The 243,793-nt window shown below is 42.8% G+C and overlaps 6 protein-coding genes, 1 long non-coding RNA gene, 1 other non-coding gene and 2 pseudogenes across 20 annotated transcripts; 4 read left to right on the forward strand and 6 right to left on the reverse strand.

Moving 5' to 3' along the window:
• Positions 1 to 72: 72 nt before the first annotated feature.
• On the reverse strand, positions 73 to 1,113 carry LOC107498921 (annotated as a pseudogene).
• A 2,228-nt stretch (positions 1,114 to 3,341) lies between these two features.
• LOC118602938 lies at positions 3,342 to 3,923 on the reverse strand (annotated as a pseudogene).
• A 20,660-nt stretch (positions 3,924 to 24,583) lies between these two features.
• On the forward strand, positions 24,584 to 36,288 carry ROBO3 (roundabout guidance receptor 3). The gene is made up of 26 exons (XM_016122613.2): positions 24,584 to 24,884; positions 25,153 to 25,310; positions 25,735 to 25,855; positions 25,953 to 26,091; positions 26,373 to 26,500; positions 26,774 to 26,898; positions 28,080 to 28,251; positions 28,563 to 28,768; positions 28,976 to 29,057; positions 29,332 to 29,497; positions 29,674 to 29,840; positions 30,386 to 30,507; positions 30,699 to 30,924; positions 31,142 to 31,263; positions 31,474 to 31,645; positions 31,748 to 31,933; positions 32,622 to 32,645; positions 32,721 to 32,763; positions 32,985 to 33,124; positions 33,443 to 33,637; positions 33,762 to 33,900; positions 34,048 to 34,260; positions 34,591 to 34,742; positions 34,876 to 34,986; positions 35,195 to 35,356; positions 35,827 to 36,288. The coding sequence occupies exons 1-26, from the start codon at positions 24,584 to 24,586 to the stop codon at positions 36,114 to 36,116; spliced, it is 4,062 nt and encodes a 1,353-aa protein (XP_015978099.2). The 3' UTR covers positions 36,117 to 36,288.
• Positions 36,289 to 37,690: 1,402 nt separating this feature from the next.
• On the reverse strand, positions 37,691 to 50,712 carry ROBO4 (roundabout guidance receptor 4). 2 transcript variants are annotated; one of them, XM_016122655.2, is made up of 18 exons: positions 50,588 to 50,712; positions 49,951 to 50,280; positions 49,505 to 49,662; positions 49,191 to 49,311; positions 48,803 to 48,930; positions 48,462 to 48,690; positions 48,115 to 48,227; positions 47,546 to 47,714; positions 47,194 to 47,379; positions 47,025 to 47,067; positions 44,960 to 45,096; positions 44,580 to 44,843; positions 41,172 to 41,279; positions 40,865 to 41,000; positions 40,485 to 40,712; positions 39,993 to 40,351; positions 38,815 to 39,021; positions 37,691 to 38,698 (listed from the first exon to the last, which is right to left on the reverse strand). In XM_016122655.2, exons 1-18 carry the CDS (start codon positions 50,655 to 50,657, stop codon positions 38,688 to 38,690), a joined length of 2,997 nt encoding a protein of 998 aa, XP_015978141.2. In that variant the 5' UTR covers positions 50,658 to 50,712; the 3' UTR covers positions 37,691 to 38,687. The 2 variants fall into 2 exon arrangements, with proteins under 2 accessions (XP_015978141.2, XP_015978140.2); XM_016122654.2 differs by having other exon boundaries at positions 47,025 to 47,379; positions 50,588 to 50,710.
• Positions 50,713 to 59,786: 9,074 nt separating this feature from the next.
• HEPACAM (hepatic and glial cell adhesion molecule) lies at positions 59,787 to 76,727 on the reverse strand. Of its 2 annotated transcripts, none has more exons than XM_036221470.1 (7): positions 76,203 to 76,727; positions 67,194 to 67,535; positions 66,233 to 66,514; positions 65,849 to 65,948; positions 65,122 to 65,351; positions 64,909 to 64,976; positions 59,787 to 64,383 (listed from the first exon to the last, which is right to left on the reverse strand). In XM_036221470.1, the coding sequence occupies exons 1-7, from the start codon at positions 76,285 to 76,287 to the stop codon at positions 64,093 to 64,095; spliced, it is 1,398 nt and encodes a 465-aa protein (XP_036077363.1). In that variant the 5' UTR covers positions 76,288 to 76,727; the 3' UTR covers positions 59,787 to 64,092. The 2 variants fall into 2 exon arrangements, with proteins under 2 accessions (XP_036077363.1, XP_036077362.1); XM_036221469.1 differs by having other exon boundaries at positions 64,909 to 64,979; positions 76,203 to 76,678.
• Positions 76,728 to 82,358: 5,631 nt separating this feature from the next.
• On the forward strand, positions 82,359 to 155,373 carry CCDC15 (coiled-coil domain containing 15). 10 transcript variants are annotated; one of them, XM_016122632.2, is made up of 15 exons: positions 82,359 to 82,941; positions 91,287 to 91,469; positions 93,422 to 93,571; positions 100,241 to 100,432; positions 106,960 to 107,073; positions 116,430 to 116,552; positions 116,856 to 117,455; positions 118,370 to 118,492; positions 119,012 to 119,134; positions 120,981 to 121,097; positions 126,702 to 126,794; positions 127,964 to 128,067; positions 152,431 to 152,607; positions 153,158 to 153,342; positions 154,524 to 155,373. In XM_016122632.2, the coding sequence occupies exons 2-15, from the start codon at positions 91,302 to 91,304 to the stop codon at positions 154,646 to 154,648; spliced, it is 2,394 nt and encodes a 797-aa protein (XP_015978118.2). In that variant the 5' UTR covers positions 82,359 to 82,941; positions 91,287 to 91,301; the 3' UTR covers positions 154,649 to 155,373. The 10 variants fall into 10 exon arrangements, with proteins under 10 accessions (XP_015978118.2, XP_015978119.2, XP_015978117.2 ...); XM_016122633.2 differs by lacking the exon at positions 82,359 to 82,941 and adding an exon at positions 90,693 to 91,000; XM_016122631.2 differs by lacking the exon at positions 82,359 to 82,941 and adding an exon at positions 90,693 to 90,915.
• Positions 152,822 to 152,940, reverse strand: LOC118603489. The gene has a single exon (XR_004951218.1). It is a non-coding gene; the product is annotated as a 5S ribosomal RNA (ribosomal RNA).
• Positions 155,374 to 176,342: 20,969 nt separating the features above from the next.
• SLC37A2 (solute carrier family 37 member 2) lies at positions 176,343 to 205,466 on the forward strand. Its single transcript, XM_016122645.2, has 18 exons — positions 176,343 to 176,493; positions 187,920 to 188,001; positions 188,505 to 188,598; positions 188,750 to 188,828; positions 190,107 to 190,242; positions 190,649 to 190,725; positions 191,479 to 191,645; positions 192,110 to 192,147; positions 192,436 to 192,588; positions 192,910 to 193,000; positions 194,462 to 194,524; positions 194,822 to 194,907; positions 195,341 to 195,389; positions 195,548 to 195,621; positions 195,861 to 195,939; positions 196,079 to 196,176; positions 196,473 to 196,537; positions 196,719 to 205,466. Exons 1-18 carry the CDS (start codon positions 176,435 to 176,437, stop codon positions 196,747 to 196,749), a joined length of 1,521 nt encoding a protein of 506 aa, XP_015978131.1. The 5' UTR covers positions 176,343 to 176,434; the 3' UTR covers positions 196,750 to 205,466.
• A 110-nt stretch (positions 205,467 to 205,576) lies between these two features.
• TMEM218 (transmembrane protein 218) lies at positions 205,577 to 219,058 on the reverse strand. Of its 2 annotated transcripts, none has more exons than XM_016122648.2 (4): positions 218,925 to 219,058; positions 210,555 to 210,664; positions 209,623 to 209,725; positions 205,577 to 206,395 (listed from the first exon to the last, which is right to left on the reverse strand). In XM_016122648.2, exons 2-4 carry the CDS (start codon positions 210,662 to 210,664, stop codon positions 206,261 to 206,263), a joined length of 348 nt encoding a protein of 115 aa, XP_015978134.1. In that variant the 5' UTR covers positions 218,925 to 219,058; the 3' UTR covers positions 205,577 to 206,260. The 2 variants fall into 2 exon arrangements, with proteins under 2 accessions (XP_015978134.1, XP_036076991.1); XM_036221098.1 differs by lacking the exon at positions 218,925 to 219,058 and adding an exon at positions 218,254 to 218,427.
• A 3,355-nt stretch (positions 219,059 to 222,413) lies between these two features.
• Positions 222,414 to 241,370, forward strand: LOC107498929. The gene is made up of 3 exons (XR_001594154.2): positions 222,414 to 222,641; positions 224,614 to 224,869; positions 241,163 to 241,370. It is a non-coding gene; the product is annotated as an uncharacterized LOC107498929 (long non-coding RNA).
• Positions 241,371 to 243,793: the final 2,423 nt, after the last annotated feature.

The raw sequence follows: 243,793 nt of genomic DNA on the forward strand, positions 1-243,793 counted from the left end.
ACAAACGTTCCTTTAGCACTTTCTTCAACACTGACCAACATGCAGATTTAGTCCATGTTTGCTCCGGTCTATCTACTGAATTAACCCAAGCTGATTCTTCAGAGACTCTAGTATCTCCAGCAGAGGAGGGTGAGGGAGCCTGAAGTGGACCTTCGAGGAGTTGTAGAATGCCAATCATGATGACATGAGCAAAGAGTCCCTTCCATACACCTTTATATCCAAGTCTGGAGGACCTGAGAAGCACTGCCACCTTTCTCTTTATTCAACACAGATACCACAGAATCAGCAGGGTGAAAGACAATTGCACAGGAAACTCCAGCTATGTCACCTGCCACTAATGTTACAACCAGCTGCACTACATTTGAGCATTCACTTGGTGGGGTTTAGGAACCACAAATTTGCATGATGCTTCAACAGTATGTTCAAAGCAGGAGAACTTCATCATGGTGTATTATTGTATCTATCTCAACCAGAGAGAAGCAACCCCCTTGTAGAATGTTTTTATGCTTTCTTCCTTATGCATCTTGGGAGCTGCATCCCTCAGAGTGTTGGCATAACCTGGTTGGGTTTGAATTTGAACCTTAGCAACTTCCATAGGAGCCAGGGCAATGTCAGCAAAAACTTCAGTGCTGGTAGAGGCAGCCAAATATGTGATGTGCTCCGGAGATGGGTGTTCTCCTCTCCAAGCGTGTTGCTATACGAGACTTTAAAGGCTCATAAAAGCCAAACTTGAGGAGCCCTGCATAGAGTAGCTGATGAAGGTCGGAGCCATCCTTTAGCCAAACCACAAACACCATCCTCTTGAAGTGTAACTGAGAATCCAGACAATCCAATTGTCTTTCGCCCTTGTACTTTTGGGGGCCTACCTGCTTATGGCATTTCACTAAATCCAAAGGAATGACAGCAGTGTGTGTCAGACCACAACTTAAGACCCCACCAAAGCCAAATGGTGCATAGAACTTCATAGAGCATATTCACAACTGTACTCTTCCACAGTGGTTGCTGCCAGGTTGCAGGAGCGCCAAAGCGGTCCGTGAGGCCATCATACACCAGCTGCAGGTGAGATGTGTTGAAGGAGTTCACCCGTACCAGGTGCGCCCTGCACAAGAACATCTCTCTAAGATGGCAAATGCACTGATGCTCCTTGGAAAGGTTGCAGCTCACAGAGGCCAAATGTTCTCTGAGCCCTTAGATCTGTGTCTTGCATTTTTTCTTTAAATGCGGGATTGTGCTTATTTCATAGCACACTTCAGAGATGAAATGAGATATGTGTCAAGGTCCTAAAATCGCACATATCACTCAGTAGGTCTTCAATAAGTGGTATCTATTTTATGTTTGCCTTAGTTACTAAACACAGCAAAGTTTTCTAGTTCTAAGTAAGTGGGAAGCCTGGCAGGATAATAGAAAGGAAAATGAATTTAATGCTGGTTAGGATCACAGATTGTGAGGACAGGTAGGACTCTTAGAGACCATCCAAAGTACTCTTTCTGTGTAACAGTGAAAAGAACCATACGTGTGGCAGTAAAAGGAAAACCAAGAAAAGCTGTCCCTCGAATTTTACTTTTGTCAAAATATTTTCAAGAAAGCTTTCATTTTTTACAAAGTCATTTAAGGGAAAATTAGAGTCCGTTAATCAGAAATAAATTTTGTAGGCCACTGAACATGAAACACGCATTGTCTTTCAAAAACTATGGAAAAGGTATTTGTCATTTATTGGTGTCACGTAGCAAAGGCCCTTCAGTTGCTGGGCAGTCTCGGAACTAGCAAACATTGTAGAGACATACTGAGTACCCCCTTATGCTGGCTTTAACTGTCTATTTTGCTGGATGGCAGGAGGGAAGGATGGAGAAGTAGAGTATGACATCAGGAATCAGGCCCTTTTCTATTTCCTATACCTCTCCCTACACTGCAGTCACTCCCAAGAATAGGAAAGAACTCTCCCTGGGGATAATCACGATGTATAAAGAGGAAAATTTGTTTTTAAGGCAACAGGAATAAATTTTATTGTCCTTCCCATAGAAGAGCAAGAATTATACAAAGTGGCCACCAAATCTGGAAATCTAGCAAATCCTTAATAAATGGTTTATTGATATTATATTACGATAAATGACAAAATAGTATTATCTATATCTCTAGGTTTAATGGCCACCCTACAGAAAGAATCTTTGGAATAGAAAAAAATTAAGATTTTGTTTTCTCATGATTGTAAAGCTGCCATACTTAGTCTAGATGCAGCTATTGCAGCCAATTTTTTCAACCTCACAGATTTCATTCCCTTTACCAATTATTTATAATATGCTTGGGTCATACACAGGAGAAAAATTCTAACAGCACCAACATTTAGCAGCATTTTTAAAATATATATTTTTTCATCTTGAATAAAAACTAAACTGTTATTTTAGTCCAGTAATTCTACATGGGCTTATTAGATCTACACATAAGATATTATTTTTTTAACATTTATGTAGGTAATATATCTTACATTTTTGAGGATTTCCAAAAGTCTGAGGATTTTATTGTTCCACAATAAAAGAGAAGAGCAATGTCTACCCATGAGAGTCAGAATAGCACTTTAAGTAGACCCTCCACATAGCTCTCAGTTCCTGGTACATGAGGCGATTTGACATCATCCTCTAGCTCTTGGCTTTTAGAAAGGAATTTCAGAGGGATAAAATAAATTACTTAATAGCCTAGGAAGGGAGAAAACAGATGTAAAAAAAAAACAGTCTAATAAAAATAGCAGACACTGTTCATTCCAGGATGTCTGAAAAGGAGATATTCTATAGAGCATGGATGCAGAAGGTATCACTTCTAACAGAAATAAATGAATTGTGGACATAGTCACTCAAAGTCAGAGAAATGACCCCTGAGACCTATTGGTTTCAATCCCATTGCCACCAGGGGACACATACCAGAGAATGTGAGACAAAGCCTAGGCTACAGCCGTTGGCATTTTCAGGCTTACCGGTGCTATTTCAACAGCCTTTAGGAGATGGAGAGAACCAGAGACTATTATGTGTAAAAAGGCTACTATGGCAACGACATGACTGTCAAAAATTAGCTAGAGCTTGGGTCATACACTGTTTGAAATCCAGCCTGTACTTGCTTTCTCATGAAGGGCCCGAGACGTGTGCAGAGACATCTTAAACACGTGTAGGTAATTTTTGAAAGGCATAAAAGAACCTCTTCATTAACTCTTTCTATTCATTTCCTATCAGTTCATCATGTAAACTAAAAAAGATGCTGCAAGCCAACTCCGCTTCTAATTGGAACACAGCACCAATACTAAACATACAATTGAAAGAATGATCACATCTTCCTGGCTCTTCCACTGGGCAGGCTCAGTATGCTTGTTTGGACTGAACAGGTGTGATTTTGTTCAATAAAAGTGAGTTAATATAGGGCCAGATTTGTTAGTCTCCATTCTGGAAAATTGGTAGAGCATTCCTTGGCTCTTTTATAGCTCAATGTCTGTCTTTGCCGCATCCTTGTCTTAGCCTGGCAGCAACTACTTCAGGTTTATCATCCTCCTGCTGAACTAACGGTACACCAGTGATGCTATCAATCCTGGGCATAAGAGGTGGATTAAAGTCCAGGTTATACATCCTCCCACTAGGAGGGTAGATCCAATGTGGGCTGAGACCATTCTTTCCAGGGCTTCAACCTGAACTATTGTCTTAGGTAAACCATCTAGCAGCCAGTGCTGATCATGTGTACTCTCCAGCTCAGACATTATTAGGTGTGTGCTCACATGATCTGGAACCAAAAGTCCTTTCACTATGTACTGCTTTGCCACATCATCAACTTCCATGTTGGCCTTGATGTTTTCCCACCAGAGGTGGATACTGGAGACCAAAGTTCTGGGTGATCCTCCAGCACACAGTGTCCTCGCCAGAGCTGAGCGGTCCAAAGATGACCCAGGGCAGGAGTTGAGAAGCGATTGCCTTCCTAGGAATGGGACAGCCAAACCTGCAACCCCGACAGCCTCCTCAGAGAAGTCCCCCTGGGGACCTTTGTTTCTTCTGCCCCTCCCCCTGATACCTTCCACTTGCTCAGGGCCTGGCCCAAGTAACCTATTTCTTACATCTACAACAAGGCACATCTCTTTTTCAGAATGAAACACTAGAATGTTTCAGTGATCTCTTTGTCATTGAGGAGGAAGGTCAAGGGATCGCTCGAGCACACTGAGCGCATCTGTGGACGTTACAACGGTATTTTTTCAAGCAACTGTTCTCCCTGCCTCCCTTTGATTAGAAAAAAATAGTTTAGGCCAAGTTTCAAGTGTAGGGTTGTCTCACTGAGGAGGCAAGGACTGCCACCTGGTGGTAAGAAATAAAGTGTCACTTGCTTTTCTCATCTAATCTTTATTCTTTTTTTTTTTTTTTTTTTTTTTTTTTAACTTGCATTTTTGCGAACCCATCCTCGGAGTCTGACCTGGCTTGTCACCAGCCAAAGGCTCCTAACTGGTAATAATCATATTGACACCTTGAAGAGAATTTTTCAGCAAATATTTGGAACTCTACCATCTTAAATCACCTTTGAAATATTTTAGAACAGCTGGGAGAAGCAAAGGTGAGGAAGAGGGACTGATAGGTAAGGGTTCTCCTAAAGAAGCAAGCAAGCATTCATTCATTCATTCCTACACAACCATTCTTGAGTCACTATTGAGTATCAAAACCTATGCGAATCAAGTTGCAAACAGAAATGTGCAAGACAACCCTCTGCTCCTTTCTTGACAAAGAGACGTAGATTCTCAGATTAGGTTGGGAAGATAAATCAGGTAAGTTTTGTTTCCATTAGAAAGGCCTAGGAGAGCCCAGATTCCTTAGAGTCCATTAGGGGGAGTGCTAAGTCTCTAGAAAGGAAACACACGGGGGACTAATTCTGGAATATGCCCACAATTCGCTGGGGATTTAGCCTATTATGCCTCACAGAGAGTGAAGATGCCTCAGTACCCCGGGGAGCTTGGACTTCCAATAACCTTCTCCAGCACTGCACAAGCTTCAGTTCCTTCCTCTTTCATCAACCCTTACTTTTCCTTTCTATCTAAACTCTCAGAGCATGGATGGTCCCAGCATCAGTGCTGTCATACCTGGCAAAATTTTAGAAACGCAAATTCTCAGGCCTTTCTATCAAATAAATCAGAAACTCAAGAAATGTTTTAACAAGCCGTCCAGGTGATTTTGATGCATGCTAAAGTTTGAGAACCTCTAGTCTAGAAAACCATGTGGGTATGGATGGGGGAGACTGGTGGGAATGGCAGGTAAGGAAAATAGCAATGGATCCTATAAGCCAATCTAATTAGCCCCACAGAGTGTTTGAGGAAGCTGAGGAACAGCTGCAAAGGGAGACGACAGTCATTGCAGAGGCTTTTGCCAATTCACCTTGGCACTGTTATTTGGGCACTAACACCCTAAATTCACCCTTGGGGTGTGTGTGTGTGTGTGAGAGAGAGAGAGAGAGAGAGAGAGACAGAGAGACAGAGAGACAGAGAGAGAGAGAGACAGGGACAGAGAGACAGAGACAGAGAGAGACAGAGAGAGAGAGAAAGCCCAGAGAGAGAAGCCCTAAAGGGCAGGTAAGATAAACCCGGGCTATGCCCACCCCCCAAGCTCAGCTCCAGTCCTCTCCTCTTTCTTCCGGATCCATGGCAGTCCCGTTGCCCCTCCCTGGCAGCGGGGCGCAGTGGAACGCCCCCTCCAGGGGTGGGCGTGCCTGGAATGAACACTAACTCCGTCAAACCCCCGGGAGGCACTCTGCACCCTGCTCCCTCCTTTGTTGATGAAGCAAATACTACTTATTAAAGGGAAATGCTAATTAAGTGCACAGTGTTGCAGTACATATAATGAATGCCACAAGGTGGGCTTTATGCCTTAGTATTTCCGCCATCCTTTCCCACCCTCCCCGCAATCTGTCTATGCCTCTAGCACAAAATGGGCACTTAACAAATAATGTGGAATGAACGATCCAAGCATGCTTCTGCCATCTTTCATATTTTTTATCTAGCTGCTGCCCGAAAGGGCCAGCGCAGAGCCAGGGGCGCAGACTTTGTCAGTCTCTTCTCAAGAAACCACTCTTTTTAGGGAGAAAAGTACCAAGCTTACTCAGGCAACTGCCCGCCCTCCATTCCTCCATCCCACACGTGGCCACACAAAGAGCAGAAGAGGGCTGGTGATGAGGCTGTATTTTCAAAGTCCGGGTCACCTCGGCCTGGAGTCCATCTAACTCAGCTGCAGACAAGAAGATGGGCCTGTGCGGGGAGCGGGGCCCTCCCCCAAATCCCCGGGCTGGATGACTGTCAGGCCGCATCTGCTCCAAATTTATAGCTCCTCCTCCGGCCGCCGCCGGCCTCTCCACGGCCTCTTTACCAAGTGCAGCCCCAGCTGAGACCCCTCCCGCGGGGAGGGAGAGGACACACCGCGCCGGCCCCGGGCTGGGGGCGGGAGCAGGTGTGAAGCGGGGGTCGCAGCCGCGCGCGCGGTCACCCTCCAGCGCACCGCGGAGACCCGGCTTCACCCCCATGTGCAGACAATGGCGCGGGGGCCAGGCCGGGGGCAGCTCATTACCCGGACCTGCCGGGAGCCGATGATGGAGGAGACGCGAGCGGGGAGGGCCGGCTGCTCGAGCGCCGCGCACAGACCCCAGGGCTAAGCGCCCGAGGGTGGAGGGTGCGCGGCCGCACCCAGGACACTGGTCTTGTCTGCGGCCAAGAACCCACACCCTACTGAAGCCCTAAGGCCGGCTCCGACCTGGGTTACCACGGCCGGAGGAGGGGAGGAGCAGGGAACAGTAAGAGGCCGGAGGGGCTGCGGAGGGGCTGGCGGCGCCCGGGAGCGCGCTCCCTACCGCCGGGCGGACGGCCTATTGTCCCCCCGCATCCCACGCCTCCGCGCCTGCCGCAGACACGTGCCGGGGAAAATGGCTCACTGCAGAGGGAGACGGGGGGGGGGAACAGGGGTGTGTGTGAAGGGACAGGGGCGCACTAGGAAGAGACTGCACAGAAATACCACAATGCCCGCCTTCCACTCACTCTGTCTCCACGTGCCTGTGGATATTGGGACTTACACTCCCCATTCCTACCCTGAAAGCTCTATCTCCTCCAAATGACAAGCCTTTCCTCTAATCCGAACTTTTCGGACGATTCCCACGTTTGGTTGTTTGTTTGTTTGTTTGTTTGTTTTCTCCTGGGCAGTGAGTGCCTTTGCGTGTGCTTTGGAATGCTGAGGCAGAAGGTGGGATGTCTGGACAGACAGACATACCTCTGACCTTGAGGTAAAGTAATCGGAGCGAGGAAGGGCTCAGGTAGGGAACCTAGACGCTAGGATGTGACGGGCTTCTCACCCCCAGCTCCCTGCACCCAAATCCTGTGGTGTCCTCTTGTCCCAGGGAGCACACGCTGGCGTTCAAGGCTTTGGTTAATGCTGCTCTTGGCTTCACTGTCACGTCCCCTGGGAGAAGGGCGCCTCTGCGAAAGTACCTGAAAAGGGATCAGAAAAAAGTTTGAGAAAACGAGGCATAGTAAGGTTCCCACCACTCACTGATGGATTGGATTCATGGGTGATTTAGAGTTGAATGCAAATTGAAGTGTCATCAGATCCAGAGGCCACCATCTGGCAGCCCATGGACCAAATTGAGGTGCCAGCCACATTTTGGCCTATAAAGTACTTTTTAAATATTCCGTTATGGATAATAACATATTGTGGGTAATAACCACATACAAAGTCAGAGAGAATAACAGAACGAAGCCCTTGTGTACCCACCGCCCGTCTTCAGCACTTATCCATTCCAAAGCAATCTTCATCTGCTTCCCCACACTCCCCCTCATGGTTTTGAAACAAATCTCAGAAATCATGTCTCTTCTGTAAATATTTCAATGTAATCCTAAAAGGCAAAGACTCATTAAGTAACAATAGTAATACCATTCTCACACCTAAGATTTGTAATCAACGTTCCAACTTTCCCAACGGTCTCAATGATTTTCTTCATTGTTACCGTTGTTCAAATTAGGGTCCCAATGAGTCTCTAGAGTGGAATGTCTCTTTTAAGCTGATGTTTCCCTCTTAATCTCTCTCTCTCTTTTTTTTTTTTTTTCATTACAATTTATTTGTTGAAGAAACCGGGTCATTTATTCTGTAGAATTTCCCACAGTCTGGATTTTGTCGAATGTGTCCCATTGGTGTCATTTCACACGTTCTTCTGCCCCTATATTTCCTATAAATTGGTCGTTACTTACAGAGGCTTCATCAATTAATGCTTGATTTTCCTTTTTTCAAGACTACATCCTAGGCAGTATTGTTTAATTGCCTCGGGAGTAATGTCAGCTTGTCTATTTTGCTGTTTTTGTTGTTGTTTAGCATCCAACAATGATCATTGCCCAGATCCATTAGTTCATTTAGAAATTGCCAAATTGTGACATTCTATTTCTGTGTTCCCATCTTCATGTATTAGCTGGAATACTTCTCTCAAGGAAACCTGTCATCAGCTGTTCATCCTGAGATGCACTTTGAATAGGAAAGGTAGGGAAAATGCTTGATTATTTTCCTTTACTCATTATTTCTCAAAAGAATAAGTTGATTCCTTAGCATCCTCTAAAGGTGAGCAATGATTTTTTTAAAAAAACATGAACTCATGGATTTAAATATATTTGATGTTTCACATCAAGTTGTGTTTTGATTGCATGGATATTTTAAAATTAGGAGATAGTGTATTAAAAATACTGTGCTCTGGCTTCTCCTGCAAATGATTTGGCAATCCTGAGCCCCTCCCAGCTGGCTCGAGCAGGTTGTGGTTGAAGGGTACTGCCTTCTTTAGTGGGCATTTATTCTTGCCCTGGACCCTTCAATCTGTATTTCATCTTACAGATGGGAGAACTGATTAAGTAACATAATGTACCTGGGACTAGAAGACAATTCTTCTGGCTGCCTTCCCAAAGGAGAGAACCAGCTGGACTCTGCCTTACCTTTAGTTTGGGCTGAGTCAGAGACCTTGGAATACCTCAAGATAACCTTCTTCCCGATTCCCAAAACACTCATTGCAGAGGAAACTTGGGAATATTCCAAACTCCTCTCTCTCTCTCTCTTGCCTCCCACACCCAGTCAGTCACCTAGCCTGCTAATTAGCCTCTCTGCCTCCATTCCTGTCCCCCTCCAATTCATCCTCCTCACTTGCAAAGAGGCTTTCCAAAACATAAATCTAATCATGTCACTCTCTGGCTTTAAAATCTGTCCATAATTCCTTATTGCATTTAAGTTAGATCTAAGTCAACCTTTTTGCCTGATATACGAGCCCCCCCCCCACCGTGACCTGGGTCTTTATTACATCTGTCTCCTTACCTCATGCTGTCCCCTTATCAAGACATTGTCCTCCAGCCAGACTGCATTACCCATGGGGCTCTGCGCACACAGTGCTGTGTATATTTTGTTCTCTGTATTTGTTATTTGCTTCTTCAAGCACCCACTCCTTCACCAGCTAACTCCCACTTATAGTTTAAGTCTCACTTTAAACTTTGCTCTTCTTTGGAAAACCTCTTTTGGCATACTCTGGCTGCATTTGATGTCCTGCTCTGCACTGCTGTAGCATCCTGTGCTTTCTTTAAGAACAGCACCTTGCATAGTGGGTTATTGTTTTTGTGTTTGCTTTTTCAAGTCAAATTTGTTTTTTCACTTATCTTCCTCCTGGATGAGGTGGGAGCTTCCTGAGGCCTGACAGGCACTGTGTCTCTGTCTCCAACTTCTAGAACCACAGCACACAGTAGTTGGTCAGTGAGGATTTGGTTAGTAAATGAAATTAGACCAAAGAGCTGAAGGTGTGTGGACTTTTTTGGACAGGAGGAAATTTCCCCTTCCCTTTTAGGGAGGGGACTTGATGCAAATGACAACACCATTGTAAACTCACTTGACAGATGCCAAGTAGATGCTAGGGCTGTTTGGGGCTGATGTAGCTGCCTGGGAACTGAGTCCAGTGTCTGCTGCCTTGGCTGGGTCATGACACAGGCTCTGTTTCCACTGCACCATCCAAGGACCTGGGTGTGAGCGAGTGCATGTGAGTGTGGATGTGAGTGTGTGTGGATGTGTATGGATGTATCTCTGTGTGTATATATGTGTATGTGAGTATATGTGTGTAGGTGTGTGCATGTGCGTGCGTGCATGTGTGTGGCACCCTTTTCCTCCTGCTGGGAGGATAATTAAAGCGCCAAGCTGCAGAGCTGGCGGGCAGTGTTCCCTGGGGCATGTTTCATGGGTCTGATTAATGAGGCTGGGGAGTTAATGAAGAGAAAGCTAAACGGAGGGAGCTGAGCAGCAGAGCTTCTTGCAGCCCCTGGGGTGGTGGTGGGGGCCTCCAAAGGCATCTCCACCCTCTCTTTTTTCAGGGAGCCTGAGTGCAGCCACATGGTGCCCTGGCCCCACATGGCCCTGGCCCAGCAGAGAAAGGGCCGCTGCCTCACACTGGTTGCTGTGGGAACGCTCCTCTTCTCTCTCTGTGAACATCTAACCCAGTTAAACAGAGAAAGAACATGACCTGGCTATCTAAGACACAACAAAGGACTTCAGGAGACTGTCCTCTTTTGCCTGGAGGAGAAGTTGGGCAGGGGTCCTAGACCGCCTGCAGATTTCATTCACCACTTGAATTAAGAACCAGCTCTGTTGTTACCAAGTAATCTTAGACAAGTTAATTAGTCCTTTGAGCCTCAGCTTCTGCACCTGTCAAATGGGATCATACTCCTTACTCCACTTCACATGGCTGACTTTGAGAACTTAGTGTGGACTAGACACAAACATTTGGCACGTATAATCTCATTTATTGTTCCTAACGAGTCTAGGAGCTGGGCTCCATTATTATCATCTTTATTCCATGAGTAAGGGCATTGAGGCAGGGAATACGACATAACCTACCTGAGGTCACCCAGCTCCATGCCTGTGGTGACCCAGCTACTAAGCAGTGGAGCTGGGAAGTGACCCCAGAACCTGTGTCCATAATAAGCATTAAGCCATGGTACTAGTTTGCATGGAGGTTGTAAGAGTCTAATCACATAATATGAGAAAAGGACTTTGTAAAATGCTAAGTCAATGTGAGAAGCCACTATTATTATTATTATTGATATTTTTCATTCCCAGCTTTGAACCCAGACTAGAAACAAGGCAATGAGAGATGGAGCCTCAAAACAGAGTGAGAGGGGGAGAGAGAGAGAGGGAGAGAGAGAGAGAGAAAACAGGCAGTATGATGGCCTTGTGTCCTCATCTTAGTGGTGGAACAGAGTAGAAAATGACTTCTTCCTGAGCTCCCATACCCATCTCTCAATGCACACACCTCTGTGGTCAGACTACAGACAGACTAAATGATCTCCATGTTCCCATAGGAGTAGTAGCCTCAGTTTTAAAAGATAGAGCATGGTGCCAAGGGATGGAGCTGAGTTTGAACCCAGAACCATGATGCAATAGGAGTCTGCCATTGACCAGCCATGTGGACCTGGATGAGTTGCTTGATGACTCAGAGCCTTGTCTGGCATCTGGGAATAACCGCCATCCTTATTTCACAGGACTGTTGTAAAAGCACAACAATGAAGATTGTCCTTTGCATGTGAAAAGCTGTTGTAACTTTATGGTATGCTTTGTATCTAGAGATGGTTGGAAGGACAGTCCTGGTCACTTCCCCGGGGTGTACCAGGGCTTTCCAGCAATGAGCAAGAGGGCAAGGTGCCTGAGCTCCCCAGTGAACACACCTCTCAATACTCTATCTTTGGAATCTGTAACTCCTTATTGATCTCCAGTCAAAAGCGATTTGAGACCAGAAGTCAATCGGCCCAACAAAGTGTTGATGAGTTTGGAAAAAGTCAACATCCTCTGGCTGAATTTCTCCTGCTGAATCAGGGACACTGAGGCTGCACAGGACAACTCACAACAAATCAGTCTGCCCTCTCTTGTCAGACACTGCCGCCTTCCCCACCAGCTGGACTCAAGGCCCTCACTAGTGCCCCATACCACCCCCGGCTGTGGGAGTCAGCCAGCACTGGCAAAACTGGGAGCATCAATAATTTTCTTCAAAGGAGCCTGTGTCTTGAGAAACCAATATTTAACATCCCCATTTACATTGAAAGCGTGATTCTGATTATGAGATGGTAATGAGGGGATTAGTCAGAGGAGAGAGAGCCCCCTGCCTGGTGCCCCCTCCCATTCTCCCCTCCATTGCCCCTCACAGTGTGGGCTTATTCCTGGAAGAGGAGGTGTGGGGGTGGGGGTGGGCATTACCACTGGGAGAGCATCAGAGATGCCAGAGCAGGGTAGGGGTCCTCCAAGACTCCTCTGGAGAGCCCCTTATTCATGTGTGGAATCATTTTGCCCCATAAGGGGCAATGGGTGAGATGCAAGACCCCCTGACTCTGAGGGTCCTCGCACTGCTTTCCTCCTGGCTGGGTGGAGGCCTCTGCCTCTGAGTCTATCCAGATAGGTCAGTTTCATATGACTGCTTTGCCTCTGAGGTAGAGGACTGAAATAAAAAAAGTCTGTTGAAATAACTTTTTCTTGGCTCCTGGCTCCCCTGGCTTAACCTCGAATCCAGTCCCATTCCCTAAATCTCCTGGATGCCTCTCTGGAATGGCACCCTGGTTCTCCTTGTGCCAGACCTGGCCTCTTAACCAAGTGGCAGATTATCTCTGGCTCTTCCTGTGGGAGGATATGGGGGATGGAGAGAACCCAAGGGGGTCGCCCATCCTGAGGCCCGTTTGTTGGTGGACAATTGCGCTCAGACGGGATAATTCAGTGTGTGATTGTGGTCACGCCCCCCCTTTTGTGCCCCTTTCAGAGCCAATCTCCCAGGCCCAGATGGGTTAATCCATAATGCAGAGGAGCAAGTAATTGGCTGTCAGCCCGGCCCCCTACACCCCCTCCCCTATTAGTGCCACTGTCCTAATGAAGCCCAGCTTGGAGAGCCCCCTTCTCAATGAGGCGCCAGCCCCAACCCAGCCAGGCACACATGTGTCTCCGCTGCTCTGCCTGAAGCCTAGCTCCCTTTAGGGACCCCCAGCCCAGCCTCCCTGGGGTGACCCAGCTGCCAGAGCTTCAGCGGCTCGGGGGTGGGGAGGGAGGCTGTGATGGATGGGAGGGGGTTAGTTAATAGAGCCCAAAACACATGGGTCCTGTCCCCACACCGACCCTCCCCCTCACATGCACAAACACACTTTTGCAGCTTCCTCTGACAGCAGCCCTGGGCTTTTGAAATAGCCCCATGGAACATTCCCCACTCCCACCTCCAATTTAAGCTGCACTGAAATAGAACCTAAACGGGGCCTGCGAAGCTGTTTCTTTGGACAATGGACCAAGTCATTGCTGCCCACCTCATCCTCAATCTTTGCCAATCTAAGTCCCCTTGTGGGTTTCTGGCAGAGATAACTCAAGGCAGTGTCAAAATATGAGCTTGGCCCTCAGGCTCCAACTAATGTCTCAACTAATGTCAGAACCTTATCAAGAGATAGTCTTTTCCTCAATTCTGGGACTCCATCTGTTTTTTGATCCTACTTCTCTCCTTACCCACTTCCCAACGAATTCTTTGCTAAGCCCTAAAGATGAGACAAGTACCCACAGACAAGAGCTGTTCTCCCTGTTGGAGCTGCCTTGTTTTATACTAGGCTTTGCCATCAGGTTCTGAGCTCCCTGTCTCAGGAAGGATTCAAGCCAAGCCTGGATGAGATCTGTTTAAAATATCATAGAAGAAAGGTTTGAGGAGGATATTTGCAAACAGACCTGACATTCTTTGATTACCTGTACTTCCTTCCTATTCCCACTTCTCTGTTTCCTCCTTCTCTTAATACAAAGGGCTTCGCTGAACTTCCTTCCAAACCAAAGGAGGGAAAAAGAGACTGGCAGTTGCTCGGGGTTGAGCTGCTCCAGGATGCCCATTGGGGCAGGAATTCTGTGTCCCTCCACCCATAATCTGCTTGTCCTCCTTCCTCTACTTACTCCTTTAAAAGCAATGCTTTTATATTTTTCCATTATTAATTAACAAAACATTTTTAAATGGGAGAGAGATGGGAGAATTGCATATATACCCTCATACCAAATTCAACCATTGATTATATTGGTTTTTTATCCCATTTTTTATATGCATATAGGAAACCACTCAGCACAACTAAAGTATTTATTAAATGTCTCCTATAAGCCAGGCACTGTGCGTGTAACTTTTTTTTTACCTGGTTCATAACTCCAGATCCATTTCTAGCTTTCCTTCTCTTCTTCTAATGCCAGGGTTATTGCCCTGGAAGAGGTAAATCTTCTCATCATGGAATATCTGGAAATTCTCACAGTTAGAGATAAGCATCTCAGGGCCTATTGGGGAATCCATTGGGGGCACCAAATCCAGGGGACAGTCCCTTTATGATTGAGATTATGGAGAGGAAAGTGTAGCCCAATGCTGAGCAGTGCAGGGCTCAGGGGGTGAAGGCAAGTGACCCTGAGAAAAGTCTAGCCCGTTTCTTATTAGATGGGGAAACAACACTGAGTGGTGAGATATCATTTAGAAGTTGCTTCTAGGAAATACTGAATATTTATGAGCTATGCAATCAGGATCTTGGAGGTAAAGCTTTAAACATAAACAAGTAGTAGGATGAGGGTAGGAAAAATGGAAAGAATGCCAGACATAAAATGGGAAAAGGAGAGGGACATACGAAAGGAGGGAAGGAAAGGAAGAGCAGGTTCCCACGACTTCTCCGCATGATCCTAAAATCCACTTGCAACCCACTAATCGTATAGGTGTAAGTGAGGTCACGATGAGGCTGGACTTTTCCAGATCAGACTGCACTTCTCTGTGGAACCCAGAGACATCTTGGAGTCATTTTCACTCTAAGGAATTGAGCTCCAGGATATGCCGTTGAAACGGAGCCTCTCAGGATGTAGAAACTCAATGTGAGAGGAAGGACTCCAGGGCAGAAGGATCTCTGTAGATACTGGAGATAGGTCCAGTATTCAAAGGTTGCTTTTGTGTGTGGCTATGAACACACACAAAAGCAACCTAAGAAACACAGAGAATAAGATTCAGTGATGCAAGGTGGAAAATTTTTCACATATATAATGCAAAAGCATTTCCCCCTGAATGCAAATCATTAGCGGCAAGGGAATAGTCTCTTTAATTGAAAAATAGGACATCTTCTGTTGGATGCAGGGGATTTGGAGATCTTAATTGGACTCTTCCTTTGTGAATTTGGTGCTCACCTATAGAGGAAGGGGGTGATGGATGTGTGTCAGGTGTTGAGACAGAAAATGAGACAGAGAGTAATAAAAAACAGTCCATTTCTGACTCCCCTGAAACTACAAAAGTGTCAAGAATTACAGAAATGAGTGATAGGTACCAAGGACTAAGGGATTTAGGAACTAAAAATAGAATGATAGAAAAAGATCTGGAGGTCTTAGTAGATTATACTCAACAATGTGATTATAGAAGTCATTCTGTTAATAGAATTATATATAAGAGTAGAATGCTGGGGAGTCTTCTTTCTGCTGTCCTCAGATGCAGGTCTTTCACAGAGATGTGGTATACCAAGCATACAGGTGTAGGGTCAGCCTGAGTTTAAGTCATTGATCCTCCCTTTTCTAGCCAAGTAACTTTGTGTGTGTTATGGTGGGGGGTCGGAGGAAGGGAGACAAGGAACTAACATCTGTCGCCTGCCCCCACTGGGCTATTCCTGCGAGGGGCCCAGCACGGTTGCTGACTTCAGAGTGAAGATGCAAGGGGACCGCAGTGATCCAGCCACGCTGTGCCTGTCTTCCCATCTGTAAAATGAGGGTAATAACAATAGCTATTCATGGAGTTATTAGGAGAATTAAATAGGTAAAGCACTTAGAAAACTACTGATAATAGTAAGTTCACAGTAAATGTTATCTACTAGAATTCGTATCTTCATTAATGTTAAATGAGTACCAACTATATGCTACACATTATGTTAGGCACCAGGGTACAAAGATAAATAAGATATAATTCCTGCTCTCTAAAGAGAACTTGCAGCTTATGGGGGGAAATAGACTTGTAAGCAAATAATGAAAACACCCTATGTTACATTATACATGAGGGGAATGAACCAAAGTGGTCTGGAAGGACCCTACAGTCTGGGGGAGTCAGAGAAGACTTCACTACTCAGGTGATTGAAGCTGGATTGCCAGGTGGAGAATGGAGGGGAGAGGGCATTTCAGGAGGAGGGAATGGCAAGGGCGAAGACATAGAAGTAGAAAGAGCACCACACATTAATGAAAAAAGGTAGCTTGGTTGTGGGATATAGAGGGCCAGAGGGGATGGGCCGAAGAGGTCAAGTAATGAGGAAAATCTTGGAAAGGCAGACAGCATCCAGCCTATGGTGATTCTTGGGCGCTATGTGTGTGGGGTCTATCCTGTAGGGGTTGAGGAGCCATTACATTTTTAGGTAGGCTAATGTCATGATCAGATTTGAATATTAGAGACAAGCACTTAGTAGGTGCTTACTAAATGGGGTTGAACAAATACATGACGACTCCCCCAAGCAGCAGTGCAGAGGGTGGACTCTCAGTGAGAGGTTGAATACAGTGAGTTTGAAATAGAGTGAAAGGTGAGAACCTTGACTAAGGCAGTGGCAATGGAGATGGGCGGGAGGTACAGAGCTGATGGAACACCTGTCAGAAACTGACTGGAGTGGCATGCTCAGAGAGAGATACAGGTGTAGAGAAGCAGTGAAGGCTAGTGGTCTCTGAGCAGGCAGTTGTGAGGACTAACTAGTTAATCAGTTGTATTCAATAAAGCAATATTTATGGATTTCTTGCTCTGTACCGAGTTTTATATAAAGAACCAAGAATGCTCTTGTTTCCCCAGCTGCTCTCCCATTTGCACTAAGATATGGATGCTTCTGCCCAGTTGCCTCTAGATTTCCAGACTTGGTGGAGGATGTTGTAAAGGGTCTCCCCACTGGCTCTTCTACTGGAACCATGTGGGGAACGGGGTACTCCTGGGCAGGGGGCCCTGGCTTATTATCTCAGCAGCTACAGGGGTTGAGCCAACAAACTCTGGCTCCTGCTGGGGGCAGGCTCCTGCTGCCTGCTTTCCAGCCGGTGCCTACTCTTTGCTTTCTGATCCCCCGTCCTTTTTGGCTCTCTGGCCCCTGCTGGCTGGGTCACTGCCCCCTGGCATCATCACTCTGAAGCCAGCAACCCTGCTGGGCCAGTCCCAGGCATAGCCTAGTGGGGGTGGGGGACAGATGTTAGTTCCTTGTCTCTCTCCCACTACCTCCACCAGCACACACACATATGCTCAGTGTGTGTCAGTGCCCGGGGAAGGGGTCCAAGCAGAGAGAGTGATGGGAGGCTGCAGGCTCTAGGGAGATGTAAATGACTGCAGTGTGTGTGTGTGTGTGTGTGTGTGTGTGTGTGTGTGTGTGTGTTTGTGCATGTGTGCGTGTGTGTGTGTGTATTGGGGAGAGGCAGTAGCAGTAATCAGTATGAGATTGGGGTGGGGGGTTGTCCTCAGACTGACCTCTCAGGCAATTACATGCCAGCAGCTTCACCCACTACCAGCTGGCATGCAGGCTTTGGACCACCAAGAAGCCTCCCATATAGTCCCAAGCTTAGCCACTGAAAATTCCCAGCCACATTCTCTAGCCAGTGTGCTGGCACTAGGCCAAGAAAGTTGGCCCCGTGGGGTATTACTGTCTCCACACACACACCACCACCACCACCACCACTACCACACCAGTGCTGGGGGAGAGGTGGAGACTTCCTTCAGAGGCTCATGATTCCTAGAATACCACTCATGTAGGATTCTTGTGTTACACATACTCATTTCCCTTTCCCATTTTCCAGGCTTCTCTGCAAACCAAACCACCCAAAATGCCACCCTGGGAAAGAAATACTTCTTTTCTATGTTTACCTCAATAACTCCTAGCCCTAGGTTCTATTCTATGGCTCCACATGAGTTGCTCCCTAAACACACACACACACACACACACACACACACACACACACACACATCCCTTCCATAACCCTGTTAGAAAAAACTTACCCTCTATTTCCACAGACTCCCTGCCTCCTGCTACTCTCTCTCTTCTTTCTGTCAATCCCCCTTCAAAACTTCCTTTTTTCTTTTCTATTGTTTCTAAAGTGCAGACTGTTAATGATAAAAACACTTGAAAAGAATCCATTTCCTTGAAAAGAATCCCATCTGTTAGGGCTCTGAACTCAACTCTGATTCTTTCTTCAGCCTAAGGTGGAAACTTATAAATCAGTGGAATGGAGTCCCAGATGAGGGCCATCCAGTTACAGTACATGCACTGAGTGTTCTAGACACAGTATAAGTATCTATAGTCTGTGGGGTAAGACTGGAGACAGATGCAGTGAGTTACCTACCCTCTCTAAGCAAAAGGCAGAGCAGAGTTGTGTGGGTAATTTGGGGTGGGGGGGCAGGTAGTAAGGAGACAGAGGCAAACTCCTCCCAGAACTGCCTATGGGCACAGCCCAGAGAGAAGCTGGACTTGTAAAGGTTCAGGGACAGGAGGCAGAAAAGGGCCACAGAAGAGCTGGGTGTGTGTGTGTGACCCACCCCCACCCCCCACTCTGCTACCACCCTCTACTTGTCCCAGGCTCTAGAAATACTAGGCTGGGGACAAGGGAACTTAGGCCATTGGTAGGAGGTATTTATTCTACCATGGAGCACTCTATCCTTTTTTGGTATTAGGTCTGAGTTGATTTAAAGGAAGAGCATTCTAGAGATACAAAGAAGTACAAGGAAGGAAAAAGCAGAGGGAAACAAGAAGAAACTTAGGGAGAGAAAAAAGAGTATGGAGAAGAGATGAGGTATTAGAAGACAAGAGGTTCAGGTCAGGAGAGTCCTGGAAAGGAGCATGGCCCCACCATTTGTGCAGCCTCCAACCCCAGATGATGGAGATCAGGAAACAGACTTACTCACAGACTTGCCCAGGGGCTGAGTTGCAGCCTCCGCTCAGGGAACCCTGAGCAAATAAGCCCTGATCCTCACATAAAGGGCCAATTAACTGTGCCATCTCAGAGAACAAATCCGCTAACAGGGTGACAAGCCCCTAGACGCTGGCAGCCCCTGTGTTTGCTGAAAGGCTGACCTGGAGCAAATCAGGGGATTAAGATGGGGCAGGAGCCAAATGGCAGGGGGTGGTTTCCTGTCTGCAGCAGCCCTCCCCACCCTACAGGTCCAAGGAATTCTGTCCTGGTTCAGCCTCTGATGTGATGGAACCCAGGTGACCGGGTCAGCAGGAAGCAGAACAGAGGGCCTAGGAACTGGGAATCTGATGCTTCTGAGCACAGCAAGGAGTTCAATTTCTTCTTAACAGATGAGGAAGCTGAGGTCTAGAGTGGTGATGTCTTCTTATTGGCAAAGAATTAGAACCCACTCCTATGTTGGTCATTCCAAATCTATTCCTTATGCTCTCTCTTAAATGAATGCAACCTGGAGCAAGGGACAGATGTCAAATCTCATCTCTCAGTATCCTGGTGCTTTAGAAAGAAGAGGGGTATCGCTAGCCCCTCTCCCACCTACCCCAACACTCAGCCTCAAGGTCCACTGTGGTTGACGTCCTCTGTGGGGCGCCAGACTCCTAGTCCGGTACCAGCAGAGGAGGTGCTGAAAGAACAGCTCCCAGGGCGCTGCCTACCTCTGCGATGCTGTCAGGCACCCAACTTCCGAGCACTTTGCATTTCAGGCTCTATCAAACCACCAGCAGAGCTGAGGGAAGGGAGTAGGAAGACACCTAAACACTGGTTAGTTTGAGGCCCCAAGGGCTGGCCTTTGGGTTGAGGGAGAAATTTTGGGACAAGCCTCATAGTCTTTGACAAAGTATGGGTTCACTTGAGCGATGACTACCTGAGATACTCCAACCCTTGATTTTGCTTACTCTGGATCTAGGACTGTGTAACATCCACTTCTCCGGATCTCGACCTGTTCACCTGCCCCCTCCCTGATCAGAAGCAGCCAGTCTACAAAGGTGGTCTCATCACACAGAGCCTGAGCCACAAACCACCACTCGCCTATCAGCGGGGCTTTACTCCAGATAGGAGGGCCCGCATCTCTCTTTCTGACACCCCAATGTTATCTACAGCCCGGGGAGGGGGAGAGAGAGAGACGGAGAGAGAGAGAGAGACAGAGAGAGAGAGACAGAGAGAGACAGAGAGACAGAGAGACAGAAAGAGAGAGAGACAGAGAGAGACAGAGAGAGACAGACAGACAGAGACAGAGACAGAGGCAGACAGACAAACAGACAGACAGACATGAACACACCTGGGGTGGGTGAGCGCACGAATGGGAGATCTTCAGGTAAAAAGAACTCCAGAAAAGTCAGAAGCAGGATGGGACTGAGGGAGGGGTCATGTCCCCCCTCCATGATGTTATCAGGTTTGCACAGATTTGCGCGAGTTCTGCGTCAATCCTCTCTCTCCTCTCTCACTCGCCTTTACAGAAACAGTATTGCTTTTTGTCTTTGTCCTGCACTCCCCCGGGGTGTTCCCCTTCAGTCTCCTCAAAAAGGTGAAACAATTCAATAAAACACGTCAGAGCAGAGTAATGCAAAAGTATGCAAATCGATTTGAGATGCCTGGGTTTCCCTGGGCTTTCTCCTTGCAGTTTTATCCTGGATCTGAGTCTCCCGCAGAAACTACTAGTTTAGGATCAAGACGCGCTAGAAACTACTAGATTAGGGTCAAGACGCGCCACCTCATATCCTGGCCTCTCTGCCGCAAACCTGGTGACTGGGGACAACGCGGCGGTCGCACTGTGTAATTGTTCTTCACCCACCCCCAATTCCCGCACATCCGCGGATAAATCTCGGGACTTGGGGAGAAATGGAAACCAGGGGTTTGAGAGCTAGAGGAGTGATCTTGCGCACTGCCTCAGTTTCCCTGAGAGTTGGGAAAAAGGAGGAGGGATTCCTGTTCTAAAAGTCAGGCAAGGCGGATGGAGTCGGACGGAGCCTCCTCCCTCATCTCGAGTGCTTTAAGAAACGAGGGAAACTCTCCTGTGGCGTCCAGAACGCGACGCGGGGCGGGGACTCCAACTCGCGCTGTGACTCTGGTCTCTGGCCCCGCTAGTGGCGGGCCAGGCGGGAGTGGGAGGGTGGAGGGAGGCGGATTAATCCCTTAATTACGCCGTGGTCGGAGTGGCACCTGCTTTCCGCCGCCTAGCTCCCGAGGGACCGCGGCACTGGGGGAGGAGAGAAGGACGAGGGAAGGAGGAGGGCACGCGGAGGCACGCGCCGGACCCGCACCCAGGCGCCCGCCGGCGGGACAGCGGCACGGTGGCTGGGGCAGCGCGCAGAGGCTGCGGAGGGGCTTGCGGCTCCCGGCCCGCGGGTCTCAGACCCAGGGGCTGGGCCCCGAGCCCCCCGCCCGGGTCGCAGTTGGGTCGCAACATGCTGCGCTACCTGCTCAAAACGCTGCTGCAGATGAACTTGTTCGCGGGCTCCCTGGCCGGGGACGCGTCCAACTCCAGCGACCTGCTCTTCGGCTTCAACTCCTCGGTGGCGGCGCTCAACCAAAGCCTGCTGCCCCCCGGCGAGCCTCCTCTCAACGGTAAGCCCTCGCCCCGTGGGGACGTCAGATCCTGGTTGGGGGGCAAGGTATTAGGGCGGCGTGGAGCGGGGGACCAAGCGCTTCTGCCGCAGGTAGGGACCGAACGGCGCCTCCCAGCGCCTCCCTGGGCTGTGGGGACAAAGGGATAATTTGGGGCTTTGAGCACCTGAGTGGGGGTGCCAGAGGAGGTCGAGAGCTTGGGAGGAGGTGGCCGCTGAGTCCATTACTCCTCACTAACCGAGGCGAGGAGAACTGGCTGGGGAGTGGGCAAGTCTGAGCTTGGGGAGGCAGCGACCCGCGGTGGGGAGGGTAGCGGAGACGCGCGGTTGCTGGCGGGCCCGGGCCGAGCGGGCCACTCAGTGACCCACCCAGGTAGCAGATTCTCCTCTGGGACCCTAAGTTTCCCAAGAACTCACTTAGGAAGAGGGCGAGGAAGTTAAAATGTTGGCTGTGTTTGCTACAGAGCGCGATAGAGGCGGCAACCATTTCAGGGAAACTTAGGTGTTACCCCGCAGAGGTGGACTCGCAGCCGGCCCACCCGGCAGAGCAGCGGCAGGCGGGCAGCGCCCGCGGCTAGGTCGTCACCGCTAATTAAGGTGATTAATAAATGGCTGAGATCGCGGGCTCCTCCCGCGCCGCGGGAGCCAGGGAGAGCCCGGAGCTCGCCCCCTGCCGGCCGCTTCGGGAACTCCCGTATTCCCGGGCGCCTTGGCCGTGGTTCCCTCTGGTTCTTCCCCAGCCGGAATCCCTTGGCCTTCACCCACTCGAATCTAGGATGCTGGAGACCCGAAGGCAGCGAGAAAGTGAACCTGGGAAATGTATATGTGTGTATGGGGGTACTCCAGGTGCTGGGGTGGAGCCCCGAGCCCCATTAGCATGGCCCTTAGCTATTCATTAGCTGCTGTCGAAGCCTCTCCTGAGACCTGGAATGACAGGAAAGAAATTCCTGGGAAAGGGAGCCTGCAGCTGTGTCTACAGGAATTAGAGGGAAAGTGTCGCCCAGCAGGGTGTGGTCTGTACAGAAGGAGAGGGGAGGAAAATGGGGAGTGAGCTGGGATTCTCCAATCTCCTGACCTCTTAGATTCCCAGGAGGTTAAGCACAGAGACCTTCTCACAGACATCTCAGACACGCCCTTGCTCACCTAGAGCTGTTACAGTGTTTTCACCATACATTGTTTTATTTAAGCTCGAACATTCAATGAGGTTTGTAAGGAAGGAGTTGATGGTCACATTTGCTGCAGAGAAAACAAATTCAGGATGGTCGCAAAAGCAGTGCAAAGCTTGGCAATAACAGACCTATTTCCATAGCACCCAATGGTTATGTGTAGGGGGGAAGAGGGAATGTTGGGACTTGGTAGAATCTGATTCTTGTAGAGACTGTAGGAGCTAAGATAAGGTAAGGTGGGCTAGGAGGAAGAACCCTTAAATCATCGGAGAATAGCCATATTTATTGAGCCTCTCCCCAAGTGCTTTGCATACATTATGGTCTTATGACAACCCTTTTACTGTTCCCACATTACAGATAATTAAGCTGAGACTTAAAGAAGCTCAGTAATTTGCCCAAGTTGGTACAGTAGTAAGTGTTAAAATCTAAGTTTCCGGCCCTAGCTGGTTTCTGCCAAACCCCGAGCTCTTAACCACTCCAATGCTGCTCTCATATGGTCTGCCTAAACTAGACTTGGGATGGGACGGAGAAGAGTCCGGCGAGAATCAGAAATTTCCATCTGGAAGGGGAGAAATTGGAAAAAGTACTCTTTTCTCTAAGTGGATGGGAAACCGATTTTTCTGTTCCTAACCCGTTAAATACACCCTCTTTAAGAGAGCACCACGATGGACAAGCCATCCAGCTTTGTCTCCGCCAGAACTTCTAAGAGTAGGGGCGGGAAGTGAAAGCCAACCTGCTATACCAAGCAGAGGTCCCAGCGGATTCTGGGACAGGGTGGGAGGCGGGGGGGGGGGGGGGGGGATGGGAAAGTGGGGAACAGGAACGGAAACCCGGTAGCCTCTGGTTAGTAAAGGACATAGATTCCAGGAGGCAGCAGCGGCGCCTACTGGCCGCCAAGGGTCACAAAGCCACTATCGATGAAGCTGGGGTATCCGAACATAACGGGCTCCAGGCTTCTGGATCCCAAACCACTGCAGAAGAGGAAGCAAGCAGAAGTCTGTAGGGCGAGTGAGAGGCAGGGGCAGAACCCATGGCGAACTGATCCGAGAGAATCAGGAAAGGAGGGGAATTCCTTTCTCCATGGCTCTTAGCCTTTTCTTTTCTTTCTTCTTTCTTTCTTTCTTTCTTTCTTTCTTTCTTTCTTTCTTTCTTTCTTTCTTTCTTTCTTTCTTCCTTCCTTCCTTCCTTCCTTCCTTCCTTCCTTCTTTCTTTCTTTCTTTCTTTCTTTCTTTCTTTCTTTCTTTCTTTCTTTTTGTGACTACATCAACCTGAAGAACAGTTTGCCCTCGCAGAAAAGAGCGTTACTCACATTTCCACCACCGTTTGCGTTTGTTCAACTCCTGTGATTTCACAGGATCCGGAAACGTGATTGTCTAGGGTGTCAGTAGAAGGGCTCTATGCCCATTCCTGGATTCTCAGGCACCTGCCATCGCTCATGCTATCCCTGTTCTGAGGGACCGGAGGCCTGGCCACATTCTCCTTGTCCATGCCCGGGATCGTACTGAAGCAGGAAACACAGTGTGGGCCCTGGTGACCCACTATGGTTGCTCAAGGAGCAAGGACATCTGTGAACCAGTGTGGGTGGGGGCTGAAACGACTAGAGGTGCGGGTGGCCCTTTACTCCTCGCTTACACCTGGTAAGAGAGGAGGCAGGTGCCCTGATTCCTTGGCTTATCTGACCATCTGTATGTAGGCACCTCCTTTGGAGCCCAAGAAAGAGATACCTGACCCTATATATAGAGAGAGGATGGTCACGGATGGCAGACGGAGTCCTTTTTTTTTTTTTTTCTCCGGAGCCTCCACCTCTCCCCAGTTTCCCAGTCTAAATGCTCTGCGCCCCGACCCCCACTCCCCAGGGTCAAGAGTCGGGCTGGAGGACGCGATGCCGCGCATCGTGGAGCAGCCGCCAGATTTGCTGGTGTCCCGAGGCGAATCGGCCACGCTGCCCTGCCGCGCCGAGGGCCGGCCCCGGCCCAACATCGAGTGGTATAAGAATGGGGCGCGAGTGGCCACCGCGCGCGAGGACCCGCGCGCACACCGGCTGCTGCTGCCCAGCGGCGCCCTCTTCTTTCCGCGCATCGTGCACGGGCGCCGTGCGCGGCCAGATGAAGGAATCTACACTTGTGTGGCGCGCAACTACCTGGGGACCGTGGCCAGCAGGAACGCCTCGCTGGAAGTGGCAGGTGAGAGCCCAGTCGTCAGCTAGTTGCTTCTAGAGCCTGAGGGACGAGGGAGGGGCTGGGCCCAGATCCAACTCCAATCACAGCCCGTTCAGCATCTTCCTTTGGGACTGAGCCTTTGGTCTCTAATGCTCACACCTGGGCCCGGTATTTTCGCACCTTGGTGGGAGGAGTTTCGGCCTGCGGCGATCCACTTTTCTCCTACATTTTCCTTACGTCCTCAGGTAGTTATGTCACCCCACATCCCCCTGGTCACATCCTCTCTCTCCAGTGCTCCGAGATGATTTCCGGCAATCTCCTGGGAACGTGGTGGTGGCAGTGGGGGAGCCAGCCGTAATGGAATGTGTACCCCCTAGAGGCCACCCCGAGCCTTTGGTGTCTTGGAAAAAGGGCAGTGCCCGAGTCAAGGAGGAGGAGGGAAGGATCACGGTAAGGGCTGAGACACTGCTGGGGACCCAAAGCGGGGGCTTGGCAGGGTAGGGCCCTGATGCCACGAGGGATGTGCCTCAAAGGCGGAAGGCCTGAATGCAAGGGTCATGGGGGGCAGGAAATAATGTCTTGGGGCGATAAGGTAGATTTGGGATTAGCCGACTAGAAGCTGAGGATCAGCTGTTGAGTGAGGGATAAATGAAGATGGATAGGATGGACCTGATATAAGATGGGGGAGAGCATGATGCCCCAGAGACCAATGGGAGAAAAGACAGACCTGAGCTCCACCTTGAGCAAATCAAAGATTCCTTATCAAAGTAGATTTACTTCACTGGTCTTCTTTATGGCCTTGTTGTGAGGGTCAAATAAATAAATATGCTTTGATGGCAATAAAAGGACCAAAGTTACCGTTATTAATCTGCAGATCCGTGGAGGGAAGCTGATGATGTCACATACACACAAGAGTGATGCAGGGACCTATATGTGTGTGGCCTCCAACATGGCAGGAGAACGGGAGAGTGGGGCAGCCGAACTTGTAGTACTGGGTAGGCACAAGGAGTTTTGCTGTTTCGGGAGTGTGGAGCCTGGGGAGTACACAGCTGTGCAGAGCTCCCCGACTGTGCGCTCACTCCCACTCCACAGAGCGTCCCTCATTCCTGCGGAGACCAGTGAATCAGGTGGTCCTGGCTGATGCCCCTGTGGACTTCCCATGTGAGGTGCAGGGGGATCCCCCACCTCATCTACATTGGCGGAAGGAGGATGGGGAACTGCCCACAGGCAGGTGAGAAGCCCCTTCCTTCTGTGAGGAGATCCACCCAGCTCAAGTGGGTAACCTGCCCTAGAAAACTGGAAAGCAGATAACCCTCTTACTCGAAGGCATAAAGAAGTCTGTTCCCCAGAGCCCATGGCCCTGCCCTATCCAGTTCCCACCTCCATTCATAGAGTTTCTGTCCTTGTTGAGGCCTGCCTTGTTTATGTACCCTGTCCTGGTGTCTGTCCTGCGGGAGACAGAAAGGGTCTGTAGCTATGGCCAACCCAGCCTGGGGGTGGGGAGTGGAGCAGGTATGAGATCCGGAGCGACCACAGCCTTTGGATTGGGCGTGTGAGTGCTGAAGATGAAGGGACGTACACCTGTGTGGCGGAGAACAGTGTGGGCAGAGTGGAAGCATCTGGCTCCCTCAGTGTTCACGGTGAGACCCCACCTGGGACTGCCTGCAGCAGGGGTGAGATGAGGGGAGATGGAGGGTGGGTCGAAGAGGAGAGTGAGGGAGAAAGAGTGGGAAATATGGAGTCACCTGAAACTTGTAGCAGAGAAAGGAGAAAGCTAAACAGGCTTGAGCAAGGGACGAATGGATATTTGTTACTGCTTAAGCCAAGCTTGGGTGTTTCTCTTCTGTCTCCTCAAACTTCCTTCTTAGTTCCCCTGACTCCCTGTTCCTTTATTTCCCCTTTCCCCTTCCCAGTCCCACCCCAGCTGGTGACTCAGCCCCAGGACCAGATGGCTGCTCCTGGAGAGAATGTGACTTTCCAATGTGAGACCAAAGGAAACCCCCCACCTGCCATCTTCTGGCAGAAGGAAGGAAGTCAAGTAGGTGCCAGCTCCCAGGGCCTTCCGGCCAGCTTGTCCTCTGGGTCTTAGCCTCCCTCCTCCGAGGTCTGCAAACTGCTCTCCAGTTGTGCTTTACCTTTGGTCTTCCTAGAAACCCTTGCAGGTTATTTGGGAGGATTAAATAAGATAATGAATATAAAAGGCCTGGAACATATTGAACACTTTAAAAATAAATGACATGTTAAGGAGGTAGGGAAAAGTCCTGTATAGTAATTCCTTGGAGAATCTTTCTCTTTGGGCAAGACTGTCCTGAGGATGTAGAAAATCTAAGTAGATCCCTCCTTCCTCAGTCCCCTGGGGCCTGGACTTTATTTAACATACTGTCTAGAAAACAAATAGCACTGTACCAAGGCTGGTAGAACAAGACTTGCTCTTCTATTTACAGGAGGCTTCCACCAGGGGCCGCTCACAGACACTCCTCTTCAACCTTAGCAAACAAATCCCGGAATATAGAACTGGAGTGAATATAAACTGGTCACAACATAAGTACTCCCTCTAAGGGAAGGGTAGCAATTTTGTTACTAGGAAACAGAAACAGTACAATAAAATAAGTCTGATTAACCTCACCCCACTGAGAAACCAGGCCACCCATTACCTCATTCCAAATCCACAGCCACAATTTTCTCAGCATCTTTTCTAGCACTGGAGACAGCAGCATTTTAATTAGATCTAAAATGACTAAAATTGCTGATGGTAGTAAAGGGTGGAAGTAGGTATCAGTTAGGGGCTCAGCATGGTGCCATCTACCCTGAGACCTAAATCTGCTTTGCTACCTTCCATATATGCATCTAATGTAAAATGTTAAGAGCCGGAAAGAAGAGGAAAGTATTTAACATCTACCACACAATGTATTTAAAATGCTTCCTATGATTACTTCATTTAATCTTCATAGCTATCCTCTAAAAATCAAATCTGGGTAAAATTGGGGCTCAGGAAGTTTAAATAGCTTGCACAGAGCTAGGAAGTACGCTCACAAATCATCTAATAACTTGCTCATTTTTGTAAATAGGTTTAACTAATTTGCCCAAGGTTACATAACTGGCTGAGATGGTGTATGAACTAGAACCTTAGGAATGCTCTGGATTCTGGCATTGATGGGAATGGGGAGCTCTCTCTGCCAGCTGCCTGCTCATTCTCTTAGTTCCCTGCTCTGTCTCCAGGTTCTACTTTTCCCCAGTCAATCTGTTCAGCCCATGGGTCGCTTCTCAGTCTCTCCCAAAGGCCAGCTCAACATCACTGAAGTGCAGAGTGGGGATGCTGGCTACTACGTATGTCAGGCTGTTAGTGTGGCTGGCAGCATCCTGGCCAAGGCCCTGTTGGAGGTAAAGGGAGGTATGTACCCATGGAGACAGGCCTTGACCCATAGCCTGGAAGCAAATAATGGCTTAAAGAGATCTGTTTTTGATTCTATACAATATGCAAGGGGAGGGGTGTGTTCCTGAGACATGTCATTGAAGTTTGGAAGTCAGCCACACAAGCCACTAATAGATGGCTGGTTCAAGGCAGAGATGACAGTTGTTTTTGGAAGCCCCTAAAATCTTTGGGGGGAGGAGGATACGTGAAGTAGCAGAAAATGAGGACAAGGGACTGGTTGCCTGAACCTAAGATCCTACCCTGAGATGCCCAAGTTCTTCCTCTCTCAGCTTCCATGGATGGGTTGCCTCCCATCATCCTCCAGGGACCAGGCAATCAGACAGTGGCACTTGGCTCCTCTGTATGGCTGCCATGCAGAGTGACTGGGAACCCTCAACCTAGTGTCCAATGGAAAAAGGATGGGCAGTGGCTGCAGGGGGATGACCTCCAGCTCAACCTCATGGCCAATGGTACTCTGTACATCAGCAACATTCAGGTGAGTCTCACCTTGGGGCCCAAGTAACTGAGAATGGCCATGTGTTCAACTCTAGTAAGTACCCACTGGGACTTGAACTCCATTCTACGCTTCTGCTCTCTTGGAGGGGTAGCTACAGTGTACAACATTCTTCTGAATACCCACTTCCATCCCCTCACCCTACCTTCCTCCACTCCCAGTTTGCCAGTCCTCTACCCTCTCCTACAGGAGATGGACATGGGCTTCTACAGCTGTGTGGCCAAGAGTTCCACAGGGGAGGCCACATGGACTGGCTGGCTTAGGAGGCAGGGTGAGTTTTTCCTTTGTTCCCTGCTTTGCCAGCACCTTTCTCCTAACCTTCTTTAAAGGCGGTCAATACCTTGCCAATCCCCCAGGACTGACTTTATCTTCCCAATGCCATGGCCGTGGTGGTGCCCTTGGGAGGAGGATGTAAGTGAGTAAGGGTTAGTGCACTGTATCTCCCTCTGCACCATCTACTGTCACAGCTCCACAGCTCCTCTGGTGAGGAGGCAGGTTACATCCTTTCCCCATGCTTCTACTTAAAGATTATCTCCTCACTGCAGAAGATTGGGGAGAATTACCAGACCCCCCTATGGAACCCAGTACCCCTTTGGGGCCTCCCTCTCAGCCAGTGGTCACTGAGATCACCAAGAATAGCATTACCCTGACCTGGAAGGCCAACCCGCAGGCTGGGGCCACAGTCACCTCTTATGTGATAGAGGCCTTCAGGTAAGTTTTAAATGCAAACCCAGAAAGTTAAAAGGAGGGGACCCTATGTCTTAGTGTCTTTGCTATTGTGGGGAGAGGTTTGCTAGTTCCCTCTCCCAGGATGAGGTGCCAGTAGGGGGCCATAGAGAATGGGTGAGATGGCTCAGGCAACTCTTGTTACCTCATTCCCACTGCAGCCAAGCCGCTGGCAACACATGGAGGACAGTGGCTGATGGTGTACAGCTGGAGACACATACCGTCGGTGGTCTGCAGCCCAATACCATCTACCTATTCCTGGTGCGAGCTGTCGGAGCCTGGGGCCTCAGTGAGCCAAGCCCTGTCTCTGAGCCTGTTCGTACCCAGGGTGAGTAAGGTCAGGGTCCCTGGCTCATAAGTATGACATGTAACATTGCAGAGCGCCTCTCCGCAAAACCCATGGCATCTCTTTCCTGCTGTACCAGGTCTATATTGGTGGCTGGCCTGGAACAGGTCATGCTTCCCTCTCATCGAGGGAATGAGAGAAGCGGGGAGGGAAAGAAAGCAAGAGTGAAGGAGAGAGAGAGGGGCACTAATTTGGTTACCTTGGTGGCTCTTCACTTCCGAGTCCCTTACCCACAGCATAGGTAGATTATCAGGACTAGAAGGGCCCTTGGAGGCATCATCTTCACATTATAGATGAGGCAAGAGATCTTTAAAGGGTGTGTATGCAGTTATGCAGAAAGAACACCTGCGTTAGCTGGACACTCGGGCCCATTTCAGGAAGTTATCCCTCTGACCAGCCCCTCCTGACCCAGAGGTGTGCTCTGGAGCACTTGATCGTACAGTCTGTGCAGCAGGGCAGAGGCGGGACACAGCACACTGACTCCCTTTCCCTGCTGGCTCCTGCTGAGTGGGCTCTTTGGTCAACAGACAGCAACCCATCCAGGCCTGTGGAGGACCCATGGAGAGGCCAGCGGGGACTAGCTGAAGTGGTTGTGCGTATGCAGGAGCCTGTAGTCCTTGGGCCCCGGACCCTGCAGTTGTCCTGGACTGTGAGTGTGGGCATAGGGATGAGGTGAAGAGCAGAGATGATAATGGGGGACATAGGGGCCTCCAAGAATGGGTACCAGGGAGTGGGAGGTGAGTGGCTGGGGAAGATGGGTGAGTGGAGGATGGACTGGGCCTGGAGGACTTGTGTGGCCCTAGCCTCTAGCCCTGGTATGCTTCCTTCTGTCTCCTACAGGTAGATGGCCCAGTAGAGCTTGTGCAAGGTTTCCGGGTGTCTTGGAGGGTAGCAGGTCCTGATGGGGGAAGCTGGACAGTACTGGACCTACAGTCCCCAAGCCAGCAAAGTACTGTGCTAAGAGGACTCCCCCCAGCGACCCGAATTCAGATCAAGGTGCAAGCCCAAGGCCAAGAGGGGCTAGGGGCTGAGAGCCCCTTGGTGACCACGAGTATTCCTGAGGAGGGTAAGAGGGCAGGACACAGAGCTGCTGGGTGGACAAGACAGAAGTGGGAGCAGGGGAGGATGAAAGTTTGTAGGGGGGAGAGCAAGGTGAGCGGGTTGGAAGGGGGCTGCTCTCAGTTCCCTGAGATATTAGAGCTGGGGGAGGGGGGAGGTTGGGGCACGAAAGGCGGCTTGCAGTGACTGTCTGTGTCCTTCTCACCATGCCCCACCCTTGTTAGCCCCCAGTGGCCCCCCTCAGGGAGTGGCAGTGGCCTTGGGGGGTGAAGGCAACAGCAGTATCACTGTGTCCTGGGAACCTCCGCTCCCCTCCCAGCAAAACGGGGTCATCAAAGAATACCAGGTACAGGGTGTGAGGGAGAGGAGGACCTAGGGCTAAGATTAGGGAGGCTTTGTGGTTGGGGTTGAGGTCTGGGGAGAGGGGAGGGGTTTCAGAGTGTCTTCTCCAGGCTGAACGCAGCCCGGCTAAGCCCCCTCTGCCATTCAGAGCGTCGAGTTCCACGTGAGGCCAGAATCCCATTTATGACTCTAAACATGGTCTCGGCCTCGCCAGATCTGGTGCCTGGGCAATGAGAGCCGCTTCCACCTCAATCGGTCTGCGGCAGGTTGGGCGCGCTCCGCGGTGCTCCAGGGACTGCTGCCGGGTCTCCCTTACTGGACCCAGGTCGCGGCGGCCACCAGCGCTGGCGTGGGCGTTGCTAGTGCCCCGGTGTCGGTGCAGCTGCGTGAGTGCGGATGCGGGAGGGAGGGGCTGGCAATTAAGGGGGTCCCTGAACGGCTCCTGGGTTTCCAGGCCTCTACTCCGCTCACCTCTCTGAACCCCACAGCGTCCCCGCCGGAACTGGAGCCCGCGCTCGAGGTGGGCCCGGGGCTGGCGGAACGGCTGGTCAGGGTGCTGCGCGAGCCGGCCTTCCTGGCTGGCGGCGGCGCGGCGTGCGGCGCGCTGCTCCTCGGGCTCGGCGGCGCCTTCTGTCGGCGCCGCAGGCAGCGCAAGGAACTGAGCCACTACGCGGGTGAGAGCCGGCCGCGGGCCAGCGAGCCAGGGGCGCGCTGGGGCGCGGGAAGACTGAACCCAGGGCCCGGGAGCACACGGAGCCTGGGGCCGCCCTCCGGGGAGGGAGGTGGGCGGGGCGGAGAGAGGGAGTGGGAGGGGTCGGGGTCGGGGGTGGGATCGCTCTGGAGCTCGGCTCCTTGGAGAGGGGCGGGGCACGCACCCCGATCTTGGAGCCAACCCGAGGGCGAAGGGCGGGGCCGGGAGGGAACGGGACCGGAGTCTGGGAGAGGGGTAAGACTTGCCCCTAAGACGCCTCTGGAAGAGGGTAGGCTCTGCAGTCAATGTTAGTAAAGCGGAACAAATTTGCGGCGGAGAAAAAAAAAACACCTCGCTTGTGGGGGTGGCCAGAAGTGCAGCCAATAAATTGTGAGGCGGAGTTTGCTACCCTCCGGTAACGGGCGAATCTGCAGTTTTGAGGGCACCTGGATCAGTGGTTCCCAGTCTTGACCATCACACAGGGAACCACTTGGGGAGCTTGAGAAAAATACTGATGCCTGAGTCTCACCCCTAGAAATTCTGATGAAATTGGTCCAGGATGCAGCCTGAGTGGTGGAATTGGGACAGGGCCAAAGAGTAAACAAGAGTTTGGATATTTCTGACCCTTCTCCCATTTCCTTTTTCTTTCTCCCACGGGTTCTTTTCCGAAGCTTCCTTTGCCTACACACCTGCAGGTAAGCCATCTCTGCCCTGTGGGGTTCAGTCCCCCAGTACTGGCTCCTCTCTCAGTCTCTGCTTATCTCCCCCAGTGTCCTTCCCACACTCAGAGGGCCTCTCTGGAGACAGTTCCAGGTAATTCTCTCAACTCATCTTCCAGGGATCATCCCCCCTCCCCCCACTGAGAGACCACACTCTTCCTTTCCAGGCCTCAACCCCCGCTCATGCCAACTAGCTCTCAGCTCCTGCCCTAGACACCACCATTGCTGTCCTACAGCCTCTGATTACCCCTGCCTCCTTTACCTTCCCTGGCCTGTTCTGGCTCTCCAACGGAATATTCACACACTCTCCCTCAGGCCACCCATAGGCCTTGGCCCTGCTCCCTACCCATGGCTCGCAGACTCCTGGCCCCATCCATCTCGAAGCCCCTCAGCCCAGGAACCCAGGGGAAGCTGCTGCCCCAGCAATCCTGACCCAGATGACAGATATTACAATGGTGAGGAGTTCTGATTCCCTCAGGGGCACACCTGGCCCTAGTATCCTTCTCTCCTTTCAACCCACTGGGGCACACTGAAGGGAGTGGAGGAGCCCCAGCCTTCCTGAGATTGGTCAGTCCTTCGGAGGGTAGGAAGTGAGGAAGGCTCCCTCATACCTCACCTGTACCCCAGTACCCTGGATTGGGCAGTAAGCTTTGGGGTGGGGGAAGAAGTGATCTGTCTGCAGAGATCTCCTTTGGCCCTCCATTCTGCTGTCCTCTGTTTTTCTGTGTCTGCCCCTGCCTCCTCTCCTGGGCTGCCCTCTTTCTACTCCTCAGAGGCAGGAATCTCCCTTTACCTGGCTCAGACGGCCCGGGGCACTGCCGCCTCGGCTGAGGGTCCTGTCTACAGCACCATTGACCCCATTGGGGAGGAGCTGCAGACTTTCCATGGGGGCTTCCCCCCAAATACCTCAGGGGATCCAGGTACCTGGAGCCACTACGCCCCTCCAGAATGGAGCCAAGGGGACAGTGGTATGACTCCAGTTCCTCATACTCTACTCTTCCCCTTGGGGGCCTAGCCCATCACTTCCTTCTGACATGTCTCATTTCTGCCTCTTCCCTGCCTGTATCTTGGTGTGCCCCATGCTGCCCTCAGGAGCCAGGGGAGGTAAAGTGAAGCTTCTGGGGAAACCTGTGCAGATGCCCTCACTCAACTGGCCGGAAGCCCTGCCGCCACCTCCCCCTTCCTGTGAACTGAGCTGTCTGGAGGGGCCTGAGGAAGAGCTGGAGGGCGGGTAAATATGCACCCTGCTGCAGATGCCCTTCCAAATGGGACCAGCCCAGGGGGTGGACGGAGAGCTGGGTGAAGAAGAGAAGGGGCAACAGGTAGCCAAGGGGAAGGTACGGAAGTTACTCAGTCATCTCCTGCCTCTTTCCCCCAGCTCAGAGTCAGGAGAGTGGTGCCCACCAGTGCCTGAGAGGAGCCACCTGGCAGAGCTCAGCTCCAGTGGAGGGTGCTTGGTCCCTGCATCCCGAGGGGAGACTCCCTCTCCCACACCTTCCTATGGACAGCAGTCCACAGCCACTCTCACCCCCTCACCTCCTGACCCTCCTCAGCCCCCCACCGACATTCTCCATCTCCACCAGATGCCCAGGTAGGGAGGTGTATAGTACCTTGCACATTACAGACTCTCAGTACATATCATGGTTGGATGGATGGATCTGGGGTACAGAGGTGTCATGGCTGTATGGGGTGGGAGGGGAGTGTGGAGGCTGACAGGTCCCTCACTGTCTTCAGGCTGTTTCTTCATTGGAATGACTTTACAACCTCCTGGGATGTTTCAAAGATGTGGCTTATCTCATGCTTCACTAGCTTGGGAGCCTGGTGGGGGTGGGCTGTGTCTTGTTCTTCTGAGTACTAGGTCGTCTACACAGCGCCTGGCACATTGTAGACGCTTAATGTCTGAGTCCTCGTGTCATTGCAGGAGGGTGCCTGTTGGGCCAAGCTCCCCTCTCAGTGCGTCCCAGCCCACTCTGAGCAGCCATGAAGGGAGGCCTGCTGGCCTGGGTGTCGGCCCCACGGCCTCCCATCACCTCAGCCCCGGTCCTGTCCCTAGCACAGCCAGCAATGCTCCAGGTGAGTCCGTAGAACTCTCAATTTATCTCCACCTCCCCATACCCCACTCCCAAGCTTGTTTCTTCTTCCCCCTCAAGCCCCTTTCCAGAACTTCTCTTTTACTTGCTCCTCTCCCCGTTTCTTAATGCTAAAGGGAGAACCCGGCAGGTGCCTGGGGAGATGACGCCTCCACTTCAAGGACACCGTGCCCGAATCCGAAAGAAACCCAAGGCTGTTTCCTACAGGCGGGAGCACAGTCCTGGGGGTGAGGAGGCCATGGGCCTGGGGGATGGTGGCAGTCAGTAGTAGGGATGGGCAGGAAACCAAGGGTGAACTCTTTGGGCTGGAATGTGGAGCAGGCAAACCCAAACCTTGGGCTGTTCTTTCGCAGCCTCCTGGTGCCAGGGATTGGGAGTGGGAGAGGGACTGGTGTCAGGGAGGCAGGAGACTCGCTGAAACAGGTCTCTTCTCAGACTTGCCTCCACCACCCTTGCCACCACCAGAGGAAGAGGCAAGCTGGGCCTTAGGGCTGAGAGCAGCAGGCAGCATGTCCTCCTTGGAACGGCAACACAGTGGGGAGAAAAGGATGGTGCAGATGGGGCCCCTGGGAGCCCAGTGGGGCCCCCACCTGGATGGTAAGGAGGGCCAGGCAAGCTGCAGGGCTACTACTATATAAGAAGGTGACTTTAGGACTGGAGGCTAATCATACACTACAGGCAGTGCCATCCATCCATGGGCTAATTTTAACCCAGCTCACCCCTTACATCAAAGATACTTGTCTCTCTAGCTCTCTCTGAGCAAAATCCCCTGAGGGTCCCAAGTTGTATCCTTCCCCAGGACTGAAACCCTGATGAAGGATGGGAGCTGGGTGTTCTTTTTCCAAGGCTTTCTCTACCTGGGAGTCCCCCGCGGGTTTCTGTGCACGTTATGTCGAGGCCATTTCCTGAGCATTCTGCTTCTTCTCAGCCCCCAGAATGGCCTAAACACTGTGGCTGCCCTTGACTTTTCTTCTAGAGCTGGAAATGTGGTCGAGGTGGCCTGGCAGCCTCGCAGTGTTGTTCTGCCCCCCGCCTGGACCCAGCTACCCTTCTCTCTTTTGCTGCAGAAGAGGCCTGGATCCCTTACAGCCGACCGAGCTTCCTGTCCCAGTGCCAGGGCACCAGCACCTGTTCCACTGCTGGCAGCAACTCTTCCAGAGGCTCCAGTAGCTCTCGGGGCTCCCGGGGCCCTGGACGGAGCCGGAGCCAGAGCCGGAGCCAAAGGCCAGGACAAAAACACAGAGAGGTGGGGGCTGTGGACCACAAAACGGAGAGTAGAGGGCTCGGGAGGGTGAGCCAAGGGGCATCTGGACAGGGGAAGATGGAGAATGGCTTTGGGGGAATTGTGGCCCTGTGAGTGAGGGGGTAGGAGGACACCTGGAGAACAAGTGACAAGGGGTGAACACAAGATAGAGGACAGGAGGACCGGACCAGGTGAGAGGCTGATGAGAAGGGAGGCACATCCTCTCCCGTGGCCTGTTTGCCCTGGGCCAGGCCTTGCAAACCAGTCTCTCTCTCTTTCTTTCTCTCTTCCCCCCCCACCCCCACCCCTCTCTCTCTCAGGAACCAAAATGACTCCCGATGAGACTATCAGGAGTTCTTTGGGGAAGGGCTTGTCCCTGGGCCAGGAGCCTGGAGGGGAGCCTTTCCCTGGTGAATGAGAGGGTGCAGAGAGGAGTCAGGAGGGGTCTCTTCCCTCCTGGCAATGATCATGGGGCTCCCTGAGGAACTGGCTTAGAAGCCAGAGAGCCAGCTTTTCCCTTTCCATCTCTTTTTACCTAAGACCCATTTATAAAAAAAACAATAAAGAATCTGATCACAGCCCTGGGCCATTTGTCTGGTCTTGTGCTGGTCATGGGGGAGCAAGGGGCTGCGAGGAGGTACATATCAGCGCACTTCCTTTCAAACTTCTCTGTCAAAAGCTCCAGGTGAGGACAGGGACTAAAAGACAGCAACATGTTCTGCCTTCTAAAGGAGCCCAAGCCACTGGGCCCCAGGTACAACCAGAGGAACTTTCCAAATCACCAACCACGAGAAACTTCAGGGCCCTTGGTGAGCCATGCCAGGCCCTCCCTTGCTGCCTACTCAGGGTGTACCTTCTCTCCTGCAAAGGAAAAGCCTCTCGCAATAAAAAAAATTTAAAACCCAAAGAAAGGAGAAGGTCACTGGTCAAGAAGGAAAAACAGGCTTTTTAGGCCCCCGATCCCCTCACGGAGGGTGTGTGCAAACAGGCACCTCCTGGCCAGATTAGGCTGAGATGTGACTGATTGTAATGGGCACAGAATTTTAAAACATTTTGGCCGAGTCCTCATCGCTCCCTTAGCCATGACCCCTGCACACACTGGTTCTCTGAGGTCTACTTCTCGCTTCCGCAACCCCAACCCCCTCAGTCACTTCCCTGGGCTCTCAGGGGATGGTCGCTGCCTTCCAAGCCCAGGCTCTGACCTCCCCTGCCACTTGGACTGAAGTATGTACAATGCTTCGGTCTAGCAAACAGCGTTGGAATGTTTTCAAAAGGAATTTTACCAGGAAGCTAAAAGAATAACAAAATCCAGAAAAGAAAAAGCAATCAGAGAGGAAGGATGTATATCCGCAGCACTGATTCTTCCTCCTGGGCCACGCCCCTCCAGCCCATACTGGCCAGATTAGGGTAGTGCAGGCAGTGCAGGGCTCCCAAGCCCCACCTTGCTCAGCCTCTCAGCAGAGTGGCCTCCAGGAAAGCTACCAGGGTTTGGGGGATTATCATGCCCTCTCAGGACCCTTTCCAATCATCCCTAACTGAAGATGTTTTCCTGTGGTCCTGCTCATGTTCAATTTGTGGATTCTGCCCTTGACCTTTCCCACCAAGTGAGAAAGACGCCATTCACCCGCTGTCAGTAGCTTTCTGTAGCGTAGGCCCTGGATGTCCTGCCTCACCGTTTCTCTGTTCTGTTGTTTTGGCTGAAGGGTGTTCACTAGCCAACCATGACAGGTGGTTCTACCTTTTGTGGAATTAGCTACTTTGTCTATTTTAAGAAACCATCTGGGACTGGTCTTTGGGGAAGGGACTGGGACCGCTTAAAGCAGGGGTTGTCTTCTCAGGAAAAGTTGTTAAGACCAGCAGACCCTGAAAATCCCCCGGCCCTCCCTTTCCTAGCTTCTGCTTAAAATTTGATGGAGGCACCTAATTCTCCCTTCAGTTACAGAATAGAGATGAGTAACAGCACCGAGAATCAAAGACTGCTTGCTCCCTCTCTAGCTCAGGTAATTCTTCCCATGTCTCCAGGTGCCCTCTCCGAGATGGTGCTCCAGGGGAAGCTCTTATAGCACTCAAGTCATTGCCATTTTATGGTATCAATTTCTTAAGCTCACAGTGACGAAAGTGGGAGGAGGGTGTTTTTTTGTCTCACAGTCTGCACCTCCCTCCGTTCAGCTCCCTCCCTGGGTCCACCTGCAATCTTTGCCTTGGTGCTGAGGTGTCCCTGGGATCACGGCTCTGTAGGTCCTTTGCATGGTGTGGTGGGAGCTGGGCGGCTTCTACGGAACAGTCCCGTGAGGCTGAGGGGAAGCTCTCTCCTCCATGGCTCTCCCCCACAAGCTTCTGCTGTCCCCCATACAGATCCCTGGCTCCCCCACTACCCATGATCTGCGTGGGTGGGAGATCAGGAGACTGGGCTGCTCCCTGAGCCAAACAGCCTGGTTGTGGGGTTGGACAGGGCAGAGGAAAAGCAAGGATGTTAGGCGGAGATGGCTCTTCGTTCCCGAGGCTCCAGGTCTGCTTTGCTCTGATTTGGTGTTTCATTTCCTGGAAGGGAGGGCTCTCCTGGAGGCCAGATGAGGTGGGCCCAACTGCAGAGACTCATAGGCCCAGATCCTCAGTCCAGGGCCTGGGCAAGTGGCTGACAGGAGAGCGGGTTCTGAGTCTCTTCTTGTGGGGCAGGGACATGCCTCAGGAGGAGTCTATAGGAGAATTGGAGGAAAGTGGAGTTATCCCTGCTCCTGTCAGTCCTGCCAGACCCCAGGCTTCCTCGCGGCTCCTCCCCAAAGCCACACCAGCCAGGCAGGCAAACACTTACTGCCAGCCTTGGACACAGGACAGCTGCGCTGACTTCTTTGGGAAGAGATCTGAGAGTCCGGAGGCCAGGGAGGCAGCCCCCTTCCCAGCCGCTGGGTGTGGTTGCTCTCCACATCCTCTAGCCAGTCTGATCTCCATTCCCACAGGGGCAGGGAGAAGGTAGGGGTCAGGAAGACGTCATCCCGGGGGGAGGGAGGCGATGAAGCATCTGTGGGGGAAGGTAGAGATATCTGCAGTGGGTTGGCCTTCACCCCTGGGAACTAGTTTAGGGTAGAAAGCCTGAGGCCAACTTAAGGCATACACCCAACCCTTAACATAACCTAGCCCTGACTCAGCCCATTGATCTTGGTAGTCCCAGCCCCAGTGACAGGAAGACAGTCCACTGGTTTCTTTAGAGAGAATAGCTCAAAACTGGCCTTCTGCCCATAGTCTTCCTTCACCCTTCCATTCCCTGGCGTCCTCTTTTTTCTCTATTATGGGCACTCCTGCTCTGAATAATCCTTGCTCTCCCATTTTCCACAAAGCTGGTTCTGTTTCTTGAGGGCAAAGGGCAGAGTTAAGTTCATAAGATGGGTCTATGATAGAACGGATGTGGAAGGGAATACCAAAGGGGCACAGGGAGCCTTACGCCCTCTGCTGGCATGGCGGTAGCTCTGCGGGACATGTGCAGGGTGAGCCTAGCACAGCCACAGACTGTGCGAGAGGAAGGGCTTGAAAGCACAGCAGAGGTAAGAGAGAAAACAGAACTTCCCACGGTGAGGAGGAATCTGGGCTGGAGTACATAGAAGAGGCTGGGAGCCACCTTTCCTGGAGACAAGTCTGGGTGAGAGGGGCAGCCTGGAGGCGGGGGAATGGACTACGCAATGGACTGCCGCTAGGCTGCAGGCTTGAACAAGTTCTTGTTCTCATGGGTGACCTTGGGCAAATTAATAAACGTGTTTGCCTTATAGTTTCCTCACTTGGAAAGAAATATAAAGAATATTTCTCCTAGAGGTGCTGTTATTGAATGTATGAAAAGCGCTTTTCATAGATCCCGGGATGTAGAAATCATTTAATAAAACTAGCTGTTTTAAGGACCACAAGGAAGACCATGATTAGGAAGCTTTGCCTCTTGGTTGGAAAGAAAGGGGTCTTACAGGAGCTGTGTCGACTGCAAGGGGTAGGGATGCTCTAACGTACCTGTGAAGATGCAGTCTGACTCCTTGGGCTCCAGACCAAAGCCAAGGCTGTCCACAGCCACTGCCAGGGCCCTTGCAAAGTGGGCATCCGCGAGGAAGGAGCCATCAGAAGAGCTGACGAGGCTGGTTCTGGCACTGGGGGCATTGTCCTCGGAGGCTGAGCCCCAGCCATTGGCCAGGGAGCCCTCACTGGGAGTAGGGGTGAGGCAGGGCCGAGGGGGGCACAACAAGCCCCTCACCTCAGACCCCACCCCTCCTCCAGCCCTGTCTATGTCTGCTAGCTCTGAGGCTGTCGGGACGCTGATGTACCCATAGGTGACGGGGGGCGAAGGAGCCCTTGGCATAGGAGAGACACTGTTCCTAGGAAGAGGCAGAATGGGAGACAATACGATGATGGAAGTGGGGTCGGGCAGAAACATTCCCGTTGAGGAAGGGTGGACTAGGGTAGGGATAAACATACTCTAGTTCTTCAGTTTTCCCTCAGGCTACTCACCTGGGGGTCTCTTCACCCTCACTGAACTCCAGGCAAAGGGCCACCTCCTCAGGAGTCAGCACACTGTCCTGATCGTCCCCCAGAGATGACAGTGAAGAGCTGGACAGGCCACTGGAGGCTGGGCTGGGACCAGAGAGGGAAGAGGCCTTGGGACTGGAGGGGATGAGGATGGGGCTGGGGGCTGCTGGCAGTGGGTGGGAGGGGGGAGCTTGGAGCTCCACCGAGCGCCTGGTTGGGGTAAGAGAGAGATGGCAGGATGGTTAGTGCAATTCTTCGCGTCCCTGTCCACCCCTCCCCCAGCCCTGTTTAAGCTCCACTAACACCCCTCAACCTCCACCCCCAATCTCTCAACCCTACTTCTTGACCTCATGCCCTCTTACAGGGTCTGTTGATTCTGAGTGGGGACTCCATGAGAAGAGGGGGGTGCTGTGGGGAGAGGGCGAGTCAGCTCACTGGAGGAGTTGAGAAGCTGTGGTCCCAGGGCCCGCCAGGCAACCAGAGCTCGGGGCGCAGCTCCTGGGGAACAATAGCCTGGGTCTGAGAATGGCAGAACCCCCATCGACCTGCACCCCCGCCCACCCTATCACTCAGCTTTCTGTTCCCACACCCCGCCCACCCATCCTTCTCAAGGACAGGAGCCAGTTGGTAGGCTCCTGCTCCCTGCCTCGCGCCCTTACTTCCTCTCACCTGGGCTTTGAGAAAGGTTCTTGGAGCCTTTTTTCCCCAGCTCCCAGGCCCAGTGCTCCATAGGGTGGCTGGCCCGGAGCAATGGGGAGCTGTTGGCTTGGTGCAGTTCTGTAAAGAGTCAGTGGTTGAGAGACAAGCCTGGGTGGGCCTTTCAGACCCAACCACAGCCTCCATCTTCAGCCTTGTCACTCAGTTACGGTTTAGGGCCCTCTCTCTGTCCTCTTCACCTCTCACCTTCATCCAGGCAGCTGTGATAAGGTGGGAGGAGCACTAGGCTTGGAAATGAAAGATGGGCACTCATAGCCCAGCTGAACCACATAGCAGCTGTGTGAGCTCAGGTAAATCCATTCACCTTTCTGTGCCTCAGTTTCAGATGTTTTTGCCAATTAAATAAAGAACAGATTGGAAAGTTCCTGGTACCTTATACTTTCTTTTTCCTTTGCTGTATACATTCCAATCTTCCTGATCTCCTGGTTCCTGGTCTTGGGGAAATCTATTATTTTCTATTTCTATTACCCATCCCGACTCCTCTCATGAGTTTCACCTCTGTGAAGACGATACTCCTTCTCTTGGAGAGAATTTATTAATTTTCATTTCTCACATTGCAACTATCTGACATGGTTCTAGTTAGTCCTGCCCTGAGGAACCCGAACGTCTCTCACCTGGGGGTGGATTGGACTGTCAAATTGAGCTGGATGGGTAGGATAAAACAAGGCCAGGTGTGACAGGAAGAGGAATTTTAGAGTAGGAAGATGTGTTGGTTTCACCCAGGGAGGCAATGCCCTGCCCAATGATAGTCAATATTTGTTGAATAAACAAGTAAATGACGGATGCTATCAGAGATGTAGGTGTCAACATGAGTGAGAAGAATCACGTGCAAGATGGCAGCTACCATCTGGCCTACAGGGCCACTTAAGAGACAAGGCTGAGTGAACTCTGACAATAGAGAAGCTGAAGTAACTAAAGGAACAGAGCTAACTGTGTGCAATGACCCGTGAGTATGCTTTCCAGTCAGGCCCAAACCCAAATGGATCTAAGTTTAAACCAGAGAGAAACTTGGCAATAGAAATAGGAGCCAGGAGAACATGAAGCAAGGAAAGAAAGAGCCTTCAGATTAGTATCACATGTTCAAAAGCCCATACCAAAGACCAGGCAAGACCCTTGAGGCAGAGCCATCTAGTCAGTCTCATCTCAACCTTGGGGGCCTCCATGGGTAGCTCAGAGCAAGGACGAGACCAAGATCCCATGTGGGCCCTGGGAATTCATGTACAGTGGCCAGAGCTTCTGAGCCGCTGGGATCAAAACCCACATAATGGCTAGACTTCCTCCACCAGAGTTTGGTTTTGTACTTTGGCTGATTGGTTTATGTTCATTTCCTTTAGTTGCTGATGACCTAGGGAATCCTTCAGGTGCTCCAACTCTGCTGCCATCAGCTTTGTCTTATCTAGTGCCTGGATTCTTAACTAAGCTCAGAAATAGGGACACACATTGGTTGGTTGGTTTGCTTGGAAAGGGAAGGGAAAAGGCCAGTCCTGGAAAAGGCCATATTTGTCCCAGCCCATTTCATTTCCTCTAAAGGATTCTGGTAGCAAAAAGCCTTTGCCCACCTTGCTTGGAATTACTTGGATTTCAGTTTATTCAATGTTATTTGAATAAACTATACAATAAAGATGTTATCAAGGCTAAACTGAATCTCATTTGGCCATACCTGAATTGCAATAAATACTTATTTAAATTAATGAATTAGTGAGGATATCCAGTGTGTGTATCTTGCAAAGTAAGTGGAACGAAGAACCTGATATAATGGATGAAACACAGGAGAATATTAGTCATGAAGGAAAAACCCCGCTAAGGTCATATGATAAGAAAAAGGAATAAGCAGGTTAAGGGGGAAGGGGCACCGAGAGAGCCTGCCAGTTTTAGAAGATGAAGACTCATCAGTCTTGGACTATGTGACAGCACTGGAGCCGATGCCGTAGCTCTGGACCAGACCACGGCATCACCTTAAAGTAGTCGCTGAGGTCTCAGGAGTCAGAGGTGGGCCAAGTGTCTCTCAACCCAGGGAGGTCCCCATGATTGATCCATCCTGGGGCAGTGGTGGGGTGGGGCTGCAGTGAGGAGAAACAGGGGTGAAGCGAGGACCTAACCCCCTGAGAGAGGCTAGGAAGCCCCATCTCCGAACTTTCTTAAGAATCCACTGCAGAAAACTACTTTCCCTTTTCTAACAGTATTAACATTCTAAAAGGGGCTGTGTGCTATATCCAAGGCCATGTAGTTCTCCATAGGAAAGCTTGTTTTTAGATGAGACTTGTGCAATCTCTTTTTGGCTGGTATTTTATTACCATTGAGGATTTCTCATGCAATAGTTCTGAGGCAAAGCCGGAAAGAATAACAGCTTCGCTAATATGTAGAGTCATAAAATTTTGGATATTGGACAAGCTCAGAATTACTCTGAATCTATCCTTGTCTTAATACAAGTGAAATTATAAACTTAAAAAAAGTGGCTGTCGAACATTTGTAAATCTTACTAATTGGTACAGAAGGCTCATGAAGAAAACACACAGAGTGCAGGCCAGTGTTCAGAGAGATGAAAAGAAAGAGTCAGCGAGAGGACAGGGTTTCCCAAGGATGCTCCCAGAGAGATTCGTAGTAGCCTTGGGGAGCAGACCACTCTGGCTTCAGATTTGAGTTCTGCAGCTTATTGATGTGGAATTTTGAACAAGTTACCCAATCCCAATCCTCTTTCCCTGTCTGTAAAGTTAGAGAAATAATACTTAGTTAGCATGTTGTGAGGATTAAATGAAATAGCAAATATAAGTAAAGCACCTAACGTATATAGGTGATCAGCTCTCTGGAAAGTCAAACAGTTTGCTGGAAGTCAGGAGAGAAATCTGGGCAGAGAGTAAATACTCCTTCTTCTCTGGGAAGTGAGCTGGGTAGACAGACCCGTATGTGGAGCACAAAGACCAGAGTTCGTGGGAGCTGGAGGCTTCACAGCAGTACTGGTCACATTCTGCCAGGTTCTAGAATGAGTTGCATGCCAGTCAGGCACTTTCATTAAACTTTGAGTGCTTAGAAGGCAAGGACTGTGTCAGGTATTTCTTCTGTTGCCACATCTGTCATACAGTGACGCTTATTAAATGTTTGTTAAGTTGACTGCAGAAACAGGGCTCCCTACTGGTGTGGTCAAACCAAAAAAAAAGAGCACAGTGGAAAGAAAAGCAGAGACCAGCATGCTCCTAGCTGAGTGTTTTGGTGATGGGTGTCCACAACGGCAGGAGAATCAAAGCTGTGGATAGGGTGCCACCCACACCTGGCTTCAAGGCTCCAGGCCATGTTTCCACAACATTCCCACTCCTGGTTCCTCCTCCACCTATTCCAGGCTGAGTCTATCCTCCCTGTCCTTACCTTGCTTCTTTTTGGCCTTCCAAGCCTCTGTGGGGGCCATGGACAAGCGCGGAGAAGAGAGCCCCCTGCGGCTGCAGAGGCTGTCTGAACTGGGCCAGGGGCTGGAGAGCCGGGCCAGCTGGGGTGGGAGACGCTTGACAGTTGGGGCATGGGGGCTCGGCCGGGCTGGAGGGCTGGAAGGCAGTTCAGTGATGAGGGAGCCATAGAAAGTGCTGGTGTCGGGAAGCAGGGGCACTCCGGGGCTGCGGGGATCCCAGGAGATCACTGGGATAAAAATGACAGGAGTCATTACGGTGAATTCATCCTACTCCATGTTCCCTCCCACAGTTCTGGGATCCCTGCTCCACTGCTGGGCCCTGGCCCCCACTGGGCATGCTCACAGGAACGAGGACAGCCTAGTGGATCCCGGGGGTCTATTCCTAGCCGGCTGCTGAGGCTACTGCTGCTGCTCAGGTCGCGAGAGCCAGAGGTGGACTGCCAAGTGTCTGCCAGCCAGGGAGAGTCACTGTGATCCATCCTGGGGCAAAGGAGGGGATGGGGCAGTAGGAACAGGTCGAAGTGAGAACCTAATTGGCTAAGACCTCCAGCCCAGAGCACAGATGAAGGGGGTGAGAAGATGGTGGTATTGGCTTTATTCTGCCTACTTTTTTTTAGCCTTTCAGACGCCTTAAAATCTCTGATCCAGTGCCCCAAACTCAGTGCCCTTTCTTATCCTGGGATCAGGGCAAGTCCAGGTTGCCCAGAGCTTGAACATATTAAAGAGAGACAGCTGTGTGCTAAGACAGAAAGAACACAGATCTAGAGCCAGACAAACTCAATTCGAAAATCCCCATCTGTCGCAGCTCAGCTGTGCAGCCCTGGGAGTAAGTCTGTCAGCCTCTCTAACTACATCGGCCATAGTTTTCTCATCTGTAAAGTGGCAACAACAGACCTTCTATGTAAGGGTGATGCCGTGAGCTGAAATAAGGGCGTGAGATCACACGGCTGGCAGAGCAGGAGCTTGCTACATGGATGTCGGCCTCTCTACCTCTAATCTGGTTCCCTTTGAATGGGGGAACATGCTGGCTGCCGGAGTGATCTTTCAATAACAGGGAATGGACCAAAGCATCTCTGCCTAAAACCTTCGATGACGCCCCATTTACCAAGAGAGAGCCCAGCTATCTAGCATGGCTAACAGGGCCCTTCTTGGTCTGGCTTCCACTCTGTAACTGATCCTTTGCTCTGACTCGCCTCATACCCTATACTCTGGCCAGACCTAATGGCTTGTCTTTCCTTGCGAATACAGCAGGCTATTTCTTGCTGCTCTTTTTGCCCTTCTCTTTACTGTCAGGGTAAATGTGAAATCTACCTCCCATATTCACCCACCCCACATCCCTCCATGTATCTTGTACATATTTCTGGACTTTCAACTCTGCACTGCATTCATACGCTAGCATGGCTGTCTCTGTCTAGACTGAGTTCCTGGTAGAAGAAGACTGTTCTAAAGTAATGAATTAATCTCTTTCAAGTACAGAGATGAAGTCCCAGGGAGGGAGTGGGGTGGGGATGGGACAGAGAAAGTTCAGGGCAGAGCAGACAAAGCCCAGGAAGTAACTAAAGAGCAAGGCCGGTGAGCACAGAACAATGCAGGAACATGGCATCAGCTTGGAACCTTGCTCTAGGCTGAGAAAGTGACAGCAAAATGGTCTGGCTGATTGTGTCTGGCACATAGTAGGTGCTCAAAAAACTTCTGTTGAAAGATGTAGACCTGGAATGTGAAGCCCACAGAGGAAATCTAATGAAATAAAGAGCAGAAGGTGGGCAGAGATGAAATGGTTAGTGTAAAGCTTAGCCAACAGCAGAAAAAAAGGATGTTTTCTTTCTTAATATCTTGTCTGATAACACAGACTTCCTCTGGCAGCCAAACACATTTGGAGCAGAAGTACCTGCAACCAACCAGCTTACCCTGTTTCTGAAAAGAACGAGTAAGGATCAATGGTGTGAGGACAGAGCGCCCTCTGCTGGATCTGAGAGTGGATTATTGTGAAGGAAAGATGGCTCAATAGATTTACGAATACAGAGGTACTGCTTGGTGGTGAACACTGACTGTACAGCAAAAATTAGACTAGTCCTCCCATGCTAGTTATTCTTTACCCAGCAGAATGAGTCAGCAGGAAAGTGTCAGTATTAGTGAGAGGTCGGTGACAAGAGCACTGGATCAGGAGTTCAGAAGGCCAGCTGCGTTGCCTTGGGCTAAGTCACTTAAGTTTACGGTTCTTGGTTTATTCACCTGTCAAGTAGTGTGATGGTAATATTATTGAAAAAGAAATTAATTCTCACTTGGAGTTGAGAGAGTCAGGTACTAGGATCTCAAACTGCCTGGAGTAGGGGAGACTCCATCGCTCCACTGTCCCTTGGCCCCTCCGCCCCTCCCTCACCTCAGGCTCCTCCCCTTTCATCTCTCACCTGTGTTTTAGGATGGCATCCTCACTGGTATATCTGTACAGACCTGAGAGAGGGCAGAAAGAAGGACAAATCTGGAGTTGCCAACACCCGGCTAGAGATCGAACCTCCCTCAGCGTTCTCACCGGACCCAGGGAGGCCTGCCTATCTGGGGTCCAGTTTACCCTCTCACCTGGGCCCAGGTGCACCGCACCTCGGCGCCGGTGGTGGACACACACTGCAGTGCCGAGCAGCAGCAGCCAGAGCACAATACACCCGCTGGCAATGACCTCTGGCCGCCTCAAGGTAGCTCTCAGCTGCTCCAGAGTCCATGGACCATGGTCATTTGGTTCTCGGGCAGCTCGCTCCATGGCCTGCTCTGTATGGGATTTGGAGCTCAGGGGGATGGGGCAGGTGAGGCAATGAGGCTTGGACAGAGAAGGAGGAGAAGCTGGAAGCGTAAGGTAGGAACAGGGAGGAGGGAGAGATAAAAGTGGGAACTGGGGCTGAGGGTTATGGGTGGGACTGATGGGTACTGGTCTCACCTAAAACGAGGCAAACGGGGCTACTGGGCTCCCCAGCCCCAGCACCAGTGACTGCAGCTACTTGCACACAGTAGGAACCTGGCATTTGGGTGGCAATCTCCAGCTGGGTCTGCTCGGCAGCCACTGTCCAGTTGGTTGGGAGGAGCGAGGAGTTTCCCAGACTCCATACCTGAGGACGAGCAGGGTGAGCAGCGGCCTCAGGCACCGTCCCAGCAGCTGAGTCCTTCACTTGCAGATCTGGGCCTGTGGAACTCCTGCCCTGCCATTTACCGGGGAACGCTCCACCCCACCTGCACCCACACTTCTTACTTCTGTGTCCTACATCTGTGACCTTGGCCTCACTCTTCACCTTTGTAAATCAGGACAAGAACCCAGGGTGGACTGTGAGATGAAATGAGAGGGTGCAGGAAACGACTTGGCGGGGTCTGGCAGACACCTGCTCAGCGACAGTGTGTCCATGAGTTCTCTGCACAGGCATGTTTCCCAGTGTTCAGAGAGGGGCCAGCAGGATGCCAGGGCAGGGGGAGGTCCTGACACCACTAGGAGCTGTCTCAACTTGTGGGGGGTACCTGGTAGCCACGGATGACGCCATTGTGGTTTTCAGCTGGTGGTGGAACCCAGTTCACAAGGACACTGCCATTGCCAAGTTTTAGGGTCACCTCCTGGGGAGGGGCACTGGGCACTGGGGGGAGGGAGAGAGGTTGTGAGGAATGCTGAGGCATAGAAAAGAGCTGAGATGGGGACACAGGGTCAGAGGCGACCCTGATGAGAATAGGAGATCTGCTTGCCTGATCGGGGTGGGAGTCTATGAGTAAGATCCTCCATCCCCCCAGAGTGGAGTGGGACAGTCTAGGACCCCCCAGATAAGAAGGGACCAGGGGTTCTATTGTTGGGTCTGGAGGTACCTGTCCCTGACCTTGTTCGGGCAGCCTCAGGAGCAGCACGTTGCTGTCAGGGCCTCGAGCCCGGCCAGAGGATGGTCTCACTTTGAACTCGTAGTCTTGGCCCCAGCGGAGGCCGCCAAGCTCTGCGCTCTGCCAGCCAGCCAGCAGGGCCTCTGCCCATGGAGCTCCCTGGCCTCCCGAGGCTGTCTGGGCCCTGAACAGCGCTGTGTAGGACTGAGCAGGCGCAGCAGGGCCACTCACCTGGGAGAGAGTCCAGAGAAAGGTTGAGGAGTCAGGGAGCTCATGCTCAGCCCTTTCATAAGCCCTGGACTGGCTCCCGCCCCAGCTCCCGCCCCTGTGTGCTGGGCCTCACCTTCCAGCTGAGCCATACAGCAGGCCCAGGCTTGGTGCCCTTTGTGGGGTTTGGGTTCATCAAGGTCACGTTTTCCAGCCGAATGTGCATAGCCAGAATCTCCAGAGGCTCCTTATAGTCCCGGGGCTCTGTAGGAGCAGAGGCACAGGATGGGGCCTGCAGGCCGGGGTGAAGGGACTGAGGAGGGGCACGTCCCTTAGCTACCCGGAAACCCAAACTCTCAGATTTCTCAGATCTAAAGCACTCCTAATTCTACTCTGGGATGGGGGAACCTCCCTTTAAGTGAGGTCCCCACCACTCTGACCCCGACCCAGCCCACACCAGACCGCAGCGCCCTATCTGGAGCCCCCACGTTGGCCCTGATTCTAGCTGACTGGTCTTCCCTTACCCTGGACTGACACCCTGGCTGCCCGGCTCTCCCGTCGTCCCGCGTCGTTGGTGGCCACGCACATATAGGTCCCCGCGTCACTCTTCTCCGCTCTTATCATCAGCAAGGAACCCCTGGATACCTGTCAGGGCCAGGTGCACTGTGAAGTCTCCCATGTGGGGAGGGGCTCTGACTGGGGAGGGCAGCTTAAGGCCTCAGAGCCTCCCTTTCTCAAATTCTGCAGGGACTCAGGACTGGAGGGTGGGTCAGCCCCTCAGGGTGTGCCCCGTCGTGCCCAGGACAGGATGATGTATGGGGAAGAGGGCTATACTCACCGTGTGCCGCCCGGGCTGGAGGGCCAGGGGTTTCCCATCCTTCCACCATGTGACTGTGGGCTCTGGGTGGCCCCAGGGCGGCCTACACTCCAGGGTCACCTGCTCACCCACCGTGGCCACTGTGTCCCGTGGATGGATCTGGAAATCCTCCCAAAGGACTGAAGGAGGATGGAGGGTCCTCAGGGAGCAGTGTCCGGTCCTCCTCATCCCAGAGGGGCCCGCTTAGTGTCTCTTATCACACCTGCCCCATTTTACTCTACCCGCCTTTTCACTGACTTGTGTCCACTCTTCAGAGCCCCACCTCCAGGTCTCCCATCTAAGTTCAGCCCTGACCCAGCTCTCCCCTCCCATCCCCCAGCCCTCGCAGATATCCCCTCAAACCTCCCTTACCTCAGGCATCTCACCCCAGGTGTGCCCCGCCTCACGCCTCCCCTCCCAGGCCTCACCAGCCACAGACAGCCGAGCACCTCGGCTGACGGCCGTGCCCAGCCGGTTGCTGGCCTCACAGGTATAGATGCCTAGGTCTGTGGATCGGGCCTGGTCCTTGTGGGCACGTCCCTGGGCTGGGGGCCGCAGCAGCAGCAGGGTTCCATCAGGTAGGAGGTGGTGTACGTCTGGGGGCACCATACTCAGAGGCTGCCCATTCAGCAGCCAGCGGATGGTGGGAGGTGGCTGGCCTGAAGCCCGGCAGCTCATCTTGGCGGGGCCGGGGCCCTGGAACAGCTGGTCCTGGGGGTGGACTAGGATCTGAGGTGGGGAGTCCTGAGCCTTGCCTCCTGGGAGGGAAAGGGAAACAGAGCCTGGTCTGACTACCAAAAGGCCTCTCAAACCCCTGCATATCCCATCTGCCTTGTCTCATCTAAAGATCAACTCCAAATAACAAGCTAGCCGGGAGGGGAGAGGGCCTGCAGAGCTCTCAATATCTCTGTCTCTCTGTCTTCCACACATATCATCACCATTACCATCATCACCTCTGGTGCCCCTACGGCAAAAGGGAGGTAAAGGAGCAAGGGGGCATCTCCTTCCCTGGCCAGGCCTGGGATCAAGGGAGCATGGGCCAGGAGAGAGGAGGGCCACACTTACCTGAGCTGAGCAGAAGCAGGAGAGGCAGGGGCCACCAGGCTCCAAGGAGGCCGGCTCCTCCGGAGCCCATGGCTACTCTCAGGCCTCTTTCCTGGTCCCAAGCACTTTGTCCTGCTGCTCTGAGCTCACAGCAAGGGAAGGAGGGGCGGGGCGGGCTGGTGGTGGTTGTTTGTGGTTGAGAATGCCCCAGAGGGAAGCAGCTTTGAGGAAACCGATGCTTCCTGCCTGGCCCTCAGAACCTTGAAGAACTGGGAGGAGCCCAGAGGAGAGATATTCTCTGACCTGGACCCTCTAGCTATAACCCCTAACTCCAACATCAGCCTTAAGGTTTACCTCATGATCTAGCCTGGGATTTCTTAAACGTAATCTTCACACCAACCACAACTCTGACCACAGCCTTAATCATTTCACCCTAAGCCTCTATTTAAATCTTGAATACCCATCTCTATCCCTTTGCTTCCAAGTGACCCTCTGCTAGGGTGGAATGGAAACCCAGAGGTGGAAACTCAGGACACAGTATGAAGGATCTAAGGATATAGGAAAGTGGACTATGGGCGGAGGAAGCTAAGTGAAGGGGAGCGGGAGAGTATAGTCACTCTTTAATCCATTCCCCAAGGATAGATGGGGCTGGGAGTTGGGTAGGAAGATAGGAACGATTCAGAGGTTCTGGCACAAGCTGGAGATGCCTGTCCTGTTTTCCTATTTAGCCCAGAGACAGATGAATAAGCTTCTGGGAGACCCTGGATAAGTTCCTTAACCCCTGTAAGTCACTTTCTTATCTATAAGTGGGAATAATAATAATAGCGCCTTTCTTTGAGGGTTAGAATAAGAATGAAATGATATTAACTCCCTTAGTACAGTAATCTAATGCATTATAAGTTATCAGCAAATGTAGTCAATGTTGTTATCTTTATGCATATTCTATTGCTGAAACTATGCAAGCATTCTCAGCAGGGATGGCTCCCAGGCACTGGAATGATCTTTAAGAGTCTTTCTCACCCTGAAAGCTATACCTGTAGCGGTCAGGCCTGGAGCTTCTGAGTCTGCAGCATCAGTGCGCTCACCCTGCCGCTCCCTACCCCCTCCCTGGAGAGGGGCCGCTCTCCTCTCTCAGAGCCCAGCTCCTGTTTACGGGTCTCTTCCTTCCAAATCTGGAATCTCAGCCATTTCCTGGAGCTGTTCCCAGAAGGCCAAGGCCGGACTCAGAAGGCTCAGCGGAAGAGTGTCCAGCCTTTGTTCCCAACTTTCCTGGCCAGCTCTCGTGTGAGGCCCCTGACCCAGCTGGCTCCCTCTCTTCCTCCCCCTTCCCAGCTGGCCTCAGTGCCAGCCACAGCTCTAACAGCCTATCGAGAGGAGTGAAGCTCTCTTACACAGCTTCTTCTTTTCCCTCTCAAATGCAGACCAAGACCAATTAAGACAACCAGAGCCAGAGAAGCCCATGGTCTCTACAGCCTGGGCGTTTCCAAGGGATGGAGAATAGGATGAAACTAACGGAGTGACGGAGCTAGAAGGATAGGAATTGGGATCAGAAAATAGTTTGGTATTTCAGAAGTGGAGGAGCTAAGGGCAATGACAAATTCCATGGCAAGTGTGCCCGGCAGGGTAAAGTAGAATTTATGGGGTCAAAGATTTGTGGGGTCAGTGGGATGAAGGAGGTATTCATATGGACACTGAATCAGCCAAGGACGAAACAAGGATTTCCTGCATACATGGCCAACCTGAGATTTCCCAGGTACAGAGCCCTTAAGCCTGTCTAGCTCCCTGACTGCCTGCTCCCCAAGTGTCGCTGTCAGTAGTCCTTTGTTAATCTCTTCTGTTTATATGTTAGACTTGGGTAGAGTAAGCAAGTTCTCTGCTAATGATTGAATGCCAACTTGATTTTACTCAAATCTGTATAATTCAGAAAGTGGTATAAATTTCCCTCAGAGGAAAAAGATGGCAAGTCCCAAAGGCATTCAGATTGATGACTAGCCCTGTCCTCAGCTGAGTGAGAATGGACAGGTGACACAGTGAGGAGGGGTACCAGTGCTGTACTGCAGGAATGGAGTCCCAGAGGCTATGGCAGCCCGAGGAATGAATGGCTCCTGCCTCACAGTCATGAGCCTCATCCCTGGAGACTGCTGTCATTCCATTCCATTCCGCCCCACTCTATTCCACTCCAGCCTCTCTCCATTCCCAGGCTCTGGAGAGCCAAGTGTTAAGAACCAATGAGCATAGGAGGGACCAGTTACTCTGAGCTATTCCTGTAGGACATTTGGGATCCTTCACCTTACTTGGTTCAAGCATCAGGGGCACTCAGGGATCCACAGAGTGATGGCCAAGGGAACTTCCCAACAGTGAGGTAAGTCTGGATGGCTCCCAGACACCACAGTGCTCATTTCCAGCAGTTTGACCCATCAGCATCCTGATTGTCTCATTTCCACACAGTAAGGAAGAGCTGACCGCATGAGTCACAGGGATGATGTTAGTCAATAGGAGCCACCTCCAATTTCAAGGAAGGTCTGCTCTGGGCCCTGGTGACGTGCAGATCCAGTGACATTTAGAAAGTGTCTCACTTTACCCGCTGGTTTTAGAGTTTTGTGTTTTGTGAGTAACTCCGTTGCTTGTGAGAGAAGAGAGAGAGAGGACAGGGAATGCGTGCCTTTCTAGAAGACCCTCCAGAGGAAATTTTTCTACCTCTGGCTTCTGGGTTCTCTGGCTTCTTATTCTGGGTTCTCTGAAGATGCAGCTAGGGACTTCTGCTGGCCAAGCTGGTGGGGTAAAACGTATGAATTCTGGTGGGACTGAAGTCAGTTACACTAGGTCGAGAACTTGGTTCTACTTCTTACTGGTAGAGAGACCTCGAGTAAGTCACATAACCTCTCTGAGCCCCACTTTCCTTTTCTGTAAAATGTCTGTTTGAGGTTTGCCAGTAGTGAATATGGAAGTGCTTTGAAAACACTAGATATGTGTTAATTAATCCCTTGAGTGTTCTGGGAATGGCACACCTCCTCCCTGACCAACAGCGCCAGCCACCTCTAGGGATTCTTTTTGGCTTTGAGATTCTGCCCTTTTTGCCTTTTGCTTATTATTTTTTTCTTTTTTGCTTGAGTTTGCTTAGTACCAACCTCTAATTTCTCATCTTTGTTCTAAAATTCTAAGCTGGAGGAAAATTGAGCCAAGAGAAGAGACAGTGATGACCAATCCTCAGCTGAATGGAGTGATTTCCCTGATGCCACCTCACTGGCACAGCTTCTATTCCCTGCCTCCTGGTCCCATCAGCATCACGGGCAATGTCAGGGTCCATGGGGAAATCACATCTAACACTCTCAACCCTGCAGTTTTTGACTTTCTCAACACCAATGATTATGGTGCACACCTAGACCAAATATTGTCCAACTGGAGACTTCAAAGGCTTTTGGGATCAGTATTTAACCATCTGCTCACATGTCCAAGGAGAAAAGGAGATCAGTTACTGTACTTTGTGTTCAGCCTCTCAGTGCTCTCAGCTAAAGACCACCAGGACTGTGCCTATTGTTGAAAACATTGGGTTTATTATGTTTTGCAGCTGGCGAGAGTGCATACTACAGAGAACTGTGGAGTGTCTCAGTAACAGCTTGTTAGAAAGAACCTATTACAAGATATGGGCTTTGACTGGGTGATATTGAAGAGGGTCCTAGGAAGTGGAGCTTTGCTCTGAATTGGATGCTGTCAGAAATCAGGGACAATTTCATGATTCTTCCCAGAGGAGTGGTGATGATTTTTTGGTCACACATCCAATGTTCCTATATGTACAGCTGGTTTCGTTGGTCTATTTGTCTATTCCTGAATGAACACCACACAGTCTTAATTACTAGAGCTGTATGATAAGTTTGGTATTGTTTATTTTTCTTTTTTGTAATGCAATGCTGGACTTAAGCTGTAATTTCGAAAGCATCCTTTTTTTTTTTTTTTGCTTAAAAAATCTTTATTGTATAAGTTTTCAAAATACAAAAGCAGAGAGAAGAATATAATGAACTCCTGTGGACCTTTCATCATTCTAGCTTCAATAATTAAAAATAATTTTGTCTTTTTTTTATATCTATCCTTCTTACCTCCCCCATCCCCCGAATATTTTAAAGCAAACCTGAAATCATATCATTTCACCAATAAATACTTCAGTTATATATCTCTATTAACTAAAGATCAAAAAGGAAAGCATTCATTTTTATGAGGCATCTGCTTCAATGAAGTCGCTCTCGAATAAGCACACTGCCAGCCACACGACTAGGTGAAGAGCCCGGCTGCCTCCCCTTATTGAGATTCTTTTGTTTTAGAGATCTTAACTAATTTCAACAACCGGCCATTTGGGCCACTTACTGTTTTTCTCTGCCCTGCTTTAAATTCCCGCTCTTATTTTTTTTCCTCTCTGTTGATCTCCCCCATCCCTTCCCCACCCCCACCCCACCAACTTCCACCCCTGACCTATGGACGTTGCCGGTTCCCCTTAAGAACTGGATTTCTGAAGGCGGGCGTCTGTCTCCTCCCACACACTCAAGGTGTGCACCTGGGACCTGCACACCTGGAGCATGGTCCCTGGTTCTACCTGGGGCGCAAACCCAGGACTTTCTGCATGTAAAGCAGATGTTATGACCACTACACTATGGAGACACCCCACTCCCTGCTGTTATGTTTTAAATTCACCAAAAGTGGGCCTGAGAAACCCTAGACCCATGACCTTGCTGTGTAGCCCCAGGTGTGCTGTGTAATATCCAGGTCCTGTGAGTGATAAACGTTTATCTTTTTCGATGTTTCCTGATGATTACTGCTGAGGGGCATCTTGCAATCATAGTAAGAACCACGAGGACCAGTTCAGGCGCAGTATTGGTTATTGATTGGCTTAGAGTGGCACAAAACAGGTATTGTCTCTACTCTCCTTGTGTCTTTTAGCTTGTCAAGTTCCTTGAAAAACTTGTAGAATCAGTTGAATACATAGAAAGAACTAACATTGCATAACATTAAGCCTTCCTATTTGTAAATGTGCACACCTCCTTCTTCATTCAGGCCTTCTTTAACATCTTTCAATAAAGTTTTATAATTTGCTTTACATAGATCTTAATGCACATTTTGTTAAACGTATTCTTAGCTAACTTGTTAAACCTTGCATTGAGATTATTTGCAAAGATAGTTGCAATAATCCCTACCACCCTGTATGCTTGCCCATTTGTAATACTTGTCGCTGCTCCCATAAAGAAGTGGAATCTTTTCCCCCTCCCCTGGAAACTGGGCTGGTTTTGTGAATTGCTTCGATCAACAGAATATGATGGAAGTGACGCTGTGGAACTTGCAAGTCTAAACCTCAAGAAGTGATGCAGCCGCTACTCTTGACCTCTTGAAACACGACTCTGCAACTACCATGTGAAGAAGCTTCATTTAGCCACATAGAGCAGAGATGAGATATTTTAGCTGAGAATTTCTAAACCTACTAGCCAACAGCCAGTGTCAATCACCAGACATGTGAATGAGGCCATTTTAGGCATTCAGTTCTAGTTCAAGATGCCAGGTGATATAATCACATAAATAACCTCACCAGAAAATGATTTACCCAGAGTCCAAATCACTGACATAAAGAATTGTGATTAAATAAAATGGTTATTCTTTTAAGTTACTACATTTGGGGGTGGTTTGTTACAGAGCAATAAAAAACCGAAACACTCTAATGTTATATCTAATAGTTTGTAGATTCTTCAGAGTTTTCTATGTTGAAATTTCATATAATCTAAATATAATGGCATTTTTGGTTTTTTATTTCCCATCTTTATACCTTTTTGTTTATTTTTCTTGCTTTACCAGTACAGTGTTGAATACAAGGCATGGCTGTGAATGTATCTGTTTACTTCTTCATCTATAAAGAAATACTTCTAATATTTTACCATTAAGAATGAAATGTGCTGTCTTTTTTGTAGATACTGCTTATCAGGTTTTTAAAAGTTTCCTTTTATTTTCATTTTTAAGAGCTTTTGATCATGATTAAATATTAAATTTTATAATTTTGCAGGGTATCTATTGAGATAGTTTTTCTCTTTTAATCTGTTTAGGTAGTGAATGACATTTATGAATAATATTTATTTACTTTCTAATTGAAAGTTATTCTTATAACTCTGGCATAAAGTTTGGTCACAATATATATCCCTTTACATATTCTTGGATTCATTTGCTTATATTTAGTTTAGAATATTTTGCATATGTTGGTGGGATTGACCCATAACTTTTCCCCACATATTTTCCTTGTCTCATTTTGACACAAAGTTTCACTGGCCTCAAAGGGTGAATTCCAGAGTACTTATTCTATATTTTCTGAATGAGTTTGTACAAGATGGAAATTATCAGTTTCTTGAACCTTTAGTAGAACTTACCTATAAAAGCAACTGAGCTGACATTTTCCTTGTAGGAAGATTTTCATTTCTTTTTCTGATTCTTTAATGGTTCCAAGACTAGTCAGGTTTTCCAATTTGTTTTTGGTGAGTTTTGGTAAGATAAACTTCTCTAGGGATTTTTCCATTTTGCCTGTTTTCAGATTAATTTTGTTCATATCATCCTTGTATTATCTTTTCCATCTATACTTTACTGGTAATTATTTTCTCCTTTTTTATTCACAATATCATTTGTCTTTTCTTTTTTTCCTTGATCAATCTCACTAGAGATTTACTTTTTCAATAATCTTCAGAGAACTGAAGGTTCAATTGATCTTCTGTACTATATTTTTCTTTCAAAATTTCATTAATTTCTGCTGTCTCTCTGTTATTTCATATAGTCTACTTTCTTTGGTTCTGTTTGATTGTTTCTCTTCTAATGCTCTAGGTTTGGTGCTTTCTTTAATTTGCAGGCTTTCTGCTTTTTAAATATAAGCATTTAAGGCCACAAACTTTCCTCTTAGTGACATTTTTGCTGCATCTTACAACTTTTGGTATATAGTATTTGATTATGGTTTAGAGCAAAAAAAAAAAAAACTTTGTTAAGAGAAGTTTTAGATTTACAGCAAAATTGTGAGGAAGGCACAGAGATTTCCCATCTAACCCCTTGCAACCTCACATGCATAACCTCTCCCATTATCAATGTCCCCCTCCAGATGGTATATTTGTTACAATGAACCTACATCGACACATTATAATCATCCCCAAATCTATAGTTTACCGTAGGGTTCATTCTTGGTATTGTACATTCTATGGGTTTGGACAAATGTATAATGACATGTGTCTATCATTACAGTATCATACAGAGTACTTTCAATGTCCTAAAAATCTTTGCGCTCTGCTTATTCATCTCTTCTTTCCCACTAGCCCCCGTCAACATCTCATCCTTTTTATTGTTTCCATAGCTCATCTTTTCCAGAATGTCAGACAGCTGGAATCATACAGTATGTAGACTTTCAGATTTATTTATTTCACTTAGTAATATGCATTTAGGGTTCCTCCTGTGCCTTTTCATGGCTTAATAGTTCATTTCTTTTCAGTGCTGAATAATATTCTATTGTCTGAATGTATCCATTCAGCTACTGAAAGACATCTTGTTTGCTTCTAAGTTTGGCAGTTATAAATAAAGCTGCTAAAAACACCTGCATGCCGGTTTTTATGTGGACATAAGTTTCCAGTTTTTTTGGGTAAATACTAAAAAGTGTGATTGCTGGATTGTATGGTAAGAGTATATGTACTTTTGTACGAAACTGCTAAACTGTCTTCCAAAGTGGCTATAGCATTTTGCATTCCCACCAGCAATAAATGAGAGTTTCTGTTATACCACATTCTCACCAGCATTTGGTGTTGTCTGCGTTCCAGAGTTTGGCCATTCTAGTAGGTGTGTAGTTGCATCTTGTTGTTGTTTTAATTTGCATTTTCCTGATAACATATGACTTGGAGCATTTCTTCATATTCTTATTTCGCATCTGTATATCTTCTTTGGTGAGAAGTCTGCTCGTGACTTTTGCCTATTTTTTAATTGGGTTCTTTGTTTTCTTATTGTTAAGTTTTAAGAGTTTTTTTTGTTTGTATATTTTGGATAATACGGCTTTATAGAATATGTCCTTTGCAAGTACTTTTTTTCCCAGTCTGTGGCTTGTCTTTTCATTCTCTTGACATTGTCTTTCAGAGAGCAAAAATTTTTTATTTTAACGAAGTCCAGCTTATAATTATTTCTTTCATGGGTTGCGCCTTTGGTGTTGAATCTTAAAAGTCTTTATTATAACCTAGGTCAGCTAGGTTTTCTTCTATTATCTTCTAGGAGTTTTATAGTTTTTGTGTAGACTTATGTTTTAAAGTTTTGTTCATAATTTCTTTATTCACACATGACTTATTAAGAATTGTGTCCTTGAATATACAAATCAATGGAATTTTATATAACTTTTTTTACTGTTGACTTCTAATTTAATTTGTGGTCAGGGAATAGTCAGTATGATATCAATTCTTCAAAATTTACTGAGCCTTACTTTCTAGCATAAGGTCAATTTTTGGAAAACACTTCATAGGTTTTTTAGAAGAATAAATCTTTAATTGGTGTAGACTTTTATATACATTTTCAAAAAAACCAAGCTTGTATGTTAAACTATTACAATCTTATACTTTTTTACTATCTTTTAAAGCCTGTTTGACCAATTAGTATTCCAGAGAGGTATGTTGAGATCTTTCACTGCAAATGTAGATTTTAAAATTTCTTCTTATAACACTATTGATTTTACTTCTTATATTTAGAGGTTAGGTACATACAATGCAGTTTTAAATTTTTTTAGTGAACTAAATCTTTTAATATTATGCAGTTACTTCTGTAGCAGACCCTGTTGAGGCTCCATTTGTAACTCCTCAGAATTTACCTCTACATTGAGGGCTTCTTTCTGTTAGTATCTGCAATTCTGTTTGGAATACACATTTGGACCAAATGCAGAGCAAGCTAAGTCCTGAGAGTTAAGACTCCAGAAGTAGCCTTAAACCAATGATGGATGGGGATTTGGTGGATAAATACCACCCTGCTTCCTTGTCTCCCAGTTGGGATTATCCTAAAATCTGTTTGACAGTCTTCTAAGGTTTCCCACATTGTTAATGGGTTTTATAACAACAACAACAACAACAACAAAACAAACAAACAAACAACAAAAAGTCTTTATTGGCTTTAATCTCTTTCCTGTTCCACTTCCTTACTATCCTACTAATGTTTCCTAAAATAAATTATTTGCACCCAAACTCAAGGCATCTTATTTATTCCTAATAATAAGGGAGGTTGTCTATTTAACTGGGATGCTTTTTGAGGGCAGAGAGTGTGCAGTAATAATGATGCTAGATAGCAGGAGCAAGCTAGGACTGTCTTAGGCGAGTAGGACGTACAGTCATCCTATTAATTAGGCTTTCTGTCTCAAAGTTCATTTGTTTTATGTCAATAGTTACCCCACCTTCCTTTTGCTCATGATTTGCCTGGTATTTCTTTTTCTACTACTTTACTCAGCTTTTCCAAATCTTTATTTTGGGCGTATTTTATTTAAATAACATACAGTGCTAGATTTTTAAAAATACAACAGATTGTACTTTAACTGATGAATGTAGGCCCTTTATAATTTATTTGTAATCTATTATTTAGCCTTGTTTCTGCCCTCTTATTTTTGGCTTTCTATTGTCCCACTTTTCTTTTTCTCTTTTCTTGGCTTTTAAAAAAATTGATCGAGTTAGTGTGTGTTTGTTTCTTTATTCTATTTTCCTTGTCATTGGTTTGGAACTTATACCAATTCTGTCATTCTATTCTTTTAGTGGTTATCCCAATAATGTTCCCCTGAATACTTAAAATCTGAAGTTACTATTTATTCACTTTCCTTTCACAAAAAAATTCAAGGACTTTGGAGTAGTTTCATTCTGATTCACCCTTACTCAATTTATATGCTATAATTTCCCTGTATTGTATTTGTCAGGATTTGGAAATCACAGATTAGATATTATTGTTATCGTTTTATAAGGCGCCATTTGGATTTGCCATTCTCTTTGTATTCATCTTTTTGCTCACCATTCTTTCTTGCATCGCAAATCTTTCCTTTGGAATAATTTACCCTCTTCCTAAAATATTTCTGTTAGAAGTTCTTTTAGTGTTAATGATAAACTGTACTTTTTGTTTTTGTAGTTTTTATGTGGAAGATTACTTTGCTAGGTGTAGCATTTTAGGTATTAAAAGATACTATTTTACTTTCTAATGATTTTCATTATGTTATCTAAATGTATATGACCCATCTTTTTCTTTCTGACTACTTTTAAGATCTGTCTTTGATATATTCTAGTTTTACTGCATTTATTTAGGTGCGAAAGTCTTTTTATATACCTTGCGTGTTAACCTTCCTGTATTTGTATATTTATGTTTGTCATGAGCTTGACAAAAATTACAGTCATTACTCTTAAAATATTACCTCTCCTCCATCTTTCTATTCTTTCCTTTGAGCTTTTATGTGTTAGAGCTTTTCATTCTACACATCATATCCCTTAATCACTCTTTTTCATATTTTTCATCTCCTTGTCTATGTCTTATTTCAAAAAATTTCTTCAGATACATCTTCCAATTAAATAACTCTCTTCAGCTGTATTTAATATGCTGCTTACCTCTTTTATTTACATTATTTCAATAAATTATATTTTTACTTATAAAAATTTTATTTTGTTCCTTTTCAAATTAGATCACCTTTGCTAGTCTCTTGCTGCTTGTTCATTTTTGTAATTTTGTCTTTTATTTCTTCAAGTATTTCATAATTATTTCATATTTCATATCTGATAATTTCAATATCTGAAGGTCTCAGGGGTCTAAATCTATTGCTTCTTAGTTTGCTGACTCTCATTCATGGTGATTTGTTTCCTGCTGTATTTAATGACCTTTCATTGTCAACTCATCTTTGGTTGATCTTAATCTCCGAAACATTTAGGAGATGATATTCTCCAGAGAGGATTTGAATTTTTATTTTAGAAGTCTGGGATACTACCAACTGGAGGCCCCTTCTAAGATACCAGCTTAATCCAAGAGTCTCAGGTTCAACTCTCCTCCCTTGTCACAAGTCCAACTCTAGCCTTCTGTTACAGGGCTATATACACATTTGCCCCTGGGAAATGCACATTTTGTGAGTGCAAAGTATTCTGGACTTACTTTACAGTTCCTAAGCTTTTATACATGCTGATCCTTCTGCCTGGAATATGTGTCCTTTCATGTTTATTTTTTATTTTTTCACCTGATTAACTAATTTTTCTTAGACTAAGTTCAGACCTGTTCTTCTCCAAGATAACTTTGCTGACAACTCCTAATCTGGGTTAGATGACTCTCCTGTGTGTTCCCAGTGCACCTTGCATCTAATTACATCACTGCATCTTTCATGCCGTATTGTAATAATCTGCTTACTCATCTGTCTTCTTCCATGACATTTCTTCTGGGCAGGAGTCATGGCATAGTTACGCTGTTTCCCCAGCGTCTGTCTAGTACAGGGCCTGGTAAATGTAGATTAACAAAGATTTTTGAATAAATGAAAGAACACCTGAGTGAATGAATGAATGGGTGAATGATGATAATTTTGGAATGGACAATTTGGGGTTTGCAAAGAGGGTGAAGGATGGTGAAGGGAGATGAGAAGAAAAGAGAAAAGGGAATAACTGGTGTTTTAAAACTGTTTTGTTCTCCTTGCTTAAGTGGAAGAAAGTTGTCATTTCATCAAGTTTATTGAGCATCCAGTATGTGCTAGGCACTCTGCTAGATGCCAGTAATACAAAGATAAAGATCAAAACAAAACAAAATAGAAACAAAACCCACTTCCTCAGTAACCCTCTCCCCTCCACCTGCCATTTAAGGCAGATTGGCTTGAGCCAGGAAGCCGGCCCTCAGGGATTCAGCACCAGGGAATGCAGTGGGGCTTGCTCTCCTCTCACCTAACCTTCACCTCTGCCCCTCAAGGCTGACCAGCATGTACCCCTTCTCCAAGTTCTGCAACTCCCATATGCCTGAGCAACTTAGGCACTTGCTTTATCTCATTCTGGATGAGGCACCTGAGAAGGTTAGGGGAGCAGTTCTGGCAAACTAAGGGGGGCTGCGAAGGCACACCTGCTCAAATGAGCCTGGAGAAGTGCACAGGGATAGGGAGCTGGGAGGGGGTACTGTCAGGTAAGGGTGGAGGGACCAACTAGAGATGTTGTTGCCCTGAGGGCGGGGACCAAACTTGCCCTAGTGTGAAGGTGGAGACAATGGCCTTGCGAATTGCTCTGTGGGGTGGTGGAGAGTCAGAGCTGCAGTTTAGGGGTTGGGGAGGGGCCAGGAATTCAAGGACCCCTAGAGGCATTAGGGAAAAGAGGTCAGTACACACAGAGGGCCTACTCTGCCAGCTTTTTAATTACCTTCTCTCCTCACACAGATTATTGTCTTTCCTGTGAATTGTTTCAGAGGCCGGGAGGAGTAGGGGGGAGGGCGTGGGCATGGCCTGACTACACAGTGGCCCAATCTTTCTGTATTTTGATGTTTGTACGGTTAGGGAGTCGCCCTTCTCCTGTCTCCTGGGATCTGAGCTTCTGGGAGCAGGGCAGGTTCCGGAGGCGGAGGCCAAGGGTTGGATCACGTCTCCTTGACATGCTTGGGAGCAGTAAGCCTCCTCCTCCCCCATCATTTCTCTGGAAAGTCAAACCTTATTCTCCCACAGCTGGAGAAAGCCCAACAGCTTTTCCTGGGGATAATGATTGTTTCAAAGGCTCGTTTTGTAAGGAAGCTAAGGAGAAGGCTTAGATATGAGGGGTTAAAAAATCACCTCTTCACTTGATCTAGCTTTTTGGACCAGGGGAGTGAGTGAGAATATAGAATAGAGACGGAAAGAACGCTTGGCACGCCGCTGAGGGAGGCTTTGGGAGGAGGCCAAGCACGGGGGCTCGAATCCTTTGTACTTGCTAGGGCCCGGGTCAGGGGGCAAAGGAATGTGCTTGAGGTCCTCTCTCACCAGTCCAGAGTTACCGAGGTGCCAGATGCCCAGAGAAGGGTGCTTCCAAGGCACTGCCTTCCCTCGTTCAGAACAGCGCCCCGAACACCCAGTAACCAGGATCCAGCTTCCCATAGTTTATAACAGTTGTGCGTTTTAGGCAAATGGCCTCTGTAGTCTGGGCTTGCGAAAAGTGTCCCAGGAACCAGGCGTTTGTTCGGAGGGAAGGGAAGCGGGTGGGAAGCGTAAGAGCTCCTTAGGAATAGCTGGGGACAGTCATGGGGTTAGATTATTGATGTTAGTTCCCATAAGACCTTTGGGGGGCTAGGCCGGAAATTTAATAATCTATATGGTCCTAAGGGTGCACAGCCCACATCCAACGAGAGCACGGCCCGTGAACCCAGAGCAAACGCGACTCGGTTTCACTGCCAGGTCTCTCTCCCGCGGCCCGCAGCATCCCCCGGCTGCGCACGCTCACACTCTTCCGCAGGCGAGACCCGTGCGCCCCCGCGTGGATCTCCCCTCGCCTAGCTTCCCGGCGACTCCGGCCTCCCCACCGCCCCCGGGGGAGGGCAGGTCGCGGGGCGGCTCAGGCGCTAATCCCCACCGGGCCGGCCTCGTCCTGCTCGCGGATCAGGCGCGCGCCCGCAGTCCGCAGTGTGCGCGAGCGGCCGGGCGAGCCCGGGGTCCGGGGCGGCGACGTGTGCGTCCGGCCCGGGGCGGGGGAGCGCGCGGGCGAGCGCGGGTAGCGGCGGGCGGAGCGCACCGGCAGCCCTGGTGAGCGGCCGGGAATTGCCGGCGACACCGAGTAGCCAGGCGGGCCGGGCTCCGTCGCGCTCCGGGGTTCCGGGGCGGGGTCCTCCTCCGGCTCCGGGGAGTCCTGCAAGGACACGCGCCAGGGTCAGCGAACAGCGACTCGTTCTGGGGGCGCACCTGGTGTCCAAGAGCGCTGAGGAGACCGAGGTGATGGAAATAGTTCCCTCCACACTCCCACCTCCTGGAAGGTGGCAGGAATAGTTTGGGTTTTCTTGCAATACACGACATTTAGCGTGGTGCTTAGTAAATGTTGAAATGCATTAACTTCAGTGCTTTGTCCCGTTAATCTCTTTCCTATCTTGATGAAAAGCACCCCATGAACAGAGTTAGTTGTGGAGCAGTGGGGAAATCACCAGAGTTGGTGTCCAAAGACTTGGGTGGGATCCTAGACCTGCAGCTTATTTCCTTGTTTGTTACTGGGCAAGTCATTTCACCGAAGTCAGCCTTATTTTTATAATCTCTAGAGCGGGCATGACGCAACTATTTCTCAGGTTATTCTGAATACTGTAAAGAGATATCAATATAGTATGGCTACGTGGCACCGGGAGGTGGTAGGGGGCTCATTGGTGTTTGTGAGGCACCCACTTACCTTGTCTTTCAGGATATAGAGTGCCATGGGATTCTTCCGCTCCTGCTCTCCACTTCGGGGGAGGGTGTCTGCTGCACAGGGCAAAGAATGGGGTGGCTAACCCAGGTATGGAACCCTTCCCACAAGCCAGCATCTAGATTCTGCTTCCCAAGTGGCCTGTCAAAGGCCATGCCACAACCTCCACCAAAGGATTGGCAACGCCTGGGTTCCTACCTTGGCCGCACCTCTCCCTGTTCTGTAGTCTTCGGGCAGTTGGTGGAGGAAGGGTCCCTGCAGAGCTGGCTTCCTTGTTGCCCAGTTCTGCCTTTTCCCAGCAGCCCACTGATCTGAGTGCCGATGGGACGGGTGAGTGGGCAGCTGGGAGCTCACCTTCTGGTTTCAGGCTGTCATCATTCTGATCCATATATTCCAGGGAGCTTTGCTTTTCCGGCTTTCTTTTCTTCCTGCAAATCAACCCAGCATCCCATGAACAGAGCTACTGAGTGTGAGCAGGGAGAGGTCTGGGGACGGGACACAGTGGGGATTTGATGGCTTGTAAGAGAAGGATGGGCTGGAATGAATCACACCTAAATTTGCATCATAAGTCTGTCACTATCATTGTGGCTGTGTGCAAGTCATTTAACCAATCTGAGTTTCAGTGTCCTTATCTGTAAACTGCAGGTACTCATACTTAAAAGGCATCACACTAACCACAACCACAGTTCCTAGCCCATGAAAGGTGCCCTGCAAACAAAACCATTATTAACAGTGCTGGGTTGCCAGGGACTGTGAGTGGAGAAGGTGTTTCTGTACACAATACACACAGTGGTGAGATGGATCTCCTGGGAAGAGGTTCAGGGCCCTGAGGGGAAAGGCATTTAAACCTAAGAAAAGAAGAGAGCTTGGGGTTGGGATGGATTGAAGAATTAGGGAGCTCAGGATGTGGAACTTAGGGAGTTACCCAGACTTTTTGGAGGGTTTCCAGCATGCACAGACTGTCACCAAGGTCACAAGGAGGAAGATTCCTCCTGTGGACAAGATGATGTAGAGGGAGCTTCTTCCTAGGGAGAGAGAGAGAGAGAGAGATAGGAGAAATTTCAGAGAAGGCACCAGGTGTGGTGAGGAGAGCTTCCTGCAGTGGATGGAAGAGAAAAGGAGCCCCAGGTAGTATGGCTGGCCCGTGGCAGAGTTTGCCCAGAGCCCACTTCCCACCTGTTGCTGTCCTCCACAGAGAGTTGGCTCATATCTACCTCTCTCTCCCTCTGTCTGGAATGTCTGTAGCCTCTCATGAGCACCTGCCTGTCAAGATTTTGCGTTCTAAGGGAGGGCAAGCAGGGAGACTCACTGTACACGGTGATCTTGATGGGCAGGCTGCGGCCCTGGCTGATGGGGTTCTCCACTACACAGCTGTACAGGTCATCGTCCTCCATGAGCACCCTGGTGATGGTGAGCACCTTTTGGTCGGGGGACAGGAGCATTCGCGAGTCATTGAGGAGGGGCTTGCCATCCTTCAGCCAGGTGTAGCTGGGCTTGGTGCCATTTTCATGTGAGCAGTTCAGGGTGAAGGCCTCGCTGAGCTCCAGCACAGTGGTTGAAGCCACTAACACCTGCGGCCTCGAAATGGGCACTAAGCCCAGGGGGTGGGGAGCCTGTGAGCCACGGGACAAAAAAGCTTCTCCCTTCCCCTTCTTAACTCCCTACCTTCGAACACAGCACAACTCCATTTGTGATCATCAGTCCAGTTCGTCACCATTGTCCATCCATCCATTCATTTATTCACTCGTTCACTCACTCACTCATTTATTTACCAGCTATTTATTGAGCACCTATTAAACATAGGGCGTACAATGCTGAACAAGACAGCCATAGCCCCCGCCTTCATGGGTCTTCCTGTCCTTTCTTCTCAAATACCTTTTTAAGATTTCTTAAACTGAGCCAGCCTGAAACAAAAAAGCCTAAATACGACTGCCTAGGTTCAAATATAGGCTCTATCACTTACTAGCAGCATGACTTGGTAAATTATTCAACCTCTTTGTGCCTCAGTTTTCTCTTTTGCAAAATGAGGATCATGATAATAATATCCCTATGTTATTATAAGCATTAAATGAGTCGATATCTGTAAAGCACTTAAAATAGGTTCTGGCCCATAGTAAGCCCTCTATACGTGTTAACTGTAGCCTGTCTGCCAACTTCTAATATCCAATAGGCTCACTCTCAGCTCCCAAGTGGCTTTTGTACTTGTTCTCCCAAGGTCTAGCCCTAGTCCCAATCCTAATCCTGTCTCCTTCCCTGCCATAGCACTTTACCATCTACAGTGAGGTTAATGGTCTTCTCCCCGGTGAAGGTGTCATCGGTGATGGAGATCTCAACCTCATAGGTGCCCTCATCAGCCAGCTGCAGGTCACTGAGAAGCAGGGAGCCATTTTCGAAGAGGCGGATGCGGTCTCTATAGTCAGGCCGCAGAGTGCCAATGACCTCTGTGCCAATGGACTGTACCACGGTCACCGGCTTGTCCCGCTTTAGCTGCCACTTTACCACGGGCTTGTCGCTGCTGGTGCTGCTGTACTGCACAGAAAGCAGGGCTGACTTCCCCACCGTGCCACGGATCAGGCGCACTGGGCTGGTGATGTTCACTCCTTGCAGGGGCTCTGAGAACAGGTTCACAGGGCGAGGGTAGCGTCAGGCCTTTGGCTCCTTACCCACTCCCATCTTCAGGTCCTCTGATCTCTTCATGCCTCTGCCTTTTGGGCCCTTCACACTTAGTTCTTTTTTCTTACCCTCTGGTGCCATCTCTTTTCCCACTGTACCTCTGGGCCCTTCTGCTTCTCTGTCATCCCTCATACCCATCCCACTGCCTGCAGTCCTTTTATCTGTCTCTCTGCTTTTGGCAGTTTTCCTCATTGCCTTTCTCTTGAGGAAGATTCCAGCTCACCCATACCCTCCCTGTATGCTCCGTTCATAATATTTCTTGAGTACTTCCTGTGTGCCAGGCACTGTTCTATGACCTTGGGATATATTAATGAGCAAAGCAGACAGACATCCCTACCCCTGTAGTTTGTAAGTCATCAGATTTTATGGAGAATTTGTCAGACGTTCTTCTTGGTTGGGAACCAGGAGAGTGGAGTTGGGTGGGATGGTGGAGAAAGCATGGAGACATAGATTCACAGAGAAAGGAGTATATCATAAGAGTGCTAATAAAGGGGAAGTTTAGGGGCCTAAAGACAACTGGGCCACTCTCCAGTCAGACCAAGAACTTCTCCCATCCTTGTTTCAGCTGCATGTAGAATCTTACCAGGGCTGCCCTGTGCAGAACAGCCCTGCAACTGAGTAGATGGTTTCGGAAATTCACCCAAACTCCTGCCCAGTTTGCATCCCCTACAGAAGAGGCATTTGGAATGGGTAGAACGAAGAGTTTGGGATCAGAAGGCCTTGTAAGATTGGGCTCCGCCACTTACTGGCTGTGTGGATTTGGGGAAGTTACTTTTCTAGGCCTCACTTTTCTCATTTAGAAAACAATAATAATGAGAGCAACTGCCGTATCAAGTTCACAGTGGAAAATCACAATATGTGTGTTAGTTATTGTGCAGCAAAGAGAATACAAGATTGAGTATCAAAGATTTGGGCCCCATTGTTGACTTAGGACCTATGAGAAGTCACTTATCTGTTCGAGGCTCAGCTTTCCCACAGGTAAAGTGAGTGGTAGTTCAGATGATCTCATCAGTTTGTTCCAGCCCTGTAATTCTGGAATTTCACCATCCTGTCCAATGGTTGCTCCATCCAGAGACACATCACACATTTCAGAGATCTCTTAGGAGCTTTGGGGCCTGAATGGATGCTGTTTGTTTGTTTCACCTGGCCTTGTAGAGCAGTACAACCACACAAAAGAGGGTCTTCTGGAGGATAGTAGTTGGGAACAGGGCTGAATTTAGCTGAATAGACACATACATGTCAGGTTCTTGATCTCTCTGTGCTCCCAGCTGCTTCTTATTTCTTTCTCTCCCCTATTTCTCACTCTGCTACTGCTGCAGTTTAGATGTGGGGAAGCTGAGCTGTATCTTTCCATTCCTTATTCCTCTTCTGGTGCTTGGAAGACCCAGACCAAACCAGGAGGCAATTAAACTAAAAGGTTTGTTGTGGAGATCAAAGCAAATTTAACTTAATAAACATATTTGATCCATTTTTAGGATAAGTGCTTCATTAAGTAGTGGGCTCATTATTTTTAGAAGTGGTCATGGAAAGACCAATTGATTATTCTTTTACCTCTTTGTGCTCAGTTTCCTCCTCTGTGTAATGAGATGGTGGGACCAGATGGTCTCTGAGGGCCTCCCCAACTCTGATATTCATTATTTGCCAGGTATGCTAGAATCATAAAACCTTAAGTAAGGCTACTCTAATGATTAAAGCTGTCGTATGTGTGAACATTATATGCTCATTATTGAGAAGAGTCTTAATTTGAGGGAAGTAAAATAGACAAAATCTATTTTCAAATATTTTTTATTAAAGGTATTTTGTTCCCATAAAACCTTATATAAAAATGAAGAGATATGAAATCTAGTTCCAGCTCACCTGACTTGGTAGAAGAGGTGGAGAATACCAGAGTCCTGTCCTCTGCAATAACTTGGGATGCTGCTATGAATCCCTATGGCCCTGGGTATCACACTGAAATCCATTTGACCATGTGATCTTCTAGCTCTAGTTTCTGTGATTATTTAGAGGGATTTCCTGCCTAGCAATTGCTAGATCCTAGACTTGGCTTGATTTAGAAAAAGCAAGCTTTTAAATTTTCCTGAATAGGCAAATAAACTTTGGTCTGTATGACTTGAGGTGGCTGGGGAAAAAATTACTGTGCTTTGTAAGGCCATGACGATGATGATCAAATGGTTGGGGAACATCTACTCCCCTCCCTCAGGACTTAGTTGAAGCAGTGGGATATGCATATGATGGTTCTATGTGCAGAGTCATCCTGGAGCTTAGGAACCCCAAGCACCAGACTTTGAGGCTCTTATTTCCTCCTTCCAGGAAGATGCACAGTGACAGTCCCAGCCCCAAAGAAAAGTAGAAAAGATTCCATCTCTCCCCTTTATCTTCCCTTGGCTTTTCCTTGAGCTTCTCTCTCCTATCAGATACAAGGTCCTAGTGGTCCTTTTCTGATGCCTTCCTCCCCTCAACTCTGCTCTTTCTGCCAATTTAAACTTAATTCTTCCAGGTAAAAACACCAGAGAAAGCTATAGAATATGGATTGCCATAGGCCTCACCCTCCCCTAGATGGGCAACTTCCTCCTGGGGGGAAGGGGAATCCTTTCCACTTCTTTTTGGTGCTGGGACTATCACTGTGCATGACACGCAGGGATGTATGTATATGTGTTCAGAAGTGAATGGAGCAGTCTTTCTCAGAAGCTGACAAAGAGAACATTTTTGCTGAGCAAACACTGTTTCCCGAAACTCTTGCCAAAATTGGAGTCTGTATTAAATTCAGGGTTCCACTATTTTAAAGGGACACAGAGAACTGGGACAGTTGCCAAAGCAGGACACAGAAATGAGGCAAGGGCTAACAATTGTGACCCACAGTGGAAATAAAAGGGACTAGGACTATTGAACCTTGAGAAGCGATTAACTTAATTATTGTCCTCAAGTCTCTGAGGCATCATTATGTAGAAAGTCTCTGTTCCCACCGGAAGATGAATGAAAGGAAATTGGCATCGCAGCAAGATGTGCCTATCAACTTAAACAGTGCCACACTGGTTCAGGTAGGTGGCCCTTGTCAAGCAAGATTTTTGACCTGCTGTGACACCAAGCAATGTCAAGTTTTAAAGTATAAGAATGTGTCTGCCAATAGCCTTGGGTTTCTTTAATAGTCTCTTCCTTTATAGAAACTATCATCTACTATTTTTTGTGTGCCTCTTTATGCTTGGCAAAAGATCACCAGTATTTGCCTTAAATTTACCTTTTAAAAGTGTCAGTGAGCTGGTGCCAAACATGTATTCTAGGAATCGATCTATATACACCTAATCCATGCTCTCTACCACCATAGACCTCAGTTATATTCCTTTTTTTTATGTGAAGGTTTTTTTGTTTTGTTTAGATCTGTCTTCATAAGGAAGTCCCTCCATCCCTTTGGCTATCAGATATCCTTTTTTTCTGGGCTTTCTGCAACTCTATTATTTCTTTTTTGAGGAGTGATGGCCAAAACTGTATACAGTATTTCAAGGGAAGGACACAGCATGGTTTTCTTAAAACAAACAAACAAACAAACAAACAAACAAACTTGCTTTCTGCTTTCATTTTTTAATATCCTTCCTGATGAATGATGCTCTGAGAAAACATGCTCTCTCCTACAGCAGTGTTGTATAGGAGCCTCACTGAGTGTAAATGTGTTGGCGTTATTGTGTTATATCCTTACGTTGTTGTCCTTTTGGGTCCTACAAGAACCTACAAGAGTTTGAAAATATTTTAAGTGTCAGTCACTCAGGAAAGTAGGAGAAAAGCAGAGAACAGAAATTGTGAAGGAGGCCCTTGGGAACCAGAATGAAAGGAGTCTTGGTAGTTTTTATCTATACCCTAAAGAGTGTAGATGCACCCAGCTGAAGAGTATTAAGATAGCACACAGAGATTACCATGTTTTAGATTGGAGCAATCACTGTTGTTAAGCTGCCAATTCTCTCAAACTGACTTAAAACTATAATATGTTACCAATCAAAATAATAGGAGGTTTTTACTTTGCAATATTGGCACAAGGATAGAGATCAATGAAACAGCATAAGAGAGCCCACAATCAGACATATATAATCGTTCGACTTATGACAAAGGTGGCACTACTGTGTAATGGGAAAAGGATTTTTTCTCCAATGAATAGTGTTGGGCCAAGTATGAAAAAAAAGGAATCTTGACCCTTACTTCTCACCTTACACAAATATCAGTTCTAGATGGATTGTAGATCTACATGTGACAAGTAAAACAATAACATTTTAAAAAGAAAACATAGGAGAATATCTCCACAAGTTGAGGGCAGACACAGATTTATAAAGCCACAAAAGTGTGGTACCCATAAAAGAAGAAAGTGATACACTGGACATAATAAAAGTAAGAGCAGTTCACCAAAAGACTTTTAAGAGAGTGAAAAGGCAAGCCATAGAGTGGGAGATATTTGTAATACAGATATATCTGATAAAAGACTCATACCCCAAATATATTTTTTAAACTCCCACAAATAAATATTTAAAAAAAAATCCAGAAAACTCAATGGGCAAAAGACTTGAAACAGGTACTTCACACACACACAAAAAGGATATCCAAAAGGCTAATGAATATGTGAAAAAGATACTTCATTAATAACCATGGAATGCAGTTTTAAACCATAATTTCATACCACCTCATACTCACTAGGAGTGCTAAAATGAAAAAGAGGAGACAATTGTTGGTGAAGACATTGGCATCTGGAATTCTTATTTACTGTTTGGCCTCATCGACTAAAGCGTAACACACACATATAACTCTGCAATTCCGCTCTAAGGTATATTCCCCTAAAGAAATGTGTGTATCTGTTCACCAAAAGACACACATACTAGAATGTTTTAACAACTCTATTCATAAAGCCCCAAACTGAAAACAACCAAGGTGTCTATCAAAATTGAATAGATAAAGAAATTGTGATATAGTCATACAATAGAGTACTATACAGCACTGAGACCAAACGAATTACAATTTCAACAATATGGCTGAATATTACAAATTTGGTGTCCAGACATAAAAGAATGTGTACATATGATTTCTGTATTGGCAGTTAGGATGCCACTATAACCCTGAGAGGAGGGCAATTGTAACTGAAATAGTATGGGGGTACTTCTGAGGTACTGAAGTATTCTACTTCTTGATCGAGGGGGCTAAAAGTTTATCAAACTGTAGCCTTATGCTAAATGCATTTTCCTGTATGTAATTTTTAATTGGAAAAAAAAAAAAGACAGCACCTACAAGGGGGAGGTGATCTTAGATCTAAAAGGATGAAACCCAGGCAAGAGACTTTTTCCTATTGAGTCTCGAGAGGATGGAATTGTTCTAGGATCCCAGAGAGTAACATCTTGCAAATCAGATTATTTAGATTTATGGCATGCTGGGTTTGTATCTGTAAAATAGTGCCCTAGCCTCTAGAAAAGTCTTGTTTGAATTTTCCATGAATTGGACTGTGCCGAATTGAGGAAAAACTTGTTAGTCCATATTAGGGACAGAGCATTAAAGATTGAGTGTTACTTGCTTAGGCTGGCTTGATGGTTGTTGCCGTAAGTAAAGAAATTAAGGTAATTCTTTGGGAGCCAGTGAGACATGGTCCAGCCCCACTTTAAGTAAAGGGATTAAGGTAATTCTTTGGGAGCCAGTGAGACATGGTCCAGCCCCACTTTAAGTGCCAATCTTAAAAACTGTATTCCCCAGCCTCCCTTGCAGTTAGCTGTGGCTATGGGACTGAGTTCTAACCAATGAGCCAGTGGAAGTGATAGGTGCCATTCACAGGACTCTATCAAACTTTAAAAAATTCTCTACCTGAAAGAAACAAAGACGAACCTCAGGGTGACCATTGGAAACACATGTCAAAGTTGATAAGAGCTCCATTAGCTTGGTTTTTGAAAATCTTCACGGAGCAGAGTCCTTCCTCATCTCAAGCCTACCCTGAAACTGCATTGTACTACTTACTACATGGTTAAGGCCAAGAACTTAAACTTTGGGATTTATTTGTTGCAGAAGTTGGCATTTTCCTAACTAATATATTGAAGAAACTCCTTATAGAATCTCAGCACTTTATTGCTCTTGAGTCCACAGCAGAATAATGACCTGACTCAGGACTTACCTCTCACCTGTTGTAGGCCATAACTAATATCTTATGAACGTAGTTTACATTTAGAATTTTTTGCTCTATTTATTGTTACAGTCTCCCACACTTCAGATTCTTTATCATGTTTTATTTTTGCCTAGTCACATTGACTAGCAATGTCTTTCTATAATTTTTTCCTTACCATTTGATGACCTGAAGGAGGTTAGGGATATTTATGATTTATATGTTTCATATGTACTTCCTGTTCCCAATTCAATGTCTCCATACCTGCAGCTGTCATTATTTCCTCAACTCGCTGTAATTTCCACTGACTGCCCTCGCCAAGGCTAACAGTAACCTTTTAATTGCCATATGTAACCAACTCTTTTAGGTCTTTATTATACTAAACCTCTTTGATACAGTTTATATTGATTCTCCAGAAAACTCTCAACTCCTTCGACTTTCTGGACACCACAGTCTTCTAATTCTACCTCTGTCTCTGTGACTGTTTTTTCTTGGTCACCTCGGTGGGATTTTTTTCCTTCTGCCTTCCTCTACAAATCTTGGGGTTATTCAGTGTTCCATTTTCTCCTCTTAGGTGTTATTATCCATTCACATTGTTTTAAATCTCACTTATGGGCTGACTTTCCTGTCCTCCTTACCTTAGGCCATCCAACATTTTTCCACAGATGTCTTATAGGCATTTCAATGTCTACATGGACAATATTTATTACCACATCCTCAACCCTATCCCATTTTTGTTTGTTTGTTTGTTTGTTTGTTTAAGGTTTCACACAGAAACCCTACCTGCCTCTCTGGATCTTCCCACTTCTTATCAATCACTAGTTTCTAATTTCCCCTCCAAAATATTATCTCAACCGGTCTCATTCTTTCTATATTTATTCTAATTCCAGCCTATGTTATTTCTCTCCTGAACTATTGCAATAGCCTTGGTATGGGTTGAATCGTGTCCCCTAAAATGCATATCTTAAAGTCCTAGCTCCCAGTACTTCAGAATGTGACCTTATTTAGCGATGGGGTTATTGCAAAGGTAAGCTAAGATGGGGTCATACTGGAGAAGGATGGGCCCCTAATTCAATATGACTGGTGTCCTTATTAAAAGGGGGAATTTAGACACAAACACAGGCACAGGGAGAATGTCATGTAAAGATTGAAGTTATGCTGCCACAGCCAAGGAACTGCTAGAAGCTAACAGAGAGGCCTGGAACAGATTCTTCCCTAGCACCATCAGAGGGAGTATTATGGTCTTGCTGACACCTTGATCTCAAAATTTTAGCCTACAGAACTGTGAGACAATAAATTTCTGTTGTTTAAACCACCTGCTCTGTGGTTCTTTTGTTACAGCAGCCCTGGGAAATGAATACAGTTTTCCTTTTCTATCTTGTTCGCCTCCAGTTTCCCCTCCAAAGCCCCACTGGAGAGTGAGCTTTCCGAAACACACATCTGGCCCTGCCTGTCCCCAGATTAAAACCATTCAATGCCCTCCTGCTCCATTGCTTACAGACTATATTCCAGTTTCCTTAGTGTGGTTTACAAGGCTCTTGCCTAACTCAGATCACACTTTCTTCTCTAGTAGCCGTGAATGGCTGGGCTGCTCCTAAACACGGGATACCATTTCAAGCTGTTGACATTTGCCCATTTTCCCAACTATAATGCCCACTGCCACACCTGCCTATTTTCTCATCCTTTAAAATGTAGTGCAGACATTTCCAGGAGATGTTCCCTGATATTTTCCCATCCCTGCACCATTAGCACTGGCTTCCTGATGGGGTAGGTGACCTCTCTCTGATCCTGGGCATCCTTTGCATATCTGACTTGTAATTGTTTCTGCATTTTATTAAAATGATCTCTGCATCTGTTTGCCCAACTATCGTGAATTCATGGGCTCTCTGGAACAGTGTGTGTGTGTGCATGTGTGCACACGCATGCACACACACACAGATAAAACAAGATGAATTCTCCAAGGAGTTGGCGGGGTGGTACAGGAGGCAGCTGTCTATGGTGTAGGGTGAGTTATGGGTAGGTTGGTATTACTATCCTAAACCAGGAGTCTCATTATCTCCAAAGCTTCTTATATCTCTCGATATTTTACACACAAAGAACCCAGGGTGGGGGAGCTGGGAAGGCACAAAACCAAGAATCCCCCACTCCTCCAAGCCCCACCATAATCCTTGGAAAGAATGCTGCTCTGGCCCACGCCGACAAGACATCCCATAAGAAATGGCTCATTGCCCTCCATCTAATGTCCTGAATGCCGTGGGAGCTCCAAAGTCATGCAGCCTTTGAGGGAGGGGGCAGGGGCTGGGGAGTAGGCAACAGAATGAAGAAATACATTCAACACTAGTGCCTGAATTCACTGAGATGCTTCCCAGGGCAGCTGAGCTCTCTCCCCTCCTCCCGCCCCAAAGGCATTCTGGCCTCCACTCTCCCCTCCCTCTCCTTTGAAAGCCCCAGTCCCTTCTCCAGACCCTTTCTTACCCTTCTGGTCTCCTACCTGTCTGGATCAGAAGAAGGTAGACAAAAGGAGCAAGGCGCAGGGCACTGAAAGCTCTGGACAGGGCTCCCTTTTCTCTCTTCATTTTGGGTGGCGTTCTCCAGCTCTGGTGCAGACAATTAGCATGATTTCTCCACTCTGGGCACGTCTCTTTGTACCACTAGGAGTTTCTCTGCCCGAGCACAGCTCTGCCAACTTCCCTCTGAATACACAGAGCTCTGTGTGTTGTTGGGCTTGTTCTTTCCTCTCTTTCAGACCTGGCATTTTCTAGTTTCAAAGCCTTACATCCCCAGTTCAGAGGGGGTATCTGCTTAAGAGATAATCTTCAGTGAGGATGCCAACCTTATGGGTCCCTGTGGTTCCAGTTCTTCCCTGGCTACACTGTGCCCACTACCAGGGGGAGATGAGGGTGAGCTCAGTGGGGACTGGGCTGGGACACACACTAAATTGGACCTTGTGTCCCAACTCATCCTGTCTCCGCCTCACACTCCTTGTTCCTGAGAAAGATGGCGTGTGCCAGGGACAGACCTGCATGCAATAAGCTCTGAAGAGGGAGGGAGAGAACTTTCAAAAGGCCCGGGAATGGGAGACTCCAGAGAACTGCTGAAGAAATGGAAAACCCCTGTTTTGTCCCAAGGAAAGAAGATTGAAAATGGCCTGAATTCTATCATTTTCATACCTGTCTGGTCCTACTTGTGGTTCTTTTTCCTATCACAGAATTCCACAGATGCTAAGGACCTTTTACCAGAAGCCACTCCGTTCGTTCCCCTGCCTCCAGCCTATTTCCTAGAACATGTCCGAGCAAGGATGGAGGCGGCACCCTATTAGCCAGCATCCTGGGCTCTGTCACTAGCTTCACAGTCTGGTCACTTCAGGCTGTGATGAGGAGAGTCACCCTAGCTCTGCCCTACCCCATCATTACTTCTCACAAGGGCTGTCAGTGGAATGTGTGCTTACTAACTGTGATCTCAGGATGGCTCACACCTCTCATTAACCCTCAATTTCATATCAGTGAAATGGGGAAACAGTTGCCTCCTTATAGGAATTATTGGGAGGATTGATGAAGATTTGGTACAGTAGAGTTTCTGAAAAATTCTGTTACAAAGATGACGTTTTAAACAACAGCAATGACAACGCCAACAACAACTTACCTCGTCTTTTTCATTTTTGTAGGGATCTTTATATCGTGGTGAGACCAAAGTTTTTAACTCCCTTCTGGGTCGTCTCTATCTCTGGTCTTAGTTTTATAAATGTAGTAGTTATCTATCCAAATATTCTTTTTACATCCTGAAGAAAGCCTGAGAAGGCCAGGTTTCTAGAACTAAAGGTCCACTGCATAGTCTAATGAGCCGAAGGATGGGGAGAAGAATTGGGAGACATTGGTTTTGAACTTCACAGAGGAACTCCAAAAAATATTCTGAATAACATAAATGAGATTTTTTATCCCTTTCACATCTTTGTGTCTATGACTTTTTCCTAGACAGCTCAAGGCATTTGTCTGCCTCTGGAAGAGTTTATGTCGTTTCTGCAAGTAACAATGGAAAAGAGAAACTCAGCATTCAGCTTCCGGCATCTAAAATAGTATTTAAGAGTCAGTAGCAAGATGAAAGCTTTGAAAACCAAGTCCGAGGGGACAAAAGGATATTGTAATTTCTTTTATCTACCCCTTTGATGTATCTCGGATCAGCCTGTGGACTGAATCAGAGAGTTCTTCCACAGGACTATAGACAAGTGGCTTCTTTTGTCTGTGATGACTAGGCCTTGAGGCCTATTGTCTGAGGCTACAAGGAGGATATGATGTTTGGGAAATAGTATCCTTTTTTTAGCTTGAAAATTATGGAAAGAAATATGTGATAGTGGGAGACCTAAGGAAGATGTAAATTCTCAATATCCCCCTTCCCCGGTCTTAGAAATAAACCTTAGGACCTTTATACCCATGCAGAACATGCAAGTGCCTGAAAGTGCCCACAAGCTCCCTTGAGAGACTCAGAGATGTTGAGAGGGTAAGAACTGACAGAAGGCTGACAGAAGGATGACAGAGAGCGAAGTACAGGCAACGAACGGCAGGAGCCACCAGCTGCCCTGGTGGGAGTCAGGTATGCATCTCATCAGACCAGGAAACAATCCAGACTTCATGCAGAGGCCAGCGGGAATCCTGAGAAGACCACGTAGGTCTGTGGACACTGTCTCCCTTTGTTGTCACAAGGTCACTGAAGGCATACCACCTACATTCACCTCAACTCTTCTTAGAGAGGAGCTGGGTTGGGGGAGGAAACTGAGTTGGGGGAGGAAACTGGATTGAGCAATTACCAGAGTTGTCCAAACGAGACTCGTTGGTCAGACTGAACTTCTCATTTCATTTTCCTCTGATGCCTTGGGGGTGAGAGGCTCACGGGAGGATCACAGCCACTGCAAAGTCACAAAGGCACTACAGTTCTTTTGCCCATCTGAGTGTAGAAGGGGCAATTTTGCAATTTTGCTTCGGGTCTTTTTAATATGAGTAGACCTGTAGAAGCTTATATCATCTGCTTATGTGCCTTTGTCTCCAAATGAGCAGAGAACTCTTTGATTGAAAGTCTGTGTCTTTCTGGTAGACCTTACTCTGTAGCTCTACTGCCTAATATAGGGTGGGATACATAGTAGGTAATCAACAGATAGTTGCTGAACATTGAATGGATGAGAACTCGAGGGGGCTTCTCAAGAATAAATAACATGGATAGATGTCCTTTACAGGTATAAATGAATAAAATAACAGACTGCTGTGAGAGGGAGCTGGGGCAAAGGAGTGGGAGCAGGGAGGGTGCCAAATAATGACTGCTGATGTCAGACCAGTTTGTGAACACACATAAAGCACCCCTTTGTGAATTTCCAGAAATAACGGAGATTCAGTTTAAGGGGGCCACTGATCCAATAGGCAATAGGCAATTGGATTACAGAGAAATAAGGTAATAGTTAAGCCAGCTTGTTCTCGTCAGTAACACATAATATTTCTCTCGACTGTCATAGCTTACCTTGTTTTATCTTTTCATGTGTTCTTTGTTTTTTAACCCCTGTGGGTATGTCTGTCCCATATAATTGTTGATAATGGGGGCTAGTGGCTTTTATTTTTAAGGACATCCTGATTATAAACATTACATTTCTTTAACTTCAATAGTATATTTATACTCGTCAGCCTGCATGCCCCACTCTGGATCAGAAAATGTGGTGACTGCAGCCTGTGAAATTCTCTGGGGCAGAAACGGTAACTCTTTCTTCTTATGGGTCTCCTTGCAGGGTCCAATTTTGAGCTCTGTATAATGTGACTGCTCAAAGAATGGGGTAGACAGACTGCTTGGCTGATGGCAGTAATGCCTGTGCTTAGCCAAGTGCCCCTTCCTCCTCTGAGTACTTCAACAGATGCATTTCTGAGGTCATTGTCCTCTTCTGAACAGCACAGGCCGCGCCTCTTGCCCTTTTGTTACAAACAGTTGCTTCAGGTCACTCCTCATTTGGCACCCCCTCTGGGACGTTGGGATCCCCACTCCTCACACCTGCATCCATGGTGGCCCTGGCCTGCTGAACTCAGACCTCTGTGCTGAGCACCCAGACATTCCCCTGCAGCTCAGAATGGAACCCTCACCCCACCACACACACACACACACACACACACACACACACACACACACACACACCCGCCAGCTTTAACTCAGATTCAAAAGTGTTCCATCCCTAGAAAGAAGGCAGCTAGTGATTTTGACTGCGTTACTACCCTATGCAGACCTCTATGGGAATCGGGGTAAGGGAAAGCTGGCTAAGGAGTATAAAAAGGAGCTCTGTCTTCAAAGAACTGAAGGTCTAGTAGAAGTGGCAGAGCAATCTCAAAACAACAGACTCACCTCGCAAGAAACATTTGAGATTACCTTGTCCTATTTCTTTATTTTTCAGATGATGAAATTGAGGGACAGAGAGGTTAAGCAATTTGCCCAGAGTTAAAGTGTTATTTAATGATGGGCCCAGAACTCCTAAAGTTACTTAATAGAGAGGCAAGAAGAGGTAAAACACACACGCGTACGTGTGTACACACACACACACACGCACGATATGTAAATAAGCACCAGTTTTTAAAACTCTACCATTAGATTTCAGAACATCCTCACCCACTTGTCCTGTCCTTTGTTTCCAGGCTCCAGGAAGAATGTTCTGGCACTGACAAAACACTACTAGAAAGGTTTTGGCTTTACTGCTACCATAACATCAGTGGTAAATTTTATATTTAGCATTTTTCCTTCCTTCTCTTCATTCACTTCCTATTATTAAGTCATATCTGTCCCCTTCATTAAACTGTAAATAATCTTTGGTAGCAGAATGTAAAGAAGAATCTTCCAACAAATTAGCACCCAAATTCTCTTACAGAGGGAATTGTCTTCAGCAAGAAAAATATCTAGATACACCACATGTAGCGGAAGGCAAGGCCTTAAGCATAAAGAGCCAAGGAATAAAAAGATAAACTGCTGTGCATTAGAAATAAGCAGGAATTTGGGAATGGGGAAAGAGCAGAGAGGAGAGAAATGAAGAAGGGGAGAGGTGATGAGAGAGCAACAGGGTTGGGGGAGCTGAAGAAAACTGAAGAACAGCTTGTACTGTTACATTGTAAAAACCCTCTTTCCTCTGTCTTCTGCAAAACTTGCAGAAAAGTTTTCTGCACACAAAGGCAGAATGGCTATGTGTTTCTAGCTGAGAGAATAAATATAGCAAAAGCGTTGGGATAGCCACTCCTTTGATTAGGTTATGTTACCTAATATAAGATCCAGACTTATCAGACCAGGGAGAGATTGTCCAGTTGATGAAATAAACTGTCATGCTGTGAAAAGGCCACATGGCAAAGAGTTGCTGGTGGCTTCTCGTTGCCGAGAGCAACTCTTAGCCAACTACTGGCAAGATAATAGGGACCACAGTTCTATAATCACAAGAAACAAAATTCTTGTAACAACCACATGAGCTTGGAAGAAGACCCTGAACCCCAGAAAGGAACTGCCACCTGCCAACACCTTAACCGAAGTCTGGTGAAACCCTGAGCAGAAGAGCCACTAAGCTGTGCCTGCACTCCTGACCCACAGAAACTGTAAGATAATGTATGTATGTTCTTTCAAGCTGCCAAATTTGTGACAATTTATTATGCAGCATAGAAAACTAATACAGATGAGAGAGAGAGAGAGAGAGAGAGAGAGAGAGAGAGAGAGAGAGAGAGAGAAAGAGAAAGAGAGTGTGTGTGTTTGAGATTCTATACTTTGAAAATAGCTGTAAAGAGTCATTAGGAGTTAGAGATGGTCCTGAGAACCAAGACCCTCAGAAATGTGGAGAAATATTGGTATCTTAGTTTGGGTTCCCCAGAAGGCAGACCCTGAAATAAGAAGTTAAATAGCTTATTCTAAAAAGGTGATCCTAGTAAAATCAGGTAGTATCTTGGGGAATGAGACATGGAAGGGAAATAAGCCAATCAAGTCTGCATATCAAGCAAATTATTAGCACAGGAAGCTAGAGCTTAATCCATTTGGGGAACTCTGGGAGATAATGAAGACTATGCCTCAGAGTTATCCCACCCAAGGGGTTAGCTGTCAGATGTAGGCTGAACACTGCTTCCGAGGAGTGAGGGGAGACTGCTGGCCTGACGCCCACAGAGGTGTCTTATCCTGACCTTCCTTCCTCTAATATCTCTCAGTGTGTGTGTGTATATGTGTGTGCACGTGTGTCCACATGTGTATGTACATGTGCGTGGTCCATATGCACATGTGTGTGCATTTGATGTATGTGTATGTGTTGCATGCATATGTGCACACATCTGTGTAAGCTACTCCTCACTTTACTCTGTCAGGCACTTTATTTGTTCATTTAATTCTCCCAATACTTCTTTTACGTAGAGTTTATAACCCCATTTTACAAACAAGAAAACCTAAAATTTCAAGAAGTTAGCCACTTGTTAAGGTCATATAGCTACCAAGTGGCAGAATTGACATTGGAAACCTGGGTTGACCACCAACAGAGCTTAGGCTTCTGGCCACCTCCCCCACTCCTCAGTGGGAAGCCTCCCTCCCTAACTCCTCAGTGGGAGGTCCCCCTCTGGTGTACAGTCTCAGGCCTGGCTAACCTTTTGCACACCCTGCGCCTACTCTCTGACTAAGCTGCACAATGGAAGGCGGCTTCTCCGCTTCCTCCTTGTACCTCCTATACTATTGCCGAAGTTATTTTCGATTCTTTGTTTCATTAACCATATGCGAAAGATGCCAAAATTGTCTCTGTCAGCAGTTCAATTTGTCAGGATGAAGAGAGAGGAAGGACTCAGGAGGCCAAGGCCCAGCCAGAGTTTGTAGAGCCGCAGCATTTCCTGGGAAACGAGGAATGTGTGAGGCTTTGTGCTCTGCGAGGAGGCAGAGCTTTGCTGCCCCAGCAGCCGCTGAACAAAAGGAAGATTAGCTAACTCTCTTTGGAAGAAACAAGCTTTATGTGGGCCTGGACAGTGAGGAATGGCCCGCCCCAAGGACATTTTTTTCTTTCCTTTTCCTTTTAAAGTTCTCCTAGGTAGCCCTACTCTGGCTCGCTGTAAGAAACATTAAATAGAAAGTGGAGATGGAGTCAATGGCTCTTCCTGCCTTCCCAGGGCCTTCATCCCGAATACTGGTTTTGCTGCCTGCAGCGAATTTCTGTAAATGTGAGGAGTCACTCAGAGGAAGAGAGTTCTGCAGAGATATGGTGTCTCAAAAAGGTATGGGTTTTTTTTTTTTTTTTTTTTTTTTTGGCAGAAATATGTGAGTGATCAAGGGTGGCATGGGGTCCTAGGTACATTTCCTTAAGGCAGAGAGGAGGTACTCCCATTTTCATACTGGACAGCTGAAAAACATAAAAGCATTTTATGCTGAGTAAATATTTAATTTCTGAATAGAATTCCCGCCCCCTCGGAAACTGAGAAGAACTCAGGCTTGTGTCCATGGCTGCTGAGCGTGCCCTATTCAGTAGCTCTCCAGAGGAACAAAGAGGAGAAATTAATTGGCCTTAAAGCTTTGGAAAGATCCAGCTTGCTGACCTATTTAAGATGCAGCGAGGACATTCTAGAGAACCTCTCTGGAGTTCTGTTCCTGTAAAACTTCAGTGCTCAAATAAAAACAGGTTGAAAAATCATGGGGAAGACATAAATTACCCCCAACTCATGAAAGGCTTCATTGTTTCCCTCCTGGATCCTCAGCTGGTGTCCTCCCACCAACCACATCCCAGGAAGGATTTCCTCCCATCCTCCCTCTTGCACCCGCCTCCAAAGGGGAGGCACAACAGAGGCACAGAACGAGAAATCAGCTAGCCAGCGTCTAATAATTGCCTTCTGTGTGAAGAGCACTCCATGTTCCAGACATCAGGAAGGGGAGTGGGATGTGGGAAAGGGGGAAAGTGGCACATTTGAAAGTAACGGAAGACACGATCCCCGTCTAGGTGCTTAAATGTAGCTGGGAAAACTGCATCTAAATCTATAAGTAAGCATGATTGGTAATGCATCGCCCCTTACAAATTGTCTTTTAAACTATTATTGTATTTAATCTTCTAACAACTCTATGTGGTAGGAATTTTTTTCCAAGGAGAAACGTGGAGCTCAGAGAGGTTGTTGTCCAAAATCCCACATTTGGTTAACTTTGTATAGTTCAGACGCAGTCTGTGCTGCTTGGTCATGTCCATACTATACTCCTAAAAGAAGTCACCTTCGATCAGGCCCAGAAGTAAAAGACAGAACAAAAAAGGAAGGCTCCAAGACAGGATGTGAAGTAAAGGATAAGGTGGGCAAAAAGACCATAAAAGAACAAAACTTAATCGGCAAGAGAAAAATTGGGCCCCAGTTGTGACTCTAGGGACACCAAGAAGATGAACTGTCACACTCAGGATTCAACATAGGGAGAAATAAAGTTTCTTAAAAAGAAGGGCTCAGCTAAGCTGCTAGGGAAGGTGGCCTTGAAGCCAGGGCAGAATTTTCACTTGTCATGATACTTAACGGGGTCCAGCCTTGTCTCGTTTATAGCTTCTTGCCAAAATTCTACACATTATAGCCCTCCAGGATTCTATACGTGGTTTGCTGCCCCAAAAGCTAAGGAATGTGATTTGTCAACTTTTTTGGGGTTGCAAGTGACAAAAATTTAACCTGAACAGTTTGAAGAGAAAAGGAGGAATCTCTTGCATTAAGTAGCACAATATTGGAGGGAGCTGGGGTAATTGGAAATTAGATGGTTAAAAGCCATCATGGTTATTACTCATCTCTCTCCCTTAGCTCCTGGTGTCAGCTTCATTTTTTCAAGCCTTCTTAACACTTTTTGATGAGGGCATTGGTTGCCAGACATAGAGTATCAGTGCTGTTCAATATAACTTCCTGCGATGATAGAAATGTTCTATATCTGTACTGTCAGGTGCAGTAGCTGTTAGCCACATGTGGCTATTGACACTTTAAGTGTGACGGGTAGGACTGAATAAATGAATTATAAATTTTAATTAATTTAAATTTAAATAGCAACATGTGGCTTAGTGGTTAAAATATTGGACAATGTGGCTCATCATCTGGAGAGGAGAAGACTTTTATTGGGGCTAATTTAAAAATATCTTGGTGAAGGACTGTGGTTGGCCTAGCATAGGTCATGTGCACAGCTCTGGACCAATCTGATTACTATAGCCAGGAGAACAGAATACTGTCCCAGGCTGGATCATGAGCCTGGCCCCGCAGTCACAGGTGGGGTGATCTATTACCAGAAGGAATGGGAGAAAGGATGTTGGGTAGACAAATCAAAATCTTCTTTAAAAAAAATTAATTATTTTCTTTTATGGTGACATTGGTTAATGAAACCCATCTGTACACTTTAACAGTAAGGCATATATATGTATTTTTATACTGTGTGTTCACCTCCCATAGTTAGTTTTCTTTCTGTCACCACATATTTGACCCTCTCAAAATCTTCTAAAGGTGGAAGACATTACTTTTATCTTGATTCCCCCCCCCAAATTAGCAAGCATTTATTGAAAAACTATTTTATGTCATACATTTTACATGTATACCTTAAATCCTTCTCTTTCTCCTTCTCTCTCTCTCTCTCTCTCTCTCTCTCTCTCTCTCTCTCTCTCCCCCCCTCCCTCTTGCTTTCTCTCTCTCTCATACAAACCTTATATTCCCCCTGTATAAGAGATAAAGAAACAAAGATTCAGATTATAAGACTGCAGACAGTAAATTGCGCAGCCAGAATATAAATTCGAGTTTGTTTCTAAAGTATCTGTTCTCTGTAGTATAATATGCAGTCCTTAGAGATTTGGGATATAGAAAATGTGATGATTAATAGTGGTAATTTTAACAATCACAGTAGAACACACAAAAATGGCTAGTTTTCTCCAAATAGTTACACTGATACCCTGCTTTTAGTCTATAAAAACATTTTTAAATTCCTCTTTTGAAACTGCTTTTAAAGCCTCTGACACATTTTAAAAGTATCTTTAATGACTGTAATTTTTATACGTTAGGAGCATATTTTCTAAAACAGTTAAAAGTATTATGAATAATATAGTTAACAATTTGTAGATAGATAAATCATTTTTGCCCAAATTAGCTTTATGTAAAGGCAAAGTCTCTTACTTGAGTTGAGCTTCTTTGGCTTCAAAGAACAAATATCCCAGTGAAGCTACCATCAGAGGAGAGGCACATTGCATGGATCTGGAATTGGCGAGCTCAAACATTGAGGCAACTCTTGGAACCAATTTTTGTAGGTAGCTCTGAATCTTTCTGCTTATTCGCTTCATTTTCCAATCTTTACTGATTGATTCCCTCTATTTTGATCATTTCAGGGCTCTCAATGTTACAAACAATATAAAATCTAATGCAAATTGGCTCACATATTTCAAAAGTCTAGAGGTGAGGATAACCTTGAGAGTTAGCTTAATACAGAGAGGCTCAAAAGTGTTAACTGAGAATAGAAAGAAAGACTTTAAATTGTCATTAGACCATATCCTTTAAATGGGGCAGGTCTCTTTGATGGAAAGAAAAAGAATTTTGACACTAGGAGTTATATGGCCTGAGAGTTGTCAGTGCCTTAGTCTCTGAGACCTAGCAACACTTAGGGGGTGTTATAGCTGGGTTCTCCAGGAAGCAGACCCTGAGACAGAGTCTCATGTTCGGGATGTTTATCAGGCAGTGTGCTTGAGATTGACACCTATGGAAGAGAGGAGGAGGAAGGTGGAGTGGGTAAAGAAAAAAGTTGAGTTGTGATGCAGGCCAGCCTCAACCAACCCTACGGCGAACTCTGAAGCTGAAATGAAGGCCCATCAGAGTTGTTCCAAGTAAGGTAGAAATGGCTGGGCCTTTACATCCCCATGTCTATCAATCACTGGATGTGGCTGCTCCTCAAATGGAGAGCGAGGCAGCTCTCTGAAGGTGAGGTGGTTCCTAAAGGAGTAGACAGCTGAAGAGACCACAACACTTCCAACAGCTGAGCCAACAAGTTCTTTCTTGAAGGGGGATCTGAGAAGTGAATCTCTGTGTCCATCCTAGATGAGTATTTGGTAATGTGGAGAGACACTGAGACTCCTATGTTAACTGTTTAATCACCCACTGAGAGAAAGGAAAAAAGACTTCTGCATTCACGATAAAAACAGAATCTTTTGCAAAGATTGGTACAGCAGATGTTGCTGAGACTACTGGGCTTCATTGGAGCAATTGCTATTGGCGCCATTTACAATGAATATGCTACAAAGACTTGGTCTGCATAGGTGAGCAGAAGAACCCTCAGCAATTACAAGTTTATTTTGAGAGGTGAATAAAGAAGAAAAAGAACAAAGGACAGTGCGATGGTCTGCTTTCAGGGAATAGCCCAGAACATTGGTTAGCCCTGAGAAATCCAACTCAAACTTGGGGAAAAGAATGAAAGTGGGCATGACTCAGCAGCTTGAGGTTGAGTTCCCAATATCCAGACCCCATGAGAGTGGGAACAGGCAGATTTTGACCTCTCTGGAAGTTTTTCTTAGGATAGGCCCTTAGGGATAAACAGATTATCAACTTTTCTAATTTGTTACAGGTGTGGGTCAGTCAGCCACAAATAGACCGTCAGCCACAAATAGCAGATTGCCCTGTGGTACTCATCAAACAATAGGTTCTGTGTGGAGTAGACTGCTGCCAGAGGCCCAGGCTTGGTGCTTTGTGCAGAGGTGGCCAGGGATCCCACAGCCACGTATGTCAGAAGTTACCCTGCTCTGATGACAAGGGACCTGGAGCAGGGCCTCAAGACTCTAGTGCCAGCAATACTCATTCCTTTATATTTCTGAAGAGAGAGACATTTCTAAGCAAACAGTTCCCTTGCTGAGAAACCAACTCAGGCCATATAGAAGATAAGCCTTGGTTGGAGGTAGAATGGGTTTCCTTCTTGCTACTTGGTTACTCAGCGCTATTTATAAACCATTCTCCCTCCTTTTTCTGAGCTTTGCCCCTCACTTTGAATCTAATATTGTTAGACCATATCACTCACTACTTTCCAAGTTATATTCACTTATCAACTTCCAGGTCTTTCCCTGAAATTCCTTGAAGATTATTGCTCCTCACTCCCGCCAACACTATTCTTGTCATATATTTTGGTGGTTTCAATAACCTTAGACATAATCCATCCAATGCTCTGGCCCCTCATTTCTGTGACTTCTTCAGTGATCTTGTTCTTTAACCCACCTAAGCACTCTCTCCTTTGGTTGAACCATAGACTTTGACAGTACCTATATCTGCAGCCCCTCCATACTCTCTCAGTTTCAAGAATTCCACTCCCAATCACCACCTCTTATCTTTTCAGTGCATTCTTTCTGGTATCCTGCTCTAACAAACCTTAGACCTCCCACTGTAACCTACAATCTCTTGATCCTAAAAACTTTAACTTTACAATGTTCCGTACCTCCCATTTATCTTCTCTTCCCATGTTACCTATCTTAAATTTTTTAGTCAGTTATTCAATTACTCTTTTGCATTAATTTTTGATTTCTTTGCCCCTTTCTTGCTTGATAGTAATATTTTGGCAAAATCTCAACCCCTATTGAAATTAAATACTTCACCTACTTTATGCCTGTAACTATGCAATTGAAGAAAAACACTGAACCATGCTGACTGGTACCATTTTAAATTTATAATCATAAACCTCGCATGGGTCCTTAAGGCCATCTGGCAATTGCATGTGTCCCTAGTTCATACTTCTACTCTTCTGGACAACTATTTTATACTTTATCTTCCTTTCTCAAACCTCCAACATCTTTTCATCTACTTTGTTAATTGATGGTCTTGCTTCTTATTTGTATTAGTTTTCTCGTGCTGTGTAACAAATTACTCCAAAATTTAGCATCTTAAACGACAAACATTATCTCACACAGGGATCAGGTTTCTGGCTGGGTAGTTTGGCTTAGGTTCTCTTATGAGGTTGCAGTCAAGTTGTTTTGGCCAAAACTACAGTCTCTGAAGACTTGATTGGGGCTGAAGGATCCACTTTCAAGATCATTCCATAGGGTCGTTGGCAGGAGGTTTCAGTTTTTTGCTATGTGAGCCTTTTTATAGGACCGCTCGTGACATAAATGACTTCCCCCAGAGTGAATGATCTGAGACAAAGAGCGAGAGCAAGAGCGAGCGAGAGGGAGGACACAGCATTTTTTATAACCTAACCTTCGAAGTGATATACCATCACTTCTGCCATAATCTGTTGGTCATGCAGAACAACCGTGGTACAGCGTGAGAGGAGACTACACAAGGGTGTGAATCCCAGGAAGCGAGGATCATTAGAGGCCATTTTGTAGGTTGGCTACAATACTATTTTACATTAAAAAAAAAATAGAGCAATCAGGAAAGAACTTCCACAAGTTCCCACCACCATATTATCCAATTACCAATTATATTCTATTTTTAAAGCTATTGTTATGAAGAACTGCCCCTCTTGCAATCTAAGGCCAAAACCTCCACCTATTCACTAGATCTCATTTCTTTTTGCCCAGTTAAGAACATAGATGCAAAACTTCTCCCATCTCTCTCCTGCATTGTCAGTTTTCACTAGTCTACTGGGTAATTCCCATCAACAAAAAAGCGTGCTGCAATCTTAAAGAAAAGAACCCTCTTATGATCCTACCTCTCCTGTCAGGTACCCATTTCTCTGTGTCCATTTACAACAAAAGTCATCGAAAGAGTTAACAAAAATTGTTGTCTCCAATTCCTCCTCCCCTCTCTTAGGTCTATAACTACTCCAAACACACTGCTCTTTTAAAAGTGATTAATGAAGAAATATAATCAAGTATTATGCAATAGTATTTAGCACAACATTTTTATAACAAAATTGTTTGCATCGTAAGAAGAAAATTAAGGATATAAGTAAATGAATTATGGCAAATTATTGGACAGATAAATATCATGATAATTTACTAAAAATTCCTACATGTAATATCTTGCCTTTTTAAAAACAATTTGTGTGAATAAAAATAATGATTTAATTACATTTTTGCAATGGTCGTATATGCTTATTGTAGAAAGCTTATAAAATACAGTATTGTAAAACAAAGTAGTAAATCACCCATAGTCCACCACAGAGTGATATCCAATACGGGGTTCCTAGTTCTATCATGCTCTGTTTTAAAAAAATGACATAGTTCTTTACCTTTATAATGTACTTCCTATTACTATGTTGCCATACAAATAAGTTCCATAGTCAGAGTGCCTGGGTTTAAATCCCAGCTAATCCCATATGTGCTGGAAAGTAACTCAGTGAAGCCTTTTCTGGTTCTCCCACCTAAAACTTCATGTCTGCTTCACTCAACATACTCTTCTTTATCCTTTTTCTGCTTTTATTTTACAGTGCTCATCAGCATCGCACATATTTATTTATTCATGTGTTTATTTGGTTACCCCTAGTTATATTGTAAATTCCATGAGCAAGGGATATTTGTTTTGTCCAGTTTATACTTCCAGTGCCTAGAGCATATAAAAAGCTCTCAATGACATGTTAAATGAACGAATGATCGGATATTTCGTAGGGATAATGAAATGCCCGGATCATAAAAAGAGTTTAGAGCAGGGAGGGAGATCACTCACGAAGCTGTGATGTTCTATTACAGAAATACATATGAAATTGCATTGTAAATGTAACGAGGTGTACAAAGGATCGGTGTGACTTATTCCATGAGGAAGTCCTGCCAGGCCCGTATTCTTCCTACTTTTCCCTGTGCTTCCTCAATTAAGGCACAGCCCTTTATCTAGAGGGTTTGGGACGGTCTTTGTGCTGGGACTACAGCGCGCGTCAGCTGACCCCTCAGCCAGCCACGCCTAGGCTGGAACAATACCCAGCGGTCCCGCGCACCCAACCTTTCCCGCCGGGTTCCCCGCGCTCTCACGAGCGCCGCCCCCTCAGCGAGACAGGAAGCGAGAGCGACGGACTCCGGGGCCCAAACCCCGCCCCTCACGCCTGCCGAGCCCCGGAAGGGGCGGAGACGGAGGGGCGGGGCGGGGCGGCCCCTCCGAAAGTGGCGGTTTGCTGTAGGCAGTTAAGGTATTATCCGGAGTAGTTTGAGTCTGACGAACTGCGATTGGATACTCGACTGGTGCTCCCTCAGCAGGAGTGGGACCCCGAGGCCTCAAACGGGCTGCTATCTGTCCCAGGACACCTTCGTTCATCGCTTCCCCCATAGTCGGATACCGATTACTTGGACTCCGACTCAGACCCAGGTTCCCACCCCTGCTCTTCCAGCCCCCTTTTTCTCTGGCCGCTGCGGCTGGTCCTCCCTGTCTCACCTCGCTGTGCCACCACAGGGTACAGTCCTCGTTCCCTCATTCTGAACCTTGTGTCTCTTCCCATTCATTCTCATTCCTTCTAGAAGGCAGTATTTAAGCATTTTCTTCCCCTTGGTTTCTTCTCGCTTCCCTTCTTTCCTCTTTCTCTCCTTTTCCTCCTGAATCCTGGTTCTTTCACTGCCTGTCAGGCTACTGCCTCCTTCAAGGCTTCTGTCCTCTTCAGGAAACTGCGGCTCCCGTGTTTGGTGGTTAAACCTTTAAAGCGGTCGTTCGAAGATTTTAAGCTTTTCCTTTCTCCTTACCAGGAGTCATCAGGAAGTATGGCCCCCCACAAGAAGTCTCGAAATACCTCAGAGTTGCCTCTGGCTTTAAACCCCTTGAAGAGCAAGGACGTGTTAGCAGTGTTGGCCGAGAGGAACCAGGCTATAGTACCAGTTGGGGCATGGGTGGAACCTGCCTCGCCACGTAGTTCGGAAATACCAGCATATGTGAGTGTCAGTTTGAACCAAAATGGTGGAGTTCCTATTCCATCTTTCTTTTTATTAGCCTTCTCTGATGCTTAGATAAAGATGAACAATCTGGAGATGCCGTTTCTCTTCTGTCATAAATATATTCTTGCATTAACATTATAGAACAACCATGTATGGATTGGCCCAAATTAACATATATGTATATAGTTCACTTTACTTCACAAACTCTTGATTGCTTGCCATGCACAAGACATAAGCACTGTTTATGTCTCCCAGACATCCTACTATGTAGTCAAGATGACAGTTGCCACGTTTCATGTTAACTAATTTATTGCTTAAATTTTTTAATAAGTTTGGTAATGGAGATTCAGGCAAAGTACAGTAAGGGAATAAAGGAGAAAGAAAATTCTGACTGGATTCTGAGAAAGCTGAACTATAAATTCCATGAGGACAGAGACCTTTATGTTCTGTTTGTTTCTGTCCTGATTTACAGTAGGCCTTCAGGAAATATTTGTTGAATGAATGAATGAACGAATGAGGAAATATAGTCTGTGTTGGACCTTAAAGAATGGATACGCTGTAAGTACAGATGGTAGGGAGGACTATATCAGATGAAGGGAAATGTGCAGTTTACATGGTAACGCTCATATATACTAATTAACACATGAGGACGTTTTTGAAAGAAGATTTTTATAGTCTTTTGCAAACTGTTCCACTTAGCTATTTGTTCGAATTTTATTGTGGCACTTAGCACCATATATTCATACTAAGTTATTTACATATCTCCTTTTCCTGATGGAGTGTGAGCTCCTAGAGCACAGGGGGAATAAATCTTACTTATCATCACATCTGCACCTTTATCTTAGTGCCTAATAAATATGGGTATTTGGTAAATATTTAAGGAAGGCACAAAATGTGTGAAGGTCCAATGAATGTATAGACAGGGTGCTGAACATGAGGTGAAAGGTATTGAGATATGTTTACTTCATGGTCCTTGATCTCAGAGAAGAAATGAGATATGTTTAAAGTACATGTTAAATAGCATTGCAGTGTTGTATCTTCATTTATTTTATTTACGTTTATATGTATGTATGTATGTATGTATGCACATATTCATTTATTTATTCCTCTTCTGCCTATTTCCAGAAAGGATTTTAAGAGTTTAGGTAGTATATGATTATGTGCTAAGACTACAGTATTTAAAGAAGAATGATATAACTTTGTGAATACTGATCAGGAATGCAAATAGGATAAAATGTTCCCAATTGTTTAGAATGTTTTGGAATTGAGCGTTATGTAAATACCGAGTACCTTTATATTCATGGCTCTGTGTTATATACTCTAGAGGAAACAAAGGAGAATTAAATACATTTCCTGCCCTCAAAGAGTTCATAATCTAATGGAAGAATCAAGAAATACTGTACTCAATTGATGTTAATCAGAGAGCTCAGAGGAAGAAAGGAGGTAGATATTAGGCAGTCTTGAAGACTGAGTAGGCCTTTAGTAGATGAAGATGACAGGAAAGCATGTTTGGTTAAAATGGAGTGTAATTCAGAATATGAAGGCATTTTAAAGTAGGACACATTTGGTGAGTGGTGAATGATCTGGTGTATCTGGACTGTTTTACCCATTTTAGAAAATATGTAACAAGATAGATATGAATTGTTTCATTAAAAATTAATGAAGATACCATTGTTTTCAGTTCAATGAAAAATTTTTGATTTGAGAACTCACAAATTTCAGTTTTTAGTTTGTGATTTGCTTTAAGTTCTTGGTACTCACTAGAGAGTAGCTATGTCTAGATTATCAACTCTGAACTCCTGTGATTTCCTTACTCTACTGGGAATTTTGGATTACAGAACTGAATTAGTTTTTCAGAATTGTTTCCTGACTGCTTTGTGTTTATAACAGAGCCCTAATGGGAAAAACTGTTGACATTTAAGTTCATTTTCTATCTTTCATCTTTAAAGACTTCAGCATATATGATTGAAGAAGAAGTAAAGGAACAGCTAAGAAAAAAACAAGAAGCTTTGAAGCATTTTCAGAAACAAGTCAAACACCGAGTAAACCAACAGATTAGGCTGAGAAAACAGAAACAGCTTCAGAAGTCTTATGAAGCAGTAAGTTCAAAGGGAGCCTGAGTAAAGAGTGAATGGAAAGTGTGTGTTATGAGATAAACTATTAGGCAGTAACAGAATCACTTTATTTTGATTTCATGCTTTGTGTAATCTGATTTGCTGGCGAGGACAGTAGAGTTGTATGTTGAGAGACTCTTCTATTCCTGTGTTGTTCTGATTTATTTTTCACTTTTACTAGTTAAAAACAATGTTGAGATTTTTGGATTCAGATTTGAGTTTGAATTCTGGCTTATGCTGTTTTTAAAAATTAAATGTATTGAGGTAATGTAGGTTAATATATAAATTTCAGGTGTACATTATAATTCAGTATCTGTATACTCTATTGCATGTTCACCATCCAAAATCTCGTTTTCTTCTGTCATCATTATTTGACCCTCTATCCATTTTGTCTTTTCCTTCTGGTAATCACCATTTTGTTGTCTGTTATCTAAGAGTTTGTTTTGTTTGTTTTGTTAGATCATTTGTTACTTTTTAGTTTGATATTCCACATATGAGTGAAATCATATGGTTTTTGTCCTTTTCCTTCTGACCTATTTCACTTAGTATAATACCCTTGAGATCTATCCATGTTGCCAAAAATGGCATATTTCTTTTTTTTTTTTTATGGCTGAATAATATTCCCTTGTATATATCTACCATGTCTTCTTTATCCATTTATCCATTGATGTACACTTACGTCGTTTCCGTATCTTGGCTATTGTAAATAATGCTCCAATAAACCTGGGGATATATACATCTTCATGAATTAGTGTTTTCATATTTTTCAGGTAAATACCAAGAAGAGGAATTGCTGGGTCATATGGTAGTTCTATTCTTAATTTTTAAAGGAAACTCCATACTGTTTTGCAAAGTGGCTGCACAATTTACATTACCACCAACAGTGTACAAGGATTCTCTTTTTTCCACATCCTCTCTAACACTTGTTATTTCTTATTTTTTTAATAATAGCCAGTTTAACAGATGTGAGGTGATGTCTCATTGTGGTTTTGATTAGCATTTCTCTAATAACTAGTGATGTTGAACATTTTTTCATGTGTCTGTTGGCCATCTGAATGTCTTCCTTGGAAAAATGTCTATTCAGATCTTCTGCCCAGCTTTTAGTCAGATTTTTTGTTTTTCTCTTGTTAAGTTGTCTAAGTTCTTTACCTACTTTGGATATTAACCCCATTTTGGAAGTATCATTTGCAAATATCTTCTCCCAGTTGGTTGCCTTTTTGTTTTGTTAATGATTTCTCTTGCTATGCAGAAGTTTTTTGGTTTGATGTGGTCCTATTTGTTTGTTTTTGTTTTTGGAGTCAAATTCACAAAAACACCTCTGAGACTAGTGTCCAGAAGCTTAGTGCCTATGTTTTCTTCTATGTATTCTTTCAGGTCTTACAGTCAAGTCTATAATTGATTTTTGAGTTAATTTTTGTGTATGGTATAAGATAGTGGTCTGGTTTCTTTTTTTCTTCTTCTTTTTTTTTTTTTTTTTTTGCATACAGCTGTCCAGTTTTCCCAACATAATTTATTGAAGAGACTTTCCTTTCTCCATTGTATTCCCTTGGCTCCTTTGTTGTAAATTAGTTGTGTATATGTGTGTGAGTTTATTTCTGGGTTTTCAATTCTGTTCTATTGGTCCATGTGCCTGTTTTTTTTTCCAGTACCATACTGTTTTGATTACTATAGCTTTGTAGTATAGTTTGCAGTTGGGGAGTGTGATACCTCCAGCTTTGTGATTTTTCCCCTCAGGATTGCTTTAGCTATTCAGGGTATTTTGTGGTTCCACACAAATTTTAGGATTTTTTGTTCTGTTTCTGTGAAAAGTGCCATTGAGATTTTGATAAGGATTGCATTGAATGTATCGGTCGCTTTAAGTAATATGGACATTTTAACTGTTAATTCTTCCAATCCATAAACGTGGAATATCTTTCCATCTCTTTGTGTCTTCTTCAATTTCTTTCAACAGTGTCTAATAGTTTTCAGTGTACAGGTCTTTAACCTCCTTTGTTAAATTTATTCCTTGATATTTTATTCTTTTTGTTGTGATTATAAATGACACTGTTTTCTTCATTTCTCTTTCTGATATTTCGTTGTTAGTATATAGAAATGCAACAGATTTTTGTATACTGATTTTTTTTATCTTGCAACTTCACTATATTAATTTATTATTTCTAATAATAAATATAATAATAATAATAATAGTTTGTTGGAGTCTTTAGGGTTTTCTATCTATAAAATCATGTCATTGCAAATAGTGACAGTTTTACTTCTTCCATTTCAATTTGGATGTTTTTTATTTCTTTTTCTTGTGTAATTGCTCTGGCTAGGAATTCTAGTAGTATGTTGGATAATAAGCGAGAGTGGGCATTTTATCTTGGTCCCAAACTTAGAAGAAAAGCTTTTAGCTTTTTACCCTTGAGTCTGACTTTAGCTATGGGTTTGTTATATATAGCCTTTATTATGTTTAGGTACTTTACTCCTATACCCATTTTTTTGAGAGTTTTTATCATAAATGTATGTTGTAAAGCTATAATATTCATTTTTCTCTGTATCTTTTGATTTATTCAGATGCTTTTTCTGCATCTCCTAAGATAATCATATGATTTTTATCCTTTATTTTGTTAATGTAGTGTAGCACATTGATCGATTTGCAGATGTTGCATCCCTGGAATGAATCCCATTTGATCATGGTATATGATCCTTTAAATATATTATATTCAATTTGCTAGTATTTTGGTGAGGAATTTTTCCCTCTGTGTTCATCAGAGATATTGGCCTGTAATTTTCCTTTTCTTGTGTTGTCCTTGCCTGGTTTTGGTCTCAGGGTAATGTTGGCCTGGTAAAATGAGTTAGGAAGCATTCCCTTTCATATTTTCGAACAGTTTGAGAAGGATAGATACTAAACCTTTGAATGTTTGGCTTCACCAGTGGAGCCATCTGGTCCTGGACCTTTGTTTTTTGGGAGGTTTTTGATTACTGTTTTAATTTACTTACTAGTGATCAGTCTATTCATGTTTTCTAGTTCTTCATAATTCAGTCTAGGAAGGTTGTATGCTTCTAAGAATTTGTCCATTTCTTCTAGGTTGTCCAATTTGGTGATGTTTAGCCTTTCTTAATATTCTTGTGTAGTCTTTTGTGTTAATGTGGTATCCTTTGTAACTTCTCTTTTCCGATTTTATTTATTTGAGTCTTTCTTTTTTCCTTGGTGAGTATAGCTAGAGTTTTGTCAATTTTGTTTATCTTTTCAAAGAACCAGCTCTTTGTTTCATTAATTTTTCTGTTGTCTTTTTATTCTGCATTTCATTTATTTGTGCTCTCATTTTATTATTTTCTTTTTTCTACTGACTTTGGGCTTTCTTCTTCTTTTTCTAGTTCCTTAAGGTGTAATGTTAGATTGTTTGAAATTTTTTTTGTTTCGTAAGGCCTGCAATGCTGTAAACTTCTCTTAGTGTTGCTTTTGCTGCATTCCAAAAATTTCAGTGTGTCATATTTTCACTTTTCTCTGTGTCTTTTGCTTTTTTCTTTTATTTCTTCTTTAACCCAATAGTTCTTCATTAGCATGTTGCTTAATCTTCACATAATTGTGGTTTTTCCAGCATTCTTCTTGTAGTCGATTTCTAGTTTCATAACATTATGGTCGTAAAAGATGCTTGATATAATTTCAGTCTTCCTAAATTTGTTGAGACAGGTTTTATTTCTGAACATATGGTCTGTCTTTGAGAATGTTGCGTATGTACAGAATGTATATTTTGTTATTTCGTATGGAAAGTTCTATAAATAAATATCTATTTAGTCCCTCTGGTCTACTGTGTCACTGAAAACTGATATTTCCTTATTGGCTTTCTATTTGGATGATCTATCCATTCCTGTCAATGGGGCATTCAAGTCCTGTACTATAATTCTACTTTTGTCAGTTTCTCCCTATTGGTCTGTTAGTAATTGCATTATATATTTTGGTGCTACTAGGTTGGGTGCATATATAAGAATAAATGTTATGTCTTCTTGATGGGTTTTGCCCTTTATCATTATAAAATGTCCATCTTTGTCTCTCGTGACCTTTATTTGTCTTGAAATCTATTTCGTCTGATATAAATACAACTACACTTGCTTTTCTCTAGATACCTTATAATTGGAGTATCATTTTCCATCTCTTCACTTTGAGCCTGTGTTTGTCTTTGGAGCTGAAATGGGTCTCTTGATGGCAATTTATAGTCCGTTTTTGTTTTTTAATCCATTCAGCTACTCTGCCTTTTGATTGGTGAGTTCAGTCCATTTATATTTATGGTGATTATTGATATATGAGGACTTTTGCAGCCATTTTATCTTTTGTTTTCTGGTTGCTCTGTATTTCCAGTATTTCTTTCCCTTTGCTTCTGTCTGCTATTTTAATTTGGGGTTTTCTATGATGTTTTTCTCCATTTCCTCTTTTTCTATGTTTCATGTTTCAACTGTTTTTTAAATTTTTTTATTATTTTTATTTTTATTTTTTTGTGGCTACTGTAAGGTTTGTGTAAAATATTTTATAGATAAAATAGTTCTTTTTCTTCTGATTGCATCTTATCTTAATTTGCCTATACATGTTCATTTCTTCTCCAATTTTATGTTTTTGTTGTCACAAATTATTCCTTTTTATGTTGTGTGTTTGTTACCAAATTGCAGTAGCTATAGTTATTTTTAATGTTGTCCCTTCCCTCTTTTAACTTTTATGCTATAATTGTTTAATATCCTTTTCTGAAATAGAGTTGGAATTTCCCGCTTCTGTCTGTCTCTCTGGGAAAGCCTTTATTTCTCCTTTATATCTAAAGGATAACTTTGCTGGATATATTATTCAAGGCCGGTGGTTTACCTCATTCAATATTTTTGATATATCATGCTACTCTCTCTTGGTCTATAAAGTTTCTACTGAGGAATCTGATGAAAATCTGTAGGGGGTTCCTTGTAGGATACTGTCTTTTTTAACTTCTGACTGTTTTAATATAATGTGTCTTGGAGAAGGTGATTTTGCATTGAGATAATTAGGTGTTCTGTTAGCTTCTTGTACTTGAATGTCCAGTTCCTTCCCTAGGTTTGGGAAGTTCGTAACAATGATTTCTTTGAATAGGCTCTCTGTTCCCTTCTCTCGTTCATCTCCTTCTGGGACACCCTAATGTTGCTCTTTCTAATGTTGATAGTTCTCATATAGTTCTTTCATTTTTTTTTTTCTTTTAACTTTTGGTTCTCTCTTTTTCCACCTGAATCATTTCTAGATTTCTATCTTTGAGCTTGCTAATTCTCTCTTCCATCTAACCTATTCTATTTCCAGTGCTTTCTAATGTGCTCTTTATCACATTTATTGTGTTCTTCAGCTCCAGAACTTCCGTTTAGTTCATTTTTACTTTCAGTCTCTTTGATAAAGTACTCCTTTTGTATATTAATCCAATCCCTGAGCTCCCTGAACTGCCTTGCCTTTCTGAGTTTTCTTATATTTCATTGAGTTTTTAAAAACTGCAATCTTGAGTTCTCTGTCATTTAAATCACAGTCTTCGTGTCTTTGAGTTTGGTTTATTGAGACTTCATTTTCTCTCTGAGCCACTTTGTTACCTTGGTTATTCCTGTTACTTGATAGGTTCTTCCTCTGCCTTCGCATTTAAGATAGTGAACTTTTTTTGTTTACTGTTTTGATTTTAGCAATTCAGCAGGTTGATAATTGGAGATCTTTCTTTTGCTTTCCAGTAGATGGTGCTGTAGCACAAGTTTTTGTTTCCTCTTACCTGCTTACTTGCTTTTCAGGGGTCATGGTGTCACTGTTGGTGTGGAAATTGACTCCTAGGTGACAGGATAGTGGGTGTACTACTATATAACCTACTGTAGCCAGGTTGCCTGGGTCTTGTGGCACCACCACCATGGTGGAGGGATGGGACAGGTAGGAGGGAGCTGCGTTCATGAGCCCATAGTGCTGCCCCCTTGTTTCTAATGGTTGCCAGCACCACTGTGATGTTAGACACATGTCCGTGGCTGCTATTGGGTCTCCCCGCAGTCGCAGTTGGGGGAGGGGGCTGGGGAAGGAGCCGGATTCTTGGCCACCATGCCGCTTCTGCCCCCCTTAACCTTTGTTGGGCTACAGTGTGGGCGGCTGCACTCCAACTTCTCCAGCCCTATTGCATTAGCTGAGGCTGGTGCAGCTGTAGAACTGTCTTTGTGGACACCATCTCTATCCTTCCCTCTATTCTGCCTCCCCTACCTGTTCTGATAAATGCACCTTCAGATGTACTGATGCGTGGATCTCTCAGGTGTGTTTGTGTGTTAAGCAGAGGAAACTTCATTGGTTTATAGATGTTTGACTTGTTGTAGATTTAAGGGGAAGTAAAAGGAAGTCATCTTACTCTGCTATGATGCTAACCTGGCTTATGTTATTTTGTTAGCTAAATGATCTCGGGCTAATTACTTATCTTCTCTGGATAGTAGCTTCTTCACCTATAAAATGGAGATATGATACTTGTCTCATAAGATTTGTGAGAATTAGATGAGATAATGTAATTTATTAGCGTATGGTAGCTGCCTGGTAAATGTTGGTTCTTTTTCTCTACCAACCCCCAACCCTGATCTTAAATCTTTTGGGGGGATTATAGGAATTATTTCACTGGAGTGAAACCTCAATAGACTCATCTCGCTGTTTCTTTCTTTGTGTAGGCAGAGAAAGAAGGTTCTATAGCTATGCACTCTTCAGACCCGGTACACTTAACTCCTAGAAGAACAAGTGTTTTTCCAAACAATTTGAATGCTGCTATTGAGAGTGCTAGGTTACCGCCTTCCCAGATGCTTGGGGGTGGAATAGAAGAGAGAGAGAATCAGAATCGATTACTCCAACAACAAGCCCAGGCTGTAAGTACATATTCATTTTATTTTATGTCTGTGATTTTTTTAGTTGTATGACATACCTAGGATATGAAGTGGAGATTAGGAGGAATCATGTTCAGCTTGTTTTTTATCACCTTTTTTTTACCTTTGTAAAGTGGGGAATGGTGGGATAATGTTTCTATATGTGTGTGTGTGTATTTAAATTTATATTTATTTTTGGTAAGACACTTTAGAATCATCTAATGTAAAGTACCAAAGTGTCAGAGTTCAAAACTTATTAGAAAGCGCTTTGGGTCAAAGAACAGATCTTCCCAGTTACACTGGAATTGTGTTGTGGGTAAGTTACTCTCAACTTTATAGTATGTGGACAGAAGTGATTCCTAACCTCTGTTACAAAAAGTTTCGAGATATATATGGGGCATTTCATTTGTTGATTTTTTGCTTTTTTCTGTCCTTTTATCTGATTCGCACAATAAATAGATTTATAGGTTAAATAATAATATAGAGAACTCAATTTACATATTCAGATTTTTTTTAAATGTAACTTTTATTTAATGATTCATTTTATATACCCGATATTTAAAAATTAACTACGGTGGGTTGATTCATCCACTCAAATCACTTGTTGCCATCCAATCAACTACCCCTTAGTGTGCCTGAGCTTTTGTCCAATTGATATCATATTTTTCAGCTCTACTTTGGGATTATTTTTCCTTTTATTACTTAAAAATGTATTCCCAGGGATAGTGAGAGGAGAGAAAAATGTGGTAAATGATGATTATAAGAAAAATAAAAGTTGTGTAACTGCTAATGTGCTTCGTTGAAAGTATGAAGGAAATCTGTGTTATTAGCATAAATAGGGAAAGGTTTACAAAAGCATATTTTATAATGAAAATTTAAAGTTATTTTTCTTTGTCCCAGACTATTACTTTTTCTTGTCATTCCTTTGTAGTCATTATTTTTGTAATCATTTTTGTATTTTTAAGATTTTGAACAATTTGTTGAGCAAATATTTATTGAACCAGGCACTGAATAACAACAAGGGATAGGACATGGACTAAGCCACATGCAGTCCTTACCTTCATGATGCTTGTAGCTATAAACTCCACTGTATTGAGGATTTTACTTTATCTGTATAATATATAAATAGAACACACTGGGATGCGTTCACAGATATTTGAATGTACTGTGTTTGTTAAATGTTGTAGGGATACTAGTGAAATGTGGAATAGGACCCTTTGCAGATTTATATGTACAAGGAGAAATACAAAGCAAATAGACCTCCAATCTATAAGAGATTACTATAGAGTAAATTTACTGTATTTGGTGATCAGGTTGTGCTATGGGAGTTCAAAATTTTTTAACTTCCATGGAAATAGTTGGGGAAGAACTCCTAAAAGAGGTAGAATTGAGCTGTATATTTTGAATTGGTAACCTGAATTGAATTGGTAAAGTCAAGAGAATTTTGAGATAGGAGGAACATTGAAAAGTCTAGAACATGTGACGGAACCTTTCTAATTAATAGTTTATAGAGGAAAATAACACAAAATGAGATTAGATAGGAGCAAATCAGGTTATGAAAACTCTTACATGTTACAAAATTTAAAAAAGTTTTTATACCCTGTTTTTTTCTTAAAAGAAGATGAGCTATTGAAGAGCGTTCAGTATCTTAAACTACTTTAAGCCTATAAACTTATGCCCATACAATACCAGGACAATAGATACATTTTAATCTTACCATTTGTGTTGCAGTTTTTATTCACTAGATGTCACTAAGAACTAGACATTGAGACTGTTCAAGGGCTAACTCCCTTGGTTTATCTAGAACTGGTTGAGTAAATGGTAAATGTAGTTCACTTTATAAATGTCAGTGGATTTTTCAGTTTTCTTTTGTCTTGGAACTATAGAAATGTAGAATCTTGGAGTTGGAAGGGTTTTAAAAGTTCATCTGACCTATTGAAATATTTAAAGATGAAATGACTTGACATCTGGGCTATACTTCAAAATAATATAAAGATGAGGTAAAGTAGGATATTATAGATAAAGCAAGACTGGCTAGGAGTTGATATGTTCAAGCTGGTTACTATTTATGTGGGCGTTCATTATTGTAGTCTATCTAGTCTGTATATCTTTGAAGTTTCTAGTATGTTTGAATTTATTTGCATTTTAAATATTAGAAAAGAAAAGGCATCTATCTAGTTTAACCTTCTCTCTCTAAGGAATTCTTTTTATGTCTCAAATATATATATATATATATATATATGGCCATCTAGTTTCTGCTAGAACACTGCCACTGTTGAGCAACTCATTGCTTTGTAGACTATTTCATTTTTAGAAGGCTTGAAATTATTACAAGTATTTTTTCAATATATTGAGTGAAAGTCTTCCTCCCTATAATTTTTACCCATTGGGCCTAGTTCTGTACTCTTAAGTAATAGAAAACAAAATACCATGGTGATCTCTAAGAACACTTCAAGTACTTGATTAGAGCTATCATTTTTCTCCTTTTGGATTTCTATATTCCTAATGCCTGCTTATTCTAATATCAGATAAGATTGGGCACCTAAAGTTAGGAACTAGCCCAGCCCCTTGCTTTTATCTCTAGGGACTGAGTTCCTGTTGTGTTTCTTGATAACTTCATTTTGGTGGAGAATTAAAGAACACAACTGATCATTGTTTCATTCTTACCACGTAATAGCTTTTTATTTATCTCTAGACTATTAAGTTTACCACTATTTCTGGTATGGTATATTCCAGCTTTTTATGTTTCTTATTGAACCTCTTATCTTTAAAAAATTTTTTTTCTCTCTCTTTTTTTATATTTTATTAAATTTATTGAGGTGACATTGGTTAATAAAATTATGTAGGTTTCAAGTGTACAATTCAGTAAAATGTCATTTGTATATTGCATTGTGTATTTACCATAAGTGAATTGGAATAACCTGCTAAGTTTTCAGTAATCTATCGTTGAAAAAACCAGTGTTTCAGTCCGGCTTTTGGCTATAAGAATTCAGGCTAACCCAAGCAAGGAGAATGTTTACTTTAAGAATATGCACGGGGTAATAAAGTCACAAATGTATGCAAATCCTAACTTCCTTAAGGATTCAGCAGCCAGAGAGTTTTTCTGAATCTGAGGTAGCTCCAATGATCCCAACAACTTGGATCTTTGATTTTCACACTAGCATTTGATCATTAACTTGATTGATTCACTTGTTCTGCTAGGTTGACCAACCTTCTCTATTTACCTGAGATTGAAGGGTTTCCCAGGACATGAGACTTTCAGTGCTGAACCTGGGAGTGTTCTTGGTAAACTGGGAAGTTGGTTACCCTGTCTTGACATGTATGCTTATCTCTTATTTACTGATTTTTCTACTACTACCTAGTTTTTCTCATCATTATAGCTCTGAAGCGTTGACCTACTTGAAGCTTCTTTAGCCTTTTTTCTCCAGCTTCGGACCTTTTAGGTTTAGTTCTTGTCTCTGACTTTTCCTCTGACTACTTCCTAGTTCATTGTGTTAGATGAGGAGTCTTCATTGGCCCAGTCTGCCTTTTTGCATTAGGTCTAGGTTACTGGTGACCGTATAGCTTGGTATGCCTACTTAATGATAAAAGAAAGCTAAAGTAATTGATGTATTTGCATTGTGTTCATGGGCTATAACTAGGGGGTCATGTGAGTTGAAGTTTTAATTGTGTACTATTTCAGTGGTCATTGAAAAGCTAAACACAGTTAAAAATCAGTATGTTATTATTTGTCAATAAACTATGTTATATTTGAATAGAATTTAACTTTGGGTAGATTTTTATGGCATTAATGCACATTTAAAATTGGTATAAGATCTGCCTGGCAATAGAGTAGGTGATAGTCTATAAATGTTAGGTCTCATTTATACTCCTTTTCCATGATCTGCATAGTATTACTACGTTGTTTCATTTATAAAATTACATACGTTTCTTCTTTCTAATCCCTAATTGTCTAAAACAGTTGCATGAAAAAATTAAAAAGAACTGAAGAAAATATGAACCATGAATGGGGCTATCTGCATATTTGTCAAATTTTATCCTTTATATTTGCAGTTTTAAATTTTGTTTTAATATGTGACCATTGTTTGCTTTCAGTTTTAAGATATGTCTCAAAATTTGTTTATATAGTAAATTTTTATTTTATCGGTCAGAAGCCCTTTGCTTATCGGTAGTTAAACATTTACTAGGTTTTCTATAAAATGACTGACTCATTTCCATCAGGGAGTTTTAAAGTCTTTGTTAATAACAATAGCTACGAAAGAATGAAAACTGTGCCTAAGCTTTCAGTGTACATAAGACTTTGGTCAAATTTTATGTTTACGTAGTCACACACATACATACAACACATGTGCACACACATGTATGTTTAAGCTTACATGTGTAAATATGTGTACATATGCTCACATGCAAATGCATACATACATATATGCACTCACAAATATATGTAGTGATCACCACTACCTTGCAATGAGAGAAATGTGCTTATATACCTATTCCTTTTATATAATTTGATTTATAACATCCTCCTATTTTCTGTGTTTTTGTTTAATGCTCATGTTTTTACTTGTTCCTTATACTTAGTGGTTCCAAATGACACAAATGTATTCTCTCACAGTTCTGAAGGCTGGAAGTCCAAAATCAGTTTCACTGGGCCAAAATCAAGATGTCGGTAGGGCTGTGCTCCTTCCACAGATTCTAGTGGAAAATTTATTCCTTTACTCTTCTAGCTTTTGATGTCTGCTGGTATTCCTTTGCTTGTGACCATATCATACCAACCTCTTCCTCTGTCTTCACATCACCTTAATGCCTTCTGTATGTCAAATCTTCTTCTACCTCTTATTAGGATATTTGTGATGGCATTTAGCCCATCTGGATAATTCAGGATTATCTCATCTCCAGATCCTTAACTATAATCATATCTTGCAGAAGCCCTTTTTCCTTATAAAGTAACATTTAAAGGTTTCAGGGACTGGGACCAAATATCTTTGGGTAACTGTTACTCAGCCTACTGCAGTCCTCACAGCAGGTCATTGAAAGGGCCTTTTGGTTGAGGTTTGATGATGGGTTATGGTAATGACAGAGAAACAGAATGGATATAATGTATATTCCAACTGCTGGCCCATTTGAAATGTCCTGTTCACAGGACTAATCAGTCTGTGACTCTAACAGAGGTTTGGACTTGATGAGAAATGAAGATTATGTATCCTAACTTAAATTTGTTACATTGAGCAGGACGATAATATATGTATCATACTTGGCAATGAGTAAAGCAAGCATATTCATGGCCTTGTATCTTTTCATAACTTCAACTGTACATATATCTCTTTTTGCATTGTGAGTAACTATCTTGACCCCTGTAGCCACTCTGTGCTAACTAAATTTATAAATCTCTCTCTTAGTGGTATAAAGAGTACTGTTTCAAGGTGATTTTTCTGGCTAGAGGTATACACCTTCTAGAAGCGAGGACAAAACAGAGGTGACGTGCTGTAAGGGAACAGCACTGACAATGAGAGAGTGTTTTTATCCCTAGCTCACTAGTAGTAAAAATCATAAAGTATTTATTATTTATATCAGTAAATCATAGTTGTGATTTCCCTTTAAGGATCAATGGATAACATTAAACTTTCACTGGATGGGTTAGAGCTGGTATTGGCTTTGTTATACTTTTGCTGAGTAGTATAGGGGTATGCTTTTCTTCCATATGTAGTGCTCAGCCTAAAAAAAATGATACCCTGTTCATTTCTGTGTTTTTCTTAAAGGAACATTCTGTACAGATTTGTGAGATACGAAATAGGCTGTGCTTCTCCGGGAAAAAAAATCAAAATTAGGTGCTTACTAAAATTACTAGGTAGAGATAAGGAATGAACACAAAGTCAACATATTAATACTCATCGTCAGCTGTTATTAACAGAGTACTTAAAACAAATAAGGTCTGTTGAGATGTTTGAGTTTGTGTTCTAAGTTAACTTAGGAAGCCTTCCAGGAAGAAAGGAGATTTGAGAAGACTTTAACTACAGTCTTCACATGTGGGAGTGAAGAAAGGTTTCATGTAAACGGGAGAAAAGGATTTGAGGACTAGGAATAGAGTCTTCTATATTTATTTCATCACTTCATTAGAGTGATGAAAAGTAACTAGACATGCAAGTACTAGTTGAAGAAATAATTTCTTATTGAGAAGGTGGATGAAAGGTAAGGAATGTGTCTGCTGAATAATTTCCAAGTGTATTCAAACTTTTAGGTTTTGATATTTTTTTGTATATATACTTAATATAAAGCATACATTGTTAAAAAAATAATTTGAGTCATAGCACTTAAACATGTTATGAAATACAGTCTCTTAGAATAATAAACATAATGTTGGAAAAACACTTATCAGCAGATCACAATCTCCTTTGCAAGTAATCTTGTCTTAGCTCTGGCATTTTTTAATAATAAGGACCTGTTTTCCTGTTGGAACACTTCAGTGAATTTAGTATTAAGACTTTAGCTTGTTTTTGTTTCCTTTCCCCCTCTTCCCCTTTCCCTGACAGCTTAGTCAAACCATGAAACAGGCACGTCACCGGCTGGCATCGTTTAAAACTGTGAGTAAAAAAAATACATCAGTGTTTCCAGATGGTACAAGGAAAAGCTTTCCCACCCACGAGGTAAATTAATTTCTAATAAATTTTTTAAAAAAAATAAAGATAAAAAGTACAGATAAAGATTTATTTATTTATATATCAACATTATTTAGAATTGTAAAATAATTGGAAATAACTGTAAATATCCAACAGTAGAGAATGGTTAAAAATTATGATGTATCCATAAATGGCCATTCTAAAAAATATCATGCTTTTAAAAAATATCTGAAGACAAGGAAAAGTATCTGTGATATAAAATTCATTCAAAAAAGTAGGATATAAAATTATATGCAACATAATTTTAATTAAAAAATTTTATTCAATAAATATTTATGGAAGGTCTACAATTGCCAAGCATTGTTCTAGCACCAGGACTTTAAGTGGTGAAAAAAGATAGACTAAGATCCCTCAAGGAGCTTCTGTCCTAGTGGGGAAGCATATAATAAAAAGCACATAGATATAGAATATAATTTCAAATGATAATTGCTATGACAAAAATAAAATAAAGAGATGGGGAGAGAATGCTATAGACAGAAGCCTGGAAAGAATACTGATTATTTCTGGGTAGTGTTATTATAGGTGATTTTTATTTTCTTCTCTTGGTTTTCTTTACTTTAAAAATTTCCCATAATGTATATATATTTCACTTTCTAATTAGGAAAAAAATCAATACCAGTATTTTTTAAGAAGACATTCTTTTGATTTAAAATATAAGGTAAGATTGAAAAATTGGAACCCAAATGTGGAGCTAGACCTAAAAGGTTGCTTAAGGCTATACTTATAAAATAACACTGTTTTGGTGCCTACTTATTTCAGTGTTCACAAATTTGGATGGTAAACTCACGTGCTTTCCTGTATTTATTTAATTATGGGATTAATTTCAAGTTTTGATAGGCAGCATCCAGAAAAATAGACCATTCAGTCTTTTTTACTTTATTATTTTTTTTTTTGCCATCATCAACTCTGTCTTATTTAGCTCTTTCTCAGTTTTGCTTTCTAATTGGTATTCTTTTACATTTTTCTAGATTATACATATGTATCTTATTTATGTATTTTTTCCTTAGGTATCTTAACACAGCAATCAAACACATTTGTCTCTTATATGCTTGCAGTTGGTAGAATACTAAACTATAATGTCTCCCTCTTTAGTGATAATTAAGAAATTTATAATTAAATATCAAAATACAAGCATGGATGTATATTCATATATGGCCTTTCATTTTAGATGCATTCAGTATGGTTACCTTTTTCTAGCATTGCCTTGTTGTAACTCAAGGTAGAGCTTCTTTTGTACCTAAATTCTCCTTAGTGGTTTGATATCTTAGCAATTTTCATATCTACCCTGGATTTGGCCATAATATAGTTTGAGCTGTTAGACTGACTGTTAAAATGAGATTAGACATATTTTAATAAACAAGAAATAAAAGGGTTATCAGATCCTAGAGATTGATATTTTATATTGTGTAGAATGTGCTCAGACCTTTCAATTGTTTTTTTAGAAAGATTACTGTTCACAGGTCTGATTGAAATAATTATCTAGTAGAAAGGAGGAGGATTAAGTCAGAGATAACATCCTTGTGTAAACCGGTTTTGTACGTCAAAGGTGCCATTTAAATGTAATAAATGATGATGATGGTGACAATGAATTCAGGCTGGCTGCTTGCTTCCAAAGAATGCATATGTGTTTTCCAGGTATAACATCAGAAATAAATCTCCATATAATTGAAAAGGATATAAGAAATTAGCGACATTTTTCTTATCACTTATATCAAGTATGCAGTCTTTTCCTCAAATATAAACAGTTTCTACCTCCTCAGTTATATGAAGTGGCCAGTCAGAAAGGAGAAAAATCTGTAACCCAGCTGAACTCTGGTTTTATTTTCTTGTTAGACTTATTTTTACTGACTTTAGAACCTGTTTGATATTGTTTGTCCAGACATGGAGATACAAATAGAAGATAGACTTGCTTGCCTGCTGTCATGTCACTAAGACAAAAATCATAAGCCTTCTGAAACTGTTACTGGCTAGGATAGGGGCAAATTGTCATTTATAAAGTTAATATGCCTCCTACCAGCCTATCTCTCTCCCTATGTTTGAGGTGTGAGTGACTCATTCACGCATTTGAAGAACTATTTGTTTTCCATTTTTCTATGTTAGGCTGCCATTGCCTGCTAAGATCACTCTAGATCTTTCACAAAAACTCAACTTATTATCATGAGGATATTGCTTTCTAGACTCCATTTATATTTACATTGTTTTTTTTTTTTTTTTTTTTTTTTTTGCCCCAGAAAACACTTTGTAGGAAACTATCATCCATCAGGATAAATATAGGAGCAATAGTAGAGTTACCCTTTAAGGTCCATCAGGGTCTTTTAAATACTGTATATTACCAGAACTTGATGGAAAATTAGATAGGGAAATGTAAAGAGTAGGGGGAAAAAATAATGGCTTGTTAGAACTATCCACATCTAATAAAGGATGGGTTTTAGGGTTAAGATTATAATGTCCAGTATTGTTTTTTTAAACATTTTTATTGAGATATAATTCACATACCACACAGGGTTATGCAACTGTCACCACAATCTAATTTAGAATATTTTCTTCTCCCCTAAAAGAACCCCCTGTTTCCATTAGCGGTCACTCCCAATTCCTTCTCTGTTCCTACCCACAGTCCTAAGCAAGCACTAATCTACTTTTTGTCTCTATGGTTTGATTATTCTAGGTATTTCATGTAAATGGAATTGTAATGTTTTTCTTTGTGGCTGGCTTCTTTGACCTTGAATAATGTTTTCAAAGTTCATTCATGTTGTAGCATGTACCAGTACTTTTTATTGTTGAGTAATATTCCATTGTATGGCTGTATCCATTCATCAGTTGATGGACATTTGGGTTGTTTCTACTTACTGGCTTTTGTAATTGTGCTATGAACAATTGTGTACCTGTTCTTCTGCAGATGTTCATTTCCTTAGTGGTGGAATTTCAGGAAATATAACAACTTAGTTTTTAATATTTTGAGGAACTGGCAAGCTGTTTTCCATCAGCAATATATGAGGGTTTTAATTTCTTCACGTCCTCTCCAATACTTGTTATTGTCCATCTTTCTGATTATAGCCATCCCAGTGGGTATGAAGTGGTATCTCACTGTACTTTCGATTTATATTTTCCTAATGACTTTGAGTATCTTTTCATTTGCTTATTGCCCATTTCTATATCTCTCGTGGAGGAAAAGACTATTCAGATGTAGCACCCATTTTTTATTTGTCTTTTTATTATCAAGTTGTAAGAGTTCCTTGTATATTCTGGATACAAATTCCTTATCAAATACATAATTTGCACATATTTTCTCCCATTCTGTGTCATTTCACTTTCTTAATACTGTCATTTGTAGCAAAAAATTTTTAATTTGGGTGTAGTCCAATTTATCTATTTTTTCTTTTGTTGTGCTTTTGGTGTCGTATTTAATAAACTGCTGCTTAATCTGAGGTTGTAAAGATTTTCTCCTGTATTTTCTTTTAATAATTTTATAGTTCTGGCTGTTATATTTAGGTCTATGATCCATTGTGAGTTAATTTTTATATTAACTTTTTTGTGAGGAAGCATTCTGACTTAATTCTTTTGCATGTGGATATCCACTTGTCCCAGTACCATTTGTTGAAAAACTATTCTTTCTCTATTTAATTGTCTTGACACTCTCGTTGAAAATTACTTGACTGTTTTTATAAGGATTTATCGTTGTCTTTACAATATTGTCTTCTGAGATCCATAAACATGAGATTCTTTCCATTTATTTAGATTTTCTTTAATTTCTTTCTACAATGTTTTATAGTTTTCAGTGTACAGTCTTTTTTATGGCTGTACTTTAAAAAAATTATTTTATATTAGTTTCAGGCATATAGCACAGTGGTTAGATATTAGTACAATTTACGAAGTGATCTTCACGGTTAGTTTAGTACCCACCTGGCACGATACATAGTTATTATAATATTATTGACTATTTTCCCTATGCTGTACTCCACATCCCCATGACTGGTTTTTACTAAAAAATTTATGAATTTGTACTTCTTAATCCCTTCACCTTTTTCACCCAGCCTCCCAATTTCCTTCTTGTCTGGCCATCACCAGTTTGTTCTCTGTATTTATGAGTCTGTTTTCATTTTGTTTGTTTATTTATTTTGTTCCTTAAATTCCATATATAAGTGAAATCATATGGTATTTGTCTTTCTGTCTGACTTATTTAACTTAGCATAATATCCTTTAGGTCCATTCAAGTTGTTGTAAATGACATGAAATCAGTTTTTTTGGTTGAATATGTACAATATTCCATTGTATATATGTACCATAACTTCTTTATCCAGTTATCTGTTGGTAGGCACTTAGGTTGCTTCCATATCTTGACTATTGTAAATATCACTGCAGTGAACACAGGAGTACATAAATTATTTTGAATTAGTATTTTGGTTTCTTGAGATAAATACTGGGAAGTGCAATTTCTGGGTCATATGGTAGTCTTAGTTTTAATTTTTTGAGGAACCTCCAAACCATTTTCCATTGTGGCTATACCAGTTTGCAATCCCACCAACAGCATACGAGGGTTCCCTTTTCTCCACATCCTCACGAACACTTGTTGTTTTTTGATTTATTAATTATAACCATTCTGACAGGTATGAGGTGATATCTCATTGTGATTTTGATTTGCATTTCTCTGATAATTAGTGAGCTTGAACATTGTTTCATATTAGTGAGATTGGCCATCTGTATGTCATCTTCGGAGAAATACCTATTCAGATCTTCTATCCATTCTTTAATTGGATTGTTTATTTTTTTGGTATTGAGTTGTATGAGTTCTTTATAAATTTTAGATTTTAACCCCTTAACTGATGTATCATAGGCAAATAACTTCTTGCATTCAGTAGGTTTTTTTGTTTTGTTGATGTTTTTCTTTGCTATGCAAAAATGTTTTATTTTTATGTAGTCCCATTTGTTTATTTTTTCTTGTCTGAGGATATATATAAGAAAGAAAATTACTAAGAGCAATGTCAGAGAGTTTACTACCTATATTTTCTTCTAGGAGTTTTATGGTTTGGGGTCTTACATTTAAGTCTTTAATCAATTTTGAGTTTATTCTTGTATGTGGTATAAGAAGGTGGTCCAATTTCATTTTTTTGCATGTATCTGTCCAGTTTATCCAACATCATTTATGGAAGAAACTGTCTTTATCCCATTGTATATTCTTGTCTCCTTTGTCATAAATGAATGTATAAGCATGGTTTATTTTGGGCTTCTCTATTCTGTTCCATTGATCTATGTGTCTGTTTTTTATGCCAGTACCATGCTGTTTTGATTACTATAAGCTTGTAGTATAGTTTGGTATCAGGTAGTGTGATACTTCCAGCTTGGTTCTTTTTTCTCACTATTGTCATGGCTATTTGGGATCTTTTATGGTTCTATATAAATTTTAGGATTATTTGTTCTAGTCTTCTGAAAAATGCTATGGTTATTTTGATAGGGATTGCATTGAATCTTTAAATTCTTTTGGATAGTATAGTCATTTTAACAATGTTAATTCTTTTTAACCATGAGCATGGTATATGCTTTTATTTATTTATATTTTCTTCAGTTTCTTTTTTCAAAGACTTATAATTTTCTAAGTACAGGTCTTTTATCTCCTTCGTTAAATTTATTCCTGGGTATTTAATTGTTTCTGATGCAATTGTAAATGGGATAGTTTTCTTAATTTCTCTTTTTGAAATTTTGATAGTTCATCATTGGTGTATAAAAATGCAACTGACTTCTGAATATTAATTTTTTAACCTACTACTTTACTGAATTCATTGATCAATTTTCATACATTTTTGGTGGAATCCTTAGGGTTATCTATATATAGTATCGTGTCATCTGCAAATAATGACAGTTTTACTTATGCCTTTCCAATTTCAATGCCTTTTATTTCTTGTCTGATTGCTGTAGCTAGGACTTCCAATACTATGTTGAATAAAAGTAGTGAAAGTGGGCATCCTTGTCTTGTTTCTGATCTTAAGGAAAACGCTTTTAGCTTTTCCCAACTGAGTATGATGTTGGGTGTAGGTTTGTCATATGTGACCTTTATTATGTTGAGGTACGTTCACTCTACTCCCACTTTGCTGAGAGTTTTTATCATAAATGGACTCGAGATTTTGATATGATCATATGATTTTTTTCTTTCAGTTTGTTAATGTGGTGTATCACATTAGTTGATTTGCAGATACTGAACCAACCTTGCATCTGGGAATAAATCCAACTTGATATGATCTTTTTAATATACTACTGAATTTGGTTTGCTAATATTTTGTTGAAGATTTTTGCATCTATCTTTACCAGGGATATCAACCTGTAATTTTCTTTCTTTTTTTTTTTATAATTTCTTTGATTTTGGAATCAAGCTAATGATGGTCTCATAAAATGAGTTTGGGGGCCTTCCCTCCTTTTGAATTTCTTCGTAATAGTTTGAGAAGAATGGGTGTTAGTTCTTCTTTGAATATTTGGTAAAATTCATCTGTGAAACCATCTGGCTGAGGACTCTTGCTTTTTGGGAGTTTTTTGATTACTAATTTGATATCATTAGTGGTAATCGGTCTGTTCCAATTTTCAGTTTCTTGACTCAGTCTTGGGAGATTGTCTTGTTAGTGATGAAATCTTTTAGCTCATAAGTTTCAGAATAGTCTTGGTTATAGGTTCTTGCTTTTTCATCACTTTGAATATTTTGTGCCAATCCCTTAGGTTTCTGTTGAGAAATCAGCTGCCATTCTTATGCAAGTACCATAGTAAATAACTAGCTGTCTTTCTCTTGCTGCTTTTAGAATTCTCTCTTTGTCTTTAACCTTTGGCATTTTAATTATGTTATGTCTTTGTGTGGGCCTGTTTGGGTTCTTTTTGTTTGGGACTCTTTGCACTTCCTGGGGTTGTATGTTTATTTTCTTTACCAGATTAGGGACGTTTCTGTCATTATTTCTTCAAATAGGTTCTCAATCCCTTATGCTCTCTCTTCTCCTTTCGGTACCCCTAAAATGCGAAAGTTGATATGTTTGATGTTGTCTCAGAGGTCTCTCAAACGTTACTCATTTATAAAATTTTTTTTCCTTGTTGCTGTTCCAATTGGGTGTTTTCTACTACCTTGTCTTCCAAATTGCTGATTCAGTCCTCTGCTTCATCTAATCTATTGATTCCTTCTAGTGTATTCTTCATTTTAGTTATTGTATTCCTCATTAATGACTTTTTTCTATTTATGGTTTCTGTGTCCCTTTGTATGCTATCTCTCTGTTCAAGTTCTCACTGAGATCATCTATTCTCCCCTAAGTTCAATGAGTATCCTTATAACCAGTGTTTTGAACTCTATCTGTGAGGTTGTTTGCCTTCATTTCGTTTAGTTCTTTTTCTGGAGTTTTCTTCTGTTGTTTTATTTGTGACATTTTGTTGTTGTTGTCGTTTTCCCATTTTAGTTGCCTTTCTGTGTTCATTTCCATGTATTAAGTAGATAAATTATGTCTCCCAGTCTTGGTCAGGAGGCCTGATGTAGCAGGTGCTCTCTGTGGCCCAGTGATGCAATCTCCCTGATTGTCTGCACTGGGAGCTCCGGGACTGTCCCTTGTGTGAGCTGTATGTGTTCCATTGTTGTAGTTAAGCTGTGATTGTGGTTAGCATGTCAGTGAATGGGTTTGACTTTTAGGTTGACTGGTTATGAGAATTGGCCCTGTCCACAGGATATGAGCTGCTCTGTGGGAGCTGATCCCATGGAGTGAGATTTACCCTAGCAGCCTCGTGTACCTGTTGAGACCAGCTTTTGGGTGTGCCACTTGTGGGGCTAATCAAGTGGTGCTCCGTTGTGGTCTGATGCCAGCCTCTGGATATGTTGGTCCTGTGGCCCCTTGGGAGGGGCTCCTGTGCAGGCCAAAGTCAGCTGCTGCTTGACTGCCCAAGGCTATCTTGTAGGAGCTATAAAGTGGTCTATGGCTAGTTGCTACCTGTGCTAGACCTGGAGGAAAGTGTGAGAGACCATACTGAACCAAGGCCTGCTGCCACCAGTACTTGTCCTGAGGCAGCTTAGCTAAAGGTCCAGGGAACCCCAAGGTCTGAGGCTGCCTGCCAGCTGCCTGTAAGGCTCAGCAATTAATAGAGCCTTTGAGTGACATGAGAATTCGATGGGGCTGGGACCCAGGAATTCATGGGGTAAAGTGAGCAGATTTCACTTGGCCAGTGCATATTCAGGTTTGGTGCCAGTGTTAAACCTCTGGCCTCTTGCAGAAGTCTCTGATCACATCGAGGCCAGCCCCCTGCCTGCCTCAGGTCCATAAACCTCTGAGACCTGCCCAAGAAAAACTCAGTTTGGGCAGGTGCTGGCTGCCCACCACCGAAAGTTTAATCCAAGGTGCACAAGCTTAGTGAGCTGGGGGCTGTTAATTGCTGTTGAATGTGCCTTCTGTGGAGTGAGGGTGGAATTGGTTGCTGGGCAACAAGCACAATGCAGGCAATTTGCAAGCTGTGGGGCAGGGCCCCAGGGAGTCACAGGGTAGAGTGAGCTGATCTCACTGGGTCAATGCAAATTCAGAATTGGCCATGTTGGGGAGAGGGTTCAATGTAGGCAAGGTGACACCCTCCTGTCAATTACACAGGAAGAGACTCTGACAAAGGGACAATGGCGGTTGTCCCTTCATTCCTCGCCGTGAAGCCACACAACTCAGTCTTTACCCATATGTCTCTTGTACTTTCTAAGCTGCTGACCCTCCACTGGAGCCAAGGGTGTCTGTGAGCAAATGAGTCTGTGCACTGGCTCTTTAAAGGGACATCTGAGTTTCTGAGTTCCTTCCATGTCACCCAGGTGGTCAGAATTCCCACTGATTTTTATAGTCCCATTTTGTGGGGACTCCTTTTTTTGGCCCTGGAACCCTGGGTTGGGGAGCCCCAATTTGGGCCTGCGTCTCCTTGTTCCTTCAGGGGGACCTCTGCAGCTGAGATATCCCTCCTGAATCTCACCAGCTAGGCATGGGTGTGGGGCTATCCCATTTTGTACCTCAACTCCTCCTACTAGTCTCAATGTGGCCTGTTTTTATATCTTTGGTTATAGATGATATGTTCAGCAAGACTTCAGGTGGTTCTCCAAGTTGATTATAATTTAGTTGTGATTTTAATGCAGTCATGGAGTTGAGGAGGTGAGCCCTGCATTAACCTACCCTGCCATCTTGAAACACTCTTCAGTGTATAGTCTTGCACTTCTTTTGTAATTTCCTGTTTTTATACTATTTGACTATATTGAGCTACTAAAATTAAATTAGTAGTATGCATTAGCCTAGGATTTTATTGCAGTTACATTGTTTCTTTTTTTTCATTTTTGTTTGTGCTTTCTTTAGGAACACGACTCTGAGGGATCTTCATCTATTATGATAGACAAGAAAGAGAGAGAAAGTTTGTTTTCATGGGACCAGCAGGATCTCCTTTCTGAAGACAAGGACAAACCTTTCAGCAGAGAGCGGGTAAAGCAGAGTAAAAGGAGATAGTATAATAGAAATTAAACTAATTGTCATTTGGAGTAGGGGTGCCAGTACTGACTACAATGGAAATTAAACTAATTATGATTTGAATTACAGATGCCAGTACTGTTGTACTAGTTTGGGATTATAGATTTAGGTTAAGTTGAACAAAGAGTATAATTTCACATTTTATTCTAATAATTTTCTTGACTACCATATCTTTTTAAGATTATTTTAGGAATATCATGGAAAACCTAGAGTGTTGCTACTACCTATTCTATATTTGATGTTTATATTCACTTTTAGAAAGTCCAATTCAAAAATCCATTATTTGCTGTGATGGAAGGGGAAGAGCTAAAGAAGTTACATCTTCATGGCTTCCAGGATATTCTGCCAGAAACTCAGGATTATCTTTCAAAAGCCCGAGGTGATCTACTGGAAACCCAGGGTAATTTGACAAGAGTCCAGAATATCGAGATGGAAGTCCAGAGTGTTGAGTCAGACACTCAGGCTATTGAACTGGAAGGCCGGGCTGTTGAGCCCGAAGCCCAGGCCATTGAGCCTGATGTACCGATTGTTAAGACAGAAACTCAGAGTATTATGCTGGAAGTCCAGAGTACTGAACTAGAAGATGGGAGTATTATATTGGAAGCCCGGGATTTTCTATCACCAAATCAGGCTTTTCCACCCAAAGATCAGAATATCCTACTCAAATGTCAGGACCAGCATTTTCTACGCAAAGACCAGCATGTTCTTGCCGAAGACCAGAATATTCTACGCAAATGTCAAAACCAGCATTTTCTACCCAAAGACCAGTGTGTCCTCCCCAGATATCAGCATGTTTTTCCAAAAGATCAGAACACTCTGCCCAAATGTCAGGACCAGGATTTTCTATCCAGACATCAGGTAAAATAGAGTGGAAAGGAGATGTAACAAAAAGTAAGGTACTTAAAGTTTGGAGTAGGATTTGCAAGGGCTGTGTTGCAGGTGACTTGGGGATTCATAGTTGGAAAAAAGTAGTTTCCTGATTGATTTCTAAAAACTCCAGGCTTCTCATTGTGTTAAAGTATTTTCAACAGCATATTACCCCTGTCTGGACAATTAACTTTTTAATCTTCATTAGGAAAACTACTTCTGGCAGCTATCATTTGCTTTGACAGCTGAAAGATGGAAAAAGAGTGGCTCACAAGTGTCCAGCAGTATCTCTTACCCAGGTTCCAAGGCCAGCCCTCCACCAGAGATCAATTGGAACAAAAGCAAGAAAAAAGGGATCAACAGGAAGTAAATTACTTAGGGTTGTGACTGGGCTTATGTGGACTGGAATCTAGTGTTTTATTTTATTCCATGAGATGTCCAGTTATACTCTGTTAACTCCAGAATTCTCACTATAGCCTAAAGTATTATTAGTTAACCAGTCTTTCTTAACTAAACAATTGAGATTCTGTTTGTTCTTTTTTAGAAAACAGATTTGAAGCAGCTAGCATCAAATTTGATAGGTAGGAAAGGGAGAGAGGTATTTTCTCTGAATGTCCATAGGATCTTCTCCACAGTCTTCAGGATCAGGCCTCCATCTGGGGCAAGGTCAAACAGAAAAAAGAGAGACCAGCAGGAACTGAATTGTTTAGGATTTAGTTTGGAGCTTGCAAAAATTGTTCTCAGCTAGACTTCAGAACTGACAAAAAGTTTTCTGTTTCATTCCATAATATTTCACTATCTTGAGTTTTCAACATTACCGGAAGGTTCTCAGTAAAACTTAGACTATTATTGCTATCATATTACTCCTACTAGACAATTTATAGTTTGTGTATTTTTTTTTTTAGAAAGTATGCTTCAAGGAGCCATATTCTGATATAATAAATGAGAAAGGGAGAGGTGACTTTTCCCTGGCAGGTTATCGGTATCTGCCTCCTAAACTCCAGGACCAAGCCTGCGTCAGAAATCAGGTAGAGCATGATAAGAGATAAAACAATAAATAAAGTGACTGGATTTTAGATATTCTCAACAGCTGATAATGTGAACTATAGAGTCAGATGTAAAATTCCCTGGTCTAGTGAACTGTGTCAATCAGTTCTATCATTCAGAAGGCTGATAAATCATCTTTATAGTCTTACTGTAAAATTGATTAGACTATTTTAATTTACTAAGATGACATTGCAACTTATGCTGTAGCCCATAGTATTACCACAAGCATATTACCCCTACATGAATAATGTAGGAGGAAGTAGCAGATCCTAAATTGCTTAAAATTTGAGGAGTTTGTCAGACTATTCTATACATAATTTGGGATGAAAAATGAAAATCTACAGAGTTGGGCTTAAAGTGTAATGTCCTCATTCAGATCAAAATGTATCAGAATATCTTCACTTGGTACCTTTTGCCTAGTGTTCTCACTGAAGCCTGCAGTATTATGATTAGTACTTTGCCCTGGTTAGACATTTTCTGTTCTGCCATTGTTCCTTTAGAACATGTTTTCCAAGCAGCTATCATTTTTTATGAGAGAAGAGAGAGTGAGAGATGAATTGCCTCAGGAGTATCCTCAATATGTTAACCCTCAAATGCAGGAGCAAGCCTCCCCTGGAGATCAGGTAGAGCAGAGCACAGTGGGAGGGCTGTCACTTTCCAAAGAGTAACAGAGATGAAATTACTTAAGGTTTGGGTTGAAGCTTGTCAAGCTAGCTTGTATATAGAATACATAGAATTAAGGCTTCTAGAGTTAGGCTAAGAATATAATCTCTTCTGTTATTTCAAAATCTGTCTATTCTGAAGAGTCCAGATGAGAAGGCATATCTCTGTCATTTGGATTAAACAGGAGACAGATTTTATATACTATTGATTGGTTAATGTTTTTTTTTTTTTTTTAACTCAAATCCTTTAGCATATTTATTTGGTCATTATACATTCTTAAAAATACCAAAGGGATTCTCCTTTTGGTCAGCTGAAGCAGTACACTAAAACCAGTCATCCAGTTTGCAAACCAGTTATGATGGATAAAACAACTGTTTGCCTCTTCAAAAATTCCTGAACTTTACCATCTCTAGCATTTGTGCAATTATTGGCAACACCAAGTAGGAGTACTTGTGGAAGTGACACAGGCTTGTCTCCTAGCCTTACCTTGGGAAAATGCTAGCAACATTGTAAAAATATTGCCTTGTCGCCTTATCTTCTTTCAAAAGTGTTGCTGAATAAAAAAACAAACAAACAAAACAAAAAAAAACCTAAAAATCTAGAATACTGAGATTTGCTTTAAAACACTCCAGGAAAAAAGTGGGACAAGAAATAGATGATAAAAACAAACTGCTAATTGTTGAAGCTGGGTGATGGCTATCTTGGGATTCATTATACTGTTTTTTCTTCTACTTTGATGCGTGTTTGGAAATTTTATATTATACACATACACACACACACAGCCCTGTAGTATCTTCCCCTTGTATCATTCTGGGGTTGTCACTGATCTGCATTATTGTCACTAACCCATCATTTCTGCTTAGGCAATTAATTTTGTATTTTGTCGTTCTTTTAAAACAGGTGTATCAAGCAACCCTCATCTTTTGAGAGATGGGAGTTTGAAAGATGAATTACTTTTAGAGTGCCATCGGCATGTCTCACTCAGTATTCTAGACCCAACCTCTCCCAGAAAATAAGTAGACCATATTATAGTGAGGAGTAAGTAGCAGTGAGTAAATTGCCTAGGTTTTGGCTCAAGATTTACAAGGCAATGTAGTAACTGCTTCAGGGATTTAGTGTTAAGGTCAATAATAATGGCAAAGATACAATATCCTCTTGTTCTGTGACCTATTGAAACTACTTCAGGCCTCTTTACTGAAGCTTTTACTGTTGTCCTGGCATGATGCACCTGCTTGGACAATTGACGTTCCAATGTTTATGTTGTCTTTTAGCACAGGAACTATGGGCAGACCTCTCATAATATGCCAGATGAGAGATAGAGAAAGGAGTTATTTCTGGAGTGCCATGAATATGTCTTGCATGAAATCTAGGATCCAGGCCCTGCCAGAGAGCAGGTAGAGCAGAATATAGTAAAGAGTAAGCAGCGGAAAGTAAATTAGTAAGAGTTTGATCTGGGCTTGGCAGAGCTATGCTACCATCAACAGTGTTGTCGATGATGATAGTGTTATCTCTTATTAATACTATCAATAATATTAATATTATTATGAATAACAGATTTCATTCTTAAGCACTTTCCATAGCCAAAATTGTTCTAGAACTTTGTGTCCTTCCTCTCATTTAATTCTCAAAATAACCCTAAGATCCATAATAAGTGGCAAGAAGTATAATGTCTACTTTTATGCCATAATGTATCAGACTATTCTGACCTTTTTAGTTTACCTCAGGGCTATCACTGCAGCCTATGGTATTTTCACTGTCGTTATGTTACTACTCATACAATTTGGTGGATGCTTTTTTATTTTTTAGAGTTTATACTTTAGGCAGCAGCCATCTGTTGGGACAGCTGAAAGATGGCGAGATTTGCTTCTTGGCCGCCAGCATCTTCCTCCCACACACTGGAGAGAGGCTTCCAGCAGAAGACAGGTAGAGCAGACTGTAGAGTGTGAACGATAGAATTTAAACAGGGTTATAGGCACTTACTGAGGTGGGAGTGGTAAGGCTGAGCAAAAAGCAGATTCTTGTTGTATTTCGTAGTGTGTAAAACCTATCCTGACCTAAGATTACTCTAGGGCTCTCACTGAAACCTAGGATATCGTCAGGAGCACTTGTGGTCTATTGGAGAAAATTTTTATATGTATTTTTTTTAAATAAAAAAAATATATTTCTGGTAACCATTGTCTTTCATGGTGTGAGAGGAAAAGAAAAAGAAGTGGTTTCTGAAGGGGAGGGGTCATGAGGATCTTCCACCCAGTGACCGGGACCACCTCTCCATCAGGAAGCAGGTAGAGCATAAGGCAGAATGGCCAAGAAATAAAAGTCCAACAAAACTTCTTAGGGTTATGTTAAATTGCCTGAGTTTTGGTATATTGACTTAAAATCAGTAGTTTTTCAAGAAAATACTAAAACACCCTGGCCTGTTAAGATTTTTTGAATGGCTTAACTGAAGTCTAGTTTATTCCCATTAGAATTTTACCACCGTCTGGAAATTTCTATCTTGTGGTTTTGTTCTTTTAAAAACAACCTTCATAATATATGAAAGAGATAAAGAGAAATTTCTTCTTGGCTCTTTTAAAAGATCTGAAAGAAAAGGAGGCATAAAGGCAGAACACAGGATTGGAGTTGAAGTTTTTAGGAGTAAACTGCCACTCTTGTTATTTTTCATTTGGCTCTATAAGGCTGTCCGAAGGGTATGCTGTCATGTTTTATTCTACCTTGTCATTTATATATCTTGAACTATGCCATGGTCTTATTTACCTCAGGTCTTTTCATATGTTTTTTCTCTACTTGGATGTTCTTCCCTTTTTTCTTCACAAAGATGGTCCTTTCTCATCTTTCAGGTTTCAGCTAAAATGGCAGTTCCTTAGAAAAGACTACCTTGAGTACCTTATTAAAAATACCTCTCCCCTCCTTCGGTTTCTCTTTATCCCCGAATTGCTTCTTCCTCAGTACAGAAAACACTTTGTAATTATTTACTTATTTACATGTGTTCCACTGGTCTATAACTTCATGAAGGAAGGCATCACACCTGTTTTGTTTATAAGTGTATGGGTGACCTTTAGCACTGGTACCTGGTAGTATCTAAATATATTTTGAATGCATTAGTCCATCAACCAGACATTTATTGAGTAGAGTACCTGTTAGGTGTCCGCAGTTATTTAGGTACTAAATATCAAAGATACAGCTGTGAAAAAGACACAGCACTCAAATTTCTAAAGAAGAGAGAATGACACATAAGCAGATGATTGTCACACAATATAGCTACTAGTAGAGGATGCATAGAGCATTAACTGAGCGTGGAAGAGGGGTACCTAACCCTGACTGTTTGATAGAAGTGCAGCTTTGTGGTCATGGCCTCTTCTTGTCCTTCTGCCATACTGGCTCTGAAAATCCTCAGCCCTGGATTAGTCCTTTCTCCTTTCAGGCTCCCGAATAATCAAGCTTTATGAGAGAAAACATTTCATTAGTGTAGATTTGGCATTTACAGTCCCATCTGGGTCCCCCATGTTGCTTAGCATTTTCCTTGCCTGTCCCTTGTCAGCTCCCTTTCCCCTGGCCCACACTAAACCTTAGTTCTAAACCTTAAACACCCCTTAAGTTCTTGCCATTCTCCCATACTCTCTGGCTTTTAGGAAAAAAATAGAAGCCTTTGTGCAATAACTGCCTCAGCCATTTACTTTTTTTTTTTTTTTTTTGCCATTTTTTTCTATTTTTACTATTTCAGAGGAAGAGAGTCTCTCTTTGGACCCATAGTCTGGATTCTCTTACCACCTTTTTCTGGGGCCAATTTTGAATTATATCACAAGACTCTGGTTTCTATTAAAATCCTCTAAAGAATGTTCCATCTTTTTTGTTTCATGTTCTAGCAGGCAATCAACTTGGTTAAGTTCAGACTATCAGTTTCTCACCTTCTGTGAACAGGGACTCCAGCATTAGTTCAGTTCTCAAAGCCTCATACTCCTCTAGGTTCACCCTGAGCATTGCAGCTCAGGGGTGACTCTGGGACGTTTGTGAGTTCATACACAGAATTAAGGGTTCCACCTTTTTAGCTCACTCCTCTCCAGGACACTGACAGCTTACACTCTCCAGATCCCATGGGCCACATTTCCTGGAGTTTTTAGTTACAGTCAGCGTGTGAGAGAGGCCAATAGTGGACTTACTGCTTTGCTGGTGCCGGAAGTCTTGTTTTTCTTATTTCTTTGAAAGCAGAAAATAATTTCATTTTTACTGTAGCAAAAGTAAACAAAGAAACACCACGTAAATTCCAGAAAGAACCACCATTAGCCTTTTGCTATGTATCATTTTCAGTTTTATCTATCACAAACATAAAAAAAAATAGCCTTATTTTATTGAGATATGCAGTCAATTCTTGTTATTTATGGTACTCATGTTCTATAAAGTTGCCTCAATCACTAAATTCGGGAATACTGAATCATTGCTCCTAAGGGAGATGCAAGGTTAGGTTTCTGTGAGCTTCTGATCACATTTTGGTCAACTAATCAATACATAACCTTGTTTTATGTGTATTTCTGTTTAAAGACCCCTTATTTAATATATATTGTTGATTCATTAACATTGAACTCAGTCAATAGCACTATAGCTTGTGCTTGAATGAAGCTTGTATAATACAAGTATTTTCTCCATAAGACACATCACAGCCTTCTTTGCTGTACTATGATAGTAATATGGCACTGTGCTTGGGGGTCATTTTAAACAGCAAAATCACTAACAAAAAGCAAAAACTGCAAAAAACTTGGTACTAAATATACCTTCATACTTGTTTACAGTATGAGGGCTGAAACAAATTCTTGTTCAACCTCAGCTGGTAATGTGCACAGATGGCAACTCAAAATTTTCACAACTCTGTGCTTGTCTGCAGATGACCACAGAAGCACCGTGAGTATTGATTTTGGGATTACAAATAAATTTTAGCAAATAGGTGAATTCACAAATGAAGAATATGTGAATAATGAGAATTGACTATAATTCACATACCATACATTTAACCCATTTAAAGTGTACAACTCAGTGTTTTTAGTATAGTCAAAGGGTTGTGCAAATGTAGCCACAAACAATTTTGGAACATTTTCATCACCCCAAAAAAGTCTTGTACTCATTAACAGTCCTTTTTCTCCTTATCCCTACTCTCAGCCCCAGGCAACCACTAGTCTACTCTCTGTCTCTATAGATTTGCCTTTTCTGGGCATTTCATATAAATGGGATCATGCAATATGTGGCCTTTATGACTGGATTATTTCACTGACCATCACATTTTCAAAGCTCATCAACTCTGTAGTGTGTAGTGGTACTTCATTCCTATTCATTGGATAATATTCCATTTTATGCATTTAGCACATTTTATTTATCTATTTATCAGTTGGCTGACATTTGGATTGTTTCCACTTCTTGACTATTATGAATAATGCTGCTATGAACATTTGCATCCAAGTGTTTTTGTTGATATATGTTTTCATTTCTCTTGTGTATATACATAAGATTGGAATTGCTGGGACATGTCATTCTTTGCTTAATCTAATCCGGGAACTGCCACGCTAGTGTCCAAAGAGGCTGCACTGTTGTTCATTGCCACCAGCAGCACGTGAGGTTTCCGCTTTCTCTACATCCTCACCAACACTTGTTATTACTTGTCTTTTTAATTATAGCTACCTTACTGGGTGTGAAGTAGTATCTCATTGTGGTTTTGATTTACATTTTCCTGATGGTTAATGATGAGTACCTTTCATGTGCTTATTTGCCATTCATATATCATCTTTGGAAAACTGTCTGTTAGATCCTCTGTCTAGTTTATAATTGGGTTGTCTTTCAATTATTGAGTTATGTGAGTTTTTAATATAGTCTACATACAGGTTCTGTATTAGTTATATGATTTGCAAATGTTTTTTCCCATTCTATGGGTTGCCTTTTCACTTTCTTAATGGTTTCTATTGCAGCACAAAAGTTTTTAATTTTGACGAAGACCAGTTTATCTACTTTTTCTTCTGTGGCGTATGCTTTGGTATCATAGCTAAGAAACCATTGCCTAACCAATCTAAAACAGTAAAACATAAGATTTACTGTTATGTGTTCCTATAAGAATTTTATGTCTCTTCTATTTAGGTCTCTGATCCATTTTGATTTAATTTTTGTATATGTTGTTAGGGGTCTGACTTTATTCTTTTTCATGTGGATATCCAGTTATCCTAACACCATTTGCTGAAAAGACTATTTTTATCCTTTGAGTTTTCTTGGCACTCTTGTCAAAAATCATTTGATTGTACAATCAAGCGTTTAATCTGAACTATCAATTCTGTTTTTTGATCTATATGTCTATCCTTATACTGGTACCACACTGTCTTGATTACTCTAGCATTGTAGTAAGTTTTGAAATTGGGAAGAGTGAATCATCCAACTTTGTTCTTCTCTTTCAAGATCATCTTACCTATTCTGGGTCCCTTGCATTTTCATATGAGTTTAAGAATCATCTCGTCAACCTCTACAAAGAAGTCAACCGAAATTTTGATGGATAGTGCATTAGATCTGTTGATCAGTTTGGGGATTACTGCCATCTTATCGATATAGGTCTTCTAATCCATGAACATGAGATGTCTTTCCATTTATTTAGATCTTTAATTTCTTTCAACAATGTTTTGTAAGTTTCCAAGTTTAAATTTTACACTTAATTTGTTAAAAATTAATTCCTAAGTATTTTTTGATGGTGTTATAAATGGATTTTCCCCTGAATTTTATTTTCAGATTGTTTATTGCAAGTATAAAGAAATACAATTGATTTTTGTATACTGATCTTGTATCCTAAAACTTACCTGAAAGATAAATAACTTTTAAGCTAAAAAAGATAAAAGTAATTTTAAGCTTTTATTTCCAAAAGTTAGAGATCATAATTTGATCCATATGATATCCGAGTAAGTATACCAAGTTATATCATAAGGTTTTTTTCCTGGTAATATGGGAAGAATTAGCTTCAGTTTCCTCTCTGCCATGTCAGTTGATTATTAAAATATTTTCAGACTCTCATTCTCTGTATTCACACCAATCAAAAGAGTGGTATAAATGGAAAATGCTTATAGATTTGAGATATTAAGGGAACTGACTTTATATCTTGATTTCACTCTCTTAGGATAGAATGGTTTCAAATGACCTTTTAGAAGAACTTTCCTTCTGAACATTTTGATATGTTATTAGTTCATCCATATTTTGACCTGAATCTTTTTCTTTGGTTTATTTTTCATTTGGTTAATTCCTTCTGAAACTGCTTCCTTTCATTCTTTTTTAAAAATTTTATTAATATCTATATCTATATCACATGTCTATTACATCTATATGTAAATGTAATAGACATATATAGATGTAATACATATAGATATATACATGTAGATATTTTTTGTTTGTGTTTTTAACCCAGTTAAGCTCAAGTTTGCAAGAGAAATGAATCCATAGATGAAAGTATCAAAAGCGTACACACAGCTAGCTTTTAGCAATTTTGTCATTTTATGTGACTGGACTTTCTAACAGGTTTATGGTGAATGTCAATCAGGATTGAACACTGAATTCCAGCCTCCACTGGCACTTCAGACTGGAGTAGATCAAGAAGAAGACAAGAAGGAGGTATGTAATAATAATTCTTTTGGACATTATACCATCATAGTATGTGCGAGATTAGAAGCAGTTTACTGTGTCCTAGCACAATAAAAGCTAATACTACGATTTATATAGATAAAACTAAATAAATTACATTAGTCATTATAATACATTGAACTTTTCTTCTAAGCACCTAGGACTTTGGATACTTTGACATAAGTCAGAGATAGGATCCTAATAAAGTTCCACAGTTAGTGATATGTACCACAATAACTTATTTAAAGGAAGTTTTAATTTATGACTTTCTTTTTTCCTTTTCAATCTAAAGTTAGTTTAAACCAATGGTTTTTAACACTGGCTATTCACCAAAATCAGATGCGGAGTCTTCTTTCAAAATACAAATGCCTAGGCCCAAATCAGATATACTGAATTGGTATCTGAAAAGGTAGGTTTGGGGCATCTGTGTTTTTAAAAACATCCCACTGTTGATTGTGCTGTAGCTTCAACATTAGGAATTGCTATTAGGCTTTTAATAGTTTTTGCTAAAAGGACATGACTACTCAAAGGGCAAAAACATGTCTATGTGTATAGTAGTGCCCTCTGAGTAGCTTATGTTCTTAAAAGAGAACACAGAAGTCTGAACATATACAATAATAGTAGCACTTGCTTTTATCTTACTTGTTCCCTTTAAAAGTATGATGCTGTGATCTTCCTCAGTCTTTCTGTCCTCCCAACCATGTTAGGCTAGGCTTAGAGTATGCTTTAGTGGTGTGGTTTTAATTTTGAAAAGTTAAAGTGACTATTGTTCTGTTATAAAATACCCCTCACATTTTTTCTGTGACCTTGCTTCTATGGGACTTACACTTGAGAATACAGAGTGAATATAGTATATATTTTATCATATCAAATACAATCTTTTCTTTAAGCGCTGTTGACAAGGGACTATATACTAAGGGCAAACTAAATTAGTACTTCTCTGATTTGTCCATAACATCTAATAGTTATGTGTTTGAAAATATAAAGCTCTTCCTGTATGTGATATTATTCTGAGTCACCATAAATAGAAGGAAATTAAGGACTTAGTTCCATGTGACCTCTGTATCATATAGTTTTCTTGTCTAAGGCACAGGATATTTTCCTTCCTTGGAAAGTCCTCTGAGAGCAGAATCTTAACTATTTTAACTTCTTTCCTTTAGCGTCAAAGGCAGTACCTGAGATATAGACGACTTTTCATGGATATAGAAAGAGAACAAGTAAAAGAGCAACAAAGGCAAAAAGAACACAGGAAGAAAATTGAAAAGTGAGTTCTTTGATCCTCCCTCGTTGCAATCCTTAAATTACCAGTTGAGATGATTTTGGAAGCTAAGTGTTAGGCATAATCAGGCAGCGATTTTGCCTTCTAATCCATGGTGGAAACAACTCTTTTTGATTTGGGTAAAAGTATTAAAAGATGTTTTTTTAAGTAGACTTCATTTTCTTTTTGGAACAGTTATAGGTTCACAGCAAAATTAAGCATAAAGTACAGAGAGTTCTCATTTATCCTCTGCCTCTACACATGGACTGGTTCTCCTACTGTTAACATCCTGTACCACAGTGAAATATTTGTTACAACTGATAAACCTACCTGAACACATCATAATTTGTATTTTACATTTAGGTTCACTCTTGATGTGATAGATTCTTACAGGTTTTGACAAATGTGTAATGACATGTATCCATCATTACAGTATCATATAGAATAGTTTCAAAATGGATCAAATCCCTAAAAATCCTGTGCTACACCTATTCATCTCTCTCCCTAATCCCTGACAACCACTGACCTTTTTGCTATCTCTATCGTTTGCTGTTTCCAGAATATCATAGAGTTGTTTCCAGAATATCACAGAGTTGGAATCATACAATATGTAGCCTTCTGAGTTGGCTTCTTTCACTTAATAATATGCATATAAGGTTCCTCCAGTGCCATTTCATGGCTTGATAGCTCATTTCTTTTTAGTCCTGAATGATATTCTGTTGTCTGAATGTGCCATAGTTTTATTTATCTATTCACCTACTAAAGGACATCTTGGTTGCTTCCAACTTTTGGCATTTTTGAACAAAGTTGCTATAAATATTCATATGCAGCTTTTATGTGGGCATAAGTTTTTAACTCCTTTGAGTGGATACCAAGGAGCGCATTTGCTGGATTGTATAGTAAGAGTTAGTTTATTTTTGTTAGAAACTGCCAAACTTTCTTCTGAAGCTGCCGTATCATTTTGCATTCCATCAGCAATGAATGAGAGTTCATTCTTGTTCCACATCCTGATCAGCATTTGGTGTTGTCAGTGTTTTGGATTTTGGTCATCCTAATATGTGTGTAGTAGTATTTCATTGTTTTAACTTGCAATTCCCTAATGACATGCGATGTAGAACATCTTTTCATATACAGTTGACTCTTGAACAATGTGGAGGTGAGGGGCACCAACCTCCCACAGTCAAACACCTGCATATAACTTTTGACTCTCCAAAATCTTATCCACCCCATGGGTACCAAAATCTGTGGATGCTCAAGTTCCTTGTATCAAATGGCATAGGACAATATATACAGGCCCTCAGAATCTAGGGATTCCCAACTGCAAATGGAAAATAATGTTTTCCATTTGCAGTGGTTGAATCTACACATGCAAAACCTGGGGCTACAAGGGGCCAACTGTACATTTATCAAAAAGTATTCATGTGTAAGTGATCTGGTCAATTCAAATCCATATTTTTCAAGGGTAAACTTTACTTATTTGCCATCTATATATCTTCTTTGGTGAGGTATTTGTTCAGGTCTTTAGCCCATCTTTTAATTGGATTATTTGTTTACTTATTGTTGAGTAATTAGAATTCTTTGTATATATGGAGTAATATCAGATGTGTCTTTTGCAAATTTCTTCTCTTAGTTTGTGGCTTAAATTCTCATTCTCTTGACATTATCTGTCAGAGAGCAGATTTTTTAATTTTAATGAAATCCAGCTTATAATTCTTTCATGGATAATGCCTTTGGTGTTGTCTCTAAAAAGTCATTACCATACCCACAGTCACTTAGAATTTGTCCTATGTTATCTTCTAGGATTTTTGTAGTTTTGTGTTTTACATTTAGCTCTATGATTCATTTTGAGTTAATTTTTGTGAAGAATATAATGTCTGTGTCTGGATTTATTTTTTTGCACGTGGACGTTCAGTTGTTCCTGTACCATTTGTTGAAAAGACTGTCTTTGCTCCATTGTATTGCCTTTGCTCCTTTGTCAAAGATCAGTTAACTGTATTTATGTGGGTCTATTTCTGGGCTCTCTGTTTTGTCCCTTGACCTATTTGTCATTCTTTTGCCCATACCACACTGTCTTAAAAGGGAAATGATACCTATAAGAGACTCATTTTAGCTTTAAGGACACACATAGGCTGACAGTAAAGGGATGGAAAAAGACGTTTCATGTAAATTATCACCAAAAGAGAGCTAGGGTGTCTATCCTTTTATTAGACAAATAGACTTTAACTTAAAAAGGGTCATAATAGACAAATAAGGTCATTATATTATGATACAGGTGTCAGTTCATCAAGACAGTGTAACAATTGTAAAAATTTATGTATCCAGCATTGGAGCCTGTAAATATGCAAAGCAAATACTAACAAAACTGAAAAGAGAAATAGACAGCAATACAATAATAGTAGGGGACTTTAATACCCATTCTCAATAATGGATATATCATCCAGATAGAAAATTAATAAGGAAACCATGGACTAGAACAACACTGTAGATCAAATCCATCTAACAGACATATATAGAACATTCTTTCAAACACCAGCAGAAAATGTAATCTTCTCAAGAGTACACAGAACATACTCCAGGATAGATCACATGTTAGGCCATAAGACAAGCCTTAACAAATCAAAGAAGATTGAAATTATATCAAGTATCATTTCTAACCACAATGGTATGAAACTAGAAATCAATAACAAGAAATTGGAAAATTCACAAATACATGGAAACTTAAGCAGTACACTCCACAACAACCAATGGATCCAAGAAGAAAGCAAAAGAGAAATTAAAAAATAGTGAGACAAACAAAATGAAAACACAACATACCAAAATTTATGAGATGCAGTTCTAAGAAGAAAGTTTATAGCTATACATGCTTTAATTAAGAAAAAAGAAAGATCTCAGACTAACCTTTCCCTCAAGGATAGTAAAAAAAAAGCAAACCAAGTCCAAAGTTAGAAGGAAAGAAATGATAAAGAGTAGAAATAAAAGAAGTAGAGAATAGGAAAAATAGAAAAGATCAATGAAACTAAGAACTGGTTTTTTGAAAAGAAACAAATTTGAAAATTCTTAGCTACATTAACCAAGAAAAAGAAGAGGATTCAAATAAAATTATAAATGAAAGAGGAGACATTGCAACTGATACCATAGAAACACAAAGGATCATAAGAGATTACTATTAACAGTTATATGCGAACAAATTGGACAGTCTAAAAGGAATAGTTGAATTCTAGAAATATGCAGCCTATCAAGACTGAATTATGAAGGAACAGAAAATCTGAACAGACCAATTTCAGGTATGGAGATCGAACTCATACTCAGAAACCTCCCCACAAACACAAGTTTAGGCCAGATGTCTTCACTGGTGAATTCTACCATTGAAAGAAGAATTAACACCAGACCTCCTCAAACTCTTTAAGAAAATAGAAGAGGAGGGAACACTTCCAAAATCATGATGAGGCCAGCATTAACCTGGTACCAAAACCAGACAAGGACAAGTAAGTATTCCCGATGAATATAGATGCAAAAAGTCTCAGTAAAATATTAGCAAACTGAATTCGACAATACTTGAAAAAGATCATACACCATGATCAAGTGGGATTTATTCCAGGTTCGCAAGGATGGTTCAACATCCACAAATCAACCAGTATGATATACCACATTACCAAAATGAAATTATGTGATCATAACAATAGATACTGAAGAAACATTTGACAAAACTCAACACTTTTTTCATGATAAAAACTCATCAAACTGGCTATAGAGAGAATGTGCCTCAACATGATGAAGGCCATATATGACAGTGCCACAGCTAACATCATACTGAATGGTGCAAACCTGAAAGCTTTCCCTTTAAGATAAGGAACATGACAAGGTTGCCCACTCTTGCCCCTTTTATTTAATACAGTGCTGGAAGTCCTAGCCTGAGCAGTTAGGCAAGAACAGGAAGTGAAATGCATCCAAATAGGAAAGGAAGAATCAAAACAGTCACTGTTTGCATATGACATGAAATATAGAGAGGAAATTGTAAAGATACTACCAAAAACCTGTTAGAACTAATTAATGAATTCAGTAAAGTTGCAAGATACAAAATTAATTTACAAAAATCAATTGCATTTCTATTCACTAATAATGAACTATTAGGAAGAGAAATTAAGAAAACAATCCTATTACAGTAGCATCTAAAGGAATAAAATACTTAGGAATAAATTTAAGGAAGCAAAAGAACAATACACTGAGAACTATGAAACATCAATGAAAGAAATTGAAGAAGACACAAATAAGTGGAAAGATATTCCATGTTCATAGATTGCAAGAATTAATATTTTTTAGCTGCCCATACTACCCAAAGATCTACATATTTAGTGCAGTCCCTATTAAAATTCCAAAGGCAGAGATAGGAAAAACAATACTAAAATATGTGTGAAACCACAGACGACCCTAAAAGTCAAAGCAGTCTTGAGAAAGGAGAACAAAACTGGAAATATCATACTTGCCAATTTCAAGCTATATTACAATGCTATAGTGATCAAAACAGTATTATATTGACATTAAAACACACAACACACACACACCACACCACACACACATCAATGTAACAGAATAAAGAGCCTGGAAATAAGTCACTTAATTTGCAACAGGGGAGCCAGTGGGGAAAGGATAGTCTCTTTAATAAATGGTGGTAGGAAAACTTGGTATCCACATGCAAAAGAATGAAACTGGACCCCTTTCTTACACCATAAAAAATCACCTCAATATGAATTAAAGAGTTGAATGTAAGGCCTGAAGAAAACATAAGGGTAAGTTCCTTGACGTTGGTCTTGTCAATGATTTTTCAGATATGACTCCATAAGCACAAGCAGCAAAAGCAAAAATAATCAAGTGGGATTGCATCAAACTTAAAAGCTTCTTCACAGCAAAGTATTTCATTTCAACAAAATGAACATTCAACTTGTAGGATGAGAGAAAATATTTGCAAACAGTATATCTGATAAGGGGTTCATAGCTAAGGAATTCACACATTTCAATAGAAAAAAAAGACCAAACAACCCAGTTAAAAAATGAGCAAAGGACCTGAATAGACATTTTCCTAAGAAGACATACAGGTGACCAACAGGTATAGAAAAAGGTGCTCAACATCACCATCTGGGAAATGCAAATCAAAATTATCATGAGCTATCTCCTCACACCTGTTTGAATGGCTATTATCAAGAAGACAAGGAATAAGTGCTGGCAAGAATGTGGAGAAAAGGGACCCTTTGTGTTCTGTTGGTGGGAATGTAAATTGGTATAACCGCCATGGAAAGCACTATAGTTATTCCTCAAAAAATTAAAAAGAGGACTACCATATGATCCAGTAATTCCACTTTTGAGTATATATCCAAAGGAAATGAAATCTCAAAGAGCTATCTGCACCTCCATGTTCACTGCAGCATTATTTGCAATAGCCAAGACATGGAAACAACCTAAATTTTTGCCAGCAGGTGAATGGATGAAGAAAACGTGGTATACCTATACGTCAGCATGAAAAAAAGAAAATTCTGCCATTTGTGAAAATATGAATGAACTTTGAGGGCATGATGTTAAGTGAAATAAGTCAGAGAAAGACAAATACTTTACGATCTCACATATACAATCTAAAAAAGTCAAACTCAGGGAAACAGAATAGATTGGTGGTAGCCAGTTCTGGTGGTGGGCGAATGAGAATGTTGGTCAGAGGTGCAAAGTTTCATATGTAAGTGAATAAGTTCTGGGGATCTTGTATTGTACAGCATGATGACTGTAGTTATACTCTATGACATACTTGAAATTTGCTAAGAGAGTAGATTTAAATGTTCTCACATACACACATATAAAAGGTAACCATGTGAGGTGTTAGGTGTGTTAACTAACTTTATAGTGCTAATCATTTCACAGTATATATGTATTATCAAATCATCCCATTGTATACCTTAAAGTTATACAGTGTTATATGTCAGCTATATCTTATCAAAGTTGAAGGAAAAAATGTTGAGTTCCTAGGCAAGGACATCCCCTCTTATTCAGGTCTGAGAGTGATTCTGCATTTATTCAGCAAATATTAATTTGGCATCTTTCATATCCTGGTGCTGTTCTGGGCACAGGCAATACAAAGATTTTAAAAATATGTTTTTCGTTTGTTTGTTTCTTGAAGAACTCATAATCCAAGTTTGATGGGAGAACAGTTGTATACAAATAAGTAATATAATTAGTATAATAGAAGAAGTAGGTACAGAGTCCCTAAGATCACAGAAGAGGAATTACTGATTCAGTCTGGAAAGTTAGAGAAATTTTTACATTTTAGTTGGGCCTAGATGGTTAAATGTGTGTTTACTGGGGAAGTGGACAAAGATGGAGAAGTAGAAAAATCAACATAAGGTGAGTGAGGGTGGAAGAAAATAATAATGTTCATGCAAAGTTTATAATATACAAGAGCTTTCATATGTTTTCTTGTTTAGCCCTTTAACCCTTTAAAATAAACATTTTTTGAGAGCCTACAATAGGCCAGGTACTGTACTATATGCCAAGAATGAAAACTTGAGTATGTGACAGGGTAGTGGTTCATAGCACAAATTTAGAATAAAAAAAACTTAGATTTGAATTTGCTACTTATTAGTATTAATTCTATAACCTTGAGCAGATTTCTTCACCACTGAGACTCGATATTCTTTTTTCCATTCCCCAGTTTTATTGAGCTATTACTAACATACAGCACTGTATATGTTTAAGGTCTACAGCCTTACATGATTTGACTTAATGTATGCTGTGAAATGAATAATGCAATAACTTTAGTTAACATTCATCTTCTTATATATAGGAAAAAAAAAGATTTCCCTTGTGATGAGATTTCCTTGTGATTAGAGTCTGTATTCTCTAAACAGCTTTTAACACATCAGTATTGATTATAGTTGTCATGTTGTACATTTCTAGTCCTGTGTAAAAAAATTTTTTGTTCAAGTTCAGTTGGCAAACAATATAAAATGAGGATTATAATGCTTATCTTCTAGGTTGTTGATAGAACTAAGTGAATAAGTGTATCTAAAGTAACATTTTATTTAAAGTAACATTGTATCATAAAATCCCAGTAAGCAATACCTATTACCACAATGATGGTGATGGCGATTATGGTGATAATACTTCTGCTGCTGATGGTGAATAGGATAAGCACCAAGAGAGACCAGACAAATGGAGAAACAGTGACAAGAATAATAATTATAATGCTACAAAAAAAGTGAGGCAGTGACAGTCTAGAGAAGTAAGGAAAGGCTTTATAGATGAGTTTATACTCAAGCTAGGTCTTGAAGGATAAATTGAAATTTGCTAGATGATCAAAAAACTTAGTATGTAAGTATAAGAAATGTCTGGGAAACTGTAACCTTGGGTTGGCTAAACTGGTGGAAGCAAAGTGGCAGAGGGGCTCTGACAAAGCTATTGAAAGATTTTAAGGCAGAAGATTTTAGGAAGATCACTCCAGCAGCAGAATATGAAATGGTCTGGAGAGGATAGAAAAAACTAAGGCAAAGAGTCCAGTTAAGAAGTTATTATAGGAGCTAAGGTATAAGATGATGAGGGCATTGGAATGGAGAGTCATATATTTAATAAAATTTGAGAAGTAGAATCAGTGCAACCTAAGGATCAATCAGTTGAGTTTGGTGTTGAGAAAGGAGTCAAAGGTAATTTCTGACTTTCTTCTTGGATAACTGAATGAATGGTAATATCGTTAACATAGATAGGGAGTGCACCAAAGAACAGATTTGACCAGAAGCTAGTGAGTTCAGCTTTGCGCATTGAATTTGAGAAGCCTGTGAAATATTAAGGGAGAGCTGACTTATACACATTTGGAAATAAGGAACTAGAGTTTTGGGAGAAGTGGGAACTAAAGATTTCTTTAGGAATTTTCAATATATGTTTCAACATGAACTGGGACCAAGCACAGAACTAATTCTGGGGAACAGAGAAACAAGCAAAACTTCTTTTACTCTTCAGGAACTGAGTTAACAAAACTGGAGATTTGAGGGACTCTCAAACACTTTACCAGTTTTCTCCTCAGGTCTAAACTTATGCTAAGAAGAAGGCTGAAGGGCTAGGCTAAGTTGAAAACATCTGGAAAGTAGAGAGAGATTTTCTTTAGTTTTATCATGCTGAGGAGATACAGAGTTCAAGCCACACCACAATGAGGTAGAAGAATAAGGACCCAATATACCAAGCTTTCAGTTGAAAGCCATGAAGACCTATACACTAAGAAAATGGTCTAACCAACTGTAGAAGCCTTACCCAAACTGCAAAGCAGCCTTGATTCTACTGAGTGCTTTATTGGATTAAAGTGATGAACCCTGCACTGTATGCCTAGCAGAGAAGGGGTGAATGCTTTCTGGTCATAGATAACATTATTTGGAACCTCTGAAATTTTTAAAAATAATATTTGGCATTCAATTAAAATTTTCTAGGCATGTCCAAAGATAGGACCAGAGGACCAAAAGCTAAGAGAAAGAAGGGACAACAGAAGCAGACCCACAGGTGGCACAGATAATAGCATTAGCATATAGGTACTTTAAAACAATTGATTATATGCTCAAATAAATAGAGGAAAAGATGAGGAAAATAAGTGAAAATATGGAGATTTTTACCAGAGAGCTAGAATCTAAAAATGGAAGCAAACAGAAAGTCTGGAAAAGAAATATATCTTTAAATAGGAACTCAGTAGATGCACAAATGAGATAACTATTTATATTCACTGGAATAGCTTTAAAAAAAAATCAAAACTCACTTCAACAGTACCAGATATTGGCAAGGATGTAGATTAGCTGTAACTCATGAATTGGTAGTGAAAGTGGAAAAGAGCACAACTACTTTAGAAAACTGTTTAGTATTTTATATAATTAAACACACATCTAACTCTGTGACCTCGCCACTTTACTGGGAGATATTTCCTCAAGAAAAAAATGAAAACATATTTGTAAAAACACAGAACAGTGACAGAACATATTATTTTCAAGTGCCCATGGCACATTTATCAAAATCGGTCATATCCTGGGTTACTTTTTACAGTATTGTCTCTGGTTATAGTGATATTAAGCTAGAGAGCAACAAACAGTATATTTTTAAAGAATTCTGGGTCAAAGATAAAATTACAATGGAAATTAGGAAGTACTTTGAAGAAAATAATGAAGATAAAACATGAAAACTTGTCAGATACTTAGAGGGAATGTTTAAGCTTTAATTGCAATTTATGATAAAAAGTGAAAAAATCTAAAAATTAATTTTAAATTTGTATCTTAAGCTGGAAAAAAAATAGCAAGTCAAACTAGAAGAAATAAAGAGAGCAGAAACAATGAAACGTCAACAAATGTGCAGTGGAGAAAATCAACAAAGCCAAAATTGATTCTTTGACAATTTAATTTTGCAAGGAATATATCACTTTTACTAATCAATTAAAAGAAAAGAGAGAAAACACTATTTACCAATATTAGGAATAAAAATGAGCCATTACTACAGAGCCTAATGCCATTAAATGACAATATGAACTTTACAGTAAAAACTTGATCATTTCGATGAAATAGGTAAATGCCTTTAAAAAAATGAAAATGGATGCAAGAAGAAATAGAAACCTGAGTAATCTCCTATCACTTAAAGGACTTAAGTCAGTTAATTGAAAATGTTATCAAAAAAAGAAAAATTCAGGCTCAGGTCCAGGGTCAGATGTCTTCACTAACAGATTCTTTCCAAATATTTCAGGGAAAAATATCTCCAAGTTTTACATAAGCTATTCTAGAAAATAGGAAATATTTCCCAAATAATTGTAGAGGCCAGCATAACCTTAATACCAGCCTGGCCAAGGGCATTACAAGAGAGCAACATTACAGACTAATTTCTCTCATGAACATAAATGTAAAAATCCCATGTAATATGTTAGCCCAGTGACCTTTGAGGGGCACTACTGAAGGCCCTTGTCCTTGGAGCTTCTGCATGAGTCTCTGCCTCCTGTCCCAGGGCAACTTCTTAAATACCTTTGAACTTCTCCCAAGCTATGGACCCCATGGAAAGAAAGCTTTTTCAACAACAATGATGATGAAAAAAAAGTGACTAAAACATTCCAAGATGTTTAAGAATGTCTTTGGATGGTAGAAGTAGATCATTTTTTCCTATTCTTTCTGAATTTCTTAATTTTTCAATTTTTATATCATTAGTATTTTTGACTTTGGGAGCCTAAGCAATATCTACATTGTAAGGGGCTCCTTGCTGCTGAATACTCTGTTTATTTTTCAATAGAGAAATGTTCGTATGTCAATTCACTAATGAGAATGGTTTTCCCATGAGGTGTCTAATAGTTCCTTTGATATGTTTTATTCTCACATGCTTTTTATCCCCCTTGATATTATTGTCCTTAAAGCAACTTACTAAAACTGCTGCAATAAAAAAGTGTGTGTGTATGTGTGTGTGTGTGTGTGTGTGTGTGTGTGTGTGTGTGTGTGTTTCAGGTAGAGGAGGCTTCCTCATGAAGTTGTCTAGGGTAACCTTTTGGCAGAATTCTATTTAAATATTTAAAAGACCTCTATTTTTAATGTTCTTTAGCATCTAGTAGTATAATCTCCCTGGATAACAATTTTAGAATCTAAGGACTTTGGCTCTCAGGAATTTCATTCTTATATGTAAGCCAGATTTCTCTTACTATAACCTAGTCATTTAGCATAATTAAGATCTGATCTGCATTAGAAAAATGTTCATTTCTATAGTGCCCATGTGTAAGCATTTTACAGACTTATCTGTCAGATGACAGAATGGAAATTTAGTTCAGTTCATTTAACTGAAGCCAAGACATCCCTACTCTGGGTATTTTATGTCTAACCTAAATCTTCTTATGACATGTCTACCACATGGTATAATCGGTAGGGAATTCTTCTTTAACTATACTGCTGACCTTTTTTGAAAGCTTTTCTACTTGAGGCTTTTGGTTTATTGCCATTTCTCACTGATAATCTTTTTCTTCTTGGATTTCTATACAGCCCCAGAAAAAATATGAAAGTCTCTGTCTTACAGATGGTATCATAAAATTAAATCTTGTAGATAGTTTGCAAATAATTAAAAAATATTTTTTGCTTTTTTCCTGTCGAAGAAACTAAATCATTTGTGCCTTCTTTGCATGGAGGTTATATGATTTAACTTAAAGTCAAAACCACTTTAGCAGCATTCTAAAATGAACTATATCTGCTTTTTAAACAGGAATTGATGAAAGTTGCTTTACCTCATTTAGTTGTAATAAGAATCAAATGATACATTTTTATTCATTTAGTAGCTATTTATTGAGCATCTATATACTGGTAGACATGATGCTAGACTTAGGGGGTGCAAAAAACATGATCCCACTCTTCAGGGATATTGCTAGATAGATTTCACTTACTAATGGGCAAGCAGATAAGTGAATAGGTAATTATAATACCATATATTAAGTATTACAAGACAATATAGCATGTGGCTAAGCATATGGAGAGATATGTGTTCAAGACCCTGCTCTGCTACCTACCAGCTTTGCAGCTTTGGGAGTGTTACCTCTGTGAGCCTCAGTTTCTCCTCTATGAACGGAGATCGTAATGGTACATACCTCATAAAGTTGCTGTGAGGATTAAATGAGGTAACATGTAAATGTGCTTCATTCATAACCTGCTACATAGTATGTCCTCAATAAATGTTATTTGCCAAATACTTAAGGGAAAAAGTTACACAAGAGAATGGAAAATAGGGAATACTTGCGAAATAATTGTAGAGGCCAATATAACTAGAGGCCAGTGTAATACCAACCTAACAAGGACATTATAAGAAAGCCATGTTACAGACCAATCTCTCATGAAAACTTCAAGTAAAATATTAGTAAAATAAAACATTTCTTGCAACATCAGAAGAAAAAAGGTGTAAGACTATATGAGAGCACAGAGACTGTGTTTTGAACCCAAATTTGGGGGTATGATGTAGCAGAAGGGCAGGGAAGACTTCCTGGGCTGTGTTTTGAAGGATTAGAAGCAGTAGTATGAGAGAAAATGGGAATTGGATTGGGGAAAAGAATGTACGGGAATTCTAGGCAAAGGAACTAGCATTGTAAAAGCAGTGACACTTCTGATATGGATGGGATTGGGCATAATGTAATAACAAGAGGTGAGTCTTAAGAAATAAGGAAAGATGAGATCATAAAAAGCTTTGTGTCATGAGAAAGAATTTGGATTTTATCCTGAAAACAGGAGCCATTTAGAGGTGTTATGAGGAATAGATAACATGACTAAAACTAGATGTTAGGAGATTATTAAAGTAATATACTTAGAAGATGAGAGGTAAAATTGATTTTTTAATAAAGGTTATTATATATTAAACCCTTACTGTGTGTCAAACACTGCACATAATTATCATCTCATTTATTGATAGACAGTCCTGCAGGCTAGTGGTAGCTACCTTTCATTGAGTGTTTACAATGTGCCAGGCATAGTATTGAGTGTTTTAGAGGCATTAGGTCATTTCCTCACTTCAATAACCTTATGAGGTAATTTTTATTCTTTTCATTTAATAGACGAGAAAATGAACCCTAGAGAGGTTAAGTAATTTGCCTATGTTTAAGATCACACTTAGCAATAGCAGAACCGAGATTCAATCCCAGGTTTATTTGACTCCATCACCTAACCTCTTTGGTGTCTGTAACACGGCCTTTCAGATAAGTCAGGGCGGGGGAGGAGGAGGTGGTGTTAAGAGCGTAAGAGAGAGAATTGATAAGATTTTGTCAGAGAATTCAAGTATCAGTTCCAAGTTTATGGTTTAGGCCACCAGGTACATGGGGTACAATGAAACAGATTTGCCAGGAAGGAGGAGGTCGGTAGAGGTAGAGAGGATACGTTTAGATTGAAGCATACTGGGTTTTATGTGCTTAAAGGAAATCCAAGTAGAGAGTCTAGTGGGAAATATGAAGTATTTTTTTTTTTTTTTTTTTTTTTAGCAATGATTTCAGAAGTCACTAAGGAAGAATACTATCAGAATTGGAAAATGGGGAGGAGAGAAAGGTTGAACAGAAAAACAGGATCAGCAGGCAAAGATTTAGACCATTAGATTAGACCTTAATCCTGTTGTGCCAAAGAGGAAGATTTCTTCCTCCTCCTTGAGGAGTTACTTTTCTAACAGGGCACCTCTCTTAACCCTGAAATAAACCTGTTTCTTAATCTTAGAAGCAGAATTCCTATTATTTGGAAGTATTGGTGTTGGCCAATATCTGTGACTGCTCTAGAAGAGAGAATCCATAGAGCCAAAAAGATAGCCTTCATTTTTGGTTCCAGGTCTCTGTTTTAGTTTAACTGCATAAATGATTAGTGGTGTAGCTTAATCGTATGGCAGATGACTGAGTAACAGGGAGAATTTTTGAGTCGTTGAAATTATAAGAATATATTTTTAATGCAATTTGCCTGTGATATCACTTTATTTTCAGGAGTCTCTTCAGAATGTAAATATTGATGTATACTTGTTTCGTTGTGTAAACACCCTGGGGTAGCAATATTTTATATTCTTACTCCTTTAAAAAAATTTTTTTTTCAAATCATAGTTGACATTCAATATTACATTAGTTTCAGGTGTACAGCAGAGTAGTTAGACATTTATATAGCTTACGAAATGATCCCCCCATAAGTCTACTACCCACCTGGCACCATGCATAGTTATTACATTATTACTGACTATATACCCTATGCTATACTTTACATCCCTGTGACTACTTCGTAACTGTCAATCTGCACTTCTTAATCCCTTTACCTTTTCCCTCAGCCTCCCAAGCAACCACCCTCCCCTGCCTCCCCCGCCCCCACTCACCAATCTGGCAATTAGCAGTGTGTTCTCTATATGACTTTGTTTCTGTTTTGTTAGTTGGCTTATTCTGTTCTTTAGACTCCACATATAAGTAAAATCATATGATGTTTGTCTGACTTATTTCACTTATCATAATACTCTCTAGATCCATTCATATTGTTTCAAATTGTAAGATTTCATTCTTGTTTTATGGCCAAGTAATATTTTGTTGTCTATATGTACCACATCTTTATCTGATTATCTATTAATGGACACTTCTATTGCTTCCATATCTTGGCTACTGTTTATGAAATGCCCTTCTTTGGCTCTTGTATAGCTTTTGTTTTAAAGGCTATTTTGTCTGATATAAGTACTGCTACCCCAGCTTCTTCTTCATTTTCATTTGCATAAAGCATCTTTTCCCATCCTTTTTCTTTCCATCTCAGTGTTTCCTTCCTTCCTTCCTTCCTTCCTTCCTTCCTTCCTTCCTTCCTTCCTTCCTTCCTTCCTTCCTTCCTTCTTTCATTCCTTCATTCCTTCATTCCTTCATTCCTTCTTGCCTGCCTGCCTGTCTGCCTGCCTGCCTGCCAAGAAAGCAGAGCTTTATTTAGAGAAATAGTGCCAAGCCCGGAGACACAGGTGAGCTAGTACTCAAAGACCTGGCTCCTCTGCATGTCTTTCTATCTGAAGTGAGCCTCTTGTAGGCAGCATATGTATGGGTCTTTTTTTCTTATCCATTAAGCCACGCTATGTTTTTGATTAGAGCACCTAATCCATTTACATTTAAAGTAATTACTGATAGGTATGTAGTTATTGCCATTTTATTATTCATATTTTTTTTCTTCTCTTTTTAAAAAAGTCCTTCTAATATTTCTTGTAAGACTGATTCGGTGGTGATGAACTGCTTTGGTTTTTCCTTGTCTGAGAAGCTCTTTATCTGTCCTTCAATTCTAAATGATAGCTTTGCTGGGGAACATAATCTTGGCTATAGGTTCTTGGTTTTCATCATTTGAATATTTCATGCCAATCTCTCTGGCCTGCAAATTTTCTGCTGGGAAATCAGATGACAGTCTTATGGGAGTTCCCTTGTATGTAATTCTTACTCCTTTTTACAGAAGTCTGACACTGATTTCAGATATGTTTTGGCACACCAGAGAACCACTATAGTTGTATTCATGTTAGTGCTCTGGGGAAAAAAAAATTATATATTGACATGTTGATTTATGACCTAGTTTAGTTTCTATTGTGTATAAGTAAAAGGTTTATTTATGCAAGAGACCTTAAAGATCAGAGAAGAATAAAAACTTGTTTATATCAACTTTTTAAATTAGCTTTGTTATTTTTTATTTTATCGTCCTTTCTGAAACTACTGTATGGCAGGAGCTCTTAACTTGAGATTCGGACCAAACCCGTGGATTTTTTTTCCCAGAAAAATACCTTTGAGACATGCAAGTGGAGATGTCAAATTGGTAGGTGGTTTGAATCTCAGGTGAATGGTCTGTGATGGAACTGTAGCTTTATGAGTTACAAGTGGTAGTGGATGGTCACTAAAGCAGAGGACGTATGTAAAGTCACCTGGGAAGAAGGTATAGAGTAAGAAGTGGAGAATGCCTAGGTATATTGTATTTCTGTTCATGTACTGTGACTTTGAAGGGTCACAAACTATTTTAATATCTAAGATTTTTTGCTTCCTTGAATTAATTTTTGTCCCCTTGGGCACAATATTGTCCCTGCTGAGAATGTATATGCTAGATGGATTAAATGACCTGTAAGTCATCATTGACCTAGAGAGAGCTGTTTCAATGGAGTGATTAATGGGACTTAAAGCCATAGTGGAGTGGTTGAGGAGTACAGGAAATAGAGACAGAAAGTGTAGACAACGTTTAAGATTTTTGACTGTGAGGAGTATCTAGGGGAAGAGGGGGAGGGGCTGATTCCATCATTTCTAGTAACTCCTGTTATTAAGACCTAAGGTATCAGCATTTGAAAAACGATGCTGATCTGTTTCCTTAAGCTCTTAGTTTACTGGTATGGGGAATAATTGGTGTAGAGAATTATACCAGTGACTAAGCTTCTCCATTATCATTCACTTGGGTCCATTTAAATTTCACCATTGAAAGCCTCAATTTGATTAATTATGTACAGAAAAATATTTTTTTCATTTGCCTTTTTCACAAGGTAAGAAGTTATTGAACTAAGCAAATACGAATGTCCTCAAAATACTTTTCTTTACTGGCTCTCTTTGAAATAGAATATCTGTGTATGTAGATCCCTAGCCAAGAGCACCTGTGGTCCTAGACGTGTCTTCTAACTTTAGTACTTTTTAAGCGTGCAAGGAGACATATATTTTAAAGTCAATTGTGAATGAACATGTGCCTGTTTTGGCCTCTCCCTACATCACTTTTCTCACATTCCTGGGACACTGCCTCATATGCTTTTAAATTTTGATCTTCACAGATATAAAAACATACCTTTCTGCCCAAGTTGCAATAATGACATTTCTCACTTCTACCCTATTACAACTTTATATTGCATTTGAGTTTGAATCCTACCATAAAAGCTATGTTTACATTCTATAATCTTTGAGGAATACTCAATTTAGATTTAAGCAGTTGTAGCTCGGGAAAGAATAGCAAGTGGGGAGAACAGTTGTAAGAAAATCCTTGTTTAAAGTGGGCTTGTCACTCTGCTAGATGTGGCCAGTGATTAGCTGTCAGAATCTGAATGGACTTAGTTCCTCATACAGCACAACTACCATGTCTCTTGTACCATTTCAGTGCTTGATGTTTCAGCCTTTGTAGGACGGCTTCCTGGTTTCCAGTATATACCTATGTTAATCTAACTAAAAGAAAGGCCTTAATCCGCCTGGAGTAAATAGCCTGCCATGAACAGATAGAAGCCCAGAATTTTCAGCAGTCCATGATTTATTGCAGAGGTGTGGCATGAATTGACATCATACTGCTGTTTAGAAAACAACTGCTCATTTGTTTCAAAGTAATTTTTAGCAACTAAAATTGTCAGTGTATGTTTATTAGCTCTAGTCTTGAGTCAGTCATATTTCTTAACAAAAGCTCTTAGGTTTCTGATGATTTTCTCAATTAGCTATGTATTTCCTCCACTTGTGGTTTTTTAAATTAAGCATAATTGAAGTTCAATAAGCTGCACTTATTTCAAGTTTAAATGTATATTTCAAATTTGACACATATATGTCAAAACATCAGTTTTTATATATTTTGTATATACTTTATATATACATATACATGTATATACACACTCACACACATACATATACATACATATATGAAACCACCACCTTAGTCAAAATAGTAAGTGTATGTATCATTCTTAAAAGTTTTTCATGCTCTTGGTAGTCCCCCTTTTCTGCCCCAACCTGTCCCCGTCCTCCCCAATCAACCTCTGGTTTGTTTTAGGTGATTATAGATTAGTTTGGGTTTTCTGGAATCATACAGTGTATACTCCTGTGCCCAACAACTTTTACTCAGAATAACTATTTTGAGGTTCATCCCTGTTGTGTGTATTAAGAGTTCATTCTCTTTTGAAACTGAATGGTATTCCATTGTATAGATATACCACAATTTGTTTAACCATTCATAGGTTGATGGACATTTGGGTTAGTTCCAGTTTTTTGTCTATTACAGTGAACATGTATGTACAGTCTGTGGAAGTATGTTACCTTTTCTCTTGGGTAAATACCTGGGAGTGGAAAGGCTGGATCATATGATAGAAATGTAGTTCATTTTTAAGAGAAACTGTTGCACTATTTTTCAAAGTGGTTGTACCATTTATATTATTGCCAGTCGTGTAAGAGAATTCAAGGTCCCTACATACTTAACCACCACTTGGTATGGCCAGTCTTTTTTATTTTAGCAATTTGAATAGATGTGTAGAAGTATCTCACTGTGATTTCAGTTTGCTTTTCTTGAAGCATCTTTTCAAGTGTTTGTCATCTGTATGTTGTTTTTGGTAAAGTGTCTGTTTAAACCCAAATTTTTAATATGAGTTGTCTTATTTTGAGTTCTTTAATGTAATTTGGATACAAATCCTTTATCAGATATATGCTTTGTAAAAATTTTCTCCCAGTTCGTGGCTTTCTTTTCATCTTAATATTGTCTTTTAAAGAGCAGAGGTTTTACATTTTGATGAATTACTTTTTTTTTTTCGATTTGTTTTTTTTTTTTAATAGATTAAACTTCTGGTTTCATATTTAAGAAATCATTACCTAACCCTAAAACACAAAAAATTTTTTTGTTTTCTTCTAGGAAGATTATCATTTTAGGTTTCACATTTTGGTCTGTGATCCAATTTAAGTTAATTTTCATATATAGTGTGAAGTTTATTTCTTTTGTGTGTGGACATTCATTTGTTGAAAAGGCTATTCTTTCTCCACCACATTACCTTTGTGCATTTGTTAAAAATCAGCTGTTGAACAAACAATAAAAGATGATTGGTAAGCTCAATTTCATCAAAATTAAAAACCATGAAGTGAAAAAATTATAGAATAGAAAATATTTGTAAATCATATATCTGATAAGAGACTTGTATTTAGAATATATAAAGAACTCACACAATTCAATAATAAAAAGACAACCCAATTAAGTGGACAAAGGATTTAAATAAACATTTCACCCAGGGAAATATACAAATGGCTAATAAGCACATGGAAAGATTCTCAAAATCATTAATTATTGGGGAAGTCGAAACCACAATAAGATAAAACTTTAAACACACTACAATGGCTGTAATAAAAAAAGACAAGTAATAATAAGTGTTGATGAAGACATGGAGAAATTAGAATTGCCATAAGTTGTTGATGGGGAAAGTAAAATGATAGTCACTTTGAAAAACAGTTTTGCAGTTTCTCAAAAGTTTAAACATAGAGTTTCCATGTTTATCAGCAATTTCACTGCTGGGTATGTAGTCAAAAGAACTGAAAATATCCATCCACCCAAAAACTTACACAGATTTTTTATAGCATTATTATTCATAATAGCCAGGAAATGGAAGCATCCCAAATATCCAAAAACTGATGAATAGATAAGTAAAATATAGTATATCTATACAGTGGAATATTGGCAATAAAGAGGAATAAAGTGCTAATACATGCTACAACATGAATGACTTTGAAAACATTATGCCAAATGAAAGAAGTTAGTCACAAGAGGCCACATATTATATGATCCCATTTATATGAAATGTCTAGAATAGGCAAATCTCTAGAGACAGCAATTAGTGGTTGCCTAGGGCTGTCAGGAGAGTGACCGCTCATGAGTACAATGTTTCTTTGGAGGTGATGAAAATGTTCTCAAATTACATTGTGGTGATGGTGGACTTTATGGTATGCAAATTATATCTCAGTAAAGGTGTTTAAAAAAATCAGTTATTCATATATGAATGAGTTTATTTCTGGACTTTGTTTTCTGTTCCATTGATCTACTTGTCTATCTTTATGCTAATACCATGCTGTTTTGATTAGTTTTGTAGTAATGCTTTAAATCAGATAGTGTTAGCTCTCCATTTCCACCCACCAACCCCTGCCCCGCAGAGTTGTCTTGGCTATTCTAGGCCCTTTGAATTTTAAAATCAGTTTGTCAGTTTCTATAAAAAAGCCTTCTTGGATTTTGATGGTGATTGTGTTGAATCTGTAGATAATTTGGGACAATTGACATCTTAACAATGTTGAGTCTTACCAACCTCGAAGAAGCCATCTCCTTTATTTAGCTCTTCTTTGATTGTTTTTCTTAGTTGTAGTTTTTAGTGTATAGGTCTTTCACATCTTTTGTCAGATCTATCCCTAATTATTTCATATTTTTGAAGCTGTTATAAATGGAATTTTTTTAAATTTCAATTTCTGATTTTTTTTGTTGCTAATATATGGAAATGCATAGTTGAGTTTTGGATATGGATCTTGTACCCTGAGACCTTATTAAACTCAATTCCATTGGATTTTTTAACATAGTGATCATCTTTAAACAAAGACAGTTTCAGTTCTTCCTTTTAATCTGGATGTCTTTTATTTCTTTTTGTTGCCTGATTACACAGGCTAGAACCTCCAGTAAAATGTTGAATAGAAGTAAAGAAAGTGGATAATCTCTGATCTGAGAGAGAAAGCGTTTAGTCTTTCACCATTAAGTATGATATTAGCTGTAGCTTTTTCATAGATGCCATTTATCAGACTGAGGAAGCTTCCTTTTCTTCCCAGTTTGTTAGGAATTTTTATCAGGAATGAATGCTGGATTTTGTCAGTTTTTTCTCTCTAGTAAGATGGTCATACACACAGTTGACCCTTGAATACATGGATTTAAATTTGCATATAAGTGACCCACACAGTTCAAATCCATGTTGTTCACAAGTGTCAACTGTAGTTTTCTTTTTTTAGTTTGTTAATATGGTAAATTTGGTTCCCACACTCAATTCCAACCTTGGAGGAGGGATTCCCTACACCAACAAACAATTCTCAAACGCCAGTAGGGTGTCCAAGAATTCAACTAAATTCTGACACTATCCATAGATAGTATCAGGTTCTATAGGTTAAAGGTTTGATCCTATGAGACAATACTCCCTCAAATCCCCCTTCAGAAGTCAGTCAGAAGCCTAGGCTGTTTAGTTACCTTTGCTTCTGACCAGCTATAGACTGGAGGTTTCAATGACCTACTTCTTGGTGACTTAATTCAGGTGCCAGGTTTTTATCTATACTTCCTATACCCCGTTCTCCTTGCTAGAGTGGCTCACAGAACTCAGAGAAACATGAGAGAAACTCAGGAACAGGTAGATGGAAGAGATACAAAGGAGAAGTATGTGGGGAGAGGCGTGGAGCTTCCATGCCCTCCTCAGGGATACCACTCTCCCTCATCTCCACATGTTCACCAACTCATTGACCATTGGTGATTGATTCAGTCTTCAATCTTCAGCCCTACTCCTCTCCCCAGAGGTCAGGGGGTAGGACTGAAAGTTCTAACCTTCTGATCACTTGGTGGCTCCACTGGCAACCAGCCCCCATTAGTGCAGTCCAAAAGTCATTCACATAACAAAAGACAACTTTGTCACTCTCATCGCTTAGGAAATTTTAAGTGTTTCAGGAGCTCTGTGCCAGAAATGGGGATGAAGATCAAATATGTATATTTCTTATTATAAATCACAATATTACATATGATAAATAACATCGTTTGATTTTTGAATGTTTAACCAACCCTGTGTTCCTGGGGTGCACTCTACTTTGCAATAGTGTATTATCCTTTTAATATATTCTTTGATTAGATTTGCTAAAAATTTTGTTTAGAATTTACCTCTGTGTTCTAAGAGATCCTGGATTGTACTTATCTTGTAATATCTTTGACTAATTTTGGCTTCTGAGTAATGCTGGCCTCATAGAATGAGTAGTCTCTCTAATTTTTTTGAAATAATTTATGTAGAATTGGTATTATTTCTTCTTTAAGTGTTTGGTAGAATTTGCCAGTGAATCCACATGATTCTGGACTTTTCATTATGGAAGGATTCTTAACTTTTTCAGTGTTAATAATAGGGCTATTCAGGTTATCTATTTTTTTCTTGATTAAGCTTTAGTAGTTTGTGTTTTTCAACAAATTTGTCATTTCATCTAAGTTGTCAAATTTATTGGCATAAAATTGTTCTTAGTATTCTCCTATTCTTTTAATATCTGTTTCTATGAATTTGACTACTGTACACCCTCATATAAATGCAATCATACATTATTTGTCTTTTTGTGACTTACTTCACTTAGTAGAAAATCTATATTATATATAGCATGTGACAAGATTTCTTTCCTTTTTAAAGCTGAAAATACTAACATTTGATTGTATGTATGTATATATGTATGTATACACACACGCACACACCACATTTTGTTTATTCATTCATCTACAGATGGACATTTGGGTTGTTTCTGTCTCTTGGCTATTGTGAATAGTGCTGCCATGAACATGGGTGTGCAAATACCTCCTCCAGACCCTGCTTTCAGTTCTTTTGGACATAGACCCAGAAGTGGAATCGCTAGATCATATGGTAGTTCTATTTTTAATTTTTGAGGAATCTCCATATTGTTTTCCAAAGCAATTGCATCATTTTACAATCCCATCAACAATGCACGAGAGTTCTTTCCAATTTCTCACATCCTTGCCAACACTTGTTTCTTTTGTTGTTGTTGTTGTTGTTTTTTGATAGCAGCCATGTGTGAAGTGATAGGTCTTGAGGTTTTGGTTTGCATATTTTAATGATTAGTGATGTTGAGCATCTTTTCATATGCTTGTTGGCCATTAATAGATCATTTGGAGAAATGTCTATTCAAGTCCTTTTCCCATTTTATAATTGGATTTTCTTTTTTTTGTGCTTTTTATTTTTTTGGATTATTTTTTTTCCTGTGGTTTATTTTGATAATTTCTGTTGTTGTGCTTCCAGATTTATTCTCAACATTTAATTTGCTGATAATTCCATCCATTGTATTTTTTTATAAAGACTTTATTTTTATTGAACAGTTTTAGGTTCATAGCAAAATAGAGAGGAGGGTACAGAAATTTTCCGTATACTCCCTGCCCCTCTGACAGTAAGAGCCTACTGCATTATCAACATCTCCTGCTAGTGTGGTACATTTGTTACAATGATGAACCTATGTTGAAACATCATTATTACCCAAAGTTTATATTAGGGCTCACTCTTGGTGTTGTACATTTTTTGGTTTGGACAAATGTATAACGACATGTATCCTTAAGTCTCATTTCCTTTCTTGTCTTATTGCATTAGCTAGGACTTCCAGTATTGTGTTGAAAGGGAATGTGAGAAGGGAAATCCTTGCTTTGTTTCTGGCCTTAGTGGGAAAATGTCTTGTTTCTTACTTTTGAGTATGTTATTAGCTATAGGTTTTTTTGTAGATATTCTTTATCAAGTATAGGAAGTTCCCCTCTTTTTCTAGTTTACTGAGTTTTTTTTTTATCATAAATGGTGTTTTTTTAATTATAAATGGATGCTTTTCCTGCATCTATAGGAAAATATGATTTTTCTTATGTAGCCCGTTGATGTGATAGATTACATTAATTGATTTTTTTCATGTTGAAACAACCTTGTATTCCTGGGATAAATCCCACTTGGCTGTGGCATATAATTTTTTTTTAATACATTGTTGGGTTTGATTTGCTAATATTTTTGAAGATTTTTGCCTCTGTGTTAATAAGAAATAATGGTCTATAGTTTTCTTTTCTTGTAATATTTTTCATCTGGTTTTGGTAATAGGGTAATTCTTGCCTCATGGAATGAGTTGAAAAGTATTCCTTCCTCTGAAAGAGATAGTACAGAATTGGTATAGATTCTTCCTTAATTGTAGAATTTACCAGTGAACCCATCTAGGCCTGGTGCTTTCTGTTTTAGGAGGTTATTAAAAAAATTCCATATCTTTAATAGATACAAGCCTCTTCTCTAGTGTATTTTTCATCTCAGAAATTATAGTTTTCATCTTGAGAAATTTGATTTCAGTTTCTTGATATCTTAACTTTATGAACATACAGACTATAGTTTTAATGTCCTTATGTGCCAATTCTAATAACTATGAGTTCTGGATATCTTTGTATTCTTATAAATTTTCCTGAGGTTTGTTTTGGGTTGCAATTAAGTTACTTTGGGGCTCTGCTTTACAGTGTGTTAGATGTGTCTAGAGCAGTGCTCAGTCTAGGACTAATGATTATTCCTCACTACTGAGGTAAGATCATTGTGAAAACTCTGCCCAAGCCCTGTGTGTTATGAGTTTTTCAAGTCTGACTGGTGGAACAGGCATTATTCCCTGCTCTGTGTGAACACAAGGCACTGTTTCTTGTTACCCTTTTGGATGGTTCTGTCCCTCGCCTCAGGTCATTTCCTCACATACGTGCATAGTACTCTGCTGTGTATTAATTAGAAGGAGACCTCGTGTAGATCTTTGGGGTTTTCTCTTTGAGCAAACTTTATGAACTTTATTTGCCATTGTGTCCCTGGACTTTTAGCTCCACCTCCTCAACTCAGGGAGTCCACTAGGCTCCACCTCAAGTGTTCTGCCTTGTACCACAGCTTGGAAAATTTCAAGGCAGTGAGCTTGACAGTTACTGGGCTCGCTTCATTTATTTTCCACCTGTCAAGGATCATTGTCTTTTATTGCTTGATGTCCATAATCTTGACAAACTTTTTTTTTTTTTTTTTTTTTTGTATTTTGTTTGGTTGGTTGGTTGATTTATTTGGTCATTTAGGGTGGGAGGGCAAATCTGGTTTCTGTTACTCCATTTTAGCCAAAAGCAGTTCTGTCTACTTGTAGTTTTAACCCGAGGAAGCTCTCATACTTGGATTCTTACAGAGAAACTCTTGTTAGTAATCATTGGTCATATAAGCTATAGGATAAACGCAAATCAGTTGGCAGGAATTTTTGAAGATATTCTAGGGGTGTTAAACTGATTTCGTAACTCCCTTGTTATGGGAATTTCTTGAGTTATTTGGACCTAGAAACTAATTCAAAATAATCATGTTATGAAATTCCTAACCATGTTATGATCTTATTCTCAGAATTAAGAAAAAGAAAGAGCAGCAACGTTATGCTGAAGAGCAGAAGCTGTTAAGAAAGAACTTTTATGAAGAGCCATATTCAGGGGAGAAGATGAGTGAGATATTAGCCCAGCTACAACTTGAGGAAATAAAAGGAGCCAGAGAAAAACAGCAACAGAGAGAAAAGGAATACCAAAGGTACTCTGAAAAGTTTTGCATGATATCCTGGCTCTAGAAGAGACTTATTAGGAAGTCGGTGTTCTCTTTTCTTTTTCTTTTCTTTTTTCTCTTCTCTTCTTTCTCTTTTCTTTTCTTTCATTTATTTATTTTTTTTAGGTGAGGCAACCCTTGGTTGAACTTACAGATTGCAAGGACCTTGTCAGCTTACAATGCCTTATTTTTTATTTTTTTACGCCTACAACACCTAGTCTTCCTAGGTGGTCTCCCATCCAAGTACTAACCAGGCCCAACCATGCTTAGCTTCCGAGATCAGATGGGATCGGGCTTGTTCAGGGTGGCATGGCCATAGACTCATTTTCTTTATAAGAGTTGACTGTATCTGCTCATCCTTTTGGGAGTATAGAACTTTACCGCATTTCTTGATTGCTTGATACCTCTTGGAAGTAGCACTGCATTTTCCCAGTGCTATTTCCCAGTACAAAGATGAAGAGTAGGTACAGAGGTGTGGAATAGTGTTAACAATTAAAGCTTATAGTAAAATAAAAACTCATGCTCATTCTCTTTTTAGCAGTTCACTTTGCCTGATCATACTGAATTTTTATAGATATGTAGATGCTTTAAGAGCCCAGATCCAAGAGAAAATGAAGCTCTACAATATTACTTTACCTCCACTATGCTGCTGTGGTCGTGACTTTTGGGATGCTAATCCTGATACTTGTGCCAACAACTGTATTTTCTATAAAAACCACAAAGGTAAGTTTTTTAAAGGAATGGCTGGGGCCTGGTGGCAATTAAAGAAAAAAGTAGCGACTATAGAAATTTAGCATTTATTGAATGCTTACTATATATCAGAGACTGTTATAACCCCTTTACGAAACAACCCTGAAGCAATAGAAATAGTTACAGTGAGTTATATTTGTCTTTGAGATATTATCGTCTTATCGTCATTATGCTAGGGGAGTATTTCCAGCTCACTCATTGTTGGAAGACTTGGGTTCCAGATTCTCCTGTAAATGAAGACTGTTAGAGCTTGCCTTTTATGACTATTAAGTTAGGCCTCTGTCCAGTTGAATTCCCCGTTTCCAAATACTCTGTTATCTAACACAGGCTTATTACCATATATGTCCACATTAGACTGCCAGTTTTGCCAGGGGGCACTGATAAAAGTGAGGACTAGTATGAACTCTGTCTTTATCAGGAATTCCAGCTGGGGAAAATGGGGTCCTTCCTAATGTTTCTGTTTCCTGTCCATCCTTGAATGTACCGGTTTACATAAGTGTAGAGATTGTGTAGGCTTCACGCACACGCTGCACATATTTGTATTCCTAGTCCCCATCTGTGTGATAGGAGTTTCTTATCAATCCTGTGAGTTATATTTTCAAAATATGATGCCATTCCCCTATTCTAAAACTTCTAGGTTTTTACAGTATGAAACGTATGCCATATTTGGCATAATTTCTTTCTTGCTCCAGGCAAAACTCCAGTTTTATTAAACTTGCTATTGTTGTACACCAGTATGTGTCACATTTTTTTTGTACTGTTTGCACCTCACACACTCATTTGTTTGTGTAGAATGCCTTCTTTCCTTTTCTGTTATTAAACCTTCAAGACCATCTTATATGTCACCACTTCTGGACAGCTTTTTCACCCTCTCTTTGTTTTTTGTTCATTCCAAACTTTATTCTGTGATGACATTTTATATATATCTCTGGTTTGGAAGAATACACTGAAATTTAATTATTTTGTGTCCATCCTCTCCATTATCTTTTCTCCATGGAATGCTTGGCATGTAGTAAGTACTCAGTAAATATTTATTCAGTAGGTAGTTAAAGTTAATACCTATGAGACTGGGTGGAGAAGCACTACTAACGGGAAAGGGATCGGGAGAGATGTTTAGAATCTGACTTCATCACTGTGCAAACCTTCCTTTGCAGCATATACCCGGGCACTACATTCAGTCATCAGTTCCTGTGATATCCCTGAGGGGAACTCAACTCTTCGAGCCGCCATTCATAATTTTGCTTCTGCACAGAGACGGACTTTGAAAAATGCATGTTAAGAATCTAAAATCAACCTTCACTTAAAATTAGCTCTGAGAGATTATATAGGAAAAGCTGTCAAAGTGTGTAAGATGCATAATCGTGAAAGAAAGACTGCCCCACATAACACCTTTTTCTGTAATTAAATGGGGACCATTGTTTCAGTCTCCACCTTGGGACCAAAATGGAAAGTTGACTTTCAAACTTATCTTTTTGCTGTGAACCATAATGGAGTCTATTATTTTAAAAGTGATCACTCAAACCAATAAGGTTTCTCTTACATTGGTCTGCTCTGATCAGAAGAGATCATGAGAAATCTTTGAGATTATCTCATTTATCGTCTTTCTAAAACTGTATCTTGACAATTGAAAATTTCTGGATGAAGCAGAAAAGAAGATGATTAAATAAATTTCTATCAGTGGCCGTCTGGATTGCTGTTAGCTTTTCTAGTTGTAGATGACAATTAAAGATGAGAAGAATCTGAATTTGATTCACATTTTTTTCTCAAAATCTCTCTCTCTCTCTTTTTTTTATAACTTATTACCTCTTCCCCCATTCAGTGACATTGAACGTAAAACTCTTTATAATTTTCATTGCCAAAAAAGGTTAATAAGCCCTCTGTCATTTTCAAAAACTGAATCTGAAGTCAACGTGAGTAAAGTCCTGCCTTTTTTCCCAATCTTTTAAAAATTTGGTGAATGGCATAAATACAGAGCAGATGAAATAAAAATTGCAATAGTTAGTATGGATTTGTTATTTCTTCACAGTATTTTCTGACACAAAATATGAAAAGGTTTAATTTTGTGAATTAAAGGTATACTGACAGTTTTTTTTTCCAGCTTTCTCTAATGATCATTGGTAAAGAAGCACTTGGTTATGTCTTAAAAACATCTAAACATTTAGCCAGGTCATTGAAAATAAGAGTCAGCATGACTTGTATGACAAGATTGATTGATTATTTAACTGGATTTTTTTATTACCACAATTAAAAATTTAGAAATTAAAAAAAAAAAATGCCATCAGCAGCCACTTTCCATTCCTTCCTGCCTCAGCCCTAGGCAATCACCAACCAACTTTCTGTCTCTATAGATTTGCCTATTCTGGGCTTTTTATGTAAATGGAATCATACAAGTGTTAACCTAAAAATAAAAGGCCACTGTGACAGGCAACAAGCATTTATTTGAGATCCAAAGAATAGCTGTTCTGGAAGCACTGATTCAGACATAAACCTACATCAATTTTGATTAGGAGGTGAGGCCAAGGGGCATTTGTGAGAAAGAGAAGGGGAATAATTACATTTATAGAAGGAAGGAGTTTCTGTGGTTGTTAATAAGCTAAAGAATGAATTTCTCTAGGGTGCCAGGTAAGCCTAGTGATGATGATTCTAAAGAATGCTTTTAATTTTCAGTTCAGTAGTCATAACAGTTGTTTGGAATACAACTTTAGGCCCAGTCCAAAGGTTATTTTGTTCAGTTTTAACATTCTCAAGTTTTGAGAAGTAAGGCGTACAAGTCAGTTCCTCTGGGATGGCAGCTCTCTTCATTTAAAGTAGCACCGTGTACATTATTTTTTGCACAAAAGGTAGTCTTTAGTGACTGGACTCTTTCATTTAGTGTGATGTTTTAAAGATTTATTCATGTAGCATATCTCAGTGCTTCATTGCTTTTTATTGCCAAGTAATATTTCATTCTGTGAATATTACTACATTTTATTTACTCATTCATCCATTGATGAACATTTGGGCTATTTCTTCTTCTTGGCTATTGTGAATAATGCTGCCATGAACATTTATTTACAAGTTTTCCTGTGGGCATATGTTTTCATTTCTCGTGGGTATATACCCGGGAATGGATTTGCTGGGTTAATATGGTGGCTCTATTTTGAGAAACTGAAAACTATTCTCCAAAGTGACTGCACCATTTTACGTTGCCACTAAAGGTGTATAAGAGTTCAGATTTCTTCACATCCCCCAACACTTATCATTATCTGTCTCTTTGTTTATAGCCATCCTACTGTGTGTGAAGTAGTGGTATCATTATGGTTTTAAAATGTGCAATTTCCTGATGGCTAATGATGTTGAGTATCATTTCATGTGTTTATTAGCCATTTGTATATCTTTTGAAAACTGTCTCTTCAGATCCTTTGCCCATTTTGAAACTGGGTTATCTTATGATTATCGAGTTGCTAGAGTTGTTAATATAGTCTACATTTAGGTCCCTTTTCAACATATGATTTGCAAATATTTTCTCTTAGGGATTATCTTTTCATTTTCTTGATGGTTTCCTTTGCAGTCCAAAAGTTTTTAATTTTGGTGAAGGGTAATTCATCTGCTTTTTCTTTTGTTGCTTTAACTATTACCTAAACCAAGGCCACAAAAATTTACTCTTATGTGTCCATCAAAGAGTTTTATGGTTTTGTAACCTCACACTAACTGCACACAAACTTCATCTCTTTAATATGACTTTTTTCCTCTGATTCAAACAGGTTTTGACTAATACAGTAGCATTGTGACTCACTTGCTTTTTCTGCCCTTCCCCTTCCCCCTTGTATGCCTGCTCCCTCATTCCAAGACATGGGAGATGAGTTTGCTGGTTTATTTTCTCGGATATCATGGAGAATAAAACTTGTCCCAGGAGGAATTGTAAAGTTAAGCTTAACTGTATTAGTGTTAGTATTAGTCTCTTATGGAATGTTCAAAATAATCGTAAGTATAACTAAATTATATAGACAGGCCTTGACAGATAGAAAGCTAACACTCCTTAGAATTCTTCCTCCAACTACAGGAACTGAACACCATATCTTATTGCAAGTTATAAATTATTGTCCCACATCCATTACAGGTAGATCAACAAAACTTCCATAGAAATGGAAATGAGGCGATGACAGTGGGGGTTGTAACTGTGATTGTTGTAGTTTTATTGTAGTCATGATTGCAATAAATTTTTTTCCTCTTTTTTTTTTTTTGTCCTTAAAATCTCACTCTCATTTTTTATGTACATAGAAATACCTTGTAACCAATGTGTAACTTGTAGATAAACAGTTTGCTTGACTGAGAACTCTGGAAACAGGCTTAAAAGAAAGCTGGCTTGGTTCCCAGACCGTTTGGTGTCAAAAGATGGACTGACACTGAACAAATCCTCCCCATACTTCTGCTTGACCAGCTCCAGATTGTTTATCAGAGCAGGCTGACTTGCAAGGAAAAGAGGAGCGCCTCACCACCTCCTTGTTAATCCTTTTATTCCTCCTGCTTCCCTTCCAGGTTGCCTGAGAAACTAGCCAAGGCCAAGAAGACATAATAGATGGCCCTGGCCACCTTCTCCCCTCCTGGAGGCAGCTCTCTGCCTGGGCTTTGGTATTTCTTCCTTGTCCCTTACTCAGCCCTCTCCCTATAATAACCCCTGCCTGCACCAAAGCAACAAGATGGCCTTTGAGACAGCAGCCCACCGTCTTCTCAGGGTGCCAGCTCTTGAATGAACCTGTTCCTTCCACCAAACCCTTTCTCGATTATTGACTTAAGAGCTGCAAGCAGCTGAACTTGAGTTCAGTAACACTTTAGCGTTTACATTTAGGCCTATGATCTGTTTTGACTTTATTTTTTATATGGCGTTATTAGGGGTTCAACTTCATTCTTTTGCATGAAAATATTCAATTGTTCCAGTGCCATTTATTCAAAAGGCTGTTATTTGCCCCATTGAATTGATGTCACAGTCTTGTTGAAAATCAATGGATCATTAATGTAGGGATTTATTTTTTAGCTCTGTTCTACTCGACTAATCTTTATGTTTATCCTTATTCCAGTAAAGTCTGTCTTGAAAACTACTTTATAGTAAGTTACAAAGTATATGTCCTCCAACTTTGTTCTTTTTCAAGATTGTTTTGCTCTTCTGAGTCCCTTGCATTTTTCATATGAATTTTAATATCACCTTCCTTCAAAAAGTCAACGGAGATTTTGATAGGGATTGCATTGAATCTAAAGATCAACTTGGGAGCTATTGCCATATGATCCATGAATGTGGATGTCTTTCCATTCCTTCAAGTCTTCTTTTATTTCTTTCAACAATATTTTGTAATTTTGAGATCATAACATTTGCACTTCTGTCATTAAGTTTATTTCAAAGTATTTTATTCCTTTTGATGCTATTTGAAATGGAATTGTTCCCTAGATTTCATTTTCAAGTTGTTTATTACAAGTGTATAAAATACAGTTGATTTCTGTATATCGATTTTGTATCCTTCACCCTCCTGAACTCACTTTTTACTTCTAATAGTTTTTAGGTGGTTCTTTAGGATTTTTCATATATAAAATCTTCTCATTTGCAAATAGAGATGTTTTACTTCAACCTTTCTAATCTGAATGCCTTTTACTTGACTAGTTGCCCTGGCTAAAATATCCAGTACAAGGCTGAATGGGAGTGATGAAGTGGACACCCTTTTCTTGTTCCTGTTCCTAGGTGGAAAGCATTTAGTCTTTTACCATTAGGTGTGATGTTAACTGTGGGTTTTTCCTGGATTCTCTTTCTTAGTTTGAGAAAGTTCCCTTGTAGCAGCAGTTTGCTGAGTGTTTTTATAATGAAAAAGTGTGAGATATTGTCAAATGCCTTTTCTGCATTTATGAAGATTATAGTTTACTTTGTCCATTTTTTTATTAATAAGATGTATTACATTAATTGATTTTCAGATGTTAAGCCAACCTTTCATTCTTAGGATAGGTTGTATTGGTTTTTATATGTTTATTTATTTTTGGTCTCGTACAATAAGTTTTTGGCTTTTTGTTTTTTAAGTTTGGTTATCTGAAATAGGCGAATTGACTTGTATGATATCAAGTTAATAGTAGAATAATGGTGGGATTTGATCTTGCATAAGATTGGGAAACTTTCAAATCTTCTTCCTCTAGGTTCACCTGAGACAGAATGTTTTTGCGTTGTAATTTGGTCATGTGTAGACTATGTCTAATGATTTGCGCGAGGTTATAGAATGCTGGGATAGCCAGCTGCTATCAAGGAGGAAGCCTGTCTCATGACCCTTAGTGATGGTCATGTGGTAAATCCTGTTTGAGTTGGATGAATGTGGTTTGGTAAAGAACCTGGAATCTAAGAGTTTATTTACATTTATCAGTTTATGAAATCACAGTTGGGATGACAAATTCTGTTAAGTTTTCTAAATGAGCAGGGATCTATAAGGAAGAAGAGGTCTGAAGATAAGAACTGAGCCTAAGTGAGATAGCTTTTGATATCTGGGAGAGGAAAAAATAAATTTGGGTCTACTATTTCAAATAGGGTGGATGGTAGACATTTCAAGTGTAAAATGGCACAATAACACTTTCCTGGACAACTGTTTCATTTCTTTACTCTTCTCAAACTTCCTATAGGATTTTCCTCATACTCCAAGTTGATGACAGTGCTTCCTATATCACTAAACAAACAAGCAATTAAAAGGGAACTTCTCTGAGCTCCTACCATTGTATCTACCTACTTGTATATGTTAATTCCTGTTAAATGGGTGAACTGTTTGTTCTCCTGTCTTAGACCTACTCTGACTGGTGTCTCAATCCAGTTTCCATCCACCTACTCAAGGACATTGCCTTGCAAATATATTTTCCCATTCAGATGGTTGTCTCTTTACCTTGTTGACAGTTTCGCCTCTGATAAGGGCCTAATACCCAAAATATACAAAGAACTTATATGACTCAATAACAACAAAAAATCAAATGATTCAATCAAAAAATGGACAGAGGACCTGAACAGACACTTCTCTCTAGAGTACATGCAAATGGCCAACAAACATGAAAAGATGCTCAACATTGGTAGTTATTAGGGAAATGCAAAACAAAACCACAATGAGATATCATCTCACACCTGTTAGAATAGCTATAATCAACAAGACAAGTAATAATAAATGTTGGAGAAGATGTGGAGAAATAGGAACTCTCATACACTCACTGCTGGTGGGACTGCAAATTGGTACAGCCACTATGGAAAATAGTATGGCGGTGCCTCAAAAAACTAAGAATTGATCTACCATGTGATCCAGCAATTCCTCTACTGAGTATTTACCCCAAAGACTTGAAAACTCGTATCTGAAAAGATATTTGCACACCGATGTTCATAGCAGCGTTATTCACAGTTGCCAGGACATGGAAGCAAACAAAATGTCCTACAATAGATAATTGGCTAAAGAAGCAGTGGTACATATATACAATGGAATATTATTCAGCCATAAGAAGAGATGAAATATTGCCATTTCAACAACACGGATGGACCTTGAGATAATCATACTAAGCAAAATAAGCCAGACAAAAGGTTGAAAATCACATGATATCACTTATATGTGGGATATAAACCTAAAGCAACAAAGGAACAGGACAAACGAACAGAGACTCACGGACAATGGACTAATTACCAGGGGCAGAGTAGGGAGAGGGTAAAAAAAATAAAATGTTAGAAAATAAATAACTTTAAAAGGACGCCTCATTATTTCTTCTCCTTCCCTTATGCATCAGAATTTTACCCTGACTATTTGAATATTCCTATCAGTATGTAAACATGCTGTCTCCTGTCTAAAAAACCAACCAACTTAAAAAAAAAGAGGAAAAGAAAGCTACCTCTCTACCCTAAATTAATTCTCTTTCAGCCACCAGCAACTTTCTCTGCTTCCCTTTATATCAAAACTTGAGTTGTCTCTACTTCTTGCTCCTGTTCTCCCCTCACATTCTCTCTTGAATGCATTTTAGTAAGACTGTTTGCTTTACCTCTCCAGTGAAAGTAATCTTTTCGAAGTCACCAATTACTTCCACATTGCCAAATCCCACAGTCATTCTCAGATTTCCTCTTGACCTATCAACAGAATTAATCACAGTTGATTGCTCCATTTTTTTTTATCACTCCATTTTTTAAAGTACCTTATAATCTGGCATCCACAACACCAAAGCTTTCCATTTTTCTTCCAACTTCAACCAGTCATTGCTTCTTAGTTTCCTATGCCATATTTTTCTCATCTTCAATATTTTAATATTAGAGTGTCCCAGAGCTCAGTACTGGGCTTCTAGCTACACTTGCTCTTTTGGTGATCTCTGTTAGTCTCATGGCTTTAGATACTATCTAGATACTGATAACTCCAAACTTTATATCTTCCTGAAACTGCGAACTCTTATGACTCTGACTGCCTACATGACATGTGCCCATCATTGGTTTTCCTCAAATTTGTTCTTCCCTGTCTTCCTCTTATCAGTTGATACCAGTTCTGCCTAGTTATTGAGGCCAAGAATCTTGAAGAAATCACTGACCTCCCTCTTTTCTTTCATCTTTCATTACTTTATCAACAAATCGTGTCAGCTCTACCTTCAAAATTTATTTCCATTCACATTACTTCTGCCAGACACCTGGTTTAAACCATCATCTCTCTCCTGGATTATTGTAAGAGTTTTCTAAGTAATCTCTTTGCTTGCACCTTGTGGACTTTTTTCAATACAGCAGCCAAATTTAATGCATGTAAAACTAAACCTCTAATCTCTACCTTCTACAGAGAGAAGGACACCACAAACCAAACCAAACAATAACATCTGTTCCTCCTGCAGTCTTCTCCATCTCAGCAGATGACAACTCCATACTCCATTCTGGTTTCTCTGCCCAAATAAGCGTGGAGTTGACCTTCACGCTTGTCTTTTTTTTTTTTTTTTTAATAAAACCTGTATCCAATCCTTGTTGGCTCTACCTTGAAAATATATTCAAAATACAATTATTTTTCAGTATCTGCCCCTCTACAACCCTGATCTAAGTCACCGTCCTGTCTCACCTATGTTATTACAATAGCCTCCTAGTTGGATTTCTGAGTCCTATATTTACCCCCTAAAAACCGTTGTTAGCACCACAGCAAGAACAGTCCTTTCCAGAACAAGTAAAATCTTAATACTCCTCGGCTCAAAGTCTCCTTTGGTTATTTGTTTTACTCAGGAAAAGCCGGAGTCTTTGTAATTTCATACGAGGCCCTGTAAAATCCGGTCCCAATTACTTCTGAGACCTTACCTCCTTTTTGCTCATTCTGCTTGTGCTTCCCTCAACATTCCAGAGATACTCACTTCCAGGATTTTTCATTTGCTGTTGGCTCAGCCTGGGGACACTTCTTCCTCAGATAATGTTAGGCTCACTTTCTTACCACTTTCAAATCTTTATTCAGATGTATTTTATTGGAGGGCCTTCCCTGACCATCCTATGGCAAAATGCAACCTCCTCACCACCCCCACACAGATATTCTATCCCCTTTTTCTGCTTTACTTTCTGGTTGAGCTGTATGACAATAAATAGCTATATGTTTTGTTCAATGCTCTATCCACACTCAGTTCTTAAGACTATGCCTGGCACATAATAGGTTCTCAGTATATGTTTGTTAAATGAAAAGGTTAGTGTTCTAAAAATTCCAAATATTTCTACATGATTAGTAGCTTTATTTAAGGTTTTTTGATGTTTACTCAAAAGATCTTTAGACATCATTTGACTTTGTTTTCCATTCTCTCATTGTGACTGTGATTTGGGACGAATAATTTCTCCAGGATACGTTTTTTGGAAAATAAAAGAGTTATACTAAGAGACCTTCAGTCTCCTGTAGTTTTAACATTTTATGAATTTATTAATTTCATTTTATATGTTTGACCTTACAGTCAAATTTTCTGTATCATTGCTCTTCATGCCACATTGTGGACTCGTGGTAGGTGTTATTGTGAACAGAGAGATGGGGTGGGGCAAGTTCATTCTCTTCTGTGCTCACTCCGGCACTGATCTTGTTCTCAGAGTAGATGCACGTTCAGTAGGTCACAGTGGACTAAGAGGGCAGAACAGGAAGATGTAGGAAAATACGGGTATATGTCCAGCAAGAGGGGCACAACCCCAGGAAAACTCAGCTGTGCTGTACCCCAGAGGGAACTTTCTCAACTGGCCAGAATCCAGGCCAGGAGATGGAACATGTATGTGATAGAAGCAATGCCAGGCTGTGTGGCAGCAGAGGAAACTCATGTCCTAGGTTTCCTGCAACAACAATAATCAGAAAACTGGTGCATGACATATTTTTCCTGGGCAGTCCAGCCTAAAGTAGCTTGCTCTAATTGCTTTGATTTAGTCACTTCTGTGTCCTCTCCCTTGCATTGCTCTAGTATATTACTTAATTGTCCAGGCCTCACCCTTAACTTTTATGATGGGCAGGAATAAGATTACCAAAAACTTTATTGGCTCCCTACTAGGTCAAGAGGCTAGAAACTGCTGTTTTCATGTTTTCTAACAATTTAAGGTGTGATAAAGGAGGTAGCAGTCATTACTTCTAGTGTTTATTTAGATTCTGTTTTTGGAAGCAAAATATTTCCTTTATTTCCCTCTAAGTATAGTGATCATAATTCCTTTGTGTCCCATATTGGACATTTTCTCATGCTTCTCAGAAAAAAAGATTGGAAAGATTGGAAACATTAAAAAGGAGGATAAAAGCAAATGTTCTCTTGGCATGGTAAGCCCATTCTTCTGGGTGAAAGACTTTGACTATGTTGGCAGAGTTTTTAGATCTCTTTCTGAAGGTGGAAATGTGTGGTCCATCTCCAGTCTTACTCTCAGTATTACTGACCATTATTAGAGGGTATGCCAAGGAGAAGAAGTCAAATGGATTCCTTTAGATTAAGACAGTTTGATATTGTACTACATGAGTCATCATTTCTCCCAGGCCTCCAAGATGAGATCACCCTTGGTAGAAGTTAACACTTGACTCTTGCCTAAGGTTTCTTCCTCACCCCTCCCCCACCCCCCGCCAAACACCTACAGCAATCATTAATGTAAGAAACTATTGGACATTATCATCATCTGACCCCACTAATCCATCCTCACACTACTAAAAGTGAGAGAAGCAGACATCGTGCCTTCTGATGTGATGCAGTATGAAACATACAATGCCTTCTGTGAAATATTTTCGCTCCCCCCCAAAAAAAGTTGAAACTCAATATAATCAAGCTTTTAAGCCATTTTCATGTGGTTCTGGGACAATATTAAGTTCTGTTGCCCTAAGGAATCCTCTTGCCCAATCCATCGTATGTAATAAATTAACTTCTAGTCACTTAGAATAGTACTAGTTATGCACCATGCGTGGGAAAATTGATAAAATTGTCACTCAAATAATTTTCTGTGTTTTCTGGTTTAGAAAAAGATATGTAAAAAGAAAAACCATGAGGATTCCATTTATAGGAAACAGGGAGAGGGCAGGAACAAATTACGCCATGAGAAAACAGATATCCAGAGGATGGGTCATTTTATAAGGAAACTGATCCATTTCTTCCACAAGTTAATGGCTTGAATTTTGAAAATGGAGAGGAGGCTCTAGATTCAGACAGACACAGAGATAACAATCACCAAATATAATGTGCGGACCTTGTTTAGATATTGATGTGAAAAACAGTCTGGAAAAGATATCTTTGAAGCAATAGGGGAATTTGAATAGAGTCTAAATTATTCATTTTGTTAGATATGATGATGGCATTATAGGTATATAAGAAAATATCTATTCAGATATGGATACTGATGTATATAGGAATGAATTAAAACTATATTTGAGGTTTACTTTAGGACAATTCGACAAAACGAGACAAGAGAGAATGATTAAGTGTAGCAAAACTTTGGTAATAGTGAATCTAAGTGACTGATATGTCAAGATTTTGTTATTTTATTCACTCTATTTTTGTGTATATTTGAATTATTTAAAAAGAAATTTACTTTGGAAAACTTTGGGCCTGAAATAACCTTGTTAGCATTATAACTCCCTCCCCTCCTCCAAATAATAGGTTTAGGTAGGAAAATAATAATAAAACAATAATTGTGGGACTTCTGACATGGTAGTTATTATTAGGTGGTGAGTAGAACCCAGAAGCTGCAACATTGTGTGGCCTTTCTATAAGAAAGACTGATTAAATAGAAATTAGGTTCATTCCAGCAGGCCAGGTCTGAATGGAAGTTCACTGACATAGCTCACGCCCTGAGTATTCAGACACTCTGAATAATCATACAGGCAGCCAGCCAGTCACCTGGTTTTATAATCGGGTGAATTCCCAGGCATATAAAAGATGAGATGATCGGGGTGAAAGACCATGGAGAACATTAGGGTAGAAATGACAAAAAGAACAAAATTGTAATTTAGTAAAGGAAGCTTCGAAATCTTAGGGTGAGAAAGGAGTAAGAGAGAATATACACATGGTTCAATTCAGGGATGGGACGGTCCTTTATATTTCTATGTTCCCTCTGAATAGAGTCTTCTAGAGATGGAAAAACTGCTCTTTGTTGTCAAAGCTCTTTCTTGCTCAGTCTTCAAAGGCCCTACTCATATGGGATAGTTTACACGATGGTTATGATCACAGTCACAGTTTAAATCCTGGTTCTACCACATTTAAGCTACGTGACCTTAAGCAAGTTACTTAAACTCTATGTGCAGTTTCATCATCCACAAAATGGGAATGATAATAGTACTTACTTCATAGAATTGTGAGAATTCAGTGAGACAGTGCATATACTATGGTTAGCAAAGTGCCTGACATATGTGAAGTACGGTAAGAAGCAAGTCCTTCTTTGCTTCCACTGGCTCCACATGGAATTCTTGATAGTTCAGATATTTCAGATGGGAGTGACTTAAGTGGCATAGAAACACAGAGACATCAAATTCGACCTTCTGTATTAATGCCCAAGAGGAAAAGGTTTCTGTGTCCCTTAGGCTATGATGACATTTACATTTGTTTTGTATTTGGTTATTTGATTTTATTCATTGTTCCATCCTACATCGAGTCTTCTTACCACTAAAGTCAGTTGCTTTTTTTTTTTTTAAGGTGGAGAATTAAGGAGAGAGTACCTAGTTGCCAAATGGATGGGCGTATTATTTAAATTGCGGATTAGCACACCTTTTATTGCTAAACCAGAAGGTGACATGATGCCTACATCTAAATCTTTCCTGGCTAAAAACTGGTAGGTACCCTCATCCAACAGGATCCACCCACCTCATCACAAAGTCAAAATTAAATTGTGGTTCAGCCGGAGGAGGGATATGCTTTACCCTGTTTTCCTGTGTGGATACTTTGTTGTATCTAAGAAATTCAAAGCAATTGCCATAGAACTGACTAGCAATTCCTTTTTTTTTTTTTTTTGTCACTCATGAGGACTTTATATCCTACACATAAAACCTGATTGACGTACAGCTCTGTCTTTGAGAGTTCAAAGTCAGGGAGTCTTTTCCATATAAGGTAACTCCTTTTCTTTACATGTAAATTAGGTCAGGGATAGTTGATGAAGCAAGATCAGAAATAGCTGCTACTGGAAGTGAGAACTACACGGACAAAGGCTGCAGACCAAAGCTGAGACAGAGATTAAGAAGGGAAAATCAAGGGAAAAGAGTTTGAAGTATAGCAGGATTGGAGCTTGAACCAAAACAATGCGAATCAGTAATTTAGTTAGACATGGGTCTCTGAAAACTGGACCTGTTTGTTGTTAGCCCAGTAGGCTAACATTTAGTGATTTACACTACAGTGTCTGTAGTGTATGTATAGACTTACATATTGTGGCTCAGGCTGGAAAATCTATTCATGAAGGAATGTCATCTGATATAGATAAACACCAAAAGCTAGAGACCTAGTTAATGCTCTACTGAAGATGTATTTTTCTATTACATTTTCTGAACTTCTTACCTACCTCTTCCTCTTGACCATTGGCAAAAGGGAAATGTATCGATTAAGAGCTGTTAATGAAACTTAGACTCCAGAAATAAGATGCAATTAGACCCACACAACTCTATACCTGGCCTCCTGAGGCAGCAGGGGATAGGGCATTGGTTTAGGTTGTCATATAGTTCTGCTATATGACATCAGGGAATAGGGTGTGATGCTCATTTCAAGACATACTGCTTTGAACTGAAGGGCCAGTTATCCCAGTTACCATCTCGCCTCATGTTCCTATGCCTGCCAGGAGCCCTTCCTCAGCTGAACAGTTGGGACTGTAAGCCTTGCCAGGTGGGATAATATATAAGGAGATTCACTGGGATTGGTCCCCAGTTGGGCAGTATTCCTATATGAATTCAATAACATTGAGTCTGGTCTTCCCTTGGGACTGGGCGTGGGTACTAGCTAATAACATTTGGGTCAAAAAAGTTCCTTAGGATTAGCAGGCCTTTTGCTTGCCTGAAATGTCTTTCCAATTCTGAGTTTTAAAATTCTACTCACCCTTAGGGCAAAGTACTACTACTACTCTATGATAACTTAGAGTTACCTGCTCCATGAAAACTTATCTGATTTCTCCCAACCAGAAGCAATCACTCCTTCTGCCCAGCCATAGTATACTACTTGTAAATTTATGTAGCACATATATTTTTTTTCTGCCTTCCATGGTAACTGTTTTATACACATTAAAAGATAATTTTGGAAAAAGGTAAAATCATGACTCATACAGATATCAAATGAACATGTATTAAAGACTAACTTATGTGGGAAATCAGCAGCTGTTATATAACTGGTTCTAAAAAAAAAAAAAGTAAGAGGAAAAAAAACTCTTGGATAAATGAATGTTGAAAGTCCAAAAGGAGGCAAAACTGATCTTTTCCATAAGTCTTTACAGTTTGCAGAATTGTAAATTAGATCAACTATAGACTAAAATCAGACAAACTAGAAGGAAGTCCTCTAGACCTGCGGTCCCCAACCTTTTTGGGGACCATCTAATGCCTGATGATCTTGAGGCGGAGCTGAGGCGGTGATGCTGGTGCTGGGGAGCGGCTGCAAACACAGATGAAGCTTCGCTCCACCACCTGCTGCTCTCCTCCCGCTGTGTGGTGCGGTTCCTAACAGGTCCAATTTCTAACAGGACCGGTACCAGTCCACAGCCCGGGGGTTGGGGACCCCTACTCTAGACAATACATAATTTTCCACTGAAGCATAAAGTGTTTTCTGGAGCCTCCCAAACATAGTCTCAAAGATGATTCTTTTTTTTTCTGTTCATTTTTTAAAGTTATTTTTTATGGTGATATTGGTTAATGAAATCCAATAAGTTTCAGCTGTACACTTTAACAGTAAGGCATATATATATTTACACTGTGTGTTCACCTTCCATCGTTAGATTTCTGTCACCATATATTTGACTCTTTTTACCCTGTCTAACTCCCCCGTCCTTCCTCCCCTCTACCTTCCGGTAACCACTAGTCTATAGTGCATGTCCATGAGTCTCTGTTTGTCCTGTTCCTTTGTTGCTTTTAGGTTTATATCCCACATATAAGTGATATCATGTGATTTTCAACTTTTTCTGTCTGGCTTATTTCACTTAGCATAATTATCTTGAGGTCCATCTATGTTGTTGCAAAAATGGCAGTATTTTGTCTCTTCTTATGGCTGAGTAATATTCCATTGTATATATGTACCACAGCTTCTTTAGCCAATCATCTATCGTAGGACACTTCGGTTGCTTCCATGTCCTGGAGACTGTGAATAATGCTGCTATGAACATCAGTGTGCAAATATTCTTTCAGATATGGGTTTTCAAGTCTCAGAAATGATTCTTGATCACAAACTAAGGCTGGTCTCATTAAATTGGATCTGATTATTTATAATGGTGCAGCAGGAGTGTTAATTTACAATAGAGGTCTTCTTAAGTTTGTGTTGCTGGAAGTTTCCATGAGGGATCTCAGATCTGACTTTTAAGATACTAGTTAATTAACTGGGCTGTGTGTTCATTTATAGTTCATCTGTTTTCAACTTGATTGGGTTTCTTAATTTTGAGGCTTGTGTGTATTTCTTAAATCTCATTCATTGCAATAATTAGACAAGGACTTGATAAGACTTGAAGGATTTGATAAGGCAACACAAGGACTTGAAAGAAACTAATAAATTTTTTATTTTTTATTTTTTTCTAGAAATCCCTGAGTACATCCCTTTCTCTCTGGCTGAAGCTTCGTCATTACAAATTGGGAAGAACCTGTCCCTGCACCTTCCCTTCATTAGTAGGAAGGGAAAAAAGGTTTAGAAACAGTGCTTAGTAAATAGAAACTTCTGGAGTACACATTGGTATAAGGTGAACATTTAGATGATACAGAGAAGAGTTGGGCCTGAGAGTTAAGGGCTTCTCGGATGGGAGGTCTAGGATTAGGACTCTTTGTCCCAGGCATTTGAATCTCGGACTTGATTTCTGCATCTTGTAGCCCATTCTTCATGTATTTTACAAGCAACATCAACTGTATACTAGGAGCCAGGGATCCGAGGCCAGTACTAAAGAGTTTTGTGGAGCAGTTCTAGGGTGAAAGTGTTGCTGGGCCAAAGGAGATGTAAGAGAGTTTTCCAGATCTCAAATCTGCTTTTGCTGCCATAGCCATCTAGGGGTAGCAGGAATATCTTCAGTCTTTACTGTGTGGCACTGGTTTGTTTACTCAGACCTATTTTAATTTTGCTGTTAAAAATCTCCCCTTTAAAACCTCCCACACTACCCATGAAAAGCATCATAGTTTTTTAGAGTCACATGCTTCTGGTTTCTAAACCCAATTTTCAACTTTCATTTGTCCAACCTGTTCTCCCTGTTTCATTCCTCTTGCTTCACAGTGTTACAATAAAAGTGTATTCCCAAGTATAGACATAAACGAGCAGCAGTGTAAGTCAGGTAGGCAGTTCCACAGTTGTGCCTGGTGCTGAGAAGAAATCTGATTGCCCTTAGGAGAGCTGGTATCTCATCTTCCCACCATCCTTTTGTGATTCATGCATGCCCCTTCTCCTCCATGAACCTAAATTTCCTTGCTGCAGAATGGGAGGAATATTATCTCCTAGCCATCCTGTAGCAAAGAGGAAGGAGTTAGTAAGGGCAGGGTTGGAATGACTTGGAATCTAGGGAGCAGTCCTGACATCTGCATGGATGAGGGTGAGCTACGTTAACTTGACAACATGGACAGCTGACCATGCTGCCCCATTGCATGTTCTCAAAAGCAAAGATTTACATTTAAAAGGTAAATCCTGCCATCCAGTTTCTAGAATTAGCAAACCAAGAATTAGTAGAAGGAACTTGAAAGTTGACAAAGGACTCCTTTTCCCCTACTCTATACAAACTTTTAATAAAATAATTATAGATCTACAGAAAGTTGCAAAAAAAGAGTTCAGATATGTTCTGTGTACCAAGTTGACCTTGGTACAATATGTATATATAGTTCTATGTGTGACATTTTCCCACATGTGTTGATTCTATAGACACTCCCACAATCGAGACACAAAACGAATCCATCACCACAACTCCTTGGTGTTCCTCTGTAGAGCCACACTGCACCCCCCTTCACCACCAGCATCATTAATCCCTGCCACCACTAATCTGTTTTCCATCTCTATAACTATGTCATTTTGAGAATATTATATAAATGGAATCACAGCGTGTGGCCTTTTGAGATTGGTTTCTTTTGCTCAGCATAATGGCATTGAGATCCATCCAAGTTGTATGTATCGATAGTTTGTTTCTTTTCATTACTGAGCAGTATTCAATGGTATGGATGTACCACAATTTGTTTAACTATCCTCCTATCAAGAAACATTTGGTTGTTTCCAGTTTTTTTTTTTTTTTTTTTTTGAGGTTATAGGCTATACAGGACATTATGTACAGGTTTGTATGGACAGAAGTTTTCATTTGTCAGGAATAAATGCCCAGGACTGCAACTAATGGGTTGTATGGCAAGTATATGGTTAGTTTTTTAAGAAAGTGGCAGCATGCATTTGGATCAAGTTTTTACTCCTCTTTGGCAGGTGGGCGGTAAAAATTCAGGCTTCCTATTTGGCCTAGGTTGCTCCCCCTGCAGCGTGAGGGAAGGGCATCTCATTACTGCTTGGAGAGTGGGTGTTCTCACTCCCTACTGTGCCTCTATTCTCCCAACCCTGCATGGGAGAGGGAGGGTGCCTCCTTACTGCTCCTGATGCAAACTCCACTAACAAGTGGTGGGGGCGAGGTGCTCATTAACCACTGGAAGGTGGTAAACATCCTGGCTTCCTGCTTGGAGTTCTCTGATGCTCCCCGGACAGTAGAGCTCAGGGACACCTCATCACAGCCAGGTACAAACAGAAGTCACTTTGCGTTTGCTGATAGCAGTGGGGGTGGTTCTGCAGTGTTTTCTGTGGCGTTTCTTGTTCCTTTAGCTAGATACGACAAGCTTTTGTTGGCATTTTTGTCTTTTTTTCTTTTTGTTTGTGCCATTGGCTCTTCTGGATTGCTGGCTTCTCCAGCACCCAGCCCAGGATAGATGAAACTAAAGAAACCCAGACAAATCACTGCTGTGTCTTTCCTCAGAGCTCGAGGTTCCTCACTAATTTACCTTCTTCTCTCCAGTTTTTCAGAGTTTCCTTATGTCGTTGCACATATAATGCCCAAGGTTTTCCGTACTTAGCAGGAAGAATAGAGAGAAGCATGTCTATTCCATCTTTGTTCAGAGCCGGAAGTCTGACCAAGGGCTTTTAAAAGACCATTTCTCCTCTAAGAACATAAATATGATCATGTCTCAATCCTCCTTAAAAACCTCTTGTCATAACACCCAAGCATCCAAAGGATAAGATTCCAATCCCTCGACATTGACTTTCAACGCCTTTCATTATCTCATCACAAGTAACAACAGCCACATCTTCTGTGTTCTTCATTGTGCACACATACTCTTCAGCTACACAGAATTTCTCACGTCCCATTTCTTAAATATATCATGCCTTCTCATGCCTTGTGCACACACTAGTGCACATGTACTTTTCATGTCCTACTGTTCTCGACTTGGCATGTCCCCAGTTATACTTCAAACATGCATCTTATGTTACTGTGAAGCCTATCCTGACTCTCCCGAGTAACCCTAGCAGTATGAACATACCTTTATAAGCTATTTCTTTTTTGAGTTGATTTCTTCTACTAGAGCTCTCTGAGGTGGATCTATGTCTCTATGCATCTGTATTCCATTCAACTGTAAATTGTTGAGCTTCAGGGCTGTGCCTTTCTTATTCATCGGTGTATCCTCAGCACATAGCACTGTGCCTGGCACATAGATGGCACTTAACAGGTATTTATTAAATGAACAAGTGAATGGTTAATTTCAGGTACTACAACAACCAAAAATTGTACTCAGCTTGTATGACTAGGCCTCCTGAGACTGCCTCCCTTTTAGCATTATCATATATTCCTTTTAATTTTTCCTCCTGAACAAAGTGACTTTGGGAGACTGTAATAATTTAACCACTTGCCAAATCTGCTCCTCCCTTCTTGAGAGGAAGTTCTGCTTTCAGGTTGTCCTTGTATATACCTGCTGCCTCCTTGCCTGGCTGATAGTGGTAACCAAAGGCCATTCTTCAGGGGATATGAACCATCAGTAAATATGAATAGACCAAAGCCCCTACTCATGACTAATTATATCAAGGCAAGGACTCTCTTTGCCAAGCCCTTTCAGAGCATTGTCTTTTATTGAAAAATAAATCTTTTTGGATACACAGTCACCTTGCTTATCTATGTTTTAAATGTTGGCTGGAAGAAATTGAATAGCAGCCCTTCTTAGTGAGATTTCAACATCTGACATATCTTTAATTTTTATGGCACTTAACTCATACATCCAACTTTGTCAGCCCCAAACTATTCAGCATGTGTTATCTTGATGCTTACAATAACTTAGTGAGTGAAATTGTATACACACACACACACACACACACACACACATACCCCCATATGTGCACAATCACACACATACACATATGCGCGCACGGGATATTAAAGATGTCACAAATCAAACCTATTCTGTTATACCCATTCACATTATTAAGAACTCTGATCCTTTGACCCCTATATTTTGTATTATCCAATATCTAGCCAATATCTGATCCTAATATTATATATAAGCTCATGCTTATATCTGATCCTAATATTATAAATAAGCTCATGCACACATACCAAACTTACTTAATGTTGCCAAGCACATTTTACATGCAAAATTTTAAATTCTTACAGCCACCATGCAAAGCAGATGTCATCATCCACATCTTACAAATGAGGAAACTGAGGTTCTGAAAAGTAGTAGCATCTGAACAATGCCTCAAAACCCATGTTCTTTTCACTATACCACTTGTCCTCTTAATGAAGAACCTAAACATGAAATTAAATCTTTAAAAGGTTGAATAATTTCTATTTCTCCTAATATTCCCAACTCCAACTCCATTGATCAAGGATCTGGGTCTTGATTCTATCACAAAAAAGCATGCTAGTCTCTGTTAAGTAAGACAGAAGTAGAAGGAGACAGGTGTGTTCAAAGAATGATGCTTGCGTGTGTGCAATGCAATGTTGGGCTTCTTTTGCCCAATGGCTTATTCTTACAGTGCTTGTTCTCATAGATTTTCAGTCCCTTTGAAAAAACCAGGGAGGGCACTTGTTGCCATGTCTAAAAGGGCCTCAGCAGATAACTGGCTGCCCAAAATGTCACGTGAATAGTCAGTGAAGCTTCCCAGTAGTAGGAACTGGTATTTGGTAGGCAAAAAGGCCATTAACTGCCAGTTCCTGTCTTGTAAGTGTCTGATACTATGAAACCATAGTAAGCAGTTTTGAAAATCACATAAGTCTATCCGCAACAAGAACTGAGAATCTTTTCCTTTAGTTTCTGATTCAGTTTATCTGTTTCCTCATTTCCTTCATATTCTGCTGTCCCTATCCTGCAGGGTTTGAGGAGGTGGGGCAAAAGGGGTGCCGGATAACAGGAAGGCAGGGCAGGAGCGGAGAGTTTGTGTAGATGAGTGAAGACAGTGTCTGGGCCCTAGCATTATTCTCTGGCTCTCTCCTGAGCAGCAGGAAGCAAAGAGATTGCCAGCTTACCCACAGGAGTGACCGAGGAACATTGGCAGTAGTGTTCCAACTGTCGCCCTGACCCCTGAACAGGGATATGTGGCTGGAATTCCCAGGAAGTAACTGAGTTGAGGCAAAGACTATCTCAGGACTGGCCCTGCTCCCGGCTGCTTGTTGGCACTCCATGAATAATAATCGCCCCACTGTAAGGGCACATTCTCAAAACCTCTCTGAGAGTTCCGGCCCCTGGAAGGCACAAATACAGTGTCTCCATAGAGGAGCGAAAATGAGCAATCATGAGCCTTATTCCTTGGCTTCTCTGCCAGAAATGGAAAGACAAGTGTTCCATACTATTGGAGTCTGGATAGCACCTCTGGAGCCCTGGAGATGGTCCTTTCTCTTCCTCTGGTGAGGTCCATGCGCTCCTCCTGTGTAGCATCAAGTAACTGCAGCTGCTTCCTTGGCTTATTTGTATTCCAACTTCACCCTTTTGTTAGCCCTTTAGAAACAGGTATCTGTCTTCCTGCGGATAGTAACTCATCATTCTAGTTTGCTTTCCATCACTTAACCTTTCAGGTTTAATGTCTGTTGGGTGTTACTGACCCCAGAGTTTGTTCATCACACATTCTAGGACAGCGAGTATCTCCTGGGATTGTCCTGGGCAAACCAGGACATATAGTCAACCTTCCCCAGATGGATAAGAATGAAATGAATGTCCATCTGGGCATAGGCTGTGGTGTATTAAGGATTAAGTTAGCTGCTATTAGCTGTGCTCTTCCTTTGGTATTTGCCTCTCTGTACCTTTTATTACCTAGTATTGGCTCGGTGCCCCCTTCTTTCCGCTCTATCCTTCTGCCTCCTGGCCTCTTCCTGTTGCTGTCTTCATTTTTGCCACCGACTCCCACCCTGACTGCCTGGCATTCACAGAGGGCTTTACCACTCACTCACCCTCTCTTTGTTCCGTTCCAACACTGGTAGCAGCCAAGCCCATATTCTGGGTCCTAACCTGTTTGGCGGAGCCTTTGCTCCACTTCGACGGGCTTGAACTTAGGGCCTGGGCACTCCTAGGAATTAGGGGCAGGGCGGGGTCAGGGCTGAAAGCCATTTGCACAAACACAATTCTATTTTATGTTCTATTAACAATTTTGTTCTCGGGGCGAATGCTTCTCTCTTCTACCCTTAGGTTCATATCCAAAGATCTCACAGTATCTTCTTATTATAGGTGGAAATACCCTGGGAATTTGAGGAGCACTGTTAAGAGCAGAGAATCCTCTGCCCCAGACGGGCCCTTCGCTGCCTCCAGAAGAGACAGCAGGAATGGCTGTGGCGCTGCGACCGGGAGGCGATGCGGAGGCCAGTCTCTCTGTGAGGGGCGTGGTGGGTCTTGTCTTGCTCAGCACATGTTCTGGAGTATGAGTGGAACAGGAAGCTTCTGTCTGGGCCGGGAGGTATGTTTGGAACCAGCGTCCTAACTCTCTGACAACCCCCCCCCTTCCGCCCCACCCCGCGCCCCAAGGGACACCCGTACTCAGAGGTGTGATGTGGGGACCACCGAGCATCAGCTCTAGCCCCCCAGCGTGCATCAGTTTCTCGTCCGTGTCGGGGCCACCACTTCTCCGGACAGGAAGGCGCCGCAGGAACAACTGCGACTGACGGATCGGGTCGTCACGTAGAGCTGAGAAGTGTGGGATCCCGCTTTCGGTTCCCGCGGGGAGTGAGTGGGCAGCGCCGGGCTGCAGCGGCCCCTGAAGCTGCGGTGCGCTACGGGTCCCCAGCCCCGGGCAAAGCAGGAGAGAACCAGGGGCTGGCATCTCCGCTGGAGGATGGGCAGTCGGTTTGCGCTGGGCCGGACCCCGAGGGCGGTCAGGTGCAAGGGGGCGGGGGCTCCGGGCCTGGGACTGCGGGGCCGGGGCGGGCGGGCCGGCGGGGCATTTAAACCCTGCTGCCGCACGGCTCTGCACCCTCCTCGGTCTACCTCGCCACTTGCCTCGGGCAGCCGCCAGCAAGATGCGGTCCTCCTTGGCTCTGGGCATCCGGTTCCTCCGCGCCTTCTCCAGGGACAGCTGGTGAGCGGGGCTGCGGGAGGGAAGCGCGCCGGCCCCACAGCTTCTCTTAGGCCGGGGCAGCCGGCAGGGAACCTGGGGACCAGGACCCGGTGGCGGGCAGCGGGCAGCGGCCGCAATGAGTCTGGGCTCCTTCAGCGGCGCCGGCAGGAAGGTGAAAATAGATGCCTGGCGCCTGGGTGAACATGTACTTGCGGGCCAGGAAACCGAGACCTGGGTGGTGGAGTTGCTGAAAAGTGGCCTTTGGAGTCGTGGAGTGTCCCTTCTGGTCTTTTTTTGCCCTTGGATAATGCAAAGGCCAGAACTCAGCGGTCCTGGGAGCTTGCCTCGAGAGGCTCCAGGACTCGAGGGACCCCGCGGGGAGGAGGGCTCACCTCTCAGATCAGAGGGGCAGCAGCTCCTCAGCCGGGTAGTCGCCCCCAGTAGGAGAGCCGTGTCCATAGTAGCTTTCCTCCTGACCAAGGGAGCCCCGAGGAGGCCACTCAAGGCGGGGGCGGGGTGGAGGGAAGGACAGAACTTTCAGGAGAGGGCACACACTGGAGCAGTTTGCTTGGTCTGCACAGTTTTTTTTTTTTTTTTTTTTAATATTGTGTTAGTTGCCATCATTTACAAATTATAAATTTCAACATAAATAGCCAGATTCATGTCTTCTCTTGAAAAACAGATGATGTAGCACTACCAGGCCTAAATTGCCAAATTTTATTAATAGAACTTAAGGCGTCCTCATTAGAAAGGGCAGGTGCTCTTAACATGGCTAACTTGTTCTGGTTTAAAAATGGAAAATTCCACATTTCCATCCCTCAATCCTGGGCAAATCGGGAAGGTTGGGTACCCTGGGCACTTTCCTATAGGTGACAGTCTTCATCACTTCCAGCTTTCTTCACTTATTTAGATGATTAATTTGGTCCTTTATGAGCTTGGGACTGTTACTATATCTATATCTATATCTATATATCTATATCTATATCTATATCTATATCGATATCGATATCGATATCTATATATAAATTTTTTTCAGAAAAAGATACAGCCTGACTCTCGCAAGGATATAAAAATGAACATGTGTTAAGATTTTATTTTATTCATAATGATGGATCCAAAAGATGTTAAAATCAGTTCAAAAGAAAATCTAGTGGTGGTGGGGTGTGGAATGGGGAGTTATTATTTAGTGGGGACAGAGTTTCAGTTTGGGAGGATGAAAATCTGGAGATGGATGTCATGGCTGTACGGCAATATGAAGGGAGTTAGTGCTACTGCACTGTTCAATTAATTGTTAGAATGGTAAATTTTATGGTCCATATATTTTACCACAATTTAAAATAGAAATTATACAAAGAACATGCCCATTTATAAATCAGGAATATTGAGGCAAAACTGGTCTTTCCACAAGTTGGGAGAAAAGACTATTGAAGTTCTATGAGTTCACAGACATATTTTGTATGATTTAATTTCTTACCACTTCAAAGCATTGTAAAATAGCCCAAGGTTAATTAGATGCTAGAATCAGATAACCTGGAGAGGAGACCTCTAGATGATGCACAGTTTTCCAGTGAAACACAAAATTTTTTCTGCAGTCTTCCCTGCTTTGATCAAAAATAGTCACAAAAAGATTATTCTTGGTCATAAAATAAAGTTGATCTCATTAGATTTGATCTGATTGTATAGGTGCAGCAAGAGTGTTAATTTATAATACAGGCCTTGTTAAGTTTGCTCTGCTGGAAGTTTTCATAAGGAATCTTAGATTGGACTTCTAAAAGTTTGTTATTATTTACTGTTCTGAATTAGGAAGCTAAGTCAAGAAACTCTCTCCACTAAGTTTTATCTGCTGTACTTTTATACATTTGGTAAATTCTTCTCTTCTCAAGGTCCCCAAAATATTCTAAGTTTTTTGGGCTGGCCAGAAAGTGACCTTCCTTATTTGCCTGTAAGGAAACACAGTAAGCCAGTTTTCTTGGGAGGGTTTATATTTGTATTGGCTCAATACAGTTGACCTTAAAAGGGGCTGGTTATATCTGATTAAATTAGCATCATTATCAATTACTACATTCCAGGGAAGGCCTGGGTTGCACAACCAATTTATCTAATTATGCCCTGCTTTAAAAAAAAAAAAAAAGAGGACAGATTCTTATTGAACTTTTGCAAATAACCTTATTGCTATGAAAAGCCAAGAAGACTCAACAAAAGTTCTTGGATTCTGGGGAATCAGGTAGGGAGATAAGATATTTACAAATGTTTCATTTCAGTTTACAAAACAGAGTCTACTAAATTGTTATGGGTTATGGATAGCTTAAGAAGAAAGGGAAAGAGCTTCCTTATATATCCAGAAAACAGAACACCAGAACAACACCAACAATATTCCAAACACAAACAGCAGTCATCCCTCATCAGTTTATTTTTGCTCTGCTGAATCAGATTAACAATCTCATAGACCTGTCTGCTTCTTGACTACAGAGTTTTGGAAACCCTGACTCAGCCCATTGGCATGTCTTTAAAGATGTCTAAGTGATGCCATTAGAAGCTTGTGCCCAAGAGCAAGTGCCTGGTACAGTGCTTTCCTGAGACAGTTCTTCGTTGTTAAAGATAAAATCTTTGGCCTGTAACTGATTACAGAGCCTTTAGGAAGTATCAGAATAATAATAATAATAAAAAAACTATCTGTGGGTGACAAAGACCTAAAAAGGCATGGATTAATTTATGACCGATAACATCTTACAGCTTCTCATTAGTAGCAGGCTGATAACCGATATTCAATAAAATTTTGTCATTTTAACAGAGAAAACCAGATTCTACGTTTGCATTGACATAACATTTGATACTAAAGCAACCACAACCTTTTAAAAAATATAAATAAAATAAAAACTGAGCCAGCTTTGACAAACTTAAGTGCTTCTTTTCAGACTCATTTGTATATACTACAATTCAAGGCAAATCAAAGTCCCTTTCCACAAACCTACAAATTTATCCATTCAGATTTTGTCCTTCATTGTCCTTTTTCTTATTATGGAACAAACGGTCATTTTACTTTAGGATAAAACTTCTCTTTTTTTCTCAATAAACATAAACACATCTCATTACAGAGTATCCAAAGTTGTGCCTCTCTGCCACTAATGTGCCTAGTAGAGTCTTTTTATTCATAGATATTAATTATACCCTTTAACCAAAGTAATTTATATTTCAGAGAAAATGGGGGACAGGGAGGGTCTCTAATTGTAAACAGCCTGTCTCACACCAGCATTTTAGAAGAGCTCGCGAACACACACGACACGATGTGTCATTCACATACTTCTTAGAGTGGGAGTCCAACCCCTGTGTCCTCCCGCGTCTCCCAGGCTTAAGACAGATCTGGCCTGGAACCCTCTCACCACTGCGAGCCTTGTGCAGTTAACTTCTCTAAGCCTCAGTTTCCTCATCGGTAAAAGTCCAATGGGTTCTAGAGGATAAACGTGGTATGTGGACTTTCTTACCCCCTGCAGCTGATGGGGAGTGCTCCTGCTTCTTTCGTCGTGAGTGTAGGTTTGGACTCCTATCAAACACTAAATGCCAATGTAGTTTCTACTGTTTGCACATTATTATGTTGAGCTCTGAGGTCACGAAGGTAAGTAAGACCTGGTCCTACCTTCTCCAGTCAAAGAATTAGGCTGGAGACAGGGTGTGTACTCTTATCATCAGAGATACTGCTTCGCATGTCTCCAAGTTGGGCGTATAAGTGAAGTGAAGAAAGCAGATGTGGCTAGACTGCCTAGGCATATCTAAGGCAGATTGGGCTTGAACTTTGGATTCCTCATCTATAAAGTGAGAATATTAATAATACCCACCTAATAAGATTGTTGTAAAGATTCATCGAGATGCAATGTGCAAAGTACTAGATCAATGCCAGGCTCATGTTAAGCACTGGATAAACATTAATTATTGACTACTACTTTCTTTGCTTTTTCTACTACTTTGCATCAGGCCTTGTTTATTGGTAGTTCACTGCAAGGTTTCCCCCACCTAACATATGGGTAAGCTACTTCTTGAGAAGCTATGTTGCTTGTCCAGCATCGCACAACTCATAAATGGCTGACCTGGAGTATGAATCCAGGTTAGCCTGACTCCCAAACCCCTGTCTTTCCAAGTCCCTGTCCTCCAGATGAGAGGGTGGAAGGGGGAAAAGATCACGTGACAGTTTGGCCTTAGACAAATTACGTAATCTCTCTAAGGCTCTGGGTCCTTGTCTGTAAAATGGAAATAACAGTGTACCTTTACCACGGGGTTTTGGTGAAATGAAATGAGAAGACATTTAAAGCACTTAGCCCAGTGCTCAGCTTCCAGTTAGCACTTGGTAATTGCTAGATGCTTGTGAGTTTCTTTGGAGAGATTCCCCACTTCATTAGGAGGAAAAGGTAGCATGTGAGTTGGTGGAGCTGGAGGTGTTATGAGCAGAGAGAGGTTGAGAAACAAAGGCCTGGAAGTGACGGTGCTGCCTGTCTATTCAAGACAGTAACATGTAGCTGCAGCTGCAGGAGCTCAGGGTGCTGAAGGAGAATCTCTAGTTCCTGGAGATGAGGCCAAGAGGCAGGCAGCACGAGTGTGCAAGCAAAAGTCAGGGGCTGCGGAGCTTCCGCCCTTCCTTTTCCTGTCAGACCCTCTGTGTTGGAATGGGGTGGATAGCTAGTTCATGGCGTTTCAGAGTCCTTCCCAGCCCTGGGCCTGGCCAGTGTCCTGCCTTCTGTGCTAGCGTCTGTGTGAGCATGTCTGGGGTCAGCTGGCAACATGAGCATCTTGCCAGAGAGATGATGGGGGGCTGGTGTTTATAGGGCCGGGCCTTTTTCCTGAGGCCCTGTGATAGGGAACAGCTCAAGAAAGGGAGGAGAGAAGCCTGTGGGATGAGGCACCAGCTGGATGAGCAGGAACGGGGAGAGGGAAAGGCTGGAAAGAAAGCTGACGCTGTGAACTCACCTTACTGTTTTTCCCCAACACTGGACTGTTTCCCTGTGAGCCGGAAAGGCCAGGGCTGGCTAGTGGCTGCTGCTAGGATGAACGGCTCTGCCCTCAGAGTCTGCCGAGGGCTCACACTGCCAGAGCCGTTGTTATCTCATTTAATCCTTATAATAGTTGTGTGTGGCAGGAGTTTATTACCTTATTTAAGAAAAGTTAAAGTGAGGCTTAGAAAGGTTAAACAAGTTGCCCAAGATCACAGTAAGCAGCAGAAACAAGAAATTAAGACTCAGCCTCTTTTGGTCTAAGTCTAACATTCTTTTCCCTATTCTGTGATGGCCTCAGAGCAGGGGCCCCAATGCTGCCAAGACAGTTTTCTCTTGTCTTGTTTTCCTGGTAACTGCACAGAGGTATCTGGTAAGAGTAGCAGAAAGGGCTTCTTAAAATGAACTTTGATAGCGAGAAGCTGCTGTGACAAGGAAGGAGAACCTGGAGCAGAACCTGGAGAGCTGAGCCCATTATCCTTGCCCCATTCCTGCTGCCTCCCAGGTCAGGGCTGGTCCTGCAGAGCACAGGGGCCTGCGGCTCCCCTCCCCCACCCCCTCGCATGGTTGCCGCCCTCTCCCCCAGCAGCTCTGCTTTCTCTTCCGCCCTGCAGTTTCCTCTTTCCATCCTTACAGAGCAGATGGGTGTGCACCTCCCTGCCTTTGGGTGGGGCTATCTGACTCAGGCCCCATGCACTGGTCTAGAAGGCAGCAAGGGTTTGGTAATGGTCTAAGTGGTTGGCCGAGGCCTTATTTTTTCCAGTCCAGCTGTACCAGTGAGCGCTGAGATGAGAGTGGAGCTGTCTGAGAGGAACAGAACTGAGGACAGACCCCAGGGGACAGTGCCCCCATTTGATTATCTCTGAGCTGGTGTTTGGGGTGGAGCGGGAGTGGGCAGTGTTACTGCTCTTGCCTTGTTTGGCCTCTGGTTCATGCCTCATTCCCTGGATCCTCCATGCTCAGAAGATGTGGACAAGTGTGAAGCGTGGGGCTAGGCATCCAGAGAATCCTGAGAGGAAGACCATCATCCTACCTCCCTGAGCAGGACACGGCTCTGCCATCAGCAACACATTTTCGTCTGTGCTATTTGCGTAGACTTTCTTCAGAAGAAAGGCCAACTCAATACCCATTGACCACCTCTTCCAAACCCTATCAACTGTTCCCAAGTTATGCCCATCGCCCGAACAAAATCTTCTGCTAAAACTTAAAGCCATGTCTTTACATTCTGTCTGAGCATGCAGGGTCCCGTTACTTAGCTTCCTGCTCAAAGCAAAACAATCTATATTTTTCTCTTTTCCTAAAAAAAAAAAAGATCATTATTTTATCTACTCATTTATTCTATAAAGTCCTGGGCTTCTCGTGGCTACTAGCCAATGCCTCCCTCTTTTAGGAAGGACCTTGAGGCCAAGCCCTGAGTCAACTTGATCTCTCTGAGCAAGTGTCCAAGTCCCAGCTGGAGGAAGGCTAACAAGTAGAGGATTCTTTGGGCTAGCTCTTTGCCCCAAGAGGGCTTCATGTCCTCTGTGCTCAGAGGCCCTCCCAGACCTGGCTTGTCCCTGTTCCATCTTGGACACTGAAGGCCTGGCTCAGGATTCTACCCTGTGGTGCCCGTCCCAGGCTGGCCTTTCCCACCAGGAAATCTCTCGGTGGCAGTAGAAGATTTGGCAAGGGTGGGCTGGTGGCACTGTTATTACTAGCCTGTTTCTTATTGTTCCCAGCCCTCTATCCTTTTCAGAGCTGCTGAATCTCAGAACAGACACATCTAAGAATAGGCCACTAAGTCTATTTCCTCAGGGCAAGTACAAAGGTCACTTGCAGCCACAGCCAGCCCGACCTGTCATATGGCCGCCTGAGCGGCCCTAGACCTCGGTTAGCAGCCCCTGGTTGAGGCGGGGAGGGGTGGGGATTGATCGATGAGGAATTTGAAGCCCCATTGGCCTTCCACTGGGATAGGGACTGTCAGCAATGCGGATGCAACGGAAGGAGGGGGCATGCAGGGACTGGGGATGACTGGCTGTGTATCCACCTGAGAAAGGGGCCTCTTCCCGCCATCTCCTACGGTTAGTGTCCCCCTACTGTGCTGTTTCTCGTGATTTCCTGTTGTTGTACTGGTAGTAGGTAGTGGGTGGTAGAGGGTTTTTTGTTTGTTTTTTATCTGTCGCTGCTTTGGGACAAATTGTTCTCGTCCCCACCTCAGAAGCATTCCTAGTGCAAAGCCTTCACATGGTCAATAAAGCCATTATCACGATCCTTTGAAAGAATAAGTTGGACTGTCAGCTAACAATTAAGAGATAGCCCATCCACCTCTTTATCTGACTTGGTTACTCAGTAACCAGTGCCAGGTAGGGGAAGGCGGAATTCTAAGAAATGTCACTTCTTGCCAACAAAGACTTAGAGGCTCATGGGGTGACCAGCCCCACCGGGACCAGTCTGGCGGCCTCGCCGCACACGTTGCTCGGTCTTTGCTTCGTTCCAGGCCAGCCTGGCCCAGCGCTCGGGCTGCCATCCTTCCCCCTCGCAGCCACCCTGGGGTAGCTCAGCAAAGCTCAGCTGTTTATATTTGCCCCTCTGGGGCCTCTTGATTCTGCAGGAAGGGCTTTTGAGAAGAGAAGTGAAACCTGCGGTTCTGTGTGCTGCAGGAGTGTGTCAGCTGTCTTTCCTGTGAATTATTGTGAGCGTGGCAGCCTTGGCCTCAGCTTAGCCCAGCCTTAACCTGACGGATGTCCTCAGTCTCCTCTGGACTGTGACAGCTTGGCCTTTTTCTCAAAACTGCTGACGAAGTAGAACATAAACAAGACTGGACTATATGCTCTGATCTCTTCCCTCTGTCACTCTCAGTCCAGGCATGAAGTCCCAGAGAAGGCCAGTGCCAGGCCTAAGATGACATAGTGCAGTTGAGGACCTCCTGTCCCCCAAGAATCATGACTGCCCTGCTCTTTTGGTTGTCAGATTTTCTACTGGGGGCTGGGGTAAGAGCTGGGTGAAAGGGTAGGCCAGGCCCCCGGAGGAGGACGAGGCTGGAGTTGTACAGGTCAGGATGTCAGTGTGGACCTCTGCTGAGCTGCCCTGTCTGCTCCAGCCTGTGGGTGGGCCCCAGCAGGCGGGAAACTCTGCTCTGCCTCACTGCAGGCTTCCCCAGAGACACTGCAGCCTGCCCCAGGCAAGGTGAGGGCACTAGTAGCTCGCCTAGCCTAGGTACATGTGCCGGGGAAATGGGGAAGGGGGGCATGCTGACCTCCAGATTCCTTCCTTCCAGTGCATCCAGGGTCTGGAACCCCACCACGCGGAGGAGTGTGGTGCCAGCCCCCACCCCTGCCCGCCTCTCGTAACAGAGCAGCACGGGGCTGCCTCAGCCCCCTCCAGCTCTTCTTCCTCGTCTGAAATTTTGAAACAATAGTAGCTGTACACCTAGTGTCAGGAACTTCTAAGATCTGTTGTCTGCCTCATCTCACTAACCTGTCAATAACCCCGTGAGAAAGGTCGTGAACTCTCCACTTTTCGGATGAGCAAACCGTGTAAGGAGTGAAGCCAGGTTTTGACCGATTCCTAAGGCCTTGATCTTCTCTCCCATAGACAAGAACTCCCTGAAATGCAGCACGGAGGGTCCCCCGGGTGTCGCTGTGTGCCTTGGGAGGAGCTCGCAGGATGGGAAAGGCAGAGAAAGCCGGCCCGTCCTCAGTGAGGAGGCCCGTCTGGGGCTTCCCAAAGCAATCCCCAGGCTCAGGGTCTCACCCAGCTTCACCTGGGTAGTGTCCAGACCTCTCTGACCCAGTAAATCCCAGCCCCCTTCAATGACTTTCCACCATGGTCACCCTCGAGAGATAGTTTAAACTCTACAACTTGGCACACCTGACCTGTCCCCTGCCTCCTTCCCAGCCGCCTCACCTTTTACGCTTTGCTCAGTCCCACCTTCCAGATATCCTGAACCACGCAGAGTCCTCCAAACAGGTAGTGTTATTTCATGCTCTCTGCTTTTGCACACGCACTTCCCTGTCCCTGGACACGCTCCCTGCCCCAGCACTGGTTGACCCGGCTTCTCCTGCTTGTTTTTGAAGATTCGACTAAAGCCTCAGCTCTAAGAATCCTTCCCGGACACCGCTCCCACCCCAGCTGGGCTCGGCGTCTCTCCTTTGCGCTTCCATGTCAGGCAGGGCTGCCCGTTTTTGCAGAACTGCGGCCTCAATCCTGTCTGTCTCCCCACTTCCCTGGGGAGCTCCCGGAGGGCAGAGGTATCTGTTACGGTATCTCTTGCTCATTGCTGGATCCCTAGAGCGATGCCTACGCCTGGGTCCTGGTGGGCACATGTGTGGATGTGGGTGGGGGAGCAGTCCTGTTTCTGCCGGAGAGAGTCAGGCATTGCCGGGTCTGCTGTTCTGGCACAGCTCCTCCTCCCAGGGTGGGGAAAGGAGTCCACATTGAGAGAGGCATGGAACAGAGAAGGAAGAGCACGGGTGTGTGTGTGTGGGGGACACACACACACACACATACACAGCAGGGGAAAGCCAAGGGAGGGTGGTCTGGGGCCTTCCTAGGTGGGCGGGTCTGGGAGCCTGGCGTTGAATGGTGTGGTGGTGGGAGTCGGGATGGGAGGAAAGGGTGGCTGGCAATGGGGCTGGGCCTTTGGGTCCCTCACTGGCTCCGACCAGCTCCCGGGAGGGCTCAGCACGTCCGCTGAGCTGCAGCCTGGCTTCCTATGCAGCACCGGGCTCCATAGCTGCTGAAGGCCTCCCTGCTGGGCCTGTGGCGGGAGAACAGTCAGAGCCAGGGGCCTCCGTGGGGCCTCCGGGGCTATTCACACCCAGACCACATCTGACCTGTCACCACTCCCGTGGCTGCATCCATGAGGCAGCCAAGATAGGCCAAGTCCCTGGGTCTTAAAAGTGACACCACAGAGACAAGGGTGGGAGTAATATTGTGTTCACCGATCCTTGAGATAGCTGTGGTTGGTGCTCTCATCCATGTGCAAGTGATGAGGAAGCCAGGCGCAGAAAAGGTTTAGGAACTTGCCTTTGGTTACCCAGTAAATTCGAGGCACTACTCAAAGCTTTCAGCTTTTCCCCAGACCGGGCAGACTCCCAGGCACGACACCTGGTTGGAGGTACCTGTAGGGCTATAATCTTCTTCTACCCATTGCTCTTCGGAGAAGGCCAGCTGAGGCACTCCAAGTTCTCCCGGAGAGCTTTCCCTCTCTGTGATTCAGCCATGCACCCTCGGGAACTGGTACCCAGAGGGGCTGGGCTGTAGAAGAGCGTAAAATCCAGACTGAACTTCTTTCTTAACAGAGTGGAGAGCCGCTGAAAAATTTTAAGCCAGGTAATGGAGTTGGTGTGTACTTCATTCTTTTAAGAAGATCAACTGGGGGCAGTGGAGAGAATAGAGACAGAGAACCCGGGCAGGAAGTTCAAGTCCAGGGGTGCAGTGAGTCCAACCTAAATTCAGGCTCTGCTGAAATTCCCCTTCATTTTACAAGCGTCAGCCTTCATGACACATTTGGAGGAAGTGGGTTTGGGTTTTGGAGGCAGATCCCCAGAGAGGGCAGCATGAGCCTGCAGTGTCCTTAAAACCCTTCGGTTCGCAGAGCGGAGGGACTGCCGAGGCCTTCGGGGCCCCGCCCACCCTACTTTTCCAACCTTCTCTGTGAGATCTTTAATGAAATAGGGCTCTGGTTCTTCCTGAATACCTGGCCCTTTCTCCGGGACCAGAGGTTAATTTTAAGGCTCGTTTTCTATGTACTTCCTGGCTCCCAGCTGACTAAGCTCAGCTGATACTCGGCTGGGGAAGCAGACAGTGACTCAGGAGGGCATCGAGGCCCTTCCGCAGACCCTCAGGAGAGGGGGAGCAGCTGAGAGAGCATGGAAACTTCACTGGTGCCTGGATGAGTTGTTCTTTCCATCCCAGACCAGTGCATGAGACGAGAAATGGGGGGTGGGAGGGGGCGCATGTGATGCATGAGCCACAGACGGAAAGGATGACCCTGCTGTCCAGTGGGGTGGACGACGCTGGGTCTAGGAAGAGGACGTAGGTTCTGTCTGCCGCTGCCCCACTGGTGCCGCATTTCCGTCGGTGGTCCCACCGTTGCCGGTATTTTAAAAATGATTTTTCCTCTCTGCTCCCATCTGTCTCGCACAAGCGGACACAAAGGCACCCTGCCCTTAGTGAGCCAAATGAACGTGGAGGTGATGGGAGATGACAAGAGCGGGAGTGTGTTTGCGTTGTCCAGCGTGCTGGTGCTGAGCCCGTTCTGTTGGAAGGCCTCAGGAGCCGGGACCAGGGAGATAGGGCTGCCTGAGCACCCTGGCTTCCGGGCATTGGCTCCCATCCTCCCCTCGGCCTCTGCTCCAAGGAACTTGTGTTTAGAGGGGAGCCCAAAGGTAGAGAGTTGGTGGGGCTGTCGGAGCGGGCACAGGGGGGATACAGGGCGTAGGGTCCGATCTTCCCGCTAATCCAGGTGCCTACTTTTCCTTGCAGGTACCGAGGCTTCATCCTGCTGCTCACCTTCTTAATTTATACCTCTTATCACATGTCCAGGAAGCCCATCAGCATTGTCAAGGTGAGGCTGGCCTGGCGGTGAGGAACAATTCAGGAGATGCTGGGCACCCGCAGAAATAACACTTTAGTCACAGCCTGGAATTGGGCCCAGGGCCATTCTCTTCCCTTACCATGATCGGCGAGCCTGCTTCTTCACCTGGTCGGCTCCCACTTTTAGTAGTTCTTTTTTTCCCGGGAACTTTCCCTAGATACTCTTTTTGAGTTTATTCACCAAGATGGCAGTGTCGGTGGCTACGGGTGAATCGAAAGAGCAGGAGCCCCGGGCTCTGTGGGTTCTGCTCATAGATTTTCCCTGCCCTGCCCTTCACTCAGGGTCTGATGTGGCCACCTGCCCCTACAGCCAGCTCCCGTAGGAGAAGGTACCAGAGGAAGGAGCAAGGAGTCCAGTGGGGAGGCGGTGGTGCTGGTATGGCGGGGCAGGGAGGTCGCTTGCTCCTCTCTGGGCTGAGTGGGCTCTGGGGCTATGAGATGACGCCTGACCTGTTTATCCCATCGCGTGTCCAGAGCCGTCTGCACCAGAACTGCTCAGAATTAATCAGGCCCTTCAACGACACCCACGATCCCAACGACACCACGTGGTGTGACTGGAGTCCGTTTGGTAAGAATGGGGCAAGTTGGTTCCCCACTCCCCGTTCCCTTCCCCAGGAAGGGGCTGTCCAGGGTTGTTGCAGGGACAGCCAAGCAACATCTCTCTCTCTCTCTCTCTCTTTCTCTCTCTCTCTCTCTCTCTCTCTCTCGTCTGCCTTCAGACAAGAGCAATTACAAGGAGTTACTGGGGGCTGTGGACAATGCCTTCCTCGTGGCCTATGCCATCGGCATGTTCATCAGGTAAGACAGAGGCAATGCCTGTGACCACCGCAGAGCAGGGTGGTTCAGAGCTGCTCCCTCTGCTAACTATCCCAGAGGTAGCCGGGTCAACGTGAAAAAGGTAAGGGCTCTCCAGGTGGAAATAAGACCAAGACTTCTGCATGTGCCATCAGCCCGCAGCCACCCTCGTTTTCTTCCTGGGTCCCTGAGCCTGCTCTTTCGCCTGGCCGACTCCCACTTTTAGTAGTTCGTTTTCCTAGAAAGCCTTTCCTGGATGCTTCTTCTGAGTTATTCACTCAGATGTCAGTGTCGGTAGTATAGCTAGAATATGCTTTGTCCTGGATCAGGATCCTTCAAGGGTGGCCCTGGACACAGAGATGGTTAGGAAACCCCGTCCTGTTCTGGCCTTAAATTAGCACGGCGGGTATGGCTTTTACACAACAAGCGTGGTGCTTGTCACCATGGAATCAAAGGTGAATTAAGGCAGCTACCGCCTTCAACAAGCTCACAGCCTAATGGGATGACCGAGATTCATCAGTGGCTAGTTACAAACAGTGTGGTAGCTCTGACAGAGGTGGCTCCAGGGCGCTCTGGGGGCTCAGAGAGGCGATTACTTAGTCTGAGCTGGGATTAGAGAAGGGAGCTTAAGGCAGGCTTCTTGGAGGAGATGATACTTGCACTGATGCAGAGCAATTGGATTTGGTGGTGGAAAAGAGGCTCGGCAGGAGGAATGGCATGCACAAAGTAAGGGAGCATCAAACAGCATGATCTGGAGAGGTGGGGGACCAGTAGCAGGTTGACCAGAGTGTAAAGATCGAAGGGGGTCGTAGGAGACGGGGCCGAAGAATGAGGTCATGCGTGCCAGGCCTCGGGCACAGGAGAGCACTGAGGGGTCTTACTCAGGGCGTCACGGTCAGATTCGCATTTCAGACGGGTCACACTGAGGGGAATGGAAGGCAGACTGAAGGCCTGGTCATGCTCAGGAATGGATTGGTAATCGTCCAGCTAAGTTTTGAGGAACGCTTGAGTTAGAACAGTAGAAATGGGAATGGAAAAAAGGTGACACGCTGGAGAACTATTTAAAAGCAGAATGGGCGGGTTTTGCAGATCTAATGTGAAGGGTGGGAAGGAGAGGCAGGAAACTGAGGTAGCTCCCTGGTTTTTGGCTTGAGGATGGCGGTGCCAATCCCTCCGATGAGGGCGTAGGACGAGGGAATGGGTGGGGGAAGGAATGGAGGCAGAGAGCTGAGGAGTGCAGATAGCGGGGGTTAACTGCAACTCCAACTCTCTCTTCCCCAGTGGAATTTTTGGGGAGCGGCTCCCCCTCCGTTACTACCTTTCAGCAGGAATGCTGCTCAGTGGCCTTTTCACCTCGCTCTTTGGCCTGGGATATTTCTGGAACATCCACGTGCTCTGGTACTTTGTGCTCATTCAGGTATGAGCCTCCATCTTGCTCTTGGGCCTCTGTTCCCAGCACAGACAAGACCCTGGGGGCTCTAGTCCTTATCAGCCGCCCCCAGGTCATGGCTGATTGGGGCCCTGCACACCCTGCCCTGCCCAGGGCTCCTCTATAATGCTCCGCAGAGTCCGACTCTCCACCTCCCAGGGTCACGCATTTGCTCACTCCCTAAGCCTACGCTGAGCACCACCTTGAGGTCACCCGAGATGCCTGACAGGCTGGGGTTCTGCAGCCAGAGGGCAATAGGGGGTGTCTGTGTGTGAGGGAAGGCATTTGTGGTGTGGTCTGTTGGGGGTGCCCCTCAACCATGATACTGAGGGGTCAGAGAAGGGAGTTGGCAGCATGACCCGGCCTGTCTCAGCTGCCTCCTCTCTCCCTGCAGATCTGTAATGGTCTCGTCCAGACCACAGGCTGGCCCTCGGTTGTGACCTGCGTTGGCAACTGGTTCGGGAAGGGGAAGTGAGTGTGACAAGGGAGCGGGACTGGGAGGTTCCCTGGGAGGGCTGGGGTGGTGAGGGGGCCACTCGTGGCACCCTCATGTGATTTCAAGGTGAGAGTTTAGAAACTTGCCTTCATCTTGATGACTTTCACATGCTGAGTAAGATACACACAGTTTAGTGACGAAAAAGCAGTATCGATTTTCCATTAATTAGGTTTTAACCCATGAAACAGCAACTTTAGTTATGCTTTTTCCTTATACTAGATAAATTTCCATTTTGCATGAAGGCAAAAATGAAGCCTATAAAATTGTATTGCTTTTTCCTGAACTGGCTTTTGTGCAGAAAACGTTGCTTTACAGCAGGGTGTATCAACCTTAGCACTACTGACTTTTGGGCCGAGCGATTCTTTGTTGCGGGGGTCATCCTGTGTATTGCGGGATATTAGCAACGTCCACACACTAGATGCCACTAGCACGCCCCAAGCTGCGACAATCAGAACTCCTCAGACATTGCCATTGTCCCCTGCGGTTGAATACTAGTGCTTTAGAGTGACCACCATAGGCAAGAGAGAAGAGAGAGGGTGGGTGCTCAACCCCCAGGAGCCGCAAGAGCTCCCTTGGGAAGCCCCGTGAGCTGGCCCAGGGACCCCAGGCCTAGCTGTAGGCAGTCAGTTTTCTGCATTAGGTGGGGCAATTGCAGTGAACCCTCTGCTTTCCTGTTTAATTTTCTGCTCTCCTCTCTTCCCCCTCCTGTCTTCTCTCCTTCCTTCCAGGCGGGGCTTCATCATGGGCATCTGGAATTCCCATACGTCCGTGGGCAACATCCTGGGCTCCTTGATCGCTGGCATCTGGGTGAGCGGGCAGTGGGGCCTGTCCTTCGTGGTGCCAGGCATCATCACCGCTGCCATGGGCATCGTCACCTTCTTCTTCCTCATTGAGTGTGAGTGAACCTTCCTCCCCACAGAGCCCATAATTCTGAGAGAAGGCAACTGGCTATAGAGGGAAGGTTACTGGTCAAGGAGTTGGAGGACCAGATGTGAGACAAGCAACCTCTCTGAGCCTCAGTTTTCTCATTTGTAAATGGGACTAATAGCATACACTTCCCGGGGTTGCCGAAGGTTTCGATGACAGGTAGTTAGGATGCCTGGCCCCTTGTCGGTGCTTGGCAGATGCTGGCAGAATATGAGGGGGCAGAAGGGAAAGGAGAGGTGGAAAGGATGTTCCATGCATTTGCTGTTCGCATCCGTGTTCCCTGACTCACAGCCTGTGAGCTAGGCCAGGTCGTAGGGCAACTTCGTAGCAAGAGAACGGACGTCTAGGAAGCTTTGGGTGTGGAGACTAGTCCCAGTGAAAGGGGGAGGGCCTGGTCTTCAGAAACCTTCTTAGAAGGTTTTTCTTTTTTAGATCCCGAAGACGTGGACTGCAGCTCCCCTCAGCACCACGTGAGTGGGAGTCCCCAGCCCACTCCCTGCTCTCCTATTCCATCCCCAGACAGAACTGGAGAGTTGGAGGAGAGAGCCCGGAGCCCATAGTTACGTCACAGGCCCAATGTCAGGCCCTTGGGTCGCGTCCGCAACAGCCCAATGGGCCTGCAGGAAGTTAGACTAGTCCAGGAGAGGGATGTGCACCTCTTCCAGCTTGGGAGCCCCTGCCTCTCTTGGGGGTTATCCCCACAGCTGGCAGGGGGTGGAACATAGGTATGCCCACAGCAAGGTCTCATCTCTGTTCAGAGCGGGCCGGAAGCGAACCAGAACTACCCTGAGAACCCTGGGAATAGCCCCTACTGTCACCAGGAGAGCAGCCTTGAGACAACTACCAGATGCTCCAAGGAGCCAAGTGCTCAGCCTGCTGCCATCAGCTTCTTTGGCGCGCTCATGATCCCGGTGAGAAGCTGGGGGCATGAAGGGGAGAGAGAGGCTCTCTAGACTTTTCCATTCGGTATCAGGAGATGGGGATGCCGAGGGTGATCTACGGCTTCCAGAATTTCTTGACAGGAGATGCCGAGGGTAGGTATAAGGGAGGCTCGTCTTGACGCAGCATTAGAACAGCAGGCACGTGGCTTTCGTTGAGAGTGGATGTGCACTTGAAGTGCCCCGTGCGGAGGGGCATGAACAGTGCTGGGGTGGTGCTCAGCCACCCCTGGGGCTGCCCTGGACAAGGATCTCCTGCATTTTTCCCATCATACCCTCTGCTACGCTCCCCAGGGCGTGATCGAGTTCTCCCTGTGTCTGCTCTTTGCCAAGCTGGTCAGCTACACCTTTCTCTACTGGCTTCCCCTCTACATCTTCAATGTGGGTAAGTGCCAGGAGGGGAGGAAGAGGTGAGGAAGGGGTCTCTGGAGGCGGAGAGAATCTGTCATGTGATGCATATGATTCCAGGATATAGGAAGGATCTCTGCTGAGCCTCTCCTAGGGCAAAAGGATATATTTATTTTTTGGTGGGAAGTTGAACCTTTTCTACTAGCCCCGAGACCCTGATTCCAGCCAACTTTCCTCCCCTGGAACTGAGTTGGGGGTTAGGAACTCCAAGCTCTGTTCTGTGATCTTCCCTAACTTCTCCAGCCTTAAGTGTAGGAGAAACGCACCTCCAGCCTCTTTGGCTCATAGATGGGTGGGATTGGTGGGTGCTAGAAAAAGCCTATCTTTTGAATACCTCCTGGAGTCCCCTGAGCCTCCCCCAACCCAAGGAAGAGGCCCGGTGAACCATCCCCAATGCTTGTAGCCTGGCGGTGAACATTGTTCTCCTTTCCCAAGAGGCTGCCCAGAGCCTCATGGGATTCTGCCCTGTGCTGAGTCAGCTGCATTGCCTATCTTGGGCCTACCCTCCCTGCCCTTGCCCCTGTCCAAGGAGGGACAGATAAGGAGAGGTCACTTTTGTGGTTGAAAAGGATGTTTACGTCTACCTGGCCTGAGTCTCTGCTATCTGCTATTTCATAGGCCAGGTGGCTACTCTCTCAGGGAGCAGCCCACCTGCCCTAGCCTCCGAGCCTCAGAGCTCCGTCAGGGCCGAGGCCCCTGACCCCGGCTGCACTGCTTCCTCCAAGACTCATGGGAGGGTAATATACTTGCTCTGAACTGGGCAGCATGGAAATTAGTCAGGGCCAGATTTCAAGCTGTAACTTGCCCCTCAGCTCTATCTGAAACCTCTCTCAAAGATAGAGGGGGAGCCCCAAGGCTGCTTTGTGAACATGGGGACTCTTCTGTGGTCTTGGTGCTGACTTTAGAATATGAGTCAACCTTGCGAGTTGGGCTACAACTCAAGCTTCTGGATAGTCTTTTTCTAATCCTAGGGCAAGGCCCAGAACCCGAAGTCCTCATTTTTCTCTGAGTCTCTTTCCTAGCTCTGTTGATTAGCAGAGATCTCAAATGGATATGAAGACCCTTGGGGGTGCCTACCACTCTGTCGGGGGCAGAGTAGGAGCTGGCTGCTCGAGCTGAGGCTCAGTGAGAGCAGTTGTATCCCTGGGGAGCATGGCCCAGTGGGACAGGGCTTTTGGGTCAGATCCCAGTGCTTTCAAGGGAGGGCTAGTCTGAGAGGTCAAGGCCATCCTGCAGGAGGAGAAGGCAGCATAGGACTGGGGGCCAGAGCGGCCATCCGGTCACAGACTGTTGCAAACTCACCCGTGACCTTGCCCGGTCATTTCCCTGAAAAAGGAGGCTGTGGGCCTGGTCAGGTGCTCTGCTTTATCTAGCTGTGGCACTGCAGAATGTTGGCCCTGAGCCCTCAGGTCTTACCACATATTTGTGTTTTCCACAGCTCACTTTAATGCCAAGGATGCTGGGGACTTGTCTACACTTTTTGATGTTGGTGGCATCATAGGTGAGGCCCTTCCCTGCTCTGCCTCTAGGCTGCACTTTTCTTTAGTGGTGGAGCGTGACCTGGGCCGGTAGCATCAGAGAAAAAAGGGCTCTCGACCAGCTGGGTGGCCCTCGTATTTAGTCTTCCTGTAAACAGTGGGTACATGGAGGGCTTTGGCGGGAGATGCTCTGCTGAGTCTGGATGCCCAGGCCCGGGCTAGTGGTGGGCAGAATGATGGGGCCAAACTTGGGGTACCATGTGGGTAGGAGGCTGTGGTCATGCTTGGGGCAGCAGTGGGTGAGTTGGTTTGTGTTCCAGGCGGCATCCTGGCGGGGCTCATCTCTGACTACACCAATGGCAGGGCCACTACCTGCTGCGTCATGCTGATCTTGGCCGCCCCCATGGTGTGTATAACCTCAGGGCAAAGTGCATGTGCATACGCACACTTGGGCACTTATGCACACGTCTGTCTGTGTGTGTGTGTACATCGCCGTGTGCAGCTCAGGGAGGAGAGGCCAGGGTCCACACAGAAAAGAGACCCGGACTGAGAGTTTCAGAAAGGGATTAGTGACTATTTGGTCACCAGTTGATAAACTTCTTGCCCAAGGAAAGAATAAGAGTTTGGGAAAAGGGAAAGAATAAATCACCATATCTTAGACACCCCCATCCTTGGGACAGTTAGAGACTGAGAAGTCTGGATGTGAGAAGGGGAAGGAGTAAGGTGACCTGTGGGGTTCCGAGGCAGGAGAGGGTTGTTCCAGACTTCTGGGCTCCAGTCTGACAGTGGTGGCCCCTGGGAAGCCTGGGTGTAACTCTGCCTCTCCCCTTCTCTCTCAGCTGTTCCTGTACAACCACTTCGGCCAGAACGGGATTGTCAGCTCCATAGGTGAGGAGATGTTTGCAGGTCCTGCCAGGCACTGGTGGGAGGCACAGGGAAGTGCAGGTTGTCAGCCTGACACAAGGTGGGTGGGTCTCACCTGCCTTGGGGCTGGGGCTGCTCCTGTTCCCTCATCTCTAACAGGCCTGTCTCTCTTACTGCCTCAGTAATGCTGATTGTCTGTGGGGCCCTGGTCAACGGCCCTTATGCGCTCATCACCACTGCTGTTTCAGCTGACCTGGTAAGCAGGGTCACCTCCCTGGAGCCCAGGGGTCCCTTTAGGGGCTTGGACAGGTCCATTTCCCTTCCCTTGGTCTGCAGAGACAAGGTCTTCAAGGTCCTTCAGAATCCACCATTGACCCCCCTTTCCTCTCAATTTCAAGCCCCGACACTGCCTTTCCCATAGTCAGCCCCTCTCCTGTCCCAGAGCTTGGTGCTGCCTCTTGGTTTGGGCACTCACTCTGCTCTCTCTCTCCTCAGGGGACTCACAAGAGCCTGAAGGGCAATGCAAAGGCACTGTCTACCGTCACGGCCATCATCGACGGCACTGGGTCCATAGGTCTGTGACTAGCTTTTGGCTCCTGGCTGCTGAACACTGAGCCTTGTCTTGGGCACACTCCTTGGACTGCTGCCCTCATGTCGGCGGGGGTCCGGGGCCCCTTGGCAGGTGACCTGCTTTGACTCTGTGCTCCGCACAGGTGCAGCTCTGGGGCCTCTGCTGGCCGGGCTCATTTCCCCTACAGGCTGGAACAACGTCTTTTACATGCTCATTTCTGCTGATGTCCTGGCCTGCCTGGTAAGAGTTCTTGGAATACACAGATGGATATTGGCGGGGGGCGCGTGGCGGGAGCTGGGAGGTGGGGGAGTGTCCTGTCTTGCCGGCTAGAACCCTGGAGGTCCAAAACATTGTCCATTAGGTGCCCTGGGACAGCAGCCCTTTTGCTCGGAACCACTTCACCCCCCATGGTGAATAATGCTGTGTGCCCAGCGCTTTCCCCATTTCCAGCCCAGTAGTCACCAGTACTAGAGACTAACCACATGCTCCAGGCTAATGTTTTCCTCCCTTCCCTCTGTGCCTCAAACTCCTCACAGCTCCTCTGCCGGTTGGTGTACAAAGAGATCATGGCTTGGAAGTCGTCCCTGAGCAAAGAGGCGGGGTGAGTCCTCCAGAGAGCTAGAGCCTCACCTCTCGCCTCACTTCAAAACCCACAGTCAGGTGCTCTGCACCCAGTTTCAGCCCAGCTCCAACCCGGTCTTCGGGAACTCACGTGCTCTGTGAACACCCACCCTGCCTCAGCACGGCTAACCTGCCCCCTGTTGTCCCGTGTGTCTCCATAGCTCTTGTCTGGCCCTAACCCACACGCGGTAGTATTTTCCTCAAGTCCCGTGACTTTTGTGAGTATTTTCTTCAAATCCGTGACTGATGTGCCTGCCATCAGAGCGGGACCTGCATGCAAATCCTCTCTCCTTCAGGGTGATTTTTTCAACTTTCTTTTTCTTCTTGGTGGCCAGTTCCAGACTGTCGACCCAAGCAGAGCATGGTGCTTGGAAAGTGTTTTCTAAGAGGCCTGAGCTGCCACCAAGGTGATCAGGGAGATCAGTGGTGCTTCCGATGTACCCCCAGGACAGAGGAGGCAGAGTCCAGGGGTATAGTTTTCCCTCTGAACTCAGACTCTGAGCTGCAGGTGCTCCTAAAGATGAGAAACCAAGGTCATTGGGCCCCTCTGCTTGGGATGTACAGAAAGAAGCTACTACCGATCAAAGCCTCTGGGACAAAACTGAATCAATGTCCACAGCTGGCTGGTGTGCTGCTCTCTGTTGCCCAATGGTGGCGGGTGTGGAAGCTGCATAGATGGGCTGGTGGCGGAGGCCGAGCTGGTGACAGGCTGGGCTACGTGCTCGTGCTTTCTGGTTCTCCTTCTGAGCAGGAGGCTCTTGCTCACGAGGAGCTGGCAGAGCTGCGGACCTGGTCTGGATGGTAACTGTAGGGTCACGGTAACTAGCACACTCTTTGGGGGAGCACTTCCCTTTAAGGAGGGGTCGTCCAGGTTGAGGGGAGAAAAACTGAAAGCGTGGCGTTAATAGTCTGCGCTGCCCTGTCCTGGGGGAGCAGGGGGATTGGACCACTGACTGGTGTCCTTCCACCTGCCTTCCCTGGGCCAGGCCCAAGGGGAGATTGGGGGGCTGGGAGAGGGGAGTGGAGGAAGCGGAAAGAGAGAAGGATGAACACTTAGAAAACATCTGCTCTGTGCTTAGAATAAGCCTGACTTCAGCTACATTAGGTTACCACTCAGCCACCTTGAGAAATAGATATGCTCATTTAGGAGTGAGAGAATGGAGCTCAGGACTGGCAGGACGTGCCCAAGGCTTCAGCTAGTCCCTGGTGTGTGGGGTTTGATCCTTCTCTGAAAGGCCCCTACGTGGGGAGCAGAGTAACTTGCAAGGGCAGAGGGAGCACTGGGCTCGGAACCAGAAATCCCTGGACAGTCCTGACTTCTCTGCTCACCTTTATCTATAAGACCTTGGACATATTCTCTGAATTTCTGCATCCTTATGTGTAAAATGGAGCCACTTATCCCTAAATACCTGACAGGGTTGATCTGAGGCCGAGATGAGATAGAATATGTGATATTGCTTTGTAAAGCTGTCAAATGTGATAAAAAATATATATTAAGTTTTAACATTTAATCTGGCTCTCTATTCCCTGCTGAAGAGGTGAGAAGGAGCCCGGACTATCGAGAACAGGGTTGAAAGGCAGTTATTAAGGGACTCTAGAAACCCGCCTTCCCTGTCCCACCACTGGGGCTGGAGCTTACTAACCTGAGACTCACTCTCTCTTCCTTCACCTCTCTGCTTCTCATGCAGGTATAAAGAAATATGAGGCCTCCATTGGAAGAGAAGCGTGGAGGGCCCCAGTGGGTCCCAAAGTACTCCCCCGGGCAAGACAATTCAAACTGCCACAGACTGCTGAGGCAAAGCCTCCGGACCTAACACCAGCCTGCAGGAATGCTAAGGGACAGGGAGAGAGTCTCCATGGGAAGGGGACAGCCAGGCAGAAGGGATGGGGTCAGGGCTGAATGGTGTCTCCATTTTGCTGAGGGAAAGATCCGTGGAGACTCCTGCTCGTCTGGATTCCAGGACAGAAGGCAGAGGCTCCACAGGACCAAGGCCGGAAAAGGCGTACCCCTCCTTCCCGTGTTAAGTCTGAACCTCTGTAGTCAGCCTGTACCTACCAGTGGGATTCTGACCCTACGTAAGAGCTGCCCAGCCTGTCTTCATCCCTTTGTCCACAAGCCTTTTTTTCTCTCCGTCTGATCCTGTTTCTGACGCCTGACCCATTTGGATTAAAGTATTATTGCTGTAATCTCCACAGCTGGGACTAAGGTGAAGGAAGGAAGTCTCACCCTTGAGCTGAGGCCTGTGCTGCTGCTGTGAGGGCCTCCCCTGCCTCAACCTTGTCCAAGCCCTCTGTGTCCTGAGTGGAAGATGACAGTGTTGTTGGGGCGGAGGGAGCATGGAGGCCATGACTGAAAATGCCAGTGTGTGTTTCGATAAAAATACCAGTGTTTTTTTTTTTTTTAATTAAACTTATTGGGGGTTATATTGGTTAATAAAACTATATAGGTTTCGAGTGTACAAAATACCAGTGTTTGGATAAAGAAGTGCCAGTGGTTACTGAGTGCTCGCTGGATGATAGCGGACACAAAAAAGGACTTATGTCCTGAGCACAGGTGCCAGGGTGACAAGACAGGTTCATTCAGGAGCTTTTACACGTGTGGCTTCCTGGAGCTGTCTGCAGTGGCCTTTTCTCCTTTAGTTCCTGATGTACTGGTCTGTCCACCTCAAATCCTGGAGTGCTCCAAGCCAGCTAGCTCTTGGCATTTCTGTCTGCCCTCTGAAACCACCTGTCAGCACCAAGAGATTTCTTTTGCTGGCTGAGGCTATGCTAGTCCTCATTAGGGCTCCCACGGGTTGTTGGGGGCAGTGTCCCAGGACCTCCAAGTTGTGTGCTGGTCACACTGGTCACTCCCAGAGGAGATGCTCATGACAACACTGATGACACTGATGGCAGTGGGGCAAACCGAGAGCTTAGAGCCCCACGCAAGATATGACCGTTGTATTAACTGGACACTGCGTGGGCCAGCACGTTAGCTGCATACAAACCCCCCAACGCTGAAATAGGTTGTACATGCCCCAACCTTTGGTATTTCCCCGAACTCCCACCTACAGCCCATGGTGACACAATACCTAGGGTGGTGACACATACCTAAGTCCCCAAGTGCTGGATACTCTGGCTTTGAGAGCAGGAGCCAGTCAGAGAGAGACCTCTGGTCCTCAGGCCCCCACAGGGCAGGAGCCAGCCAGAATGCTAAGCTTTAGGCTCAGGATTCAGGGATGCTTTTTTCAAGACGAGAGTCTTGTCTGCCATCATCCCTCACGGGAGCCGCTAGATGGTGCCACAACCCCATGGTAGAGCCCTACGTCAGCTTGAGCTCCCTTCTGCTGTCCCTCAGGGGGACAGAGGAGCCGAGGTTTTTTCACTTGTCAACTGTCTTCTTTCTTTTTGCTGCAGACAGGTCCGGGTCGGAGGGGGGCGGGATATTGTCCCTCTCTGGCACTTTCGAGGTCTTCTCTCCCACAGCTTCACCACTTACTAGCTTTAAGCCTGTTTCCTCATCTAGAAAATAGTAATAGCACTACCTGTGTGAAAGGAGACAAATAGGTAGAAACCGCACCTCCTAACCCCGCCCTCGAGGAGCTTGTCTAGTGGGGATAAGAACGTGACAACGTCTGTAAACGACACAAGTGAAAACACCAGGGGTAGTGACTCAGGTTGGACTTTGCCGTCCACCAGTCCAGCCCTAAGGGATGGCAGGAGGGTGATCCCAGATCCCAACGGCAGTGGGAGGAAGAGATGTGAAAGGCTTATGAAGTAAGGATGAATGGACCTGGGCAATTAGGTTGCTAAGGTAGCGAGGGGAAGTAGAAGAGGAATGAAGGTAAAATGAGTACTTATCAAGCCCTAATGTGACAGGCATAGGGACCGTGAAGTGAGCAGGACACACCTGCTCATGCCAGCAGATTAGTGTGGCCCTAGGAAGAGACAAAAGGCACGTGGGAGCTCAGATCCCGGCCTCGGAAATGAGGACTTGGGCTGTAGGTGGGAGTTCAGGGAAATACCGAAAGTCGAAAGTCGGGGAACCCCAGTCCCGAGACCCGACCTTCCTTGATTGTCTCCCAGGTCCCAGCGTCCTGGCCCCACCTCAGCTCTGGGCACTGACTCTTCCCCAGAGGCCCGGTACCTGCCTTCTCTCTGGGCCTCAGCACTCACTCGGGGCTAATGCAGGAACATTACATTAATTAGTTATTCATTTAATTTAACTTCACATTTGGTCTCAATTAAGCTTAAAGTGTTCTTCCTTATAGATGTTACAATAGCACTTGTAATTAAAAAGCAATAACTCTTTGCATTTCTCCTTTAGCGATCCATTGGGAGGCTGGGCTAGTGAGGGAGCCGGGGAGGAAAGCAGCAATGGAAAGAGAAAGGAGCTCCGGGTAGATCTTAGCACTCTGAGGCTACCACTAAAACTGAAGTTGGGGGAAGGAAATTCTTAGCACTCCATGGGGTTGGGGTGCCAACCCTGAGAACTGGAGAGGGGTACTAGAGATAAAGGGGTGGGCCTTGTATATTAAGGAGTCGGGGTAAAGTGAGGATGGAAGATGTAGGGTGGAAGCGGGCAATCCTTAGAAACGGAAGATGGGGCCATCTTCTCTGTGGTAGGCAGAATGATGCCCTCTCCCCCGAGAGGTCGTATACTAATTCCCAGAACCAGTGACTACATTATCTTACATGGCAAATGAGACCGTGGATGTGATCAAAGACTGTGAGATGGGGAGACTGCCTACCCTGGATTTTCAGGGTGGGGCCGAAGCCATCACACTCCAGAACTGTAAGATAACTTTGTATTGTTCTAAACCAGTGGTCCCCAACCTTTTTGGCACCAGGGACCGGTGCTCCTGTGAGAATTTTATACCTGATGATCTGAAGTAGAGCTGAGGGGTCGATGCTGGCGCTGGGGAGCGGCTGCAAATACAGATGAAGCTTTGCTCGCTGGCTCGCCGCTTACCTTCTGCTATTGCCACCTAGTTCTTAACAGGCCACGGACCCATATGGGTCTGTGGCCCAGGGGTTGGGGGCCCTTGTTCTAAACTGCTAGGTTTGTGGTCATCTGTTACAGCAGCAATAGGAAACTATTCCACGTTTTCAGTGTAAAACTGGAGCAACATCGATTTGAAGACAGGAAAACTGAAGAAATCCCCAAAGATTAAAAAAACAGTGGAGGGATGTCTGGCTAGTGTTCAGGTACCGCATATATGCTACACGGTCACTATCCCGAGAATTCTCGGAGGGCAGGGCCCGGGCTAAGTTACAAACCCGACAGGATAATGAAGACCAGAAAAACAAACTTTCTCATTCTGCGCATGGTGCTGGGCCCTAGTTTTGATCCCCGCTGTGATTTCTTAGGTCCTAGGAAACCGAGACAAAGGTGCATGTTGGAGCAGGGTGAGAGTGCGGGACTTGGAAACACTTTTTTCCTTGAGTTAACAGCAACCGCCATGATCTGCTAGAGACAGAGATCAAGAAACAAACATTCTTGGCGTGTGGCTTTGATTCTTCCACTGGCACCTCTGAAAACCAACCCAAGTATCAAACTAATCAGGTGGACAGTGCTTAGGAGAGATTGCCATGTAAGTCTTTCTTGAAAACTCAATTTAGGAGTTTCCCCATTGGTTAGTATTGCTAAGCAAGGAGAAAAAAAAGTCCAACAGAGCAATAGTTTTCAGTGAGGTCCCACATGGCATTTCACTGTTTTGCTTGGATTCCTGGCCAATCTCTAGGAGTCTAGATTTTCCATTAGACTAAGCTGCTTCTCCTCAGTATTTCTATCAACTGGATTTGAATTACCTGAGCTTGGTCCCTCCTTTTTCTTTGTTTTCATTTTGTGGAGCAACATGGTATATAGTCATTTAGAGTTTAGACTGGAGCCAAACTGCCTGACTTCAGACCTTGACTCCTACTTAACCCCTACCAGAGTGACCGCAAGCAAATCACCTCACCACTCTGTGCCTGTTCCCCACCTGTGAAATGGGGATATTAAGAGTACCTAATTCACAGGGTTGCTATGAGGATTACAGAATACTTACAGAGCACTTAGAAAAATGTGTAGCACGTGATTGTTGAATATAATAAAAACTGTGACTTCAGCATGTGAGGAATGGAATATTCCCAAGTTTTGAGATGGAAACAGAGATCAAAAGTTGAACTCCGTGAACTGTAAAATCCCTTCAGTCCTGCATTTTTTTCCCCTGTGAGGGTGATCAGCACTTCTCTAGATTCATTCTCTTGTGGTTCCGGTTCCCACATCTAGAAACTTGCCCCTACAGAACAACTGCCAAATACTTAAAGGTCTAAGCCAAGAAGTCATGATAAAAGGTTTGTTATTTGTACTGTACTTGAGAACTCTTTAATGAAACTTTTACCTTTTTTTGAATATGGGTTAGGGAAATGGTGGGTACGAATAGCTAAGAAATAGTATTAACCAATGTAAAAATAAGGATCATTTAAAAATGATCTTTAAACTATCTGAAAAATGAGCTATCAGGAACCCTGGTGTCAAGTTTGAGCCCCTCTAACTACCTGTGAAACTTGTAAAATCCCTTCATCTCTGCCTGTTTCTCATCTGTCAAATAATTGCAGCCATTTTCTTTACACATTGAATTAAAATCAAAGTAAAACAAAAACTCTTCAACTGCAGTGGCAATGAGATAGAGTTGATATATAAAAAAAAGTTTATGTCTTAGAGAACAGAACAAGAAATGGATTAATGTTAGAATAAAAACATGTAGAAGTCATTTGGATACTTTCCTCCTGGGATAGAGTTAGGAAGACAGCCTAGACGCCTCAGAGTCTAGTCCTCGGATTGGCTCACTCCACAGGACAAATGCTTTATACCCAATAACGGTGAGAAATGTTATGAACAGCCATGCCGGTGTATGCAGCAGGAGTGAATGGCTCGTAACTAGACATTGGTACGATCATTTTGATGGATTTTTAGATTAAATATCTGATATCATGCATCAGTAGAGAATATTAGCGTTACTTCCATTTCTGTAAGTCGGAAATTTAAAGAACTTGTCAAAAAATTAACTAGTACATTTTGTTGGCTGGAGACTTCTAAAATATAGCACACAGCGTCACCTAGTGGATAGGACAAACGTCTGCACTGTTGGGGGAGGGTGGTGTCCTGCTAATTTAGCTTTTGTCAGGATACAGTTTTAAAAGGCTATGAAATATAGCCTATTTTCTAATGTAGGAGCCCTGATTTACTCTATTTTCCAAACAGTAGGGATCACCATTGCCACAGGATCTCTCTGGATTAGAGAACAGTACAGCACGATCAAAGAATGAATGAGACACTAGATAATTTGTTTCTATTTTAAAGGACAACCTCCAGGAAGGCCACACGCACAAGGGGTGCCGTATCAGACACTGGTTATAGGGGCGCCCATGTAGAACTCAGTGAAATTCATTTTCTGCCGTTTCGGCCTTGTATTTATCCCAACACTGTGGGGTTTGGGGGGCAGTTGGATATGACTACTTTGAGTATGCAAGTAGAAAGTAATTTATCATTCATTTCACCACAGCTGGTAGTTATGGACAGGATCTATGGAAGGCAGCCTGAACTAAAATGCACTTGGTTCTAAGTATGATTTTTGCCCATAACACAGAAGCCTGTCATTTACATCTGTGAAAACAACATCATCAACAAAAATTGGACAGCAGTGATTTTTGGTGAGGAATTTAGTTTCCAACTGTAACACATTTTTCACCACTTGCAGAGTCACCCCAAACTTCTTAGCCATTACACATTGATCTAATAGCTGGACACTTTTGTTGGGTAATAAAAAAGATGGACTCATGGTCAGGAACCTACAAGAGTTTTTCCAGATTTGCTTTTTCAGCAAGTCTCTCAGCAGAAGGTGACAAGTGGCAGCCTGTGCGTTGTTAGGAGTCAGTCTGCCCCGGGCTGGCTCAGCATCTCCGCAGAGACTTGCCAGAGTATGGGGGCTTCAGTGCCGGTGCCCAGAGAGGGGCAACGGTATCACTCTCCTGCTGCCTCAGTATTTCCGATTCTCCTTTTCCCCTCCAGTCCGCTGGGGGCGGGGGATGTTTCTGGTTTCTTTTCTTACCCGAGGGCCCTAGGCCAGATTGAGAAACTATTTCCTTCGAAGCTTTCTCTGACAAAGCCTCATCTGCAAAGTTCTTCCAAACTGAATAAGACACAGTTCAGGGGTAGGGATAACTGCACCTGGCCCTCATTGGCCCATGACTCCCCAAAGCCACCTGTTCTTTCCACTTTTAGTTTAGAGCTTAATCCCCGCTGGGGTGGCAGGACCCTTGCCTTCCTATGACAACAGGATCCAGGAGAGGAAGCGGAGAAGTGGCCCTGACTTCCTCATGCTCCCAATCAAAATTCCACAAAGCTCGAGGTGTTTTCTTTTTAGTTCAAGAGCAGTTCTGGAGTCTGCCATCCCTGGGTCTGCACGCTGGCTGTTATGGGAAGCTTGGGCAAGTTAGTTCATCTCTTTAAGAGATAATTTTTTTCTACTTTAAGATGGGGATGATAATAAATAGATCGCTGTAAAATTAAGTAAATTCTATTTCAAAGGAACTAGTGTACTGATCGTATATACCATGTACTTAAAGTTCTCCTTCCAACTTTTTTCTAGCTCTTAATTTTAAGCCAGAAAATCCTTTTTCAAAAAGCTCTAGGGAATAAGGATGAAACTGCTAAAGTGGAACTGGCCCAAGCCCCTCCATTTAGTGACAGATTTTATTTGGCCTGGGATCTCGGGCAGGTATAAAGTTATATCTAACCCTGGGAATATATATTCCCCATTAGCTTTGGGGAAAGGGCTACAAAGATGAAATAGATGACAATAACCCAAATGGACCCTTATGGTAATTAAATAAGGCACACGAAGTCCCCCAAATCCTGGAAGAAGAATCCAGAGACATAGCAGCAGGACAAACGGCACTTCCACACCTGTCCTCTAATACCTAAGTCAACTTGAAATACAGAATTACTAGACTCAGAAAACTGTGACCGAGAGTTTGAAGTGAGAGCCAGGCATTCAGCTGGTGTGAATCGCTTTATTAGAGCGGAGGGACATTGCCTGCAGAGAGTTCTGTGGCATGATATGCAGAGTGGTCAATAACCAACACCTGAGTAAGTCTTCTAACTCATCACATTAAAACCACCTGTGGACCTTTGAGTGTGTTTCCTTTCCAAATGGTCCCAATTTTATAAACAAGAATTTTATATGTTATCAAAAGGACCAAATTCTTTCATTTACTGGATAGCAGGAGCCAAGTGCTTCTTTTCCCTAAATCTACTTTACTGATGTCTTGATTGAAAATCAATGCAGACCATTGTTACTATTTCAGATTGAATAAGACAGAGACAGTTCAGGGGTAGTAATAAATTGCACCTGGCCCTCATCGGCTCATGACTCCCCAAAGTTACCAGTTCTCTCCCCTACAAGTCTCTTTACAAAGCAGATGGAAAACCTGAGGTATAGGTGCTAGGAAGAGCAATGTCCCTCTTACACCAGTGAAACTCTTATCTCTGAAGAGACAATTCTGCAACCCTGTGTCTGGAAACCAGGACTCAAGGGATTTATCTTAGCGATAAATGGATATTCCCCTGATCTTAAGGCATGGGGCTGTCAAAACAAGGCTCCAAACAGTGCCTTTCTGCTCATGGATGACCTCAAAGTGAGGTAGAGAACAGGGTCTTGGTTTTCACAAATAGTGCTCAGTAGGACCTCAGTGGTTTGGCATAGATGGGCTCCAATATATGATGAATTAGAACCAAAAAGAGACCTCCAAGGAAGACAGCAGCGAGGAAAACCAGCAGGACATAGCGGCCAATGAAAAAAGCATCCACGATCTGGAGAAAGAAACATCAAAAATGAAATTACTATCACTTCACCCTGGCTGTGCTCATCTGAATGGGCCCAGGGTTTGTTCATATTTGTAGCTTCCAGTAACAACCCGCCCCGAGTCTCCGCTGTAAATGGTTAAGAAAGATCCTTTTCTTAACTTCCTGAGCTAGAAATACACGATAAAGGATTAATGAAGTACAGGAAACAAATGGCTAGATTTGGGAGATTCATAAATACTTTGAAACCCAGGATGAGTTCTGGAATCCTATGCTAGGTTATCTGAAAGCATTCATGAAAAATGTGCTTGGTCTTAGAAAGGTTCATATTTCTTATTACCTTTTTATTATGGAGAATTTGAAACATACACAAAAATACAACAGTACAACAAACCCCACGCACCCAAGATCCAAACCTCTAGATCGTCACCCCATTGCCAATTCCAGAGGGTTCCTTTTCAAAATGAAAATGTCACTCTGTAAAACTTTCATCAGAAGACTTCTGTACCCGAACATTCATAAGCCAGCATTCTAAGGGTTAGGGAAAATGGCCATTTACCTGAGATACTAAAACACTAAGAGGATAGATGATGTGCCCCAAATCACACAGTTGGCTGTCTGGCAACCAGTCAGACTTCGGGCCCCAAAGCTGTTAGTCTTTGCTGACAAAAACCTATAATTAGTGTTGGCTCTATCCACTTGTTTACTGTCCACCACCAGAGCTCTACTCTCCTTAGATCCAAATGGTGGTGCTTAGGTTTGGGCCGAAAAAAGCAATTTAATCTACAGACCTAATGGAGCAGCTACACAAACCAAGCAACTGGGTGACTTTACAGTTTCCATAAGCTTTGAAAACCTAGTACCTCAAAGAGAATCCAAAATACCTGAAAGGTGATTCTTGTGGACAGAATAATGGTGCAAGAATGTCCACATCTTAATCTCCAGATATTGTGAATACGTTAGATTACATGGCAAAGCAGAATTAAGGTCATAAATGGAATTGAGCTTGCTAATTAGCTGACCTTAAAATAGGGAGATAGCTTGGATTACCTAGGTGGGTCCAATATAATCACAGGGTTCTTAAAAGTGGAAGAAGGAAGCGGAGTCAGAGAGATGTTACCTTACTGGCTCTGAATATGGAGCAAGGGGTCCCCCAGCCAAGGGCAACCTCTAGAAGCTGGAAAGGGCAAGAAAACAGATTCTTCCCTAGAACCTGAAGAAAGGAATAGCCCTGCCAACCCCTTGATATGAGCCTGGAGAGAATGATTTTGGACTTCTAACTCAGAACGGTAAGATAATAAATGTGTTGTTAGCTAAATTTGTGGTCATTTGTTACAGCAGCAGTAGGAAACTAATACAGGGATCATGCACCAAGCACTTGTCAAGTCCAAGCACAGCTATGATCACTGAAACCCAAAGACACCAAGAAGATAGGGCTGCTCCAGAGATACCCCCACAGCCAACTTACAACAAAGGTCAGTTTGATCAAACGGCTTTAACATAACTTTGACCTTGGCTCCAGTACTGAACAAGTCTCTGGCGGGCTACATGTTTGCTCGTTCGACACGTTTCCCTTTTTAATTAGCCAATTAGCAGGCCTTGGGTGCAGAAGGCCCAGGTCATGTATTATTGATAGGTATTGAGCCAGGCTGCTGCAGGGGCCAGTTCTCAAAATCTGAAAATGAGAACTCTGATCCCGTTGGCCATGCGGATGAAAACCTTTTGCTCAAACCCCATTCTTTTCTCCTGGGTCTGAAACTCCCAGAGGATAGAGGGATTGATTTCAGAATAGTGTTTGCTCTGTGCCTTTTTTTCGACAGTCACATCTGCAGCAATGCAGACACACAGCAGCTTCCTTAGCTCTCCCCCTTTAAGACAGGGAAGCCGAGGTGGAGCCTGGCTCTGGCTCACACCTGGTACTCACACTGCCAGAATGGTTTTCAAACACTGATGAAAGAACCTGGCATGGGTGAAAATAATTCCTTAAATTGTGTGGTAAATATTATTTCCCTTGGAGTCTTCAGAACAATTTTTTTCCCATGGTTAGTCCTAGACGGAGTTGGAAATATGTGCGAATTTTAATTCAGAAATTATATAATTTTATGTGCTATTGTCTAGTGTCCAAATAGTCACTTAAGAATTCTCTGTGATGGCCCCTAATATTCTGTTGAGTCCCCAATGAAGACGGAGCCCAGCTTCAATCTTTGCTCTGATTCTTTCTACATATATATGACCTCGGGCCAGTAACTTTAACCTCTTACATCCTCTGTGTCCTTACATATAATATGGGGATAACAATAGTACCTACTTCACACTGCTGAGGGTCATCTTGAGATTTAAATGAGATAATACAATGTACTTAGCACAGATTTCACACACTGGGGTCCCTTAAAAATGTTAACTATTATAGTATCATCATTCCTACTTAAAAAGTTAAAGTGGAAGTTGAGAGTAAAGAAGCTGATAGAAGGAATAACTGGACACAAGAATTCAATACCATTATAGAGATCATAGGTACCCGAGATCAACCCGTAAGGCTGGAGCCCCGACCAGGAATGAACCAGATAGGTGGGGTGTCCAGAGAAGGACTATGAGAAAGATGATTAAAATCCATCCGGAGAGGTGGGTACTGGCAGGTGTGGTTCTAGGAATGAGGACCAAAGGAACTCCCACAAGACTGTGAGTATTGAACTCATTTATCTATTCAATTTCCGCTTTCCAAAAACCTGTCTCCTTTCCTCACTGCTTCTCCCTATGAAAAGTATTCTTTTTACATCAGAAGTGTAAAAATTCAAACACATGGTGGTAAAAAAACAAACAAACAAAAAAACCTCACATCTCTCAGCACCTTGAGGGCACTGCAGAAATTTAGGCCCACATCTGCGTTTCTGAGCCCAGGCCACCAGGAAGGGGCGTGCTTATGTGACAGGACCAGGCCTAGTCCTCTTCTTAACTCATTTTCCGTCTTCCTGCCCCACAGTATGAGGTGGCTTTTGGACATACTGCTTGTTCAGCTTGATGCAAACCAGAGTCAGAATAAGATTCTCTTCCTGGGTGAAGGTGTAGAGAGTTTAAACCTCCCCCTAAGCTTTCCCCATCCTTGCTTTAACTTAACAAATCTTCCTACACGGTTCGGCCAACCTGGCATCAGGAAACACCCTGGGGAAGGGGCAAGGTCTAGATCAAGAGAAACAAGAGTTACAACTCAGGAGGCAAAATAACACCAATAGTTGTACCTTCATTTCGACCGCTGGGGCTGGGATTTCACTGGCTCGGGGGAAGAGCAACAGAACTGACGTGATGATCACAGCACCGAGGAATACAAAAATGACAGAGAACCTGGGGTCAAAAGACAGAGTGTTAAAGCACTGTTTATAGCTTCTTTTCTAGTCAGTCAGGCCTGGACGGGCTCTTCCCTGGGGCCAGTCTTCTGTTTTGGCCCATTAATAATGCCCAGAGACCCGCTGTCTACACAGCCCTGTGAATTTAGAAATGTTTTCCCCTTTAACCCAAACCCCTTCTTCCTAGACAGGTACCAGCTGGATGCATTCCTGTTTATTCCCAGTCATTCTAAATTCCTAAGATTGAGAATTGGTAGTTTTTATTTTTGCCTCTGTGTAGTCATAATCATGAAAAACCAAAGCAGCCCCTCCCTCACCCCCACTTCTGTGTTTTAGAGCAGAATAGGTTAGTAAATTATGTAACTTGCTGCTTTGTACCGACATTGTCTGACCAGAGAGCGCAACGCCTACGGCCTCTCTTCTGCAGTCGGCGAGTGATGGCCAGCCAGCCGTCATACGGCATGTCTGCAGGTTCCACAGGTCCAGGTCTGGAGCCTTAGGGGATGGACTAAGCATCTGCCATTAGTTGGAACATTTAAGAAACTCGCCTCAAGAAATTCAATAGGCAGAGAAGGCAGATTTTCTTTTCATCTCACATCCCTCCATCTCCTCTACAAGGAGAACTGAAAAATGTTTCCCATCTCCTCCCACCTCTGCTTCAGAGCCAATAACACAGTAAGTGCTTATGATAAGAGGTCAAAATCCAACTCATTCAAAGTGTCCATAATTACAAAATGGATATTCTGAATTCTAAATGCGTGACAAGCATCGGTGATTTCACTTCTAATTGTTTCACCGTGGGCTCCCAGCAGGAGAGAATGCCTTACCTGGCTACACCAGAGGCTCTGGACAACAGCACACACAGCAGCAGCACCAACACCCAGAGCAGGGCTAAGATGAACACGCCGGCGCCCACTCCCAGGACAGTGCCAGCCATCTGTGGGGAAAGGACGCATGAGCCCTGCACTCTGCTCTGCCTGGGCCTTGGGGCAGGACAAGGTGTACCCCTGGCTCCAGGTTCTGCCTGCTTTCAGCATGCTCCCAGGGTGCATGCAGGTGGTCAGACAAACACAGAAAGTCCAAACTCATTATGAGGAATTTCTGATGATTGGTTTGCCAGGTCTTTGGGAATATCCAGTCTCAGAGGCCTTAATAGGAATCACACATTTAGAATCAAACATTTCTTTCTGGTGAGGATTAAGAGGTTGGTTTCTGCTCCAAGTGGGTCATTCAAATCTGGCATCTGAGTTCTAGTTTGTCTGCCCCCAATCCACGATAGAAACCTGAACTGTCTCTTGATATGAAACCCTACTGAAGGGCTGTAAAAGGCACCGAGGCCTGAGAGCGCCATAGTCAATGTGGAAGTTGGAGCGCTCAGGTTAAGTCCACAGTATGAGCTTGACTCACCAGGCAATCGCCAGATAGAAATGTCCCACTCTATTGTTGAGTTTTTACTCGCAAAGGGAAGCAAACTCACAACTCCTTAAAGAAGAGGAGGAGGTGGAGGAGGGGAGCCATCACTATTTTTGAACATTCACTGTGTACTAAGTACCTTACAAATATATCTCATTTAATCATGGCAATAAGCATCTGAGATAGGTATTACGTCCATGTGGTAGCAGAGGTAACTGAGGTATAATGGGAGGTATGTGTACTAAACCGGGTGGCTTGCAGCAACAGAAAGCCATGGTTCTCTCACAGTTCTGGAGGCCGGAAGTCTGAAACTAAGTGTCACCTTGGCCATACTCCCTCCAAAGGCTCTGGGAGAAGAGCTGTCCTGCCTCTTACGGATTTTGGTGGCTCCTCACATCCCTCGGCCTGTGACATCCCTCCAATCTCTGCGTCCATGTTCACATGGCGACTCCTCTGCGTCTCTGTCTTTCTCTCTTGTCTTTTGTGAGATCACTGGTAGTTGAATTTAGAGCCCACCCAAATAATCCTGTATGATCTTATCTCAACATCTTAACTTAATTACATCTGGAAACATCCCCTTTTCCAAATAAGATCACGTTCATAGGTTATGGGGGTTAGGATGTAGACATGTTTTGGGGGGGACACCATTTGACCCATTATAGGACTGCCCCTGGTTTTCCCTTGCAGTATCGGAGACAAGTCTAAAGCAAACCAATTTTTTCTTCAGGTTAATAGTTTTCTTTACCCTGATGGTTTAACCACCACAAAAATTAGTATCTATGAAAAGTTCTGTTCTAAAGGTTTTGGAAAGGAAACTCTAAGCATGAAGTGCTAAAAACAAGCAAACATTTGTTCAATCAGCATTTTTTTGTGTGCCTACCATGTACAGCATTGTGCTGTGGGCTGAAATCACTAGGTAACTAAGACATATCCTCTGACAGAAGCAGCTTTAAGGCCTACTGGAGAACACTGTCATGTAAATAACTACCCATATCACATTCTGAAAAGTAGAAAACAAAGTACATTGTGAACTGAGACAGTGAGGAGGCAGCTTTGCACAGCCCAAGTGGGGAAGAATCTGTGTGGCGAGACACAGAGTCAAGGGAAGAGCGGGCAGAGAGGCGGCAGCAGGAGGCGTGGCTCCCACTTGCCTTGCAAAACTTACTGGGGCACACTCGCCCCTCATTAGAGCATGTGGGTGTCACCTCATTAACTCTAACATGCCAAGTGTTTCCCCACCTCTGGATCCTTGAACTTGCTGTTTCCACTGCCTGGAATTAACCCCTGTCCCTAAACAAGCCCTTCCCTATTTTGCTGGGCTGGCCTCTCCTCAACCTTCTGATCCCAGCTTTAAATGCAGCCTCCTTAGAGAGATCCCTGACTGCCCTAGCTAAAGGAATCCCCAAAACGATTACTCTCCATCATGCTATCTCCTTCAGAGCACATGTCACAAACTGTTCACATTTTTATTTATTGTTTACAGGTTCATTTTCTGTCTCTCCAAGTAGAACAGAAAATTCCGTGAGGACAGACTTTATATCTTGCTCACCACAGTATACCTACTTCTTACCAGAGATTATAATCAATAAATATTTGTTGGATAAATAAATGAAGCAGTATTAACAAGTCCATAAAAATCAAATGCATGAGTGACGGGATCGTATCTCGTTCTACAAAGATGACCGAGGCTTCAGGTAAACATGCTGGACAGCGCTAATGAGGGAAGTTCTTTGCACAACAGCGAACACAGAAAAATGCTTAATAAAACAGAACAAAAAGAATTTAACACACAGTGGAGCTTGAAAGCAATAAAGAAAAGCCTGTAAATGCTACACACAACAATGTAACTCAAAGCCTGAGTGGTGAGCAGGAGCAGAGTCCAAAGGTCCACTGGAACCTGATACAGCCCATAGGAGTGGTCCCTCCTGGACAGATGAGGTCTCAGACCCATGATCCAGAGAACTACAACTAAGAACATTGCATAACGGTAGGCGCTGAAAGGGCTCACCTGTCTATGACTCCAAATATTGCTGCTGACTTAGTTGGAAGAGAGCTGGCCAAGTACTTCAGGCCATGGGTGAAAAAAGAATAATCCCAGAGAAATCTGAATCCCAACCCTATATTACACGCAGGTGTGGGGTTCCAATCACAGGACCAATATGATATGAGATCCCAAGTAATAAGATTAACATGAAAACTAGATTAAAAAGTGAGAAGCCCAAAGTACGCAGCAGAGACAAACTAATACCCCTCTGTAGGGGTGCCACCAAGGTCAGCATGAAGGTTCCCACAAGAATGAGTGTCAAATAAAGATGTTTTCAGACATAAGAAGGCTGAAATGGAATTCTTTCTCATAGATACACTTCAACAAGAAGGAGAATGAACCAAGAAAGGTGTGAGATGTAAGGAGGGATGGTGAGAAAAATACTGCAAAATGCCGACAGTAAAATTTTCTTTAATGAGAAATGATGACTAATTTTTTTAGTTAAAAACAAGAACTAAAATATTTATCAACAGTTATATGGAAGATGAGAAATGACAATTCCAAGTTAAATCATTATTAACCTCAGTTATTATTTTGCTCTGAAGGAGGTGAGGGTTAATGATTACCTGTAGGCTTTATTAAACTGAATATGCTTGTTTAAAAAAATAGGTAAACACCAAAGATGGTAAATCTAATGTTAAGTGTTTATGACTACAATTAAAAAATAAGCAAAACTAAAAAATAATCTGGGGAAATAATATTACTATCAAGCAGAATAGAATGCAAAGATTTGAAAAATATTAATATAGACAGTCACAAAAGGAATAATTTAACAAAAAGATATAACTTGAAACAAATAGGAACCTAAAACAAACCCTCAAAACATATAAAGCCAAAAATCAAAAGAATCATTGCAATAAATGAACAAACCCACAAATTTAGTGGAAGATTTTAATATCTCTCTCTCAGAAACTGATAGAGCAGATTAAAAACAAGAATTTTTGGCAAAAAGATATATAAATGGCCAATAAACATGTGAAAGGTGTTCAGCTTTATTAGTCATCAGGAAATTACAAATGGAAACTAAAATGCAGTACCTTTAGACACCCACCAGAACGGCTAAAAATGCAGCAACGTGGATGTTTTGCAAATATTGACTGAAAAAAGCTAGAGGCAAAATTTGTACTATGTAATTCCATATATACAATGTCCAAAAACAGGTCAAACTAATTTTGGGGTTGTAAGTCAAAAGCATGGTTAACTTGTAGAAAGTAATGAGTTGAGGGGGCATGAAAAAGATTCTGGGGTGTTTATGAAAGTTTGTTTCTGGGTCTGGGTGTCGGTTACATGGCTTCGTTAATTTTGTTAAATTGTATTTAGCTTTGTATACTTCTGATTTGTATACTTTTCTGTATGTGTGTTACATTTCACTAAAATTTTTATATTAAAAAGTGTTAAGAGTCTGAAGAGACCTATCGGTCAAATGTAATATATGAACTTTGGTCTTGATTCAAACAAAACCAACTGTAAAAAAACCCACAACTTTTTATGAGATGACTAGAGAAATCTGAATAGTACAGTATCTGGATATTTGAGGATATTAAAAAAGTAGTTATTTTTTTTAAGTTAAAAATGTTTTATTTTAATGTGATGGTATCGTGGTTATATTGCTAAAAGATTGATGTACACCATACACACATACACATGACACAGATAATAGAAAATGATGTCTAGAACTTTTAATTATCTGAGGGAGATGAAATGAAGGGGGCTAATGTGAAACGAGATTGGTCATGAGTTAATTGTTGAAAATGGGTAATGAGTACATGAGTGTTTGTTATACTATTTCGATACTTTTGAATATATTTGAAACTTTCATAATAAAAAGATGTGTGTATGAACATGTATATATGTATAAGCAGGAATAAATCCAACAAAAGATATGTAAGATTTTTATAGCAAAAATTATAAAACTTTATTCAAAGATTTTTTAAAAAAGGATGTGAATAGAAAAATAAAACAGATTGGAATAAATAACTCATGTTCCTGGATAGGCTGGTTCAACTTTAACAGATCTTAATTTTCCTTCATCTATCAATTCGATGCAATTCTAACCAAATATATATATTTTTTTGTGGAACTTGAAAACTGATCCTAAATTCATATGGAAGAGCAAAAGCCCAAGAATAGCAAAAACAATTTTGAGAACTAGGATGGAAACTTGCCTTTCTTGTTACCAACTGCCACAAGACAAATTATAAAACCAAGGTAATTAAAACAGTGTGATTGTGGCATAAAGACACATGGACCAGTGGAATAAAATAGAGAACCCAGAAACAGATCCATGCATTTATGAGAGCTTTGTACAGAACAGTGTTGGCTTTGTGATTCAGTGGATTTCATAGATAGAACTGGGACGAATGATTATCCAATCAGAAAATAATAAAATTACATCTCTACTTTATATCACACAGAGAAGCCAATTTTAAACGGAAAGTAATTCATAATAAAACAGCATATGTTTAAATATACAAATGTTCAGGCTGACTACACTAGAATACATAATGAAGTACAGCAGTCAGATGCTTGCACCTAAACTTAGAATCGCCATGAACGCAAAAGCTACAAATGCAGGCTGATGCAGGTGTGTTGTATGGCAATTCAAATACCACGAGCTGGGCTGCCTTCAGTTATGCGATTTTTCTAGAGTGACGAACAACTCTTGTTAAAGTTCCAAACCACAAATAAGTATAATTTCCCCTTGATTTACATTAGAGTTGCATTCCTGGAAATTTTACTACATTAAACTGTGCCAAAAAATACAGTATGTTTATATAAAAAATAAAGTTAGATTCTAGGCTCAGATTATAAATGAGTATCCTGTTGGACACTCAAAAACTGCACAGGATGTAGGACAGTTCTTCACTGTGAGGGACTGTCCACGCACTGCAGAACATCTAGGATCCCAGACCTGTTCTGTAAACCCCATTGTGCCTCCAAAATTACAATAACCAAACATGCCCTCGTGAATTCCAAAATGACCAAGGGGCAGTACTGCCCCCTTGGAGAACCCTTGTTTTAGAAAAACTCTTGCATGAAGAGACATGTACAAGGATGTTCATTTATATAGGAAAACATCTGGAAAAAACCTAACTGTCCATCAATAAGGGAATCAATACAATATTACATACTCATAACAAGCACTTAAAATGAATGAACTTGGTCTATCTGTATTGATATAGATCTATCTCAGAAATAATGTTGAGTGACAAAATCAAGCTGCAAAATGAAGCCCATAGTATGATACTACTTGTATTTTTAAAATAGAAAAAAACCTAAATAGCAATATCTGGTGTATGGTGTAAAAACATGGGCATAAATGAGACATAATAATTTCAAAAGCGTGTTTGCCTCTGGGGAGGAGGAAGGAAGTAGCATGGGAACAGGAAAGAGAACAAAAGGGATCTGAACCTAATTTGTGGTGTTTTATTTCTTAAAAAAAAAAAACCTTAAGAAGATGTGCCAAAATGTTAATGTTTGCTAACCTAGTTGGTAGGGCATAGGTATCTGTTATACTACCCCATCTAATAGTAACTATTTTTGAAAAATTTCAGATAATTCTTAATTTTTATAAAGGTAACTCATAGCAGGGTTCATATGAATTGAGATCAGAGAACAGAGATTGGTGACCAATTGGGATGCTATTGCAATTTTCCAGATAAGAGATGTTGAATTCCGTCTTAGCTGTAGGGATGGAAAGGAATATAAGGAAATGTTAGAAATGACGCACGCTTCCTGCCTGGTTTACTGAGCTGATGGCACTGCCCTTAACAAGATAACTGGTTAAGTTTAACTGCTGCTGTTTTGGATATCACACAAATAACTTGTAAGACTCAGACCAACTATGACACCTAGAATACAGGGCAAATGACAGTTGAAGCTGGGACACTAGAAATATTGCCCATCAACCACCACAGAAGCATAAAAGTTCATGAGACATTGGGTTCGATATATGGTATGGATTTAAAATAATGAGATAAATAACCCCCTAAGCTCTGATAAGGATGGGGTTCATCACCTTATAACTAAACCATACATTTTCTCAGCAAGAGTGAAAGGAAGGGCTGGATATAGCATAGAATGCTGTTGTGGGGAAGGAGTGAAAATCTAGTCATTTTATCTTGTTAATTCAGTGTGATTTTAATGTGAATAATACTCATGATTATTTTCCACACCGGAATAGGTAAATTATTGAGTAAAATCTGATTAAAATTTAAAATAAAACAACTTTGTTTTTATTTAATATCCAGGGCTTTTACAAACGTTCTTTGAGAACTGATAGTCTAGCCAATCTGGTTCCAGAGTAAGTCCTTTAACTGAATGTCTGTGGCATTTAAAGCAGGTGGATTGAAGTTGAAATAAAATAATGTCTAAATTTGAACACCACGAAGAGCAACTACAGGGTCAATTTTTCCCCTTTGTACTCACTCATGCTGTGAGGTCTTTCTTTGGAAAGAGTTTACCCCAAAACTTTTCTGTAGTGCATTCTTCATTTAACAGTTGGATGTAGGTACTTTTCACCTAGCTCTCAGAGAAAACTGATAGTGGCATACATCAAGGTGACTGAGCACTGCACATCTACATAGCCTATTGTTTTAACAATGCACTGCTCACTAGTGGATCACATGTGAGAATACTACTGGCCATTACACAATGACTTACTGTCCAGTATAAAGGTGGATTTCCTATAGGGTAATGTGGCCCTAGTGCTGCTATGGTGGGGAACAGATAATTCACCCACTCTCCGATTTTCACAGACTCAAGCCCACGAAGGCAGCAGAAAACAGTGGGTTACAAGAGTGAAGTGCCTTCTGGAGAATTCTTTTTCATTTTCCTTTACAGCTGTTTCAAACCTTTGAAAATAATTGGCGGGGGTAGGGGCCGGCTGTTGCTTAATAATTTATTTTTCTGCTTTAACCACTTCACTATAGGGTAACACCTCTACCTTTGTAATTAAGTAAAATGCAAGTTGGGTAAAAATCAATTGCCAAGCTAACTAAATGCTATGCGTGTGGCATCATCTTCACCTGATAGAAAGGGGGATCAATGGATGCAGACCACTACCTTCCCCCCTTTTTCCTGGGCAGTGCTGGCATGTGGCAGTGCCAGGCGACGCATGTCTGTCATTTCATCACCCAGGCCCAGGAACAGGCACTTAGAGTTGCAGAGCGGACACATCACTCCCTGGGACTCTGGCCTCTCTCAGGGCCTGTGCTGATTCTGTCCAGCGACAGGAGAATACAGCCTGAGTCTCACCTTCCCCTCCGCCGCACCCCCCCCCCCGCCCCGCGTCTCACCTTCCCGCCCACCCGCAGGTTTCAACATTCCTCGCCCCCGCCCCGGCTCCCCGGTCCTCTCTCCCTTCCTGTCCCTGACCCCGCCGCCGGGTATCACTTTTACAATGTTAGTCTGTTATACCCGGGTACTTGGGACAGAACTTGAGGTTTGAGTCACAAGGTATTGAGTCAGATGCTAACATTTTACTTTCCTAGAAATATGAAAAATAAAACATTCCTCCTTCTCTCTGCCTGCAATTAAATATTTACTGGCCACCGGGTCGGGATGGGCGGTCAGGGTGGTCTGACAGGTCAGCGCCCCGCCCCTTCCAGCCTCCTTGGCCTCACTCAAGCCCCTTCGGCCCCAGCCTCAGCCATTCTCTCCTCCACCATCCTCTCCTCCACGGGTGGCCCCACTCCTCACCTCCGCCCTCCCCGGCCTCCCCTCTGGAACCCCTACTCACACCCCCAGTCCAGCGGGTTCCAGCCCATGGAGGCTTTGGTCTACCCAGGACGAATCACAAGTGGGCTTTCATCCAGGCGGGCCCAGATTCACTAATCAGCGCCACCCTTTCAACGCCCAGCTCCCCCTTATTTGCCTACGCCCGCCACGGCCTAGGGTAGCGCAGAGAGTGGTGGGTGGGCACACCGTACTGGTTACGCCCTCCGATTGGCCAGGGCCGGTCGGTCCTGTCTCCAGCCTAAAGCTCGATTGGTTAGAGATAGTCCCAGCTCCGCGCACGCCCCACTCATTGTCAATCACACCATCCCTTAGGTAACCCGCGGACCATTGGTCAGTCTAGCCGGAGGGCGGGTTGTAGAACGGAAGAGAGCTGCTTTTCCGGCCTCCGTCGCTGTTACTATGGAGATTTCATTGCGGCGCCGGGATGCGGAGGTTCTTGGCGCTCGGATTCCCCTACCTGTAAATGGGGAGATAGGTAGAGCAGTCTGGACATTAGTGCGGGTTCAGGGGTTTGATGAGCATCTCAGTCCCCGACTCACTGGCGCTGGTGGGCAAATCAGATGAGGCCTTGGAGAGGGGGCAAGCCAGATAACATCAAGTTTTCATTTATTTTTACCTCGCCTTATTTTATGTGGCCTTATGCTTACGTTATCCTTATGGCACAGACTGTGGCAAGGCTCATTCTACTCACATGACAGAACTGGGAATAGAGGCCAGGGTCAATTAAGTGAGTCTGTAGCCACACAGCTAGGCACCTGGAACTGGAGCTGCTACGTGCTTTTAGCAAAGTGCTCTAAATGCGAACTAAGACTTGCCATGATTTTGTTCTGAGGCTATAGCCTGTTAGACCAAAAGATCCATAAATCAGGCCAACCCAAGGAAGTAGGACAGAGGATGCATGATCCATTGTTGAATCAGGAAGGGAAAACAGACAAAAAACAAGACCAAATTTGAAAGCTGTGATATTTGAACTTTTGACCTTAGACAACATTCTGAAACGTGAAACAAACTATTCAGCCCTGGAACACTGAATCTTTGATCTAGGGGATTCAACTGCTGAATCATAGCTTTATAGAGGAAATGGAAGAAGACAGTTGAACTCCATTGAATGTACGCTTCAAATGTATTCTACTTTTAAGATTTCATTTGCAGTCACGTGCTAACCAACGATTTCTTACGTGTTTAACGACCTGACCTTACTCAGCCCAGTGAGGAACTCTGTGGTTAAGAAAGCCATTATTTTAATTCATTTCATTAAAATTGAGTGTTAACTGTAGCTAAGCACTGGTAGGGACTGTGAAGATACAAAAGAAATACCTGTAACTCTTGTCTTAATAGCCTGTGGTTTGCTAATATCAGCAGCATATGAAACAATTAGGAAACGTTTTAAAGCGAGTTATAACAGTGGAGAAAATGTATAGTTAATAGCTCCAAAAGAATAAAATACGTCATATTTGCAGAGCATTTTGTAGTTTCCAGAGAACTTCTTCACTTGTATTATCTGGGAGAAATATTGTTTCTGCTGGAGTTAATGTGGATCTTCATGGCATAGCTAGAACTAAAGTGGAATGGGAAAGGTGGAACAGAGATAGAAGGGAATCCAGGAAGAGAAAATTGTTTGGACAAGAGGCTCACACAAGAATGAGCACTGACTATCTGAGAAATAATGTGGAGACACATCCAAGCCAGAGTTGAGAAAAATAATGGAAAGTAACACTGGGTAGACCAACTGGTCAGGACTGGTTCTGAGTCCTTAATGTTTTGAGGAAAAGTGTTCAAAAGTTTGAGTTTGAGAAAGTTAATCTTCTTATACTTCTAATGGTCTACCTGACTTTTGTTAAATTATGAATTAAAAATAGGGCATGAGTGAGGAGACACTCCAAACTTCTTAAATCTTCAGGACTGGATATAACATTTTAGGTTTTCTCATAAGAAGGGACCCTCTGTGCAAGAACCATATCTATCTCACCCTTTAACTGGGAGAAACTATTAATTTTCTGATTGAATAATGGTATCCTACGCTCTTACTGAAATTGAAAAGTGCTATCATCATAGTACTCCATCTTTTGCCATCTCTTAATCAAAACTCACTCTAAAGAAGATTACTTGATTATCCAATCTTTCTCTTTGAAAATTGTCTTCTGTATGTGTGTTACACAGTGCCTCTCCACGTTGCTTCACATCTCTGTTATGTATGTATCACTCATAGTGTACTTGTTCCATGCACGCATGCGCCATATAGGTGTGCATGTCATTTTGTTTAACTACAGTTTTGTTCTAAACAAACAAAAAAGTCCAAGCAACAACCACAATAAACACCAATGTCTAATTTATTCTTTCTCAAATGTATAAAATCATTTGTTGTGCTGCCTGATAGGGTAACAAAAAGAGGTCATTAGGGTTATGGAATACAAGAAATGATTTCAGAGAAGACAAAGTTTTCTTGTTCATTTATGGTTATTGAAACTTTTTCTCACAGGGAGCCCTGAATTTTTTGTACACATTTTCTTATGCGTGATTCTTTTAGCATTTCTACAGGTCTGAAAATGTACCAAAAACTTAGGTAATTATTGGTTATTTGCTGAGACTCAAAAGCTACCATCATTCTGTTCTTCTAAATTGAGAAATCAGGTAAATAAAAAATTTCCACAGTTATATTGTCCATAGTTAAACTCAAGTTAACAATCTTCCAAGGTCACCCAGAATTACCACCACGATTTTCCAGGTTATAATATTTACCTTATGCTATAGACTAGGGGTCAGCAAACTATGGTCTGTGTGCCCAGTCTGTCCTGCCATCTATTTTGTGTATGCCCTGCAAGCTAAGAATAATTTTCACATCTTTAAATAGTTAGAAAAAGTCAAAAGAAGAAAAGTGTGAAACTCAAATCTCAGTGTCCATAAGTAAAGTTTTGCTGGAGCACAGGCATGCTTATTCATTAACATGTTATCTGTGGTCGCTTTCACTTTACAACAGCAGAGTGGAATAGTAAATACAGGAACTGTATGGGTCATAACCCTAAAATACTTACTATTGGACTCTTAAGAAAATGTTCTGATCCTTTCTATCTCAGAGATCATTAATGAATCAGATCCCATGGAATGCTGGAACCGAAAGACTTTGATAATCATGTAATGTTAATTTAAAACAACAACAACAAGACCTCACATTGATAGAGATAAGTTTCTTCTTGCCTAAAATCACGTAGTTAGTGAATGGAGCTGGTATGAGAACCCTGGTTCCATTGGCCAAAGGTTTCTTTCATATATGCTGTGTCTTTTCTTATGCAGAACTTATCTTACTGAGGGTGGGAAAGGTGGTATCTAGTCTGGAGGCAAGGAGATTCATCAAACACTTCCCTATTTCAACCACATGTCTCATCCAGACAAATGCAGTGCACTGTAATCGATTTTTGGATACTTGGATTTTCATTATTTCAACCAATATGCGTTGTCTACCATTTTCCGGTTTTCTCATTTCTCAAAAGGTGTATGGCCATCGTGAAAACCTTTTTCACATTTATGTTTTCTCTCTTTTACAAAATCTTACTCCTTCAGCAAAGGGATTCAGAAGCAGCTGACTTTCTGTTCCAGTCTAAGGCTCTTAAGGGAGGTGAGGATAGTCAGAAAGGCTTAGGACACAGTTTTCACTCTGGCATCTATGGATGGACCATATGTGTGGACAGGGGAGGGTGAGTGTCTGCAAACCCACTGAAAGGTAAGGGTTAGTGTATATATACATGTGTAGACTTTTCTGGGAAGGGTATGCATAGCCATTCTAAGATTTGTATGAGTCCATGACCCCAAGAAGATTCAGAATTGTAGATATATAAAATATGTGTTTGGGGGAGAAAGCTGCTCAGTGGTGTGGTGGGGGAGACTCCTCAGCTCATGAGAGGAGAGCTTTTTGTCCAATCACATCAGACCACCCAAGATTTTTACCTTCTCTGCCACTCATACAGGTGATAAAAAAAATTCATTAGATTTGCAAAGCAGTTGAACTCGGATAGTGATGAAATCCCACTATAATTCTCTCCGAAGAACGTTCTGATTAATATAAACTGCAGAGGAACTAATTTTATGAAAATAGCAAATGGGATTGTTTTAGCTGAAGCAAGCTGGGAGAGGGGGTTGCTGATGCAAATAGCCCCATTGTGTGGAGATGACAGCTCCAATCTGGCTGTTTATTTATTAAATGTCTTTCCGCTGTAAATTATTAAGCTTAAATTCTGGGACATAAGGGGAGTGGACAGAATAAGACAATAGAATGGAAAGCAAACCTGGACAGCTTCCTTCGGCATTATTGCAGAATTGTGTCTCTTGAAAGCCTCTGCCTCCCTGGTTTGGAGAAAGAAGATGAAATCCATCTTTGGTGGGGCTTAGCAACGGATGAGACGAGTGATATGTTTTCCATTTCTAAATTATGTGCCAGTTCTCACAAATCAGAGTGTTCTTCAGAGAAAATTTAACCTGTTGGCTCAACAACTGGGGGCCAGGTATTTTGTCTACTCTCTGAAAGGGCTCTTTTGCCCAAGCAAGAAAGAACTTGGTTGGCTTTGACATTAACAAGTACCAAATTAAATGTTTTAGGGTACTCAGCTGCCAGAAGATTGGCTTTTTTTTTGGCTTATTTGCTAGCTGGAAAGGCCTTTCATGCTTGGAAGGAGTTTTAAGATTTCTTAAGGTGACAAATAGGAGAAGCCTGGTTGACAGGGAGTGAAGCTCTATGTACATCATCATTTGAAAAGCTGGAATTCTGGTAAATGGAGGAGTAGTTAGTTTATGTGAATCTTAGGTTCAACTTTTAGTGCTCTGTTTTCTGAACAGCATAATAGAAGACAGGGGGCTTCATCTCCTGGCTGGGAACCACCTCCTTATTTGCTTAGGGCAAGTAACCGTGTATCATTAGTATGGAAACTTGAGAGCAGGCCATCCATTCTTTGTTCATTCATTTGACAAATATTTATCCTGAGTATTCCTGTGTGTCTCATGCTGTTCTGCAATGTGGGGATAAAGCCCCTGATCTTGTGGAAGTTACATTCCAGTGGAAGGAACCAGATAATCAAGTAAATATGTAAGATATCGGCTGGTTTTAGGTGCTATGAAGAAGAAATGTGGGGTACGGGAATAAAGATTGATAAAGGGGCATTAGGTTGGGATATTATTTAAAACACAGGATGATGAAGAAAGATCTCTCTGAATAGGTGACATTGTAACAGTGACCTGAAATGAGAGAGTGAAGAGGCAAGGGCCAAGCAAGTGTGAAGGCCCTGAGACGGGGTGCAGGTGAAGTCCAAGAAGAGCAAAGGAGGCCAGTGTGGCTGGAGAGGGGACGGGGTTCACCGGGGGCCTTGTAGGGCTGGAGCTAGCTTCTGAGTGACAATGAAACTATTAGAGGAGTTTTACAAAGAGGAGTGACATGGTTTGACTTGGCAAAAAACAAAAACAGGATGAGTATGTCTGATACTAGTTAATGCAGCCAGTGATGAGAATGGAGACCGGTTCTTGTAATACCAGGCCACTAACTGGCTCTTGGTGGTGCCTCCCTAAAATGTGGACCAGGAAAGCTTGTTTTTCTGCATCTGTAGGGTGCATGGGAGTTCTTTGTTCTTTGTAAAATGGCATCCTTTGCTGGAGAGTGCCAAGGGTGGTGATAAAGTGAAGTTTCATGTCCCTTTGTTCTCCTACAGACTAGGAGGAGGATACAAAGCATCCAACAGCAAGAGAATCTGTTAGCACTGGCCCGGCCCAGCGCTGGGTTTGCAATCCTGCCATCCTTTCTGGGGAGCTGATATGAAGCGGCTGGCAAGAGAAGGATTCCGTGAGTTCTGATTTCCTCAACTCTTGTGAAGGAGGCGAAGACTGCAGCCCGAGAGGCACAACACCAGGCAGCTGCTGGGAGGATATATATGGCAAACTCAGCTGGAGCCTGTACGGGAACATTTGGTAGGTGGGGGAGAAAACTCACGATGCTTTATGGGGAGTGTGAGAGTATTAGAAGAACCATGGGGCTTCTGAATTAGCAGATGTCTGGAGGCATTGCTACAGCCCATAAGAGGCCTGAGCCCCATGCTTCCTTACACGATGTCAAGTTCACTTTGCCCAAGGAGCAGCTGAAAAATGCTTCCGTTTGTGCAGCTGGGGTCACACCAATGAGCGCTTTCAGTCTGTTCTCTCAGGGTATTTTGGAACAGGGTCAAGCTGAGACTTTGGGTAGTATAGGTGCAATTATTGAGCTTGGAGTGAAAGGAAATGTCTGTGCCCATAATGAAGAATTTTTAAACATAGATACAAAATTTATTTGAGCTTTCAGCTGCTGAAATCGAAAGCCTTTTTACAGACTGATGTTATATTCTGAGATTGAAAGACCAAATACTTAGGAAAGAGATGTCAGAGCTACATCAGGATTAGGAACATAAATCTCTCAAAAGCGCACAAACACCTAGGTATGGCCCAGCTTGAGAGTGTAGCTCACAAATACTCCGCATGTTTAATTGGTGAGGGCCACTGTCCACAGGGAGGAAAAGAAGCCTTGAAGATTTCAGTTCTGGGAATTTCTGCCCCAGAACCTACCTTGCTAACCTTTGGGGCACCAGCCAAACTATCCAATAGAAAATGCTAATGTATGAGTTTGGTACAGAAACTTAGAGGCCTTGAGGGCAGTAGATGTGATTTTAGTTAATCTAATAAATAAATGATAATAAATAGAATTGCTTCTTTGATTGCTTTGCCAACATATTTCCCTGATTGACACAGTTAGGGGAGTCAGGGAGCATATAAGTAGGAGACAAGGAGAAGAAAGGAGGGGTGACAAAAGGCAGGAGGCTGACGAGGAGAACGAAGCCAGATCCCTCAAGGAGAAAGGAAGCATGGCTTGTCATTGCTTCTGTGTTTTATGATTGAGAAGGATAGCTGTTCTCGAATTGGTCATTTCTCCAAACTCTCTATTTCTGGACATGTTTGCCCATTTAGTAAACTAGATTCTGCCTGACCCCATGTTTTGACCCAAGGAAAAAAGGGCGGAGGTAATTCACTTTAAAAACTGAGTATCTCCCATTCATTAAGCAGTGTTCTAGAAATGCGGGAAGATATGTTACAGTCTTCTTCAAATTGTTCACACTGTCCTGTTTGAGACAAACAAGGAAAACACCCTGTGTGATAAAGGCTACATCAGAGACAGATCTGGGGTGCTTCCTAAGTACAGGAAGGAAGTAGAGGGGTCAGGGAAGGTTTCCATGGTGACAGTTGAACAGGGTCTTTATGGATGACTAGAAATTAGCCACAGGAAGTAAGAGGAAAGGGGTTCCAGGCATAAGGAATAGCAAATGCAAATTTCCAGAGCTATGAGAGAGAAGAGCAGAATAGGTAAGGGGCTAGGAGTTCAGAGTGTCTGTGTTGTGCACAGTGCTGGGCCTCAAAGCACGGGAGGCAGAGAAGCACAGAAAATAAAGTGAGGGGTTCCTTAGGATCGTGTCATGAAGGGCTTGCATGATGTGATAAGGAATTCAGACAGTATCTTGCAGATTCTGATGACCCATCAAGAGATTTAACAAGGGAAGTTGTTTATATTTTATTCATATAAAGATAATCTCTTCCACAAATTTCTTATAGGCATTTATCTAATTATCTGGCCTCCGATTGAACATGTTCAGGGTTGGGGACCTCTTAACCTCCCAAGCTGCTCACTTCATTGTTGGATGGCTATAAATCTTATGAAGTTCTTTCTTACATTGAACCAAACTCTGCTTCCTTACAATTCCTACTCACTGTGTCTAGCTTTGCCATTTGCAGCAACACATAGAAGTCTACTTTAAAAATATTTGGAGATACCAATGAAACTTTCCCTTAGTTTTTAATTTTTCAAGTTAAGCACACAAAGAGTTGTCTTATTCTTCGTTTATTTCATTGTTTCCAGACTCCTTGTCATCCCTGTCACAGCTATCTGGATGAGCTGTGCTTTATTAAAGCACCTATTAGATTCTGGCACTAGAATTGCTCATAAGACTTCAGATAAGCTCGAAAGGCATGGAGTACAGTGAAGCTATTACTGTTTCTTTTGAGCTGGACACTCTATGACCATCAGGGGACTTGAGTCTCCTTAGACTGTTACTGGTCATATCCCACTGTTTGCTCTTAAAGCTTTTGATTAACTGATGCTTCTAACTCGTCTGCACATTAGTTACTGCCAAGTAAAATCTCCAACATATTCTGTATGTGAAATTTATTTTTGAAGTCTAAATATAGGACTTTACATTTATTTAAACTTTACCTTGCTAGTTTTCCAGACTACTAGATTCCAGCCTATTAGATTCATTTTTGAAGTCTTGATTCTCTTTTCTTTGACATTGGTGGGTCTTCTTGCAAATATGATAAACGTTCATTGTATGTTTTAATCCAGGTCACTAATAAAAACGCTATCTAGGAGAAAACTTGGTAGTACTGAAGACCTTCTTCCAATCTGGGCACATGTTCAGACAGCTTCAGTTTCGCCTAATGATCTGTTTTACAATATTATTCATAGTGGTAACTTTGTAGATATACTGTGTTTGCCAGTTCTTCCCATTCCAATCAAAAAATGTTTATTACCTCCCATCTGCTAAGCTCTGTGTTAGGTGCTGAGGACACAGAAATATCAAGATATCATTCTTACCTTAAAGAGCTTACAATTGAGCAGAGGTGACAGACATATACATGCCAGCTCCAAATCAATATGTGTATAAATAAATATGCATTATCTCTCTTTGTATTAGAGGTATATACACTTTTTTCAATATGAAATATAACGAGTAACATATAGTATGTATTACATTGTACATTAGCAGTGTAAACAGAGTGTATAGAGAACATGGAACAAGGAGAGATTACTTTTTCATGGGCAAAAAGAGCAAAAGGGCTTCACAAAACAAGAGACATTTTAGCTGGACCTTAAAAGATGTGTAAGACTTTGGTGAGATAAGTGGAAAATGGAGATTCCTGGGAAGATAGTCCAGGGCGAAGAAATGAGATAAACCAACTGTGGAGGAATAAATGTCTTCAGAAAGTACAGGAACAACAAGTATTCTCATGTGGGTAGAGTGCCAAATTTAGGGAAATAAGTGGCAAGAAATAAGACAGCATGTGTAAGCTCTCCCATGCCATGTTGAGGAGTTCAGGCTTTATCCTATAGGTGAAGAGTTTAGACAAATCAGAAGTCATTAAGCAAGAGAATAACATACATGATCTGATGTATCAGCTTCATAACTTTCTTTCACAGGGAAATTTGTTCAATTTGTCAAACATATTTTTGTGAACCCACGTCAGTTCTAGTATTAACTGACCATTAAGTATCTGTTTAATGAGCACCTCAATCCATTTGTATACGTTTTGCTTCTTCTCCTTCAGTGTCTATGTATTTCCTGACTGTTGCTTTGACCCTTTGGCATCTTGCCTTTTTTCCTTTAGGCATTTGTTCTGTTGGTCTACTTGTTTGCCCACAGCTTGCTCGGATCTTGACTATTTAACATGTCCTCTGGCTCTGGCTTCTGAGCCACAGCAGTTCCTACTGTCAGAGCTGGCCTACCTGTCGCTATGGATTGCTCACTTTCCCTGGTCTGCTGTGATCTCTACATTTTTTGTTTAGTCTTGGTAACCGAGTCTCATCCTTTGTGCTACCATTTTTGCCTCAGTTCTTCTGTTCTAGCTTCCTGACCTGAAAGTTGTATGTGTTTGCTCACTTTGGTTCCAATTCTCGTGATAAAATATAATCTTCTTTTTCTAGGAGCTATATGGTATAGTTGAAAAGATAGGACTAGCACCACAAGAAACTATCTAAGTCACAACTGATTGACAAATTAGATATACTAACTAAAAAAGTAATATGAATATAGAGAAAAGATTGAACTGGGAAATTCAAGAACCTTAGGAGGAACTGTCTTTTCTAGTTAACTCTTTTTAAAAAAGGTTTGGATATTTGAGTCACAAACATTTTTGTGGAAGCAGGAGGGGAAATGTAGGGCGGAACTTCCTCTGGACTTCCCTGTGATTGGCTCCAAAGCTGCTTATCTTAGAGGAGCTACCTTGTCTGTACCATCTAGCCGTTTTTGCCACCAGAAGCCTTACCCGCCTCAAGGAGAGAGTAATTTAACGCCATTTCCAACTTAAGCACCATATCTACAGGGCGTGAAATTAGTTCCAGCAAGCAGCAAATTCACTGCTAATAAAAATATTTAGCGATTCACTTGTCTTTAAATCAGCAGCAAAATATTCTTTTACTTGCATCAATGCTCGTTTCTCCCAATTCTAATATTTGGTAATCAAGCTAGCGTTGTTTAGCTAACGCAGTGAAACAGCAAGTTCTTCAGCTCTGCAAAATGTGGGTTTCCTGAGGAAGAATTTTCATCTCTCTTTTGGTCAGAAATAGGCCTAGATGTTCTCTGGATCATGGAGATGGAACACTTTTACTGGGTTGGGGGGTCTTGGAAATAAGTTTTTATTCTCTCCATCTGCCAATATTATCTCCTGAGTCGTTGCACATAGAGAATCTGGGGTGCTCAGGGAGGACACAATTTCTATCTCATGTTTAGACACAGCTTTACTCTGTTTCAGTGCCAAATTCATTTTAATTTCTTTTCTATCTCTTTTAGCCTTTGTCTACTCAGAGTAAGGGTAATGTAAATACTGAAGAGATATTGTAGGATATTAAAACTTCTTTTTCATTTATTCAATAAATATTTATTGGGCACCTACTGTATGCATTAGTTGTTTAGGGTCCTGTTTGGATCAGAAGTGTTCCAAGAAGCCTAGCGGGACAGGTGAGAAGCTGAAAGGGCAGATGATACCTCTTCTCCAGGTCGCTGGAATGGTGGGCCACATACATGCCTCCACTGTTTTCTTTTCCTTATGGCACTCACAGAAGGAACAAAGAGCAGCAGACAGTCTCTGTCTTATCACTCAATTGGCCTAAGGGTCTATACAGATCACTTGTTTTAAAGTCCAAATAATTTAAAGAGAGAATGCAGTGTCACCCTGGGGACTTGTCTTCCATCCCAGAGGAGCCTGGCTGAATCATTTTTCTTCAGCTCCTGGTAGAAATAAGTTTTGAGCATCCTGACAGGAAATCAAAGTGTAAGCAGCTTCAGACATGCACGATTGCTTTTTTTTTTTTTTTTTTTTTTTTTAGAAATGAACCGACACTAGATGTTTAGGAAAGCAGGTGTCTTGGTTAAGAGAGGAACCTGGACAGAGCTGATCACAAGGAGTAAGACTCAAAGACAAACGAAACCACCTAACTGACACTAACTTCACTGTTGGAAATACTAGAGTGGGTAGATTAGAGAAAGGCAATGACATTAGAGAGTGACACTTGGCAGTGGCCAAGAGATCAGCATGGAGTCTCAGGAAGGGGAGAAGCCTCTATGTATAGCAGTAGGAGGTACAGAGGTTTGCGGATCAGAGCACCTGGGCTCTATTCTTGGCATTTATCTCGGGTCCATGACTCTGATAAGCCCCTTCTCCTTCCTTGATGTCAATTTTCTCATCTATCCGAACACATGAATTTCTTCCTTTCCCAGATTCTCTTACTACAGCATGAGTAGGTTGTATGATGACTATTTTAAAAGGCTGTGGGAGACTCATTAGAGAAGTACTGTGATGAAAATCTGGATTTCTCCTGGGATGGAGAAATTTAAGTTCTTGAAAGCAGGGCTTTTCTAATGGTAAGGGATATGAGACCAAATGAATCTGAACTGCTTGCCCTGAATGAGATACGTAACCCCCGATCATGCTCTAGTCTCAAAATTCCAAGCATTTGTTATGCAGTAAGGGTCAACTGAAGTCCCTAGTGTTTAAAACCTTGATGATTTTATTCTAGCTATAGAGTGATAGGAATCGTCAGATGTGAATTGTTGGAGAAATACAAAAAGTGATTTGAAGAATATGCTCTATCAATTAAGTACATAAGCAAGAACCAGATTGAAGATCAGGAGAAAAAACTCTAAATCATTTAATAATTAAAACAGAAATAAAAACACCCTCCCATCCTGGTTCTGTCTTCCTCATATGTCAATACATAACCAAAAAAGACTTTTAGGGAGTCAGTATACAAGGAGAACAGGTGGTTTAGATGATGCAGATTGAATGTTGACAAGAACAACTAAGATGAAACATAGTATTAGGCTACTGGGGCAGCAGGGGACATAAGAACAACCAGGTAAAGGAGCTTTGGGAAGAACTGCAGAGGAAGGAGGGAGCTGGCAGGGGAGGGCCCTGTAGTCTTCTGAGAACCCCTTTACCCTCGAGGCAGAGCTGACAAAGGCTGGGGCGAGGAACGATGAGGTCAGAGCAGGGATGGTATCCTTTTCTGCAGGATATCCTGGTCCCTTGGCCCCTCCTAGCTGCTTCTCATCTCAGTGTCCTTGAGGTGAGCTCTTTGGTTCTCCATGTCTCATTGCAACAGCTGTGCCTACACATGCTACCACACTGGCAAAGAGGTCTCAAGCCTATAGCTCTCTTGCTGTCAGGTGCCAGAGCTGGGTCAAAAGTCAAGTAGGTTCTAAGGGTGGATTAATGATGCTTTAAAGTGTCTGATCCTTATCTGTTTGTCAGGCATTTCTCATAACAGCATTAATTATAGGTCAGCCATTAGCTGTCCCTGAGTTCTCTTGAATTTATGCACATACAAGGCAGAACCTTAGCAGTACTTCTGCAAAGTCCGGATGAATACAACCCCAGGAGGTTGGTAACCTAGGCTGGGCAGAGCATATAATCAAGGATCAGAGGTCAAAAAGGCCTTTACAGGTAGAATGAATAATATTAGGAGGCGTTAAATCACTTTGTAATCTCAGAAAGAGGAACATGGCTAACATACTGGTTTATAAAACAGACTGGCCATTTGCAGAATTTTTAAGGGGATAGGTTGCTGATCTCATTAAAAGCAGTTGTCTCAGAGGTCATGTAGCAGATACTTGATTTCTCTCTAAGGAAAGCTTAGCCACCTTCCCAGCCCTTAGCATCAAGAATTTGCATTGTTGAAATCAAGGCCGGGTTCTGCATGTTAAGTGGGAGGAGATGTGTAGGGTGCAGAGCTGTCAAAAGAAATGCCTTTGCTAAAACATCCACATTCCAGAATTGAAACTTCAATTGAAGAGTGTCGTCATGAGACATGGAAGCGATTTTAGAGGTCACCAAAAGGTGGCATGATATCCTGAAAAGGATTTAGGCAATCATGTCGAATTGCCTAGGTTTAAGTCCTTTTTCTGCCCCTACCTGTCTGTGTGACTTTGGGCAAGCGAGTTAACCTCTCTTGTGTTTTTATTTTCTCACCTAGAAAACCAGAAAAAGGTTACCTACCTCAAAGATTTGTTTAAGGTAATAAATGTTAGATATTCAGACCTTCAGTAATTGCTTCATGACAAATGTCTGTAAAGTCCTTCAAAATGGCACACTCTCTATATATGAGCCCTCGCTGCTTAATGTAACTAGAAAACTTCAAAAACACATACCAATTGGATTCACTACAAATGTATGCTCTCTTCAAGCTTGGGTAGACCTGTGCAGCTGCCGAACAATCTTCCTATTCATTGACTTCTTAGTGAGATTTCCTCAATGGTTGTTCTAAAGCATGGTGTCTTGACCTTGCCACAATTAACATTTTGGGCAGCATAATTCTTCGTTGTTGGGGAGCTGTCCCGTGAATTATAGAATGGTTGGCAGCATCCCTGACCTTCACAAGGTGCCATTAGGTGCCAATAGTACCTTCTCCACCAACAAAAAATGTATCCAGACATTGCCAAAGGTCTCCTGGAGGGTGCAAAATTGCCCTGGTGGAGAACCTTTGTCGTAAAGCCTTTCAGTCTTCCTCAAGCTTGCAACCCCACCCTCACACGCCTACTTGCAGCTGATACTTATGCTCCTTTTTTCTTCAGAAAGAGATCATCTGATCTAGGTTTTTTGAATATCCTTTTCGTCTGGACATTCTCTCATCCTTTCTCTTCCCCAATAGTCTGATATTGTCCTCTTTTTTTAAAAAACTGATTATTGCATTATGTCTTTTATTGAAGTCCATCCTAGGTGCTCTGGCCCTCACCTCCATCAGACTGCTCTTCACTGTTCCTTTAGTCTTTGTCTTTTTGAGGCCTCACTTCTGTCTGGACGCAGCCTCCACTTTTTTTCCCCCCCAAGCACCTTATGTACTTAGTTATCCTCACCAAGCTATTAGCCTTTTTTCCCTCCCATTTAATCATCATGTTTCTCTAAAAAATAACAACTAAAACTTGTGGCACATTTACTAGATGCTGGGTGGGCACCGTGGGTTAGATTCCACTGCCTAGGCCTCACAGCATTTTTGGGCCTGGCTTTTTCCCTCCACTCCACGGCACTTTTTTCCTCAGTGATCATCTCATTGCCAAATCCGATATCCTTTCTTGGTCTCCAATTCCTTACTCCCTTTAATGCTCTTCACACTGTTGACCATCCCTTGGTTAAAACCGTTTCCTCCCTTAGATTTTAATTTCCCAGCTTTGATTTGATTAGCCAAAGGTTGGAGGAATTAAGAATTCAAGTGATTCCTAAGACCCTGTTGGTGCCAGAATCTCATACATTTAAGGTCATCTCAGCTTCTGTTTGCCAGATGCCTGCAATCAGAATATTAGCTTTAGAAGCCAAATGGGGTGCGGCCAAGGGGACCCCACCATACAGAACCTTGGTGAAGTGACCTTTATCTTCTAATAAGACCTTTATCTTCTAATAAGCAGCTAACTTTCTCAGCCTTTGCTTTCTCCCCAAGTACCACCATTATTCTAGCCCAGGCTTAAAATCATGGGATAATTTCATTTGGTTTTTGTTTTATGCTTTGCTTTTCCTTGCTCACCACATTTAACTGGTCCCCAAATCCAGCTCTCAAATACATCTCCTTATTTTTATCCCCAGAAGCCACTCCTCTGACTCAGGGCCTCATTACCTTTTTAAAATTAAATTTCTCCTAAGTGTTTAGTACATATTTTCTAATCTAAAAATCATTATTCTTCCAATGCTTGACTCCACCCCTACCCCCAGCTTTGACATCACTATTGTTCTCTTCCTCTGGAAGATGATAATTTAACTCTCTGAGCCTCCTGATTTAGTTATTACATAATTTTTGGTTAAATTATATTTATAGTATTTATAGTATTATATTTAAGTATTTATAGTATTATGACTATTGTTTATAGCTAAGCCATGTCGTGTACTATAATTACATTTCTTTTCTTTTATGTTTTATTTTTTTTTAAGTTAATATTGGTGTTTTAAAAATTTGCTTAGTTTTATATGTACCTGGCATCAATTCTGCTCCAAACTTTTTAGAATTATAAATTCCCTCCAATTTGGCCATGGATACCAGATAATTTATCAGTTCCATATTAGTCGAGTTTTGTTTTCTTATTCTTGCTCCAGTCCAGACCGGTCAATTTTTAGGCCTGTGGCACTTCTTTGTATCAGCCTTTTGGGAATTCCTTTTGTGCATAGGAACCTCTTATTTCCTGGATCCCATGTCTTCCTCTTTCTTAATTTAATCCCTATTGTGATGATATCTAAATCTTCTGTAAGCCTTCATAGAAAGGATTCACAGGCAAAAATAGTTCGAAGTACTTGTATTTTTGGAAATGTCTTTGGTCAACTTTATGGTCGATTCACAATTTGTCAAGGTATAGGTATGTTAGTTAAAAGTCATTTTCCTTCAGAATTTAGATGACCTTGTTCCACAATCATTTTTTTTTTTTGTAATCTGCTTTCAAAAAGTCCAATTCCATTCATATGCAAACTTTTTTCCTCTCTGCAGGTTTTTGGCAGTTACCCACCTACCTAACTCCTTCCTTTCTCTCTCTCCCCTCCCATATATGAGCTTTATTGAGATATAATTCATTTATCATACAATTCATTTGCTTATAGTGTATAATTCAGTAGTTTCTAGGATCTTCATAGAGTTGTGCAACCATTAGAGCAATCAATTTTAGAACACTGTATCACACCCCGAAAAAAGCCAAACTTGTACCTATTAATAACCAGTCCCCAATCTATGGCCATACCACTCTGAATGTGCCTGATCTCGTCTGATCTCAGAAGCTAAGCAGGGTCGGGCCTGGTTAGTACTTGGATGGGAGAACAATCAGTCTCTAATTCTCAGTTGCCACTCTGCCTGCCCTAGGCAATTATCAACCTACGCTCTATCTCTATAGATTGGCCCATTCTGGATATTTCATATAAATAGAATCATACAATATGTGGTGTTTTAGCAAAATGTTTTCAAGGTTTATTCTAATTATAGTATGTCTCGGTATTCATACCTTTTTACTGCCAAATAACATTTAATTGTATGAATATACCACATTTTGATTATCTGTTAATAAGCTGATGGATATTTAGGTTGTCTCAACCTTCTGACTATTATGAATAATGTTTCTATAAATAGGATTAAAAAAAAATCCCCAATCTTCTGAAATTTCACAGTGACATTCCTTGGTGTCACTTTTCCATTTATTGTGGTGGGCACCCAATAAAACCCTTTCAGCCTAGGAAATCGTGGCTTCTAGTTTTGGGAAATGTTCTTTGATAACTTCTTTGATAATCTCTTCCTATCAATTCTTTCTTTTCTCTCTTTTTGGAATTCCTATTAGTTGGCTTTTGGAACCTCCGATTGATGCTCAAATGTTCTTAGTTATCCCTAGTCCTCTCTTTTTCATTTTGTTTTCTTTCTTTATTCTATTTTCTGTGAGAGCTCCTCAATTTTTTTCTAGCTTTTCTATTTAGTATTTTATTTTTAATATTTTATTTTAATATTTAAAAGCACATTCTTGTTCTCTTTTTTTATAGAATCCTGTTTTTTTTTTATGAATACAGTATTTGCTCTTGCTTCTCTTAAGTTTTAGTTATTCTATTTTTAAAGTTTCCTTTTCTTATTGCGTCTGTTTCCTCAAAATTCCTTTATTTTGACTTCTAGGTCTTTCACGTTAGAGATTTTCCTCAAGTTTTCAGTGATTCTTGAAAAATTTCTCTAAATTAGTATTTTAAAATGATGTCCTAAAGATGAGATAGAGATTCTTTGTGTGTATATGTGAGTGTGTGTATGTGTCTATGTGTGTATATGAGGGTATGTGTGTGGGGGGGGGGCGGCTTGGCTTTGGTGACTAATAGGCCTTATGGCAGAATGATTGGGCAGGGATCTGGCCATTAAGTTGGGGGATCCCAAACATCAGAATTGGTTGGTCTTTTCTCTTTAGCTGGTAAGTTTCCCAAGGAAAAAATTCTCTAGTCTTCTGCCCAAGGAGGTGAGTATAAGCAGTACATAATCTTTCCCTTAATCCCCCTGGTTTCAGAAATCCTTGCCTCTACTTTTAGCTGTAATGCTTGTCCTGCATGTGGACCCTATGCAGTTCGGTCTCTCCAGGGAGGTCCTGTCATCTGCTGGGGTTGGTGGAGGGTGTATCGGGCAGTTACCTAGCTGCCCAATTACAGCCTGACCCAGGTTCTTGGCCTTCAGAAGCATCTGGAGCTTCCAATACCAAGTCAGATTTTGTTGACATCTGTCTGCTGTTGTCTCTTTTTCCACAGTCTTTGTCTTTCTGGATTCATGTCCTTTTTATTCATTGATAGTCATATTAGTTGGATCCTATGAGAGAGCACAGACAGACAAGCACGTCTAACCCGTCACGTTTAACCAGAGCCCTAACTGCTTTTGATTGGGCTCTTCCATCAAGCCTCATGCTTGTCTGTTTTAAGGTGGTTTCTACTTTGACCCGATCTATTAATTTTAGTCAGATTAATCTTCCTAAAGCCCAGCTCTAGTTATATAACTCCTTGGTTAAAACTCCTTCACTGCTTCTCCATTTTACTGTAGAAAAGACTTTATGGGTTCTTCGGACCAGTTCCCTGACTGAAGCAGGAATCCTATGCCTGCAGGTAGGTCAGGGGACCTCTGCCTGAGCAAGTCCGGTGACGAGGAGCTTACTTCCTCACTAGGTCATCCTTTTTATCATTGCACAGGTCTCTGTGAGAGAAAGTCCTTTCTTACATAGAACTGAAGTACCACTCCTGAAACTTCCAGTTTTTAACCCAAATTCTGACCTATAGATCCTCAAATTAAGAGCTAAATCTCTCTTCCTCATGGTAGCACATTATATAATTGAATTATTACTACAATGTGCCTCCTTTTCTTCTTCTATTTTAAAATCTCTAATTCCTTCTACCATTCCTTCTCTGACATTTCCTGCCAATTAATGGCTAAAATCTCAAATCTCTATATCAGGACCTTCTGTGACATGACTCCAACTTCCTCTTAGGATGTCATCTCTCATCTTATATTTTTGCTATACCTTGTAGGCACATGACTTTGCCCTTTCTCTCCTCATATCCTGTTCTTTACTAGTAATACCATTCTTCTTCCCTTTCTGTGGATATCATTTGCATCCAAAGATTAGGGCTGATACACACCAAATTGTTAAAGTAGTTAGTTTTGGGGGGTAGAATGGAATGAGCGCAAGGAGATTATTGATTTTTTCCTCTATACAATTTTTTTCAAAGCGGTAGAGTTGTTGATCATCTTTTAAAAATGTTATTTTTCAAATGCGTTATATTTAATTTAAAACATATATTAATAACAGATTTTATCATCAGTTGCAATTCATCCCCAAATTTATATGGCCCAGGAAACCTTTGATTCTTCCTTCTAATATGAACTTCCCTACTCGGAACACCCAGAGCATTTGGGGGTAACTTTCTTATCACCATTACCATGTTACACTTTACATCATAGATATTGTGTAAGTCGTACCTTTTTACCAGGCTGTAAGCTCCTAGAGACCTAGGATTCCATCTTACTCATTTTGGAAGCCCCTGCCTTCTAACACACTTATATGCTACATAGCAGGAGCTTGATACATTTTATTGCAAGAGTGGGTTGGTGAATTCACATTGTAATTCACTTATGCTCCTTCAAACATGGTCCTCTATTTTTCTTTGGGGTGAGAGTGAACTCTGGGTACTTTAGCCTCTGGTCAGCCAATGAGGCAGTCTCTTCTTGAGGTGCAGACGAGCATCAGTTTTTCTCTTTCCTGAGCCTCATCTATGTCAGTGTCTGGGTGTGAAGTTAACCCAGGAGCCATGTAGACCCTGAAGAGGGAAAAGAATTCTGGAGATAGGGGAGAGGATATGAAGAGGCGATGGGCTGGGTCAGGGCCCAAGGAAGTGAATGAGTTTCTGTTACAGAAAAAAAAATCATGCAAGAAAGTCAGAGGAAGGCAGATGTGGACAGGAAGGGAAGTAGAAGGCAGAGTAAGTTGCCCAAGTTTGTGTGGCATCTGGCTCAGGGGCAAATAAAGCTGCTCCCCTAGATGTAAGCAACCCCCTCCTGACAAGTGCCATAAAGACCTCTTGTTCCATTTGGTGCTGGAGTGAATTGAAAGAGTAGCATTTATCACACACACACACACACACACACACACACACACTTTTACTCCCACCTTTCTTTGCTGGTCAGGATGTAACTACCTCTCACAGCTCCTTGCAGCAAGGATAGACATGGCTTCCTGATCTCGAGGATGCCCCTGGTTACATGGATAAGGAAATATAAGTCCTTGCCTTTTTACCTCCCTTGCTTTTTATGTCTATTTCTTGCTCACCACTAGCACACAGGCAGAAGATTAACTGATGTTTAGTGACAGAAAAAGGTGAACAAGGGAGGGGATGCTTGCATACTGCAACAGGCAAATGTTTTCCTTTATTTGTTTGTTCGTTTGTTTACATTTTTGACTTTGGATGCACATAACTGAGTGGATCATACTCATTTTATGATCTGCTGTCATCACTGGTCCAGTGAGATTGCTCATTGATTTACTGAATTACTTTCTCCTTCTGTTCCCCATCTCCATTTCTGTTCCCTTCTCCACACTAAAGACTCTCGCTCTTGATTATTTAATGTGCTCCTTAGATAGAGCTCTCTGGCAACAAATTCTGAGATGAGAAGCTGCATGCAGGTTTATCAGGGTTCTCTTATGGGATACACGTGGAAGGAAGTGAGGACAGTGAGGACTGAAGATGAAGCTATGGTTGCAGCTGAGGACTCAGCTGAGCTCGCAGAAGCTCTGAATCTGGCATGACCCTTTAGAGTTTTCCCAAACTGAAGCGAGGGGCACCAAGCCTTTGATATTCCTGTGCCAGCCAGCCATTGACCACTCCCTCTAGAAGGGGCATAATCTTAAATGGGCATTTCCCTGAGGATGCATCTTCGAGCCCTACTATCTCCACACCCGGGGGGTGGGTGCATTGGCCCTGAAGAAGGGAATGGGGAGAGCAGCCCAGTACCCACTATAATCTGTATCCTTCTAATGCACTTTCCATTGGAGTTTATTCACCCTTGAAACATATGTGGTGTTGCTTTGTGCTTTTTAAAATTTTATATAAATGGCGGTGTGTTATAAATCTATCCTCCCTTTTCCCCTCATGCTAACTCTGTTTTGGAGATGTACCTATCCATGTCACTTTAAACGGATCTATTTCTTTCTTTCTCACCACTGCACAGAGTTTCGTCATTTGTAGTTACCACAATTTATCCTTTCTGTTCCCTTGCTGATGGACATCCAGGTACTTTGCTACCCCCATCAGCAAGTCGGTGGACATCGTGTGCTTCCATGTGAGAGTTTCTGCAGGGTATGCGTACCCACAGAGTGGCAGTGTGGGGACACAGGCTCGTGCAGTCTTCTTCCTTTCAGTAAGCTTATGAAATGCTCTCTCAAATAGCTGTACCGGTTTTCACATTCATCAGCATTCCTGTTTCTGCACATCTTTGCCAGCACTTGGTGTTATCAGACTTTCTAATTTTTGCTAATTTTTAGATGTAAGTGGTATCTTATTTTCCTTTCGTGTTTTTAAAAATATTATTTGTAAAATTAAGCACCACTTCAAAGACTTGTTAACCATTAGGATTCTCCTCCTATGAACTACTTCTTTATGTACTTTGCTCATTTTTCTATTGCTTCCTATTTTTTTCTTACTAATTTCTGGGATCCCCTGAATATTTTGTTAACACAAATGTCTTTATCTAGGCACTACCCATCTGTTAACTCTGTCAGTGGTGTACTTCATTAAACAGAAAGCTTTAATATTGATGTAAAATCCATCCATTTTTCTACTTATGGTGTTGTTTTGGATCTTGTTTAAAAAATTTTTTCCCACCTCAAGTTCACTTTATTCTGTTAGTTTATAAATTTACCTTTCACATTTAGGTATTTAATCTACATAGAGTTTCTTTTCTTATTGAGTAATGAGTTAGCAATTCAAATTCACTTTACTATTTACAAAATACCTTTGATTTCTGATGCCAGATTATCATATGCCAAATTTTCATCCACATATAAGCCTTTCCTGGACTCACTCTTCCATCCCACTAGCCTGTTTCTCTCTTCCTGTGCCAGCACCACAGTGTTTTAATAAATCTGGCTCTGCAATATTTCTCAGTGCCTGGTATGGTATGTTTCTTCTTTTTGTTATTTTTTCAAAATCTTGATTCTTCCTTATAAACATTAGAATGTTTGTCAAATATTCCTCTGCCCCTTCCCCCCAGCCAAATCTGCTGTGATTTTGACGGGAATGAATTACACTTTCAAGTTAATTTGGGGACAGTTGAGTTAAGTCATCCTTTCCATGAGTATGATAACTTCCTCCATTTATTCAGGTCTTCTTTTATGTTCTTTAATGGGATTTAAATTTTTCTCCAAGTTTTATATATTATTTTTAGACTCGTTCTCAGGTACTTGTTGTTATTATAAATGGCATTTTAAATTTGTTTTTACTGATAAAAACAAATTGTGTTTTATTCTTTTTTTGGTAAGACAATTGAAAATTTATACTAAAAAAGGTAATACTTGTACAGCTTCTGACCTTTGGTGTCAAATAATGACTTTAAAAATGCTGCGGCAGTCTGGGAACTACTAGTGTCTAAATCCTCTACTAAGATGTCACTAATTTCTATTTGTGTGCTATTTTCCAAAAAAAATGTAAAACTTCGTTGGCACCAACATGCACCCCAATCCTCTCTTCCCCTGTTTGCTCTCCTTCAGAGAACTCAGCGCCTGGAATTTCCTCTTGAACAGACCTGCCTGGGCTTTACTTAGATGGGCCCAACCTCGACTGCAATACTGCTGATTGGAAAGCTGGGCGAGAGCCAGAGCAGGAAATATTGACAACTCTTCCCCAGACACTGTTAAGTAATATCGTTTCTGTCTCATTTCCCAGACTGACTCAGAAGGGATCCCGGAAGGCAAGAGAACAAAGAAAGCAGACCTGGACGTGACTAGGGGAGCAGCGCCTGTCAACACCTCCTCGGAGCCTGGATGGACAGATGGCCCTGCAGTGTCTCTGAGCCAATGAAATTTCCATAGGTTCAAGGCGGGCTCGTCTTCTGTTCCCTCCCTTCTCTTCCATGGAGTCTTTTTAGGTTCACGGTGACAGAAACGGCAACTCTTTTCATCCCATTGAGTTCAAGCAGACAGATCTTATCTCAAATAAGACTGCTTACCCTTTATTATAATACTATGGAAAAACACTTTTCACAATGCTTTGAGCAGCGCTTTAAAAAAAATTGTTGTTCCACACCCATTATCTCGTTTGATACTCATAGCACATATATAACTCCTATTTTAGAGCTGAAACTAAGTTACAGGCTTGCCCAAGTTGCCCAGCAAATTATGATAGAATCAGGCCCCAAAGCGTTCTGACTTTCTAGGCCAAAATTCTCCACTCTACCATGGTTACTCATTAGATTAATGTACAGACCCTTTCTCAAAGAGGAAAAATATTTTCTCATTTCTAATATGGACCTAAATTTTTTATATCATAAAAGGTATAAACAACAAAAAAAATAAGTATGATTTCTCTATGTTTACAGCTTTTTACAACCAAGAATTGATTAAATGCTAACAAAATTCTGAAATTAAAAAAAATGATACTAGTTTACAGTATTAACAGGAACCATAATGTCATTTTCCGAAAACAAAATCTCTGCTGTGGAGGAACACGGAGCGGTGACGGTCAGTCGGCCTTCTTTTTCACGTAGTTCACCTGGTGCTGTGGGCCCCATTGTCCTGGATTCAAATTTCGGCGAAGCTTTTCTTTATTGAAATCACCGTGGCACCATTTGGCCTTCGCTTGCCACAGATGTGTCATTTATTGGTGCATCTCGTGTCCATTGCCTCAGTCTTGTGCCCTTTCAAAGTTGATTCCTTCAGAAGGAAAGACAACTAGTAATTCTTAGCAAACCCAGCTTTCCAGCATAGACTATGGTGGAATCAACTCTTTGCATGATGTAATCAAGTGATCCTCATGGGGAGAATTAATCATTTCTAGATTTAGGGGCTTTAAAACATGATTAGATTTTCCTCTTTGGGGAGGAGGTAAGAAGAGAAAAGTGAATACTGAAGAATTCAACTGTGCTCTATGAAGCCCTCCTCTCTGACAAGTAGTTAATCTATTTGTTGATACTGTGAGAAGATAATATTCAGCAAGGAGAAAATTTTAAAGGCTCAGCACCAGTTTCTGCCCTGATGAATCTCATCCAATTATTCAACAGGACACTGCTGGGTGTGCTTTTTTAAATTACTCTTGTCTTAATTTTATTCTATTCTCTACTGTTTGTCATACCATTATAAAACTTTACTAAATTAAAAATAAACCCTCCTTTGAGTCTATCCTTTCTAATTTTGCTGCCATTTTTTTTCTTCTGTGTTCATAGCTGAGTTTGAAATTAATATAGGAGTATTAGTGATTTATGTATTTCTTTATTTACTTTCTTCCTGAAATGTGGTATCAGAAAGGTTAGATTCTGAAAAGAACTTTAAAGAGCATCAGTTATAGTAAGAGAAAGAAAAATAGTGTAGATTCGTGTAAACTTTTGAGAAAAGTGTTATTTATACTTTTTTTTTTTTTTTCCTGACAGTGTCCCTTTACTCAATAATGAAGGTTTAGACCTAGTTAGCCCCTGGGATTCCAATGGGTTTAAAAGGAGATGTTTTCAAACTGGGGGGCTTGCTCGTATCCTACTTGCATTCCAGTTCCCACCTAAAGTCATTGGCAGAGATAAGAGGCTTTGGCCATACTCTCTATATAGCCCAGGGCCCTTGAAAATGACCCAGTTATAAAAACACAACTCCATCCATAGTTGGAACATACCAGTGTAACCCCGTGTGGTTAAGGTCCTCTGGCTTGTTTAGCTCCAGGTGGGTTCTGACCTCTTAGGTCTGTGCAGGTACCCTGTCTTCATCCATCTCATGACAAAGCCTCATGGCCACCACTCCAACCCCTCTGGCCCCCAGGAGGGTGGGGGCCCACATACAATATGGGACAACTAGTCAAATATGAATATCAGATTAAAAAAATGAATGTTTTTAGTATGAGTGTGTACTGAATGTTATAGGAGATATACTTACGGCTGGTTCTTCTTCCCCACTCTTCTCTGCCACGCATGCCCACAGTTTGATCATCCCTACTCTTGCTCCCTTTCCCTTTAAGCTTCTACCCTTCAAGTGATCTTGGATTCCTTACTTTTTTCAGTATCCTCATTTCTCACTGTAAAGCCAGGTTCTCCTCTGCTCGGGGCAGCTGCTGGTTGGTATTCGTAGGCCAAGACAAGAGCACCAGTGGAGGCGCTGACCCAAGCACTGCCCCCTACCGCATTCCTGTCACCAGTACTATTCTGCACTGCAAGGACGTTTGTGTCTCTTGGCCCCAGTCCCAAGATCTGTCCACACCCTCCGTGCGTGGGTACACCCCCCACATGCTTCACAGCCCCTGTCCCCACCCAAACAACCATCCCATGACTGACTTGAATACGTGGAATGTGACCTAGAAAGGGATGTGAGGCTCCTGCTC

The sequence above is a fragment of the Rousettus aegyptiacus genome, unplaced genomic scaffold (genome assembly GCF_014176215.1).
Source record: "Rousettus aegyptiacus isolate mRouAeg1 unplaced genomic scaffold, mRouAeg1.p scaffold_m13_p_5, whole genome shotgun sequence".
Taxonomy (NCBI): domain Eukaryota; kingdom Metazoa; phylum Chordata; class Mammalia; order Chiroptera; family Pteropodidae; genus Rousettus; species Rousettus aegyptiacus.

Coding starts and splice junctions, on each gene's coding strand:
- ROBO3 (XM_016122613.2), top strand. CDS start 24,584: ATGCCGCGCATCGTGGAGCAGCCGCCAGATTTGCTGGTGTCCCGAGGC. Junction 30,508..30,698: donor CCCTGCAGTTGTCCTGGACT/GTGAGTGTGGGC, acceptor TGTCTCCTACAG/GTAGATGGCCCAGTAGAGCT. Junction 34,261..34,590: donor CATCTCCACCAGATGCCCAG/GTAGGGAGGTGT, acceptor GTGTCATTGCAG/GAGGGTGCCTGTTGGGCCAA.
- ROBO4 (XM_016122654.2), bottom strand. CDS start 50,657: ATGGGCTCCGGAGGAGCCGGCCTCCTTGGAGCCTGGTGGCCCCTGCCT. Junction 50,281..50,587: donor CCTGCTTCTGCTCAGCTCAG/GTAAGTGTGGCC, acceptor TTTCCCTCCCAG/GAGGCAAGGCTCAGGACTCC. Junction 48,931..49,190: donor AGCCAGGGTGTCAGTCCAGG/GTAAGGGAAGAC, acceptor CTGCTCCTACAG/AGCCCCGGGACTATAAGGAG.
- HEPACAM (XM_036221469.1), bottom strand. CDS start 76,287: ATGAAGAGAGAAAAGGGAGCCCTGTCCAGAGCTTTCAGTGCCCTGCGC. Junction 65,352..65,848: donor AAACCCTCCAAAAAGTCTGG/GTAACTCCCTAA, acceptor GTTGATTTGCAG/GAAGAAAAGAAAGCCGGAAA. Junction 64,384..64,908: donor TCTATATCCTGAAAGACAAG/GTAAGTGGGTGC, acceptor GTGTCCTTGCAG/GACTCCCCGGAGCCGGAGGA.
- CCDC15 (XM_016122632.2), top strand. CDS start 91,302: ATGGCCCCCCACAAGAAGTCTCGAAATACCTCAGAGTTGCCTCTGGCT. Junction 121,098..126,701: donor AGGCTTCCAGCAGAAGACAG/GTAGAGCAGACT, acceptor ACTTTCTAACAG/GTTTATGGTGAATGTCAATC. Junction 126,795..127,963: donor AAGAAGAAGACAAGAAGGAG/GTATGTAATAAT, acceptor TCTTTCCTTTAG/CGTCAAAGGCAGTACCTGAG.
- SLC37A2 (XM_016122645.2), top strand. CDS start 176,435: ATGCGGTCCTCCTTGGCTCTGGGCATCCGGTTCCTCCGCGCCTTCTCC. Junction 176,494..187,919: donor GCCTTCTCCAGGGACAGCTG/GTGAGCGGGGCT, acceptor TTTTCCTTGCAG/GTACCGAGGCTTCATCCTGC. Junction 191,646..192,109: donor CTTCTTCTTCCTCATTGAGT/GTGAGTGAACCT, acceptor TTTCTTTTTTAG/ATCCCGAAGACGTGGACTGC.
- TMEM218 (XM_036221098.1), bottom strand. CDS start 218,280: ATGCCAGCACTGCCCAGGAAAAAGGGG. Junction 210,665..218,253: donor CACTGCCCAGGAAAAAGGGG/GGAAGGTAGTGG, acceptor CTTTCCCCACAG/ATGGCTGGCACTGTCCTGGG. Junction 206,396..209,622: donor CCCCAGCGGTCGAAATGAAG/GTACAACTATTG, acceptor TTCTTTCTCCAG/ATCGTGGATGCTTTTTTCAT.